Genomic DNA, 288,358 nt, shown 5'->3' on the forward strand with positions numbered 1-288,358 from the left:
TGAAGCAAAATCTGACATCCACTATCCCGTAACTGTCTGACTGAGATCAAATCCCGTCTCAGATCTGGCACATAACGCACATGACGCAGGGTAAATCTCATACCACTGGGCAAGGACAAACATACGTCTCCTGCACCCTCAATGTCATACAGAGCACCATCAGCCATGTGCACACAACCAAGTCTCCCACTAGAAAACGTGCTAAACCACTCACGATGCGACGTGACATGGAAAGTAGCATCTGAATCTAGTAACCAATGTGAAGACAATGTGCAATCCGATATGCAATCCGTAGACATAAGATCGTCTGAAGACAAGCTAGATGTAAATGTGACATCGCCGTCAGAAGCATACTCAGTAACCACCGTACTGATCTCACTAGCATCTGTCATGCCCAAATCTTCATCATGCATCTGTCGCCTCCGTCGTGTCAAACGCCTGAAACTTCGACGCCTAATGTGCCCTCTATGTCCACAATGCCAACATGTCAAGTCTCTATGCCGTCGAGACTTGCGTGTGGGATCAATCTCTCCCATGGACATAGAAGTGGGACTAGACTCCCCTGTAGACATGGATGTCGCGTACATAGCATGTAAACTCTGCCATAAAGCATGAGTTGTAGTCTCCCTCGAGACCTGCCAGTCAACAGACTCAACCAGATGCAAACGAATCGTAGACATGGCTAACTCATCAAGATCCTGCCAATCATCATCACGCATAGACTTGGGCTTCGTCGATAAACCACGCAAGGGTTTATCCTGCCCCAAATCCGCCAATGCAACAAGCATATGCTCCTTCCAAGCAACAAAATCTGCACCATCAAACTGTGTCAGACCATAAAGCTGGAAGTCAAATGAAAAATCAGCCATAATGCTCGCAAAAGAGTAACCAACAATGAGTATCAAATGTAAACCAAATCAGCCCTAAATTGGCTCGAATCATGTTAACCCTCACGGCTCACGGACACCCCATCACCTACGACGGACATGTATTATGTATTTGGTAGAGTCAGGTACCGGGCTTGTCGGACCAATAGGAAAAGGGTAAGAGTGATCGCCGATGAGAGGCGCACTCTAACTGGGACATTCAAGGGATTAGTTGGCTAAGCATGGGCGCCCAAGTGTGAATGGGGTGAGCTCATATAAAAGCCAACTAAACCTAAAATTCACTCATTCTCTCATTTGTGCAATAGAAGAGTGCTCTTGCTCCATCTCCATCTCCATCTTCTTCTTCTTCACCTCCTTGTGTGTGTGTATGTGTGTGTGTGTGTGTGTGTGTGTGTGTGTGTGTGTGTGTGTGTGTGTGTGTGTGTGTGTGTGTGTGTGTGAGAGAGAGAGAGAGAGAGAGAGAGAGAGAGCGATCGAGCATTGCGGCGGCACGACGGCGGTGAAGCGGTTGAGCGCGACATAGCAGCGTCTCCTTCTTCTTCGCGGCGAGGAATCCTCCACGACAGGAGCATAGAGCGGTGAGTGACACACCATTGCCCTCTTTTGAGATTACTAGTTAAGCTAGTTGTGTGCTTGGAGCCGTCTATGGCTCGCACACGGTGTAACGGCAAGTCCCTTGCTTCGACAGTGCGGCAAGGAGTGCACATTTTTGGCGCCGCTGCCGGGGAATCGCCCTGCACTAAGCCCAAGAGGCACTTTGTGCTTCTCCTATGAGTTGTTTGTAGTAGGAAAGAAGAGGAAGAGGAAGAGGAATGAGTTGTTTTTCTGTAAGTTGTTAATTTCTGTGTTGTCTGCAAGTTTTGTGATGTCTGCATAATGTTGTGTTTTCTGTTTGCACACAGTCTTTGCACAATTAGTAGTCGTTAGCTTGTTTGTAGTGAATGAATAAGCAGGTAGGCAGTTAGAAATTTCTGTTTGCACACAGTCTGTACACTTTTCTGTCAGGGTTTGGCTGCACACAGTGTTTGCACAGCAAGGTAGTGAGAGAGGAAGTAGGTGGACAGTTAGCTCACTGTCAGCAAGCAGTTAACAGATTAGTTAGTAGATTAGTTAGTAGATTAGTTAGTGGTTAGCAGCACTGTTAGTAAGTAGATAAGGTAGTGAGCTGTCTGAAAATTATTAAAAAAAAAAAACCGAAAATATTTAAGCGTGAGTGATTGGGGGGCTACACTAAAACTTTGATCGGGATCGGTTCCCCAAGCCCAAGCCCAAGCCCAGGCCCGCCCAGGCCTCAGTCCTCAGTCTTATGATATATACTAGACTCACTCTTATATATATACCCTAACCTCTCAAGAGGGAATGAGAGCATGTGGGGCAAGTCCTCCACTTTCCTCCCTTCTCTTCCCACTTGCACCCTTAGACTTTCTAATTCGGGCCTAGTTCCCTACTAGAAATTGACGGTTTTAGGGATTCCGAGGGCATAAAGTGACCAAACGGAGGGCTGTAAAGCACGGCACGTCCCTCTGATCGAGACGCTCGTTTTGAGCTATCATACATTCTATTCTATAGCTGGGTCAGAAAAAAATAACCAAAAAATCAAAAAGTAAGAAAAGACTTGGGTTGCAAAACACCCAAAATTACTAGGTGAGCAGCCTTCACGGGCCCTCACTGACACTTCTAGGGGATCCAAGTCATATGAACCTATGCTCTGGACGAGTGCTAGAGCACGAGCATATTGGTAGTGCCTCCATTTACGCGGGCACCCATTATTCCTCCATCCTAGGTTCTGGACCTTCGGCCGGGACTCAAGGTAGCGCGACCCAAGATCCTCATATCGCGTCTAGTGATTCTTCCTCTGGCTACGAAGTCATGGAGGGGTATCCTACACCAAACCCTGATAGTTCAAGTCAAGACATGCATGCCATGGGCCCACGGCCCGGGTCCAGCGTGTTTAGCCGCTTAAAAGAGACCCTTAGTAGAGCTACTCGCTCCGAACATGCGGTTAATGAAATAAATGAAGGGAGTGGGGAAGTAAATTCGTCATTCATGCCTAAAATGGACCCTATGCTTCTTGAGAGTGTGAATGTGAATGTTCCATCCACTGCATCTCCTGATCCTTTAGGGCTATCTCCCTCTGAGGTTTTACTACCCGATGGTAGGAGTCTTGCCGAAGTACAAGAGATCGAACGCTATATGCAAGCAACAAGGGAGAGGGAAATTGAGAACCTACGAAGGCTAGAACAAAGTCGAGCCCTGAAAGCAAAGGCTCCTATGACAACAATCATGCCAGCCGAGCAACCGAGTGCTCCCAAGGTAGCAGTCACGGAGGGGCAAGCTATGGGGAGCAATAATGCTTCCACTTCAAGGGAAACCTCCAGCACGCTAGGCCTAGATGGGATATTCCTAAACGAAAATTGGGAGTATGACCTACAAGCAGAAGCTCTAACTCATCGGTACACAGGACACACCTATCATGTGGGTTGGTTAGATGTTCTACAATCCACATCGGGTGCTACTAGCATAGATGAGCAACAACAGAAAGTCTGTGATGTCCTCCATAGGATTGTCGAGTTAGAAAGATAGAACACAGGGATCAACATGCCTTCAACACGCCTAATGAGATTCTTGGATACGGGAAAGGCCAACCAACCAACCCTGTCACAAATGGAGACTCCCTCAGTGAGCCCCATTGATCCTCCATATGTTGTTTCGTCAGGAGCCTCAGTACAATCTGAGCCCACAAGTGGCAGCTTTACCTTACCAGATCTAGCTCATCTTTCTCTTAATGACACTACGGCTACCATGCATATCCCAGTGGTGAGCATGACAAGAAGTACACCATGGAGTTCATTTGTTAATACTGCGCCGATGCCTAGTAGCACAGTGCCCCCAACTATACCTACATGTATGTATCAATCATGTGCACCTGTCGTACCTCAGCCTCATGTAGCTCCTACACCTCCGATTATTCCAAGAGCTTACAATCCACAATGGAATTATCCAAGCTCTTATACAAGTAGAGCCATGCCATTTAATAATAACATGCCATATCAGGCACCCCCTATGCCTAGGGCCACACCTGTAAACTTTGGACCACCGTCTGGTACACCACCATACGAAATTTGGGACCCAAGAGCCGCGCGTATGCCAAGGCCAAGGCCAACTCCCATCTTACATTTGGTTCCAGGAGCACATACACCCATTATACCTGCTCAAATAGGAGATTTGGCAGCATTTGCTCAAACTATCGGTCGCTCTATTGCGGAAAACATACGTAGTGCACCTCATAGAGAGCCTAGGAGCAAGGCAGTTCAAGTAGCTAAGCTCACACAGAAATTCAATGGAGACGGAGATGCTAGAAAGCATATGGAAGTCTTTGAACATGTGTGCGATTCCTTGGAAGAGCACAATGAGCTACATAAGTGTAAGGCTTTGAGTTTGACCCTAAGCGGAAAGGTTGGAGATTGGTATAGAACCTTAAGAGTAGAAGAAAAAACGATCTACTCTACTCTTAGGAGACTGTTCTTAAAAGAATACATACGAGAGGGAGTACTTTGGGGTGTAGCCTCTCAGCTCCAGAAAGCCCAACGAGAAGAAGGTGAATCCGTGAGAGACTTCATTAGTCGCCTAAAGAATTTGAATTCTCGATGCAATCCAAACGAGCGATTCAACAACAACCAATTGCTCGATGGATTCATTAGGGGACTACGACATGAAAGTATTTATAATGGCCTAGTCATTAGAGGTATCACTACTTGGGAATCAGTCACCATGAATGCAATCCAATTGGAGGATAATTTTATGATTGCAGGAGAAAGAGTGTCTGCCGAGCCGAAGTCTAGTAGCTCGCAAGCATCAGGGCATGAACCAATGAAGATAAAGCCAATCGTGAAAGAGCAAACGATATCTGAGATGACTTTGGTAGATCTCACAAAGGCCATCCAAGAAAGCCTTAGGGGTAATCGTGCTCCACAAAACACTCATATGTATCCAAGAAGGGAGCAACAATGGTGCTCAATTTTCTTGGGCCCACATACTACGAGTGAATGCCCTACTTTCAGAGTAAAGTTTAACGGGACTTGTAACGCGTGTGGTAGGTATGGCCATCAAGCGAAGGAGTGCCTAATGCTTAAACGCATCATGGAAAATAGACCGCCTATAGCTTGGACAGACTCACCTCGAGTTCCTGCATTGATGCCTACCCCACCCATGGAGCAACAATTGACATTACAACACATGGTCCCTAGAACCCAAAATATGGTCCAAACCACACCGTTGCCACCTCCAGTGCTAGGACCGCAATCCCCTCATCCAAGAGTTACACCTATGAACCAAATAGGTTGCGAGTCATCTAGTACTTATGTAGATTGCGAAGAGGACATAGACTCTAGTATCACCTATGGAAGACCATTGGGGACAAATCAAACCGGTATATCAAGCTACTGCGCTAGCAGCAAGAGGCCAAAACATTAATAGTTTTACCAAGAGACCACCTCTTCAGTGCTACGAATGTGGTGGACCACATCGAGTAGCTGAGTGCCCCATTAGAATGCAAAAGAATGCCGCACTAATGCAAACAAGTCAAGGGAGTGCATTGGCAATGCCAATACTCACTTGTAATTGTTGTGGCATAGATCATTTGATCGCACAATGTCCTAACAATCCAAACGCACCAAAAATCACACCATTGAACATAATAGAGATTGTTGATGGGACACCACCAACTATAAGCATAGCACCAGTGAATGCACTCACACGGTCGATGCTCCAAAAGCAAAATTACATCCTCGAAGAGAGAGATGCTGCATCCATTGGCCGAGCGAGAAAGAAGAAAACACGAAGAAGGAAATCCCTTAATGCTTCTAGCTCAAAACCTAGTTCAAAGACTAACATAGGGACAGGAGAGGATCCCGTGTATATGAATGACCCTGAGGATGACTCAGATTCGATAGAGACCACAGAGAGCAAAACTATTACTACAAAGGAAAAAGCCAGTGAGGAGGATCACGAGAGGGAATTACGACGAGCACCAAAAGAGTATTCAAAGTTAAACCACCCAGTTGCGAATCCCCAAGATAAGCCACGAGAGACGAAAAATGAGGATTGCAAGAGAAAGATTGGAACCTATCCAAATCCAACAGTGGAAATTGAACGAGTCCAACAATTGAGGGGTTTGGTGGAAGAAACTCAACGAACATTAGAACCTGAACCCAAACATATCCAGATGTCGGACACCGTGTTTCCCACACAAGTTCAACCTCACAAGAACTACAGGCCGTTAGCTATACCCAGTATCATTCGGGAAGAGAGTGAGGGTAGGACATCTGAAAGTGGACACAAACCTTTCCTACTAGAGAGAATGTTTGGTGAGGGAATGCCCGACCCCCTTGAGGAAGTGGAGATTCCATCTTCACCATTCTCTTGTCAGGGTCCTACGTCCCACAAGATGCCATTAAATGTTGCCAAATTGATGGATTTCATGTCTTCAGAAGTTAGAACCACCATCATGTCCAAACTATATAAAGACCCCGAGCTAGTCTCAGCTCTTCGAGCCTTCCTCAATGGAGAATTACAGGCCGGATTACCACAGTTTGCACATATGAACAAACTTGACTCGGTAATGAATGATGAGGAACATTTAGCACCACCATCTGACCTAGCGGGACATGAATCTGTAATTGAAGTACCCGTTAACAAGTTGGGGCAATACTTTGAAGGTGATGAATCTAATGCTACTCTGCCAATCACTACTAAAAGATTAACTGTAAAGGGAGTCCTTGACGGTGGTGCGGGAGTCAGCATGGTGACAAAGAGTTGTTGGGAGTCTATGGGGTGACCTCACCTTGAAGCCACAAGCGTAGTGGTAAAAATGGCTAATGGATCTATTGTTACGCCTATTGGAATGCTTAAGGATCTCAGGATCAAGGTCTTGGGACACAAGGTAAGGCAGACATTCATTGTTATGGATTTTTCCAAGCATCCTATGTCATTTGAGATGATCTTAGGGCGTCCATTCATGAGGGAAGCAAAAATGGTGCATGAATTGTCCAAAAACCACGTCTACTTACAGTTCCAAGACTCTGTCATTCGAGTTGATCTTTTAAGTGGTCGAACACATCCTCTAGGAAATAAATTCATCATTGATAATCGACCAGACACAACAATTCACTCAGCTCCATTACAGTATTGTTACACGTGTAACGAAGACACGGATATTGGGGAGAACTCTCCTTATACGGATATCCTACCCGGAATGGTTGAGTCAGACAATGTCGATTGGGTACACCTAGCGGAAACTATAGATACATGGGGAGCTAGAGGAACAACCTGGGTAACACCAGATGGGGAAGAGATACCACACATTGCACCAGTAAACATGTTAGGTGTAGCGCATGTAACATCCGATGATAAGAAAGAGGCACACCTACCTGAGAGTGAAACCGATGATTCCTCAAAGGCTTTAGGCCAATACACATCAGAAACGGAATCTCAGGGAGAAATGGATTCAGAACCTGAGGAAACATCGAGTGAGCCAAGTATAGAAACTGAACACTCAAGGTCTAGTACGACTATTTTTGGTAATTTATATGAGAGTGAAGAAGATACAAGCGAAGACCTATCAAGCGAGTCGAGTTCAAACATTTACCAAAATCAAAACCTTAACACGAAACAAAGGTCATATAAGAGACGACGATATCGAGAAAATGTGAGAGCTAGGATAAACAAGGAAAGATCTACTGCAGAATGGCTTAGCTATCTAGGGGCATGTGATGCTCATCAAAAGCTAGTAGACAATTGGGGTGAACATCTCCAGAGTGTCATGTGGTGCAGCCCGCGACCCATTGACCTCGCTCAATTGGAGGTTACAGAGCCGAAATTGAGTCGAACTATAAGAAGACGTCAAAACCGAGAGTTAGCACAACAACAAAAGGAGGCCGAACTAAAAGAAAGGTCTCCGTCAGGACAAGAGCCTGCTGACTTACATACGGCTCCTGAACATTTTAAATCTTATACCATGGGGGAGCGAAAGGTTGTGTATGCCAAAGCCCAACGAATACCTACCAATGGAAGCAGTGGAGTCTATGATGGTCCAGCGGTAGTTAAAGAGATAGAATTAGCAGAACCAGGTGAGGAGTCTAAACCAGTCTTTATTGCTCAAGACCTTACCGAAACTGAAGAGTCTGTACTTAAGGAGCTCCTCAAGGAATACAAGGATATCTTTGCTTGGACATATCATGACATGAAGGGCGTTCCACCTTCTGTGGTGCAACATACAATTCCCATGATCAACACTGCTAAACCCGTCCAACAACGACCCTATCAAATGAATCCTAAGTACACCAAAATTGTACAAGAGGAGATTGAAAAACTTATCCAATGTGGATTCATATACCCTATTGAGAACTCAGAATGGGTTTCTCCAATAGTCATTGTGCCAAAAAAGAATGGGAAACTAAGAGTGTGCGTGGACCTCAAGAAAGTTAATGCAGCCACTAGGAGAGATCATTATCCCTTACCATATTCAGAACATGTGCTTGAAAGAGTTGCGGGCAAGGAAGCTTATAGCTTTTTAGATGGGTACTCTGGTTACAATCAAATCACAATTGCATCAGAGGACCAAGCTAAAACTGCTTTTATCATAGAGTTTGGAGTGTTTGCATTTCGTTTTATGGCTTTTGGCTTAACAAATGCCCCTGCTACATTCCAACGATTGATAAACACTGCGTTTAAAGAATTTCTAAGGGAGTTTTGTGAAGCTTTCCTAGATGACCTTTGTGTTTATTCTTCTTGGGAGAAGCATTTGTTATATCTACGAAAAATATTTGAAAGGTGCAGATTTTATTGCATCTCATTGAACCCTTTCAAATGCCAATTTTGGGTTAAGCATGGAGTCATTCTAGGGCATATAGTTTCCAAGAACGGGATATCCACAGATGAGAGTAAGATTAAAGCCATTGCTGATTTGCCACCACCTACGAACTATAAAGAAGTTCAAAGATTTATGGGCCATGTTGGTTATTATCGAAGATTTATTTTAAACTTTGCCGAGATAGCGCGTCCATTGTACAAGCTTCTTATCGAGTTTCACTGGACGGAAGAATGTCATCAATCTTATGAGTTATTAAAGAAGGCCCTAACAAGTGCTCCATTCCTGCGAACACCCGATTGGAATGTACCTTTTCATGTGCATATTGATGCATCAAATTTTGCTATTGGGTGTGTTCTAACTCAACCAGGAGAACATAAATTGGACTACCCTATTAGCTTTGCAAGTCGCCAATTAAATGATGCCGAGATGAACTACACTACTACAGAGCGCGAAGGTCTAGCTATGATTTACGCAGTAAAGAAATTTCGCTATTACCTTCTTGCTACCAAGTTTGTGTTTTATGTTGATCATCAAGCATTGCTATATTTGGTAAACAAGCCATGTTCCACAGGTCGAATTACACGATGGTTATTAATTCTTCTTGAGTTTGACTTCACCGTTGTTGTGAGGCCTGGGAGGAAACATGTCATGGCGGATCATTTATCTCGTATCCCTAATGGCGAAGCTCCTACGGGGGTTGATGATGAATTGCCTGATACTCCTTTGTTCATTGTTGAGACAATGCCTGAATGGAGTGAAAAGATTGTTAACTTCTTAGTTAATGGCTTTCCACCCAAAGAACTGCGAAAAGATATAGCTCGAAAATTAATGAAGGAAGGCGAACCCTATTGCTTACTGGCTGGAACTCTCTATAAGAGAGGAAAAGATGATGTTATTAGACGCTGTGCCCGCGAGGATGAGTATTTATATATTCTACAAGAGGCACACATGGGCGTAGCTGGTGGTCACTTTTCAGGAAACTTGACTGCCCGAAAGATCTTACAATCAAGCTATTGGTGGCCCACTCTGTTTAAGGATGCATCACTTTTTACAAAGGGATGTGATGAATGCCAACGCTTCAACAAGCCACAAAGAAGGGATAGGATGCCTCTACATCCCATCAAGGTAACCCAACCATTTGAAAAGTGGGGCTTAGACTTTGTAGGACCGATTAGTCCGGCTGCACGTAACACGCAATCACGATATATCATTGTGGCTACCGACTATGTAACCAAATGGGCTGAAGCAAAAGCAACACGAAAGGCGGATGCAAAAACAACAACTAAGTTCCTCTTTGAGAACATTATCACACGTTTTGGATGCCCCTTTGAACTTGTGAGTGACAATGGAACTCATTTTATAAATGAAGTAATAAAAGAACTCACATCAAACTTCATGATATCTCACCACAAGTCTACACCCTATTATCCCCAAGCAAATGGCCAAGCTGAGAGTACCAACAAAACTCTCATCTCCATTTTGGCAAAGATAGTTGAGGCTCATCGCACTGATTGGGACCTAAAGCTTACATTAGCTTTATGGGCTTATCATACTGCGTATAAAGTTGCTATTAATTGCACACCGTTTAAGATGGTGTATGGCCAAGAAGCAGTTATGCCATGGGAATTTGTCATTCCTAGTCTTCGAGTAGCTTCTCAAGAAGGTTGGGATGGTAACCCCTTAGTGGAGCGATTATATATCCTGGAAAGGCTAGATGAAGAGAGGCAATTAGCTGTGCGAAATGCTCTAGTGGAGAAGGATAGGAGAAAGAAGTGGTTTGATAGCCATTTAAAGGATAAATACATCAAGGCTGGTGATAAAGTTCTTATGTACGTGGTACGTAATGAAAAGAAGAAATTGAAATACGCTGGTAAGGGGCCATATCGAGTGTGTGAAATTACCCCGCAAGGTACCATTCGTGTGGAGACTCTAGATGGAGTTGAAACCATTGGATTCCTTAATGGGAGGAAATTCAAAAGATATTATGATCCTCTAAGCCAAGAAGAGTTCCAAGCCATCCATCAAAAGAAGGCTGCCAAGGAACAAGCAAAGCTTAAAAAAATCCAAGCAAGAGTTGAGGCTCGAGAACGACAACAACGTCTTAGACGCCAACGAGAGGCTAATCTGGGAATCATGCAAGCATTTTTCGAGGACACAGATGACGACTCATTAGAATCTGAGCCACCCCTATGATACCCAATTGAGCTAAATAGCCCCTATGGGAAAGTACTATACAATGCCTTATTAGATACGGGAGCTAAACACAATTTGTTATCCTATGGAGTTTGGTGTCAATTAGGGAAACCGACCCTATCCCCGAGTACGATGCAAGTCAAGGGCATTAATAAAAAGAAAACTGCTATTCTTGGAGTCCTTCAGACCCCTGTTGTCTATGACAATGGAAGCATAGTGCAGAGGTTTCTAGTCATGCCCGCGGGAGCTATGGAAGGCAACGTAAACCTGGGACGCACGTGGATGTTGGCAACCAAATGCACTATTTATTGGGATACTGTTAGTGTCACGACGCGACCACCGACTCTTACCCCTATCATTCAAGCAAAGTCACCTACGTTGCAAACTCTAGCAAAGTTGAAGGATAGCCAACATTCACAAGCCAAGGTGGTTAACTCGTCTTTGCCAGCTACCCATGAACCTAGCACTTCAACACTTGTAGTTGCAGCAAGCAGTAATATTGCAAGTACTCATCCACGACCTATGAGTACATATCAATGGGTCCCCAAGGCCTTACTTCCAACTACCTCAACCCTCCCATCCATTCCAAGAAAAAATTTCCTGGGAAAACCAAGAGCGCGCCCTAGGAGAGTCAAGACCAAATCACGATGGATTCCAAAACAACTATTAGAAGCCCAAGGCTACTATGATGGAAATGAGCAAATTTGGGTACCTAAACGTAAAATGTGTCCTTCCCTTTCGACAACAAACCCATATGAGTCAAACAGTGTAACGCTAAAGCCAATGGCAGACCGTGAGAAGGGAAAGATCACAGAATGCTACACACATTAGTCTAGAGCTAGTTTGGGCTCCAAGGCAAAACCAATTTATTCCACCTAGCTCAGGAAGGGGGGAGTTCCATGAAGCTTCTAGCTCCTCATGTAATACATCCATAGAGGTAAAAGCTTCTACATAGCCTCCATCTATAGTAATGGACCTCCATGAAGCTACAAAAGAATCCACACCTCCCAGTGTTCAAGAATCACCTGATGAACCACTTCAAGTTCGATCCTGGGAGAGTACCTTACCACCCTTGCAACTTGACGAGGCACCTAGGGTAATAGAAAACTACTGGCAAAAATCCTCACCTATTACCAACTGGAACAATTGGTTTCAAAGGGTGACGACATCATTTCAAACGGTATGATCTACCCAAGGAAGGGGGGAGTGTTTGTGGACACCCATCATTCTCTTAATCTCCGATCTTAGGGAATGTATATATAAAGCTTTATACTCACAAAAACAAGATAAAAAAGTAAAAGAGCAAGAGCCATAACACAAATCATAAAAACAAATTATGCACAAGAACACGACCCTTGTAATATTTGCACTCTAACCATCATCTATTTGCGTGTACAGATATGGCTAGTACGCTAGAGTCATCCACTCCTGCCTTGGGTGAGAGGTACCCTCGTTACTTTTCACAAATATTTCACATGGTCTTTCCAGTGCTTGCATGTGAATGGGATTTGATAGGTACGCTAGCATGTGAGAGGAATTTTGAGGAGTTAGAATGGCTGATACGTCTCTTGACCACGTCTGATCCATACTTAGTAGAGAGCGTTTCTCCCATTGCACAAGCCTACCCTTTTGACCAATATGACTATAGGCGTCTAGTGACCTTCTTAGTAAACATGGGCACCTATGATGAAGAAGAAAATTTACACGACTACACGGATGGCACATATGGTCTCATGGATGATGACTTTGTTTATCTCGACGACGAGGATAGGGGTTTAGCCTTAGGGTTTCCCCCCAACCTCTACAATATCCTATTCCCTTGACTCTCTAGGGGGAGTGCAAATAATTAGGTTAGGGTTCCTTATGTTTTTTGTTGTGTTCAATAAGTGTTGGTACCTTTTTCCACTAATGTGCCTCCTGGAGGTATTCCTTTTGTTTCCTAGTGTGTACAGGAGCGTGTTGCTATTGGTAGGATTTGGACCTTCATGGAATCTTTATCTCAACTCACTCTTCACATCAAGCGCGACCATCGACACAAATAGGTGTTTCTTTTCCATTAGCATTGCCCCTTATCTTTTTTGCATCTATGATTGTCAGCTTTAATTGTGATTGGTAGCTTAATATTCACCGCATTTGCTTAGTATCAAACATTTAATTCAATGTAATTTTTTGTCATAATCACTTGTCTAGGTTTAAAAATCAAGCAGTCCGAAAAACTAGTTTGACTAAGTTAGGTGTTAGAAATCTTCTCTTAATACCATGGGGGATGCCTTCCTAATAATTAATGGTTACTTAGGGTCTTAATCCGATTTAGGCAGCATTGTGTGAAATGTACTAGGGCTTTCTAGTGGGCTTGACCCTATTGACCTTTAGCTTAAGTATTATAAAGGGAGTTTACTAGTGTGATGAGCCTGGGGAGGTGTATCAGTGTTATATGACCCCCCAAAGTTACAAAATTAAAATGCTGAAAATGAACAAACAAAAAATCAAAGTGCCACACTGTAAAATCTTAAGCTGGAAGATAAATCTCAGCTTGATTTGGTACTTCACTCACATGTATTGCCTATGGTACTAGAGCCCTAGAGGTTCCCAGTATGGGCGCTTTTACTTAAAAATCAAAAAACCCAAGGCATACAAAATAAGCACACACATCAAAATTGAATCACTGTGAAAAGACTTTGGGGGGGTCAAAGAAAAAGTAATCAGTCAGGCGATGATTTCATGAGAAATTCCTTTTATGGTAGCTTAACTACAAGGTCTTCTAGATATAGCCTCTAGTCAGCCCTCGAACATGAATACTTGGCTCTCGCGATTAAACAACTTAATTGACCACAGAAAATTAAGAAGCTTACCCATGGTATTAATATTCGATCTCTAGTGCCTTTCGAACGTCAAATTAGCGACCCCAGACTTGTTTAATTTTTTACCTTTATATTTGTTTATGCATTTGATTACATTGAAATTTAATGTTCATTGCTGACAAATTGTTTGAAATTATTTTACCAATCAATTTGTCTACGTAAAACTGCATATGCTTTTTAATCACTTATGAGAATGCAATTACTGTGCCAATGTTGTTTGATTTTGCAGTGACTGAAGAAGGCTAAGGACATTCATCTCAAATGCTCTTCCACCTCGACGAACGAGCTTCAACTCAATAGCTTCTGAGGACGGAATCTACATCAGGAAGAGGGGCATGTTAACCCTCACGGCTCACGGACACCCCATCACCTACGACGGACGTGTATTATGTATTTGGTAGAGTCAGGTACCGGGCTTGTCGGACCAATAGAAAAAGGGTAAGAGTGATCACCGATGAGAGGCGCACTCTAACTGGGACATTCAAGGGATTAGTTGGCTAAGCATGGGCGTCCAAGTGTGAATGGGGTGAGCTCATATAAAAGCCAACTAAACCTAAAATTCACTCATTCTCTCATTTGTGCAATAGAAGAGTGCTCTTGCTCCATCTCCATCTCCATCTCCATCTTCTTCTTCTTCACCTCCTTGTGTGTGTGTGTATGTGTGTGTGTGTGTGTGTGTGTGTGTGTGTGTGTGTGTGTGTGTGTGAGAGAGAGAGAGAGAGAGAGAGAGAGAGAGAGAGAGAGAGAGAGAGCGATCGAGCATTGCGGCGGCACGACGGCGGTGAAGCGGTTGAGCGCGATGTAGCGGCGTCTCCTTCTTCTTCGCAGCGAGGAATCCTCCACGGCAAGAGCATAGAGCGGTGAGTGACACACCATTGCCCTCTTTTGAGCTTACTAGTTAAGCTAGTTGTGTGCTTGGAGCCGTCTATGGCTCGCACACGGTGTAACGGCAAGTCCCTTGCTTCGACAGTGCAGCAAGGAGTGCACAAATCACATCAACAAAAGTCTGCAAATATGGCTCAAAACCTGATGCAAAGTTGCACCAATAATCGTGCAAAACCTTGCACAAAATCACAAGTCAATATGACTCAATCGCGCATAAATATCTGACAAAATTTTGGCAGAGTCTCCTTTGTAACTGGAGCAAAATCTCAACAGTAAACCTCAAAGAGACAATAATATATGCCACAATGGCCAATCCGGGAATAAACTCGACCAGAATCACCTCACAAAGTCATACATATGAGCATACCCGCTCTTCCCGGAGTACCACTCAACGGCACCTCAAATGACATACATGTGAGTGATGATTGCTGCCAAAATACCTTTCAATCGATGACCAAATGTCTGCTAGATAACTATAGCAACATTTCGCAAAACCTTGCAAGATCTATCTCTATGCGCAATGCGAAATACGGCACACAAGGGCATACACAAGTGACTCCAAACTCCAACCAAATGATGACTGAAAATCACCTGTCAAAGTGGGAGTAAACTCAAAGAGCAAAGAGCAACCTACGGATACGTAGAAGCTCTGGCAAGAACCTCGATAAAATCCAACAGAGTTTCTTCTATAAATTGAGCCAAATCTCAAATAATCTCAGCCATAAACAAATACACAAATCCATATATGGCATACATAAACTGCCAAGACCATGGCAACATAGCTCACTCTCGCATGAGTGGCTCTCTGGACAAATGCATATCCAAAAACTTGTGTACACCTATGAATTTGCTGGTTGCTGCAAAAAATACACCGTGTGTGTGAGATATACCAAAAACAGTGTTTTTGGGATCCGAAAGTGCACAAATAAACCTGCTACTGTACCTGCTGTAAGTCAAAGCAGAATTTCAGCAAATAGACATCACCATCGCGTCCGGAGTGTGCCAAAACCCTGACCTAGACTCCTGGATCATGTAGATCTGACTCTGTATGATGGAGCTACACAAAAAACTGTGTTTTAAAGCCCGAAAATGGCAAAAACGAGTTGCACACAGTCTTGAACCTGCTCCTGCTCCACTCTGCGTGATGCAATGTCCCCTCAATGCAAGCTCCAACGCAAGAGCTCTACCACAACAACATCCAAGCACTCGAATGTCAAGCTCTCCTCCGCCAAGCACTTCTCTAACGAGCTCCACTGAGCTCAAAAGCTCCTCTCACCAAGGAAGCCGCAACTGCCTCCTCGACCAAGCTTGACCACACCAAGCTCCTAAGCTCCAAAGACAATGCTCCTCAAGCTAAAATCGCTCTCCGTGAAACTCCGCGATCAAACTCCACCGTCAAGAGCTATCGCGCGAGCTATCGTCTCGAAGCTCTCAAAGCCGTCGTGCTCTCCGTGGTCGCCATAGCTTTGATACCAATTGAAGGGGATCGGGGAGCACCACAGACAGAGAGTGAGCGAGAGGAGGAGACACACGACACACAGATATGGGTGGGGAGACTCCAAGAGTGAGCAGCCCCCTATACACTTATGCTATGTATAAGGTATACAAGTTAGTGGGCGGTCGGGCAAGGCACAGGCGCCTATACCCCAATAACCTCCGCTGCCAGGTGCTAGAATGCCGGTAGAAATGAGATACATGCCAATGATGGAAGCATCAAATAAACCAACGCCAGTACCAGCTGCAATGTGGTATAGCAACCAACGTGAGTACTACCCTTCGGAGCAACAAAATGTGAGAGAAACACATGGAGTGGTGAGGCCGGTACAACCTCCACCTCCTGGGTTTCAGTCAAAAGAAAGAAGGTATGAAATGGACGAAAGGACATTGCGATTCATTGCAAATAGCGGCTTATCTAGGTCAAAGCTTGCTTATAGCCAAGAGGAAATGCTAAAAGGATATCCTCAACCAGAGACAGATTGTCACAAAAGTCGTGACAACCACTTGGTCAAAAAATGTCCTCATATAGAGATCATTGAAGTAAATGCCTATTGTCTTGAGTGTGGCATCACTCACTTGATCCCCGATTGCCCGAAAAAACCAAACCAAATCAGGAAAATCACGACAAATGTATCAGGGATTGTTCAGCTCCCTAGTCGCTCAAAAAATGAAAATGTTGTACCAGTTCAAGTGGTTACGAGAGCACAAGCTCAAAAGAAAGCTGATGAGAATCCAGAGACAAAGAACACGGAAAGTGTCAAGAGTCCAAAGACAGATGATGGACCAAAGATAGACGCACCTAGTCAGAAAACCAAGAGCAAACGAAATAGTTGGAAAGCTAGAAAGACTAGGATGAAAGCACGCAGGGAACGAGAGCAAAACTCCCTAGCTGAGAAGCTTACCGAAGCTAAAAAGAAGATAAAACAACATGAGGAAAAGGAGGCACCTTCTCTTACACAGATGGTTAAACCTCTAGAAGAACCATCCATGGATGAGAAACCAAGAAGTTCTAGTTCATGAGGATCTGTGTTGGCAGAGAAGGTTAATGAGACATTAGATGCCCTCTTGAAAGCCTATGATGCGAGGCTCAAAAACAACCAAACCCAAGAACACAGGTGGATGACATATCCCTATGCGGGACTAGAAAAGCACAGGTTTGAAATGTGCCAGAAAATGATTCAAACAGCCCAAGCTTTACTAGAACCACCAGGTGCAAAACCTAAGGATGTGATCCGTGTCATGCCTACACAAGTAATCCCACCAAACCAGGAACTAAAAGAGCCAGATTCTAGTCATAAGCACAGACCAAACCTCAAAGAACCAGCATTAGAACCAAGGATAGTACTGAATACCACGGATAACTCTTCCGAGGTATTTCACCAAGCTATACCTGAGGATTGTAAAGAGATAGATGGTCTTGATGAATTGTGGAAACAAGTCAGAGAGGCCAATGAAGCCGATGACCTAAGAAGACGAGTAGACAACACTGGTGATGAACGAGGAGTGTTTCTACCACCAATAGAGGAATTTGAGACTGGATCTCAAATGAATCTAGACGTGTGATCGTATTGGGGAGACAAAGGATCTGTACAATCTATGGATAGTCAACCCCATTCGCTAAGAACACTACCGTCCTACATGGGAGAGTACGAGACCAAGCCAGATGTGGTTGCAGTCCCATCACAGAGACTGTCTCCCAACAAAGCCATCGATTCAAAGGGGCTAGTAGATATTCTATCTACCCCAGTCACTTGTACAATAATGTTAGCCGAGTTGCTCAGAATAAGACCAAACATGTGGGCTAATGTGGGTAAATGTCTAGAGAAATTTGGTGTAAAAACCCCAATGACTCAAATCGGGGAAGGCATCAAAGAGCTTGAAATGCCTCAACTAAATACTAGGCCAGTGCCATTAAACAAGGTAGGCGAGTATTACGAGGGAGAAGATGGAAACACCACCCTTCCTATGGAATTCAATGGTGTAAAAACCATGGCAGTCCTTGACAGTGGAGCTGGTGTGGCCATTGCAACCAAAGAGGTTTGGAAAAAGTGGGGACAACCTGCCTTGATATCCACACGAATGACCCTGTAGCTTGCAGACGGACACAAGGAAAAGCCCCTAGGACTGCTAGAAAAAGTACTTGTTACTTATTGTGGCATTGAATATGAACACACTTTTGCTGTTGTCGACTTTGGCAAGAAGAACAACTATGAAATCATTCTGGGAAGACCATTCATGCGACAATTGAAAACGGTGCAAGATTGGGGTTATGACCATATATACCTGAGACATATGGAAACCATAACAAAGGTAAACTTAAGGGACCATAGCTATAGGGATGTGACAAGAACACCGGTCGAGGAGTTTGATTCCGCCACAGTAGTAGGATCAGAACTTCCAGCTTGGTTAGGTAAGCCTAAAGAATTGTGGATGTGTGGAGCTTCACAATGTGGTAGCTTGAAACGTGAGGAATGTATCCTAGAGCTGGTTTTAGAGGATAAGGACTATATCCCAAAACCATTTCCTGAAGAAGAGTTAGAGCCTTTTGGATGGGAACACATCTTGGCTAATCTGGACGTGTGCGCCGTGGAGGATGCTCCCACAACAAAGTTTTGTGATGAAAATGGCTATGATGTCATTCCTTATTTTGCAGTGAGTGTAATCCAGGAAAACGAAGAGAACCAGACATCAACAAGCTCTCAAAATAAGGAGGAAACAAAGAAATGTGGGGAATCAAAAGATGAAGAAGACGACGAGTTCTATGACTCTGTAGAACACTTCGAGCTTCAAGAAGATCAAAGACCTGGGAATCAATGTCATCACTACATGAATAAAGTGCATTAAAAGTGGATTCCAAAGTCCTCGGTGAAGACACAGCCACCACAAGCATCCTCATACATGGCTCCTAATAAGGATGCAAAGACTCAGCTAGGAGGAATACGACCAGAGCAACGAGCTAACAATGCTCTAATCAATGGGCTAGAAAAGTCCTCCAAGAAACTACCACCCACGAGCAAACAGACAGTAACTTTCCACTACCAGCCAAAAAATCAAGGGAAAGTACAAGAAGTCAACCTTGCTGAGGATAGTAACGATAGTGATGAATCTTACGACATCCCCTATCATCAACTCAGGCCATCACTATCACCAACCCCTTTAGCAACAACAACCATGACATGTCAAAAGAACAGGACAATAAGTCAAAGCCAAAAAGTTCGACAAATCTGGATACCAAAAAGCCAAATCAGCCAAAAACAGATATGGATCAAGAAGGCAAAGATCTCTAATGACAAATCATAAGATCCAACACCAAAACAAAAACAAGGAAAGCGTGCACGAACGGGTAAGAATATCACAAAGTCGCGAGCTTTCACAACTCAGGTTTGGGCTCCAAAGAAGTTGATTCAAGCACAAAAAAGTCAGGAATTCATTTGGATTCCAAAACAACCACAGTATCAACTTTCAAGGCCTAAATCCCATCACCAACCAAGCGTACAAGGGCTGAAGCAAAGACCACTGTCAACTCACACAACAAAAAGGTGGATTCCAAAGAAGTCTCTTCAAACACAAACGAAGCACAGGCAAGTATGGGTTCCCAAACGAGCATCAGCAACAAAACAACCAATAATCGCAAGGAAATGGGTCCCAAAGAAGAACAACAAAACTGCTGTTAGTGCATCGCCACTTGAATTCTTACAATTCTTCCTACGATTACAGTTCAGTTAGAAGAGAGCAAGTCGCTTCAATCAAACAACAATACAGGAGCTTCAAAGACCATTGCATTGCTTAGAATAGGAAGCCTCGCCAACAAATGCCAATAAGCAAATTGCTTATACCCACATCTTGCACAACATAAATCTTTTCCATGCATTGACTGTGTATGCATAATAGGGCTACATTACAAGGCCTGCATAGGCACAACTTTTAATTGCCCAAGCACAACACATACCCTTTGCGATACTCTGTCGTAAAGGATGACTCCAAATAGGAAGGGGGGAGGCATTCTGAATGCGGACCTAACATTATGACTATTAGAGGGCAATGTTTTGTGAGATGCATTGAATTTTTGTGTTTTATTGTGATAATTTTTTGACGAAATTTAGAGTATATACCCTCATAGTAGTGTTACAGAGGAGTATGGGGACAAAATCCATATATGAGCCCCTAGGGACATGTGTATAGTGTACATAGCATTTAGATTTCTATTTGAATGATTTTTCTTTTGTTGAGTTGTTTTAAGATTTTCTTTGTTTATTATTAAGAAAAAAATAAAAAAATCCATAATCCACATGAAGAAAAGACTGACGAGAGGCCTGAGCACTACAAAGAAATGAAGGTACAGGAAAACGATGAAACTTCACAAAGTATGTCTCAGCAGCCACTACAACAGCCGAAGAACCTGTCACAAAGCAGTGTCAACATGCAACCGACAAGTCATAAAGTCAGAGTCGAGTAGTTAAGCCACAAAGTGAGTGAGGTATTAGTCCCAAAGCTTCAATTAATATTCTCTATGGTCTAAGCGTCTTAGCTATTCTAGGTACTACTCAAGCTCGAAGAGTTGAGCATATTTACGTTGTGTCGCTCATGCTGGTATAGGTGAGCAAAAGAGTCGAAGTCGAAGTACTTAAGTCTGGTGAAGTGAAGGAGAAGGTCCAAAAGACACTCACCTACTGAGCACAGTGAGATCCGAGTGGAGAAACTTCTACATTGAAAACCCTTCTTGGAAAGGTGGAAGCTATTGAGACATCTTTTGATGTCACATGTGCTACATTTATTCCTCGAAAGACCCATCATCTCCTTCTTTCACATTGCATGCTTTTGTTGACAAATTTCTCATATGCATATCGAGTTTCCCATAATTGGCACTTGCATCAGGCACTCTTTCCGTATTTCACCCAAGCACTCACCTTTCATGAACATGTACTTCACGTTCAACTGCTCAACTCCAATAAGAGCGTATACCAAAGGCATTTTTTTTCCCACTGGGTTTTTTTCCCTTTGGTCATCTAGGTTTTAGACCCTAATCTAAAGACACCTATCACCATCCTCTTGTACATATTCCTTCTACATCAACAATAAGGAAATGCTACTCAAATCAATTGACAAATGATTTGGAGCACCAAATTCAGATCATAGCATACTTCTCCTCAATGGCGAGTCTAAGAATGGCCTACAATGACAAAGCTGCAGACAACACTAACAACATGATTGCACAGGAACAAAGAAGTCCTCAATGAAGAAGAGCAGACATAAAAGTAATCAGAGGATCTCAAAAGATGAATGGTTACGATGATAGATGTCCGCTCTAATGGATCATAGTTCTTGTTATGGTTCGACAAAGATACAAGCAGTGCAACAGATGAAGCCAAAACAACAGCAAAATGTTGACCGCTGGGTCAACTACACAACATAACTCCTTACAAAGTTGTCATTGGCTCACAAGATCAGAAAGCCAATCACTCAATTCTACAGATTGTAGGCGTTGTTTCTGAGAATCACAAATACTCCGAATTCACAGATTGGCTGGAGCAAGTGATGGATGGAGCTTTCTCTATCCATGATGATAAGAGTCAAGTTAAACGACATTGGGTTCTTTTTGAATTTAGATCTGGCAGTAGACCTATAATGACAAAAACAGATGCTGTAGCTCGGAGCGTGGATGTGAAAGACATAAAGTTTGTCATCAATTATGATTTTCCTGAATCATGTGAAGACTATGTACATCGGATTGGACGAACAAGACAAGCTACTGCAAAGGCTATAGTCTATACTTTCTTTCCAACAACAAAACGACAACAAATACCACATCGCCATCGACAATCAGGTCATGTCGGGGACGACATGAACGCGGAAGGAGGGAATGTTGACTGCTGGGTCAACAACACGACATAACTCAAGTTTCGTATCAAAGTCTTATCTTTTGCGAGTTATGAAATGCTACGGATTATGGCTATAAACGTCATTTGTAATGAGTAGCTATTCTAGTTTAGAAGCCGGGGTGCAATGACACTTCCAGATTGTAAATACAAAGCCATTTGACCCTTTCAACCCCATTTTTGGTTAAACCTAAGGTAGCCTTAGTTTATAAGGTACCTAGGTCATTTTGTAAAAAGACTTTTTATCATAATCAAAACTTAGCGCTGCCGTCTACTGTGTGAGAGAGAGAAAGAGAGTGAGCGTGAGCTTCATCCTCTCGCTACGCCCGGCTCGCTCAATGCATTGGAGATCCGACTGCACCATTGTTGTAGGCTCGAGGACAGCTATGCGACAACGCCAAGCATTCCACGCCAGACGAAGTGCACACGCCGACGCATCTACGAGCTATTTGTGGCCGTAAGTGTATCAAACGATGTCTGTTTTCTGCATGCTAGTAGTCTATAGAATCGTGGCGACATAAGCTACGCATAGGTACTCATAAATTTCAGTTTCGGGCACTTTCAAAATTCAGCTGACTGGGGTGGCTGACTTGAATGCAATCTTGTGTGCTTAATCGTCAATGCATGTAATTAGAGTTGTGCTTGAGAGATTCCAAGATTAGTGTGTTTCACTTCGTTGCTTGATGTGTGTAGATAATTGCTTGAATTGATGCTTGATGTGTGATTAGCATTAGTTGTTTGGGATGATTTCTATTTGCATTGGAGGATGCACGCTCTTGAATCCTCTCAATCTTGCATTCGATGATGCTCTCGCACATTCTTTGTGTGATGCCTGCAAGCCCTAGCCGGGTCATGCTCTTTCTCTCCGGATTGATAGATTTTGTGGGAGATTGCCTATGCTATGGCGAGCCTCCAACATTGGCGCCCCTGTCGGGGACGGGTTGCCTACGCTAGTGGAGTTGAGGTTGCAAAAGATAAGAGTAATTTGATTATCGATTTCTTGTAATTAGGTAGGATTTGATTTGTGTGTAGTGTAATTAGGTTTGTTGGATGTGTATAGAGTCATTTCACCCCAAAAAACCCTAAATTCTCTTTTGATTTTGCTAATTTTTCATTAACCTTCACTAATTTTGCATCCCATTCATGCTAATTTTGTGCTTATTGTACTAATTCCATGCTAATTTCATGCTAATTGTACTAACCTAACCACTAATTTTGATTTGGAATGTATGCTAAATCCCCTTAATTGAGGAGGATCATCACTCTTAACTGCTCTAATCTATGCCTAATCATGTGATTGAGTGTTGATTTTGGTCAATTTTTTGATCAATTTTGGACCGAATCGGAGTTGCACACATATGTGTGCAATGGAGTGTCTACGCGAGGAGCAACTACTAAGCAAGCAAGCAATCAATTGTAAGTGGATTGACCTACTCTGTTCAATTTTTGATTGATTAAATTGATCCCATTGAGTTGCTAAATCATTGCTAAAATTAGGTGTGTGTGCCTAATTGATGGAATTTAGGCCTAATTTGATGAAATTGGAATGAAATTGAACACCTAAATGCTTGTAGATTGATGATTTTGCAAGAAATGTGTGTGCAAACATTGGGAATTGGCCTAATTTCGTTGCTAATTGAGCAAAAAATTGGATTTGTGCACCTAATTTTTGTGTGTGTGCAATGCTAAATTGAGTTAAGATTTGATCAATTTTTGATTAAAATTGAGTTAATTTAGCATGTACATACTCATGTATGTGTGATCAAGTGTGCAATTGATGAAATGCAATGAGTATTTAATGAAATTTTTGCACAAATCGACGGCCTAAATTTAGGTGTGTGTGCCTAATTAATGGCCAATTATGCATAAATTGTGAATGAATAATTGGTATTTTTACCAATTATGATGATTAATTTGGCCTAAAAGGTTGGTGTGTGACTTGAGATGATTAATTGACGCAATTGAAAGTGATTTTATGAATTACAACTACTATGTATGCTAATTGGATATGGTAAATTGTGCATGCCATATAAATCGGAAGTATGTAGCAATGTGATGACAAACCAACTTAGGTTTGGATGATTGTTATATGGGATATGAGCAATTCAAAATTGCAATGATTGAAAATTGGATACACATTTGCATTTGAGAGAAGTCTCGTGCTACATTGTGGATGCAACGCTTGATTCATAATCGACAAGACCAATTTTTGAGCTTGCATGATTATTCAATTGAAGAATGTGTGTCCTAATTGAATTATTTGGGCACTATGCATTGGAATGCAATTGAGACCAAAATGTGGATAGTTTTTATGAGCTTGTGACAATTTTGAGGTTAATTGAAAATTGGAATCTTTGAGTGTTTGTGAGAAATTTTCACATATTAAGGTCAATTTGATGTGAGACTGACACGTAATTAATTGATATGTGTGTTATGGTTTATATCATTTTACACTCAGAATCGTAATCGAGTAACTTTGAGAGTTTTCAAGACTACAAGCTAGCATGTGTTAGTGTGTATTAAAAATCTCCATGAGATCATTATAATAAGGGATTAAAGTAGTAAAATGTTGATAGAAGTTTGCTTGCCTTGAGTGTTGATTGAGCTCGCAGCACGTGGGAACCAGCCCCCCAAGTGGAAATTTCAAAAAAAAATAAAAATATATATATATATATATATAAAAAAGGGGCTCTCCACACTTAGCTCGCACTTAGCTTGGTGTTTTCGAACTTGGCTGAGGCTTACACTGCACCACACACACATAAAAGAGCCGCTTGTCCCTTGTCAATGGAATCTGGCTCCTGATTGGGCGAAACACACACACACACACACACACACACACACACACACACACACACACACACACACACACACACACACACACGCGCGCGCACATTAAAAGCCATGCACCATTTTTGTTGCTACCGAGAATGGCAAGCACCCATGCTCCCGATTTTCCGCTTTCAAAGCTGGACACACACACGTAAGTTGAGTCGCTGGCTCGCGTACACACACACCTTCATACATATCACAACTCGCTGCAAGCCAGACTCCGTCAACACATACACACGCGATTATGGCTGCCTAATTTGCACCAACCGATTGCAGACACACACCCTGGCCCCGTTTTGGCATGGCCCGTGCTGTGCTCTGGAGTCCTGGTTTCCTTCTGGTCCCGCGGCTCCCGCCCTGGTCGTTGGACCCTACACACACATACACATGCCCGGGCCTTTATAGCTAAGGCCGCCTTCATTGCCTTTCCGTCATTGTGACCTTGGTCCCGCCATGTTCTATCATAAGCCTTTGTAGAGTCTGCGCGAAATTGCCACAGTCCATTGTTACTTTGCTCGCCTGCGTTGCGGCTCTATAACACACACAATCACAACACCGCAGCATGCTACCGAATGTAGTACAACACACACACACACACACACATACACACAATCAAGTAGCATGCATACACTGCTCGGCTCCATGGCCAATCACCAGCCCAAATTCTCAACCCTCATAGTACCTTGCTCGTCGGGTTTGCATCTGACTACATGATCACCTGCTTGCCCGTACGACTGCTGCTCCTTGCAATCTGCAAATGATGGCACAGTCACGAAAATCTTGGCAGCTGATTTTACGGCTCCTGCAAAGCTGAAGAAAGTGCACACCTTGTCATGCCTATGCCTACACTCTTGCATGCGATCTGCCCCACTGAGGGCGCAAGCAAGAAATGCTTTTCGCTCTCTCTGTCTCCCAAGAGCTGCCACCGAGCTCAAGAAAAGAAAAATCTTCCTTTTTTCAAAATGAAAAAAAAGAGACATTTTTCTTCCTTGTAAAAGAAAAGGGGAGGCAAGAGGGTGTTCCCCCACCTCTTCCCATTTGGAACTTTATAGGATGCACAATAAAGAGCAGCCTGGGAAATCATGAGAGATTAAAACAAATTAAGTATGATCGAAGCAAATCCAAGACAATTTCTAGTTCAGAAGCTTTGAGCAAGATGTAATGAAGAATTGGTTTTAAGCTCTCACTTTATACATTGCGACTTAACCTTAACTGAGCCACTATGAACTTCAAAACGAGAAGGGAGTCCTTGCATTCTCTTTTACTTGAAAATTGTCTTCATTTTTGAAAAATTTAAAAGAAAAACTTGAAATTTGGCATGCATGAGAGCTTCCCTTTTGAAGATATCATTGACATTACAATGATGCTTGGTCGAGACTTTGAGCTTGAACTAGGTATTGTTTGTGCATTTTGGTGCTTGATTTTAATCATTGCATAGCACTTCACTTCTTTAATGGCCATGAGATAGCATTGAACATGATTTTTAGTGCTTGAGTTGTGTTGACCATATGAATGTATAGCACTAATCGATGATCTTTTTGAAGGGATGATGGCCAATGATACAAAAAAGGTTTTTATGCCTCGAGGGAGCTTCAATTTACTTCATCTTATGCTCTTTCTTCTTTCCCTTGCTATGCATGCCGTATGAGTGCTAGTTGGATGTGATCATCGAGGGTGTGCATTGAAAGTTGGGCTTGGCATTGATTGAACATTTTTAGTGTTTGATTTAAATGAAAAATCCTTAAATAACACTAACATTGATCTTGTTTGATGGACATTAGAGAGCACCAAAACTTTTTGGCTCGTGATTTAGCATGTTTTTAGTGCTTGTGTTGAATTTCCAAATGCTTAAGAGCACTAATAATTTTCGTTGTTTTGAAGGATGTGGCAGGCGTGTACTTCCAAATGATCCAAGAAGGGGTCATCATTGCAATCTATTACAAAATTTGGCTAATTAGAGCCATTCCAAATGTTTGGATTAAAGTTGTAATGCTAGCTCATAACTTAGTCTAAAAATGATTTTTTTTTCATTTGAGCTAGTATTTACCCAAACTTTTTGAGCTTTCAAGTATATAATTTGGCTAGTAAGAGCCATTCATTTTCATTTCATCAAGTTGCAGTCATCTCTAGCTCATAGAGTATGCTCTAAAATTGTAAAATTTATTGAGCTATTTGTTAGCCAACTTTTTGAAAAGCTTTAAATTGTAAAATTTGGCTATCGAGAGCCACTTCATTTCATTCATAAGTTGCATTATTTTCACCTCTTGGCTTGTTTTTAACTCCATATTTCATTGAGCTAGAAATTAACCAAATTTTGAACCATGCATGAGAGATTGTAAACATTGTAAGATTTTCTTATGTAGAAGCTCATTTTATCTCTCATGGTTGATATGTATGCATAAATTTGCTACTTTAGAGCATTATGTGCATAACCAAAGGCATTTTTTTCCCTTGGGTTTTTTCCCTTTGGCAAATTCGGGTATGCAAGACCCTAGCTTTAGGTTTTCAATAATGTTTTTTGTGTGCTTTTGGCTTTCAATAATTGGCTTTTGTAGCTTGTGTTTACACTTAGCTTCAAAAGGCTTCTTTTGCAAATAAAAAGATCAAGAGGCTTCTCTACACAAAGGATGCTTGCTCACGGATGCTCAAAAGAGCATGAATAGGTGTAATCTTTCCATGATGTTGCTCTTTCTCATCTCTTCATTCTCTATGCTTGGATTAAGTGAAATTTTGCTTCTAAGCTATGGTTTTTTCATGTTAGAAAGCTAGGCATTTTAAAATTTCAACACTTTGCTTTGTGAAAATTAAACTCATCAAAAAATTAGATTTTATGTATGTTAATCATAGGTAATTAAACTTGACCTTAGGTTAATGTAGGTTCATTTCTTGCTCGTCCTAGATTCTTAGTGATAGTCGTAATACTCCACTCATTTTTGTCATGACCTAGGGCTATGATTAAGCTTTAATATTTTTTAGTTCAATTGCCATTAGTATCTCATAAAGGAGGCAATAAAAACGTGCTAAAAAATGAACCATGAAGCAAAGAAGTGTCCAAAGAAAGTAGCAACAATGCTACTAAGGCACATGAAAATAAAAATTCTATGTTATGTTGTGTCTATGTGAGGCCTAGCGCCTTATTGGCACTTGGCAGGCAAGGGGAATCACCTTGGCTCGCTTGGTCAAGGCCCTAAACCGATGCCCTGGGTTGATAGGGGTTAGCTGTCGCCTTGGTAAGCTAGTAGGCTTTTGGAACACCTTCTTGAGGGTTCAAGGAGCTGAGAGTCGTACCTAGACTTGCCTTGGGGTGGTAGCCTTGTGATTGTGCTTTAATTTTTCAATGAATGACTAAACAGAACTTCCATGAGCTTCAAAAAACTTTGACAATGTACTAATAGATTATGAGCTTTTTTATAGCCCATAGACATGATAGACTTGAATGATTTATTAAGGTTGCTCACATAGTTTTTAGGCTAGTAGGTTTATGAACTTGCATTAGCTTAGGGTCATAATTGATTGCTTGTGTTTTATGCATAAAACTGAAATTTCAAGTGGTTTAATCTTCACAATAGTTTGAGTATTTTTTTGCTTTATGTTGTCTAGTTTTTGACTATGATTGACCCATCTTTTGGAAGCAAAAAATCACTTTGCATGATTGTTCATTTATGCTTCATGTTTTAATCATTCTTGGTGGCCTTTGATGCTCATTACTTGTTCTTATGTTTTGCATCTCAACATTTCTTCCTTGGACATGCTTTCTAACATGTCACCGTGTCTTGCTTCACCGGCACACGAGGACGTGCGCCAAATTAGGAAGAGGGGAGTGTTAGCAGCTGCTAACAGCTGCACCAATCATGCACCAAGCTGTGGATGTGCCATAGTGCACAATATTTACTTTTCATTGTATAGGGCTTGGGCTCATTTAGGAGTTCCAAAGATTGTATGAGTGTATGCTAGAGAGATCACTTTATCCCATAGTTGAAGGGTTTGAGGTCCAAAGCTATAAAAGAGCCCTATGCTTAATGAGAGGTCATTCTAGAGTGGTCCTTTTGAGAACTCTCTCCTTAGAGTAGCTCTTGATGGTTTAGCCTTTGAGCTTAATTCCCATGCTTAGAAGGCTAGTGCTAATCACATGTAATTAGTGTAATCCTCTCTTAATTAATCTAGTCTTCATTATGTTGTCAATCATGTTTCTCTACTTTCCTTCATTGTTTTGAAGTGTTGATCTTTTCTAATCTAACTCTTACTTATGCTAAGCTACTCCGATTAGTGGAGTCCTTATCTAACTCTCTCGATTAAGCGGAGTGGGCGTACTCGTGATTGAGATATTAGAGTTGTCCTCTAATGGTGTGCTTGTGTGTGTGTAGGTTTAAGAAGCCTTGAGCTTAATTTGATTATGTGTGACTTGATTTGGACACCATGATTGTCATGGTTGGGGTGGCTGACTTGAATGCAATCTTGTGTGCTTAATCGTCAATGCATGTGATTAGAGTTGTGCTTGAGAGATTCCAAGATTAGTGTGTTTCACTTCGTTGCTTGATGTGTGTAGATGATTGCTTGAATTGATGCTTGATGTGCGATTAGCATTAGTTGTTTGGGATGATTTCTATTTGCATTGGAGGATGCACGCTCTTGAATCCTCTCAATCTTTGCATCCGATGATGCTCTCGCACATTCTTTGTGTGATGCCTCCAAGCCCTAGCCGGGTCATGCTCTCTCTCTCTCTCTCTTCGGATTGATAGATTTTGTGGGAGATTGCCTATGCTATGGCGAGCCTCCAACAATAATCTCTTCTCAAACAAGGTTTTATGTAGAAGTTATGAAAGGCCAATAAACCATAAAATTTTCACCTTCTTTTTTGGAGAGAAAAGTATCCTTTGAGCACTCTTACACACCGACATTCTTGGGCACATTGCATACACCAATATAACAAAATCCTTATCACCTCCATAATTGCATGGCATGTTAGGAGCCCTTGTAGGACCCGTTCTCTTTCTAATACACAAACAAAGATTCCTCAATGGCCATGGAAAAAATAAACAATGAACAAGAATTTCACCATGAAATGAAACTAAAAACAAAGAACTTTTAATCATCAGAACCAACTCTTGATGAGGAAATTATGTGCATACCTGACACATCTTATGTCAATCATGAGCCATTAGACGAGCAAGATTTTGGTCCTTTGTAAATACCATTTGTAGAGAATGCATTAAACCTATCAATATTTATAAAGACTGTATGATTTCATTCAACTTGCCATCTTGGGCCTTGGACAAAACCCAAGCAGTTCAAGGCAACTTCATCTCCCCATCCGCAGTAGTGCACACCCAATAGCACTACATCTGGCCAACATCCTGCAAGTCCACCTAACACAAGGCATATCTATCTTTCTAATGATTAGATATTCCCACAAAAATCTCCCCATATTTTTGAATATGTGCATCAGATCTAGCAAGTGGTTTACTTTCAATCTTGTCCAAGAGGGAAACTTGAACAATGTTGAGAACTTGTTCATCCCCTCTATAGATGCTTTCTATCTAACAATTTCTCAGCAAAAATCCTTTGAGGCTCATGCCTCAAATAGCTCTCATAGAGATTATGGGGCTCTGAAAGAAATGGAAATGACCTTCATGGATCATTTCCTTGACCATTGGAAATTGACAAGCACATAACCTTGGCTTGCACGTGGGACATGAATTATAGCTATTTGCCTTAATCCTTGTTCATATACAACATTGGAATCAAGCACACACATCATTCAATTGGTTGCAATTTACCATATGCTATAACATTGTGGAGAAATGGTCATTGTACTTGTGAATTATCCATAGCCCAAAATTTCATGTATTGTCTACATGAGAGAACCTTCATGTTGGAATTAGGGTTCCGCAAATGAACACATAGATTGCAGATGGAGAAGAAGATCTAGGGACACAACATAGAATGTAAATACTGTTGGGATTAAAGCCCAAGTGGCTTCTTATACGGATATGACCGCCCGCCCGCCTAACTCGCTTATCACTAACTCTTTGTATATACTCACTTATTCTTGTGTGAATAATAAGATTTGTGAGATAACCGTTCAACGAGTTCTCTACGTACTCTGTAAAACTCTATGTCTGTGTATCTGTGTGTGTGTGTGTGTGTGTGTGTGTGTGTGTGTGTGTGTGTGTGTGTGTGTGTGTGTGTGTGAGTCTATCGAAGCTCCGCTCCGCGACTTCAATTGGTATCACAGCAAGGTTCAATGCATTTTTGCGTAATCGCGAGCGCGCACACTTTTTAGGCAGATTCTGGATCGTGAGCTTGGAAATTCACACTCGGAGTTCCGGGAGTATTTCCATCAAGTGACCTGGGGTTTTACCCTGCTTTTGAAGTTGTTTATGCCCTTAGAATTTTGTTCTGAGCACTACATCAAAAGATAGGTTTCAATCGCAAAGAAACCCGTCTTGTGTAGATTGGCAAGCAGGAGGTGGTCAACATCAATATCGGCATTGACATACATCACTCATTAGTCTTCAAAGCATCATCTATAGACCAAAGGCCAGTTTACAGGGGAAACTCTGCCGGATTTTTCCCAGGAGTAAACAGTTTGGTAGACATGGCATCTTCTCAAAGTGAGACTCTTTACAACATAAAGAAGCTGGATGGCACAAACTTTCCATTCTGGAAGAAGCAGATTTGACAGGTTTTGGTGCAGAAAAAACAAGTGAAGCCACTGAAGCTCAAAGGAGAGATCCCAAAAGGTATGGCTGAAGATGAGTGGGAAGAGCTTGACGAGTTAGCTTGTTCCACAATCATGTTGACACTGGCAGAAAATGTTTACTTCAACGTAGCAAAAGAGACTACAATGTGCGGCGTATGGCAAAAGCTATGTGGTATGTACGAGAAACAAAGTGTTGCTTCTCAGATTTACTGGCTCAAGAAATTGGTGGATTTGAAGATGAAGGAAGGGACAACCATGTCAAATCATCTCAATGAATTTCACACAATTTTCAGCCAGTTAACAACAAAAGAGATAGTCTTTCCAGATTCAGTGAAGGCTATGTTTCTCTTAATCACTTTGCCAGATAGTTGGGATACTTTTCGCACGGCATTAAGTAATTCTATTGCGCCAGAAGGTCTTACAAGTGCCAATGTAGAAGGCAGCTTGCTTACAGAGGAAGTGAACAGGAAGAACATTGACAAAGGCAAAGGCAATAATGCTTTGCATGTTCGAGGGAGACAACAGTCTAAAGAGAAGAAGGGTAAGAAGGCACAAAACCGAAGTAAGTCTCGTGACTTGAAGTCAAAGGATGACATAGAATGCTACCATTGTGGCAAGAAGGGTCACATGAAGAGAGACTGTACAAAGTGGAAACAAGAAAAAGGCAAAACAAAGAGTTCTGAGCAAGATGAAAAGAAGAGTTCATTGAAGATTGAAGAGGTCAATGTCACAGGAGCTGGTTCAGACACTGATTTTGGTATAGCAGCTAGTGATATCTTCCTCACAAGCAATTTTGATTATGTTTTCTTGATTGCAGAGGATGGACATGCTATGAGTGATTGGATTATCGACTCAGGGGCATCTTTACATGTTTCTTCGCACAAAGAGTGGTTTACATCATATGTGGCTACTAAAGATTATGTCAGACTTGGCAATGAGCAGGTTTGCGACATACTTGGAGTGGGAGATGTGCATTTAAAATTTCAGAATGGTTCTTCTTTATTGCTCAAGAATGTGAGACATGTTCCAACAATTTAAAGAGCTTGATTAGTACAGGGAAGTTGGATGATGCGGGTTATGTGACAGTCTTTGGTAACAGCGCTTGGAAGATCTCCAAAGGTTCAATGATTGTAGCACATGGTCGCAAGTCAGGAACTCTGCACACTTTACATGTTTCAGAGGTCAAAAACCATGTAATTAAGTCACTGTGGCATCGTAGGATGGGACATATGTCAAAAAGAGGAATGGAAATACTTTCTCGTTATGGTTATTTTCCTGGCTTTTCATTTCAATATTTTGAGTTTTGTGAGCATTGTGTTTATGGTAAGCAAACACAGGAACCACATAGATCAGAGAGGAATCATAGGGACGAACGATTAGCTCTTGTGCACAGTGATCTATGCGGACTAATGCCTAGTTTGTCGCTAGGGGGAGCAACATACTTTTGTACATTCATAGATGACTATTCTCGCAAAGTATGGGTTTATTTTGTGAAGCCCAAGCATGAGGTGCTCAAGGTCTTTAAGACATTCTTGCAGCTTGTGGAGAATCAGAGTGGTCAGAAGTTGAAGTGCTTGAGAACTGACAATGGTGGAGAGTACGTTTCCAAGGCTTTCCAAGACTTTCGTGAAGCAAAAGGGATAAAGCGAGAACTTACCGCACCATACAATCCTTCACAAAATGGAGTTGCAGAACGTATGAATAGAACCATACAAGAGAAGGTCAGAAGCATGTTGTCAAATGCTGAGTTGCTTGATGGATTTTGGGCGGAAGTAGTGGCTACAACAGTCCATTTGATCAACAGGTCTCCTAGTAGGGTTTTGGATAAGAGTGAAGTGGCCGAGATGCTATAGACAGGCAAGGCACCTTCGTATAAGAATCTCAGAGTCTTTGGTTGTGAAGCTTATAGCCATATTCCTAAGGAGTTCAGGAATAAGTTAGAACCAAAGAGCAAGAAGTGTATATTTCTTGGCTACGGAGAATCGGGCGAGATGGGTTACTGGCTTTGGGATCTTGAGTCCAAAAAAGTTATTCGTAGCAATGATGTGCATTTCAATGAAGCCAAGTTTCACGCTAAGCCAGAGAAGACAGAGGAGATAAGAAGAGTTGTCTTCAGGGAAGATGGACCTAGTGCTAGCACATCAAGACAGCATGGTCAGGCTCAAGAACAACCTATAGTGGCTAGAGAGGCAGGATCAATTGTGGTGAGATGTTCTGAGTGTGTCTCCAAACCACCTGATCGTTAATTGCCACCTCTAAATTATGTCATGCTTACGGATTGCGGAGAATTATCTTGTTACAAGGAGGCATTACAAGTGGTTGACTCGAAAAAATGGCAGTTGGCCATGCAATCAGAGATGACGGCTCTGCATAAGAATCAAACGTGGGATTTGGTTCAATTGACAGAGGGCAAGAAAGCTCTACCTTGTAAGTGGGTTTACACGTATAAGCTTACTCCTCATGTTGGACATCCAAAATACAAAGCACGGTTGGTTGCTAAGGGTTTTAAGCAAGAACACGGAATAGATTTTGATGAAGTCTTTTCACTAGTTGTCAAGATGACAACATTGAGAAGTGTACCTGCTTTGGTTGCCAAACATGATCTGCATTTACATCAGATGGATGTGAAAACGGCACTTCTTCATGGAGATTTGCATGAGGAGGTTTATATGCAGTAGCCAGAAGGGTATGTTGAGAAAGGCAAAGAGAAATTGGTATGTCGTTTGAGAAAGAGTCTCTATGGCAAGTTTCACCAATTTATGCTTTCTCAAGGATACAAGAGAAGTGAGATAGATCATTGCCTGTATACTCAACAAGCTAAGGATGGTAGCTTGATAATCCTCATCTTGTATGTGGATGACATGTTACTTGCTGGTAGACAAATGGCAGAAATTTCATCTCTTAAGTCAAAAATGGCAAAGGTTTTTGACATGAAAGACATGGGTGAGGCAAGTCATATACTGGGTATGCGTATCCAGCGAGACAGGTCAAAGAAGATGCTTTACTTATCTCAGGAAGAGTATATTGACAAGGTGTTGCAATGTTTCCATATGGACAGGGGAAAGGCATTGATGACACCATTGCCGTCATATGTGAAAGTGGAAAGGTTGAAATGGATACGGTGCCGTATGCGTTTGCATGTGGGAGTTTGATGTATGCAATGATTGCTACACGTCCAGATATTTCATTTCCAGTGGGAGTGGTTAGCAGATATATGTCAAATCCCAGCAAGAAACATTGGGAGGCAGTGAAAGGTATCATGAGATACTTAAAACATACAAAGAGTATGCGCATATGCTATGGTAGTCAGGATTTGAGTGTTAGAGGATACATTGTCTCAGATTATGCAGGAGACTTGGATAAGAGGAGATCTACATCAGGCTATGTCTTTACATTGGTTGGAGGCTCCATATCATGGCGATCTTGATTACAAGATTTCATTACGTAGTCTACTACAGAAGCTGAGTATGTTGCAGCAAATGAGGCATGCAAACAAGCTATTTGGCTTGGTAGATTGGTAGCAGACTTGGGAATCAAAGTAGAGTTATACTGTGATAGTCAAAGTGCTATACAATTGGCAAAGAATCCAGTGTTCCATTCGAAGACTAAGCATATTGATGTGAAATATCACTTCATTAGAGAAGTACTTGAAGACAAGCAGATACAACTCATGAAGATCCACACCAAGGACAATCCTACTGATCTACTCACAAAGGGACTTCTAGGAGAGCGCTTTGTGCATTGTTGTGAGTTATTAAGCATTGGATAGATGGCAGCCATGTAAATCTTTGTACATTTATGTTCATATATTTACAATTACTTAAAGTGCCACATTGGACTTTAAGTGGGAGGTTGTTGGGATTAAAGCCCAAGTGGCCTCTTATACGGATATGGCCGCCCGCCCGCCTAACTCGCTTATCACTAACTCTTTGTATATACTCACTTATTTTTGTGTGAATAATAAGATTTGTGAGATAACCCTTCAACGAATTCTCTACGTACTGTGCAAAATCTCTGTCTGTGTATCTGTGTGTGTGTGTGTGTGTGAGAGAGAGAGAGAGAGTCGATCCAAGCTCCGCTCCGCGACTTCAAATACAAGATAAGATAGCCCTAGAGTTGATGGACATATATACAAGGCATGGGGGAAAAAACCTCCTAGTGAGTGAAAAAGTGTTCTTGGTGTACAAATACAAGATAATATCACCCTAGAGCAATGGGAATATACACAAAGTACGAGGGAAAAAACCACCTAGTGAGGGAAAACATGACTTGGTAGTCCTAACTCTATCCACACACATCACTACCATATACATGGTAACAAACCCTCCTTGGGAGTGATGCATTGCATGAGAGTTGGCAAGTAGAGTACATAGGGAAGTTCCATGCCCTATGGAAATGATCAGTCCACCAAGGGAAGCCCATACTCTGCAAAAAGCTTCAAACTTCTCATGAGGAAATGCCTTTGTGAAACAGATGTGCAAGTTTTCTTGTGTGGGCACATAGCCTAGCTGATCTCTCTAGCTGAGAGTCTCTCCCTGACATAGTGATAATGCGCCTCAATGTGCTTTGTCTGAGCATGAAAGATTTGGTTTCTCACAAGTGCTAATGTGCTTTGACTAGTAATGTAGTTGAGAGTGCGACACTCCCAAATCATCCCTAAGGTGTCTGAGCCACACACACTCAAGTGTAGCTCTAAAAGCTACTCTTCACTCAACCTCCATAGTAAGTTTCTTCTTGCTCAATCAAGAGATATGTGTGAACTTCTAAGCATGAAATAAGAACCACTCATGGACACTCGTGTATCATAGCAACCAACCCCATATGAGTCAATAAAATCATGCCAGTCTGACGGTAATGAGCCCCCTTGAGATAAAACAACCTTAGATATATATTTCCACTCAAGTAGTGAAAGATCCTCTTAAATGCTCGCCAATTCTTAGACCTTGAGCTATGCATAAATCTACTCCCTTATGAGAATGAAAACTAAATATCTAGCCTTGTCATGCAGACATAAATGAGGTAACCAACAATTCTCTCATAGAGGGTACCATCTGCAAGTTCTCCAACAACATGTAGACTTTACTTTAAACTTGTCCCCATAGGATTGGCAATTGGTTTGCAATCATCAAGTCCAAAACTACATAGCAAAGTTTGCACATACTTTTTTTGACAAATGCAATACCCTTATCACACTTCTTAAATTGAATTCATTAATAATGATGTAGAAGCGCCAAACTTGATGTCTCAAGTGTGGCATTCAAATCAGTCTTAAATTCAACAATATGTGTCTCATTCAAACCAAGGAGCATTAAATAATCCACATACACAACAACAATAAGATATACATCGTCCGTACATTTTACATACAAAGTGCTCTCTAGAGGAATAGTTTGAAATCCACGTGCTATCAAATGATTATCAATCTTCTTTTACCAAACACAAGAAGATTGCTTCAAAGCATACATTGCTTTATTACATCTGCATTATTTATTTTCTTGTCCTTTCTTAACAAAACCATGAAGCTATATTACATACACTCCTCATATAAATCACCATTCAAGAAAGTAGTACATCCTATCCAAAAGAAGCTACGAATGCAAAAGTGAAACAAACAGGAGTCATATGACAAGTGGGAGAAAAATTTTCTTCATAATCAATGATCTTTTGCTAAGCATAACCTTTTGCAACAAGCCTTGCCTTGTAGCAATCGATACTACTAGCCATATTACGTTTCAGCTTGTAAACAAACTTTGAACAGTGACCTTCTTACTAAGAGGAAAGTCACATAAAGACCAAGTATTTTTCTTCACAAGTGCATCATATTCATCTTGCATAGCAGCCATCCAATATTCTAAAATTTATGCTTCATCAAAATAAGAGGTTCCTCCTCATCACACATACTTGACATAGACAAAACATAACACTTTGATGCACAAGAATCATGATGAGAACCCAAATGAGTACAACAAGGCAAAGGTGCATCCAATTTGAAGTATATACCAACCACTTTGGCATATATCTAGCTTCTTCATTTTCATCCTTATCCTCATCAAGTGCATCATGTGCATTTGTATCAAGTTTAGAATGATTTATGATATCAATTGAAACCTGAATAGCCTAAATATTTTTTTCATTTGGACTTTCCACCATTGAAAAGAGGCCGCAAGGTATCAAAAATCTCTTGTGTGCTTACACCTGCCCCGATAGTGGATCTTTCGCAAAAAACATATCAAGAAGTCCAAATACGTTTTGCTTATGGATGATATAGCCCGTAACCCTTTCTCTTAGCATTGTAACCAACAAAAATGCATTTGATAACTTTATCATCCCATTTCTTGCATTGTTGTTGCAACATTAGATCATAAGAAAAGCAACCAAAAACACGCAAGTGACCAATAGATAGCTTCTTATCATGACATGCCTCATATGGAGTCATAGACTACTGCAAAGCTTTGGTGGGACACCTGTTAAGTATGTAGATTGATTTAAGACATCAATTGAAACCCAAGTAGTATGAATATTTGCCTCATTTGGACTTTCCACCATTGAAAAGAGGCCATAAGGTATCAAAATTTTCTTGTGTGCTTTTACACGTCTCTGATAGTACATGACAACATGGACCAAACTGGATCTTCCACAAAAACAACATCTCAAGAAGTCAAAATATTTTTTGACTATAGCCCATAACCTTTGTTCTTAGCATTCTAACCATCAAAAATGTATTTGATAGATTTAACATCCAATTTCTTGCATTGTTGCAACATTAGAGCATAAGAAAACTAACCAAAAACATGCAAGTGACGATTCTTATCATGACATGCCTTGTATGGAGTCATAGACTACTGCAAAGCTTTGGTGGGACACTTATTAAGTATGTAGACAACACACATGACAACCTCTAGCTAGAAACCATGTGGGAAAGCTTGGATTTTACCATACATCATGCCATCTCCATAAGTGACTTGTTTTTCTTCTTAGTGAAACCGTTTTTTTGCTACCTAAAGAAAAAACATTGGAAGTAGCAACATTGTTATTGCTACCTCTTCTTTGTGCACAACAAAAGCATGATCATCAACATGGTACTTAGCCCTATTTTAACTTGAAATATCCTCTTGTAAAAGAAAAGTGACCAATGCATCATACTTAACAACATTATCATTGTCCTGTGCAACAAGCCCCAAAGTAGAAACAAAAGCCTGATACGTATTCGATAATGTATCCATGATAGTCTACATGATGAAGGGTTGGAAATGACTTCGCATACAACGAGTTTCTCAGTAATAACTTAAATTTATTTTAGAAAGAAAAATTTCTATTTCATGTTCCTCATGTATGACCTTGGCTCCGGTTGTTTGTGTAATATTTTTGCCTCATGACGACTTGCATACAAGCCAGCTAGAATGTCCCAGTCCTGTTTTGCTATTTTGACTAAATAAATGTGAGGAGTAATGGTGTGCTTGAAAAAAAAAATCAATGCATGTGCTTGCACATCTCTACCATCCCAACGAGGCTCTTCAACTGTAGGTAAAATAACACCAACAATAGGAGCAAAACTGCTAGAACCTGCAACATCCTCCACAAAACCAGGGAGATATTGTAACCTTTAAAATGTTCCATAAAACCTTTGGCAATTAGTACAGACTGCATTATATAGGCTTAGGATGGATAGTTGTTTCCTTCCAATTTGTCATCAACAAACAACATCTTGAAAACATCATTACTCTCAGCCATAGTGAAAGACTAAACTTGATGTAAAAAATGCCCAAATTGAGTAGACACTGAAGGGAAACTGTGCGTTCTATATAGCACAAATCATAGTAGATTGTCAAAGGCCTATTATGCAAAATCTGTAGCGAAAGAAATTTTGCACAAAAGGACAAATTGCCTACATAGTACTTGTGGTAGTGGAAATAGAGGCCAAAATGAGTATGAATCAAACTTATGAGCTCACCAAACTCTACGAGCCCACCCAAAGTATATATCAACATGCTATCACTTGCCATAGCTCACCAATTTAGACGAGATTTAGAGAAGGTGAGTAGGAGGATGCTTTGATATCAATTATTGGAGTTAAGGTTGCACGAGTGCACACAAAGATTGAAGATGGAGAAGAAGCTCTAGGCACACAACAAAGAATGTATTATTTTGTGTGAAAATATAAAGATAAGATAGCCCTAGATTGATGGACATATATACAAAGCATGGGGGGGAAAACCTCCTGGGTAGGGAGAAAGTGCCGTGACAGTCCTAAGTGTGTTCACCCACATCACTGCCATATACACTGTAACAGTCCAATCAAAGCTTTGGGATATCCTACATGTTGGCTCATGTCCACCACTTGTATGCCTTCTCATAGTTGTTAAGGCTCTTTGATTGTTGTACAAATATATAGATCCATATTCTTCACTTTGAATCGGCTTAACACAACCAAGCTTAAGAAAGAGTGTCCCATGTTGTTGAAGCTCTTTGATAATTAGACAAATATATACATCCATGTGAAGATTCTTCACTTTGTATTCGCTTAACACAACCAAGCTCAAGAAAACGTGTCCCTTGCCAACCACACTGGGAGATTGTAGTTGACAAGGATTATGGGTCATATGTTGTAGGATGTGGAGCACTGCTTCAATGGGTTCACAATGTCCATAGCCAAGATAACCTGCAAATTCATGGTATCTTGTGCAAAATCTGGCCATGTGTCATTAATGTGCTCCTAAGCTCTACTATTTATAAGGATTCTTAACACACCATCTATAGATCAATTGACCTTAGGCAATTGTGTTGGCACTCATAAAATGTGTTGCTTAAGAAACCTACAACAAAAAGCTAAAGAGGCAACTTTCAAGATCACTAGAATTGCATAAAGTACGAGAACAAGGCACACAATTCACCCAAAAGGCTTCATGATGGTAGTGTCCCTTCACCCAAAGTTTTCTTTCATGTTCAAGAATAACAAGAGCATCTTCAATCTAGACACCCTCGCTCCGGTCCCTCATACAGTAGGGCAAAGGCCTCTTCTTTCATGTCATCATACACAAGTCCCTCTATGTTTATGATTGTGCTAATCATGTCATCAATCTCCATCTCAAACATTCCTCGTCCAAGAATTTCTCTCCATCATGAACAATTTGCACACTTGGATGAAATTCATGGGTTGGCAACTTATTCTTTGACATGTCCAAGTGAGTGAACATGTCAAAGAATGTGCCTTGTAGGTTGTAGCATTGCAATCGCGACACTAGTCCATTGAAGTCCTAGTAGTTGGAAAAAAGGACGAGTTTCAATTTCCAATACATACAAAGCATGCATGTTGCATCAATATTATCTGACACTCTCATATTATTGTCCAAACTTATTGACAATTTGTGCTCGCCCACAACCCGGTTTATGATAGCTAGATCAAATTCATCATAGTCTCAAAGGTGCTGGATCAAAACATGTTGAGTTCGGCGCACATCCCATTGAGATTGATCACAAAAACAGAACACCTTGGTTGGGAGATATGCATCTCGATTAGATAAGCCTACTTCATCGTCACTACGCATTACATATGTTAGACATGACAAATTTGCACAATTAGACGGAGAGAGCTACACCTATGCTTGATGCTAATTAGTGATGCGGAAGGTGGAATCTATCGAGATTCCACCTAATAGAAATGCAAAAAAGCGAGAGTAGACGGCAAGTAAGGGAGTGTCAAGTAGATGCTTATAAAGTGGATATGTGGCTAGGCCAATAAGTTGTTTTTTTCACCTTTTTTTGTTGTTGCAAAACTCACAATTGTGAGTGAATTATATCGAACATCCCAAAAAATTACAAGGTCTTGTCATGCTCTTGTTGAGCCATGACATCATCCAGGGACTATAGTTACATCGGCTATCAAGGCAGCCACCCCCACCACCCCGATGCCTCCTCCTCGATACACAAGGTCCAAAAACTTGTCCTTATGAAATCTTTTATTTACCAATTTCACCTTATTGGTTGGAGAGGAAAATTATTTGACCCAAAGCAAGCTTAAACCTTTAGTATCAATGGTTTCCCACCTTAGTTTTTAATAAAAACACACACACAATGTGTGTGGACGTGGTGTGTAGTCATGAAGGGGCTCTTGCCATGTGTGTGTGCCTCACTTTATAAGGAACATAAGTGGAAATGAATCTCTTTTGAAACGACAGCCTATGGAGGGCATGCAAAGTTTAAAGCGCACTATCTCCCCTCACTCTCTCAAGTACCTTCATATTGAAGGGAGAGTGCCTCTGAAAGGTTTTTATAACGCATGTGGAGTAACCTTCAACTTGAATTCATGGGGACTTGTACCTTCAACTTGAATTTATGTGCTCAATAGAGAGCTCCATGTGCATGTGCATGTGCATGCATGCCTCCCCATAATACAACACACATGCACACGTGGGGATGCTCTTGAGGATAGAAGGACCCATAAACATCACAAGAAGATTTAGAAATTTTCTCGTGTAGGAAAACGGACTCTTTTCCAGTATTTTTCACACAATGAATAACATCATGAGCTTCTGTGAGAGAGGCACCGCATACCTAGCTAGGTATGCGGAGCCTCTCGAGCAGAAGCTCATGATGTTGAGGTAAGTCACAATGTGGGAATTATTGTGAGAATTTGTCCAAAACTTCTTGTGCATGTTGTTCATTAAGGATGGAAGGACTCATCAAGATGCATCTGATTAAATTTCGCGCTTAGTGCCTATGTGGCCCTAGCGGATGCCCTTGATTTGGACAATCTCAAAGTTTGAAGGGCATTTGCTGGTGCCACATAAGGCACTAGCTGCTCGAAAAATCACCAAGACATCAAGATGCCGGTGCAGCTGCGCCAAGTACCCATTACACACACATGTTGATAACATGCTAGCACATCCGGCATCCCATGCCGGAGTGTGTGCACAGACCCTTGCTTGGACATGTTGAGCAATCCACCCATAAACACACATGCAATCCAAGGGCAATGAAGACACAATGACATGTTAAAACACACCCATTGGACATGATACACACACGCAGTATGGCTCCTCACATGGAGCCCACATGACATTCATTGTTGTGAGGACTATCTCTCATAGCGCTAGCAGCATAGCGATTGTGCTCGAACCGCGGGGACTGACAGAGGGTTTTACTGTATGGTAACAATTGAGTATAAGGGAGGGGAGTTATACAAAGGAGGAAAGTTGTATTTTATAAAGAATGATCTCTTGTGTGTGTGTATATATATATATATATATATATATATATATATATATATATATATATATATATAAACTAACATATGACGGAAGGGGGAGCTCTTTACACGTGTCAAAATCTGCGACATGAAGGCTAAACTCCAAAACTGAGAGAAGCCCCTGTGCACGTGATAAAGAGGGAGAGAGAAAGAGAGAGAGAGGCCGCCAAAGGCGGCCATCCGTACTAGTATAGATATATATAGACAAAGAGCATGTCATGCACACAGGTGACATCCCCTTATTAATAAGTACTAGTGAACCCCCTGAAGCCCCTAGGGTTGCACATGACAAATCGTCATTTGTTGTGTCCCAATAGACATTCACCGGTGTACTACCGGCGCTTGAAGAAAACCATTTTCTTCACCTTGTTTTGAAAGATCGAACTAATGAGACAACCACATTTATGCCAAAATCTAAGGTAATTTAAGGTATTCACTGGGACTTATACCCAATTTCTGACCTTGGAGATTAAGGTCTTATGACATTACAACCAGGACTTTTCATGTTCAACTAGGAAAATTAGCACTAGAAACCGGGATATGTGAGCATTGGTACTACTCCCTCATCATTGACTAACAAGCCCCTCAATATGCAACAGCTCAATTATTCCTATCAGGCAATATTTCAGATGAGAGTCAAGGGAGCTACAATGAAAACACCCAGACCCCGTGCACCGATAAGTGTTTAAGTATACTAACGCCTATCCTACTTACCGGTGCTAAAAAAAATCCTTTTTTCAAAAACTTGGAGAACCTACAAATGAGAGATTTCAGGTAAATTGACTATATTTTAAGTTTTTACACTAAAATATAGAGGTAAATCTCAAAGGTGGGAGTACACTAACCCTGGTATTTTTTGCGGCAGTGCTACTCACTACCAAAAATAAAATTAAACCACTGAAATATATGAGTTCGATGTAAATACTCGATTTTCACACTTTAAATGACACCCAAAATTTGTGCATTCAACAATAGACTGTGAATGGAGCAAGACAATGTTTCTGGCCTAGTAAAGATAATGGAATGGGTGAGTGCGCTCACAAGAAGTTTTGGACAAATTCTCACAATACTTCCCACATTGTGACTTACCTCAACATCATGAGCTTCTGTGAGGGAGGCGCTGCATACCTAGCTAGGTATGCGGCGCCTCTCGAGCAGAAGCTCATGATGTTATGCATTGTATGAATAACACTGAGAAAGACTCCCGGTTTCGTACATGAGAAAATTTCTAAATCTTCTTGTGGCTGTGGAAAGCGGGAGACTCGTATCCAATTGAACCTATATCTATGGAGAGGTGGAGGACTTGATAATATATAAATTGCACTAACAAATAGAATATAAAAGGTGGATAATTCTTGATTAAGTTTTCTCAGACAATGTACATCCAGTTGGGTTACATTTCCAGGGCACCTGCAGCGCGTACACCTTGTCACTCAATTAGACATGAGGGCAACTTATGTTAGGGCAGATGGTTTATTGCTTAAAAGAATGCCTAGTTTGATTATGCCAACCTAAGGGCTCTGTTATTGTTAGAAAAGGCAGCCTGCTCAAAAAGCAGATTACTTGAGGTTAACCCCAAGTACTAGTCACTTTAGTGCCTCAGCTGGTCTTCTTGAGCAGTCCCCCTTTATGATACAAAGATGCTTGTCGGATCCATTCAATAAGCTGCGTGTCGAAAATCAACCATTATACATGCAGGATAATGTGGCTATGGAGACTGTCAAGGTCAAGATGATAAGCATGGCTATGTTGGACTCAGAACATTTGCATTGGCACAATTGGAATGAAGAGCAGCAGTAGATACCGTCCCTCTCATCAAAGAGCTCCAATAATGCTCTCCATTATTGCTTTCTGGCACCGCCTCTTCAGAGGTTGCAAACTGATCTTGCCAGCTCAAGATGCTGCTCTTCGATGAGCCCCCGCTAGCCGCAAGATGTGTATCTTCTCCAAAATCCAAGCATGGAGGCATCTCAGGAGCTAACAAGGGCATGAAAAATACAGGTCCCAAATCATGACATGCATTTAGAGTCGCGTCTTTGCTCTCCTTTTCCATGGCTATATCTTCGTTGAAGGCGGATGATGTAGCCTGTTTACGATAGGGTAACTCGAAGGAATGGCCAATATGCATAGTTTCAGGCCAATGTAGAGATGAGGGACTTAGAACATTTGATTCGCTCCTATGTCCCAGTCGATCTTCTTTGATGAAATGCACCTCCCAGTTTTCATCCTGCTCATGTGTGTTTTCTGATGCCATCGTTGCAGTCTCTCCCCCATCACTAGAGCCCTTTTCTTGCTTCATAAGGGCTTCTCTTTGAGCAACTTTACATACTACCAATGCACCCGCACCCGAATCTTCGGCTGTTGCTCTGTTCAGAGAATGCTTTACCTTGATGTTTTTTTCTTCTTCCTCTCCATTATCTTCCTTAAACCTGCTGGAAGCATAGTTTGACTTGGGGCTCTGATAGTGAGTCGAGCAATCAGCAGAGGAGAGCGCAGATGAAGGAGAGTGATGCTCGACACAAAAGGGTGCAGAGTTACCACTGCTATATGTGGGCAGCTTGTCACTACTAGTATGCGACATGATTATGCCGCCATCGAGATGTGTGCGATTCGCATCGTGCTTGGCCTTCATTGACTCGTTATGGTGCTGGATTAGGAACCCACTCACATCTAGCCCACAAGAACGCAATTGTTGCAAATATGAGCTCGAAAAGCTCAAGCCCTTTCGGAATGCCTCTCCAGCATTGGATCTCCAAGCTCTCAAAAAGTAGTCGCTGGACTGGTTCTCTATACCGAATTCATCATCGGTAATATCCAGACTTTCATGATCAAGATGAGCATAATGCTTTGCTGCACCACTTTCCCACTGAGCTCTTTGATGGCTTGTACTTGTAAAGGGGAACTTTGAAGATGCACCGCCCATGACATTCGAATCCAACAAGGGCTTGTGGCTTACTGGATCCAGACCCATTTGTAATAGACGTTTCTTCAAATGGGTATTCCAATAGTTTTTTATTTCATTGTCTGTTCTTCCGGGCAAATGGCTTGCAATGGATGACCATCTACGCAGTGTCCGCATGTAGAAGTTAGCAGTTTTCTCAATGCAACCCCTCGACAAAAACATGCACTCTGTAACAAAGAAAAATCATACTACAAGTAATGCAAGGTATCAGGAATGCGGCTTCCTGATCCTGTCAAGAGAAAATGTAGAAAGAGGCTTTCTTAAGACTATAGGTATAAATGTAGTCGCTTCCGTATTGCCAGATCAAATGCAAATATACGAGTCTTTTTATGTCAAGAGCACATTGTACCCATCATTTCAGAGTTCCCTAGCCCATGGTATCCATCTTGTAATAAGAGTCCCCTACAGAGAGTACCCATCTTGACATATTGAATGCATTTTGTGCATTGGACCAATGAGTTCAATAAGCACTATGCCAAGGAGCTCATATACATGCAGAGATTGACATTGCACCTTTGCGAAAAACAGGCAAAGTCTGGTTTTATGAAAAGTACATAGACGTTGCAACATAACTTCCTACCTTCCTATACAACGAGGAAGTGCATAATCACATCCAAACAAAAGCATCTCATTGAGGAACTTGCATTGGAAATTAAGTCCTTAAAGAGAGATGTACATGAGGATTTAAGTACAAAATTTTAGTTGGTAACATACTTATTTGCTGACATTACCTATTTCCCAGCAAGGCATGCAAGCTTATGATGATTTGTTCCTCCTCATTAGAGAAATTTCCACGTTTGATATCCGGGCGAAGATAATTCGTCCAACGAAGCCGGCAGCTTTTGCCGCACCTTAGAAGGCCTACATACACAAGAAAAGTCCGTCAAATGTCTTAATTAACAAGGAGAAATTATCAAAATGCGAATTAGCCTTAATCACAATATAATCATTTCAAAAAGTGGGTTGTTGATAAGTAGAAAACATGAATTCAAACCTAGGTCCATGGCATAAATGATGGAAACATTATGAGTATTTCAGATCTATAATTCTCAAGTATGCCCAAAAGCTTTAGGCTCTGGTCTCAAATCCTTAGAATCAGGAGAAAACTAGTCGTATGCATTACATTTGAGTTGAGAGAACAAAGGGTTAACAAGATTAACTGTCAAATGGAAGTCAATCACCTGTAAACACGATATCGTGGTGAAGATTGAAGAATTTTCCAATTGGTTGTGACGATTTCGATCATGATTAAGAGGTGTGTATAGAGTTTTATACAATGGCGACTAGAAACACCCAATATTTCATAACTGAGAAAGCTCCAATAAGTTGATTACACGAAGGACAAAAGTTGTAAAGATTTTGAGCTAATAGATGGCATAAAACTCTGTGTCTCATCGAATGTGTCCAGAAAAATTGTCACGATTTATGCTGAGTGCATCCAATTGAGAGTAAACTTTCATACCACATATTAGCTCAATATCTTCACTGTTTTGTCTCTTGTGCCACAGCATAGAGACTAAAGTAACTAAATTGTAAATGAAGAGATAAATTTCAATTGATAATAAATCACACTATTATTAGAAAAATTTCAGAGTGAAAACTTCAAATTTGAGGGAAGTAAATTTCTAGTGAAAGGGGTAAATCATTAATAATTTTCATAGTAGAAACTCACGATGGTTAATTATCAAAGTTTCTCTTTCAAAATGAAGCTGTAAAGTGAAATGATATGTAAAGCTCTACAATCATGCTACACAAGAATTTTGACGATCATACAACACATACCAGAAAATTGTCATACTTATCTGCATTCAAAACAGAGAGATAAAGAGATGTGGATGTGTGCATACTTGCTAACAAACTATCATAGTTATCTGCATTCAGAAGAGAGATATAAAGTGATTTGGATGTGTGCGCGCTCACTAACATGCTTACCTGCATGTTTTGGGAGCGATCGCCAGCTTCCATGGCCATGCTGTTGGATGTAGGCAACCAGCTTCTCATCCTCATCAGGTGTCCAAGGCCCCTTCTTCAATCCTTGCTTTTCACAGCAAGGGGCTCTCCCCATGGCCCTCTTTCACAGCTAGTCTCTACTCAGGAGAATAAGGAGAAGGACATCTCTCTCAAAGTACTGATGTGGTTACACCTGCTAGAGCCTGCATGAGAGAGAGAGAGAGAGAGAGAGAGAGAGAGAGAGAGAGACGCCCAACACACAGATTTTAATGGCGCGGGAAAAAAACAGTGGAACGGAGAAGGTGAAGAGAAGGTAAAAGACACATATATACATCAGAAGGACGACGTTCTCTCTCTCTCTCTCTCTCTCTCTCTCATATACGCACAGTTAAGCTTAAGTAGAGTGCAAGTCCTCCCGAGTGCTACTTACATAATGAATGATGAAGACCCCTTCGGTGTAGAGTGCTAGTAGCTACGAGTACATGAATGAATGGGTGCACATATGATGCAGCCTTCTGGTATTAAATATTACTCGGACAAGAGAATGTGATCATGGGCTCATGCCCATTGCATCCATACATATGCTGGCACTGTTGGGCAGACTTGCGCGTGTGTGTGTGTGTATGAGAGAGAGAGAGAGAGAGAGAGAGAGAGAGAGTGTTGCGCAGATAGTGTGTGGCCTATGTGTGTTGAGAGAGAGAGAGAGAGAGAGAGAGAGGTGCTAATAGCTTGCTTGCATGGAAAGCTTGTGAACCCATCATCAGACTCCCGAGTTTTCAGTGTGTGTGCGTGTGCGTGTGTGTGTGTGTGAGAGAGAGAGTCACGGTTTTGGCTAGCCATGAAAAAGCAAAAAGCGCCCCAGAGCAGAAAAAAATGCCACCCCCTCATGACTCATGAGACATGGAGAGAGAGACAGTGAGACCGGCCTAAGAATTTAAGTAGATACCACTTTTCACTAAAAGAGAATTAAGTATATACCTCCCTTTTTCCCCCATATTTCAACTTTTGAGGCTAACTCAGGTTCAAGGGTTTCTAGGCTAGAAGAGGATCACAAGGACCCTACCTCATGTTGACTCATTGACATGCGATGAACTCGAGGGCCCCGATCTACATCTAAAACCTGGCACTCTAGTCTCTGCTCCTGTAAATTATCAACCATTGATGTGTTGACCCCAAGGGAATTCACCCGGGGTTCAGGAAACATTTTGTGGACACGGCTTTGGAACCTTTTGACACGCATATGAGCAGGCTAACTCTAAATTTGAAAGGGATAAGCACACTAAAGTTCTCATATTATAACTAAAAAATTCATAATCTCAACCGGCTTGAAAACCTTCTTGCCCAAATTTGAGCCGGCCATTTTTCATTTTGAAGAGGCTATGGATAAAGCAAACCTATCTTTTCCCGAGACCTGAATTATTCACCTATTGAAATGGAAGTGTATCAAGTGAGCTCATCAGCCAGGGTTATGCACAAATACATATGCAAGAAGGTTCTTTTGAACCAATTTGGGAAAAAGTTCGTAGGTTTCTTGAGTAAAAGGGTCATTTTATTGATAAAAGTATTTGTGAGAAGAGTTACAACCCCTGTGATGTGATGATGTAAAGAATATCTTGTTTTTTTTTGCCATATTCACAATTGTGAGTGGAAGTGTTGTATTAACTTAGAAAAGAATGTACATTAAGTCTCAAGCATGGTTAGTGCCTCGAGGAATCCAAAGTTACAAAAATGCGCATAGAGGGCTAGTAGCTGAATTATGGCTGGCAATTGGACTTTATAAATATTAACATCAAGAAGTGCTTGCCTCCACTCTTCAGAGATTTTGTGCTTTTCCATAGATAGTATCCACTCATGCTTTCCTTAATGATTTCTTCAAATTTGGCTATCGTAGGGTTCCTTTCAAAGACTCGTAGATTCCTTGCTTTCCAAGTTCGGTTGAGATAGCAGAAGCCAACAATCTGTGTGTAGAGAAAAATGGCTTGGTTGTTGAGCATCTTTCGCCTATAATCAGATTATTCATAAAGAAACGGATTTTCCAAGTCTTCACACCCATTTACCCATAAGGCCTCTCATGGTCGGGTAGTCTCTAAATAGATTGAGGGGATCTTCGATTGCATTTTTACGTCATGAACATAGGTTAGTCATGCCCATTCCTCCTATTTTGATCCATGTTGGCAAGGCTTCCACATCACCTTGAAGATCTTCTTTTTGCAAGGCCAGGGAAGATCTCATATGCCCACTTTGCTTCAGGCACTCTAGTCTCCACTGCTTGTTAAGCGATGAGAATCAATCTGCCTTGGAGCAAAGTTTGATGTTCCCTTTGTTTTTGGTAGAGTAAAATTCCTATTCATGGGAAAACTCCAGGCAAACTCTGGGTATACCATAACATCAAAAAATATAAATGACTAGCAGAGCACTGGACCTTGTGTAGGGATCGACCGGTCCACCCATCCACTTCTGCTCACAAATTGCGCCATAACAACGCTTAGGCCTTCTACCACTCTGGAGATTAGTAGGCTTTTATTTCCGTTGAGATCAAGGATTTCATTAACATGATCACAAACATGCGAACATGTTAATAATATTGAGTGATTATACATCCAAAACACGTAATCACGTTAAATATTAGTGTAGCCCTCCTATTAACATGTAAAAACCACCTTAGCTGGTAAGACGTCGGGTTTTTTATTTTTTTGGTGGGCTCGTCGAGCATTAAAAACCACCTTAGTTGTTAAGGCGTCATGCTTTTTTTTTTGGTGGGCTCATCGAACATGTTAATAACGTTGAGTGATTACACATCAAAAACACGTAATCACGTTAAATGTTAACGTAACCCTCCTTTTAACATGTAAAAAACACCTTAGTTGGTAAGGCTTTGGGCTTTTTTATCTTTTTGATGGGCCCGTAGAGCATTTATTATGGCTCAACGGGCCCGTCAAAAAATTAAAAAATCAACATATACTAAAAATATCAAGGGTTGGATGTCTTGTACTAGTGTAGGGAGTATATAAAGATCCTTGAAGTCTTGCATTTCACACCTATCATAGGTTTTATTTGATGGTTATTATTTGCCACTATGCAATATGAGAGCTACAATCCTTAATTGGGAAAAAAGAGCTCTTATATATTTAATCGACTCCATAAGGGGGCTACGATTTTTGATTGGGTAAAAGTAATCATCAAGTGTGTAATTGATTGAAGATTTCATGGTTTTGTTTTATGCATAATATCCAATAGAGAGTGCATTGTGTACTGTGAAAGATTTTTGATACATGAAATTAAAATCATACATATTGATATTTTTGTTTGTGTTTTGCAAATAATTATTATCATTACCATGTCTATGTTGATTATTCTTTGTTGCATGTGAAAGTAATTAAGCAAATAATAAATCTCTCTCTCTCTCTCTCTCTCTCTCTCTCTCTCTATGTTGTGTGCTTTGTGCACGAGAGTTTCACCCATAGTCGAGAAGGACAGGTCGCCACGAGATGGTCGGGCCAGTAAGTACTAGAATCCGAGCAGTAAAAGGGTGTCTAGGCTCAACTCAAAGTCATTTAGGCTCCCTCACTACACTTATAAGTTACCACCACTAAATATAGACAATGTGATTTTTACAAATGTGTCTTATTGTTTGCAGCTCGCACAATGTGTGAAAGTAATACTCAAGTGTGTAATTATATTGAAAAATTCATAGTTTTGTTTTATGCATAATGTCAGATAGAGAGTGCATTGCGTACTGTGAAAAATTGTTGGTGCATGAGATTGAAATCGTACGCATTTATATTTTTGTTTGTATTTTGCAATTAATTATCATCATTACCATGTTTGAAGACTCAAGAGTTGATTACTCTTTGTTGCATATGAAAAAATGAAGTAAAAAATTGCCATTAAATAAAGATAATGTGATTTTTACAAATGTGTTTGATTATTTGCAAATCGTACAATGTGTAAATTTGATTACTTTTTTATTTTAAATTTTTTAGCTTTAATATATATTAAAAATTAGAAAATTATTTTTACAATTGAATATATAATACTCATGTCTTCATATATAATTGCAATCAATGGACAAACATGTCTTGACAAATGTTACGTTGAAGTAACAGAGTGTGTTTCCAAAATATTGCTTGGGAATATATTGCTTTCAGGATGTACAATTGTCAGTGATGGTTGGTTTAATGTTTAAAGACCATTGATCAATGTTATGTTGGTTTGTCCAAGAGGAAAGACATCCATAAAAGCTATTGACAATTTCAGCGCTATCAAAAGTGATAAATATATTGATGAGGTCTTGAACAATGTAATTAAAGAAATAGGTGTTGAACATGTCATTCACGTATTCATAAACAATGCAAAGAATTGTAAAAATAATGGTAAAAAAAAGTGCTTTTCACACATTTATGCCAATGGTTGCAATACACACAATTTAAACTTGGTGCTAAAAGATTGGTATACTAGTGAAGAAACTACATGGTTTGCCAAAATAATTGACGTCGTGCGTCAAGTTGTGAAGTTCATCTTGAAATGGCAAAGATGCTTGATTTGTACAGGATGCACATATTAGTTATGTTGCAACTGTCTGTTGATACTCAACGCACGACGTTTAACAAATGGCAGCTTGACCAGTTTGAACAAGTAAACGAGAAGATTACGAGTTTACGTGGATCTATAAACAAGCCTGCTTGGTGGAGGAGTATAATGGATACATACCACATAATGATGCCCGTTATGTTTGTAATTTGTAACCTTGATTAAAAAGCACCAAACCTGGAGAAAGTGTGGATGACTTGGTAGACATTCCAACAAACTTTAGAAAATTGTGAGGAGTTAAAAGAATATGTAGTAGAGAACGAGTGCGAATGCCATTCTCTGTAAAACAACGAAACCTTTTGTCCAAGTACTTTCATAGGAGTGCTCATAGTCCCCTCCATAGTCCACTCCATAGTGTGGACTATGCAAGGTGGAGGAGTCCTCATAGTCCACTCCATAGTGTGGCTTACATGTTGGATCCATAGTATAAAAATTTAAACTTAATGTCAAATACAGAAGTGGTCATTGATTTTTATCAGGTAGTCAATACGTTCTACCCCAATGTGCAAGATTAAATCAATTGCATCAAAGAGATGAGTGAAACAAGATTAAAATTAGAAGGACCTTTTGCAAATGATTTTGTCCAATCAATGGCAAAAGAGAAATCTGCATGGAAGTGGTGGATATTGAACAATGGGGAGCATTACTCAACTCTACGTCCACTTACAATGATGGTCCTGGTAGAATGTGCAACAAAATCAAGCTTTAAGAGAAATTGGAGTATGTAAAAATATGTTCATAACAGAATTCATAAAAACAGATTAATAGCAGACAAAGCCAAAAAATTAATTTACATGTTCTACAATGAAAAGATACTGCATCATATCGAAAGTGTTGGCTACTAGGAAGAAATGCCTAGTTGGGTGTACGACTGTCAAACAAAAGATGAAGGTGAGTTCAATGTTGGCTTAACGTAGTGCACGATAATCATAATCAAAGAGAACCTCAGATATAGATGATTCAATAGAGCAAAAAAAACAATAATTAGACTTAGAGTAAAACAATGACAACTCAGACTCAGCATAAGATGTCATAAGATTGCAAGATGTGAATTGTAACTGAAGCTTATATATTTTGAAACAAGTTTTGAATGTATACAACGCTGCTATAAAGAAAAATCACAATGTCTATTGTTGTCAAGGTTGATGTACTGAATGTGCTTCTTCATTTGTAAATAGATTTTTAATTTCACTACGGGTGCTTTGTCGTGCTTGCTTGAATTTATACTCATTGGCCATCCCAAACATGTAATATACACCTTGTGGTATTTCTTCAGAATAGATTTCACATTGGCTATTGTTTTGCATAAGTCAAATTAAGCAAATTAGGTGATAATAATGGTCACATGCCAATGTGTAGTATCCACTACATCCATCAAAAGTCTTGTAGCATGCTGGGAAATGAGATGATGAAGATGCATCTGAGTGTGATGCGGGGACTAACGCTGGATGTAAAACCAACAGACTTATGTATGTTCCTTGAACAGGCGGGGGATTCACTTGCTATGTCAAGTTTTGAACGTCTTGGCTTAGGTAATCAAGACTTTTTTCCATTCTAGCCTGTGACTCTTAAGGTGTTTGAATTACTTCAAGGATTCCTGCATCCTTCTCTTCCAATTGTGTCGTCAAAAAATATTTTTTCTTTTTCAAGTTTAGATCGGCACCTTCAACTATTAGAGCCAGCTCTTCTCGTGTGAATGTCACACAACTCTCCCTTATACCATGTGTGACCAATTGTCTCGTTTGAGGTGAAGTCTATTGGACGTTGCTGGACAAATTGTGCCTATAACATCTTCGCAAAGTATAGAGCACAATCTGCATTGTGTAATGGATATCCAAAAACTTCCAAGTAAATCTTCTCAGCGTTTTTCCCAATTTCTTGGTGTTGGAACTTTGATACTTTTCACCGGTCTTTCTTGATCTGTGCATCTTCACATGGCCATATTGTCTTGATCATTTTCTTGGTCACTTCTTTGTTGATGTCTCCCCATTACGGGTGGTTTTGATTTTCCCAATTTGATAGTCAACAAGCTGTTCGTATCACTTGTTGCGATGGCATGCCATGTGCTAGAGACTTCATGTGTTGAAAAACATTAACAACTGCTTGGTGTTGATTTGCTGGTACTGCTTGTGCATCACATGCCTACTCTTGCTCAACCATGGTGTCTCAGAACAGCAATTGCCAAATAGACAAATATTAAATATCTTGGCCAGTTTTTTTTCTCTCGAACAATACTGTACCTCTTCAGTTCAAAGTTTTTATCAACCATGATAAAACCACATCAAATTGAAGATATTAGAATACTTAAACAGAGTAATCAACGTAATTATAGATTTGTTCACCAGTCAACACGATCATAAAAAGTTGGCCCATTCAGCCCAATTATAGATAATTGGTGCAAACACTTCATGTGTACAATAGTCAATACAATTGGTGATAGACAATGGACCCAAATAAAAAACTATTTATGTGAATAGCAATATCACATTATAGATGGATGGTCCAAATAAAGAGCCCAAATGACAAACCATTTACAACAAACGATGGTAATTTTCAAGTGTTTAAGCCCGATAAAAAGACGGCGTAAGTTCGATGAGCGGTCGTTGAACATGATTAGGACATGTCTTTAAATGCTCTTTGAAAAATAGCACAATGTCTGAAGCATTTCTTGTGGCTTCACGCTCTCTTATCTTCATCCATGAGTCCACCGTCTGTTGAATAGCTTTGAGAGTCTCGTGGTGAGGGTGACAAAACACTTCATCTGGGAAGTATACTCTCCTAGCTACACTCCAAAAATTTATCAACATCTTGTACAAAAAAACTAGTTCATATATATCGATGGCCTTTGTGTATGCATTTGAACACTATGGATCATAGATCTTTGGAGCAATCCATGACCGCTTTGACAACTCATGTTCTCGTGCTTCCTTTGCCTCCAAAATTGAAAATGAAGATTGAGCTGCAGTATGTACATGATTGTTGGACACCCGTTTGGTTGGGGTTTTCTAAGAATAATGTCCCAATCAATAATGCCAATGCAAGGTTTATTTGTGCATATGAAATCTAACATTACATTATAGGGATGCAGATCGCAATGTACTATGCCAGTAGAGTGAGCGGCTGTGACACCTTTAATCAAAGCGTCCAAAATGGTTAGCATGTGCTTAATCACTACTGTGAGGCATGCATGCTCTATCTCTGATAGTTGTTGATTTGCAGGTGGCAATTTCTTCCAGCCATATTAGAGTTTGTGCATGCAACACCAAATTGCACCTTGCGAGAAGGATACTCGGCACATTAGGTCTCCCAATGAGCCCCCATTATAGTATGGGAAGAGAGTGATCCAGGGGGCCTCTATGGTGAAGGCGATGCATTTGACAATTTAGAGGTGCTACGTTTGCATGCCTTGTTCTGTTTGAAAGCTATCAAAATTCACTTTTGCCCCTCCCTTGTAGCATTTTTCTATGTAATTGATATGCTCTAGAAAGAAGGATATGCCTTTAATAGTATATAAGCTGCAGACACGAAACGAGCCTGCTCCAATCGTGGAACCTTCTACCAGGGCTTCATGGGAAATTCCTATCAAGTGCGTACACTTAGCATTCAACAGTGTGCGCATGAATGTTGTGGTATCACTACATTGGCCATCGATATCTTCCTACACATCTTGCACCATCTTGATTCACTTGGGCAATATGATACAGGTCAAATTTATTGAATCATGTTGGCACCATTAACTTGTAGTGTCCTTCTATATGCAGTCTTGCTCTATATACTCCAAGATAGTGCAAAGAAAATCTTTAATAAAAATGTCGCTCTCATTTATCAGCTAGATTTTGGCATTTGCACACAATGAAATTGCATGTATGCACTTCTTGTGAATGACCCGCATAATAATTTTCCTTTGTTCAAGCATCATTTTGCAATGGAAAAATCATAAAAAAATTTAGTACAATTTTTTTAAAAAAAACATAAATTTAATAAACTTCTCATCAAATTAAGGTTTTGCATAGATTTCAAGGCAAAACTTAAGGTCCATAATGTATTTATACGCCAATTTTCATCAATCAAGCATTTTTCAAGATTTCAAACTTACAAGCATCTTGTAATTTAAGCTCACTTAAAAAAATTTATAGTACATAATTTCTTACCAAAAAAACATTACCATGAAAAACTAATGAGAATGTGTATATGAATTTCTCAATTGTGTCCACATGAGGTATTTGTATACAAATAAGTGAGATGAATGGAAAAATCCAAAAATGGACTTTATTTTAAAAGTAATCTTTGATAAATTAAAAATAAGAAATAGAACTTGCGTAGTTTGTGGGATATGACATAAATCAACAAATGTGGCTTGCATAACCATCAAATAATATCACCTTATGTAATAACATATTGTAGATGTAGTATATATGCAACATACGACATTGCAAATTTAGACGAATGTTTCATGTGGTCGTTGATGGAAGGAATGCCAAACAAATATATAAGTACAATGTATTATTGCATGCACCTTGATCAAATTTTTTTCTTAGACTAGAGTACAAATTTTAGTGAAACATCGACTGCTGTTTTGCGAAGGTGCTTTTCAGAGTGTAGTTACTATTGAGGTTGTGTACAAAGTGACATGTTATAATTTTAATGAGTACTTTGAAAAGGAATTTTTTGAAATGTTTTTTGGATTTCATGTACCATTTTATTTAATTTCGTGAAAAAAACACTAAAATGTTCTTTTTGGACCAAACTAGTGTCAACATAATAATTATGTTTGACAAATAATTCAACATAAACATTTATAGACATTAAGAAAATTTGTATACAATCAAAAGAAGGTTTCTATTCACCATCGTATGGGTCTCTTCATACCATCGTATGGGTCTCTTCATACCTCAACTTCTAAATTTGTATACAATCAAAAGAAGGTTTCTATTCACCATCGTATGGGTCTCTTCATACCTCAACTTCTAAATTTTCCAATTGTCATTTTGTTCTTGAAACTGATCAAGAATTATGACATCACGTTACTGTGCCACAACTAAGAATTTTTGTTTGCTTCATGATATATTGCTGCATAGATATTCTTCACATTCATGGCATTATTGCAGGGACCCATGATCATTGAACAATTAGTAAAATTACAATAAAGTCTTGTATATAAGCGCATGTGGTGCATCAAACTTGAGGATAAAATTATTGCATACTCCACACATTGAAACTGCATCAACACCCAAAAAGAATAAAATTAGCAGTAATGCCTCCAATTTTAAGGATTTTGATATTACCAAAGATGCAAGTACAATTCTAACATGGATCAATCAATTAGATGATTTTTTAATGATGAAGAATTTTATGGACGTGAAAAAGTTAAATTTGTGTTCAATCATCTCACAAGTACTATTGCATTATGGTGGAATGCAATTAAATAGCATGGTGAAGAACATCCACATATATGGTCTACATTTTAAAATCTTTATGTGCCACAAATTTTACTTGCCCACTACAATGAAAGGCATGAAGAAAATAAAATCTTGTTTAAAAGGGTAAAAATGAAACTGTTCATGCCTATGTTGACCAGTTTTGGAATTTTTTGATTCAGTTAAGATCATTGAGCATGTAGCAGAAAAAAATTAAAGTGTACGCTCATCTCAAGTTTAGCAACCCACCTTGCTATTGAGGTTGACCTGCAGATTTCTTTAAGGCTATTAACTTGGCATCAAATGTTGAAAAGAAGAATGGAGGTCAATGAAAAAATACTAAATTCTCTGCTACTACAATGACAACCACAACAGCTCTCAACATTTCAATACCAGTCCTCACCAAGTGAAGCATCCAAATCAAGTTTCTAGTCCAACAAGGGAAAATGTTTTAAATGTTTATACTTTGGTAAGTTAAATTTCCAACCAATAGCAAAGGCAAAGGTAATGGTGATAACACAACAACCAAGAAGTCTACAAAAATAAATATGATTAAAGAATCTTAACCAACAAAGAAGCTATAGCTATGATCCTGAGATGATAATTAAAGAAACTCTCTGGGTACCTCTATCTCTCCACATACTTTTCTTAAAGTGCAGAGCACAATCCAAGGCAACGATGTCATGATTTTGCTTGATGATGTAGTAGTCATGATTTTATTTTTGCACATCTTACATATCAAGTCACCCTGCACCATGTCTCTTCATAGTATAAGGTTAAGACTGCTTTCAATATCTAGTAGTATAATTTTTAGAACTGCAGACAATTAGAGTTTATATTGGTGGTTTTGCACACACGTGCATATTTTTTGTCGTATCTTTGCATGGAATTGATTGATTTTGGCTATGCCTTTTCGAAACAAATTTAATCCATTAATTGATTATAAAATACGTTCATTCACTCTCACACATAATAAGGAAAAAGTTTGCATTCAGGCCATACTTGAACATAAAAACTTTCCACTTCTCATTTACCACACAAGCTAAGAAAGCTATAAGAAAATTGAACAAAACATTCCTTGTGCTTATTAATGAAGTGTCTACATGATGATGTACGTAAGGATTTTTTTTCCCACAAAAAGTTTCTTTTGTGCATGATTTTCCTCCTAGAGTTGCCCCTTCATGATTTGAACACCATAGGATAGATATCATTCCTAGTAGTGAACCACCTTGTGGAACACCTTATAGAGTAAATCCCTAGTGCACAAAAGGAAACACAAAACCATGTTCAGGATCTTGTAGATAGAGAACTCATTGACCTAACAGATCACATATGGGAATCTAGTAATTTTTCAAAAAGAGAAATGATACTTTCTGTATGTGTATTGACTATAGGGTTTTAAACAAGTTCACTATCAAGAAAATCTTCCCTATTCCTAGGATAGATCATGACCTACTTGACACATTGAAAGGGTCAAAATGATGGAAGAAATTGTCTACAAAACCACATTTAGAACACAAAAGAAGCATTTATTAAGTTCTTGTTATGTCATTTGGTCTTACCAATGCACCTTCAATGTTTGATATATGGTACATTTAGTAAGTTTGAACAAGAATATCTAAAAAATTTAAAGCATGTGTTTGACTTACTTAAATAGAATTAATTGCACTTGAACCCAAAGAAGAGTACTTTCTTCTAGTCTAAAATTGGATACTCTAAACAAGGATTCATGTTGACCCAAAGAAGATAAAAGAAATTAGTTCATGGCCAAGACCTCAAAGATTGCATGAATTGCGCTTTTCCTTAAGTCTTCCATGGTACTACAAGAAATCTGTCCACTATTGTGCATACAAAGCTCATTATTACTCTCTTGTTAAAGAAGAACACTCCATATGTCTTAGGCTAATTTTTCAAGAAAATTCAGCTCTGTACTCAAGAATACTTTAACTAACGTGCCATTTTTAAAACTTCTCAATTTAAATAAACATTAAGTAAGACTCCCACTACCTTTGGGAGTGGTACTTGCCGTCTATAGTGGCAAAGTAGAAGACAAAGAAGAAGGAAGAAGGAAGGAGAGAGAGAGAGAGAGAGAGAGAGAGAGAGAGAAGATCTACTTTGCATTGTTGTTGAAAATGGGCCATTGATTGTTGCTTGTTGCACAAACCTTTATGTTTACAAGAACTTGACTTCAATGCCCTTCAAGTAGCCACTCTTAAACCACCATCCGATCTCTCGGAGGAAGTGTACCTTTGAATGCCAACAACTCAGTAGTATTTTGAAGAGGGACAACGTGATTTGGTTCGGGTGTATACAATTGCAATTTTGTATTGAAGTGAATGTAGTATTGTAGTACACAAAAGGAAACTTATTCATGTGGCACTAATCATGCAAATCATAGGAAATAGAGGAAAACACCATTGCAAAGTATTTTTTCACAGCATGAATTGCATGCACTTATTTGAAGCTTTTTCCTTGGTCTTCATCAGCTTATCTATGATTTGCATTTTCCTCCTTAGGATTGAACACTCAATCACACCCAAAGACATGCAAAATTTATCATAGTTAGTATCACAAGAAGCAATCGGGTGCAAGTTTGTGAAGGGATTAAGTTGGAGCCAAGATGCATGCAAGATAATGAGATTGGTCAAGGCTATTGAGGTCCTATTGTGCTATCTAAAGAGTCTCAATGTAAGGGCCACCAAAGGGCCTTGGTATCTAGTGGATATCTATTGCCCATCATGGGAGTAAGTGGGTGGGTAATGCGCTATTGGATCATGTACCGATCATTTAAGATAGCAAACATTCAAAAGAAGAGACTGATGGTAAAAGAGGGGAGGACTGGCAAAATGGATTGGCTTTCCCTCCCCTTGCTACAAATATGGCCACGTAAAGGGTAAAAGCCTCCACTTTTTGTTTATGGTATGAATAGTTGATGTAGATAGATATTTATCTACATATCTGTCTGATTTTTGAAAAACAAGCCTCTATATCTTCTATATCTAATTTTATGCCTAACTTACACTAATATTATACACTTGCTTTGTCCATCTTTTATGTGTTGATTTAGTATATATACACTAACCCAAAGCAAATATATTTATAATTAATTTATTTCATGCATTATTTTTCTATTTGTCTATTTAAGTAAGGGTGATTATGGAGGAAAAACTAATGAGGCATTCATGACTCAATGCTAACCACAATCAGTGATTCAATGATCAAGGTAATAGACACTCAGCGGGCAAGAGCATAAACATAATATGCAAAATGATTAGAGAGGGCACAATGAAGATTCTACATAGGGGTTAATATATAGCTTTGTGTGATTGATCTCATTGTTGATATAGCTAGGGAAATTTGAATTCTCCAAGTGGAGGGACCATATGAGTGTGTGTGGCATGCACAAGCATCTACAAAATGTATCAAAGCATACTAGTCACTAGGTTCAATGTACCTAACAATATGTGTGTACAAGATGTCTCCCATGAGGAATGAGGTATGAGCAACCCCAACAATCCTCCCCTTTGTGATTATGAACAAAAAATCAGATTCCCTTCTAGTGGGGTCTACGTCTCCCATTTAAATAAGCTTAGAATGATAGTTTACCTCCCCTAGAGAATAATACCAGTAAGAGTAGATATGTGTATATCCTTCCTAGAGAAATGTCAACTAGGTGTAGAATGTCAAAGTTCCCTCCCCTTGAGATTATCAACAAGGTGGTAGAAAAATAAAAAATCAAATTTGGTGTTTTCCATCTTTAGTATAAAATGATGCTATTGTAGTGCATAGTAGGAGGATTGGTTACTTTATTGAGGCTCACATGCTTGTTATCACCAAATGTGTCTTTGTGTTAATCTTTTTTGGTAGCTTTGAGGTCTTTGTGCTCCATCTCCAAGCAATTACAATTAATGCATAGGGTGGTCTTACTTCATGCTTGAAGCACTTGAGCAGTGTCTAAACCCTTTTCAAAACTACATGAATAGTTACATCCCAAGGGGAAAACCACAAGGGAAAAAAATGTTAGATTTATTTATGCATGATATGAAAGAAAAATTAATAGATAGGAATTGAAGGAAATGTGCCTTCATCGTCACCATCTTCAAAGAACTCGGATGTCTCCTCCTTGAGTGCAACCCAATTGAGCTTGTATACCTCATAAGCTATCTTTGCATACGCAAGATCATTTACTGCTACTTCTCCAATAGGCTTGAAGCTGGGTGGCAAGTCACCTTGCTCTAGAACTTCACCATGTAGTTTGGAAGCCCAAAACCTTTGGTACATCGATCTCGCTCTCGATCACACTTCTGCTTGCTTCCTTCGGTTGACATGGTTGAATTTTCCATTACATACTCCTATTGTTACTAACTCTCCTTCCATTATATTCATTTACTCGTTATATTCCTCCAGCTCAATTAGCACTTGCTCTTTAATTCCCATATGCTCCATCTACCAAAAAGCCATATATAAGATCCAAACCCACTCCCTCCAAAGTTTGATGCTTCTATAAATGACCTACACCAAGTGAGTCTCACTAGCCTAGCTCTTAAGATTTAAAAAAACCACTCCTCGCTACTTGTCCCCCCCTCATTCACCTCCTCCCATGCTCCCACACCCCGGTCTATCACATGCGTGCCCTAGTCCCTTGCCTACCACCACTCTCGCATACAGCCTCATTCGTCTCCTCATGTTCACATGCTAGTCTTTCACTGTAGGCTTGATAAGCTTTTCATTCATTACGTCTAAAGATCAAAAAAGAAAATATTTCTTCAAATTTGGGGGGGTCCTACTTGAGTGGATGTCAATTGAGGCCATTAGAAGCTTTCTATCTTGGTTTGATGAGGTGTCGTGTCTATGGCAGAGGAGTATGCAAACTTATGGCTTAATAGTGTAGCATAATAAGCAGCCCATGAGGCTTATAGAGGGTGGCAGCTGAAGGTTAGGAAATCAAGCTGGGAAGATCTTGAGGAGTATGCAAGCTTATGGCTTGATGGTGTAGCATAATAAGCAACCTGTGGGGCTTGTACAAGGTGGCAACTTAAAGGTTAGAAAATCAGGCCGAGCAAAGCTTGATGATAGACCTTTGAGGCTGACTCTTGAGGCCTTATTGAGGGAAAGGCCAAGTGATGGTGCACCTTAATGAGCTTTTTGTTAGGATTAAGTGGTTACTAATCAACAATTAGAGTGATGTATTTATTGGAGAGATAAAACACACAAGAGTATAGAAGAGAGATCATATACAACATATATGTGGTTCACCCAAGTGTGGCTACGTACACAGGAAAGAATCCGCTCCCTGGCTTTATATGTCAAACTTGAAGTAATTTAAAAAGAGTCTAGAAGCTCTCAATGGTCGTCTCACATGAACCTCTCTAGATTGCACTTCTTGCTTGTCCCAGCACCTACATATTTGCATGGTTATTTACTTCCTATGTCAGCAATTAAAGATAGTTGCTATTCTTAGCATGGGAATTACTATATGGCATTACGTGAGTGTACAATAGGAGGGTTTTGTAAGGAAAAAAATGCAGATTTTACAAAGGTGAGTTCTTTATATAGGGGTAAATAAGGCGTTTTTAGTGCATGCAAGTGATGTCTCCCTGGTACAACTAGTGAAGCTCGTGAGGTTATGACAGTGTCCGCCCTTCAAATTTTCGTGTTGCATGTGGTAAACATCAACATGTGTATGGATAGGTAGGACTTATAGTGGTATGGAATAGTTGCCCTTCTAATGGTCAATATAAGGGCTTTGTAATGATTAAAAGCATAAGCACAAGATTTTTGCAAAGCATTTGTGCATTGCCTACACACTTTGATTGCCATTGCAGTCCTTATGCTAGTCCTACTCGTACTCTACTTCTACATAATGCATTTCTTCCAATCCCTATGCTCAAATCACACAAGCAACTCTACACATAAGAGAATCTTTAGAAATCACTTACACAATAATCATTAAGTTTATGCAGTTTACCACTTGAGCAATTCATGGACACATTAAGTATGCATTCTCCTTACTTGAAGAAGAAATGAGTCAGAGAGATGAATTTAAAAGAGCTCTCCCTTTTTTCTCAACAATGGCATGACAATTGTGCATTTCAATTTTATACATGCATAAAATTTTCCATTAGGGTTCACATTTAAATAAAAATAATATATTGAAAATTGTTATTCTCCAAAGAATGAGTCATAAGAGAGGGATTTAATATCATGAAACCATACTCCAATATAGGTCTAGGCTTCTAACCCAAAAAATATTATGAAGTTATAGAGAGTACCACCATTGCTAATTAAATAGAAGTGGGCAAACACTTAAGCGTCCACCTAGCTTTGAGTACCTTCAAGGGACCGTCAAGGTCCAGGGTCGCGGGGCGGCAAATCTGGAGCGTCCATCAACTGCCCATTACTGAGCGTAATTTTTGCCTGCAACTGTCTGATGATTGCCAGGTCAGCACCCGGAACCCACTCCCATGCATCCAATGAAGAGCCGGCATGTCAGCGCAGGAAAAAACGATCAACTGCTGACACCTCAGCTGGCAGAAAATCTGTAGGACCCATACTGTGCAAGGCAATCATTGCCAATGATTGCAAGACACCTCACCATACATAATCGCTCCTTGACAGCGTGTGCGACTGTACCTGCTCGTAGTTGTGTTAGTCAGAGACCAGTTTTGCGGCCCCTCTCCCCTGGACGCTCGACGGGAGGGAATGGTCCTCAATCGACCATTCCCATAATCTGTGCTCCCACCATGGCTCCCGGCTCCCGCCGGTCACCATGTGGTCGCACAGATTATGGGGAATGGTCGATTGAGGACCATTCCCTACCCCTTGATGGCTCATGTGCACCTTAAAGTTCTCCAACACGCTCAAAAGAATGGCTAACTTATCTATTGAGACGCAATGGCAATTCACAGGTCAGAAGGCTTGGAATTTTTTAACTTCATACCCTCAAACAAGGAAGATGGGTTTTGGGGCATCATAAACATCATTGTCATAACCAAAAGGCTACTAGAGAAATAGGTAGCTAAAATGAATTTCGCATCGCCATCAATGACAAGTGGAAACTAGTTGGACTGGACAAGTTTTGCCACACAGTCACTATTTGGACATTGATGTACACATGGCCTGTTAAGATCAAGGGGTCCAAAATACTCCAAAAGCTTGGGAGAAAACAATGAATTCAGGATACTGGCTCGATAGGAAGAAAGCAGTATATCAGACTTCTTGCTTGAAAGTCTATGGCTCACCGAAGCAGTCATGAAGGTTCTAAGACGAATGCTATGTTTGAATATCAAGCTCACAAGCCATAAGGGATCACAGCAATGGTCTGTTTCATATGAAAAAGTGGCAAGCACTCGTTGAGCAAGTTCGACATTAAGTTTCTCAACTAGCATCCAAGAGGGCTTTCGAAATCATAGCACAACATATCCAGTCAGTAATCAAAGGTATGAACGAAACAAGCATAGACAGAATGGGAACATTCCAAAATAAAATTGCATAGGAAATACAGACACATTGACAACTGGCACAAGAGGATGGCCAACTTTTGTGGCTTTACCCCCGACTGTGGCCAACAACTTCCAAGGGTACATGGAAAGCTAAATGTTCTAGAAGATTAGACCTGTTGCTTTGATTAATCATTAACCACAAGCTACCTACAAGAAGTTTCACTAGCAGACAAAATGACAAAAACCCACGGTATTTCCGCAACAGACATCAAAACATAGCCATCAAAGATGCTCTACGGAAATGTAATTAGAAGCATCCTTTTTGGGCCTACTCCTAAGCTCCTTTTTTAGAAGATAGGCAAGCTGAGAGATGAGCATAGCCCAACAATGTAATACAAACACAACATTTTTTCTTCAAATCAAGAGATTATGCCTTCATAGCTCTATTAATGAGATCGCCTGACACTTCAATGAAATTGATCCTGTTCATGTAGCTAACAGGTCGAAAAAGCTAAATCGGACAGGCAGCAAGAACACTGCAAAGGACTTCAATTTAAGCCTTAACTAGGCATTTCTTTATTAGATGGGTTTCAAAAGCTGAGGTGCAATTAAAAACAGGTGGACAACTTGAGGCCAGCTTTCCCATACTGATAGATCGTCAGTTCCATTATTTTGCCCTTCGACCCTTTGGCAATTGTAGTTTTTTTGGTCGGATATATCAAGATTAGATATCCTGGCAGCCATGCCACAGACAATGTGCCTCTGTCCTAAGCTTAAAAACCCAACGGGCCCTCTTGCTTGCTCATATCTGGCAGCATCGTTGAAGAAAAAGCCTAAGCAGCTTTTTGGTACATCAGTCAAATATAATGAAACTGTGTCGATCCTCTTTGCTCCATATACGCCTTTGATAGCAAACTTCTGTATTTCAAGGTTTCATACAAAAACATTGCTCAAGCAGCCGACTCCTCATGAAGCTTGTGTAAGACCTGCCTCAACTGGCAGGTCAATTGAATGCAAATCATCCGAAGCCCATGTTGGGCACACCCAAGTAACCTTATGCCTATGACATGTGAGTATTCTATGATCCGTGTATGCTAGAAAAGTTATATAGATTTTGAAGTGAACTACACTCAGGGCAGAAATGGGAGAGAGAGATGAGATGCTGCCAAGTAAGTTATCACTCCTGCCGCATAGCCCGCAAAGGCGAACCCACTTACCTGCATAAACCCACACCAGAAAACATTGCAATACAACTCAGGAAGTGCAAATGCAGATTCAAGGGTCTCTTTACCTTCTTAAAATACCAAAAGAAATCAGCCCTTTCCATGCCCATGAAGGCTACCCCTGCAGCAGACCCAATTATGAGGATGGAGCCTCCTGTGCCAGCACAGTAGGCTATCAGTTGCCATAGCTCAGAATCCATTGGCCACTCTGACAAGTCATACATCCCCATCGATGCTGCAACTAAAGGAACGTTATCAATTACTGCAGAAACAAGGCCCAGAGAGGTTGCAATGAGCTCCACGCTCGGAATGTGTGTGTTCAAATAGTCAGCCAGCTGTCGGAGCACTCCAGCAGCTTCCAAACTAGTCACAAAAGTAAAGTCTCAAACAAAGCAAAAATGCACCAATGCTTGTGCAGATATGAACGCACATGCGCATGTGCTTGTGTTTACACCAACCTTCCAACAGAGAGAAGAATCCCAAGGAAAAATAAGACACCCTGTGTATCTATTCGTGACAAGGCTTGTGGTACTTTCAACTTTTGGCGCTCAGAATCGCCATAGTGGATTGCATCTGTAAGTACCCAAAGCACACCGAGGCCAAGAAGCATTCCCAGATATGGCGGAAGACCAGTTAAAGCTTTGAAAATCGGAACAAACAAAAGAGCCCCGATACCCACAGCCAAGACAAGCTGCCCTCTGGGAGCCATCTGCTCACTTGACAACATGGGTTCCAACTCTGGTCCATTCATCTCACTGCACAAAATCACACATACTATTGCATTAGCATAAATGAACACCCAAAGCCACTATTGCCCACCAATAATTCAGAGGTCTCCCTTCTGTGCTGCTGCCCTGATTGAACTCCTTAAAATCTTGAGAAATGTGATGGAATTAAGAAAGGCAGCAATTTAGAACAGACTAGCCTTTCTTGACAATGATGATAGGATTCAAACCATGTAAACTTTTGACCTGCTGAATGACATCAGAGCCAGTGGTACTATCAATGACACCGCTGAAGGTAAAAACAAGCCCTGTGATCCATACCATGAGTGTGAGCAGTATGGTTGACCACCAATAAAATACCTAAAACACAAGAAAATTATCATACAAACCTGTATTGTCTTGACTGTGGAGATCTGTCCATGAATCCAAAGCATTGTTGTGGTGACATCACCTATAGGAGTCCAAGCTCCTCCAGCGTTTGCAGCAATAACGACAACTGCCCCAAACAACCTACAATCTAAGGCCAAATTAGTATAGCTATGCTGACAGGATTTCGTGAACTCATGATGAAACACAAACAGAAATGAACATTAAATAGAACATACTACTGACATCTGCAAAACGTCAGAAACAATCATTTGAATGATGCAACTGTCTTGAACAAAAGTTAACAAAGGTACACTTAATTCTTAGAGAGATGCAGAATAGCATATGCATCATGCAACAATGGGAGTGATTTTGAGGGGTAGCGTAAGATACAAAGAGTGAGGCTCTAAGTAAGGATAGGTTACTATGAAGTAACCTATAGCTGAGGCATGCACACACTACGGTGGTGCAGCTGAAGCTGGTCAATGCTACAAGGAGTGCAATGCCAAGTTGTGTGTGCTCTCAAGGGCATGTCAAAGTGGTCAGGTAGCTCTGAAGTTCAAGGGCAGGTAAGGGGCCACGGATATGTATGCTTTATGTGGTTTTTTGGGCCAGAGTGCTATGCTAGGGTGCCTATCAAAGGTGGCTAGTCGAAGTGTGCAAAGGCCAGGAATGGGAGTGCTAGAGGTGGCCCTCAATGTGGTCTGCAAGCTCGTCCATACGGCTCCTCAATCAGAGCTACGGAGTGCAAGTTATGGTGGTTTGAAGTTCAAGGTGGTTTAAAGATCCTTGCCGGACTGGGCAAATAGTAGATGGTGGATCAGGATGGAAGTAAATGTGTGGGCCTCCAGTGCTTGACTTGCAAGATATGAGCATTTGAAGTTTCACCGTGGACTAGTTATGTGCCAATTTGACTGCCTCGGTTGACGTGCTTTTCTGAGCTCGCCAGGAATTACATGGATACTATGTGGCATGAGAGCTATAGGAAGTTACAGGGCGTCAATCTGAGTTCGGAGCGGCGAGATACTAGCAGTCGAAGTGGGTGGCAGCGATCGGAAAGAAGGTTACCAGGTGGCTTTTGTCCAAATTCGGGTACGTCGTTCAATATCCCAGTGATGTCAATGTGCGTCGAGGTTCGAAGGGCTTGAAGTCAACCGCATGAGCTTCTACGGTGGCTTTACAGGACGGGAATCGGGCAGATAAGCAGGAAATGGGGTGATTTTCGAAGTTGGGGAAAAAAGAGATTTGTTTATATACATAAATGGCACTTAGTTTTTTGAGGTTTGAGGGGTGAGGTCACTGTGGCTGTGTCACGTGGCACATGTGATAAACCCACATGCAAAAGCATGAGCCAAATGCGTAGTATATATATTAATGGAGCCATACACCCTCATTAGGCAGCATGGAGAGAGAGGGAAGCTCCCTCCTCTTGGTGGCTATGGCAGGCGTCGTGGGCACTGTGCGGGCGGCGATCCTGGGGGGCGGTTTTGGGCGTCTGCTGGTGGTCCGATGGTCTGTGGTGGCGTTGTCGATAGCCGTCGGCGACAGTGATGACGTGGCAGCTGGCCATGAGCGGGATTTCACGCGAGGGGGCCTCGGGGCCTCTCCCTTTGTTGAGGAGAGGGGATTCACACCCCCCATTGTCACGGCACCGTGACAACCCAGAAGGAAGAGAGGATTCATGCGTGGTGTGACGAGCAAGGCAAAGTCGGGAAAAGCAGTGGTTCACATGTAGTGAAGCTAAGAAAAGGGGACAAGAGTCCGGCAAGGAACTAAAGTGGCTAAAAATAGAGAAAACGACCTATAAGGGCTCCTTTTTTGTCATTTTTCTGAAGGCAACCATCTAGAGAGCTAAAGAGGAAGAGGAAGAAGAAGAAGACGGTTGTACTCAGTTTTTTGCAAGAACGAAGCTCACCATTGCTCCTCGCTGCCGATTCCCCTTCTCTTCTCTATTGTTTTTGCTCCTTGGTGTCGGTGTCGGCGTGCTGTGTGTCCCACAGGACTGTGTTTGGTGTGGTGCAAAGAAGAGGGGTAGAGAAGCGTTGTGCGGTTGTGGCGCATGCAATCGAAGCAATGTGCCTGTTGTGTGAGTTTGGATTCTCCGAGGCGTGTGTGGGTGCGTTGGCGTATTGTGGCTAGTATATGTAGGTAAAATTGTGTCGTTCTGGAGGTGTTTTGGAGAGGAGTGGCGTGTTGTGAGTACCTTGGGCTATAGAGAGGCATTCTAGTGTGTTTCTGGGTCTATTCCCATTCCCCCTCTCCAACGGCTAGGGGTCCAAGACTGTGGGATGTAACAAACTGCTGACGTGTCAAAGCCAAAAGAATGGAGCCAACTTACAGATGCCACATTGCTTTACTTGTCTGATTCTCTACAATGTCGCCACCTGCAAATTACTCGAATGGGAGGAGGCCCCCTCGTTTAGTTCCCTCATCATGGGCTTATTGTGGGCGTTGTTGTTTTGATAATTGGGCAGCAATTGAAGAGTTTTGTCACGATTGTGACTATGTTGCAGTATTACATACACTCCTAGTTGCAAATACGTAAAGTGCCATGCCAAGGAGAACCCCTACACTTGGATGGTCACGACCTTTCGCTCAAAAGACGAGCCTCTTCGCCAAAAGCCACACTCCTTCAACGATTGGTCACACCTCTTCGCTCTACGGGTACGACTCTTCACCCAATGGTTGCAGCTCTTCACCGAAAGGATGTCTTTACGTCTAAAGTTGTCTCTCTTCACCAGGAGACATGTCTTTTCATTTGTGTCTCTTCGTCTCCTATATAAGGAGCCTTTTGTACTCAGTTTCAAGCAATCATCAATCAATCAAACACAGAGTCTTCTGAGTCTTGTTTCTGACTTCAGTTCAAGTTTCGTAAGTCTTACTCTCGAGTTTAAGTACTTAATTAAGGATTAGTACCTAGAATCCTTACAGTGGTATCAGAGCAAATGTTTTCTCGAGACCCGAAGGTTGTGAGCCTCTCACCCTCGTCGCTACCCTCTCCCCCCCTTCTTGGAGTTGTATGGAATCTGAAGAACGGTGGCCTACGCACACATCTCGACATGAGGTAACATAATTTACTTATGTTCTCGTATAAAACATATTACAACCCACCAGAGAGAGCAGCATGGCTATGTGCAAGCGTGATGCTCGTGCTGCTGCATGGGTAAGAGTGAAAGTGTGCGCCTTTTCAAGCTACAAGGTGTACCTGTTCATGTGAGTACCCCTTCGTGTGAGCACCCTTTGGCGGAATTTCTGCTCATACGGGCTGAATTGCATACGGGCTGCCTTGCACCCTTTAGTTGGTGTCCCTTCGCTGGTGTCCCTCCGCATGATACCTTTCCCCAAGCAGCACCTCACCTCTCCCAAGCGTCACTTTTCTCAAGCGGCAGCACCAAAAACTCTACGCACTGGACTGTTTTTACGCTGGCTGATTACACTTTTAAGTTCAGCGCAAGTTTTGAAAGGGCTTCATTGAATGATTTCCTGGCCAAGACTTGGTTTAAAGTGGCCGCCCATACCCAATTTTTTAATCCTATGTGAACATACATATTCAATCAAAAAAAAAACATGAAGAGCCAGCGTACGTTTCCAGAGAACGTTGCCAGCGCTCATTCCCAGCCAACGCTACACTCTCTCCCACTTTTCCGCCCTAGCCTTCGGAGTACTCTGTGCGTGTGGGATTCTTTGCCGATATGGCCGACGATGCCTTCTACGTTCCAATCCCTTTTCTCTCGTACATAGACGAGATTCCCGACGCAGTTTTGCCGGCGTACCCGATCCCAGCACCCGAAGTAATCCTTCTTTCCGATACTCCAGCGCCCGAACAATTGGCCGCACCCGAACCAGAGGTCATTATTATTCCGGATTCTCCAGAACGCGTTCCAAAACCCGTCCTTGCACCTGTTTCCGCACCACAGGCAGTGCCAGTCCAACAAGAATATTTACTTTACGTCACTCACCGCCACGAGACACAGTTCCAGACTTGGGTGGTGTGGCATATTTTTCTCACCTACGACGCTGGACAAGTTCCCCCTCGCGAGCCATGCCCTATATTTAAGTCTTTCTTATCTGATGGTGGTAAAGTCGAAGATTTATTGATCCTTTCCTTGTGCAAGAGGATCCTTCAGAGGTCTAAGAGGAAACAACTCTCTCAACCTCCCCCTTCTCAATTGGAAGCCTTCATACCCGCTGAGAAAGTTGAAGATTCACGTTATTGTGTAACACCCAACAAGCACAAAACCCTTTCATTGGCCGTGATCTAGGCAGAAATAGTAGCCTCGTCACCGCCCGTGCAGAATAAAGTCCTTGTCTTTGAACAGATATCCAATGCTGTGGTGAATGAAAATTCTTCGTTAACTTTGAAAACTAAAGTCCTTACCTCAAAAAGTGCAGAGGATGACTTAATTATAGACTCTTGCAGCACGACTTCAGTCGCTACAATTGAATCATTGGACACAATTTGTTCCACAGATAAACCTTTACAGATGGAAATACCTCCAAACACTACTCTGTCTCAGTCTACGACATCCCTTCAGGAGGATCTTACTGTTCCAGACAAACCAATGGAATACCTTGCAGATTTTCAACCAATGGTCATCACTCAACAGAAAACTCAAGTCAATCTACCAATAGTTTCACTTGAAGCAGATAAAGATTCAATCTTTTCTTGGACAAAGCTCGAAGTTACAAATGACTTTGACAAAGGCACTTATCAAGTTGCAGATATGATCAGTTTTCAGTTTGGCAAAATAGTCATGGTCAATAATAGTGCCATGACGTGGGACTTAACAGAAAGAGCTTTGGATACAGAAGCACAACAACAATACATTTCCTTCTCTCGGAGTTTCTTCAACTACCCTGGGTTTTATTTAAAGAGGGAGGGAATGTCACGATTTTGACTATGCTGCAGTATTACATACAGTCCTAGTTGCAAATACGTAAAGTGCCATGCCAAGCAGAACCGCTACACTTGGATGGTCACGACCTTTCGCTCACAAGACGTGCCTCTTCGCCAAAAGCCACACTCCTTTGACGATTGGTGACACCCCTTCGCTCTACGGGTGCGACTCTTCACCCAATGGTTGCAGCTCTTCGCCGAAAGGACGTGTCTTTGCGTCTAAAGTCATGTCTCTTCACCAGGAGACATGTCTTTTCATTTGTGTCTCTTCATCTCCTATATAAGGAGCCTATTGTACTCAGTTTCAAGCAATCATCAATCAATCAAACACAGAGTCTTCTGAGTCTTGTTTCTGAGTTCAGTTCAAGTTTCGTAAGTCTTAATCACGAGTTTAAGTACTTAATTCAGGATTAGTACCTAGAATCCTTACAAGTTTGCTGCCCCTTCTGTCCACCCTCGTCAACACTAAGCTGCACCATGGTGAGTTCGGCCACTATTTAGAGTTGCTCCACCTCGATAGTCTCGCTCAAGTGCTTATGGTTGAAACGACGGCCTTTGCCGAACTCGCAAGGCATTCAAATTTGCACCCCGACTCAGAAAGCTTGCACCATAGCCCTCGCCCTATATCATTGCATGCTATAGGCAGATACCCAACCCTAAGAGGACATTCTCACTAAGCTCAATAAGAAAGGCGAAATTAAGAAGGGCATCAACACTGATATTTTCAGGACATGCAACATAGTTGCAATTTATAAACAGAGCAGATCTCACACACTTGTACAAGCTCGGCGACACTTGGGCATCTAGTGCATTCGTCAAGAGATCTTGGTCGCCATTGACACTCTCGATCCGAGCCAACTTTGTTGCCCTTCAGGAAGTGTTCTGTACATTTGTGCATAGTTTTTGTTAGCTTACTCTTGTCTTTTTCAAAATCTTAAAGTGAGTTTCGCTTTTAAAACTTACAAATGGAAAAAAGACCAAAATAAAAAACCATCTAAGATTGACACCAATCAAGACCAAAATATGTATGGATTGAGGACATAGAGGAAGAGTGGGATGTGCCATCCCGTGAGCAGCATGAACTGATAGTACATAGGGTAGAAAGTATTGAAACACAATTACAGACTTTCCTAGCTGCTCTAGATGGTCTCAAAGATCAAATGACCAAATTGATTGAGTACTTACAGAAAGGGAAGCAGCCGGTGACGCAATCTTTTGTGCCACCTGATCCTAACATGCCCTCCACGTCCACGGACGGTGGAGCCATGTATAGAGATACCGCTATACCTTCTCTTGGTACCCAGTCGAGACCTAGAGAAAACCCTCTACTCAAAGATAAAACCTCCTCAATTTAATGGTGAAGAAAAGGATAGAAACAAAGATGCTATCTATACTTTCCTACATAAATGGCAAGAAATACATAGGTTAAAAAATACCCCACCTGAGCATAAGTTTTCAGCTCTCAAGTTTTTACCAAGTTTTTAAGCAGGTTCACACTTATTTTAATTCGTGACCGGCTGCCCACTTATTAAGTGGGCAGCCCACTTTAAAAAAAAGAAGCAACATAAAAGATGGCACCCCCAATCCGGCTAAAAACAGGGATCCCTCTCTCTCCTCTCTCTAGAAAAACTACTGCCAGCCCTCTCTCTTCCCGCCCTTATTCATTTGCTATTATTGGGAGAAAAAGCACCGCTCTTCTACTATTCTTGCCACCCCTCTGGGCCCATAAAAGCACCAAGGTGCCACCATTTCCACCAGTTATGCCAACGCTAGGAAGAGGAGACTCTGCCACGACAGAATTGCAAGTGCTCACGACAAGTTAGAGAACAAAGGTTGTGTTCCATGCCAGAAGCAACAGGTGATGGTTGTGCATAAGATCTACGATTCTTTGCTACTGTGTTTGAGTTTTTGTAGGTGCTCCATCTCGGAGAAAGGAGCAACGAGGCTTGTCATAAACTCATGACGTGGCATGACCTAAAGGACTAGAGAGGGGTCAAAACCCTAGTGAAAGAGGAAAAAGAATGTTCGCCAAATTACATTACCTGTCCGAGAGGCCTAAATTAAAGTGCATCTTTATAAGCTGTTGTACCAATTTATGGTACCCCGATTAAGGGGCCTAAAACCTTAAAACTTATGCTTAGCACCAAAATCGCGTGGAGGATTGATGACGTGGCAGCTGTACGGATGCCCACGTTTTGTGCTAATTGCTGACGTGGAAATCGTACGCCTTTGAAGAAGAAACCTACACCCGTGGTACCAACACAAAGGGTGTACTCAGAGGAGGAATTTGATGAAGCTGAAGAGCAATGAGTCAGAAGACTCATGAAGAGCAGACTATCTTGGCTACTTGGGTCAAAAATCTACCTTTGAGGCCGCCAATACACCAACGAAACATGCTCGATTTGAGGGTGTTTCTTTCAAGTTCATCCTCATCTTCTTATGATAGTTCGGAGAGTTCTTCTTCCTCTGACTTCATCAATGAGGATAGAAAGAACAAGAAGAAGAGAAAGACTCAAGAAACTTAGCAAAGGCAAGAAGAGCAGATTACACAGAAGATCTCAGAAGCACTTTGACAGTTCGGATGAGGCCTCATCGTCCTCCGAGAGCTCAGTTTCCGATGAGTCGATGTACACAACGAAGTGGAAGTATTATATCGAGCCAACCAGTACGACTACCTCTATCACAGGGACGTGGCAACTGTTAACTATGTCACGAGGACGTGGCAATTGCTAACTTTAGTTGTTGGTTTCTTTCCAATGGGTTTTGTTTTATTTTTGAGACTCTCTTCTTGAAGTAGCAAACGGTCGGACATTGTATGGCCAATGTGAACGGTAGTTTCACCCACAGATGGGTAGTGGTCGGCACTTGAATTCGTATGGTAAGAGGATGTCTAGGCTCAGAGCAAGATCATATAGGTCCCCCCGTCGCACTTAGCAAGTTGGTGGATACTAGGAAGTGAACTCAATAAAGGCCTAAAGTCAAGGTGTGACTATCAACAGAAAAGTATCCGAAAGTTGGGCCACATTGCATTTTTGGATGCGGTCCGAATGAGGATAGATGGTCAGAAGACCAGTGGGAGCCCAACGGAAGCATCTCCTAAAATTTAGGGAACTGCTATTTTGGGCCGTGAAATGCATTCGCGTCATTACCCGCGGTATGACTAGGGGAACATTTTACAACTCTGCCGCCGCGAAATCAACTGGGCAACCAGTCAGGATATTTTTAAGTGGCGAACCCGAAATGGGAAAATGCTTGTAAATGCGCCAAGTGGCACATTTCTGTGCACTTGCCTCACAAGGGAAAAGTTGGCGCTGAAATTTAAGCTGGGAGGAGGCTCTTTTTGCAAACTGTCACACAGGTTAAGAGCTATGGAGTGCTTCCTTTCCCTCTTATGTACAGTGCAGTGCCAAGAGTCATGCCCTGCACGCTACGCACTGCTCTCTCTCTCCCCTACGAGCACTATGTTATGCCCCACTAGTGGGCTTTTCATTTGACCAATGTACAGTTATGTGGGTTCATGCGCGATTGTCGAGGCAAGAGCCTCTTGCACAGGTACTGGATTAGCTAGCGGCTAATCCCCCGCAGGTACAAGTAAATTCGGAGACGTTTCACGCCAGAAATCTCGTCCGATTCATAGGGCAAGTAGCCCTACAGGTGCGGGAGCTCGAGGTCTTGCTACAAATGCAACCGGCACACGAAACGGAGCCCAAAACAGGGAATTACAGCCTGCTGTGTATTTTTGCAGGTTTAGGGTTTCGGCCCTAAACGGACCCTAATACCCAAGGGGACCGCTGTACAGGTGAACTGGCGCATTTTTGGGGCAGAAAACAGAGAATTCGGCGTGCTGCAGATTCTCACCAGGTTTAGCAAAGTGTCCGTATGCGTCGGGAAAGTCACCTATTGCGTGGGCCCTGGGGATACTGACTGTGAAGCGTCCTAGTACAGTTATGCTGCCGAAATCGGGCGAGAACAGGTGTTTCTTAGCCTAGATTGTGCAGGGCAGCTTATAGGAGATCACAGGTTTTATTCCCTCTGTTAAAGAATAAAGAAATATTGAAAGGGGCACCAATTTTGGGGCCTACAGGTTGTCGGCGTCTGTTCAGAGCTTCTAGCTTCCGAGCCGTGTGTGTACTTGGGTGTTAATCCCCGTTACAGGTTACCTTTGCAAAGTGCTCTGTGTGTGTGTCTAAAGTAAAGAATTTCAGGTGAAAGCCAACGCCTACCGCCCTACGGGCCGGTTTCATGGTTCCGTTGCTGGGACATCAATCACTTTTTCCTTAAAGAGTGAGCCTGGATTGTTTTGGGTAAAGACACAGAGTGCAGGAACGCGGGGATTACACTATGGCCGACAAGGGGAAGGGCATTATGGAAGAGGGTTCCTCTTCAGAGGACAGGCAGGAGATCCCTATGGTTTTTGAGATTGGCGAGAGCTCACGGCCACGTCAGTCTGTACCTCCTATCAACGTGAATGTCCCTCCAGTAGTACAGGGCTTTATGACTGGGCAACTTGAGGATGATGCGTTCAAGACTCAGTTAGTTGCCGCGGTGAATGTCTTTTCGCAGCTGGTGCAGAATCCAAGGTTTATGGAGTTCTTGCAAGCGCCACCAGTGCAACAGCAAAATAGGCAACCTACGCCGCGTACGGAGCTTGTCAGGTACTTCATGCGGCTCAGGAAGAAAGGGAACACTCGCATGTTGCGGAGTCGGGGGCTCCAAAACAAGTTCCTCCCGTGCTTGAACAAGTGGCTAGAACGCCTATTCCATAGGTTATGCCAGTTCAGCCCGCCACCTTTCAAAGCCAGCATGCTGTCTTGAATGGACAAGGAACTGGATACAAGGCTTTTCACTTAGTTTTTCCACCACCCACGGTACATCCTGGGTATTTCGGGGGTGGATCCGTGTTCCAAAGTATGGCTGGTTATGCGCCTGGAAGTCAGCCGTACATGCCAGGAACAGTGTTCGGGGGTATGCAAGGCATCATGCCAAACCCCATGTATGGTAGTATCGGCATGCAGCAAGGTTTCCACTGCAACCAGGGCCAGTTTGGGGTGCCATAGGGTCATTTTGGAATGGCTGGTTTTTCTGGACAGCAGCTAGATATTGCACCTCTCTGACGCAAAATGTGAATGGCCAAGATGTGTCGATCATGCCTACTACATTGCCCATGTTGCAGACCATTCCATATGACAACTTGGGGGCACTAGAGAAGCCGAAGGCTTACAAAGAAGGTGGTGCAGCTGTAAAGTTCAGTACCTTCAGTGGTTTCGAGGATAAGACAAAGGCTCTTACCTTCCTCCAGCAGTTTGATACAGCTTATGCGGGAGGGAATTTTACAGAGGCCTCGAAGGTAAGGAAAGCCGCCACTTTCTTAAAGGACAATGCGCTCACATGGTGGACAACATTGTTAATGCAAGGACAAGCACCAGCCACTTGGGTTTACTTCAAGTAAATGTTTGCATCTGCTTGGCTGTCAAATGAATTTGAAGCCGACGTCATGACAGATTGGCACCAGCTTACTTCAGCTTCGTGCAAGAGCTTGATGGAGTACAATAGGAGATTTTGTAAAGCGTTACTTTCAGTGACCTCCTACAGATTTGTGCCATTGACAAAGCAGATAGAGAAGTACTGTTGTGGGTTGCCTAAAGGGCTTCGCGATTACTGTACAAAGAACAGAGTGGCCTCACTCAGCTCATGGAAGTTGCGAACACTGGTCTTGCCTTGTTGAAAGGAGAGGACAGTGGATTTTCGAGCAGCGACAAAGGAGGGCAGCAAAAGAAAAATTCAACGAAGAAGCCCTTTGTGAAAACGGCTCCTGATGCGTCACAGGGGTCAGAAAAGGCCACCAAAGACAAGGATTCAGCCGGGACTTCTGGAGCGTAGGCAAAGAATCAGAAAAGGAAGCCTTTTGTGCGCAAGTCGCTCGAGGAAAAGAAGGTCCTAATGGCTGAGAACAAATGCTTTATATGCGAGGAGCCTGGTCATTTTTCTATCAATTGTCCACAAAGGAAAAGACCAGCTGACTCAGAGGATAAAGAAGACCAGAAAGGCAAGAAGCCTAAACCCACGGCAAGTTTAGTGCCAAACATGGTGGGTGACAGGCCCAGCACAGATGCCAGTGAGTTATGCAGGGCATGGGGTAAAGTTAGGGATCAGACGGCACTTATCTTCTTTCATTCAGGTGCCAAAGCCAACTTTATCTCACCAGAGTTAGCTATGAAGCTAGGCATCAGAGCTGAAGAGATGGGGTACACAACAGAGGCAGGGTTGGCATGTCTTGGCCACTCAGAGTGTCTTGCTCCCATCATTGGAAAACTGCGTCTGCATATTCAGTCGTATGTGGACACAGAAGAGTTCTACATCATCCGGCTGGAAGGTTGTGACGCCTTGTTGGGGATCTCGTGGATGTTCCGACTGCATGGAGTCTTGGATGCCTACAACAAAAAGATCACTGTACAGCATAGGGGCAAAACTCGCATCTTGGATGTAAAGCTTAAAGGAGAGTCAATCCCTATTGTATCTGCTTCTGCTATCACTTCTGTCATAAAGAATCATCTTTCTGTGTACTTGATTTTTGCACGTGATGTCTCAGGTGGTGATCAGTCAAATTTATCTGTGTTAGATAAAGAAAGGTCGGCATTTTTGCAAAAGTTTAGTGACTGTTTTTTTTATTCATTACCGTCGCAATTGCCGCCAGGGAGACCTGAGGACCATCGGATAGATTTGGTGCCAAGGTGTAGCCCACCAAATAGACCTCCCTACAGGGTTAGTGCGGCGCAGCAGAAAGAGATTATGGGCCAAGTTGAGGAGTTATTAGAGAAGGGGCTGATTCAGCCTAGTTCTTCACCCTTTTGCTCCCAGTGCTCCTAGTGCAGAAGAAGGATGGCTCATGGCGCACGTGTATTGATTACCGTGCGTTGAATAAGAATACCATCAAGAATAGGTTTCCTATTCCTAGAATTGATGATATTCTCGATCGTTTAGAGGGTGCTGCAATTTTCAGCAGGATAGACCTTAAGAGTGGGTACCATCAGATTCGTATAAGGCCAAAGGATGTGCACAAGACTGCGTTTAGAACGACATTTGATCTTTACGAGTTTCTAGTGATGCCGTTTGGGCTAACAAATGCTCCTGCCACGTTCAACAGAATGATGGACCGGATTTTTCGCTCGCATCATCAGTTTGTTGGGACGTTCTTCGCTGACATGATAGTGTATTCGAAGAATGAAGAGGAGCATAGGCGTCACTTGACCATTGTCTTCGAAGAGCTGCGCAGTCACAAATTACTTGTCAATCCTAAGAAAAGTGAATTCTTCCTCGAAGAGATCCACTTTCTTGGCCATATAGTCTCAAAGGATGTGGTTAGAATGGATCCCGCAAAGGTCGAAGCTATCAAGACATGGCCAGACTTGAAGACTGTGCACGATGTCAGAAGCTTCTTGGGATTGTGTTCCTACTGTAGAAGGTTTATCAGAAATTTTGCAGAGATAGCATCGCCTCTTCACGCTTTGCAAAAGAAAGAGGTCACTGTCAGATGGACCCAAAAAGAGATTTCAGCTTTTAGTCTCTTAAAGGAAAAGTTGACTTCAGATCCAGTAATTGTTTTGCCAGATCTCAGAAAGTCATTTGTGGTCCAGAGTGACGCGTGTGGCAGTAACATCGGAGCAGTGCTAATGCAAGATGGACGGGTAGTTGCTTATGAAAGCCGAATTTTGCAAGGGCCAGAGAGGACTATGCAAGTCTATGAGAAAGAGCTCTTGGCCGTGATTCATGCGCTTTCTAGCTGGAAGCACTACCTCTTAGGTGCTGATTTTGTTGTCCAAACAGATCATCAGAGCTTGCGATACTTCATGACAAAGTCAAAGTAATACGAAAAGCATATGCAATGGGCAAACATTCTTTCCATGTTCCACTTCCACATTATGCATGTGGAAGGCAAGAAGAATGTTGTGGCTGATGCATTATCAAGAAAGCCACAAATTTCAGCTGTGTCAACTCCTTATCATCATGAGTTACATGACATGAAGGAACAGTATACTGCTGATGAAGATTTTGCAAGGATCTTTGAACAGTTACAAGAGGGGAAACATCACGAGCATTACCTCCTCAGAGATGGTTTTATGATGATGCATGGCAGACTTTGTGTCACTAGGCCATTGCGATATAAGGTCATGGAAGAGAGTCATGTCCCACCGTATGCAGGGCATCGTGGCATTGATGAAACAGTTAAAGCGGTAGAGACATTCTTCTATTGGCCTACCTTGAGGAGAGATGTGGATGCCTTTGTGCGAGCATGCATAGTTTGCCAAAAGGTCAAGTTTGACAGGCAAAAGGCACCAGAGTTGTTACAACCACTGCCGATTCCGGATAAGCCATGGGAAAGCATTGCTATGGACTTTATCTTTGATCTTCCAAGGACGCCAACAGGGAATGATGGTATATGGACCATTATCTGCAGGTTCAGCAAGCAAGCCCATTTTATCCCTGTCAGGAAGAAGATAAAATCTGATCAGATGGCACGCTTGTTCATGTACAATGTGTTTAAGTACCATGGTATGCCACAATCGATTATCAGTGATCGTGATCCTCGCATGACCACTTTGTTCTGGAGAGGATTGTTTGAGAACATGGGCACTACGCTCAAGTTTTCGTCTTCGTTTCATCCACAAACTGATGGACAGTCAGAAGAGGCTAATTCTACTGTCTTAGATCTGCTGAAATGCTATGTGTCAGATAATAAGGGCAAGTGGGAACAATATTTGCCTATGCTCGAGTATGCGTACAATAATACGGTGCATTCGTCTACTGGCAAAGCACCTTTTGAGATTGTTGAAGGCGGCAAAAAGGTTCCTCCTATTTTGCATACAAAGGACAAGATCTTTGAGGCAGATCGATATGTTGGGAACATGGATGAGATGTATAAGAAAATTAAAGTTGCCTTGGAGAAGACTCAGGCAAAGCAGAAAAAGGCTGCTAATCGTCACCGTCGTGAATTGCTGTTATCACCTGATGATTGGGTTCTATTAAGGTTCGAAAAGGCAAGGTTAAAGAAGATGAAGGGCAAGGAACGGCTGTTTTCCAAGCTCAGCACGCGTTACTATGGGCCTTTTCAAGTGCTTGACAAGATCAGCGATGTGGCTTACAGGCTGAAATTGCCTGATGCATAGACGATTCATAATGCGTTTCATGTGAGTCTTCTAAGACCCTTCGTGGGTGATGTGCCAGAAGATATCCCAGATGAGGATCAACCAGAAGTTGAGGAACTTGATGAGATCCTTGTACCTGAACAAGTTCGGCACATAAGGACAGAAAAGTTAAAGGACAAGTTGCAAGACGCTATTTGGTGAAGTTCAAGAACTATCCGCCTATGGATGCAAAGTGGATGGAAAAGCATGAACTGTCAGAGTCACCAAATGTATTGCAGCTTTACCTTAAAGCCTTTGGGTTACAGCCTACTTATGCCCCAACCCAACGGGTGCAAAGGAGGGGTAATGATAGAGCTAGTACATCAAATGTACATATGAATTCACTGTAATAGATGGAAATGACAAAAGTATGAAGGCCTCATTAAGTCATTTGTATCTATGTGTTATGACCTTTCTTGCGGATACGTGAGATGATAAAAGAGTGTTAATAGCACAAGATCATCAGTGGCGTGTATTTATGGTATGCAATCAAGGACGTTTGCGATTTCAAGAGGGGGCTATGTCACGGGGACGTGGCAACTGTTAACTATGTCACGAGGACGTGGCAATTGCTAACTTTAGTTGTTGGTTTCTTTCCAAAGGGTTTTGTTTTATTTTTGAGACCCTCTTATTGAAGTAGCAAACCGTTGGACATTGTATGGCCAATGTGAACGGTAGTTTCACCCACAGATGGGTAGTGGTCGGCACTTGAATTCGTATGGTAAGAGGATGTCTAGGCTCAGAGCAAGATCATATAGGTCCCCCCGTCGCACTTAGCAAGTTGGTGGATACTAGGAAGTGAACTCAATAAAGGCCTAAAGTCAAGGTGTGACTATCAACAGAAAAGTATCCGACAGTTGGGCCACATTGCATTTTTGGATGCGGTCCCAATGAGGATAGATGGTCAGAAGACCAGTGGGAGCCCAACGGAAGCATCTCCTAAAATTTAGGGAACTGCTATTTTGGGCCGTGAAATGTGTTCGCGTCATTACTTGCGGTATGACTAGGGGAACATTTTACAACTCTGCCGCGAAGTCAACTGGGCAACCGGTCAGGATATTTTTAAGCGGCGAACCCGAAACGGGAAAATGCTTGTAAATGCGCCAAGTGGCACATTTCTGTTCACTTGCCTCACAAGGGAAAAGTTGGCGCTGAAATTTAAGCTAGGAGGAGGCTCTTTTTGCAAACTCTCACAGGTTAAGAGCTATGGAGTGCTTCCTTTCCCTCTTATGTACAGTGCGGTGCCAGGAGTGATGCCCTGCACGCTACACACTGCTCTCTCTCTCCCCTACGAGCACTATGTTATGCCCCACTAGTGGGCTTTTCATTTGACCAATGTACAGTTATGTGGGTTCATGCGCGATAGCCGAGGCAAGAGCCTCTTGCACAAGTACTGGATTAGCTAGCGGCTAATCCCCCGCAGGTACAGGTGAATTCGGAGAGGTTTCACGCCAGAAATCTCGTCCTATCCAAAGGGCAAGTAGCCCTACAGGTGCGGGAGCTCAAGGTCTTGCTACAAATGCGACCGGCACGCGAAACGGAGCCCAAAACAGGGAATTACAGCCTGCTGTGTATTTTTGCAGGTTTAGGGTTTCGGCCCTAAACGGACCCTCATACGCCCAAGAGGTTCGGGGACGCAAGGGGACCGTTGTACAGGTGAACTGGCGCATTTTTGGGGCAGAAAACAGAGAATTCGGTGTGCTGCAGATTCTCACCAGGTTTTGGTGAAGTGTCTGTATGCGTCGGGAAAGTCACCTATTGCGTGGGCCCTAGGGATACTGACTGTGAAGCGTCCTAGTACAGTTATGCTGCCGAAATCGGGCGAGAACAAGTGTTTCTTAGCCTAGATTGTGCGGGGCAGCTTGTAGGAGATCACAGGTTTTATTCCCTCTCTTAAAGAATAAAGAAATACCGAAAGGGGCGCCAATTTTGGGGCCTACAGGTTGTCGGCGTCTGCTCGGAGCATTCTAGCTTTTGAGCCGTGTGTGTACTTAGGTGTTAATCCCCGTTATAGGTTACCTTTGCAAAGTGCTCTCTGTGTGTGTCTAAAGTAAAGAATTTCGGGTGAAAGCCAACACCTACCACCCTACGGGCCAGTTTCAACCTCAAGGACAAGGGCAAGAAGCCCAAGGATTTCAAGGAAGGTGGGCAAACTTTAAAATTCGATACGTTTTCTAGCTTTAAGGATATCCACAAAGCCCTCGCTTTCATCCAACAGTGTGACATCGCTCAGTCTGACATCGCTTATTCAGGAGGGCGCTACTCAGAGCACTTCAAGGTACGAAGAGCAGCGTCGTATCTCAAGGGGAATGCACAAACATGGTGGTCTACATTATTGCTACACGGGCAAGCACCAACGAAGTGGCACAGTTCAAGCGGGTTTCCACTTCTTCGTGTCTCACTCATGAATACGAGCAAGATGTAATCACATCTTGGAATCATTTGAGGATGACCAAGGAAGACATATTGAATGTCTACTATCAGAGATTTTGGGATACTTTTCTACCTGCCTCTCTTTTCAAGGAATTCACCTTCAAGCAATAAATTGAGCGATTTTGTTGTGGACTACCCAAAGAGGTACCGAGTTGTTGTCTACAGAAGAAATCTGAGTCCATGCAACGGTTAATGGGCATGCCAAGGAAGGGTTTGCAAATTGCAATGCACGCAAGCACTTTGACTTACCCTACAAATAGGCTTGTGGCAGTCTGGACCAAGCAAGAATAGAACATCGGTAACAGAAGGAAAGGAAAGCAACAGAAAAAGAAACCTTTGGGCCCTCAATTGTCAGCAGAGCAGCGAGCCGAGTACTACAAAGAGGGTAAATGCTACGGATGCCAAGAACAAGGGCATGTGCTTGCCAGGTGTCCCAACAAATCGCCTAATGATCAAAGCCAGAGAGTTCCAGAGCAGCAAAGGATCGAACAAAGAAAGGAAAGACAAAAGCAAGACTAGTTACAGATTTTGTGGGGATCGACCCGATACAAATGGATGAAAGTACGGAGCTTTGCAGAGCGTGGGGCAAAGTACGAGATCAAGAAGCCCTCATCTTCTTGGACGGAGGAGTCGAGGCCAACTTCACCTCGACTGAATTGGCGGCTCGACTTGAAACTACGCCAAAGGAAATGGGACCACTTGCCGAGGCACTTCTCCCAACACCAAGACGGAATCTAGCCTTTACACCTGTAATAGACAAACTATGGTTGCATTGTCAGGGGTATCTAGGGGACGAGGACTTCTACATCATGCCTTTGGAAGGGTGTGACGTCCTTTTGGGAATCCCTTGGTTCCACAAGAACAACGCTGTGGTTGACTACAGGGCGAGAAAAGCGACATTGAAGGATGAGAAGGGTAGAGATATAGTACTTGATGTAAAATTAAAGGGCAAGTCCATCCCACTCGTATCAGCTTCGGCCATTTCAAAATTAATGAAATCCACTCTGTTTGTTTACTCGTGAGTTAGATAGTAGTAAAACGTCAAATTTGTCTGACCTTGAGAAGGTACGACAAGACAAGCTCAAGATGATTGTTTCTTTGAAGGTTTACCAAGAGAGTTACCTCCTCAGCGTCCTGAAGATCACACCCTTGATTTGATTCCCGGAAACACGCCATCGAACCGGTTACCTTATCGAGTTAGCAGAGCCCAAAACAAGGAAATTATGAACCAAGTGAAAGAGCTTCTAGAGAATAGTCTCATTCAGCCCAGTACGGGAAAACGGAACGGGAACGCGGAACGTGGAACTAAATGCCATTCCCTGTTACGGGTACTCACATTTGAAACACGGAACGGGGATTCGGAACGGGAACTTGGAATGGGAACGGGGAATGGAGACCTGAAAACGGCCATTCCCTGTTACTATGAGTACATCACCTTACTGTTCTCGAGCGCTGTTAGTATTAAAGAAAGATTGATCTTGGAGAATGTGCACTAACTACACAGCTCTCAAAAAAATCACCATCAAGAACAGGTTTCCAATACCCAGGATCAATGATATACTGGACAGGTTACAAAATTCTACATGTTTCAACAGAATCAACCTCAAAAGTGGCTATCATTAGATCAGGATCGCTCATAAAGATGTAAACAACACTGCGTTCAGGAAGTCCTTTAAATTGTACGAGTATTTGGTGATGCCTTTCGGTCTCACAAATGCTCTTGAAATGTTCAATAGCATGATGGATAGGATTTTTAGAGAGTACAGGTGTAAGGTGCAGTGGAAGTGAATGTTGAACTTTGCTCAAGATAAGTGCTCCGAACTGTGCTCAAGGGTTCTTTTACTTATGAAAGAGAGAGCCTTCCGTTTCTTTAGTGAGAGAGTGCAAATGATCACAAACAAAGTGGATAAACACTATGAATGAAGGTGCTCAGACTGAGAAATAGAGAGAGAAGAATACGACACTAGAATGTTGTCAAACACTCCTCCAAGGGCCCCACTCTCTATGGTGGTACAATGGTCTAGATGCAATGGACTTGCTGACGATGTCGACGACGATGAGGACGGCGATGAGACGGGCTGAAATCTAAAACACTAAGGGCTAAAAGCTGCAAATCTTGTATCTGCTGAATTCTGACTCTATGTCGGTAACGACGATGCGCTGAAAACGCAGATGCTGAAATCTGTGAATAGCGGGCTGAATCTGCAAATGCTGGCTGATCTGATAGTGCGGGGAGGATCTGCTACGGGAAGGTGAGATCTGCGAGGTTTGGGGCTGTGGTGCAGAGTCTGACTGCTAAAAACTGAAAACGCTGATGTAAATGGATGTTCTATCGCCGTGAATCTGCAAAACGCTAGGTGATCTGCAAGTTGCAAAAACGCTAGGCTGATTTGTTGTCTATTGCAAAACCCTAGGGAGTCTGCTGCAATCTGCAAAACGCTAGGGCTGATCTGCAATTGCTGAAAACGCTAGGCTTCTTGATGGCTGAAAAAACGCTAAGTTGTTCCGCCGGGGGTCTTGCTGAGAACGTACACTGCCAGACACTGGGTCTCTATTGCCTCTTCTTCTAGAAAGTGCTAGCGCTAGCTTTTCTTATATAGTCACTTGCAAGATTTGCCCTACCCAGTTTCCCAACAAAGTCACTTCTTAATAATAAGTGAAAAATGGCTAAAATAGGGAAAATAGGTTCTGTGCACTGTAAAATGCTCATGATAGATTCTGATGGCAATGCTGATGATCATGTTGTGTGTAACCAGAGGCTATGCAACTACTCTAAGTGCCTGGACATGCACGGCCTGCGAACAGATTCACAAAGGTGCCATAACACTTCCTAAGCTAACTGAACCCTTGTCATAAAGTAGCTTGTCCACATGCACATAGGGTTAGATGTGCACGTGACAACAGGTCACCTTTTTCGACGACATCATCGTATTCTCCATAGAGCACACACACCATCTGTTACAGGTTTTCCAGGCAGTGCGGCAACATCCACAAGTGGTTAATGGGAAAAAGAGTGAGTTTTTCTTGCCAAAGATGAACTTTTTGGACACAGTCTCTGCTGGGGGTGTCATAATGGAACCGGCCAAGGTTGAAACCATTCGAGATTGGCCAGATTCGAAGAATGTACTTTATGGGTTTGTGCTTATATTATTGGCGGTTCATTCGAAAATTTGCAAGGATTGCTTTTCCGTTGCATATTTTTACACAAAAAGGGATTCCTTTTACTTGGGGACCAACTGAGATTGCAACCTTCAAGACTCTCAAAGAAAATTGGTGGAGTGTTGGTATTACCAAACTTGCAAAAGCCATTTGAAGTTTATTGTGATGCGTGCGGTCGCAGTCTGGGAGCGGTCTTAATGCAAGAGGGCCACGTTATAGCTTATGAGAGCAGAATATTTTCGCCAGAATAGATTGCACACATTTATGAGAAACAGCTTCTGGCAGTCATCCATGCTCTTACTCAGTGGTGCCATTTTCTACTCGTAGCCGACTTTATAGTGGTCACAGACCACCAGAGTTTGCGATACTTCTTGTCTCAGAAACAACTCCCAAACAAGCAGATGCGGTGGGTAAATATTTTGTCACATTTTCACTTTCACATCGTCCATGTTCAGGGACAAAAGAACTTGTGGGAGATGCATTGTCTCGCAAGCCAAATATTTTGGCGATTCACCATGAGAGGTTTGAGGATAGGATAGATCAATACGCCACAGATCTAGATTTTGCAGGCATCTTTGACCAGTTACAGAGTGGGGAGAAAGTTGTAGGCTATTCTCTAAAGGAACACTACTTGATGCGAAAACTATGTTGTGTGTTACGCAGGCATTGAGAAACAAGGTTTTGACAAAGGGCCATTGTCCACCTTTTCCGCCATCGCAGCATAGACACCACCCTGAAAGATGTGGAGAGGTAATTCTATTGGCCAAGGCTCAAAAAGGATGTGAACGAGTTTGTGCGCAATTGGTTAGTACGCCAAAAGGTCAAGTTTGACAGGCATAAGCACCACGTCTTCTACAACCTCTACATATACCTATCGGACCGTGGGAAAGCATAGCAATGGACTTCCTTTTTTATCTTCCCAAGACTCAAAGTGGGCATGATGGCATTAAGACAGTCATCAATAGATTAAGCAAGCATGCTCGCTTCATTCCGATAAAGAAGATAGTTAAGCCCGATCATTTGGCTAAACTGATTGTCTCGCAGATTTTTTGACTACATGGCATAGTTTTTTTCATACGTGTGTGGTTGCCCAGTCGTACGTCCTTGCGGGTACGAGTACGGAAGCGTATGGAAAGTGATTCCGTACGATCAGCCAACGGTAAAAAATTTGGGGCAAAAATTTTTCGCCTAAAGTTTTTTGGCCAAGCGAGTTGGGCTGCTGACTCTGTTATGTAGGCATTACAAGGAGATTTGGGCACATCAGCAAGCTGCGAATCAGCAGCCAGCCCATCCTCTCGCCCTGTCTTGCTCACCTTCAGGCTTCTCCCCCACCCACGAAGCCTAAACCATCGCACGGCGTGACTCTTTCTAGCGAGAGCCAAGACACACCAAGGCTCAGGCTCCATCTTCTAAGCCGGATTCTTTGCAAGTTTGCAAATGAGCCGAACCAAGCGTCCAGAGTGACAATATGTGCAGCAAGTCAAATTTGTTTAGTTATGAATCATGATGGTCATTAACTGATTGGTGTACCGTGTGCAGATTGAGCAACTAGCTAGTCTCTAAATTCTAATTTCTAAAGTTTCTATGGTTTTGTGTTTGTGTATAAAGTTTTAAACATGGCGGTGTAGTATGTAGGCTTTTAAGCATCCTATGTAGTAGGCTATCTGACGTGTGGAATTTCCAAGTAGTCTGATCCGTACTTATTCCATACTTTCGGACCCGTGTGCGTCCGATGTGTGGTTGACGTATGGAAAAACTATGCTACACGGTATACTCGAGTCTATAGTTTCATATATAGATCCTCGCTTTACGAGCTTGTTTCGGAGGGCTATCCAGGAGAATATTCCCACACGGCTACTCTCATCCTTGTTCCACCCACAGAGAGATGGGCAATCAGAGATAACAAATTCAGTGGTTTTGGACTTGTTGAAGTCATACATCTCTGATCGAAAGACTCAATGGGAGAAGCATTTGCCCTTGGTTGAGTTTGCCCACAACAACACGGTTCATAGGTCTACGAGGAAGGCACCATTTGAGATTATTGAGGGTGCTAAGAAGGTTCCACCTATTCTAAATACCAAAGATAAGATTTTTGAAGCACATTAGTAAACTCAAGATTTGGACATTGCTTTTGCTAAGGTGTGCGAGGCTCTCGAGAAGTCTCAAGCACGGCATAAGAAGGCAGCAGACAAGCATCGACGTGACTTACAGCTTAACGAGGATGATTCGGTGCTTTTACGTTTTGAGAAATCACGCCTATGAAATGGGAAGGGTAAGGAGCGGCTTTTTCCAAAGTTGAGTATGCGATACTATGGCCCTTTTCAGATTCAAGCCAAGATCACTGATATATCCTTCGGACTGAAGTTACCAGATACTTGAAAGACTCACAATGCATTTCACGTAAGTCTGTTGAGACCTTTCAAAGGTGAAGTGTCAGTGGACATGGAGCAGAGTGTTAGGAAATAAGACGTAGCTAAATAGATATTTGAGTAGATTACTTAATGGAGAGAGATAGACTTCACACACAAGAGATTATAGAGTAGAGAGAGAGAGAGAGAGAGAGAGAGAGAGAGAGAGTACACACGATATACGTGGTTCACCCAATGTGGGCTACGTCCACGGGAAAGCAGCCACTCAATGGCTTTAGCACTTCAAAAGAAGAAGTAGTTTACAAAGGGATTAAACCCTTAATAGAGCTCCCGCCTTGCTTCACTCTCACCACCTCACACTCACCTTGTTGCATCAACTTCACACTATGAAATGTGTGTAGAAATGGCCTCCTTTTATAGGCCAAAAGGGCTGTCCTCTCTTATGAGAGGCAACCATGTGTAGGGCTGCCCTTGTGAGAATAAGTCCAAATCGGACCCTCCAATCCGCCCATGTGTGGCCGCCCTTGAGAAGACAAGTCCGCTTTTGAATTCCGCCACCGGCCACCGGCCATTGACTACCAGCCACTGGCCAACCGACGGTTGTTTTCCGACCACTTTCCGGCCGCCGTCCGGCCATAATATTCCGGCGAAAAGGAATATTCTTGGCCGTGAAAATTTTGGTTTCCGGTGAGTGATTTTCCTTCACGCACGATGGCTTCTCCTCATAATGGGGGGCCTTACAAATGTGCGCTTTTACCACAGAAAATTACAAGGGTAAATCAGGCTCCATACTTAACAATCTCCCACTTGGAGACTGATCTCCAAACCAAAACTGTGACTGCTTTCCATTCTGGCTTCTTATCCTTGAATGCCATTGAAGATGAGCAAAATCTCAACTTCTCCTTGTTGACCACCTTTGTAAACATGTCTGCAGGATTTTCACTTGTATGCACCTTTCCTAGCTTTAGCTGTCCCTCTTCTAAAAGAGTGCGTATGAAGTGATATCTCACCCCAATGTGCTTTGTCCTTGAATGAAAGGCTGAGTTCTTCGCAAGATGGATAGCGCTTTGGCTATCACTGTACAAGACACAATTGTCTTGTTTGAATCCAAGCTCTTCTAAGAATCTGTGAAGCCACAGAATTTCTTTGCTTGCCTCCGTCATTGCTACATACTCTGCTTCCGTGGTAGAAAGTGAAACCACTTTCTGCAGCTTTGAAGCCCAGCTTACTGCTGTGCCTCCAACCGTGAACACATAGCCAGTAGTGCTCCTTCGAGTATCTTTGTCACCTGCCATATCTGCATCAGCATACCCTTCCAGAAAAATATCAATTCCTCCAAAATACAAAGCATTTGTTGTTGTCCCTTTTAGATACCTAAGTATCCACTTCACAGCTTGCCAATGCTCTTTACCTGGGTTGTCCATGAACCTACTCACAACTCCCACTGCATGTGCAATGTCTGGCCTTGTCCAGACCATAGCATACATTAGAGAAGCTACCGCTGCAACATATGGAACTTTAGACATATAGGCTATCTTCTCTTGCGTCTTTGGACACATATCCTTCGTTAGTTTAAAATGACCAGCCAAAGGTGTAGAAACTGGTTTTGCATTTTGCATTGCAAACCTTTCTAGTACCTTCTTGATGTAATCTTCTTGAGATAGCTTTATTGTCTTCTTCGTCCTGTCCCTTGATATTTTCATACCAAGTATCCTTTTTGCAGCACCTAAATCTTTCATTGAAAAAGATTTAGACAGCTCCTCTTTTAGGTCTTTGATGTCCTGCATGTTAGCACTTGCAATCAGCATGTCATCAACATACAACATTAGGATGATGAACTTCCCATCTCCCAAATTCTTCGTGTAGACGCAGTGATCCGAGTTGCATCTTGTGAATCCATGATCCAACATCCATCGATCAAACTTCAAGTACCATTGTCTTGATGCTTGCTTTAAACCATACAAGCTCTTCTTTAATCTGCAAACCATTTTCTCCTTACCTTTTACTTCATACCCCTTTGGTTGAAGCATGTAGATTTTCTCCTCTAAGTCACCGTGAGGGAATGCCGTATTTACATCCATTTGCTCGAGATTTAGATCATGAGCAACCACAAGACTTAAGACAAGCCTAATTGAGTTCATTTTTACAACAGGAGAAAATATTTCATTGAAGTCAATACCTTTCTTTTGAGAAAACCCTTTTACCACAAGCCTAGACTTGTACCTTTTCTTCCCACCTTCTTCTTCCTTCAGCTTGTACACCCATTTGTTTTGAAGTGCCCACTTACCTTTAGGCAACTCAACCAACTCCCATGTTTGGTTGCGATGTAGTGAGTCCATCTCCACTTGCATGCTCTTCGTCCATTCTTCTTTGGATTCTTGTTGCATAGCTTCTTCGTATGATTCCGGCTCTCTGGAATCTGAGATCAAGAGATGGTTGAAGGAAGGAACAAACCTTTCTGGAGGTCTACTTGCTCTTGTAGATCTTCGGGGAATAGGTTGAGGCTCCTCATTTGGTTGACGTTGTTGCACATTGTCACCGTTTGCAGTCCTTGAGTCTTCACGGTCCTCAAGCTCCATGTACTCATCACCTGTTTCTTTTGTTTGTTTTCTTTCCAAGTAATCTTTGTACATATTTTGTTCGTTAAAAATTACATCCCTACTCCTTAAGATTTTACCATCTTCAGGATTCCATAGGCGATACCCAAAGTCACCTTCTCCATAGCCAATGAAGAAACACTTTTTGGACTTTGCATCTAGCTTTGATCTTAGGCTTCTATCTATGTGCATGAAAGCCTCACACCCAAACACTTTGAGAAATGCATAATTCACCGATTTACCTGTCTATGCCTCTTCTGGAACTCCCCCATCCAATGCCGTTGAGGGTGACCGGTTGATTAAGTACACAGACGTACTTACAGCTTCCGCCCAAAGCTCAAGCGGTAGGCCTGCATGTAGCCGCATGCTTCGTGCTCGCTCCATGATTGTCCTGTTCATCCTTTCCGAAATCCCATTTTGTTGAGGTGTCCTTGGGGTTGTCCTTTGCCTCCGAATGCCATTGCTAGCACAAAAGCTTTCAAAAGCTTGGCTGCAATATTCGCCTCCATTGTCGGATCCGAGGCATTTAACCTTGGTACCTGTTTCATTCTCCACAAAGACTTTCCACCTTTGAAATATGGAAAATACATCGGATTTATTCTTCATGATATAAACCCATGTTTTTCTAGTCGCATCGTCTATGAATGTTACATAGTACAATGAGCCACCAAGTGATGGTGTACTTGCAGGACCCCAAACATCAGAATGAACCAACTCAAGTTTTTTATTTTTTCTTTCATTTCCTAATTTTTGAAATTTTACCCTCTTTTGTTTACCATAAACACAATCTTCACAGAACTCTAAGTCCACTTCTTTCAAACCTCGTAGAAGCTTCTTTGTTTGAAGGATTTGCATTCCTTTGGCACTCATATGCCCAAGTCGGTAATGCCACACCGCACTGTCAACTTCGGTAGTTGTTGCACAAGCTGAAGGTTGCGTGCTAACAGTACACAAGTAAAGTGTACCGACTTCTTCTCTCTTGGCAACCACCAAAGATCCCTTTGAGATCTTCCACCTTTTGTTTCCGAATATAATGTTGTGACCTTCATTATCCAATTGTCCTGTAGAGATCAAATTTTTGCGAAGAGAAGGAACATGCTTAACATCTTTAAGCTTCCACTCATTTCCATTAGCAGTTTTGACAGAAACTGTACCTTTGCCGACAATCTCACAAGCTTCATCGTCTCCCAAGTATACATACCCAAAATTACCTATGGTGTAGTCTTGGAAATGTTGCTTGTGTGGTGTCACATGGAATGAAGCCCCGGAATCTACTATCCAGGAATTAGACACATTGTCTAATGAGAGAATTAGAGCATCTTGCTCTACTTTACCTGCCACATTGGCCTCCGATGTTGGCTTGTTGTCTTGAGACTCTCCCTCCTTCTTCTTCTTGGACCAGCAATCCTTCTTGACGTGGCCCTTCTTGCCGCAGTTCCAACATTCAAGAACTGACTTTGTGCGTGACTTACTCAGCCTTGAGCGATCACGACCCTTTTGGTTTTTGAACCTTTCCTTAAGCCTTCCTCTTGTTTCCACTGACAGTGCAGCACTTGATGATTCTCCTGTGCTTCTCCTTCGTATTTCCTCGCTTAGAAGAACACCCACAACATCATCAAACTTAAGAGTATTTGTGCCAGAAATAGAATTACTTACAGCCATCACAAGGCTGTCCCAACTATCCGGTAGAGATGATAGTATAAGGAGAGCTCGCACTTCGTCATCGTAATTGATTTTCACCGATCGAAGTTGACTTATATTTGTGTTAAAGTCATTTAGGTGTTCTGCAACTGAACCATTCTCTGTCATCTTTAGATTGAACAAGCGCTTCATAAGAAATACCTTATTGGATGCCGATGGTTTCTTGTAGAAGTCGTCAAGTGACTTCATCAAGTCCTCCGTGGTCTTCATCTCCGAAACATTGAAGGCCACCGTTGATGCCAAGCTTAACCGGATTGTTCCCAGTGCCTTTCGATCAAGGACAATCCATGCTTCATCTGCCATTGTTGCGGGCTTCTTCGCAAGACCGCCTAGTGGCAAATAGAGATCCTTCTGGTAGAGAGTCTTCAATCTGCATCTTCCAATGTTGGTAGTTTTTGCCGTTAAACTTCTCAATCTTGAGCTTCCCTTCCTCCGCCATAACTCCCACTCAATTCAAGGAATCCTTTCCTTGAGATAATTTAGCTACGAGCAAACCTTGCTCTGATACCAGTTGTTAGGAAATAAGACGTAGCTAAATAGATAATTGAGTAGATTACTTAATGGAGAGAGATAGACTTCACACACAAGAGATTATAGAGTAGAGAGAGAGAGAGAGTACACACGATATACGTGGTTCACCCAATGTGGGCTACGTCCACAGGAAAGCAACCACTCAATGGTTTTAGCACTTCAAAAGAAGAAGTAGTTTACAAAGGGATTAAACCCTTAATAGAGCTCCCGCCTTGCTTCACTCTCACCACCTCACACTCACCTTGTTGCATCAACTTCACACTATGAAATGTGTGTAGAAATGGACTCCTTTTATAGGCCAAAAGAGCTGCCCTCTCTTATGAGAGGCAGCCATGTGTAGCCGCCCTTGTGCGAATAAGTCCAAATCGGACCCTCCAATCCGCCCATGTGTGGCCGCCCTTGAGAAGACAAGTCCGCTTTTGAATTCGGCCACGGCCATTGACTACCGGCCACCGGCCAACCGACCGTTGTTTTCCGACCACTTTCTGGCCGCCATCCGGCCATAATATTCCGGCGAAAAGGAATATTCAGGCGAGGGGAAAAAAAAGTCTCGGGGACGGAAGCCCCCGAGGCCCCTAAAGTTGCCCTTGATTTTTGGCCGTGAAAATTTTGGTTTCCGGTGAGTGATTTTCCTTTACGCACGATGGCTTCTCCTCATAATGGGGGCCTTACAAATGTACGCTTTTACCACAGAAAATTACAAGGGTAAATCAGGCTCCATACTTAACACAGAGGAGCAACCCAAAGTGAAAGAGACAGAGAAGATTCTCATTCCAAAACAAGTCCTCGCTCACAAGGAAAGGAACGTGAAAGGTAAGCTGGCACGCCGATATTTAGTCAAGTTCAGGAACTATCCGGCTTTAGATGCAAAGTGGATGGAGAAGGAGGACCTAGCAAATACTCCTCAGATTTTAGAGCTTTACCTTGAAGCTTTTGGTTTATCACCGACTATTCCAAGAGTTACCGATGAATCAGCAGGTTGAATCTGGTGTGGTGAGTACTGCACAAGAGGGGAATTACTCCACTCTTTTGTCACAAGTTACCTCGATGGGATAAAGTCATTGATTTCTTTTTGAGATTCCACGGATACTGACAGGTTGACAGTATTCTGCTAAATGACTCAATGCAAAGAAGTACTTTGAAACGGGCATTCCTAAATGTATTTGTTCCATGTGCTCTCATGTGTGCATCTTTGAGTGCATGTTTAAAAGACGAAATGATTGCAACATTTATGTCTTGTCCACCTGAGGGGTGAGGGGTGATGTGGATATGATAGTAACGATATTTAGTCAATCAAGTCATCCGTTAGAGATCAACGTGGTCTAGATGTGATTGCTAAATAAGTTACAATGATCATGATTCTCATCTAGGATCTCGATGGGGATAGGATGAGAATGTGATGTGAACGTACAGTGGTTGTCGTCGTCGTGTAAGTGCTAAATAAATGTGGTCTAGTGCATCGGTACTTAGAGTTAGTGTCTGTTGAACTAGTTTTTGTCCTATGTTTGTTTTGCAGGCGTAATCAAGGGCGATTACAATTCTTTCAAGAGGGAGATATGTCACAAAGTCATGACGTGGCATGACCTAGACGACGGACTCCGAACAGAGAGGGGTCTAGTGAAAGAGGCAGGAGAATATTCACCAACTTACAGAACCTGTCCAAGAGGCCTAAATTAAAGGGCATAAATTTTATAAGTTGTACCAACTTATGGTACCCTAGCCGAGGGGCCTAAAACCTTAAAAATTAAGCCTAGCATCAAATATGCTTGTCGGACTGATGACATGGCAGTTGTACGCATTTTGCGCTGAACTGCTGACGTGGCAGCCATGCAGATTTTCGCGATTTGCGCTGGTGACTTTTGGAGCTAGCTTTTGGAACAAGCTACTTTCAGACGACGCTTTTCATGTACGTTGTTTTTGGGAAGGCCAAGTGCCTATAAATAATATACCTAGATGAATCCAGGATAAGCCCAGATTCACCCTTGAAGGAAAGTGCAAGGTATAGACCCATGGTAGTCACCCACAAGACGATATAACCATCAGCTCCTCGGACATTGTAACTTTTGAAGCATAATAATAAAGAAATACCAAGAAGGGGTACCAGTCTTTGGGGCCAATACCTCTAGGCGCCGAACTTCGTCGTGTCGTGTCGTCTCTCTCTCTCATTTTTGTTCACTTCTTTCAGTTTCTCTCACGTGTGTTGCACGGCTTGGAGTGTCCAAGTCTATTACAAGGCTTCCCCTACGCTCGAGGATTTCGGAAACGGAATTCGCGATGGTTTGCACAGCTCACACACTCTGAGAACGAACTAGAAGGTATCTAAGTTGAGAGCTAGCCTCTCAGGTTCTCAAACGGGAAGGAAACGACCATTGAGTCTGATATCTAGAACGACGAGGTCTACTCCACTTCTTGTGCTTGTAAAAAGATTCCCCCCCATAATAAAGATTCTCTTTGAGGGGGGACCAGCCCATCTTCTGGTCCCCAACACTATGTCGATCTTCTCTCTTCTATTTCTCTCTTAAGTTCTATTTATTTTCAGCTTATTAATTGCTCGTGTACGCTCTTGTTTGTGACAGACGCCTCTCTTTTTTTGCAAAGGAGGACGATTCTGAGAAGGAACATGAAAAAATCATGACGAGTCAAGGGAGAACCATTGAAGAAAATATTCAGCTAGTACGAATTCAACTTACGGAATTGCAGCAGCTCCTTTCACTGCCAGACGTCCAGAAGGTTTTGGATGGACTCAAGAAACAGCAAGGAAGAGACGCCAATGGGTGTCAAGAAAACACTGCCAGTTGTAATAACCCGCAAGAGAAAAATGCAGAGAGAGGTGCCGCGGTACACAAGGAATCTTTGGATCTGACAACCAGCCTACAAAGAGCAAAGGCCAGGGAAAAGAACTCTCCGTTGAATGACAGTAAAGATGTCTCTATCTCTTCCCCTTAATCTCCTCGTTATACTACCTTTACTTCTCGTACAGTATCTGAACCCTCTTCTAAGAGGAGAACGCCTACTAGTTCTTTACATAACACCAAAGAGAAGCCCATGTTCAAGAAGGACAATTGCAAGTGTCAGCACAGGATGCAAGTTTTTAAATCCGGTGACAAGGACGTTGGTGCAGCCAAACACTATCGACCAAGGGAGAAGCCTAAAGCAGATACATGAAAGATAGCAAGTGGGCGGTACAGTACTTGTGTGGCTGCTTGATGCAAGGTATGGCCGACACTGCCGGGAAGTGTGTCAAATGTGGATTCAAGTAGACCAAAGGTGGTTTTCAAACTCAACTGGTCAGGAGACCTAGAAGTGTCAAAGATTGGTTGGATGTCACTATCAGCTAGTGCCATGATATGTGCTATGTTGAATGACTTCACTATTTTGGCGTTGTCAAAGCTCTCTAAATGCATGAAGCCCAATGGTTAGCAGCGCTCAAATCGGATATTATGATAGACGATTGCAGTTTGACGGTTGCCGACACTTGTAACGGCCGTGCTCTTCCCGGAGTGGTGTGTGGGATTGGTTGTGACCCGTTTGCGCTGCCATGGGATTATCCACACTAAAGATGAATTTTAGGAAGCTTTTTTTGGATCGACAGTTTGTGGCGCGTGAGAGGAGACCAAACTCAAGACCTTTTTTAAAGCTAAAGCTTAACTTGAAATAAAAAAAACGAATATGCCTGCAGTTTGCATTGAAAATGGGTGGCGCTGTTGCATGCAATGAAGTGAAGTGCATATGTCACAAACTATTGACGTGTCAAAGCCCTGAAGAAGGGAGTCAACTTACAGATGTCAACCGAGGGGCCTAAACCCTAAGAAGAACAAGTAACAGAAGAAGAAGTCCTACCAACTTATGGGGACCCCGTCCAATGGGGCCTGAGTGACATAAAGGGATTAAAATAATGCAGGACTCACACAAACACTCACGCAAAGCTGATGACGTGGCAGCTGTACGAAAATTCTGAAAATTGCGCTGACATGATGACGTGGCAGGTTATACAGATTTCCGCGTTTTGCGCTGACGGCTGTACGGAAATTCCGTGATTTACGTTGGCAGCTTTTTGGCATTGCTTTTGCACCAGATGCTTTTGAGTTTGAAGGCTTTTCATTGTACACTACTTTTGGGGCCTAGGGCCTTTAAATATGTGCTAAGGGCTCATTCTCTCGCATGCTTGCTAGCGAAGGTGCAGAGTCTGGAGTACCAGCTTGTACTGTGTTGATGCAATATAAAGAAATACTGAAAGGGGCGCCAAGGTTTGGGGCCAATACTCTCTAGGGTGGAATTCCGCCACTCCGTGTCACGTGTCGTCTCTCTCCTTCAGTTCAGTTGTTATTGAAGTGCTAAAAGTCTGTTCAGTCTCTTCTTTTCTATCGGCACGCGGTGCCGGTCTCGTGACAGCATAGGTCATTGTTGAAGGCGGCGCTACAGTATGCAAAGGAAGACGGCGCCATCTGGAGGACCAACATGCACCACGTGGCGAGTGCATGAGAAGGAGTGGGAGCTAGCCCATTGCGGGGGCGACTCCTGCAAGAGCTTGGAGGGCTGAAAACGGGGCTGCATAAGGCAAGGGGTGACAGCCATGTAGGTAGTCGAGAGCTGCTGGTAGAGCAGGGGTGTGGACTAGGCTAAGGAAGGCCTGAAGGCCTACAAGGACGGATGGCGGCCAGTGGATGGCAAGAGTGAGGAGGGCCGAAAGCAGCACACGACGAGGTGTCGCAGGGCACAAGGAGAGGGGCAAGAGTAGGCAAGCGTCAGAGAGCAAAGTAGCTGGTGGGTTATGGGCTGAGCTTGTAGCTAGTAGGAGTTTCGAGACGGGTGGGCAGAGTACTCCATCAAACATTATTGCACCTTGGTCAATTATAGGAGATGCATCGATGCAGCTAAGCACCAAGAGGATTTCATTGTTTGGCCTCAATCTTGTGGCTCTTCGAGTAGATGTCCTATGCAGTTGGTGGACGGGGCCACGAAGCTTGGAAAGATAGCTGCCAAGAGAGTGAAGAAGGAGCATCACTAAGCAAGAGAGAGGCACACTGTTGGACAAGAGGTTTGAAGGCTCCAAGTTGGGGAGGCCGAAGTTGAAAGTCGTCCGTCACATGCTGCATGGGAAAATGGGAGGCAAAGGTTGGAGACTTGCCATGCTTGTCGTGGAGAGTCGCATCAAGTTAAATGATAAATGTCCATCAACTATTTACACTGTTTTGAAGGATTTTTCGAGATATTTGTCCGCTTTACCCTTAGATTCGTGTCGTTTTTATCTCTTTTCATCATGTCTACCTGTGTTTTGTGGGTATCAATGGTTCTTGTGCAAACGAGGTGTGTATAAAGGATATGGGTCTCGTGGTATGTCACATATATGCACTCTTTAGTGGTGTGTTGAGTTAGTGAGTACTATCTATATGGTTGTGATGTACATCTTGAGGATGGAAGCTTGTGGACAACTTGAGTCTGCCAATGATCTTGGGGTATCTGAGAGCGTCGAGACTACTTATATGTGATTATATGGTGCTATCAATGGTCAAATGTCGAGATAATTGATTGCATGCTTTGTGACCAGGAGTTGTAGTTCGGGCTGGTTGGGTGTGGGCTTGGGCAATCGAGCCTAGCTGATTGGGTATCTCCGTGTGTGTTAAATAGGGGATAGGGGTGTTGTGGAATCATTGAACTATAGAGAGGCATTCGAGTTGTGTGTTGGGTGTTTCCCGTTTCCCCCTTTCCAAAGTCAAGTTTGATAGTTACACACGATTGAGAGATATCTCCAAGGCACTAACTTTTATTAGACAGTTTGAAGTTGCTTTTGCAAATGGAAACTTTACCGAAAAATCCAAGTAGCGTCATGTTGGTATGTATCTCAAGGAGAAAGCGATGCATAGACGCTCTCTTTCCGGCTTCCAAACGATGAATAGCACATTCATGTCACTTGTGATTGGCAGGAACCTCAAGGCCAAGATACTTAAAGCTCTCAACAACTTCGAGTGTCTCATGTTGTACAAAATGCATAACTTCTCCTTATGGTTGGATTTCATAAGCATAACCTTTGTTTTGGATTCATTCACAATCAACCCACTATGCAAGAAAAAGTTCTCAAGGACAACCATAAGCTTTTGTGCATCCTCTAAAGTGTGTACTAGAAGCCCTACGTCATTTGTATACAACAAAAGCATGATTACCGCATTGCAAATATAGACCTCTTCAATGCCTTCTTCTTGCATAAAGTCAAGTATCATTTGTTTCAATTGATCGGTGCATAGACCATATAGAGTTGGTGACAACGGACATCATTGTTTAACCCTATTAGTGCTTGAAAAAATTTCTGAAATTCCTCTTCTCATGCGCAATTGACGCATCACCTTCTCATAGATTCGAGAAACCGCAAGCATAAACTCACTTGGTAATTGAAGTTCTTCCATCCTTCTCCACAAATTGTTACGTGGAATCATATCAAAGGCTTTCTTAACGTGCACATAGTAACAATACATTTGCTTGCCTTTCAACCGAATTTCCTCCATGAAAACATGAAGATCGACAAGATGATCAATGGTGCTATAACATCAACAAAAACCTGCTTGTCCTTTTGCACGTTTGTCATTCTCTCCAACCCAATCACTCAATTTTATCTCCATTATACACTCAAACAACTTTCTCATAAGAGACCCAATAATTATAGTCTGTTAATTATTTACATTCTTTACATCCCCTCCTTTATGCAAAGGCTTGATCCAATCAGTGCTCCAATCACAAGGCATACCATGTTGAAGTACAAGGTTGAGCCCGCCACACACATCCTCAATGGTAAAATAAAAAAGAGGGCATATGTAACAAACTTGGACAGCCCAAGTCAAGATTCTACCGTGACACAGCAGAGATTCGCTTTAAAATAGTTCACAAAAGATGACACGGCTCGGCATAGTTCCGTGCCAAGAGGTATTGGCCCCAAAGACTGGCGCCCCTTTCGGTATTACTATTTATATTAATTGGTGTGCAAAGTACAAGAGCCCGCGAGTGCTCACTCTCAGTCTTTACGTCCAAATGCCCAGAGAAGCGAGCCCCCAAGGCTTATTTATTCTTACAAGGGATGCCCAAAAGCAGAGCCCCAAAAGTTTTTAACTCAAAATCAAAAGCAATTAATCTCCAAAAGCTTCTCAAACTCAAAAGCAGTAATCTCCAAAAGCTGCTTCAAAAGCTGGCAGCGCGATTTGCGGAAATCCGTATTGTCAACGGAAATCACGAAATTATGTACGCTGCCACGTCAGCATGTCAACGCGTTCTACGACCGCCCGTACAGTGCCATGTCAACCTGTCGGCGCATTTTCCGGGGGACTGCCATGTCACCGGTTTGTGATATACCCCTCTCCACTGTAACAAACTTGGACACCCCAAGTCAAGATTTACTACGACACAGTAGAGATTCACTTTAAAACAGTTCACAAAAGATGACATGGCGCAGCCTAGTTCCGTGCCAAGAGGTATTGGCCCCAAAGACTGACGCCCCTTTCGATATTTCTTTTTATATTGATTTGTGTGCAAAGTACAAGAGGGCGCGGGTGCTCACTCTCAGTCTCTGTATCCAAATGCCCAAAGAAGTGAGCCCCTAAGGCTTATTTATTCTTACAAGGGAAGCCCAAAAGCAGAGCTTAACTCAAAATCAAAAGCAATTGATCTCCAAAAGCTTCTCAAACTCAAAAGCGTTAATCTTCAAAAGCTGGCAGCGTGATTTGCGGAAATACGTACTGTCAACGGAAATCACGGAATTCCGTACGCTGTCACATCAACATGTCAGCGCGTTCTGCGGTCGTCTGTACAGTGCCACGTCAGACTGTCGGCGCATTTTTCGAGGGCTTGCCACGTCACCAATTTGTGACAGCATACATGGGAGTGAATCATAAAATGACATTTGGTTGCTCATATAGTTGCCTACAATGTACGTACATATCCATAAGATTCAAGTTATCAAACTCTCAACCCGCTTGCCTCTCAAGTTTCTCCAAAATCTTCCACATGAGGGTGCCTTTTCTTAGACTTGAAGAAATTGATGCTTGACTTTCCATCTTCTTCTCTTCTTTTGAATCAATGCCTTGTATATATGCAAATGACTTTGATTGTTGTCTGTGTCCATAGTTGCATCTAGCTTTATGAAGGACTTCCGAGCATCTTGACATTCTTTATCAAAACACCTTTTACGTGAACTATCTTTGTTGATACCATGGACATGGTTTATGGCAAAACATTCTTTGGCACAAGAACAAATAACTTTCTTGAAAGCTTCCCATTTAGTTTCCAATGGTGCGTCATATTGAAGCTTTGTCATCCATAACTTTTGCTCAACCATTTCAATATCCATTGGTGCCCATTTGAAATCCATACAAACAGAAAATCTCTTTTCTTTGGCTGAGATTATCATGCTTAGTTGTTTCTTCACATAGAAGGTCAATACATAAGGTTCGATGGTTTGACTCCAAGGTCCATTGGCCAAGCGTAAAACTCTTTATGTGATACATGATGGCTTCAAGAAGTAGCATATAATCAATCACACTATACCCATTGTATTTTCTACATGTAAATCCATCAGTTCGACTCCACAAAGATACACCATTGGCAATGAGCATACCCGTGCTTTTGCATATGTGTAAAAGTAACTTTCCATAGTGATCCGGCTATTTTTCATCCATTGAAGTATGATCATATAAGTGAACTTCCATCAGCTCGAAATGTTAGCATCTCAAATTGTTGAGTATCATGTTGCAATGTTTTTGTGCGAGCATTCATATCCCCAGAGACAATAACATCACCTTTGTCTTTAAAATAAGCGATGTCCTCCTCTAAATCAAGAAATAGTTCATCTCTATCCATGCAAGTATAAAAGGAAGAAGCGTGATGAGAACTATAGCCATCGGCTGCCAAACTAGGTGCTCTTTTTGGTGTCATAATTTTCAGCCATCTATAATGTTTGTGTCACAAAACGGGAGCGTACACGAGCACTTAGAAAATCTGAAAATTATAATTCTTTGAAAACATGAGAGAAGGGAGAAGATCGACACAGTATTGGGGACCAAAAGATGGGCTGGTCCCCCCCCCCCCCCGTTAAGAGTATTCTTTTATTCAGGGAGAATTCTTATACAAGCACGAGAACCCGAGGAAACCCCTCCGTTCTGTAGTCTTAGACCCGAAGGTCGTGCTTTCCCGTAAAGGGCTTGGGCACAAGGCCGTTCCTTCCCGTGAGGGACTTAGGCGCGAAGCCGTACTTTCCCGTGAGGGACTTAGGCGTGAAGCCATTCTTTCCCGTAAAGGGCCTTCCCATAAGACGGGAGATTCCTGCAAAACAAACCACACAAAGCAGCAATTCTCAATGCGTCTAACCACCTTATACCTGTCGCTCCTTGCTCGGAGAATCAACCTCCGTACTCAGTCGTCACGCGAGCACTTGCAATTCCGTCGCCAGTCTCTACTCCAAAATCCCAACGCTTGCACTTCCTGCTGCTTCTGGCTCCTCCAAACTGAAACGCTGGCTACCCTTTTATAGGGTCTGACACCTGGCAGGAATAGGGGTCCAAAAGCAGAGCTTGGCGCTCCTAGAGAGAGGAGAGAGAAAATCGCGTTTTCTAGAGAGAGGAGAGAGAAAGATCGCAATTCGGCTCCCCTGCGTTGGTTTTAGCGCTGGCTTTTTCTATAAGAGCCTTGCCTGCTTTATTTTATTAATAAAGGGGCCGGTCACTTAAAAGTGACCGGTCACTTTATAAAATAAAGTGTGAACCTATCAAACTTTAAAAACTCATTAAGTGACCGGCCACTTTATAAAATAAAGTGTGAACCTATCAAACTTTAAAAACTCACTCAGTTAGTGAAAACAATGCTACACGGACACATTCCAGGCGTCCCCGGGTGCAGGACACGACACAGATGCAATGCAGACACAGACTCTTCGCGGGAAAACATCTGTCCTCCCGCGACTGTTCTTGCTTTTCGTAAAAAGCTTCATTGAACCCATCTTTATTCTTGTGCTTGCGTTCTTACGCGTATCTTCTTACTCGGTTCGGATTTCCTCCTTAGCCTACGGGATGCCCCCTTACTAATGCACCCGTCACCCATCATGTGACGCATCAGAGGCACTTGAAACCCGGTCCTTTCCACCGAATTTACGGAAACTCCTTCGCGATGTTTACCGTCACCCATCAAATGACACATCAGAGTTGTCCGTTCCTAATGGCAGTTCCTGTAGCTACAATCTTTTTAACAGTTCTTAGTGCACATAATAAAATATCCTAAAAAAAAGATTTAATCATTAAAAATCAGAAAATAGTCCAATTAGCAACATCCCTCTGGCTTCTAAACAGTTGAGCTCAACTGTAGTGCTTGGACATATACCTCCTGTATCTCGGGATAAGTTGCTAATTCCTCCTGCGTCATCCCTGAGCATCTAGATTCGAATAGTTCTTAAACTTAACCAAATACTTCCGTGTTATCTTTCCGGATTTGAGAGACCGCTCCTGATGACTTACTATCTGCTCCGGTTGGAGTATTTCTTCTGTTTCCTCAACCTCAGGAGGTTCCTCAACGCTAGGCTGGCTCGGAGGCGGTCCCACATACGGCCGGAGTAAACTCACATGGAAAGCATTATGGATCTTCCAATTAGGCGGTAGCTCTAATCGGAAAGCGACATCATTCACTCGCTCAGTAATCTTAAACGGCCCATAATAATGGGTAGAAAGTTTTACCACTTTCCCCTTATGAGACGCTTGTTTCTTAAGTCTTGCCTTCTCAAACATGAGCAAATCCTCGGACAAACCTTCGATAATATGAGCATAATCCCAGAAAGCTACGTACATCATGTACCGTAGTGGGAATAGGCCAATCTTCTACCACTCGGATCTTGGCAGGATCCATACTCACTTGATTGTGAGAGACTATATGGCCGAGATAGTGTATCTCTGAGAGAAAGAACTCGCTCTTCTTTGCATTCACATGCAACTCATGCTTTCGCAATTCTTGAAACACTAAGTCCAAGTGCTTCCGATGTTCCTCTTCTGACTTAGAGAAGATGAGTATGTCGTCAAAGAATACTCCCGTCAAAGCTCGATACGGGCTGAAAATGCGGTCCATCATGCGATTGAACGTCGCAGGAGCATTGGTCAAGCCGAAAGGCATTACCAAGAATTCATATAGTCCAAAGGTTGTGCGGAAAGCAGTCTTATGGACATCCTCAGGGGCGATCCGTATCTGATGATACCCACTCTTTAAGTCTATGCGACTAAAGACACTTGCACCCTGCAACTTATTAAGTTGATTCTTGATTGTGATCTTGTTTAAAGACCGATAGTCTATGCACATTCGAAACGTGCCATCTTTCTTCTGCACCAGTAGAACTGGAGAGCACTAGGGTGAAGCACTTGGCCGTACTAACCCTTTCTCTAGAAGCTCGTTGACTTGCTTCAAAATTTCCTCTTGCTGAGCAAGACTCGCCCGATAAGGGGGTTGATTGGGAGGCAAGCTACCCGGTATGAGATTTATGCGGTGATCTTCCGGGCGTACCGGAGGGAGTTTATCAGGAGGTGTTTCCGTGAAACAATCCTTGTACTTTTCAATAAATTGAAGACGCTTAATTTCCAGACTAGAGAGAGAGTCCCTACTAGTTTTATCCTTTGCAAAAATCAAGTAAGCAGAAACACACTTCTTTATTTCTTTCTTAATGGAGATATGGCTTACAATTGGGAACTGCCAATCTCCTGCATCAGCTTGAATCTTTATTTTCTTACCCCCATGATCAAAAGTGAGGGTCTTTTCCACATAATCGGGAATAGGTGTCATGTGAAAGTGCCATGGCATACCCAAGATGATATCACATCCCTCGATGGGTGCCATCAAAAATGATTCGCGGTCCTTGTACTCGCCAATCCGAAGATTGAGTTGTCCTTGCACAGGAGTTGCATTGGTTGTCAACCCTTTGAATGCCGATCCGGATGTAACCGGTGTGCCAAGGTGAGCTGGTGTAAGGCACAAACGTTCTGCAGTATCCAGGGAGATGAAGTTATCCGTGGATCCTGGATCATAAAGAATCAATACTCGCTGGTTGTTCAAAGACCCCCAGCCCTTCAGAAGTTGACGCTTCCCTTTCTCTGTTTCTGTGTTTCCTTGAACATCTGGAATTGAGTTCGAGCTTGGTGGTGCGGGTTCCTTCCTTGCTTTCTCTTGCCTCGTAGAGGCTTGTTCTTGCCGTTGCTGCTTTAGCGGGCAGTCCGGTTTCATATGTCCTTTCTCGCCACAGTAGAAGCATCTTCCTTCCTCTCTGAAAGTTTGAAGTTGAGTAGGAGAAAGATACTTAGTTCTCTTGCCAGTGCCCTCTGGCTTCTTAGAATGATCATCGTCCCTCGATCGAGGACGTTTTCTTCCTTGGCCCCCTTGGTCATCGTAGACCCCTCTTTGTCTTGCACGGCAAGTGCTATGTTCCATCATTCTGGGCGTCCCAGTTGAGTGCAAATCCTCAACAATGATTGTTGACTCCATCATCCTCTGAAGAGTATCATGCGCATACACCTTCATACTCTTTCGAAGCTGCGGTTGGAGACCCGCTTCGAACTTTCTTTTCTTTTCCTCGTCGGCAATCTTCATGAAGGGAGTGACCTTCAGAAGAACTGACCAATACTTGTCCACATAAGTCGTTACTCTTTCATGTTCCTTCTGGGCAAGCCAGTCCCATTTCTTCCGTATGTCCTGCTCGAAGTCAGGCGGAAGAAATTGTTCATAAAATTCAGATTTGAAGCTCTCCCAAGTTCTGGCCTGAGAACCATCCAGAATCTTGGCTAACCACCAATTACTTGCCGTTTCCTTGAGGTGCATCCACACATGGCGTAATTTGGATTTTTTTGTGAAGTGCCCATTGGTAAAGGCGACTTCAAACTGTCTGATGAAGGACAGTGCTTTGGAGATGTCTCTCCGTCCGTTGTAGGTTTCGAACTTGATGTCCTTGTCGCCTGATTTGAAGACTCTCATGCGATATTGAGACTTGCGACCTTGCTTCTTGAATCGAGGCTTATCTTTAGGTTGATGTATGGTAGTGGCGGTAGTAGCTGCTTCCTTCTTCTGACGAGATGATCGAGAAGTAGAAGTATAATCAGGAGAGTAAGATGGAGATGAGATAGAGATGTCCTTGCTCTCGTCTAGCAGAGAGAGCGCTTTTTCCTGGCCTTTCCTTGAAGTAGGCCGTTCATTCCGATCCGAAGATCCTTTGTGCACCTCGGCACGTGCTTCTTCTCTTGCCTCCTGTGGTCTCACGCCAACAGTGTTGTCTGAATGCTTGGCTGCATCAGTTCCATTCGTTTTCTTCATTCCGCCCAAAAGCTTTTGGACGTTCGGCAACAGTAAAATTTGTTGCAACTCCGCAAGCTGAGCTTGCACTTGTTGAAGTTCCTCTTCAACGCTTCTCCCTTGGCTCGACATGGTTCTTCCCGGTATCGTCCTTCTTTGCAGAGAAAGAGAGGAGTCCGAGCTCTGATACCACTGTCACAAAACGGGAGCGTACACAAGCACTTAGAAAATCTGAAAATTATAATTCGTTGAAAACATGAGAGAAGGGAGAAGATCGACACAGTATTGGGGACCAAAAGATGGGTTGGTCCCCCCCCCCAACCCCCCCGTTAAGAGTATTCTTTTATTCGGGAAGAATTCCTATACAAGCACGAGAACCCGAGGAAACCCCTCCGTTCTGTAGTCTTAGACCCGAAGGTCGTGCTTTCCCGTAAAGGGCTTGGGCACAAGGCCGTTCCTTCCCGTGAGGGACTTAGGCGCGAAGCCGTACTTTCCCGTGAGGGACTTAGGCGTGAAGCCGTACTTTCCCGTAAAGGGCCTTCCCGTAAGACGGGAGATTCCTGCAAAACAAACCACACAAAGCAACAATTCTCAATGCGTATAACCACCTTATACCTGTCGCTCCTTGCTCGGAGAATCAACCTCCGTACTCGGTCGTCACGTGAGCACTTGCAAATTCCGTCGCCAGTCTCTGCTCCAGAATCCCGGCGCTTGCATTTCCTGCTGCTTCCGGCTCCTCCAAACTGAAACGCTGGCTACCCTTTTATAGAGTCTGACACCCGACAGGAATAGGGGTCCAAAAGCAGAGCTTGGCGCTCCTAGAGAGAGGAGAGAGAAAATCGCGTTTTCTAGAGAGAGGAGCGAGAAAGATCGCAATTCAGCCCCCCTGCGTTGGTTTTAGCGCTAGCTTTTTCTATAAGAGCCTTGCCTGCTTTATTTTATTAATAAAGGGGTCGGTCACTTAAAAGTGACCGGTCACTTTATAAAATAAAGTGCGAACCTGTTCAAACTTTAAAAACTCACTCAGTTAGTGAAAACAATGCTACACAGACACATTCCAGGCGTCCCCGGGTGCAGGACACGACACAGATGCAATGCAGACACAGACTCCTCGCAGGAAAACATCTGTCCTCCCGCGACTGTTCTTGCTTTTCGTAAAAAGCTTCATTGAACCCATCTTTATTCTTGTGCTTGCGTTCTTACGCGTATTTTCTTACTCAGTTTGGATTTCCTCCTTAGCCTACGGGATGCCCCCTTACTGATACACGCGTCACCATCATGTGACGCAGCAGAGGCACTCGTAACCCGGCCCTTTCCACCAAACTTACGGAAACTCCTTCGCGATGTTTACCGTCACCCATCAAATGACACATCAGAGTTGTCCGTTCCTGATGGCAGTTCCTGTAGCTACGATCTTTTTAACAGTTCTTAGTGCACATAATAAAATATCCTTAAAAAAAAGATTTAATTATTAAAAATAAGAAAATAGTCCAATTAGCAACAGTTTGTGCTTGTCACCTTTCAAAATTGATACCAAACCTTCCAATCTTTTCTTACTCATACATGCATGCTACCCCTCCTTGCCCTCTTTGTTGCTTAAGATTCTTTGACCATATCAATGAATGACATTGTAACCCTCCAACCCATTAATCCTTTGTGTATTGTGCTCCCAAGTTTCAACACGAAGTACAAAATAGGTTGCACATTCCTATTTGCTCCAAGGACTTGCCTCTTCCTTGGGCACATTTTCTTCATGAGAATCTTGTTTCTTATTCCTCTCCTCAAGCCTTGCAATGCATATTTTGTTGCTTAATAGTGCGATCTTCACATATAAAGCATTTTGTATCCCTCAAATTAATCCAACTATTATCAAGGATAATCATTTGTTTGATCTCATCCAACATGATGTATACAGTTGGCCGTTCTTCCGAGCGAGGAGCTCTTTGCTTACCCACTCTATGTGCTCCGTAAACCATAACTCCTGACATGCCAAAGTGAGTTTTGAAGAAATCTTCGATAACAATGGCAAGAGGAGGAGGTGTCTCTAACTTCTCTTCGAAAATTCTACGAATAACATGCTTCTTGGAACGTCGCTCCTGTTCCTTCAACTCCTCTACATCCACATTCTCAACATTCTTTGTTTGGGCCATAGCTTACATAGCAAAGGAATTAGGAACCACATTGTTACCACATATATCAGCATAAGACTTGCTTGTGCATATATTTTTCATGTCGCTTACATCCCGACTCATAGTGTCAAACTTCTTGTCTTTCAATGCATGATCATACTCCACTTTGCTCATGCGCTCCTTCAAAGCAATCCAGTTCACAAGAGAGCGTTTACATTCCTCGACTTCCTCTTCAAGTTGCATCAAACGTATTGTTTGCATCTCGAGTGTCCTCTTGAGATTCTCATTCTCAACAACAAGAGCCCTTAGCGTACCATTCTCCATTGCAAGTGCCCGTAAGTCTTCACCTTTCTTATTCACGGTCTCTTGCAATGATACCAAGTATATCATAATCATGGTTTCCAATGTCGTTGGTTGAGTGGTTGTGTTGCTATCTCCACACTTGGGAGATTTTCGATCATTTTTTGACAATGGTTGTGGATCTTGTTGAAGAAGAACCCTTGCGAGTGCCGAAAGACATTGTATGTAAAATAAGGATGAGAGAGAGAGAGAGAGAGAGAGAGAGAGAGAGAGATTTTTTCCGTCTATGTCAGGCTGAAATCGGCCTATGAGACGGATCAAATATACATGGTGTGTGTGTGTCATCCGTCTATCGGAAAGACAAATGAAACAAAACTGATACAAAACTGAACTGAACTAGAAATAAGTAGTGATGCACTGGAGATGGTGGTGATGATATATCCAGGGGAAATTTGAGGAGGGGATGGAGCTCTATCTCTGGGAGTATATGCATGTCTATATGCTTAGGGTAGTACAATCATGAGAGTGCATCAAGCTATCTAGCTCCATCCTGTACTAATGGAGGGGTGTAGTATGTGGTACATGGGCAGGTCTGGTGCCAGAGCTGCCCGGATGAAAGCTGCAGGGTCGGCCCTCATCTGAGCCACTCGCTCCTCAGTGGCACGGCGCTCTCGAGCCCGGATCTCCTCGATCTGTCGATAATTGAGGCTCGCTCTCCTGTAGCCAGTGACTTGTGGTCATCGTCTAGCTCGGCTTGCCTCGGCCTATGGGAGTGTCACTCCCCTCTGAGTGTCGGATGAGGGGGGGGGGGGGGGGGGGGGGGGGGGGGGGGGGGGGGCTATAACTCTCTTATAGAATTCTATGAGCTGCACATGCCTATCCTTTGTCTGTGTAGCTGCGTGCGTCTGTAGTAGTGTGTCCCGGTGGCTATGTACCTCTAATAAGAAACGCCCTAGCTGTCTCTGATCTCGAGAGTCCATGATCTCTCGCAGAGTGGGCTGCCCTCTGAATAAGGCCTCATACCTGCCTCTGATCTCAGTATATGTGCTGCATCGATACTCCTCGCTCTCCACCTCCTCTGTGCATGCTCTGCAAACTCGCTCCTCTCTGGGGACACCAATGTGTTTCACAGTCTCAATCTTTAGCATGTGTGATGCCACTCTCAACTGACCAATCGCCACCCACGAGCTATGTGGCATGTATGTGTCCATGTAGCGTGGTCTCTGTATGAACCCATTAAATAGTATAGTAAGAAACTAGTCTCTGTAGTCTGACATCTTCGCCCCAAGCCCGGTGACTCCCAGACTCTCTTGGTGTATAGCTGCCAAAGGTCTTGTCTCAACACCAAGTTCCTCTCACTGCGAGAGAGGTGAACATAGGGTGAGTCAGGGTCGTACTGGAAGGGTGGTAGACTCTCCATATCAAGACCGTGTGCCTCAAACCATGCTCTGACCTGTGAGTACCATGCTCTCTCATGCCCACTCTCTAATAGCTATATAACTGCCTCAAAAGCCCTTCGAGTAAGTCTGTCGGGAGGTAGCTCTCTCATCCTCTGGATGAAACAGACTGTTTGGAATAGTGCCTCTACTAACATAGGTGGTGTGGCGAGCTCTGCTCTGATAATGTCATGTGGCACTGTATGCTTGCTACGGAGCAAGCGTGAGATCATACATATCTGTGGCCTCTCCATCTGTGCCCACTGGTCAACTGTCAATCCCGGTGCCCATACTATTGTTGCGTACATCAAGGCCAGGGTGACTAAGGTGTCGAAAAGCCACCCCTTCGTGCGGGGCTCCTGAAAGTGTGCCTAGGGTTGAGTATCCTCGAGTGAGCCTGTCAGTAGATGCCTACCTCATAGTGAAGGGTCCTGGTAGGCTGGCGAATGTAACTCCAAGGTAGACGTATGAGGTGACCACATCAACCCGTCCTCCTGCTGCTGTGAAGGTGGCAGCGCTCCTCACTGCACTGGATGTGTGAAAGATCATAACCTTGGTTTTGCCAAGGTTCACAGTCAACCCCCTATGTGTGCAGAAATCATCCAAGGCCCCAAGATGTCGCTGCAAGCCCTTGGGTGACTCTGAAATCAACACAATATCATCAGCATATAACATGATGTGGATTGGAGTACCTGCCAAGTCGCTCCCCTCCCCTCCTGCTCATAGTCTGTAGTCGGAGATCTCGTCGATGTAGAGCCCAAACAGTGTCAGGGAGAGTGGGCATCCTTGCTTAACACCAATGGTGCTAGCAATGGTCTCTGATAAACTTCCTGGGCATCGAACTCGGCCAGTCACCCTCTCGTAGAGAGCATATGTGGCCCAAATCATCTCTGCTGGTATCCCAAGACTCTGAAGGCGCTGGAAGAGCCTCTCGCATGAAACTGTATCAAAACCTTGCGGAAATCCACAAAGCAGCAGTGAAGCCTCTTCTTCTGCGTCTTTGCCCCGTCAATGAGGCAGCGCAGAACAAAGATGTGATCAATGGTAGAGAAAGCTCGTTTGAAACCTGCCTAGCCTGGGGCTCGTAGACCCTCGATCTCTACGTCTGAGCTGAGCTCTGCCTCAAGTGCTGCTCCATATAGCTTGGCCATCATGTGGCCAATCATGATAGTCCTGTAGTTCCCTAGGTCCAAGGTGTCACCAGATTTGTGGATAGGCACTATGGTGTGCTGTGTCCACTCCTCTGGGTAGCCCTCCCCTATAGCCCGATTGAAGACATGCAATCAACGAGGCTATAGTGGAGGCCGCATAAATGATGTGCTCACTCTGTAATCCAGTGTGATCAGCTAATCGTCTGTGCTGCATGCGATGGATGGCTCTCTCTACCATCGCTCCTCTGAAGAAGGAGCGTGTGGGTCGTGGCTCGGTGGCTGTGGGATGGGAGGCTGACCAGGCACCTCATATAGTCTCTCTGCATAATCGTGCCATATCTGTGGATCCTCAATGGGTGTAGTTGAACGTGGCTCGCAGAGAGTGCGCCATTGGCTAGAGTCGTGAGATTTCAGAATCAGAGATTCCTCGGGTCATTTTTGCTAGAGCTACGCAGACACAGGGAGGATCCTTAAGGAGATCACTCAGTGGGAGACATTCACAAAGGGAGATCACTAACTTCTTTAGAGTAGGGATTTGACAGTCAGATGAGCAAGCTTCATTGCAAACCTCATCACTGCAAACCTCATAGCCGACATATACCAAAGGTACAGAGCCACTGAGCTCAGGAGAGCTAGATGCCCACGTCTATGAGGGCGACCATGTCATCAACGGAGGCTCCATCAGAGAAGCATTACTATTTTAGCACGACATGGAAGGCGTCCAATATGACTATTTACAGAGGCGGACATCGACGATGCTCTTCAACGACCGATGCAATACTTTCTCGGGCAGCACCTAATGCTTGGCATCCTCGGGCATTGATAATGATGATGATTTTAGTGGTTCACTTTATCTCACTTTATTTTGTACCCAGACAAGATTGTATCAATTTGGTCTCATAGGTCATTTTGGCCTTTTGTGCCCAACTCTTGTGTCGGTTGTATCCATGTGCTCCTGGTATCTAATTGAATCAGATCCTGGCGTATGAGTCTAGTAATCTATATCCATGTGAGAGATAGGAAGGGTGCATCCAAGGAGTACTGGAACGGAGGCATTCTATCCATGGTGAAACCAAGTAACTGAAACCATGATGTCATCTCCCCCATACGACTATGGTGTATCCCCCTATAGCGCTAGTTGTCGGGATGACTTGAGGGCTAGCTAGGCCTATCTGTCTCTGGGGAGGTCCCATAACTGTGCATGAAGGATATTGATCTAGTAAGTACCTCTAACACGAGAGGGGGGGCAGCTAGCTCGGCTCAACTAATCTCATGTGGCACTGAGACCTTGGCCCAAATCACCCAAGAGATCATGGAGACTAAAGGCCTCTCCATACATCTCCATCCATCACTGCTACCAGATCTGTCATGATGGTCCACTAAGAGTCCCCAAATTTGAACTCCATAGAGCATAGCTGAAGCCACTAGAGTGCCAAAAAGCCAAAGCTTTGTTTGAGGTTCCTGAAACTGAACCTGCAAACACATTCTCTCCAATCCTCCCAAGGTTGCATAAGCTTTTTCAGTCTAGTCTCTGCTGCTCTCCTCAAAGAAAACACCTGTCCACTGAAAACTACCCCAAGGTAGGTGTATGCATCTACATACTCCACCATCTCCTGGCCATATGTAAATGTTGGGTTGACCTCCTGACTCATTGTGGTGTGGTGTTAAACACCATAACCTTGGTTTTCCCCAGGTTAACAGACAATCCATTATCATGAGCAAATGTGTACAAAGCATTTAAGTGACGTTGCATTCCCTCTGGGGAGTCAAAAATCAACACAATATCATCAGTATATAACAACAGTGGGATCCATCTCCCTGCCATTTGTGCTCCTCTATCACCATCTCTCTCAATGTAGTCAAAAACCTCATCCACATACATACCGAATAGTGTAGTAGACGGCAGGCAACCTTGTTTCACCCCGATAGTGGAGTGAACCAAATCAAAATCCCCTTTGGGGTACGTAAATGGCCCACCATTGATTTGTATAGAGCCATAATCCCCAAATCAACTCTGTGGGTATCCCTCTCTCCTGCAGTCTGCGCATCAATCTAGCTCTGGGCACTGTATCGAAGGCTTTGCGGAAATCCACAAAGCAACAATAGAGTCGTCTCCCATGTGATCTCCCATCCTCAATAATGGCTTTGAGTATCAAAATATGATCAAGAGTAGAGAAACCTCTCCTGAAACCCGCCTATCCTGCTGCCCATACACCCTCTCTCTCTGCCCATCTACTCAACTGCTACTCAAGGATATATGCGTACAACCGTGCCAATGTGTGTCCAATCATGATAGTGTGGTAGTTCCTAGGCTCCATAGGGTCCCCCAACTTGAAGATAGGTACGATAGTAGACAAACTCCAAGTATCAAGTAGGCCCTCGCACATGGCACAGTTGAACATCACTGCTAGGAGCTTTGCAAGCAGATCTCTCGCATGTATAAAATGCTCTGCAACTGGGCCATCGTGATCATATGCTCTCCTAGTCCTCATTCTGTCAATGGCCTTCTTTACCATCTCGGCGGTAAAGAAAGCACATGTGTGTGGGCATGGTCCTGGCAGATCCAGTAGAGGTGGCTGTCTAGAAGTGATGACTGGTGGGGGTGAGTGACCATGGAAGAGCTGCCATGCCTCGCCTGAATCCTGGCTCAAAAACAGTTGAGCTAGAAATGCGCTCTTCTTTCGTCGCGCCAAATGTCGAGAAGCAATCCGTGATTGTCTGTGAGTGATGACTCCTAGCAGTACATCCCTTTGAAGTCGGGCTCTGCACTCCTCATCATACCATCCTTTCTGGGGCATGCTCCCATAATGCCGTTGCTGCTTAGGCTCAGTGTGTGGGTATACCTCTGCTGCTGCATTCTACAGTGTCTGCCAATATGTAAGTGAGCTCCTCCAGAGGTCTCCCTGGATCCTCTATGCATAAGCATCTGTATATACCATCTAGTGTCTGAAGTAAAAGTGTATCGAGTATGCGTAGATGTTTGTGTCAATCAAGCTGTGTTGAATTGGAATGAGACGGTAAACGTAAGGAGGGCATGATCTACTGCTACCCCGATAGGCCTGGGCCCGACTATAAAGTCATGAATAGAGGGTATAAAACTCGGCTGAGCCAAAACATAATCCATTGTGCTAGCCCCATGTCTATGAGGAAAACAAGTGAACCACTTGATGCTAGAAATCTCTGAAGGCCATTCAAGATGGCCAGTCCATGTGCAATTCCCATGTCCCCCCATATCCAGTGTGCTCCTCATCGTATCCCATATCATTCACATCCATTTCTCTCAACATTTCCTCTGAGGTATCGTAGAAAGTTGTCTGAGACTGGCCCGTCCTGGCACTAAAGTCTCCTAGAAGGATGATATCCCCGTCCCCAGAGAACTCCCATATGTCTTCATCCAATAGTGTAGGGTGACTGCCCCTTGGGCGATGCATAATGAGATGTGTTGGGGAAAAAATAGCATATTTCAATGTAGAGTGGCATCCCTGTCTCTACTCTCACTCTGACCCAAATATATCTGGCTTGCTCATCTCTCAGAACAATACAAATGAGGGGCTGAAGCTCCTACCTGAATAGGATTGCCACCCCTCCTCACCCGCATCATCTTTACGTTGATCTCACATCCTGTCTACAAGTAGTCTCTCAATGATATCCCGTCACTCTAGGCAAAGTGCCACAAGGAGTCTAATGCGTCTCCGACCTAGCTTCTAGCATAGGGAAACGTACAATGAGCGCTCTTTCCTTGGAATTTCCTTTCTCATCACTTCCCTTCTTTCCTACTCTCCAAGGCCCTGTGTGTGTGGGTCCAGAGATGCCCATGAGCTTTAGGAGTTCTTTCACTTCCTCTTCTACTTTCCCAGTGTCTTTGAGACCTATAACAGGCACATAAAGGGCTCTAGTCTTCCTCTTTTGCTCCTCCTCAATTGTCATATTGATGATAGTGGATGTCGGTGTGGCTTCATGCAACTTATTTTTTCCTTTCTTCGCGTCCTCAATCCACTTTTCAACTTTATCCGCCTTCTCTTGTGTTTTGAATAGGTGCTCCGCCCATGAAGAGGTTGCTCGTGCCTTCTTCTCTTCCTCTTCAAGTAGAGCTTTCACTTGCTCCTTAATGCTTTCGAGCTTTGAGGGTTGATTTTCTCCCTCCTTGGATATTTTTACAAGCTACGAGTTCTCCCTTAAGTGCTTCAATCAATGCATCTTTTTCATTCATGCGTTCTCCCATTTTTTATTTCCAGGACTCAACTGCATCCTCTAATCTTTTTTGCATCACGCATTCCATTACATTCACTTCCGCCCTCACTATATTCTACATTTCGGCCTTCAATGATGTGTACATCTCATCCCGCTTACTAAGCATCTCTTTGTCCAACTCTGTCCTCATATCTGCATACATAGCTTTTATGTAAGTCTCTGCATTTGCATACATCTCTTTTTCAATGTCACCTCTCAAAAGGCTCAGCTCCGCTTTGATCATCACCTGTACTTTCTCATACATTAATTCATCTTTGACTCTAGACACCTTCTCTGCTCTCACAGAACCTGGCGATAATGCGCTCTCTCGAAACCTCCGCCTAAATGTTGCTTTCGATTTAGGCGGGGTTTCATAAATATCATCGTCCCCGAGGTCAGTTGATTGATCCATCCTTAGAACCTGCTCGCGCTCGGAACCTGCCCGGTGCTGCAGCACCTGCTCGCGCTCAGGAAGAAACCTGCTCGCGCTCAGAACCTACAGCTCAACGATGAGTACCCCATGAAAAGACCAGCAACTCTCCTCAACGAAACCTGCTCGGGTTGCTGAGCTGACTGCTTGCGCTCAGAAACTCAGAACCTGCTCGCGCAGAAGCTCAGAGCGTGCTCGCGCTCAATGCTGCAGAAACTAAATCAGAGCCTACTCGCGCTCAGTGCTGTAGAGTCTGCTTGCGTAGTGAACTTGCTCACGCTCAGTGATTATCAGCACTTGCTGGCGCTCAGAACCTGCTTGCGCAATGAGCCTACTCGCTTAGACGCTGCTCGCACAGAACCAGAGTACCTAGAACCTTAGCGAGCTTAGAACCTTAGCACTCAGAACCTATTTATTGGTGGCAAAACACAGTAACGTGAGCCCTAATTTTCCAAGCGTGACTCAGGCGTGAACCCTAAGTGCTCTGTCTACCTGCAGCCGCCACACACACACACACACACACACACACACACACAGAGAGAGAGAGAGAGAGAGAGAGAGATGAAATGAATGTACTAACAACATCTGCAAAAGGTCAAAATGACCAATGAGACCATAAGTTACACCCTTCAGTGTAAAGCAATTCTCAATGACAAATTTCTCAAATATACACGTGCACGCGCGGCGCGTGCACACACACACACACACACACACACACACACACACACACAGAGAGTGAATACCTTCTTAATTCTTTGTCAGGAATAAGCTTTCGAAGAAGAGATACCATGACAATTGTTGATGTTAAGTTATCAAGGATAGAACTCAAGAAAAAAGTAACAATTCCTGTCTGCAACAAATTGACATGTCAAAATAGCGAATCCAAACCATGCTTAATCTTAAAATCGAACTCGAAAATCAGACCCGAAATAGCGAATCAAAGACATCTATAAGTTTTAATCACAAGGCTGAAACTTGAACATAGGACAACCTAAGAAGGGCAAACAATCTTCAAATATCATTAATGTCGATACCATGCGGCCTATGTATTGTTCTACAACTAATAACCATGTTTCTAGGAGGTTTATGTAGGGGAGCCAGCCCAACATGTATGATATCACTATTGTATGCAGTCTCTACCAGTCTTTTGGCCACAAACAATCTATATATCTCTCTCTCTAGGTACTTCTAGGAGTCAATACTCAAAGGGAGTCACCGATTGCTTCTCAACGTTTGGTACGACGAAAGAAGAGGGTGTTTCTAGCTCAGCTAGAGCAGGATTTATATCAATTGTTTTTGAGCCAGGATTCACGCAAGGCATGGCGACTCTTCCAGGAGCACCCCCCCTGATGGGTGCAGCTAAGGTGGGTGGTACCCAATGCAAGCCATGGAGAGTGTGCAGGCAAAATGAGTGAGAGAGAGAGAGAGACTCGACACAACAGGAGAACAAAAAAAACTATAACACGCTATGTATATTATCTTTGCTTTGTAAACCTTACAATGTATATAAAGCCAAACGAGGCTGCCATGCAAACTTGACTTGCAACCAAGTTTGCAACCGCATGCTTATCTGCATGCCATAAGGGCATGGGCCCACAGGTAGACTACCAAGTAAAACCGGATCGGGCTTGAATACCCAACAATCCCCCCCTCAAGCCTGAACTAGACAGGCAACTCATGATACCTCGAGTCTTTGGTGTACTCGTCAACCATGAGTTTTAGGTTCTCTCACAACCAAGGATTTCTGGTGTATCCATAACCTGGTGCTATGATAGTAGAACCCCCCCTTGAACAGATAGGGTGTAGGCCAAAAATTAGCTACCAATGATTGGTGTACCCAATGACCTCACGAGAAGCAGAACAAAAATGGGCTGAGAAAAATATGTTTGGGAGGTCTTACCACTTATGTATTTGTGGCAGTGTCTAACCCATAGAACTAGGACATGATGCCAACTAACAAACATGATAAACTAAGACAAAACTCGGACATGGAATAAATGTTGATGATCAACAATCTACGAAAAATTTCATATACTGATGTACCACATTCAAACAAATTACCAGTTTGGATTATTTTAGGGGACGACTGGATGAGCACAAAGCGGAAATCTACTGTGCAATTGTGTTCTTTCATAGAGCAAAAATCCACAAATGCTTTGTTGTCCATGCACGCAGGGCCATAGCATTGGATCAGAACCATGAAAAGGGTATCTGTGACTGTGAATCCCAGATTCTTCATGCTATCCATAACACCATGATAACATCAAATTCGTTGGCGTATCCCAAGATCTCGATAAGGCAATGATATGTAATGCGGTCGTAGGCAAAGTGGGGAAGAGAATCTGCCCATGGGAGCAAGCGCATCACAAACTCTAGATGAGGGGCCATTTTAAACAAAAATAGTATGAAAGCAAAATTAGGGTGAAGTCTCTGCCAGACAGCGCAAAAAAATAAATGAATAAAAATGAGCAGGGTTTGTTTTGTTTGTTGTTGCACTGTGTAGGGAATCGCGCCGTCTGTGTTGCAACCGCCCACACCACTTGTGCTGTGTACTGAGAGCCTTTCAATATGCTATCGCAGCACCAGAATGGGAGACCGGATCAACAATGGGAGCACTGATCATGCATGTTCTTGTTAGCGGCAGACTGCATGAGCAAAGCGGCCCCACCTCTTGTGGTTTTACAGTTTCTTGAGATACTGTCTCAAGGCTTGCACCTCGGCTCTGTATGCCCACACCTAGGAATGCTACTGCGCCTTGTCTTTGCCACCTGAGATGTGCACTGAGGCAGCATTTAGAGATGCCTACTTCCTCCGCCTGCAAGTCTTCAACGGAGCCTGTGCTTGACAGCGACAAGGTCTTCTAGCCCGCCTAGGACTCGCCTGGGAGCTCTGCTACCATATGATGGGTGCAGCCGGATGGTACCGGATGCAGGCCATGGAGAGTGTGCAGGCAGAACGAGCTAGACAGAGAGAGAAAGACTCGAAATAGCAGGAGAACAAAAAAAACTATAACACGCTATGTATATTATCTTTGCTTTGTAAACCTTACAATGTATATAAAGCCAAAAGCAGCTGCCATGCAAACTTGACTTGCAACTGCATGCTTATCTGCATGCCATAAGGGCATGTGCCCACAGGTAGTAGACTACCAATTAAAACTGGATGGGGCTTGGATACCCAACAACCCCCCCCCCACCGGTTCATCACTTCTATAGAGGTATGAGGTCAGTATGCATCATCTCCTACACAGTCTCAGGGCAGCCACCTCTTCCAGATCCACCAAAGCCATGCCCACACACGTGCCGATGGCCTAGTAGCAGAGCATTTTAAACATGCCAGACATTTGCTTGCAAAGCTTCTAGCAGTGATGCTCAATCGTGCCATGTGTGAGGGCCTACCTGACACTTGGAGTTTGTCCACGATTGTACCTATCTTCAAGTTAGGGGACCCTATGGAGCTTGGGTGCCACAAGACGGGCACCACGTGCCAATAGAAAAGAACAGACCAAACAAACTTTAGCACTTCAACAACTGAAATTGAAAGAGAGATAGCACACGCAACACGGAGTGGCGGAATTCCACCCCAGAGAGTACTGGCCCCAAACCTTGGCACCCCTTTCAGTATTTCTTTATATTACTTGAACTTAGTACAATGCCGGTACTCGCACTCTGCACCTTCACCCAAAAGTGTGTCAAAGATTGAGCCCTTTGCACTTATTTAGAGGCCCTTGGCCTTGAAAAGCAGTTTACATGAAAAGCTTGAAACTAAAAAGCAACTGGCCCAAAAGCTGCGCTGAAAATCAGCCAGCATAAATCACGAAAATCCGTACAAGCTGCCACGTCAACACAGTCAACGTGTAAGTTGGCAGGAACTTCTTGCAAAATAGACCCACTCGGCGAGGATCTGTAAGTTGGTGAGAACTTCAACTTCTTCTGTTGCTTCTAGGAATTAGGCCCCTCGGTCGAGATCTACAAGTTGGCTCCGTTCTTCAGTGGCTTGACATGTCAGCAGTTTGTGACATCCCCCTTCTTGAAAGAGAGTAATCGTCCGCGATTACCGTATATCTGCAAAACAACTCATGTTAGCAAATAAAATAAAATTCCGAGGAACAATCAGCTTGCCCTTTTTGTTAAGGAGTTTGATTCTCCTTTCGTCCAGATCGGAACTCTTGATATTCAGGTGTAGTAAAATAAGCCATCATACCCAGACTGCACTGATCTTCCACGGGTGTCTTGATGCACTAAAATTATATACCTAGGCAATCTCATCCAATTAAGAATATTCAAGGGTTGGCACATCACAATGCAACATAAATGCTGACATATGCATGTTACGAGACATAAAAACATAAAGTCGTCGATAAACACTCCCCCTGCAAATAACCATCTAGGTTCGGGCCATGAGCTGTTCAATGACTCCCTCATCACTCCTCCGCAAATAACCTAAAAAGGTCCGAGCCATGAGATATAGAGGCCTTCTACAACCAAACGCCCCCCAGACCGCAGCCTGCGTCGTTTGGAGGTGCTGAGTAACGACTGCTCAGACTGATTAATAACCCCCCCCCCCCCCCCCCCGCCCGCGTAAATAACCATCCAAGTCCGGGCCATGAGTAAACAACACTTCAATCGTTCCATACTCCCCCCTCAAATAACCACAAGGGTCCAGGCCATGAGTATGAACAAGCAGTCTCAAACATCATTTCTCACTACTCCACTCGGGAGTAAAAATTAGCAATCATTGAAACCAGTATTGAAACCAAAGTCAAAACATTTCAAATCGGCACCAAGACAGGTTCAAAACAAATACTATCCATTTCGAACAAATTCCAAACACGATCACCAAACAAGTTCAAACAAAACTCAAACTTAGAAAGCAATCTTGACATCAGTCGAGCTTAAAAGTAGACCATCCTGAAACCTGCACCAAAAATTAGGATAAGATTCCTTCCATAAGGTCGTAGCCGACTACACTATGGTCCATAAGCTCTCGGACAAACAGTCTTCCTCTTGCGGCGATGGTAGTCCCAAGACATAGCAATCACAGTGGACCTCGAAGGTCATCAGCTCGAGAAAAGACACCTACTAAGAGATGTCGAGAAATTTCAAGTTATAATCTACTAGGGTATCCCTGGCAAGCATTTCAGGATACCCCACTCTCCCCGAAGCTGCACTCTGAAGGAAGATGTTAGAAACCATATAACTTCGGGCAAAAACTTTTTTGAAAGCTTGCCAAGTCCTTGGAGTGTGCGGCTTGGTAGCTACAATCGTCAACCTCTGTAAGGCACTACTTCTGAGGAAAAAAGTGACTCGAAACAAATCTTGGATCCTTCTCTTGCAAGTGATCTTTTGGCTTATGCCCTGTAAGTTATGAGCGGTGAAGACGGGAGCGTACTCAATGCACGATGAAGTAAGGGTGGGAGTGGCTGATAAGTCCGAGGTCGGGACCCGAAGATACTTCAAAATTTCAATAGACTTTGGAAGTGCCGGTATGCTCTGTCTGCTCTTTTGTAGGACTGATATGCTTTCAGAAAAGCACACGCCTGATGCTCTGATACCACTGTCACAAGACGGGCACCACGTGCCAAAAGAAAAGAACAGACCGAACAGACTTTTAACGCTTCAACAACAACTGAAACTGAAAGAGAGAGAGCACACGCGACACGGAGTGGCGGAATTCCACCCCAGAGAGTATTGGCCCCAAACCTTGGTGCCCCTTTCGGTATTTCTTTATATTACTTGAACTCAGTACAATGCCGGTACTCGCGCTCTGCACCTTCACCCAAAAGGGTGTCAGAGACTGAGCCCTCTGCACTTATTTAAAGGCCCTTGGCCTTGAAAAGCAGTTTACATGAAAATCTTGAAACTCAAAAGCAACTGGCCCAAAGCTAGCGCTGAAAATCAGCCAACGTAAATCACGGAAATCCGTACAGGTTGCCACGTCAGCAAGCCAATGCAAAATCCGAACGTCTGTACAACCTGCTACCACGTCATCAGCTGAATACGCGAGTCCTCCTCTGTGTGTGAGTCGTGTTTTATTTATTCTCTTTAGGTCGCTTGGGCCCCATTGGCGAATGACGTCCCATAAGTTGGCTGGAACTTCTTTAAAAATAGAGCCCCTCCGCGAGGATCTGTAAGTTGGTGAGAACTTGAACTTCTTCTGCTGCTTCTAGAATTTAGGCCCCTTGGCCCAAATCTGCAAGTTGGCTCCGTTCTTGAGCGGCTTGACACGTCAGCAATTTGTGACACTAGGAACTACCGCACTATCATGATTGGACACACATCGGCACGGTTGTACGCATCCATCCTTAAGCAGTAGTTGAGTAGATGGGCAGAGAGAGAGTACGGACAACAGGACAGGCAGGTTTCAAGAGAGGTTTCTCTACTATTGATCATATTCTGACACTCAAAGCCATTATTGAAGAGGGGAGATCACGTGGGACTTCCACAAAGCCTTCGATACAGTGCCCAGAGCTTCTCCATACATCTCCATCCACCAGTGCTACTAAGATCTGCCCTAGTGGTCCACTGAGGGCCCCTAAATCTGAACCCCATAGAGCATAGCTAAATCCACTAGAGTGTCAAAAAGCCACAGCTTTGTTCGAGGTTCCTGAAATTGAACCTAGGAACACATCTTCTCCAAACCTCCCAAGGCTGCATAAGCTCTCGTTAATCTAGTCTCTACTGCTCTCCTCAATGAAAACGCCCGGTCCACTAAAGACTACCCCAAGATAAGTGTATGCATCTGTATACTCCATCGTCTCCTGGCCATATGTAAAAGTAGGTACTAACCTCCTGACACTGTGGTGTGGTGTTAAACACCATAACCTTGGTTTTCCCCAGGTTAACAAACAATCCACTATCGTGGACAAATGTGTACAAAGCATCTAAATGACAATGCTTCCCCTCCGGGAGTTGAAAATCAACACAATATCATCAGCATATAATAATAGTGGGATCCATGTCCCTGCCAATTGTGCTCCTCTATCTCCATCCCTGTCAATGTAGTCAGCAACCTCATCCACATACATGCCAAATAGTGTAGGGGATAGCGGGCAGCCCTGTTTCACCCCAATAGTGGAGTGAATCTAATCAGAAATCCCCTCCAGAGCACGTACATGCGCCACTACTGACTTGTATAGAGCCATGATCCCCCAAATCAACTCTTTGGGAACCCCCATCTCTTGTAGTCTGCGCATCAATCTGGCCTCTAGTCTCTATGATCTCGCGGATGATTCAGGCTAAGGCATCAGTACACATGGGATTATTCGAGCTGAGCTAGCTGCCCCCCTTCTTGTGTTAGTCACTTACTAGATCAATTTTCTTCATGCATAATTTATGGGACCTTCCCAGAGACAGATATGCTCGGCTAGCCCTTGAGTCATCCCGACAGCTAGCGCTACAAGGGGACACAGGATGTTGGGATGGACAGATGACATCATGGTTTTAGACACATGGCTTTAGCATGGATAGACTGCCTCCATTCTAGAACTCCTTGGATGCACCCTCCCTCTCTCTCACGCACCCTCCCTTTCTCTCACACGGATAGAGATCACTAGACTCATACGCCAGGATTTGATTCAGCTAGGTACCAGGAGCACATGGATACAACCAACACAGGAGTTGGGCACGAAGATGGCTTTCTATAGAGAGCATCTTCTCCAACTAACAAAGGATGGATATGTGATCAGAGCAGCCTATATGGACACTCATTTATCCCATGGGATAGGATGTGCCATTGGTCAGATGCGCACATCATTGCATCAGTTAGAGATTGAGATTGGCAGATTCAGGAGGATACCAGCAGAGGCCAAGATTTGCCAATTGTGTCACATAGAGCTAGAGACAGAGCTACATCACATTTGTCATTGTCCGTTATACTATGAGATAGTGATAACCGTTTTTTGGCTATCCAAATTGCCATAGTGAGCTACCTCACCCTACCAAAATCACCCAAACACTGTGGCTATCCTTACCATTTCACTGTACATAGACGTGTGTGAGTTAAGAGACTTTTCCCATATTTTCTTAAAAACACTCAATTAGCTAATCACTGTGCTAGTTGAGCCAAAAATAATAATAATAATAATAATTTTAAAAAAAAGATATATTATGGCCTCTTTGTGTGTAAATATTTCATTGTATATAGAGCCTAAATATAAGGATTTTTCATAATTATTTTGATATTTATTTAAATATTTCTACCTAAGTGTGTGTTATTTATGCTATGTACATTGACTCACCATTACTACAATTTTTCTTACCATTTTGCATACTCTTTATTCCATATAGAAATAATTTCATGCAAGCTTCTCTTATTTTTTGTGTAACTCCATCTCAACAAAAATCCAAAAAAAACTAGTTTTATTTATGTGTATATTTTTTCACTATTGTGATTTTTTCCTTCCTACATCTATTCTCTATTACTCTCATAGATTAGAACACCAAAAATAGTCATCTTTTTATGGTAGACTTATAATGAGAGAGATTTATTTTAACCCCTTTATATTTTTTCCACCTATATTATTTATATTTGTCATGTACTTATTTTTTTACACCCCTCAATATTTGATTTTCTTAGTTGTACTATTTATTTATATCATGATCTCAACAATATCTTCAATTATAAACCTACCAAATAAGGTCAAGGGTATATGACATGCATGTATGCACTATGGAGGGCTCACTCTTGGAGGCATTCAAAAGAATCATCCAAAGAAGAACCCCACAAGGACTTTGTGCAGTGGTAAAAGACAGTCGGTTTTGCTGAATTTTTAAAGGTCACTTGCTCTCCGAATTTGAAAAGGTGATACAAACAAAAGTTGTAGCTCGTGGGCTGAACTTTTGCCTCAAATTTTTTCATATTTTTTTGAGCTACGAACTGTGAGCTATGATTTTATTGGTGGACTCTAGTTTGCCCATGCCATGCAGTCACACTCTCTCTTCCACTTTATCATTTTTCCTCTTTCACAAACACTTCTCCACTCATCATCCCCACCTCTCTCACCACTCCTCTCTGAACCCTACTCACCTTCTTCTCAACCTTGAAGAAATAAGAGAAACCATGGTGAACTCATGTGTCACGTGACACATCCCAACCCTATGTGTTCGTGGACAAGCTACACCATAGCAAGGTTTTCCGTCAAAGTCCAGTCAAGTTAGATTAGGAGTGATCTGGCACTTTTGTGAGTCTATTCGTAGACCGTGCATGCCCAGTCACTCAGTGTAGGTGCATATCCTCTGGTTGCATAAGCACAAGCATAAGCATTCCCATCAGATTCCATCAGAGTCAGTTTGGGGAATTTTCAGATGACTTTATCCCTTTTTCCCTATTTTTGACATTTTTCACTTATTTATTAAGTGACTTTTGTTGGGTAGTCAGTAGGGCAAATTGGGTAAGTTAATTTATAAGCAAACCCAAGTTAGCCATAATTGGTAGATGAGCAGAGAGCACAACAGGCTTTTCCCAAGCAGCAGGTGTTCCCTCCCTCTCAGCTAGAACCTCCCCATTTCCTTGGCGAGGCCAATCACCCATGCTAGCGTTTCCATCCTAGAGCGCTTCCCCCCTTGCCGGTGTTTGCCATAGCCATCGCCATCCCCTTGTGCTGCCTAGCATTTTCAGCATTGCAAGGATCGCCAACAAAGAGACCAGATCAGCGTTTTTCATACAGTTCAGGCCAGCGTTTTTGCAACCACTATGCCAGCCAAACCCAGCTTTTGCAGCGTTTTCTGGAGCAGCCTTTACAGAGATTTCAGCCCCTTACCACCCTGCTGTGGCAGCGTTTTCAGCAGCCTGTCGACACACCAAAACGCAGCCCAAGTGCAGTGAAAAATCAGCGTTTTAATCTCAGGAATTCAGCCATGAACCTGCAGCAGAAGCCCAGTTTCCTTCAGCGTTTTCATCCATGATTCAGCCGACAAAAACAGTCCAATTTCAGCCATCAAGAAAAATCCCAGATTCAGTCAAGTTGCCGCTGTCCTCACCGTCATCGGCATAGTCCATCGCATTAGCATTTGTACGCATTTGTGCAATCAAGTAGACCACTCTCGCCGACGAGAGTGGGGCCTTCGGAGGAGGGTTTTACAACCCCTTGGTGTCGCATCTCTTCTCTCTCCTTCTCTCAGTCTCATTCATTTGCACGCACTAGATCCACTCACTTTGTTCGTGACCACCACATTCTCTACAAGACGGAAAGCTCTCTCTTTCCCTAAGAACTAAAAGGAACCTTGAGCAATAAAGATCACTAATCTTGAGAAAATACAACATTCATTCCGCTGCACCTTACATTGGTATCAGAGCTTTGGAAGTGTTCTGCATTACTCAAGGAAAGAACCACAAGAATTTTTTTTGCTTGTTGCGATCGCACGAACCCAAGTTTACTTGGGCGTGGCGATTCCTAATCGTGTTTTGTTGAAGAGTGACAGGAATCCCAAGAAAGAAGGGCTTGTCCAGCCTCCCCTTGTGTCTCTTTTGACTCATTGAGAGCGGACCGTGCACTTAGCGGCCAGCCAATCGACGTGAGGTGGGAAAAAGCAGCCTTGGTGTGAGCGCAAGGCCGCCAAGGGGTGCGCCCGCAGAAAAGGGTAGAACTCGGGTGAAGAGAAGATCCTTCTCCAACGCGATTTGTAAGCAAAAGAAACCCTCAAGAACCTCAAGAAACCAAGATTCTCACGAATCAAGGACCTCAAGAACCTCAAGACCCTCAAGAACCAAGTTCCTCGCGAGCTTAAGACCCCAAGATCATAGTGCATGGTCGTCACCCGAAGCGGCATGGATACCTTGCCTTCACGTGATGAGCATAAGAGAGGCAACGAAGGATTCTCCCCACCAGGAGGTTTTTCCAACCCTCCCCCTTCGCCATCTACACCAGACCCTATGGAGGCGATGATGAAGCAAATGATGGCCATGATGGATCAACAGGACGACAAGCGCCTTGCTCAGGAGCGTGAGCGCATGGCTCTTGCCGCAAAACAAGAAGAAAATCGACTTGCTTTCGAACGCGAGCGCGATGAACGGGAGGCTCAACGGGAGATTCGTCATCAAGAGTTTCTTTCCCACATCCTAGCCTCGAAGACCGAACCACCCAAAGATCGTGGAAGTTCGTCAAGTGGCGCAAGCCACGATGCGGATTCCAACCATCCGGTTACAGAAAAGTTGACTTTCAGTAAGTATGACGGTAAGATGGATGCTACAGTTATTCATTCTTGGTTGCATCAATTTAATGCTTATTTTGCGACAACTAAGAAAACAGAAAATAGCAAAGTTTTGACGGCAGCTATGTATCTTGCCGGTGATGCCATCAATTGGTACCATGCATGGCAAGAGGCACAGCTAGCCGCGCACCTAGAGGCAGCTGACGATTTCACGCCCCTCTCTTTTAGTTGGGCTGATTTCCAAGACAAGCTCAAGGCGCGGTTTATGCCACCTCAGTATCTTGCTTGCTTGAAAGAGGATTGGCGTAATCTCAAGCAACACGGTATGCCAGTCATGTCTTTTTCTAACCGTGTTTTGCAACTAGGCACTCAACTACGCAAGTCGGATAATGAGCGCAAAGAGGCTTTTCTCTTTGGGTTAGACGAATACATCAAGTTTGATGTTGAAGTCTTTGACCCCGCGGATCTCGACAAGGCGGTAGCAATCGCTCTCGTCCAAGAGATGAAGCACAACAAGGGAAAGCCTAAGGAGAACAAGTCTTCTCAAGGGACATCTCAGAATTCTCAGAACATACAAAACAGTAAGAACGGTAAGAATGGTAATTCTTCTAGCCCTTCTTCCTCTAATTCCTCAGAAAAGAACTCTCAGAATGAATCTAAGGGTAAAGCTAAAGTACCTCCAAAACCTAAGCTAACCCCTGATGAAAAAGCTTCTCAAGGAATTGTAGGAGGATATATCACACCTGAAGAACAAATGGTTTATGCTAAAGAAGGTAGATGTTTTCAATGTCACATTAAGAAAAACTGTCCTAAGACAGTCGCACCTAAAGAACCAAAGGCACTTGCAACTACCACAAACTCTGTCACAACACAACCTTCATCTTCGTATGACTCTGACACACACATTGATGAATCTCTCATGAAGTGTTATGGTCATGTAAAAGGACAGCGTTTTATCATATTGTTTGATCCAGGTAGTATGCATGATGTGATTAGTCCCCCTCTTGTTGAGAGAGCCCGCCTAGAGGTTAGTCAGAAATCTCCTATCGAGGTTTTTGGCTTCGCTCCCGGTATGGACTCTCTCATCACGACGGAGTGCCTTGGTGTGATGTTTACCGTTCAGCAAGCTTCTTTTAGTAGGAAATTTCTTGTGTCTCCTCTCTCAGCATGTGATATGCTTTTGGGCATGAAATGGTTTCATGAACTGAACCCTCTCGTTGATTGGGAGGCCCTAACTCTCACTTTGCATGCCAAAACAGATTCCCCCCTCATCATTCGTGCTGAGGAGGGCTTGCATTCTTTGCCTCTCATCTCGCATGTGCAGGTAAAGCGTGAATTACGACGAGGAGCACAAGCGGCATTCATATATGCTGCCCCAGTTTCCCAGAGCATTCAGGCTCCAGGTAAGTATTCGGAGTTGTTTACAAAATTTACACATCTCTTTTTGTAGGATGATCTTCCACCTCGGCTTCCATCGGAGCGGCCGGAGGACCATCGCATTGAGCTTGTGGAGGGAGCGCAGCCGGTTAGTAAGGCTCCCTACCGTTTGAACAAGTCACAGGAGAAAGAGTTAGAGCGACAACTCACGGAGTTGGTGGCTAGAGGATTCATACGTCCTAGTGTAAGTCCTTTTGCTGCCCCTATTTTGTTCGTTCGCAAGAAGGATGGTTCGTCTCATTTGTGTGTTGATTACAGGGCATTGAACAAGATGACCGTCAAAAACAAGTTTCCGATGCCCCGCATTGAGTATATCTTGGATAGGCTCAATGGGGCAAAGGTTTTCAGCAAGGTCGATCTCAAAAGTGGGTACCATCAGGTACGAGTATTCAAAGGCGACATTTTCAAGACCGCCTTTCGCACCGAGCGAGGGCAATGGGAGTATATTGTTATGCCTTTTGGATTGACAGGAGCCGTGGGTACCTTCAACCGTCTCATGGTAGGTCGTTTCGGCGACATGGTAGGTGTATGTGTGTTCATCTTTTTAGATGATATTCTCATTTTTTCTGCATCGTTGGAACAACATGAAAGAGATGTTGATAGGGGATTAACTCGTTTGGATGAGTGTCAGTTGTACATTGCAGCTAAGAAGTCTGAATTTTTTCTTACTGAAGTCACTTATCTGGGTTATATCATTTCTGCAGAAGGTATCAAGTTAGACCCCGCGAAAGTGGAACAGGTTCGTAATTGGGATTTGCCCAAAACTGCATATGATGTGCGTTCTTTTCTTGGTTTATGTCAAGCATATAGTTCGCACATAGAGAATTTCGCACGCATTGCTGCACCTATGACTGATGTTTTGAAAGGGGTAAAGACTCGCCGTCAGCGTGTAGACTTGCCTGAGGCAGCCATTGAGGCTTTCGCAGCTCTCAAGGTTGCGGTGACAGAAGCACCGTGTCTTATCCTTGCCTCTTGGGATGACCCCTTTGAGGTATGGACGGATGCGAGCAATGTCGCCATTGGCGCTGTGCTCCAGCAGCATGGTCGCTCGGTAGCTTTCCTTAGCCGAAAGCTCAATAGTGCGGAAAAGAATTATTCAATTTATGATAAAGAACTTTTGTCTGTCATTCACTCTCTTAAACATTGGAAGCATTTTTTTTATGGTAGAGAGTTTACAGTGCGCATAGATCATCAAGCCCTCAAGTGGATCCAGTCTATGCCTAGTGCACATTGGAGTGATCGCCAAGCGCGGTGGTCACAATTTTTTGAGCAATTTGGTGGTTTGATTGAGTATGTGCCTGGAAAAGCTAACCCTGTTTTGCAGATGCGTTGAGTCGCAAAGGACAGATTTTGGCTCTTGAGTCAAGAACCACATTTTCTATACAGGGTGAGTCTTTCGACAGCATGAAGAATCAGTATGCAGATTCAGGGTTTGGTAAGTATTGGTTGCAAGCTCTTGCTTCCCAAGGGCCCAGCAACTATCTCATTCGAGATGGATTGTTATTTTTTCGTCAGCGTCTATGTGTGTTGCCCTCTCTTAGGCCAACCATATTGCATGATGCACATGACTCTCTCACGGGTGGGCACAGGGGTATGAACACCACATTGGAAAAGATTGAATGATTTTTCTATTGGCCTAAAATGCGAAAAGATGTGTTTAGTTATGTCACACATTGCACTATTTGTCAAAAAGTGAAAGCTCCTCGGGGTAAGCAGCAAGGCCTCTTGCTTCCGCTACCTATTCCCGAGGGACCTTTCCAGGATATCTCTATGGATTTTGTGACTTAACTTACCACCAAGTCAGCATTCAAGGAACACTCAATGTTTAACTATTGTTGATCATTTCAGCAAATTCTGCATGTTGATTCCTTGTAAGGCCACAGTTACTGCCCAGGATGTTGCACGATTGTTCATAAAGCATTGGTACCCCCTCTGTGGTTTGCCAAAGTCCATTGTTTCAGATAGGGATGTTAAGTTTACGTCCAACTTTTGGCGTGCACTTTTTGAAAATTTTGGCACAAAGTTGAATTTTTCATCCGCTTTTCATCCACAGTCGGATGGTCAAACGGAAATTTATAATCAGTTAGCTTTTGATGTGTTGAAGTCTTATGTTCATGATCAGCAGTCTCAATGGGAGCTCTATCTCCCATTGGTACATGCTATTCTCAATGATTCCTTCTCTTCTGCTATTGGTCGAACTCCGTATGAGGCAGCTTTTGGCCGCCGATTCCAGTCATTGTTGACTCGATCGCTCAATCAAATGCCTGATGCCAATGCTGAGAGTCAGTCATTGGATGAGATTTCCGAGAGTGTGAAGCTTCGGCTAAGCAAGGCTCAAGAATCTTATTCTCGACAGGCTAACAAGCATCGTCAGGAGGTCTCGATCAAGGAAGGAGATTGGGTGTATCTACGGATTATGAAACAGCGTCTTAAGCAAGTTGGAAAGAAATGTCCTAAATTATCTTTTCGTATCTATGGTCCATTTCCAGTCATCAAAAAGATAAATGAGGTTTCAATGAAATTAAAGTTGCCTAACTCATGGTCAATGCACAACGTTTTCCATGTTTCTTGGTTGAAAGTGTTTCAGGGGACACCTCCAAAGGACGTTTCGGAAGAAGAAGAGCCGGAGATTATAGATGAAGCAGAGGTCATGGAGCCAGAGCAAGTCTTGTTGCATTGGTTTCGCCATGGTTCGAAGAAACAAGTACGACAATATTTTTTGAAGTTCAAAGATCGAGGAACCCATGAAGCGGTGTGGGTAGACGAAGAGTTCTTTAAGGATTATCCAGAGTTGTTGGCAGACTACAAGGAAGCCATACAGCTCGATACCAATACCTCACTTTAAAAAGGAGGGGATGTCACGTGACACATCCCAACCCTATGTGTCCGTGGACAAGCTACACCATAGCAGGGTTTTCCGTCAAAGTCCAGTCAAGTTAGATTAGGAGTGATCTGGCACTTTTGTGAGTCTATTCGTAGACCGTGCATGCCCAGTCACTCAGTGTAGGTGCATATCCTCTGGTTGCATAAGCACAAGCATAAGCATTCCCATCAGATTCCATCAGAGTCAGTTTGGGGATTTTTCAGATGACTTTATCCCTTTTTCCCTATTTTTGACATTTTCACTTATTTATTAAGTGACTTTTGTTGGGTAGTCAGTAGGGCAAATTGGGTAAGTTAATTTATAAGCAAACCCAAGTTAGCCATAATTGGTAGATGAGCAGAGAGCACAACAAGCTTTTCCCAAGCAGCAGGTGTTCCCTCCCTCTCAGCAAGAACCTCCCCATTTCCTTGGCGAGGCCAATCACCCATGCTAGCGTTTCCATCCTAGAGCGCTTCCCCCCTTGCCGGTGTTTACCATAGCCATCGCCATCCCCTTGTGCTGCCTAGCGTTTTCAGCATTGCAAGGATCGCCAACAAAGAGACCAGATCAGCGTTTTTCATACAGTTCAGGCCAGCGTTTTTGCAACCACTACGCCAGCCAAACCCAGCTTTTGCAGCGTTTTCTGGAGCAGCCTTTACAGCGATTTCAGCCCCTTACCACCCTGCTGTGGCAGCGTTTTCAGCAGCCTGTCGACACACCAAAACGCAGCCCAAGTGCAGTGAAAAATCAGCGTTTTATTCTCAGGAATTCAGCCATGAACCCGCAGCAGAAGCCCAGTTTCCTTCAGCGTTTTCATCCATGATTCAGCCGACAAAAACAGTCCAATTTCAGCCATCAAGAAAAATCCCAGATTCAGTCAAGTTGCCGCCGTCCTCACCGTCATCGGCATAGTCCATTGCATTAGCATTTGTACGCATTTGTGCAATCAAGTAGACCACTCTCGCCGACGAGAGTGGGGCCTTCAGAGGAGGGTTTTACAACCCCTTGGTGTCGTATCTCTTCTCTCTCCTTCTCTCAGTCTCATTCATTTGCACGCACTAGATCCACTCACTTTGTTCGTGACCACCACATTCTCTACAAGACGGAAAGCTCTCTTTCCCTAAGAACTAAAAGGAACCTTGAGCAATAAAGATCACTAATCTTGAGAAAATACAACATTCATTCCGCTGCACCTTACATCATGTCTCCTACACACACTTCCAGTCCAAAATTGACCACCTAGTCTCATTTTTCCTCCTCCATATTACCCATATCTATAAAAAAAAAAAACCACAAAATTCAGCCTCTTCTCTTGAAAGACAGCATCATGGTGATTGATTACTCATATTCAATTACCTTGGCTCCCAAGGAAGATAAAGAGTGGAGAAAAAACTACTGTCAAAGCTAATGGACCATCAACAAGCATCAAAATTGACCCTACTCAAGACACTTGGAGCATCAACATTTTAAGAAATCCATATTTTCTTACCTATTAAGAGTTTTTTCTTCCTTATTTGTATCCTGCATGGATACTTCCATTGTAAATATCCAATTCCATTTGTAATCAATAAAAATACTAACTCTACTAATTTAGTAACACTAACCTACTATGAAAAGTCCTATCACCTCGACTTCTCTCCTCTCTCTTTTCTTCATCTATCCCCACCAACTTCTTGATAATTCCAAGCAAAAGAAATTAGATAAGTGCTGAAAATCTAACCCAACCATGGTTAGAGGAGTAACCCTAGCCCTCAAAATTGCTATAAAAGGAGGGTGTAGCTAGCACAAAAGTGGGGAAGCCATAAGCAAGAGCTTAAGAAGCCAAGCTCAACCTCTTGAGAAGGAGCTCTTGAGTGTAATCTCATTGGCTTATGCATATGTATGTGTTGTATTAGGGGCGATTAGCAAGGGAGCTCTATGCCGTAGTAAGAGAGAGTGATAATTCAATTGAGAGTAGGAAATCTATCATTTCTCCTACTAGTGTAAGCGCAACATTTGCTAAATCAAGGAGAGTGGATTTGGACTAAGCATGGATACTTTGTCTCTCTTCCAACGTGAAGTCATGGACAACAATGATGTGTAAGTGTCTTGGTGTTTTATTTAAGTTCTTGATAGCTTGTCTCTGGGTGTTGTTATCAATTTAGCCATAAATCCCACATACTGTAAGAGGGTGACAGGGTGGAGAGGACTCCCCTGGCCTTAAGACAATGATTGGGGTGGCTTTTCTTGTGATGTGTTGCGGTGTAATTTACTCAAGCTATGTTGAACAAACACTACTCTCACTTTGATTGGTCATGACAGATTTGTAAGAAGGTATTAGTGCAAAGAGCACCCTTTCCCCATTCTCTTTCTTTCTTACATATATATTTGAGTTTGCTTGATCACTGCCGATACATTTCAAAGCAGCCATAGCACTCTCTCTCTCTCTCTCTCTCTCTCTCTCTCTCTCTCTCTCTCTCTCTCTCTCTCTCTCTCTCTCTCTACGCGCCCTAGTTCGCATCCAAAACTAGGTGGTGCCCCAAATTTGTGTAGGGTTAGGTTGCGGGTTTGTGTGTGTGTTTGTTGTTTGTTCCAACCCCAACCCAATTGAGCAGCACGGGAGCCCAGAAGGGTGCTTAGAGGCCACTCTTCTTGTTGCCCGCCCCGGACCGCCTCAATAGGAGGCCACTTTCATTGTCTATTTAGAGAGGGCTTTGGACCATTCGCTAGAGTCATGAGATATCAGAATCAGAGATGCCTCGGGTTGTTTTTGCTAGAGCTACGCAGACACAGGGCGAGTCCTTCACGAGATCAGGCAGTGGGAGACATTCCAGGCTTGGCAAAGAGCAACATCGCCAATGGTTCAACTATATGGCTAGGCTAGTATTGTTTGACTCTCTGATGCCTTGTTACAAACAACACGCTAACTTCCCTCCCTTTTTAGAGTGCAGCCAAGCGCCCAAGGGTTTGGAAGTACGAAAAAAGGGTTGTTCACACCCCCAAGCAATTCTATACATGACATATCATACGGCACCCTAAATTACAAAATGACCTTAGCAGTGGTGATGCAAGAGGAAAGATTAGGACGACGTAGATTTGCCGCCAATGCAACCCTCCCACCATAGCCTGCCAAAGAAACAACTTTGCCTCATAAAGAACTTTTTTTTTTTCCCGAGAAAAAGATCCTTCTATTAGTTACTGAAACTGCCCATAGGGCTACAACCACCTCTTCAAGAGAGAGCTACAACAACCATGATGGGAGACTCTCCCAATGAAAAAAACCAGCATATGTACAATGGGGCTAAATCAAGAAATGGGGGGAGGGAAAAGCCACACAGGTAGTCGGTAATGCCATCGGAGTACACCCTGGACCATGGTGTAAAAAGGCCCAGGACGCCAAAGTCGAAGGAAAGCCTCTCGGCGCTCCCGCATGCGGTTGGAGCTGCCGTGTAGTCCCTCAAGCTGTCCTCTGAGAGTATGGATCAGCTCTAGCCAAAAATCGCGAACAGTCTCTGCTGGTGGCATAGGGGAGGCGTCAAAGATGCGGAAGCAACGGGCCCGCCAGATGAACCAGAGTGTCAGGCCACTGATGAGCTCCCAACACTCCTCTCTCTCACTGCACCACTCCTGTGGAGTAAGCTCTGTAGCAGGCTGGAGTGTAGGTAGCCCCTCCTGCATCACTATCATCGTGCTGGTGGAAGCTCAAGCTAAAGTGCCGGGCCAGTGAGGGTGGACCAAGCCGCTGCTCCCCAAGTGTACTGTCGAGCCGTGGAGAGAGCAGGCATCAACCGAAGAACTCGTAGCCACACCAGCTGGGCCGAGGGACAGTCCCAAAGGCAGTGACGTTGACTCTCCACAAGATGGTCACAAGCTGCACATGCGGCCGAGAGACTAGTATGCACTAGCCAGCTCCCAACTGCTGTAGCTCTGTGTGCGACCAGCCACTGAAACAAGGTGACTCACCTCGGCTGTCTGGAGTCCCACAACCTCTCCCAGAAGGCTGCCAAGAACTCAACTGTGAGACCCTCCTCCTGCCAATGAGGTGCTGCAGCGGGGCGGGCCTCTCTCTGTGCTGCCAGTATATGACGGCCCAGTCAACAGTGTACTGAAAGAACGGGACTCCTGGGTGGTCTGCAGAAGAGAAGGGGTCCCTCCAGAGCCACTCACCAGGATCCCACTGTACTCGTGCCAGTGGACAACACTCCCAAGCCCACAGCCTCTAGTGTCCAGTCTCAAGAGCTGCTGGGTCAGGATCTATGACACAAGTCCTCCCACAGATGCCCACTACTCGAATCCTCTGAAAACAGCACTCTGCCACTTGCGGGGCCTCTATTGCAACTCGTAGGCGTCCCCCACCCTGAAGCTCGAAGAAAAGGGATGGAACAGTCTCTGAGAAGGCCCTTACTGAGATGAGAACCTCCAGTCGTGTGAAGGCTACCGTCCACTTGGGTGCTACTGGCTCGTGAGGCGTGAGCCACTCAGCTGGAACTGCCTCTGAGATGTCCTGGCACATGCTCTGCACCCCTCTCATGCCCTGTAGCTGGAAACCTTGCACCTCCTTTGACAAACCTAAGAACTCTAACCAATCACCTAAAGAGCGCGTTGGACCCGCTGCCATGGGACCCCAGGAAACATTAGGCCGACTACCAACCAAGTGGCCTCTCTGAGTGCTAACCATGGGGTTCCAGACAAGGGGCTGCCGTAGGTGCTCCTCCGTGCAAGTAGGCTGTCTCTGCTCTAGGCCACATCGCAAGAGCTCCCAAGATCGAAGTAAACTCACAGCGAAGCGGTCCTCCAGCATCCTGCTCAAACCAACTCTGCGCATCTTTGTAAAGATCCATCTAGTCGAAGGTTGCCAAGGGTCTCCTACCTGAGGCACCCTAGCACGAAGCCGCTGTAGCAAGAACTCCTTCCAGGACTCCTCACCTGGAAGAAGTCCTCTGACGATGAACTTCCCAAGAAGGGCTCTACACTGCTGTGCTGGGTCAATGATCCCAAGCCCTCCCTGTGAACAAGGAAGAGTGATGACCTGCCAAGCCACTTTGGCTCGGGCTATCTGAGTGTCACATCCTGACCAAAGGAAGTTCCTAATCAGCCTCTCTACCTGGCTGATACAAGAACTCGAGAAGATCCAGCAAGAAGTGATGTACCACATAGTCGCCGAAAACACCTGGTTTGCCACTACTACTCTGCCAGCCAAAGAAAGTCGTGTTGAGCTCCAATGTAACAACTTTCTCCTGATAGACAGGAGAAGGGGAGCAATCTGCTGCTCGGGAGACAAGTCCAAACCAACCTGACAGCCCAAGTACCGAACTGCAGTCCCTGGGGGAATCCACCTAAAACCCTCTCCTGGCATCCAATCGGGCACAGGAGCACTACCAACCGAGAAAGCCATTGTCTTTCTCCAGTTGATCAGTGCGCCCGAAGCACAACAGAAGGTCTCCAGAGCCTGCTCACACCTGTGAAGGTTTGCCTCCTGGCCATATAAGTACAAGGCTGAGTCGTCCGCAAACTCAGCGTCCAGTAGCTCATCTCCTCGAATAGGGAGTGCTAAGCCCCGTAAACCAACCTGCTGCGACACCAAAAACCTGCTCATCGCCTCCGCATAGAAGAGAAAGAGGAAGGGGGCAAGAGGACAGCCCTGTCTGACCGAACGCGTGAGCATGAAGCGATCACCTCTACCTCTTGCCAAAAGTACCTGACTGTGAGCCTGTCTATACAAAGCTGACACCCCTCTGATCCAAGCATCTGAGAAGCCCATCCTGCGTAGAGTGCCCTCTAGAAAGTCCCAATCAACTCTGTCGTATGCCTTCTCAAAATCGATAAGAAGAATCACTAGGTCCTCACCACGGAGCCGTGCTAGGGCAGAAGCCTCCCAAAAAGTAAAGATGTTGTCAAGGATACTGCGTTCCTTTACAAAACATGTCTGAGTCCCATGTATCCTAAGGCTCTCTAGAAGTGGTTGAATCCTCAAACTCAGAGCCTTGGCAAGAATTTTCTACGTTGAGTTGAGGATGGTGATGGGGCGCCACTGTCGAATCTCATCCAAGGAGCCACCCTCCTTGGGAATGAGGTAGATCAGGCACTCACTCATGCTATCAGGCATCACTCCTGTGTGCAAAATGTATTGAAAAGCACTACAGAGATCTGGGCCAAGCAGGTCCCAGTACTCCAAGAAAAAACTGGGAGTCAGCCCATCCTCACCTGGACAGCTACCACGGGGGAGGGCCATAAGAGCCGTGTGCAGCTCCTTAAGCTGAAGTGGCAGCTCAAGCCTCTAATGCATCTCCTCAGTCACAAGACAAGGCATCTGTGCCCAAACCTGCTCCATGCATGCATCCTGACGCTCTGACTGGGACTCTGCAGACAGTAACTCACGGTAAAAGTCAGTAGCAACTGCACGCATATCCTCGGGCTCAGAAGCAACTTACCCATCGGGCCTCCTCAACTAACTGATCTTGGCATGCGAATGCCGAGGTCCCACTGCCTCAAAGAAAGCACCAGTTACTCTGTCGTCCACCTTGGTCCACTGAGATGCCTGTCGGTGGAAAGCAAACTCATGTCGCCTCTCCTCTGTGCTAACAAGCTCCTGTCGAGCCTGCTGTAGCTGCTCCTCCAACCAAGGACTGTCTGGATGCTGCTCTTGCATCCTCTGTGACGAAGCAATGCCCCGTCTGAGACACTGCTGCTCCTCTCTCGCTGCAACCCGGTGAGCCAGAGACTCTTGGAGAAACAAACGGCTAATCTGAGCTAGGCCTGAGGCCACTCTGTCAGCAGGAGAATCCTGCCTGTCCAAGCTCTCTGTCCAGAGAGCCTCTACCCGCTCTCTGAGTGTTGAGTCCAACAAGACCCTCTCTTGGATGCGAAGCATCGTGCTCCCACTCCCCTGCCTGTCTGCCACTGTGAGGATCATTGGTGCATGGTCCAAGAAGGAAGTCCCTGCCAGAATTCCCATTGTCCCTCCCAAGTCACTGAAATGGTCACTAGTGTAGAAACAATCTATCCGCAATAGATTCACTCCTCCCACTCTGCGGTCCGAACGAGAAAAGGCAAGGCTGTCTGGGGGCCTCACAAAACCAGAGTGCTGCCAAACATCCGAGACCCTCAGAGTCATACAAAACCTCTCCCAAGCTGCCAGCTCAACTCCATGCACAGTAGCATGGCTACCACCAATCCTGTCAGAAGGGTCCTCCAACATGTTGAAGTCCCCTCCTATGCACCAGTGTTCAGCTAGCGGCAGAGACTCAACTATCTGTGACCAAAACTCTGCTCGAGCACTCGCTACATTGGGCGCATAGCTGTTCAAGAAGCCCACTAGGCAACCCTGAACCTGCATAGTAATCCATTGAGCCCTGCCTGGCACAATAATCCCTCTGCCCACAATGGCCTGCTACAAAGAGTCTGCAATAGTCATACATACCCCACCCTGGATGCCTCCAAGTCCAAAAGCAGCTTACCAAAAAGTATCATATCGTCCACGCAAGAGCTGACCACAACGTCTAATGCGGCTCTCACACAGATGGTGCTCCTGAAGAAGCATAAGGAGATCGATCTCTCCTCCCACAAGGCAGCGCTGAAGCTCCTGACGCAGTCGGCCTCGCTGACGCTGAAACTGGGGCCCACCTAGTCCCTGCACGTTCCATGAGACGATCCTCATGGGGAACGAGAGAGAACAGATGCTGCCGCAATAGCTAGACGGGCTATCTTCGAGGCTGGCTTGGATGGGAGATAATCCGCATCCGAGCGTCCTCTAGATAGGCGTGACTGCAACGAGTGCATGGCCCAAGCCCAAGCTTAGCGAACCGTACGTAAAGCAACCTTCTCTGTCCAGGAGTCCTCATGAATGTATACATAGCATGGCAAGCACTGTGTATCAGCAAAGAAGTAAACCACAATGTGTCTACATCCTGCTGAATCTGGAGGTGTCACCGCAAACTTGGCCAATGGCCACAAAGTTTGAAGCATGTCTGTAACTCCTAGTTCTCCCATGTGGTGAGAGAACTCTAGGACCTGTGTGTGCAACCATCCCAACACTGAGTCGAGAGTCCACTCTGTCTGTCCCTGCTGCAAAGGGGAAAGGAGAAGCCAGCTGCTGAGTCCAAGGCCTCTATCCCCCTAGCTGCAAGGAACAGAACATGGACCCTGAAGCAAGCTGCCTCATGGTCTGCTTAGGGGTCGCCAAGAAAACGAGTGAAGTCGTAGTCAAAGAAGTCTCATCGGCGCCGGATGTCAATGCTCGTCAGACCACAAGGGATAGCTGCAAGGAGAGACGTCTGTACCTACAAAGGGGGCCGCAAGAAAGGCTGTCCCTCTCTCGCTACGCCACTCGTGGCAAAGGCGCTGCCAAGAGATCTCCTAGCAGCCGAAGAAGGCCCTGCCCCCTCGGTCGACTGTGGAACTGAAGCAGGAGGGGGAAGAAGGAGCAGGGGGAAGCGATGGAGAAGAGGGGCGGGAGGGAGCGGCAGAGGTAGAGGGGCAGGAGGAAGAGGTAGCGGGAGCACGAGGTGGAGGGGAGGATGAGTAAGAGGGGGAGAACTCTGGGGGGGAGGGGCTGTCGAGGGTGAAGCTGGGGTGGGAGCTAGAGCAGGGACCTCATCCTGCTCAAGAGGACCAAACCGGTTCCCCATGGGAGCCCACTGCTGCTGAATAGGCGCCTGAGGACCACTCTGAGTGCCAGGCTGTCGTTGTGGCCCCTATCGTCGTCGAACCCAGCCTTCTGCCATCCCTCCTCCGCTAGAGCCCCAGGCTTAGAGGGTGGATCTGCATGTGTGCGCTGTGTCTCTGTCTGTGTCTGCTGGCCAACCCTTGCAGGCTGAGGCTGAGGCTGTGGTGTAGGTCGAGGCCTCCTCCGTGGACAGGCCTTCGCTAGATGACCCATCTGTCGACAAATGAAGCACTAGTTCGGAAGGCCCGAATACTCCACACTCTGTCTAAACCAACCCCCACTCACCAAAGGCAGAAGAATAACCTTCGGGAGCGTGTGAATGTCTCTAACCAAAGCGCGAACTGAGGGAATGTCAACCGCCTTGGCAGCTACTGAGGCTGCCGTGCGAGGTGTCTCCAGGACAGTCCCAATGGCTGAGCCGATCCTAGATAAAAGTGGTAAGTACTCTCTCCGCAAACCCGGAAACTAGACGGAGATGGAGATGTCTGCCTCCTCTACTAGAACATCCAAAGCACGGTCGAAACCATGTCTCCACTGTCGAAAGTGGGCTCGTGCTGCTCGGATGGTCAATGCACTCATAACGATGACCGTGGACGCCATCTCGGAGGTCTCAAACTCGATCTGATAGTAGCCTCGTCCGAGTATCTGTACGTCCAAGATCTTGCCCACCTCTGCGAGAAGGCGGGCCTGGAGAAGGTCACGCAGCTCTCCTCTGCTAGGTCGGGTGCCGAGTGAAACCGGCTCGTAGGGCGGTAGGCGTTGGCTTTCACCCGAAATTCTTTACTTTAAGCACACACACAGAGCACTTTGCAAAGGAGACCTGTAACGGGAATTAACACTTAATCACACACACGGCTCGGAAGCTAGAATGCTCCGAGCAAACGCCGACAACCTGTAGACCCCAAAATTGGCGCCCCTTTCGGTATTTCTTTATTCTTTAGGAGGGTAAAGTACAAAGAAGAGTCTTGGAAATCCTTTGACTGTATCCCACTAGATACCGCCTGTTTTGGCCAAATTTCGGCAACATAACAGCCCCAAAACTTGCGCAAAACCAATTCCCCTGCTGGAACTCGCTTCTACTGGCGTATACCCTCTGATTCCTGTCCAAAAACAGTAAATTCAACACGCTGTATTTACTGGTTTTTGCCCTGTTTTCAGCCCCAAACAGTCCCCTAACTGTCCTCTGCCAGTGTGGCACGATTCCCAATGGTCCTGGCGTCCGTATGGCTGAAAAACAGTAAAATTACAGCGCATACACAGCGCTGATTTTGCACCTATACGGTGAGGTTATGACCCTCACCAGTGCATGCTTTGGAGCAGTAGCTAGCTACCCCTGTTCCTGCTCAAGGAGGCTCTTGCCTCAGCACAAAAGCATGAACCCACACAACTGTACAGCAGTCAAATGAGTAGCCCTCTTGTGGGGCATCACATAACTGCACGTAGGGGAGAGAGAGAGCAGTGTGTAGTGTGCAGGGCATCACTCCTAGCACCACACTGTACATGAGAGGGAAAGAAAGCACTCCATAGCTCTTAACTTGTGACAAAAGCTGAAATGAGGCGTCTCCCAACATAAAATTCAGCGCCACTTCTTCTGCAAGAGGAAAGTACATGAAAATTCGACACTTGGCGCATTTACAAGCATTTGCCCGTTTCGGGTTCGCCGCTTAAAAATATCCTGACCGGTTGCCCAATTCCCTTCGCGGCAGAGTTGTAAAATGTTCCCCTAGTCATACCGCAGGTAATGACGCGAACACATTTCACGGCCCAAAATAGCAGTTCCCTAAATTTTAGGAGATGCTTCCGTTGGGCTCCCACTGGTCTTCTGACCATCTATCCTCATTGGGACCGCATCCAAAAATGCAATGTGGCCCAACTGTCGGATACTTTTCTGTTGATAGTCACACCTTGACTTTAGGCCTTTATTGAGTTCACTTCCTAGTATCCACCAACTTGCTAAGTGCGACGGGGGGACCTATATGATCTTGCTCTGAGCCTAGACATCCTCTTACCATACGAATTCCAGTGCCTACCACTACCCATCTGTGGGTGAAACTACCGTTCACATTGGCCATACAATGTCCGACCGTTTGCTAATTCAATAAGAGGGTCTCAAAAATAAAACAAAACCCATTGAAAAGAAACCAACAACTAAAGTTAGCAATTGCCACGTCCTCGTGACATAGTTAACAATTGCCACGTCCCCGTGACATAGCCCCCTCTTGAAATCGCAAACGTCCTCGATTGCATACCATAAATACACGCCACTAATGATCTTGTGCTATTAACACTCTTTTATCATCGCATGTATCCGCAAGAAAGGTCGTAACATACATAGATACAAATGACTTAATGAGGCCTTCATACTTTTGCCATTTCCATCTATGGCACTGAATTCATATGTACATTTGATGTACTAGCTCTATCATTACCCCTCCTTTGCACACGTTGGGTTGGGGCATAAGTAGGCTGTAACCCAAAGGCTTCAAGGTAAAGCTGCAATACATTTGGTGACTCTAACAGTTCATGCTCTTCCATCCACTTTGCATCCATAGGCGGATAGTTCTTGAACTTCACCAAATAGCGTCTTGCAACTTGTCCTTTAACTTTTCTGTCCTTATGTGCCAAAACTTGCAAGGGTACCAGGATCTCATCAAGTTCCTCAACTTCTGGCTGATCCTCAACTGGCATATCTTCTGGCACATCACCCACGAAGGGTCTTAGAAGACTCTCGTGAAACGCATTATGAATCTTCCACGCATCAGTCAATTTCAGCCTGTAAGCCACATCACTGATCTTGTCAACCACTTGAAAAGGCCCATAGTAACGCATGCTGAGCTTAGGAAACAGCTGTTCCTTGCCCTTCCATCGGGCAGTTTCAGCCTGTAAGCCACATCGCTGATCTTGTCAAGCACTTGAAAAGACCCATAGTAACGCATACTGAGCTTAGGAAACATCCGTTCCTTGCCCTTCATCTTCTTTAACCTTGCCTCAAAGATCTTGTTCTTTGTATGCAAAATGGGAGGAACCTTTTTGCCGCCTTCAACAATCTCAAAAGGTGCTTTGCCAGTAGACGAATGCACCGTATTATTGTACGCATACTCGAGCATAGGCAAATATTGTTCCCACTTGCCCTTATTATCTGACACATAGCATTTCAGCAGATCTAAGACAGTAGAATTAGCCTCTTCTGACTGTCCATCAGTTTGTGGATGAAACGAAGACGAAAACTTGAGCGTAGTGCCCATGTTCTCAAACAATCCTCTCCAGAACAAACTGGTCATGCAAGGATCACGATCACTGATAATCGATTGTGGCATACCATGGTACTTAAACACATTGTACATGAACAAGCGTGCCATCTGATCAGATTTTATCTTCTTCCTGACAGGGATAAAATGGGCTTGCTTGCTGAACCTGCAGATAATGGTCCATATACCATCATTCCCTGTTGGCGTCCTTGGAAGATCAAAGATAAAGTCCATAGCAATGCTTTCCCATGGCTTATCCGGAATCGGCAGTGGTTGTAACAACTCTGGTGCCTTTTGCCTGTCAAACTTGACCTTTTGGCAAACTATGCATGCTCGCACAAAGGCATCCACATCTCTCCTCAAGGTAGGCCAATAGAAGAACGTCTCTACCGCTTTAACTGTTGCATCAATGCCACGATGCCCTACATACGGTGGGACATGACTCTCTTCCATGACCTTATGTCGCAGTGGCCTAGTGACACAAAGTCTGCCATGCATCATCATAAAACCATCTCTGAGGAGGTAGTGCTCGTGATGTTGCCCCTCTTGTAACTGTTCAAAGATCCTTGCAAAATCTTCATCAGCAGTATACTGTTCCTTCATGTCATCTAACTCATGATGATAAGGAATTGACATAGCTGAAATTTGTGGCTTTCTTGATAACGCATCAGCCAAAACATTCTTCTTACCTTCCACATGCATAATCTGGAAGTGGAACATGGAAAGAATGTTTGCCCATCGCATATGCTTTTCAGATAACTTTGACTGTGTCAAGAAGTATCGCAAGGTCTGATGATCTGTTTGGACAACAAAATCAGCACCTAAGAGGTAGTGCTTCCAGCTAGAAAGCGCATGAATCACGGCCAAGAGCTCTTTCTCATAGACTTGCATAGTCCTCTCTGTCCCTTGCAAAATTCGGCTTTCATAAGCTACCACCCGTCCGTCTTGCATTAGCACTGCTCCGATGCTACTGCCACACGCGTCACACTGGACCACAAATGACTTCCTGAGATCTGGCAAAACAATAACTGGATCTGAAGTCAACTTTTCCTTTAAGAGACTAAAAGCTGAAATCTCTTTTTGGGTCCATCTGAAAGTGACTTCTTTCTTTTGCAATGCGTGAAGAGGCGATGCTATCTCTGCAAAATTTCTGATAAACCTTCTATAGTAGGAACACAATCCCAAGAAGCTTCTGACATCGTGCACAGTCTTCAAGTCTGGCCATGTCTTGATAGCTTCGACCTTTGCGGGATCCATTCTAACACCATCCTTTGAGACTATGTGGCCCAAAAAGTGGATCTCTTCAAGGAAGAATTCACTTTTCTTAGGATTGACAAGTAACCTGTGCCTGCGCAGCTCTTCGAACACAATGGTCAAGTGACGCCTATGCTCCTCTTCATCCTTCGAATACACTATCATGTCATCGAAGAACGTTCCAACAAACTGTTGATGCGAGCGGAAAATCCGGTCCATCATTCTGTTGAACGTGGCAGGAGCATTTGTTAGCCCAAACGGCATCACTAGAAACTCGTAAAGACCAAATGTCGTTCTAAACGCAGTCTTGTGCACATCCTCTGGCCTTATACGAATCTGATGGTACCCACTCTTAAGGTCTATCCTGCTGAAAATTGCAGCACCCTCTACACGATCGAGAATATCATCAATGCGAGGAATAGGAAACTTATTCTTGATGGTATTCTTATTCAACGCACGGTAATCAATACACATGCGCCATGAGCCATCCTTCTTCTGCACTAGGAGCACTGGGGAGCAAAAGGGTGAAGAACTAGGCTGAATCAGCCCCTTCTCTAATAACTCCTCAACTTGGCCCATAATCTCTTTCTGTTGCGCCGCACTAACCCTGTAGGGAGGTCTATTTGGCGGGCTACACCCTGACACCAAATCTATCCGATGGTCCTCAGGTCTGTCTGGCGGCAATTGCGACGGTAATGAATCAGAAAAACAGTCACTAAACTTTTGCAAAAATGCTGACCTTTCTTTATCTAGCACAGATAAATTTGACTGATCACTATCTGAGACATCACGTGCAAAAATCACGTACACAGAAAGATGATTCTTTATTACAGAAGTGATAGCAGAAGCAGATACAATAGGGACTGACTCTCCTTTAAGCTTTACATCCAAGATGTGAGTTTTGCCCCTATGCTGTACAGTGATCTTTTTGTTGTAGGCATCCAAGACTCCATGCACTCGGAACATCCACGGGATCCCCAACAAGGCGTCACAACCTTCCAGCGGCATGATGTAAAACTCTTCAGTGTCCACATACGACTGAATATGCAGACGCAGTTTTCCAATGATGGGAGTAACACACTCTGAGTGGCCAGGACATGCCAACCCTACCTCTGCTGTGTACCCCATCTCTTCAGCTCTGATGCCCAGCTTCATAGCTAACTCTGGTGAGATAAAGTTGGCTTTGGCACCTGGATAAAAGAAGATGAGTGCCGTCTGATCCCTAACTTTACCCCATGCCCTGCATAACTCACTGGCATCTATGCTGGGCCTGTCACCCACCATGTCTGGCACTAAACCTGCCGTGGGTTTTGGCTTCTTGCCTTTCTGATCTTCTTTATCCTCTGAGTCAGCTGGCCTTTCCCTTTGTGGACAATTGGTAGAAAAGTGACCAAGCTGCTCGCATATAAAGCATTTGTTCTCAGCCATTAGGACCTTCTTTTCCTCGAGCGACTTGCGCACAAAAGGCTTCCTTTTCTGTTTCTTTGCCTGCGCTCCAGAAGTCCCGGCTGAATCCTTGTCTTTGATGGCCTTTTCTGACCCCTGTGACGCATCAGGAGCCGTTTCACAAAGGGCTTCTTCGCTGAATTTTTCTTTTGCTGCCCTCCTTTGTCACTGCTCGGAAATCCACTGTCCTCTCCTTTCAACAAGGCAAGACCAGTGTTCCCAACTTCCATAAGCTGAGTAAGGGTAGCCACTCTTACCTTTGTACAGTAATCGCGAAGCCCTTTAGGTAGCCCACAACAGTACTTCTCTATCTACTCTGTCAATGGCACAAATCTGTAGGAGGTCACTGAGAGTAATGCTTTACAAAACATCCTATTGTACTCCAGCAAGCTCTTGCACGAAGCTGCCGTAAGCTGGTGCCAATCTGTCAGGACATCGGCTTCAAATTCATTTGATAGCCAAGCAGATGCAAACATTTGCTTGAAGTAAACCCAAGTGGCGGGTGCCTGTCCTTGCATTAACAATGTCGTCCACCATGTAAGCGCATTGTCCTTTAAGAAAGTGGCAGCTTTCCTGACCTTCGAGGCCTCTGTAAAATTCCCTCCCGCATAAGCTGTATCAAACTGTTGGAGGAAAGTGATGTCACCAACGTGTGACTACTATCTATCCTTTTTGTTGATTTCTTTCTTATTATCTATTTACTTTCACTTTTTGGAAACACCCCTCGGGAAATCTAACTGCCCTGCATTGCATAGCTAGTGTGGAACTGTCCAGAGGGAGTCCAGGCCTGAGGGCAAGAGAGCACTAAGGTTGGACAAGGACTATGGTTAGCCAAGTGGGGTCATTGACTAGCCAAAGTGGAATCCTTTGCTACAGAGGCTACATTTCAGTTCTGGATGTGGCCGCAGTGTACAAAGAGGGTCGGATGACCTAGAAAGATACAATGGCAGCATCTCCTAAAATTTAGGGAACTGCTATTTTGGGACCTGAAAATGTGTTGGCGTCATTACCTCCGGAATGACAAAGGGAACATTTTCTTACTCTGCCGTGAAGTCAACTGGGCAACCGGTTGGGATATTTTTAGGCGGCAACCCCGAAACGGGAAAATGCTTGTAAAAGTGCCAAGTGGCACCTTCTGGTGCACTTGCCTTATGCAACAAGAAGTGGCGCTGAATTTGAAGAGGAGAGAGCCTCATTTTCAGATTTTGTCACAGGTTAAGAGCTATGGAGTGCTTGCTTTCCCTCTTATGCACAGTGCGGTGCCAGGAGTGATGCCCTGCACGCTACGCACTGCCCTCTCTCTCCCCTTTGGCAGTATGTTATGCCCCTCTAGTGGGCTCTTCATTTGACCAATGTACAGTTGTGTGGGTTCATGCGCGATTGCCGAGGCAAGAGCCTCTTGCACAGGTACTGGATTAGCTAGCGGCTAATCCCCCCGCAGGTACAGGTGAATTCGGAGAGGTTTCACGCCAGAAATCTCGTCCGATTCAAAGGGCAAGTAGCCCTACAGGTGCGGGAGCTCGAGGACTTGCTAGGGATGCGACCGGCACGCGGAACGGAGCCCGAAACAGTGAATTACAGCCTGCTGTGTGTTTTTGCAGGTTTAGGGTTTTGGCCCTAAACGGACCCTAATACCCCCAGGAGGTTCGGGGATGCAAGGGGACCGCTGTACAGGTGATCTGGCGCAATTTCAGGGCTGAAAACAGAGAATTCAGCGTGCTGCAGATTCTCGCCAGGTTTTGCAAAGTGCCCGTATGCGTCGGGAAAGTCAGTCAATGCGTGGGAATACTGACCGTGAAGGGTTCTAGTACAGTTATGCTGCCGAAATCGGGCTGGAACAGTGGAAATTCAGCCGAGTTTGTGCGGGGCAGCTTGTAGGAACCACAGCGTTTATTCCCTCTTTTGAACAATAAAGAAATACCGAAAGGGGCTCCTAAGTTAGGGGCCAATCTGGTGTCCGTCTACTCATACAGGTGCAATCTAGCAACCTGTATCCCTCTCCCCCTTTGTTGTGTCTTGAAAGTACAGGTAAAATAGACGACTAATAATGGGTGAAAGCTAAATCAAGGTTTAAAGTAAAGTCTACCGCCCTTTTTGGATCATACAGGCCGGTTACATGGTTCCATCGACGGGATTAAATCACTTTTTTCCATAGAAGTGAGCCTTGGTCAGTTTTGGGCTTGAAGACACAGGGGATCATAGACCAGACACAGGGAATTGCAATTATGGCTGACAGACCAGATGATGTGACTGAAGAGGTTTCCTCTTCACAGGGTCAACAGACACATGAAGTGGGTGAGTCCTCAAGACCACCACAGACTGATGACGATATATTCAGGACCCAGTTGGCTACTGCTGTGGCTATGTTTACACAAGTAATGCAGAACCCAAGGTTTTTAGCCTTTCTGCTACCTCCTGTTCCGTCTCAGCAAGTTGGGTCACTGGATCATATTCAAAAGCCTATTCAGGCTCGAGCACAGGTGATTCATACCGCACAGTCAATGGAAACACCTGTACACTTGACGGAGAACATGCAGTCTCCACAACCTATGCCTAAGGTGCAAGAACAGGTGGCTGAGATGCCAGTTTTTCAAGCTGTACCAATTCAGCCCGCCACCTTTCAGCAGCCTATAGCTGGTTCTAATGGGCAGGGAAGCAACTTACAGGCTATGCAACAGGTCTTCCCACCACCTTCAGTACACCCTGGCTATTTTGGAGGTGGATCGGTATTCCAAAGCATGGCTGGTCATGCACCTGGAAATCAGTTTTATACGCCAGGAACAGTGTTTGGGGGTGCTCAAACGATGATGCCTAACCCCATGTACAGTGTCATGGGTATGCAACCAGGGTTTCAAAGCACTCAGGGACAATTTGGGATGCCACAAGCAAATTTTGGTATGGCTGGAATTACAAATCAGCAGCCAAATATGGCATTTCCAGGTCAAGTTAATAGCGGCCAAGGAACACAGATGAACCCTATTAGTGTTCCCATGTTTCAGTCACTTCCATATGACAATTTAACGCCGCTGGAGAGGCCAACTCCGTACAAAGAAGGTGGCAAAGGAGTGTCATTCACGACCTTTACAGGGTTTGATGACAGGAAGAAGGCTCTTTCATTCCTCCAGCAGTTTGACAAGGCCTATGCAGGGGGAAACTTTACAGAGGCTTCAAAGGTCCGCAAGGCAGCCACTTTCTTGACAGGGAATGCGGGACAATGGTGGACAACTTTATTGCTTCAAGGGCAAGCTCCGTCCACATGGATTTACTTCAAGCAGATTTTTGCAGCAGCATGGTTATCTGATGATTTCGAAGCAGATGTCATGACAGAATGGCACCAGCTTAATGCTGCCACTTGCAGAAATCTGGATGATTACAATCGGAAGTTTTGGAAAGCTCTACTTCCAGTAACTTCCTATAGGTTTGTGCCATTGACAGAACAGATTGAAAAATACTGTTGTGGCCTACCCAAAGGATTGAGAAAATACTGTACGAAGACAAAAGTCACTACTTTGACGCAGCTCATCGAGGTAGCAAACACTGGCAATGGTTTGCTCAAGGGAGAAGATTGTGAATTTAACACTGGCGTCAAGGCAGGATCAGGCAAGAAAAATTCAGCCAAGAAGCACGTTCCCAATGAGGCTCCTAAAGGGACTCAGGAGTCAGCCAACGCAGGGAAAGACAAAGCTACGGCTGAATCAGAAAAAGGACCAGCAAAGAAATGGAAAAGACGTTTTCCTCGCAAGTCAGAAGAGCAAAAGAAGGTCCTGAGGACAGAGAACAAATGCTTTATATGTGAGCAGCCTCGCCACATTGCTTACAACTGTCCTACAAAAAAAAGGCCAGCTGATTCTGAAGACAAGGAGGACAGGAAGGGAAAGAAGCCCATGGCTGGTCTAGTGCCAGATATGGTGGGAGACAAGCCAAATTCAGATGCAAGTGAGCTTTGCAGAGCATGGGGAAAGGTTAGGGATCAAACAGTGCTTATCTTCTTTGATCCAGGTGCCAAAGCCAACTTTATTTCCCCAGAATTGGCTTCAAAGTTGGGAATCAGACCTGAAGAGATGGGGTATACAGCAGAGGCAGGTTTGGCATGTCCTGGCCATACAGAGGCTGTGACACCCATCATTGGTAAGTTGCGTCTACATATCCAGTCCTATGTAGATGCTGAAGAATTTTACATCATGCCACTGGACGGATGTGATGTGTTGTTAGGTATTCCTTGGTTATTTCGTGTACAGGGAATCATGGATGCCTACAACAAAAAGATCACTGTACAGAGCAGGGGAAAGACTCACATTCTGGATGTAAAGCTTAAAGGGGAGTCTATTCCTACTGTATCAGCTTCTGCTATTACTTCTGTAATGAAAAAGCATCTTTCTGTGTACTTGGTTTTTGCACGTGAAGTGTCAGATTGTGATGAATCAAATTTATCTGTGCTAGATAAAGAAAGGTCAATGTTTTTACAGCAGTATAGGGACTGTTTTTCCGATTCATTACCATCTCAATTACCGCCAGAGAGACCCGAGGACCATGCGATAGATTTGGTGCCAGGCTGTAGCCCACCAAATAAGCCTCCGTACAGGGTTAGTGCGGCTCAGCAGAAAGAGATAATGGGCCAAGTACAGGAGTTGTTAGAAAAGGGGCTGATTCAGCCCAGTTCATCTCCATTCTGTTCTCCAGTGTTGTTGGTGCAGAAAAAGGATGGCTCATGGCGTATGTGCATCGACTACCGTGCACTGAACAAGAATACCATCAAGAATAGGTTCCCTATACCTAGAATTGATGATATTATGGACAAATTAGAAGGAGCAGCTATGTTTAGCAGGATAGATCTAAAGAGTGGGTATCATCAGATCCGCATTAGATCAGAGGATGTGCACAAGACTGCTTTTAGAACAACGTTTGGCCTTTACGAATTTTTAGTGATGCCCTTTGGTCTCACAAATGCTCCTGCTACGTTTAATAGGATGATGGACAGAATTTTCCGTCCACACCAGCAGTTTGTTGGTACATTCTTTGATGACATGATAGTCCACTCAAAGAATGAAGAGGAGCATAGGCATCACTTGGCCATTGTGTTCAAAGAGCTACGCAGTCATAGGTTGCTCATCAATGCAAAGAAAAGTGAGTTTTTTCTGGAAGAGATTCACTTTCTGGGACACATTGTCTCAAAGGACGGTGTCAGAATGGATCCTGCAAAAGTCGAAGCGATCAAGTCATGGCCAAATTTGAAGACGGTGCATGATGTCCGAAGCTTTTTGGGACTATGCTCCTATTACAGAAGGTTTATCCGCAATTTCGCTGAGATTGCTTCACCTTTACATGCTCTTCAAAAGAAGGCAGTCACCTTTAGATGGACACAAAAAGAGATTTCAGCTTTTAATCTCTTAAAGGAAAAGATGACTTCGGATCCAGTCATTGTGTTGCCAGATCTTAGGAAGTCATTTGTGGTCCAGTGTGATGCCTGCGGTAGTAGCATTGGTGCTGTGCTAATGCAAGATGGCAGGGTAGTAGCCTATGAGAGCAGAATTTTGCAAGGGCCAGAGATGACCATGCAGGTCTATGAGAAAGAGTTACTGGCTGTGATTCATGCGCTCTTAAGTTGGAAACACTACCTGCTAGGTGCAGATTTCGTTGTCCAAACGGATCATCAGACCTTGCGATACTTCTTGACACAGACAAAGTTATCTGAGAAGCATATGCGATGGGCAAATATCTTGTCCATGTTCCATTTTCAGATTGTGCATGTGGAAGGCAAGAAGAACGTTGTGGCTGATGCCTTGTCAAGAAAGCCACAAATTTCAGCTGTGTCGATTCCTTATCATCATGAACTTGATGATATGAGAGAACAGTATGCAAATGATGAAGATTTTGCAAGGGTCTTCGAGCAACTAATGGATGGACAACGTCATGAACACTATCTTCTTAAAGACGGGTTCATGATGATGCATGGCAGATTGTGTGTCACAAAGCCATTGCGACGCAAAGTTATGGAAGAGAGTCATGTCCCACCGTATGCAGGGCATCGTGGTATCGATGCTACAGTTAAAGCGGTTGAGACATTCTTCTATTGGCCTACATTGAGAAGGGATCTGGATGCCTTTGTGCGAGAATGCCTAATATGCCAAAAGGTATGTCACCAACGTGTGACTACTATCTATCCTTTTTGTTGATTTCTTTCTTATTATCTATTTACTTTCACTTTTTGGAAACACCCCTCGGGAAATCTAACTGCCCTGCATTGCATAGCTAGTGTGGAACTGTCCAGAGGGAGTCCAGGCCTGAGGGCAAGAGAGCACTAAGGTTGGACAAGGACTATGGTTAGCCAAGTGGGGTCATTGACTAGCCAAAGTGGAATCCTTTGCTACAGAGGCTACATTTCAGTTCTGGATGTGGCCGCAGTGTACAAAGAGGGTCGGATGACCTAGAAAGATACAATGGCAGCATCTCCTAAAATTTAGGGAACTGCTATTTTGGGACCTGAAAATGTGTTGGCGTCATTACCTCCGGAATGACAAAGGGAACATTTTCTTACTCTGCCGTGAAGTCAACTGGGCAACCGGTTGGGATATTTTTAGGCGGCAACCCCGAAACGGGAAAATGCTTGTAAAAGTGCCAAGTGGCACCTTCTGGTGCACTTGCCTTATGCAACAAGAAGTGGCGCTGAATTTGAAGAGGAGAGAGCCTCATTTTCAGATTTTGTCACAGGTTAAGAGCTATGGAGTGCTTGCTTTCCCTCTTATGCACAGTGCGGTGCCAGGAGTGATGCCCTGCACGCTACGCACTGCCCTCTCTCTCCCCTTTGGCAGTATGTTATGCCCCTCTAGTGGGCTCTTCATTTGACCAATGTACAGTTGTGTGGGTTCATGCGCGATTGCCGAGGCAAGAGCCTCTTGCACAGGTACTGGATTAGCTAGCGGCTAATCCCCCCGCAGGTACAGGTGAATTCGGAGAGGTTTCACGCCAGAAATCTCGTCCGATTCAAAGGGCAAGTAGCCCTACAGGTGCGGGAGCTCGAGGACTTGCTAGGGATGCGACCGGCACGCGGAACGGAGCCCGAAACAGTGAATTACAGCCTGCTGTGTGTTTTTGCAGGTTTAGGGTTTTGGCCCTAAACGGACCCTAATACCCCCAGGAGGTTCGGGGATGCAAGGGGACCGCTGTACAGGTGATCTGGCGCAATTTCAGGGCTGAAAACAGAGAATTCAGCGTGCTGCAGATTCTCGCCAGGTTTTGCAAAGTGCCCGTATGCGTCGGGAAAGTCAGTCAATGCGTGGGAATACTGACCGTGAAGGGTTCTAGTACAGTTATGCTGCCGAAATCGGGCTGGAACAGTGGAAATTCAGCCGAGTTTGTGCGGGGCAGCTTGTAGGAACCACAGCGTTTATTCCCTCTTTTGAACAATAAAGAAATACCGAAAGGGGCTCCTAAGTTAGGGGCCAATCTGGTGTCCGTCTACTCATACAGGTGCAATCTAGCAACCTGTATCCCTCTCCCCCTTTGTTGTGTCTTGAAAGTACAGGTAAAATAGACGACTAATAATGGGTGAAAGCTAAATCAAGGTTTAAAGTAAAGTCTACCGCCCTTTTTGGATCATACAGGCCGGTTACAAAGTGAGTGCCTTTGTCTTGTCCTCGAAACCACTAAAGATACTGACTTACCTCTCATGTACAGTGTGGTGCTAGGAGTGATGCCCTCCACACTACACACTGCTCTTAACCTGTGACAAAAGCTGAAATGAGGCCTGTCCAAGCATAAAACTCAGCGCCACTTCTTCTGCAAGAGGAAAGTGCATGAAAATTCGACACTTGGCGCATTTACAAGCATTTGCCCGTTTCGGGTTCGCCGCTTAAAAATATCCTGACCGGTTGCCCAATTGACTTCGCGGCAGAGTTGTAAAATGTTTCCCTAGTCATACCGCAGGTAATGACGCGAACACATTTCACGGCCCAAAATAGCAGTTCCCTAAATTTTAGGAGATGCTTCCGTTGGGCTCCCACTGGTCTTCTGACCATCTATCCTCATTGGGACCGCATCCAAAAGTGCAATGTGGCCCAACTGTCGGATACTTTTTGTTGGTAGTCCCACCTTGACTTTACGCCTTAATTGAGTTCACTTCCTAGTATCCACCAACTTGCTAAGTGCGACGGGGGGACCTATATGATCTTCCTCTGAGCCTAGACATCCTCTTACCATACGAATTCCAATGCCGACCACTTCCCGTCTGTGGGTGAATCTACCGTTCACATTGGCCATACAATGTCCGACCGTTTGCTACTTCAAAAAGAGGGTCTCAAAACAAATAAAATAAACCCCATTGGAAAGAAACCAACAACCAAGGTTAGCAGTTGCCACATCTCTGTGACATGGTTAATAACTGCCACGTCCTCGTGACACCGAGAATATTGCAGATGACAGAAGTCTCCTGCAAGCATTCTACCTCTGCGGCTAGGCTCGCTAGCTATGTCGGCGAAAGAGCACGTCGAATGGTGGGCTCAGCGGGGTCGGGCGAGGGGGCTTCGGACAAGTCCCTCTGTGGCGGAGCTGGAGCCTCCATCTGTGTCTACTACTGTGGCGAAGAAGCGGGCGGTGAAGAGACTCTGCAACCGAGCGCGCCGAGCACTGTCATATACAAGAAAGAGTTAATGGCAATAATTCATGCTCTTTCCATTTGGAAACACTATCTGTTAGGAGCTGATTTTATTATCAAGACAGATCATCAAAGTCTTCGCTACTTTCTCACACAGAGAAAGTTATCAGAAAAGGAGATGAGATGGGCCAACTTTCTTTCAATGTTCCATTTTCAAATTTTACATACTTCTGGAACGAAGAATGCAGTTGCAGATGCTCTCTCGAGGCGTCCAAAGATCAATGCACTAACAACAATTTATCATGAGGAACTAGAATCTCTCAACGAAATGTATCCTCAAGATCTAGACTTCGCCACAATTTGGGCAGATCTTCAAGCTGGTCACGCAAGGCCACCTTATTCCATTAGGGATAATACGCTCTATTGTCAACAAGCAATATGCATAGCTCAGCCCTTACGACAGAAGGTGATGGATGAAGCACATAATTCTCCTTATGCCGGGCATCGGGAAATTGCTTCCACCACTAGTGCCCTCGAAAGGTATTTCTTTTGGCCAACACTCCGTGCGGACATTGAAAAACATGTACGTGAGTGTTAGTATGGCAAAAAGTAAAATATGACAGACATAAAGTTTATGGCAAGCTTCAGCCGCTCCCTGTGCCTAACACGCCATGGGAAAGTATTGCCATGGATTTTATTACGGATCTTCCTAGATCCAAGAATGGAAATGATGCAATCTTGACTATAGTAGACAGATTCAGTAAGCAAGCACATTTTCTTCCAGTAAAGAAGACAATCAAAGCTGATCACATGGCTAGAATATTTCTAGCTCAGATTTTTAGACACCATGGATTGCCAAAGACTATTGTCAGCGATAGAGATCCCCGCATGACTAGTCTATTTTGGCAGGCATTGTTCGAAAACTTGGGAACTAAGCTTGATTTTTCATCAGCTTATCATCCTCAAACAGATGGTCAAAGCGAAATCGCTAATGCCACTGTTTTAGATCTCCTCAAGTGCTATGTTTCGGAACGACAATCCGAATGGGAACAGTACTTACCAATAGTTGAGTTTGCGTATAATAATACCATACATTCCTCAACTGGTAAAGCTCCCTTCGAAATTATTTATGGGAAGCCTCTCTTACTTCCTATTATGGTGACCAAAGAAAACATTTTCGCCGCAGATGAATTTGTGCGCAATATTGATATTGCCCATCAACAAGTAAAGCAAGCGATACTTCGTACTCAAGAGCAACAGAAGAGAAAAGCAGACAAGCACAGAAGGAATGTCAATCTTGAAAAAGGACAATATGTCTTGCTTCGGTTTGAGAAAGCTAGATTGAAAAAGCGGATCGGCAAAGGGAAAGTTGTCAAACTTTCCCATAGATTTTACGGCCCTTTCAAAATTACAGATAAAGTCAATGACGTGACTTTCAGATTGGATTTGCCTTCTAACTGGCGCATCCATAATGCTTTTCATGTCAGTCTCCTCCGACCATATGTTGGACCTCCTCCAGTGGCGCCAGTACAAGAAGATCCTCAAGAAGTCGAAGAGACTGAGGAAATTCTTCAACCTGAACAGATAATTCACCACTCGGAGAAACAACTCAAGTCGGGGAGTCTACATCGAAAGTATTTAGTCAAGTTCAAGAATTACACTCCTTTAGATGCAAAGTGGATGACTGAGTCCGATCTTAAGGACTACCCAGGCATCTTGCACAGTCATGTTGACGCTCTACAGTTGAGGTCAACTGTTTAGAACCAAGAGGGATGTAACTAAGTCAGACTTTGTAAATAATTAATTTATTTACGAGAAAAGAATTATCTAATTAGTTGTGTGCACCAAAGTTACCCGGAACGCGGAACGGGAACGGCGACGGGCCTCCCTGCGGAACGGGGGAACGGGAATGGGCCTGGAATGGGAACGGCGCGGAACAGCAGGCTAAAAAACACCCAAATATTATTTTTTTTAGCGTTATGTGTTTGAATACAAGTAGTATTAGAGTCCTTTGACTCTAATACCCACAAAAAACATGATTCGAAGACCATTTAACCTTATTATGACTTGATTGGGATGTGAGGCGCCCAGAGTACATAGCCAGATGAACAACAATGAGCAAACACAATGCCCATAGTACATACACAATGCTCTCAAATAATTGCAAGAGTAGTAGTCAGAGATAACACTTTGGAATTAATTATGGCTAACATAGTAACAAGCCTCAAGGGCCGCCAGCGGCCAAGGTGCTACAAAAAAACCAAAGAGGGGCAAAGTTCAAACCAGACTTCAGTGACCACAATACCAAAAGACTGAAGGTGACAAATACCATAAAGATGCTAGTAGCTACAAATGGCAAAGAGGGCAAGGCTCAAGCAGCCATACAAAAAGGTAAGGATAAATGGCAAAGACTCAAGACTCAAGAGCCACTAGCCTGAGAGGCCTCCCAATCCGTAGTAGCCGGCTGTAAATCATGCACATCCTCCCATTCCTCATCATCGAGGTCTAGGTCCGGCTCGATCTCAGCCACAGATGAAGTACCTGGTGTTGGTGGATGTGCATCTCCACCCACCTGAGAAGCCTCTTGCTCCATCTCCCACTGTGTAAAAGGATCTGTCTGTTTGTTTGTACTCTTGCAAAGCATTTTCAAATTTGCGCTGACGAAGACAAGATCATTAGCCTTCTCCACTCCAAGCCGATTCCTCTTCTTGGAAGCAATGTGGCTAAAGGTACTCCACAATTGCTCCAAGCATGAGGTACTGACTGACTGGCTGAGAATACGGATCGCCAATCTCTGAAGCTCGGGGCCATCATAGCCATAGTCCTCCCACCAAAGCACTGAACCTATTTTCTTGCGATCAATCTGAGCATCTGGACTGTCAAATGATCCCCGCATCTCTCTGTACTGTCTCAGCTAATCTCTGACAATGCGCCGCCCATCTCTATTTAGAACCATCTTGTTTAAGATCTCTGTAAATTGGTTCATGACTTCCCTATCTGTCTCTTGCCCTGCACCTTGGAACTCTGGATCCACCATGTACGCTGCCCCGTGTAAAGGAGAGGCTCCTTCCTCTTCTCGATGGTTACGTTGGCACAAAATTTCACCTCATGTCCCGGCACTTGAAGAAAGTGTGCCCTCACTTTGTCATGCCCCCCTTTCCGCGTGTAAGAGCATAGCTTGCATCCCCATGCACGAGAACCTCCCGCCGCCGACAAGGTGCCCTCCGAGGTCACTTCATCCCACCACGACCATTCCTTCGCCTTTTGAGTGTTGCCCGCATGAATGGAGGGGGTTGAACGAGAAGAAGAGGCCATGGATGATGGATTATCCGTGAAAGAGAGAGCTTGATCTTGAACTTTGAGAGAGAGAGAGAGGCTTGCCGCTTGATTCCGTGAGAGCTTGAAAGAGAGCTTGAGCCTTGAGCCTTGAGGGTTAGAACTTAGAAGTTAGCCCAAGAGAGAGAGAGGTTGAGAGCTTGAGCCTTGAGGCATGCCGCGGCGCCACACTATGGCTTGAAAGTTGAGAGCAAGCTAGGGAGAATGAGCTTGGCTTGAGAGTTGAGAGCAAGGCTCAAGCAAGGGAGAATGGGCCTTGAGGCTTGATGAGTGTGTGAAGAATGGGGGAGGAGGGGGGCATTATATACTTTTTTCACTGCTGAAAATGGCCGTTGGCTGCCCAACAGTCATTTTTTTAAATTTCAAAAACTGCCGTTGGGGCCATTCCGGTGACAGCTGCTGGCCGGAACGCCGTTCCGTTCCGACGCGTTCCAGAAAACTCCAGCCGGCCGGAACGCCGTTCCGACGTTCCAAGGCCCTAAAAGTCCGTTCCCCGGTAACTCTGGTGTGCACATCAAAATAGATTTAGCAGTTGTGGGGCCTCAGGTGCGCCCAAGTTTGGGCCAGTGCACCTCAAGGAGACCCTAGAAAAAAATACCCTGAAGCCCTAGCGATTGGGAAATCGGGTCTTCAATGAAGGGGTAGATAGTAGCCTCAGATTACAAGCTTAGAAAATTACGCGCGCTAGTGCAAGCACAGGAATGAGATGGGGTCCTTAGACTATTAACCCTAAGGCCTAATTATTTTACGGCCTTAGGATAAGTTAGTTAAAAGTATCTTAAATGATTTGCGCTGGACCAAATGGCCGGACAAGTGCGAACAGGTAATGCCAGAGCATTGCTGGTACGGCAATGCGCTAGGGAGCAGCTAACGTTTTCATTTCTTTAATCTATGTGTGCAGTTGTGCACTTAATTACACATTTCATTAACTAGTATAGGATTTTTAAAGTCAAAAGTTGAATGGTTTTTAAATTTTAAAGTAAGTGTGCCACTTGGCACACTTTTCCATGCAATCTCTCTCTCTCTCACTCCCTCTCTTCATGCTAGCGCCCCCTCTTCTGGGAGGCTATAAGAGAGCAGCCCCTCCCCCTCTTGCCAGGTTGGCAGTGCACTACCCCCCCCCCAAGTTGACCATCCTCTACGCAGTGAAGCTCTCCATTGAAGCTTGAGAGCAGCACCTTGTGGTGTATGTGGAGCCTCTGAGCACCCATCACCTAGAACAAGGCCTCTCATGGTTGCATGAAGCTTTGGGAGAAGTTTCATCGCGTAAAGTAGTAGAAAACTCTCTTTCTCCCTTGTCTAGCTGCTGCCAATTCCCTGTTTTCAGCCCCTAATCACTTGTATTAGGGTGAATTTCAACAAAGTCTTATTAGAATCTCATTCCCCACTACCTACTCTACACATACACCAAATTTGGAGCATTTCCATCGTGAAAAGGACCTCCATTTTGGCATTGGAACGCGCTCAGGTAACAATTTCTGGTTATGTGCAGAAAATTACAACAAGCGTGTGTGTGTGTGTGTGTGTGTTTTGCATGTTTTTGTGGTTGGTTAATTGCAAGAATGATTACGTCCAAAGTGGCACAGTTAGCGGAAGATAGACCCTCATTCGTGAGAGCTTCCGATGAGTTTTGTGGAAGGTAGACTCTCCCCTACGAGAGCTTCCCAAATTCTCGCAGAAGAGGATAGATCCTCTCAGTGGTCAGAGAGCAGTTCTTCTACTCTCTCAGTCAGAAGCAGAAAAAGGCCAAGAAAGAATAGAGGACCGGCTTTCGCCCCGTTCCTGTGCCTGTAGATTCTCCCTTAGTAATAAAGATATTCTCTTTAGGGGGGGGGACCAGCCCATCTTCTGGTCCCCAATGAAGTGTCAAGCTTTCTCTCTCTCTCTCTAATTCTCTTGAGTATTTGAAGTACAATTAAAAGCCAGTTTACGCTTCCGTATTCTTGTGACAGGCAACGCTAGGGCAGCCGCGGGGGGGGGGGGGGGGGGGGGGGGGGGCGGCGTTTAGCAGTAGCGAGCGTATCCCGCCTCATAAAGAACTTATGCAAGCCTCAAAAAAATATGTCTCTTCACCAGATAACATTGCTTTTAACTTGCCAAGCCTCGTTGGCCTTGTCATCCATCCAATGTTTCCCTCCAGTAAGGGAGTGATAAGACATATTTTGCATAACATTCAGTAATGACCTTTCTGCAGTAATGAACTTTCTGTTGTTGACTTTTAATCTTTGCCAAGCAGGGCTCAGGAAAAGGTAGCCTCGCTTTATCCAAAACCTGTTCAAATCAAAAAGTAGGTCCCTCAAATTTTTGCAAGAAGGATTTGAGGCCGGCTCAAATTTCAAGATTTCTAGTAGAAAATTTCAGATTTATGTAGAATTTTCCTTCTCAAATATGGTTTGACATTCGTGTCCTCCATCTGGTTTTATGTTGCTAATGAATCTCTTTCCCCCTATCATTGGGTTTTGGAAAGGCCTCTTATGCATGTCATCATGAGCATCTTCAACTGCTTTTTGAGATGCTTCATTATTGGCACCAGGAATGCCTTTCTTTTTTTAAGATGCAAATGGTATTCGAAAAAACATGTATCCCACTCGAAAGGCACTGTGCTTTGGAATGTATCCTCACTCACCATTGCTAAGGTCATTTTGTAGCAAATGCACGAGTTGGAAAGAATGGTATATTGGCGGCAATATTCATTGCCTGATTCTCTAGCATAATCGCTTTGCCATTTTGGTTGTGGGATTTTCATGCTCATTACCAATATTGGTCTTCTAGCCTTTGTACACACTTGTTTGAATGATGATTGGACCATGTAGATTTCCTTATGGTAATCCATATGATTACTCATTACACACACACACACACACACATATTGCATCCTCGAGAGGCTGAAGCAGGCCAATAGGACAAATTGATGTATAGCTTTGAGAAATTCCAGGATATATGGTAGATTATAGATATATATACCTTCATAAGTTCAGAATAGTCTGAACTCGCGAATTATAAGTGGGAATAAAGCACTCTAAAACTATAAAAGCAAGGGACACAAGAAAAGAAAAGAAAAAACAAAAGTAAATCACTTTATTTGCTACGAAACAAAACTAGATAAAACAAAACATTATTAACTTAAAAATGTTTTTAGAAAAGGCATGCGCAAAATAAGTTGACGTAGCTTACTTGGCTAAAACTTAAAACAAGTACTCAACTTTAAACAAAAAAGGATAAGACATCTTAAAAACTTAATCCTAGAAATCAAACTTCACACAACAACTTCTAAAGGACCAAATTCTTAAGTCCTAATGTAAGCTAAATACGAAATCGAAAATGAGAGGTCATTCATGCTTTGAACATACTCTACAAAACCAACGAGCTGAGTTTCTATCACCCTCCAGAGGTGATAAAGGCTAGCATTTGTCAAGCTAGAGTAAAAATACTAGAAGCGCTAGAGATCAAAACAACAAAATAGTGTGTTACTAAGTCAAACAATAAGTCGGTTTTTAAGCTCCCCACTTTTATTGAATTTACTACTTACTACGATGCAAAAATAAACGAACATTTTTCATGATTATTTTGAATGAGTATCCTTTCTCAACAAGCAAAGAAATAAGATGGCACGATTGAACAACAAAAGCAGAATTACTAGAACACAGACGAGAAAATCTAAATAGTTGAGAGCAAATGACACCGTACTTAGCTAAAAGAGAAATGTTCGAAGAAATGTGAGGCATATGGATGATATTTAGATTGACATATTCTCATTCAAGGCGCTTATCATAGATATTTACTTCTAATCCCAAGGGAGTCTGAAGAATCTTAAGGTCTAAAAAGGCACAGCAATCACTATTTGTGGTACAGTTAAGTTTACAAAAATCCTTAGGATAAATTCCTCCACCTACAGAACTCGAATTCAAGTACATAAAATCTCGAAAATAAGGAACGTCAGGAACAAAAAGATCATCTACAAAGCGTCTTACATTGCAATAATTGTACAAACAATTTGGGTAAGTATTAGCAAGGACAAGACGCTCCATAAAATCAAACTCTTAAGTAAAAAGATAGAAATTAGCAACATAAACAGCACAATTGGTACCCATAGGGATACCAATTGTTTGCTTGAAAAGAGAGTCACCGACGGTTATATATAAATTGTCCAAAATAAAATCTAACCAACATATGATGTCAATGTCATCTACAATCCTGGTGAATCTCTTTCTTCCTTTGTCTACATCTACATTCTTACTTTTTAACCATAGGAAGTCAAAGTCAAGGCTGACTTTTCTACTAGCAATGCCTTGTACCTATCCTTCTCAAGCTTGTACGCAAAAATTATAGATATACTTGGGGCTATGCCGTTTGCAACAATTTGCAACAAAAGAGGCACGCTATACGGTACTCTACTATGTTAATGACGTGGCAGCAGCTTACGCGAACTTTTACTGTTTCCAGCAAGGGGATATTTTACCACATGCTTTTGGACTTAATTTTGTAAAATAAAATGCTTTTGAGGCCAGCTGTAAACAGCAGAGCCTGTAACTTCTTTTAAAGCCCAAGGGCCCCACGTGGGGGCCACTGAAATCTGACAAAGAACTATGCCTCTGCTTTGTGAAAGTGTGAAATCTTTTCTGTTCTATTTCCGTTATTTCCAAGTTGCACCATGGATCTCCCATTGGCACGCAGTGCCGACCGATTACAACTTGGATCAGTCTGATCAAGATAATTAGATGTTACAGCTTGCAAAATCGGTAAATCATTGAGAAGAACTGAATAATGGTTAATTATACTAGCTGCATCAATATGATTCAAAAAATCATTTGCTAAGGTGTTAGCAACTCAGAATTATTATTTGTACGCACTGATTGTTCTGATGAAATAAATTGATTGCTGTCCATAGCATCAATATTACTGATCATTGCAATTCTGAGATTACTATTCTAATCAATTTTGGAGTGCTCGATTGCCACGGCACCGTTAGCCACTCCAAGAAAAAATTTAGATCATAATCATCACAAAAGTCGATCAGGAAATCTGGTTCTTGAGAAGAACTGCGAGGCTCAAAGATAACCAGCATTAAATATGAGCCATCATCCAAATGAGAATCTTCCCAGCCAGAGTACTGATCAGAATGAAACCCCATAGTTCTCGTCAAAGTACCGTCAACATTAAAAAATCAAAACAAGCTAGATGCTCACAATAGAAAAAAGAGAGAAATAATGTGGCATACCACCCACAAGAGATTCCTTGGCTTTCGAGTCGAAATTGAATTGGTTATCAGCTTGAAGCCCTGGTGGGCATCGACTATCTCCACAATTGTCATTGCCCCCAACAAAAAGAAGACTATCTCACTCACTTCTGCAGATGACTCTGTCAACTGGGTAATTGTTTCATCAGGACTTGATGCCTGCCAACGTATGAATCTCATATTATAAACTGCCACATTAGTAAGAAACATACTTTAACCGAGCTTAAGTTATATAGTAACCAAAGACTCACTCCGACACTTCGAATGACCCACAGAGTAACAGCCATTATGAGGCCCACCCCACTCTTATTGAATGCAAGGGATTCTTCAAAGATAATACCAGCATAGCCCAAACCAAACACAAGCACCATGGCAAGGTCCTGCAGTTATTTGTACCCTTTAATGGATGAAAAACAACAGTCATAGTTGCAAAAAAAAGGATCAAGATACACAGTTTCACAATATAAATGAAAGCAGAATGAGACCTGATTTTCTGCGACCCATGAATGATTCACAATTGCTGCCCCTGCTATTACACATGCACTCACTGCAAGCGCCTTGAGCAAATCTGTCTTGGGCTTGTAGTTTTCTGCGAAATCAAGTGAGCTCATCTCATCAACTGAGCACAGTGGGTCGCACAAATCTGAGGAACTGACATCCTGGAAAGACATGAGAAAGTAAGTAATAATAAAACACGTGTGCAGCAGTAGAAGCACAAGGGAAAGAAGGAGGGGAAGGAGGGGGGGGGCGGGCGGCGGGGGCGGGCGGGGTGTTGTTTTGAGGCCAAAAATATCACAAGCATTAAAGCAAAGACGATGTCAATGAGCACCAGAGGTAGGCCTACTGAGTAGACTGGTATAACACAAAGACCACGTGCAGAAGATGTGGACAGTGAGTTATTTAGTTTCTATAGCACACACCCCCCATGCCCCTTCTCCCTCCCTCCCTCCATATGCACAAGTAGGAGAAACATACTCATGATCTGGCAGTCAGAAAGACACATGGCCCCATTAACTTACCTAAACAAACCATAAATGCTGTGCAAAATGAGACTTTGTCACCTCTCTCCCTAGAACTACTAGAGCTCTAGTATCTCCTAGGGACAATTCTTGCTAGTGTCCCAGTATCTCCTCAGGGCAGATCTAAGGGCATGAGGGCTGTTTTGTGGCCATGCCCTGCCTACATGAAGTAGTTTCTCTCATCTCGAGTCACGTGTGCCATGTATGCCCCGTCTGTAGTGCTTGCTTAACGTGTACCTGCCTAGCCTGGTGTTTAGTCAGGAAGTTTTTAGGTCCACTTTATGAGGGCGCTCAAATTTGGGCTTCTTGTCCCATCTCCCCATTCATCCCTTATAGGGGTCATAAGTGCCTTTGAGAGGAGTCGGCCGGCACCGTAGTCACACGAGGATGGAGGGACAAGGGCTTTGGACATTGGGAAAGCACCCCCACATTGGGGCCCGAGTGGGATGTAGGACGTTCCATCCGTCAGCTGGGCCACAAGGTGGCCATATGGGGATGGTGTCCCGGGGACGCCATTGTGCGGGGAACGGTGAATGGTGAAGACGCCCCAACGATCAGTTACTGACCATTTGGAGAGCCATTTCGAAGCAGTTTGGGCACACACTTGAGTCTCCATAGAGCCACTTTAAGCCATAATGTGGCCACTTCTTAGCATAAGCTCAATGCTCATGCTCTCAAGTGTCAAGTCCCATGGCTCTATGATTTATCGTACATTGCCGCACCACTGTCTTTAACATGTTCAAAGGAGTCAAGGTCCAGGCCTTCTCCTCTCAAGGCAGAATAACACCAAGCTAGTGAACTCTACGTCGCATGTCTCTTTCGATAATGCCCAGGCCCCTCTTCTCGAGGCATAATATCAATGTGCAAGTGAACTATAGGCAGCATGTCTCTAGCACTAAGTGCCGCAACTGGGACATAACTCTAGGGTACGGAGCCAAACAACAGGGAGTAAATCAGGCCACCATCGCAAGAACCTAATTTACCAGTCAAAGAAAAATGCATAGAAGACAGATGGCAAAGCTTCCTCCTGGTAGACTACAAGACTAGCTCAAACTGCTGTTCAAGTGATACATCATGCCACATGAAAGCCCAAATATCTGCCAGTCTGGCCAAGTGCCAGCCACATAAAAATATTCTACACTCCCCACTGACAATCCTCATCAACTCCCACAAAAAAACTGAAGGACTTGGGCTAGTTGATAAGAGCACCACTGCCAAGAAAAGGCATTTATTTGCATGTGAAGCACCTCTTATTAGTAGTTCATTTACTTATTAATAAGTGACATTTTAGCATCATTTTACAAGGTCGTGGAGTTCAATCTGGCACTATTCGACCCAGCTTTAATCCCCTATATAAGTGATCCCAAGGGTCACTTCTCAAGCATAAGTCAGTACCCTCAATACCAGTACCCAGTACCATCAACATTCATGGCGTTTTTGCATCAGCATTTTCAGCCATGACCAGCAGACCATCAGCGTATTTCAGAAGTTGCAGATTTCAGCCATAGTTCCAGCGTTTGCAGATTCAGCCCTCAAATCAGCCAGCATTTTCAGATTTCAGCCCTAGCATCGTCAGATCACAGTACCCTAAAAGCTCTGCTCCCCAAAAGCAATGCGTAAAAGAAGAAAAATCTACCAGCGCAATTTACAGAAGTCTGTACAGCCTGCCACGTCAAAACAGCAGCACAAATTGCGGAATTCCCTACAATCTACTATGTCAGCTGTCCATACAGCCCTGCCACGTCACCAATCGGCGCAAATTGCAGACCCGCTAGCGACACTCACAACAATATCCAGTCATCTCATCCAGATAGACATCTTGATGCACTAGAATCTCATTCAATTCACATTCAATTCTCATTCAGTTTCAGATCTCATTCAGATTTCATTCACTTAGCCATCACATCCACATCTCGCAGATCTCCATAGATGTCTAGATGCACTAAGTTCAAATCATTCATCAGACAAAATGTTGTAGATATTTCATCTTTCTACATCTCTCTAACAATGCACACATAAAAGAGCACATGTCTTCAGCCGCATCAGCACAGCAGTGCAAATTGCAAAATTTTCATACAGTCTGCCACGCCGGTTGTCCATACAACCTTGCCACATCAACAGTCAACGCGAATTGCGGAATTGCCCGCCAGAGTTCAAGCTTTTGAGTTTTAAGGGTTAGGCCCCTCGCCCGGTGCTCTTTACGTTGGGACTAGAATTTTAAAGTTTAGGCCCCTCGGCCATTCTTTCAGGGTTTAAAACTTCCTCTGTTCTTTGGGTTCAGTTTCTCTTGTCCTCTCGGCCATTTCTTCACAGTTGGACACGCCACGTCATCACTTTGTGACATCCACAAATATACCAAACAACCCACAAATATGGAAAAACCTATGCAAATAAGATATATGGTTTCAGGACTAAAAATTGGGCAGTCAGGCCAAAAGTGTCTGGGCCATGACCACATGCAGCCTAAACGCGTATGCAATGGGTGGCGAGCCCAAGAGACACACTAGCCGTACAAGCATGCCCACACCCTAAACGAAGCAGAAGAGTGGTGTTATGTGTAACTCTAACACCCCCTCTCAGCACTTGATGTTGAACAAACCAATGGAAGCCAAAGATATGAAGCCTCTAATGAAAATGTCTGCTGCGAAGCAAAAGTTTGGGGAACTCCAGCTGCCAAGAAATTTCCAAGTAGATGCCATCAAGGGTAGTGTAGGAAACTCCTGTACTCCGTCGTTGCAAAGTAAGTGTACCGCTCCGAGAAAAAATTCCCTAATCATGTGTAAAAACAACACCTATCATAGAGTCAAATTAGGAGACATGCAAAAGTTTTGCCTTGCCAAAGAGGAAGCAGTGGCAATCCATCACGGCGAAGCAACCAATCTACAAAAACTCCAAAAGGTCAGACTGAGAAGTCTACACCGAAAAATCTTGATTGTATATTGCAATAGTCATCGATGGAGTGTATTGACCACCTCCAAGTGGTGTCCCGTAAGTAGATAAGAGTGTCCTCAAAGTTGAGGGAGGACCTTACTAAGCAATCAGCTCGAAATCGTCTTCCAAATGAGATTCGGTAGTCTCCACTATGATCGTCCTTGGAGAAGAGGGATTGCTAAACCAAAGATGTCAACGTCGATGTTAACAGACTCGAAAAGGAATTGGGTCAATCTAATAATCTTCTTCAAGATGATCAGATAGTGCAACTCATAGATAATCTCCTCCACATGAACCAGAAAAAATACTAAACACTAGAGAAAAAAGAAGTAGTAATACAATTTTCAAAGAGTGTTTAGTTAAGTGGAAATATTGTGTTGAAGAGAGTTCAACATGGAAGCGAGTAAGCACTCTCCGAAAAAGGTTCCCCAACTTTAGGATTACTCCTTCCAATGAAATTTTCGAGGACCTTGAGGGGGGAAGGAATGATATATCCTATAGTTGAGTATGGACATGCACGCCTACACTCGGAGCTAGGGGTCATGGCCGGATGAGCGACCTCTTGTAGATTAAAAGAATGGGGCTTAACAAATATTGAAGCCAAGTGTCAAGTGACGAGCAGGATTGCCCATGGAGGGGGCGGTGTTCATCCGAGGACCATGAGGGGGAGTGGCGGTAGTTTCAAGTAGTTGATCGGTGGTCTCCAAGCTTGCCATAGCTCACACAGTGCAAGCTGAAGTGGTCTTCGCAAAACAGACGCAATAGGGGCTTTTCCATCATATCTGCAACAGCAAGAGCTCTAACGTCCGGCATTGCCTGCCAGCTGGTATAATCTGACAGCAAAAGGCAATGGATTAGCCGAAAGGGGAGAGCAATCGATGACAAAGTTGAGAGAGAAGAGGCAACTCACACCAAGAAACTCCAAGAGGAAGCCACAATACATAGAACAAAGCACTACACTGAAGCTAACAAGAAGCTATCAGCCAAGATAGAAACTAGTCCACCTCTTGAAGGTGGCTCCTAAGGACGAACGTTGGGGGGGTACCTCCAACAAGACAATGAAGGAGGCACTGATGACAACAAGCTTTTAAAACCTAACATAGAAACTTGGTAGAGAGTAGACTAATGTAGAAACCTGGTAGAGAGAGTAGAGAGCAGGGCAGCAAGCCAACAACAATAAAACCCAATGTACACTAATGTAGAAACATGATAAGAGAGAGTAGAGGGCAGGGCAGCAAGCCAACAACGATTACCCCAAACAACCCAATACAAGGAACACAAGAAATCGAGGAAGTCAAGGAACACAATGAAAGAAAATCCTGAAAGTCAGTTTTAAGAGCACGAGGAAAAAAAGCATGCAAAAATCAAGCTCTACAAGCACACCCTAGACACACATCTCTCACACTCACACACACACACACACACACACACACACACACACATACACTTTTTTTTTTCTTTGTAAATCTTGTTGATGGAACTTACAAGTGGAAAAATTTACAAGTGGGAAGCCTTAAAGCGAGGAAAACCCACGAAAAATAAGAGATATAAAAAGTGGAGCACCATGAGGCTCTAAGGGCCAGAAACAGTCAACATAAATCCTGTAGGCCTCAAGAGTGATGTCCCTAGCATCATAAGCGAAATGCAGCGCTTGACCAAGCGACAATTTGAAGTAGGGAAAAAGGTCAACATTAGTGCCTTGAAACATTAAGGAGTTTCGGTGGTGCCAAATGACCCACAAAGCCCAAAATCTGACCCAATTAAAAGATACTGTAAACTAAGATTGCGGAGAATGGAGCACCCCAAAAAGCCAAAACTGTATGTGAAAAGTGCCGGAAGGAAAACGCAGTCGAAGAGCAGCCGACACTTGTCAAATGAAGGATCTGGAGCAGTGAAAACCTCTCAATAAGTGTGGCACACTCCCCTCAGCTTCATGGCATCTGAGACAACAAGAAGGCGCAATATGTCGTGCATGCAATAAGCTGTCAACCAGGTAGAGTTCCCGCCAAGCAGCACCACAAGAAAATACGTTCCTTCAGAGGTAGATGACTCTGCCAAATGCTAGACAATGTTCGTTGCCACCATGAGGATGACTTGGAGAGTGAACATAGCTGATTACCATGACGCACAATCCACGCATCAAATTGCAATAGGGCATAAACATTGGCTAAAATGCATTCTAGTCTGGAAGCAATTAGAAGAGCGGGAGTCTACATTCAAAGGAGGAATGGGTGAGAGATCAACAAGCATCCTTTGAATCTCCCGCCAAAGAGGAGAATAATGTAGTCCCAACTGAAAACGAGACGCCGCATCAGAGGACGAAAGAACATGACCCATGTCATCCACAACCTAATGTACCTCGCATATTTCTTTTTAAGAAAGAAAATAGGCTTGGTGAGGAGACCGCTGGACCAAAGTTGAAGAGAATGCCGTGCTCCAATGCAGACTCTCCAATGGAAGGGAATTGCCTAGAAAGGATTGCCAACCATACCATGCCGAATTTGAGGTGATAACCTTCCAATCAACAATGAGAGAAGAAGTAAAAGGGACATCCAAGGATGTGTCCTTCAAGCTTCCCAAAAATGACGTCCCAATTAGTCAGGTGCCAATGACCCAGGGTTGTTGCTGTTCCACCAAGACTAGCAATAGCATAGCTTTCCGAGCCAGAACATGACTTCACAACTCCAAAATATTCAGCCCTTCAAGGCACTTGGAATAACACAACTTGTCCATAGATAAAAGCCAGAGACCCTTTCTGTGAGACGAGGTGAGCCAACAAAAGCTCCAAAATACTAGACATAAGGGACTGCAAGCGCAACTGAGACCAAGATAATAGAGGTAAGTAAAACTACACAAAAGCAATGAGAATGCATTGGACAATCCTAAGACACACATGTAGTGGCCAAGTGGACAATTTCCAATAATTTGAATTGGAATGTAAACGTTGGAGTACCCAATCCAGTTTCTGCGCATCTGATACATTCCAACCCGACAGATAACCCAAATGGCGAACTATGATGTGTGGAGAAACAATCTCCCCTGGCCATGATAGCTTATACTAATCATACTCATTCACAGGTACTAACTTGGATTTACGAAAATTAACTTTGAGACCTGCCGCCAATCCAAACAAGTGAAGAGTATGCATAATTTGCTCCACATCATCATAGTGATTGCGAGGCATAAATAAAGAGTCATCCGCATAGGCTTGGCCGATAAAGTGATGCCCAGTTGGTAATATGAAATCTACTAGTGGAAGTCAAGGAATCCAAATACATAAGTAAGGGCTGAGTAGCGATTGCACGAAGCAAATAATTGAGAGGACATCCTGCCTTATTGAACGTTCCTGAGGCCAAGAGTCTGTGAGAAATCCATCCAACGAACCTACAAAAGTGCTATGTGCATACAACAAAAATACCCCACACACACACACGTACAAATCAGAGGAAAAAATGCAAGCTGAAAGAAACCAAAACAAAGCAAGCTCTCTCTCTCTCTCTCTCTCTCTCTCTCTCTCTCTCTCTCCGCGTTCCCCCCCCCCCAAAAAAAAAAAAAAAAATCTCTTTGCATTGTTGTGGCCGCAGGTTCGGACCGGATTGGAGGAGACCATGCAAGCCGGATTCAACTCGGAGAAGAACGTTTTTGTGACCATCATACTTGGACTCTAGACCATGGCAGCTCCACCAGCAATTTGGTGGATGTCATTGACAGTGGGTTGGGGACACAGCCAAAAATAGGAGCTGGGTATGGAACGATAACCAATTTTACGAAAAAATGAAAATTGGAAACCATTCTCAATGTACGAAGCAACTTCAAAGTCCATAACAAGCATCAATCAAGAGACACCCCTTGCTGCAATCAGACACTGAAATGTGCGCGAGAGTTTGTTCATTGGGTTACTTCCACATGTGTCGAGTTAGGGCTATGCCCCACTATCTCAGAACTCATATTGGAACCTCAAAATTCCAGCATGTTCCGAGTAAACTTGCTCTGGTTGTCCTGATGGGTTCACCACTATGACAAATCGAAAATAATAGGCGCCACCCATATTGAGAGATTTCAGGCTCTCATTATCAATTTGAAACTGCTGAATTAAAATTCCACAAGTTACTGGCAGCTGCTGCTTCTGCCTCACTTGCAATTTGCCTTGAAAGTACAGGGAATTCCCAAACAAATTTATCCCATTACAGTACTACCATTGGTAGGACTTAGGAAATCTTGAACAATGCGGAGCTAGAAACAGAGGACAAAATTCTCGATGCAAATATTAAGATCAACGCCCTGAAAGAAACTAACCTCAGGAAGAAGCGAGGAGGCATCATCTCGCTCTGCAGAAGCTGCAGCACGAATGAGCAGAGGATGGGGCAGGTAGGTCTTTGAAAGGGGCTGCCAACAGACACTTGAGGAGCTTCTACAGAGACGGTCTGCAGAGAGAGGCCTCCCGTGGAGCTTGGTAGAGCGCAGAGATGGAATTAGAGCTGCCTCACAGTGATAGTTGTGCTGCTGCATGACAGGATACTGAGGTGCCATAGCCATGGCTGCTCGCTCGCTCGCTCTCTCTCGTATGATTCTATATAATGGAATCTATTAATTTGCCCATCACAGCAGCGACATTGACGACGCTGATTCTACTTTAATACCTTTACGCCGGCCCCATCACACATACACACTCTTTAGCCTATAGGTTATAGGACCCTTTGTAGCGGTGGACAATACATGACGATAAACAAGTGAAGCCATCACGAGGCCTTGCCACTCAAAAGTAGCATTGTATGTGAGTTTGGTCTCTCGATGGTGTCATAGCTCGGCACGAGCATGGCAAGTTCTTGTAATTTTTTTGAGATGATCAATATAATTCACTCACGATTGTGAGTTTTGCCTTTTTTTTTTTTAAAGTAGCATTGTATTAGAGTTTGATGTGTCCCAATATATACAAGGTGAAGGGTCACATTGGCACTCTAAAACAATCCAATGAACTGGACGATGTGAGGCTCTTGAATGAAAGAATTCTTTTACAAACTAAAATATCAAAGAAAAAGTCTGTGTCAAATGTACGCTTAACTCCTTTCTTCACAAAGCCAAGAAGATACACTGTTCAAGAAAAAACATCTTCTTGACCACACAAAGTTCCTCTAAATGTATTTACAAAGTGGAAAATTCAAAGCCATGAGCTCAATTTGTGGACTACATAAGGAGTCATTAGTAAAGCGTTGGCTTTTTGGTGCAATTGTGGACCATTGGATAAAGCATGTAGATTAGTGCCACATGGCAAAAAAATTCTTTTTTAATATTTCTTCTAGATCTTTGTGAGAGGTGTTGACATTTGTGTACCTCGCTCTTTAAAGAGAGCCATTGAATATTGGTTTAGTCATTATTTTTTTGGAATATATTGTAATCCAAATGAGTCACTGTTACACTTGTTTCTAGAAAGTATAATACTCTATTGTGAAAGAAAAAATTTTAAATGCTAGTGTCACTTTCTCATTTTTCCTCTCACAAAGAACCTTCTTATTATTAAATTCCTCTTAATAGCATTATGTAGGCTATAGTGAACTTTCACCTTGTTTCATTATTTTTATGTTATTTAGGCAAGACATTTCCTTTCCCTCTTGCTCCCAAAGACATTATTGAATCTTCAAGCAAGCTGCTTGTAAGCTGGGACACACTTTTTCCAAATAGTGATTGGATCTAAGCAAAGGGAGTGCAAGAGTTTGGTAGCTAGCATTACCATCGAATTAACGAAGCAACAAGGTATAGTGTAATTTATATGGCTTACATCAAAATGGGTAAGCCTACCTAGAGATTGGTATAGAATATTGATCTCTCATCAAATGCCACTGCAAAATCACTAAGAAAGATTCAAAGAGAATTTCAAGCCCAAAACAATAATTATTAAACATACAACAGAGTCCACTGGACTAAACAGAAAAGGAATATAACTTAAAACTAATTTTGACAAGTGGAATGAGATGGTCACTTGACAACTATTCCGGGTTAAGAACTTCATAGTCAAATGTCAGATATCAGATCAAATATGATGAACATAATCACACTTCAAAAGACCATATGGGAAAATCAGACAGATAATTGAACTGAAGTGAAAAAATGAATTCAGATGATAGGAACTGAGACAATTGGAAATTTGATATAAACATTCAGGAGTTCAGGATTACAACTTTGTGGAAGTACAATTGATGCTACATTTAGTGCTCAATTACAAGGTAGCACAAGAGTTCTAGCAACTCGTGATTGATACAAATAGGCTTACAGAAAGGAAAGACCCTCACACCGACTAACAAACCCAAAAATGGAAACAATGGGTCCTATTAAAGGCACCCATACTAACATGCTAGTGACTATTTGTAACTCTGCTAAGTAATTCGTAGAAGCCGCTTCCTGGGGCAAGCTCCCACTATGTATGTCATCCTCCCCTTTCTTAAATCATCTTTAAGTTCTAACACCGTGTTCTTTTGTTCAATGTCATTCGGAGCGGACTTCCAGCGACCTATAGTGCCTTGCTTTGTTTAAATAATTCCCTTATCTGATCTAGAATCTGAATGTAACGCATCTAATCAGCGGGTTCATTATAGATGGGGTATAGATGCAGATATGTTCACATTTGAAGGTGCTTTTCTCTTCATAGATGTTTTCTCGTACTCAAACATTGATTTGAAAAGCCTGAAGTATGATCTGAGTATGACTCCACCTGAATAGCCTTTCCCTTATGTTTGCATGTAAGGGCCATCTTTTGTTGGCTTCTAGGCGGTTGGTCTGGAGGTGGATTCTGTTGACCTCCCGTTGTGTGATCCATAGTGTTGTCTAGAATCTAATTAGGTTGGCCTTGGGAGCTATCAGACACTTGACTGGCATGAGCTTCTCCTTGGCTGGAGTCAAGAGCATCTATGGGGTCATCATCGTCATCATCATCATTGTTCTTATGCGATGGTTTCCTCTCCATAGCATCTTCTTCTTGCTTGTTCTCTTTGTCATTGTCATTGTCTTCATCATAATCAATGTTGTTTCTGAAATGTTTTAGACATTGCATCATGGAGAGCAGAGGAACAAGATTTTTTGCATCTCATTTTTGCAATTGTCGGCCTCCGAAACAATGTTTTTGGCATATCTCCGTCACACGGAAGTGGATGGATATGATCTAGGAGTTTAAGTTGGAGCTTTGGTACATTCAAAATGCGATGGAAATGTTTATTTTTTGAAATTCTATTCAAAATCATAGTACGTGCAGCAGCAGGTCTGTTCTACCACAAAGTGTTGTTTTTGGCATATCTCTCACACTCGAGTGCGGAACTATATAATTTAGGAGTCTACCCCAAGGTTTCCTGATGTCTCAAACACATTTGCAATATCAATTCTTTTTGAATTTTTTAGTGTTGATTTTTTTGCAAGAATCTGTAGCAATTTATATGCATAGACGCTTTGACAGTTGGACTCCTACAATGTAGAGCATTATTTATTTAGTTTGCATCTTTGGATATGTATGTCACACTATGGAGCTATTTGAGAGATTATTTAACTTTTATTGGTGTAAGAAAGTTTTGATTTGGTATGTGGCCTTTGGATTGATACACATCCGGATGCGATTTTGTGTGCATTGAGACAATGTGGGATTTCAAAGAGTTATATGCACGGTTTTGTGTGATTTATGGTTATGTATGCCATATGCAGATACATGTGAGCTAATTATAGCTCATAGGTTGCAAATGCATAGGTGTACAACTTGCAAACAGATGGAGTTGTCCGGAGAGCTACTCGTGTGGGAGTGAGCTTCGCTGCCATACTTTTGTCTCTGACAATTTTATGTGCTTTGTTTAAAGCAACAATTTGTCTTGCTTCTCTTCATTGTGTTTGGAGAGATTTTAGTCAATTTTGACTTGATGTATGACAAATTGTGGATGAGAGATTCGATCTCTGTTTATGTGCATAGCCTAGTTGGCTTCACAAGTTTTGTATATGCCACTTTTGGTGGTGAGATTTTTTTGAGATTTTGCTAAAATTATAGGAGAAAATCTATGAGATTTTTTCCAGGTTCTCGCCATAGTTTTATGTATTCACAGCCTACTCTTTGATGCTTTAGTGGTTGAGTATGACTCCCACATTGACAACGATCGAGTTTTGACTCTCACTTCAACCGGCTTGGTCATTTTCAGACACGGATCTAGTGTTCTTGTGTCCACTCACGCAGAGGTCATGTGCACTTGGCCGATGGTTCAATGTTCGACATTTCAGGAGCAAGAGATGTATGCTTGTCATTATCGGGTAGTGCATCTTTACGGTATGGCATGTGCGTTATGTTTTTGAGATCAGTAGATTTTGGTTGTGGGAGTGATCTTTCGAGATGCATTGTGGATTGTTTGTGATTATGAGAGGAGCTAGATATGGCTTTTCTACTCCATTAGACGTATCAGAGGTTCACGATGGTTTGGTCTTGATTGCATCATTGACATCTAGTATGCAAGGGACGAGACATGTCTCATTTGTGAGTGAGCTCTAGTATGCTCAGTAGACAAAGCATGTAGCTATGCAAGACATGTCAGCGGACTGTGCAGAGGCATAGGTGGAGTGGGATTGCTCCAATGAGACACAAAAAGTGTCATCACAATCTATGTAGACTTGATGACAAAGTATGTAGCTATGTAAGACATGTTAGTGGACTGTGTAGAGGTAGAGGTGGAGTGGGATTTCTCCAATGAGACACAGCAAGTGCCATCAAAGTCTGTGCACATGTAGGTAGAGTGAGTTTGCTCCCCACCTACAGACACACACAGAGATGATGAACATGAAGTTCTTTGAGGATGTATTTTGTTGGCAAGCATTTTTCGACGAGCGTTTTTTGGGAATTTGATGAGAAGATTCCAAAAAGATTCTCTCTCTCTTAACCCTTGATAGTTGAGGATCCGCTCTTTTTCTCTCTCTCTCCTCATCCTCTCTCTCTCTCTCTCTCTCTCTCTCTCTCTCTCTCTCTCTCTCTCTCTCTCTCTCTCTCTCTCATTATAAACACACACGCGTTCAAATACCATAATTCATGTCGAGCAACAAGTTTATCCACCAATCGGACAATGGTACACCCGAATCATTCACAACAAGCAAATTTTAAGGGTTTTCAAATCAAAATAATCCAATCCAACTTTGACTTGATAAATAAAATGGATGAACAACATTGAAAAACTAGTGAAGCATACCCATAAAAACTAATATTGAAAGGCGTGAAAGTAGTTGAGTCCATCTTGTGGTTTCAGATCTACGGGTTCGATGCGTGCCACATCCATTGCTACTAGGCAAAGCCAGGGTAGCCACCCACTTTCAGCGAAGCTTTTTGAACCACTTGCTTCCTTTCCACTAGGTAAAAAACACAACTAGAAGTCAAAGCATGATGTTTAAATGAAATTGGTTCCCAACAATTGATCACATTTTGGATATGAGGCAGTTTTGGCACACTCACACACAAACATGATAGAAATTAGGATTATAGTGGTTCCCATACATCTTGTAGTCCTCAATGATGTGGACCATCTGCGAAATACGCTTATGGACCCTTGAGTGAGTTCTCCCTCCTCCCCCCCCCCCCCCCCCCCCCCCCCCCCCTCCGGGGGGGTCACTACGTATAAATTGTGCATATCGCATGTGGTCAAGGACTATTTATAAAACTCCTTATCTGTGATTTTTTGACAAATAAAACACCCTTTTACTATTCCATCTGTAATTTTTTCCCCTAATTTCATTTTACGATACCCTTTTGTATGTAAAAATGTGAGAAAAAATAACAATTAATAGCCCCTTTTGTTGCACCCAAGTGATAGTCACATAATTATTAAGTGACCCCCTCCCCGCGGGAGAGTGAGTTTATGATGGTTTAGTATCTAATTTATCTTTTGAAGTCGTTGAACACTCATTCAATCTTCTTATGCATGCATAGTCTTACGCATCACACAACCCTTTGAGTGATATGTCCTATGGTGGGGTCCCTCTCACACCGGCAAAATGGATCCTGATCAGTGGCTTGGAGGGGTGCGACTTGTGTGGACAGACTTACCAACACATTTTCAACTTAGCGTTTGCATTGATGGCATCCCACGTTGGAATGTATTCTCCACCGAGGTCATCGCAACAAGTGTGTTCAACACACGCAAGACATCTTGAGATGATAAGTGCCAAGTGGTCTGCTCAACACACCACCACAACTGCACCATCCGGCAATAAGAACTCTGCAATTTTTGCCATCTTTGGACCATCTTTCTTCGGATGTTTTCACGCACATATGTTGTTATCAACAATTTCACGGATTCAGTAAGTTCTTAACCATTCCTCTACTATGAGTTACATGATAGATATTTTTGTGTTTCTGTTTTCATCGTTGTAAACCATGTTGCAGGTTTAGACCTTGGTGCTAGCCATGTTAACACGTAGATTTAACGGGCTTCTAGTTGTTCCATTGTACGATCGCTAGGCCAAATATGTGACAACCGACAATGATAGATTTGATGACGATAGTGATATGATCCGGAAACGTTCCGAGAGGCGTCATGGACACTAGACCACATTGGAGCACCCTTTCCGCCCGATGTGGAGAAGAGCAAGTTCTTTGCTCCGTAAGTTTGAGGAATGGTTGAAGTCCCTATCCATAAGTTTCATTGCATTGTCCAATAATGTATGTGTTATTCTACAAGTCGCTATTGGGTATATTCACGAAGGTTGGCGACACAATTTATGACTACCTTGCTGGATGCAGTGGCTTGGCGATTGAGTATGAGCGTCTATAATGACAATGCATCAACATCAAGCAAAAGTGAAGTTTGTTTATGGCACTTGTTTTACCACAGCAGCAGCTACCGAGCAGGCTAGGGACGACTCTTTATTTAGGTGATGTTTCACATTCAACACAGTCATAGCCACCCACATCGCCTTTACCATGTCCCAAGGAGTCCATGGTAACATTTGTTCCACCCTTGAGCAGACGACCATCCATAGTACCAGGTTGGCCATACCTAGATCAATTGCTCTACAGGCCACTATTTACCTCGTTACCCATGGGGCCCCCACCTGCACGACCACCACCAACATAGGCGACACCAAAACAGTGGTCACCACCAAGAACTTGAAACCTAAATTTTGCAAGGGATTTCTCTCTATTTTTTGATTACTAAGATTAGTGCATTTGTGATGTGAAATAATCCTTGTTTTGAATGTGATTTGACCAAAGATGTTTAATCTGAAGTGACATTTTATTCAATGTTCTATTTTATTCAAAAAGCAAGCGCAGGACATGGTGGGAATGATCTTGAACATTGTCACGTTGGGTTGCCTATAAAAAACCCAAAAATCCACGATGTGTTCTTTTTCAAAAGCTTCTCTTTTAGTCATCTCACATTCACACATTCACCATGTCGAGGACAACACGATCAGTGTGGGCAAGCCGATCAACATGAGCATGGCTCTCAACATGGTTCACCAATCCCCCATGTCAGCCCATCAACAATGTGCATTCTAATTACATTCTAAACATTGTGTATGCAATGAATAATTTATGTGCAACACAAAGTATACGCAACAACACAAAGGCTTTTTGTGGAGTCAATGATGCCATGAAGTCCCTATTCAATGCCATGTATGAGCCTGATAAAAATGCACAACCAACCCAAGAGGATGTTGAGCACATTGCTATATTTTCCCACAATGCAATAATGCTTTGGGGGAGGGGGGGTATTTTCAAGCGAGCAATTTTTGGTGAGCGCTTTTTAGGAGTCAAGCGAGCAGATTCCTAAAAAGATTCTCTTTTCCTCGTCTATCTCTCTTGTGCAATTTTGCTAGTCTCCACTCCTTCTTCTTTTTCTTCTCACTATCTCAGAGAGAGAGAGAGAGAGAGAGAGAGAGAGAGAGAGAGAGAGAGAGAGAGAGAGAGAGAGAGAGAGAGAGAGAGAGAGAGGGGGGTAAGAGAAACAGAGGGTAGAGATAGGCAATGAGCTATTAGGGAGGTTGAGACATAGACAAAAATATGCCACCTTTCAAATTGTTTCAAAAATAGCAGAGACAAGGGTACTTGAAACAAGGACATCCATTAATCATAGAAAGGTTACATTTTATTGCACTTGCATTACATAGGCAAGAAGCGTTCATTTGCTGGAAGGGCCGGTTTTAGGAGTAGTTGTGCTGCCCTCGAGTGGTAAAAGAAGATTCACCACGTTCCCTAGCTGCTACGTCATTTGCTCCTCATCCTCCTCTGTGATGAGCCCAATCTTCTTCTAGCAAGAGAAAGCAAATTGTCCCTTCTCGTTCAAGCTGAGCAAGGTCCGCATATTGAGTTATGTGCAGCAATGATAGAGGTGATACACATTGATTGTTGCCTTCAGAGCCTCCCTAAACCAGTCGACTCCATACAACGCCTCTTCGTTGGGAATGGCTTCCATGGCATCCCACGCAGACTTGATTCTATTCTCAAGATCGTCGGACATCGTGGAAAGTAAGAGAAGTGCGCTACGGTAGCTAGTGAATGCTTTCACAAAAATAATTCAAGCAATGCCAATTTATAGCAATTGTGGGAATATTATATTATAACTTTATTCACGATGTGACACATAAACAACCACTATCCAAATTTGAAAAAAACTGCAAAACAATGTACCGAAATGTGGCCATCATAAGATAAAATTAGAACCTGGTAGAGTTGTCCATTTTGTGAATTGACATAAAAAAGTGAGAAACGACAAATGATATGCATCCATGCCTGGATAGGTCCGCCAGCCTCGGCTCAGTGCCCTGAAGATATCAGCATCTACCAGAATTGGTTGATGGATAAACATGTTCTCATTTTGGATTAACCCTAGTACATGTAAATAAATAAAATACAAATGTTTACATGCAAGATATGGTTTTTGCTTTGACATCCGTTCCATGAAGTCTGGACTGTGCACGATGGCTGGTTGATACAAACATTGTACAACCTGACATGGCCATCTTCACTTTTGGTCTCTACTTTGAAGACCTCATGAACACCATCTGCCGCACATATCTCTTCTATGACCTTGGCTCTCAGCGCTAGCGCTAAACTGATCTTCCGGGCAATGTCCCTCCGAAATGAAAGTTCGATATCGTACATGCACACCATATTGCATTGTGGCTCGTGCACTGCCTTGAGGAGTGGATGTATCTTTTGACTTGAAAGGAGAGGTGGTCATATTTTGTGCATGAACAATTGGCGTTACATTATAGATTCCTTCTTTCCTAAACTCCACTTGATACCCCCCTTCATGCAATATTTGCACCTCATCCTCAAATAGGTTGGTGCCCACATGCACGGGCCAAGTGTGTGGTGGATGTTGAGGTTGCGGCTCAATGTTCTGGTCTACTATGTGGCAATGCAAGACATGATCATGACAAAACCAAAACCACTGGCACACCACACCATTCGGATGCTTTCAACATCCTTCAATAGGGCCGGTATACCAAGGCTTGAACCTGCAATACTACTTCCACACCTTCGTCTTCCTCTTGGCGTACCGCTTCATGTGACTCTACTACCTTGTGGAGTTCGGCGTATGGCCCACATTGCCTCATTGACCTTGCATTCCACTACATACTGCCCACCTGAACGTATACTTTGTTTTGGGGTTTGCGATATCTCTTCTTGTGCAAAGTTGATCTTATGGGGTCTTCCACACTTCTTGCGATCTTTGGTGACGGAGTTGTACTCAAGCCTATGCGATGCATCATCTTCCACATTGATAACCTCATTTGGCTTGCGTTTTCGCCTTGATGTCTCCTTATCTCCTGTCAATGGAGTCAGTTGTTTATACATTGGAGTGCCCTCGGTAGCCTCGTTCACTGCTCTTATTACTTGTCTGGGACGTTTTTCATGGTGCTCCGCAAGCTTTTGTATCTATGGACCCTTCCCAATGTGTTTTCCATGGCTGTATGAAATGGCCTTTGTGCTCTGTAAGATGGGGGGACGGTTAAGGAGCGAGCTCAACGAAGCGAGCTTTGGAGGGAGCTTTTTTTTTTCATCCCACCACCACTACCTCCCATTGTCGCCCCTTAGCAACCATCACCATCCACCACCCTAGCCCACCACTGGTGGTTAGTGGTGCTAACTTACTACCACCGTGTGCCGCCCCTACTCCTACCACCACCACCCATTGCCACCCCTCCCTCCAGTGGAGTAGCCAAGGACCTCCTCTCTCTCTCTCTCTCTCTCTCTCTCTCTCTCTCTCTCTCTCTCTCTCTCTCTCTCTCTCTCTCTCTCTCTATACTTTTCTATAACATTAAAATTCTCCTCTCTTTCTCTCTGTCTCTCTAAAAAATCTAAAACATTAGCGATTTTGCTAGTGCCCTTGGTTTTTTTTAAATCAGATACTCTCACCGCTCCCCTTCTCTCCCTCTCATGATCCCTCCAACCCATTCCCTCTCTTGCCCCATGTTCTCTCTCTCTCTCTCTCTCTCTCTCTCTCTCTCTCCCCCCCCCTAGCCCACCTCTTTCCTCTCTCTAGTCCCCACCTCTTGCTCTACATCCGCCCCTCCTTCCCTAGCTCCAATCCTCCCCCCCCCCCCCCCCCCCCTCTCTCTCTCTCTATATATATATATATATATCCTCCTATCCTGCTCTCTCTCTCTCTCTCTCCCTCCCTCTCCCCTCCATTTGCCACCCCTCTCCCCACCCCCTATTCCCTTTCTCTCTCTATACTCCCACCACACCACCCCTCGAGTCCCTCCAACCCTAGAGAGAAATAAAACGAAATGGAATGAATTTTTATATTAACTAAAATGGAATGAAATGCTATATTAAGAATTTTCATAAGGCAAAAATGACCTATGAGACCAAACTGATACAGTCTTGGTGGATCTAATACAATGCATGGGTACAAAGGAAAATGAGAGAGAAAGAGGGGGGAGGGGAGAGAGAGAGAGAGAGAGAGGGGGGGGGGGGGGGGGGGGGGGGGGGGGGGGGGGGGGGATCAGAGGGGCCAACGGGGGAGGGAGAGGTAGATAGGTACATTTTATTATCATCCTCGGACATCAAATATGACATATGGGACCAAAGTTACATGTGATATAGTATTTGTGTCACTGATGAGTCATTCTTGATGGTCCAAAATTGTGGTGATGAGAGTCACAATGGAGAGCCCACACTATGGCTGGGAGAGGAAAGTGTGTAGGTCTAGGTCATGGCTGAAAATGTAAAGGAAGTAAGTTTGCATGTGACCAAAAGCTGAGAACTCTAGAAGTGTGTGGTACTCAAGCTCTTGAACTTGCAGTGAAAGCGGGGGGGGGGGGGGGGGGGGGGGGAGAGAGAGAGAGAGAGGGGGGGGGGGGGGGGGGGGGGGGGAGGGGAGAGATCGCTATTTCTTTGGATGACTTTTTTTTAAAAAAAAATTGGGCCTAAGAACCCCTTGCACTCCCTTTCTTTCCCTTTGAAAAAAAAAAGAGATACTACACTCCACTCTCCCCCTCCCACAATCCCCCCCCCCCACACTTGCCCGCCCAACCCTTCCCTTCCCTTGCGGGACCCTCTCCCCCCTTCTCTCTCTCTCTCTCTCTCTCTCTCTCTCTCTCCTTCTTCTCTTTCATTTTATTTTGTACCTAGACATTGTATTAGATCCACCAAGAATGTATCAGTTTGGTCGCATGGGTCATTTTGGCCTTTTGAAGACAATTAACATAGCATTTCATTTCATTTCTCATTGGGATTGGAGGGACTCAAGCGACAGTGTGATAGGAGGCAGAGAAAGAAAAAAGGAAGATGTAGTGGGAGAGAGAGAGAGAGAGAGAGAGAGAGAGAGAGAGAGAGAGAGAGAGAGAGAGAGAGAGAAGGGGGTGACAACATTGTGAGGGAGAGAGGTGAAGTGTATTGCTTTTTTTTAAAAAGAAAGACGGGATCACCCTGTACACCCCCCCCCCCCCCCCCCCGTGCTCCCTCTTTTTCTTTCTCCCAGTCTCCTACTCTCTCTCCACCAGCTACCCCTCTTCTCTTTATCTCTCTCTCCCTCCCAATTGCCTTCCCTCTCTCTTCCCCTCCCACTATCACTCTCTCTTTCTCTCCCTCTCTCTCCCTCTTTTACAAAAAAAGGGAGGCAATAGAGATACTGCTAGTGCTTTGTTTTTTTTAATAGCTCCCCCCCCCTCTCTCTCTCTCTCTACCCTTGCCACCCTTCCCTCTCGTCCTAGTGTGTGTGTGTGTGTGTGTGTGTGTGTGTGTGAGAGAGAGAGAGAGAGGGGGGGGGGGAGAGAGAGGGAAGACATGGGGGAGAGAGGGGTGGAGCTCACTCCAAGAAGGGAGGGAAGGCGTGAGAGAGAGAGAGAGAGAGAGAGCGGGGGGGGGTTTGGGGGTGGGAGGGGGAGACAACAAGAGAGAGGGGTGGCGGGTGAGAGAGAGACACATGCACAAAGGGAAGACAACACAAGAGAGAGAGAGAGAGAGAGAGAGAGAGAGAGAGAGAGGGGGGAGAGGGGTTATAGAGTGACTAAGAAAAGAGAGAGGAAGAAGGGAGTAGGAGATAGGAGGACTTTAGGGAAGGGATGGTGGTTTCTAGAGGAGGAGTTGGAGGAAGGGAAGGTGGTTAGAGGAGTAGATGGAGAGAGGAGGTGGAGGAGAGGAAGGATTTTGGAGGAGGAGGTTGAGGAGGAGGAGGAAGGGAAGAGGAGGAAGCACATGGGTGGCAAGAGGAGGGAGGTAAGGTAGGGAGGGCGGTGCTCCAAAAAAAAAAAATCTCGTTTCAAAGCTCGCTCTGTTGAGCTCGCTCGAAGACCTAACTTGTAAAATGGAAGTTGCAGATCGGTTGTACATGCATCATATAATGAAATGCGTTTACGAAAACCCTCCCCTGCTAGCCAGCTGCCATGCTTGCTCTCGACAAGGTTTGTGCGTGGAGTGTTTGGTCCATTAGAGCTTCTTTCTACGCACGTCATAATGCCACCCCAATGTGTAATACGAATTTCCCACCAACTAAGCCATGAATCCACGTATGGAATGTTACGGTCTACGCAATGACCATTACACCACCATTGACGTATCAAACGAGCCTCTACTGCTTCAGCCTCTTTTGTTGGTTCTTTCGCCTCTACTTCTCACACATTTCTTTGTGTGTGTGTTGAGAAGCTTGCGCCACATACTTCATTACATGTTGATTAATGCTTTGCTCAATGTAAAAGACAAGAACGCTCTCGGCTGCTCATTGTATTGGTCTTGTCGCCACCATTGAAAACAATTCGAACCGCATTCCAATTTGCTTGAGCTTCATCCGCCATGAAGCCAAATAAATTAGCTCTGTCACACCCACATGATAGCATTACATCATTGAGGCACTCCCAAAACAGACATTCTGTTTCCATGTCTTCCTCTTTCATTTCACAAGTTGCTATAGTCAAAGGTCCTGCATGCTACAAACAAATTGTTAGAGAAAGAGGAGAGAGTCAAAGGAAACCCACAATGCTATCAAGGTGCACCATGTACCTTGGATCATAGACATGACAGGCCATAGTCACCCAATTTTTAACACGTCTGGTGCGATCAAACTGGATCCACTCATGTCGAAGATCGCCATCCCTGTCTTGTCTCATTCGGTTCATGAGGTCCACACTAGATGCTAGACCAACTGTGGACATTTTGAAGACATAACATTTCTCTCCCTCCGTACCTTGACCAAGAAACCTGCTTCCACGGAAAAAGTCATATGTGCAGTTTCACTTCAGCTTTAGGAGTGCAGTAGCCAAAAGATTCTTTGTCAACCCCTCTTTGTAAACTAGATACTGACCTTCAAAACCTAACAACGTTCATAGTGTTCAAAGCAAAAATAATTTAGCATAGAGTTTTGTATTGAAATACGAATCTAGAAAATGCACATACCAATTATCTTGCATGAATGGCCCCAACTCCTCTGCGTTGCAAATAGTTGTTGCTCACCTAAAATTGCTTCATTGGTGTTGTTGCGAAGAAGTGTTATACTTATAATTTCTTTGGTCAAACACATTTCAACCTTCCTTGCTCTTGCATGTGGTCAACAGTCAAAATCCTTTGCACAATCACCTTGGTGTCATCTATTAGTGTTTTGGATGTGTCGCTACGCACATTGTATCTATGTGTGCCACGATGAATCATGACTCTGGTGGCGGTCTCATCGGATGGCATGACATGGTAAACTACACAATCACATGTTTCAGTACAGAAAGCAATTACCTTGCAAAAGTGGCATGTAAGGCTCTTGGCTTCGACCACAAATGAGGATCATACTTATGCTCCATTGCATTCATATGGTGCAATCTCCCCATGGTAGGTGGAAATTCTAAAACAAGATCACCATTGTAAGCCCTTGGAATCTCTGTAACTTGTTCCACTTGTTGTATTTGCATTAAAATCTTTGTCAGTGTGCCCTTCTTTTTGGCCTGCAGAAGTTTCTGTGTTGTACTCCTTTTGAAGCTATTTGGAAGCAAAACTCAAGGCGGGGTACAAAGATCTACTAACTCTTTTTGAGTGAAGTGCCCCTCTAACGGACTATCCACAATGGCAATGGGAGTCGTGCTAGGTGAGCCTGCATAGTGTGCTTGATGGGACACATTGACTTTGTATTTGCGTGAAAGTTTTTTATCTAGTACATAGATGAATTCACCCAAATTGTTGAGAGTCCTTTCAAGAGGCAAAGTCATCTCAATATCACCAACTTCGATCATTGCATCTAAAGCTGTAAATTGCATCGGAGAAATTATTTCTTTTAAAAAAAAAGATTCAGATATTATAAATTTACCATTGTAAAAAGGATAAGAAAGCTCTTTATCAAGAAAAAATAAAGAACAAGCCTTAACACTAGGTTGGTAATGGGACACTTTTATGTCCTGTTAAGTGACCATTTTCCTTGAATTATGTCAAGAGTTTCAAAATGGATTTTGAGGTGCTATCTGTCTAGAAAGTTGTCTCATGAGCTGAAAAAAACTCGACATTTTTTTGGAATATCAATTCCATCTTTAACCTTGTCCTTGCACAACATTTCACAACCTAAACTGTGTGAAAAGACGGGTCATGTTTTTGTCTTTTTTCAACTTTTTGCAGCTATACCACTCTAGAATTCATGTTTGTGAGGTCTATAATGCTAGAGAACTATCTTTAGTAGTCCTCAACATGTCCTGATGCTTCTAGGAAGAAATAAATGTTAAAGTTGTAAGTTATGACCAAATTACAAAAATTGTCAAATCCTGTTTTTTAGCCAATTTTAGCTCTTCTATGATTTTTTTGGTGGCTTTCATGATATCCAAATGCAGTTTTGATTTTCTATGGCGCATATTGTAACATAAAGCTAATGTTCCTTGAGTTTTGGGGCACCTAATACCCTATTTTGCATAGTAGACAACGATGGTTGATTTTTTCAATTATAGAAGAAAACGAAACATTCTAGTATATCAAGTACTTTTTCAACATTGTTAGTTTCTTGTGACAACTACATGCATTTTGTAGGTAGTAACCATATCTAATCATAAGGATCAAATTTTGCTAGCTATTGAATAGTTTCTATGGGATTCTACAACTCATAATGTTGAACCCAGTTTTTTCATGTTTGTTGTATTTAGCACTTCATCTTTGTCCCCAAGATTCCCCTTGGTAAGAGATGTATTATTCTTTTGACATGCTCCATGGTTCCTTATGAACCTAAAGGACAATAGGGAACTAAGAAAACATGCATATATTATTTGTATTGAGCGTGGCTATAGAAACTTTGATGATAGGTTTGCAGAATGGTAAAAATTCAACTTTTTTGTACCTATTTCTTTTAGCAAAACAAAAAATAGTGAGTGAGAAGCAATCATATGTTCTGATCACCAACCCATTGAAGTTAACTAGGGAATTTATCTCAAGTCCTACAAAAAACCCTAATCTTATTTTTATGCAACAAAACGTAAGAATTGACTGTTTTGATGAAAATGTACTGGTCCATCAACTTTGGAGGCTTGGTGTGACCAAAAGATGAGAAATTTTACAAGTTTCTTATTTTTTCCATGTGTAGTAGGCCTTGAACTATAACCTCATGAAAGGATTTTACAAAATGAGTGGATCTACTATGGTTTTGGAGGTTTTTTTCAAAACCCTGAAAGGACACTTTTATGTCCTGTTAGGTTACCAACCTAGTGTTAATAATAATAAGCTAAACAAATAATTAAGCATAAGATCGCATTATTAAAACTAACAAATTGTTTATATACTCACATCTAAAAATATAACTGTTATAAATTTAAATCTAATAATAATTTAATATTTTAAAAATTTTATTTAAAAACAATATTAAAAATATATAATTTAAAAAATATTGATTTTAATAATTATATATAATATAATTTTTTGTGCAAATGTGTACGTGGCGAATATGTGTGTGTGACAAGCACACACATTTGGTGTGAGGTGTGTGTGTGGGTGTGCGCTCCTTGCCGCACTGTCGAAGCAAGGGACTTGCCTAACACTGTGTGCGAGCCACAGACGACTCCAAGCACACAACTAGCTTAACTAGTAAGCTCAAAGAAAGCGATGGTGTGTCACTCACCGCTCTACGCTTGCTTCGTGGAGGATTCCTCGCCGCGAAGAAGAAGGAGCCGCCGCTTCGCCGCGCTCAACCGCTTCGCCGCCGCCGTGCCGTCATCGCAATGCTCGATCGCACACACTCTCTCTCTCTCTCTCTCTCTCTCTCACACACACACACACACACACACACACACACACATACACACACACACAAGGAGGTGAAGAAGAAGAAGATGGAGATGGAGATGGAGCAAGAGCACTCTTCTATTGCACAAATGAGAGAATAAGTGAATTTTAGGTTTAGTTGGCTTTTATATGAGCTCACCCCATTCACACTTGGGCGCCCATGCTTAGCCAACTAATCCCTTGAATGTCCCAGTTAGAGTGCGCCTCTCGTCGGCGATCACTCTTACCCTTTTCCTATTGGTCCGACAAGCCCGGTACCTGACTCTACCAAATACATAATACACGTCCGTCGTAGGTGATGGGGTGTCCGTGAGCCGTGAGGGTTAACATGCCCCCCTTCCTAATGTAGATTCCGTCCTCGGAAGCTATTGAGTTGAAGCTCGTTCGTCGAGGTGGAAGAGCATTTGAGATGAATGTCCTTAGCCTTCTTCAGTCACTGCAAAATCAAACAACATTGGCACAGTAATTGCATTCTCATAAGTGATTAAAAAGCATATGCAGTTTTAGGTAGACAAATTGATTGGTAAAAGAATTTCAAACAATTTGTCCGCAATGAACATTAAATTGCAATGTAATCAAATGCATAAACAGATGTAAAGGTAAAAAATTAAACAAGTCTGGGGTTGCTAATTTGACGGTCGAAAGGCACTAGAGATCGAATATTAATACCATGGGTAAGCTTCTTAATTTTCTGTGGTCAATTAAGTTGTTTAATCGCGAGAGCCAAGTATTCATGTTCGAGGGCTGACTAAAGGCTATATCTAGAAGACCTTGTAGTTAAGCTACCATAAAAGGAATTTCTCATGAAATCATCGCCTGACTGATTACTTTTTCTTTGACCCCCCAAATTCTTTTCACAATGATTCAATTTTGATGTGTGTGCTTATTTTGTATGCCTTGGGTTTTTTGCTTTTCAAGAAAAAGTGCCCATACTGGGAACTTCTAGGGCTCTAGTACCATAGGCGATACATGTGAGTGAAGTACCCAATCAAGCTGAGATTTCTCTTCCAGCTTAAGATTTTACAATGTGGCACTTTGATTTTTTGTTTGTTCATTTTTATCATTTTAATTTTGTAACTTTGGGGGGTCATATAACACTGATACACCTCCCCAGGCTCATCACACCAGTAAACTCCCTTTATAATACTTAAGCTAAAGGTCAATAGGGTCAAGCCCACTAGAAAGCCCTAGTACATTTCACACAATGCTGCCTAAATCGGATTAAGAACCTAAGTAACCATTAATTATTAGGAAGGCATTCCCCATGGTATTAAGAGAAGATCTCTAACACCTAACTTGGTCAAACTAGCTTAGTCGGACTGCTTGATTTTTAAACCTAGACAAGTGATTATGACAAAAAGACATTGAATTAAATGTTTGATACTAAGCAAATGTGCTGGATATTAGGCTACCAATCACAATCAAAGCAGACAATCATAGATGCAAAATAGATAAGGGGCAATGCTAATGGACAAGAAACACCTGTTTGTGTCGATGGTCGCGCTTGATTTGAAGAGTGAACGAGATAAAGATTCCATGAAGGTCCAAATCCTATCAATAGCAACACGCTCCTGTACACACTAGGAAACAAAAGGAATACCTCCAGGAGGCACATTAGTGGGAAAAGGTACCAACAATTATTGAACACAACAAAAAACATAAGGAACCCTAACCTAATTAGTTGCACTCCCCCTAGAGAGTCAAGGGAATAGGATATTGTAGAGGTTGGGGGGAAACCCTAAGGCTAAACCCCTATCCTCGTCGTCGAGATAAACAAAGTCATCATCCATGAGACCATATGTGCCATCTGTGTAGTCCTGTAAATTTCTTCTTCATCATAGGTGCCCATGTTTACTAAGAAGATCACTAGACGCCTATAGTCATCTTGGTCAAAAGGGTAGGCTTGTGCAATGGGAGAAACGCTCTCTACTAAGTATGGATCAGACGTGGTCAAGAGACGTACCAGCCATTCTAACTCCTCAAAATTCCTCTCACATGCTAGCGTACCTATCAAATCCCATTCACATGCAAGCACTGGAAAGACCATGTGAAATATTTGTGAAAAGTAACGAGGGTACCTCTCACCCAAGGCAAGAGTGGATGACTCTAGTGTACTAGCCATATCTGTACACACAAATAGATGATGGTTAGAGTGCAAATATTACAAGGGTCGTGTTCTTGTGCATAATTTGTTTTTATGATTTTGTGTTATGGCTCTTGCTCTTTTACTTTTTTATCTTGTTTTTGTGAGTATAAGGCTTTATATATACATTCCCTAAGATTGGAGATTAAGAGGTCAGGGAGAAAGGTTGAGAGGGAAGCAAGTGAATAATGGATGTCAACAAACACTCCCCCCTCCCTTGGGTAGATCATACCGTTTGAAATGATTTCGTCACCCTTTGAAACCAATTGTTCCAGTTGGTAATAGGTGAGGATTTTTGCCAGTAGTTTTCTATTACCCTAGGTGCCTCGTCAAGTTGCAAGGGTGGTAAGGTACTCTCCCAGGATCGAACTTGAAGTGGTTCATCAGGTGATTCTTGAACACTGGGAGGTGTGGATTCTTTTGTAGCTTCATGGAGGTCCACTACTATAGATGGAGGCTGTGTAGAAGCTTTTACCTCTATGGATGTATTACATGATGAGCTAGAAGCTTCATGGAACTCCCCCCTTCCTGAGCTAGGTGGAATAAATTGGTTTTGCCTTGGAGCCCAAACTAGCTCTGGACTAGGTGTGTAGCATTCTGTGATCTTTCCCTTCCCACGGTCTGCCATTGGCTTTAGCGTTACACTGTTTGACTCATATGGGTTTGTTGTCGATAGGGAAGGACACATTTTACGTTTAGGTACCCAAATTTCTCATTTCCATCATAGTAGCCTTGGGCTTCTAATAGTCGTTTTGGAATCCATCGTGATTTGGTCTTGACTCTCCTAGAGCGCGCTCTTGGTTTCCAGGGAAATTTTTTCTTGAAATGGATGGGAGGGTTGAGGTAGTTGGAAGTAAGGCCTTGGGGACCCATTGATATGTACTCTTAGGTCGTGCAGGTTGAGTACTTGCAATATTACTGCTTGCTGCAACTACAAGTGTTGAAGTGCTAGGTTCATGGGTAGCCGGCAAAGACGAGTTAACCACCTTGGCTTGTGAATGTTGGCTATCCTTCAACTTTGCTAGAGTTTGCAACGTAGGTGACTTTGCTTGAATGATAGGGGTAAGAGTCGGTGGTCGCGTCGTGACACTACCAGTATCCCAATCAATAGTGCATTTGGTTGCCAACATCCACGTGCGTCCCAGGTTTACGTTGCCTTCCATAGCTCCCGCGGGCATGACTAGAAACCTCTGCACTATGCTTCCATTGTCATAGACAACAGGGGTCTGAAGGACTCCAAGAATAGCAGTTTTCTTTTTATTAATGCCCTTGACTTGCATCGTACTCGGGGATAGGGTCGGTTTCCCTAATTGACACCAAACTCCATAGGATAACAAATTGTGTTTAGCTCCCGTATCTAATAAGGCATTGTATAGTACTTTCCCATAGGGGCTATTTAGCTCAATTGGGTATCGTAGGGGTGGCTCAGATTCTAATGAGTCGTCATCTGTGTCCTCGAAAAATGCTTGCGTGATTCCCAGATTAGCCTCTCGTTGGCGTCTAAGACGTTGTTGTCGTTCTCGAGCCTCAACTCTTGCTTGGATTTTTCTAAGCTCTGCTTGTTCCTTGGCAGCCTTCTTTTGATGGATGGCTTGCAACTCTTCCTGGCTTAGAGGATCATAATATCTTTTGAATTTACTCCCATTAAGGAATCCAATGGTTTCAACTCCATCTAGAGTCTCCACACGAATGGTACCTTGCGGGGTAATTTCACACACTCGATATGGTCCCTTACCAGCGTATTTCAATTTCTTCTTTTCATTACGTACCCCGTACATAAGAACTTTATCACCAACCTTGATGTCTTTATCCTTTAAATGGCTATCAAACCACTTCTTTCTCCTATCCTTCTCCACTAGAGCATTTTGCACAGCTAATTGCCTCTCTTCATCTAGCCTTTCCAGGATATATAATCGCTCCACTAAGGGGTTACCATCCCAACCTTCTTGAGAAGCTACTCGAAGACTAGGAATGACAAACTCCCATGGCATAACTGCTTCTTGGCCATACACCATCTTAAACGGTGTGCAATTAATAGCAACTTTATACGCAGTACGATAAGCCCATAAAGCTGATGTAAGCTTTAGGTCCCAATCAGTGCGATGAGCCTCAACTGTCTTTGTCAAAATGGAGATGAGAGTTTTGTTGGTACTCTCAGCTTGGCCATTTGCTTGGGGATAATAGGGTGTAGACTTGTGGTGAGATATCATGAAGTTTGATGTGAGTTCTTTTATTACTTCATTTATAAAATGAGTTCCATTGTCACTCACAATTTCAAAGGGGCATCCAAAACGAGTGATAATGTTCTCAAAGAGGAACTTAGCTGTTGTTTTTGCATCTGCCTTTTGTGTTGCTTTTGCTTCAGCCCATTTGGTTACATAGTCGGTAGCCACAATGATATATCGTGATTGCGTGTTACGTGCAGGCGAACTAATCGGTCCTATAAAGTCTAAGCCCCACTTTTCAAATGGTTGGGTTACCTTGATGGGATGTAGAGGCATCCTATCACTTCTTTGTGGCTTCTTGAAGCGTTGGCATTCATCACATCCCTTTGCAAAAAGTGATGCATCCTTAAACAGAGTGGGCCACCAATAGCCTGACTGTAAGATCTTTCGGGCAGTCAACTTTCCTCAAAAGTGACCACCAGCTACGCCCATGTGTGCCTCTTGTAGAATATATAAATACTCATCCTCGCGGGCACAGCGTCTAAGAACATCATCTTTTCCTCTCTTATAGAGAGTTCCCGCCAGTAAGCAATAGGGTTCGCAATCCTTGATTAATTTTCGAGCTATATCTTTTCGCAGCTCTTTGGGTGGAAAACCATTAACTAAGAAGTTAACAATCTTTTCACTCCATTCAAGCATTGTCTCAACAATGAACAAAGGAGTATCAGGCAATTCATCATCAACCCCCGTAGGAGCTTCGCCATTAGGGATACGAGATAAATGATCCGCCATGACATGTTTTCTCCCAGGCCTCACAACAACGGTGAAGTCAAACTCAAGAAGAATTAACAACCATCGTGTAATTCGACCTGTGGAACACGGCTTGTTTACCAAATATAGCAATGCTTGATGATCACATAAAACACAAACTTGGTAGCAAGAAGGTAATAGCGAAATTTCTTTACTGCGTAAATCATAGCTAGACCTTCGCGCTCTGTAGTAGTGTAGTTCATCTCGGCATCATTTAATTGGCGACTTGCAAAGCTAATAGGGTAGTCCAATTTATGTTCTCCTGGTTGAGTTAGAACACACCCAATAGCAAAATTTGATGCATCAATATGCACATGAAAAGGTACATTCCAATCAGGTGTTCGCAGGATTTGAGCACTTGTTAGGGCCTTCTTTAATAACTCATAAGATTGATGACATTCTTCCGTCCAGTGAAACTCGATAAGAAGCTTGTACAATGGACGCGCTATCTCGGCAAAGTTTAAAATAAACCTTCGATAATAACCAACATGGCCCATAAATCTTTGAACTCCTTTATAGTTCGTAGGTGGTGGCAAATCGGCAATGGCTTTAATCTTACTCTCATCTGTGGATATCCCGTTCTTGGACACTATATGCCCTAGAATGACTCCATGCTTAACCCAAAATTGGCATTTGAAAGGGTTCAATGAGATGCGATAAAATCTGCACCTTTCAAATATTTTTCGTAGATATAACAAATGCTTCTCCCAAGAAGAATAAACACAAAGGTCGTCTAGGAAAGCTTCACAAAACTCCCTTAGAAATTCTTTAAACGCAGTGTTTATTAATCGTTGGAATGTAGCAGGGGCATTTGTTAAGCCAAAAGCCATAACACGAAATGCAAACACTCCAAACTCTGTGATAAAAGCAGTTTTAGCTTGGTCCTCTAATGCAATTGTGATTTGATTGTAACCAGAGTACCCATCTAAAAAGCTATAAGCTTCCTTGCCCGCAACTCTTTCAAGCACATGTTCTGAATATGGCAAGGGATAATGATCTCTCCTAGTAGCTGCATTAACTTTCTTGAGGTCCACGCACACTCTTAGTTTCCCATTCTTTTTTGGCACAATGACTATTGGAGAAACCCATTCTGAGTGCTCAATAGGGTATATGAATCCACATTGGATAAGTTTTTCAATCTCCTCTTGTACAATTTTGGCGTACTTAGGATTCATTGGATAGGGTCGTTGCTGGACGGGTTTAGCAATGTTGATCATGGGAATTGTATGTTGCACCACAGAAGGTGGAACGCCCTTCATGTCATGATATGTCCAAGCAAAGATATCCTTGTATTCCTTGAGGAGCTCCTTAAGTACAGCCTCTTCAGTTTCGGTAAGGTCTTGAGCAATAAAGACTGGTTTAGACTCCTCACCTGGTTCTGCTAATTCTATCTCTTTAACTACCGCTGGACCATCATAGACTCCACTGCTTCCATTGGTAGGTATTCGTTGGGCTTTGGCATACACAACCTTTCGCTCCCCCGTGGTATAAGATTTAAAATGTTCAGGAGCCGTATGTAAGTCAGCAGGCTCTTGTCCTGACAGAGACCTTTCTTTTAGTTCTGCCTCCTTTTGTTGTTGAGCTAACTCTCGGTTTTGACGTCTTCTTATAGTTCGACTCAATTTCGGCTCTGTAACCTCCAATTGAGCGAGGTCAATGGGTCGCGGGCTGCACCACATGACACTCTGGAGATGTTCACCCCAATTGTCTACTAGCTTTCGATGAGCATCACATGCCCCTAGATAGCTAAGCCATTATGCAGTAGATCTTTCCTTGTTTATCCTAGCTCTCACATTTGCTCGATATTGTCGTCTCTTATATGACCTTTGTTTCTTGTTAAGGTTTTGATTTTGGTAAATGTTTGAACTCGACTCGCCTGATAGGTCTTCGCTTGTATCTTCTTCACTCTCATATAAATTACCATAGACGGTCGTACTAGGCCTTGAGTATTTATTTCCTATACTTGGTTCACTCGATGTTTCCTCAGGTTCTGAATCCATTTCTTCCTGAGATTCCGTTTCTGATGTGTATTGGCCTGAAGCCTTTGAGGAATCATCAGTTTCACTCTCAGGTAGGTGTGCCTCTTTCTTATCATCGGATGTTACATGCGCTACACCTAACATGTTTACTGGTGCAATGTATGGTATCTCTTCCCCATCTGGTGTTACCCAGGTTGTTCCTCTAGCTCCCCATGTATCTATAGTTGCCGCTAGGTGTACCCAATTGACATTGTCTGACTCAGCCATTCCAGGTAGGATATCCATATAAGGAGAGTTCTCCCCAATATCCGTGTCTTTGTTACATGTGTAACAATACTGTAATGGAGCTGAGTGAATTGTTGTGTCTGGTCAATTATCAATGATGAATTTATATCCTAGAGGATGTGTTCGACCACTTAAAAGATCAACTCGAATGACAGAGTCTTGGAACTGTAAGTAGACGTGGTTTTTGGACCAGTCATGCACCATTTTTGCTTCCCTCATGAATGGACGCCCTAAGATCATCTCAAATGACATAGGATGCTTGGAAAAATCCATAACAATGAAAGTCTGCCTTACCTTGTGTCCCAAGACCTTGATCCTGAGATCCTTTAGCATTCCAATAGGCATGATTGGTAGAGTAGCATTAGATTCACCACATTCAAAGTATTGCCCCAACTTGTTAACGGGTACTTCAATTACAGATTCATGTCCCGCTAGGTAAGATGGTGGTGCTAAATGTTCCTCATCATTCATTACCGAGTCAGGTTTGTTCATATGTGCAAACTGTGGTAATCCGGCCCGTAATTCTCCATTGAGGAAGGCTCGAAGAGCTGAGACTAGCTCGGGGTCTTTATATAGTTTGGACATGATGGTGGTTCTAACTTCTGAGGACATGAAATCCATCAGCTTGGCAACATTTAATGGCATCTTGTGGGACGTAGGACCCTGACAAGAGAATGGTGAAGATGGAATCTCCACTTCCTCAAGGGGGTCGGGCATTCCCTCATTGAACATTCTCTCTAGTAGGAAAGGTGTGTGTCCACTTTCAGATGTCCTACCCTCACTCTCTTCCCGAATGATACTCGGTATAGCTAATGGCCTGTAGTTCTTGTGAGGTTGAACTTGTGTGGGAAACACTGTGTCCGACATCTGGATATGTTTGGGTTCAGGTTCTAATTTTCGTTGAGTTTCTTCCACCAAACCCCTCAGTTGTTGGACTCGTTCAATTTCCACTGTTGGGTTTGGATAGGTTCCAATCTTTCTCTTGCAATCCTCATTTTTTGTCTCTCGTGGCTTATCTTGGGGGTTCACAACTGGGTGGTTTAACTTTGAATACTCTTTTGGTGTTCGTCGTAATTCCCTCTCGTGATCCTCCTCACTGGCTTTTTCCTTTGTAGTAACAGTTTTGGTCTCCGTGGTCTCTATCGAATCTGAGTCATCCTCAGGGTCATTCATATACACGGGATCCTCTCCTGTCCCTATGTTAGTCTTTGAACTAGGTTTTGAGCTAGAAGCATTAAGGGATTTCTTTCTTCGTGTTTTCTTCTTTCTCGCTCGGCCAATGGATGCAGCATCTCTCTCTTCGAGGATGTAATTTTGCTTTTGGAGCATCGACCGTGTGAGTGCATTCACTGGTGCTATGTTTATAGTTGGTGGTGTCCCATCAACAATCTCTATTAAGTTCAATGGTGTGATTTTCGGCGTGTTTGGATTGTTAGGACACTGTGCGATCAAATGATCTATGCCACAACGATTACAAGTGAGTATTGGCATTGCCAATGCACTCCCTTGACTTGTTTGCATTAGTGCATCATTCTTTTGCATTCTAATGGGGCACTCAGCTACTCGATGTGGTCCACCACATTCGTAGCACTATAGAGGTGGTCTCCTGGAAAAACTATTAATGTTTTGGCCTCTTGCTGCTAGTGCAGTAGCTTGATATACCGGTTTGATTTGTCCCCAATGGTCTTCCATATAGTACATGGGATACTCCTCAAGCATGTCGACTCCATAGGTGATACTAGAGTCTATGTCCTCTTCGCAATCTACATAAGTACTAGATGACTCGTAACCTATTTGGTTCATAGGTGTAACTCTTGGATGAGGGGGTTGCGGTCCTAGCACTGGAGGTGGCAACGGTGTGGTTTGGACCACATTTTGGGTTCTAGGGACCATGTGCTGTAATGGAAATTGTTGCTCCATGGGTGGGGTAGGCATCAATGCAGGAACTCGAGGTGAGTCTGCCCAAGCTATAGGCGGTCTATTTTCCATGATGCGTTTAAGCATTAGGCAATCCTTCGCTTGATGGCCATACCTACCACACGCGTTACAAGTCCCGTTAAACTTTACTCTGAAAGTAGGGCATTCACTCGTAGTATGTGGGCCGAAGCAAATTGAGCACCATTGTTGCTCCCTTCTTGGATACATATGAGTGTTTTGTGGAGCACGATTACCCCTAAGGCTTTCTTGGATGGCCTTGGTGAGATCTGCCAAAGTCATCTCAGATATCGTTTTCTCTTTCACGATTGGCTTTATCTTCATTGGCTCATGCCCTGACGCTTGTGAGCGACTAGACTTCGGCTTGGCAGACACTCTTTTTTCTGCAATCATTAAATTATCCTCCAATTGGATTGCATTCATGGTGACTGCTTCCCAAGTAGTGATACCTCTAATGACTAGGCCATTATAGATACTTTCATGTCGTAGTCCCCTAATGAATCTATCAAGCAATTGGTTGTTGTTGAATCGCTCGTTTGGATTGCATCGAGAATTCAAATTCTTTAGGTGACTAATGAAGTCTCTCACGGATTCACCTTCTTCTCGTTGGGCTTTCTGGAGCTGAGAGGCTACACCCCAAAGTACTCCCTCTCGTATGTCCTCTTTCAAGAACAATCTCCTAAGAGTAGAGTAGATCGTTTTCTCTTCTACTCTGAAGGTTCTATATCAATCTCCAGCCTTTCCGCTTAGGGTCAAACTCAAAGCCTTACACTTATGTAGCTCATTGTGCTCTTCCAAGGAATCGCACACATGTTCAAAGACTTCCATATGCTTTCTAGCATCTCCGTCTCCACTGAATTTCTGTGTGAGCTTAGCTACTTGAACTGCCTTGCTCCTAGGCTCTCTATTAGGCGCACTATGCATGTTTTGCGCAATAGAGCGACCGATAGTTTGAGCAAATGCTGCCAAATCTCCTATTTGAGCAGGTATAATGGGTGTATGTGCTCCTGGAACCACATGTGAGATGGGAGTTGGCCTTGGCCTTGGCATATGCGCGGCTCTTGGGTCCCATATTTCGTATGGTGGTGTACGAGACGGTGGTCCAAAGTTTACAGGCATGGCCCTAGGCATAGGGGGTGCCTGATATGGCATGTTATTATTAAATGTCATGGCTCCACTTGTATAAGAGCTTGGATAATGCCATTGTGGATTGTAAGCTCTTGGAATAATCGGAGGTGTAGGAGCTACATGAGGCTGAGGTACGACAGGTGCACATGATTGAAATATACATGTAGGTATAGTTGGGGGCACTGTGCTACTAGGCATCGGCGCAGTGTTAACAAATGAACTCCATGGTGTACTTCTTGTCATGCTCACCACTGGGATATGCATGGTAGCCGTAGTGTCATTAAGAGAAAGATGAGCTAGATCTGGGAAGGTAAAGCTGCCACTTGTGGGCTCAGATTGTACTGAGGCTCCCGGCGAAACAACATATGGAGGATCAATGGGGCTCACTGAGGGAGTCTCCATTTGTGATAGGGTTGGTTGGTTGGCCTTTCCCGTATCCAAGAATCTCATTAGGCCTGTTGAAGGCATGTTGATTCCTGTGTTCTGTCTTTCTAACTCGACAATCCTATGGAGGACATCACAGACTTTCTGTTGTTGCTCATCTATGCTAGTAGCACCCGATGTGGATTGTAGAACATCTAACCAACCCACATGATAGGTGTGTCCTGTGTACCGATCAGTTAAAGCTTCTGCTTGTAGGTCATACTCCTAATTTTCGTTTAGGAATATCCCATCTAGGCCTGGCGTGCTGGAGGTTTCCCTTGAAGTGGAAGCATTATTGCTCCCCATAGCTTGCCCCTCCGTGACTGCTACCTTGGGAGCACTCGGTTGCTCGGCTGGCATGATTGTTGTCATAGGAGCCTTTGCTTTCAGGGCTCGACTTTGTTCTAGCCTTCGTAGGTTCTCAATTTCCCTCTCCCTTGTTGCTTGCATATAGCGTTCAATCTCTTGCACTTCGGTAAGACTCCTACCATCGGGTAGTAGAACCTCAGAGGGAGATAGTCCTAAAGGATCAGGAGGTGCAGTGGATGGAACATTCACATGCACACTCTCAAGAAGCATAGGGTCTATTTTAGGCATGAATGACGAATTTACTTCCCCACTCCCTTCATTTATTTCATTAACCGCATGTTCGGAGCGAGTAGCTCTACTAAGGGTCTCTTTTAAGCGACTAAACACGCTGGACCCGGGCCGTGGGCCCATGGCATGCATGTCTTGACTTGAACTATCAGGGTTTGGTGTAGGATACCCCTCCATGACTTCGTAGCCAGAGGAAGAATCACTAGATGTAATATGAGGATCTTGGTTCGCGCTACCTTGAGTTCCGGCCGAAGGTCCAGAACCTAGGGTGGAGGAATAATGGGTGCCCGCGTAAATGGAGGCACTACCAATATACTCGTGCTCTAACACTCGTCCTGAGCATAGATACATGTGACCTCCACACTCTAAACGCGTTGGTGAGTGCCCGTGAAGGCCGCTCACTTAGTTTTTTTTTTTTTGGGTGTTTATAACCCAAGTTTTTCGTTATTCTTGGTTATTTTTTGTAACCAAGCCACAAAATATGGCGTGTAATATCTCAAGATGAGCGTTTTGGCTAAAGGAACGTGCAGTGCTTTACAGCTCTCTATTCGGCTACGTGAAGCCCTCAAAATCCTAAAAATAGTCTTTATAGTCCTCGAAATCCTAAAAATAGTTTTTAAATATAAAAAGGTGTATAAACTATATTTTAAAACTGAGGACTGAGGTCTGGGTTTGAGCTTGGGCTTGGGGAATGATCCCCAGCCCGATCCTTCTTTTTAAATTTTTTTTATAAGTTTTTTTTTTGTTGAAAAAATCGTCGCGGCCGTGCCGCGCACACGCGCACACACACACTTAACCTACACCTAACTTATCTACTTACAGCTAATAGAGATACTGCCACACACACTCTAACACTGTTTACACAGTACTACAGTAGCTAACAGATCTACAAAACCAACCTTACAGAACTAACATTGAACCTTACAGAACTAACATTCTATAGCTAATACCTTAATTCTAACAATACATTGCAAAAAAATTGTAACTCCTTCTTTACAGAAAACAAAAAAGACAGTACAGTGTAACAAAAATCTTCTCCACACAACCACACACCTTCCTTCTTCACAAATCCTTCTCTACACAACCACACACCTTCCTTCTTCACAAATCCTTCAATTGAAATTGCATCACAAGAAAGCGTAAGGTGCTTAACCGAGCTTAGTGTAGGGCATTTCCCCGGTAGCGGCGCCAAAAATGTGCGCTCCTTGCTGCACTGTCGAAGCAAGGGACTTGCCTAACGCTGTGTGCGAGCCACAGACGGCTCCAAGCACACAACTAGCTTAATTAGTAAGCTTAAAGAAAGCGATGGTGTGTCACTCACCGCTCTACGCTTGCTTCGTGGAGGATTCCTTGCCGCGCAGAAGAAGAGCCGCCGCTTCGCCGCGCTCAACCGCTTCGTCGCCGCCGTGCCGTCGTCGCAATGCTCAATCGCACACACACACTCTCTCTCTCTCTCACATACACACACACACACACACACACACACACACACACACACAAGGAGGTGAAGAAGAAGAAGATGGAGATGGAGATGGAGCAAGAGTACTCTTCTATTGCACAAATGAGAGAATAAGTGAATTTTAGGTTTAATTGGCTTTTATATGAGCTCACTCCATTCACACTTGGGCACCCATGCTTAGCCAACTAATCCCTTGAATGTCCCAGTTAGAGTGCGCCTCTCATCGGCGATCACTCTTACCCTTTTCCTATTGTTCCGACAAGCCCGGTACCTGACTCTACCAAATACATAATACACGTCCGTCGTAGGTGATGGGGTGTCCGTGAGCGTAAACAGTGGGGGAGGGGGGCGTGTGGCCCTTCCCCATGCGCCAAGGACACGGTGGCAACGCGTTGACCATGCATGCTACCCCCCTCCCACACAAACACACACACTTGGTGTGAGTGTGTGTTTGTGTGGTAGGGGGGATGACCGAGGGTGTGTGTGTGGGGGGGGGAGGGGCATGCGGCGGCCAAGCGCTGCCATGCGGTAGCGTGTGTCCCCACGTGACCCCCAGGCGCTTGTCCATGGGCCAAGGGTTGCTCGGTGGCATGTAGCCCAAGGGCCACGCGTCGCCCAATGATAGACCACATGGCAATGCAGGCCGCTTCGTGGCCCACGTGGTCTTCCACGTGTATCGTTGCAAGTCGATGGTACACGTGACATGCCATGATGGTCACGTGCACTGCCACGTCGATGACGCGGTGGCCATGTGGCATGCCACGTGTACTGTTGATGTGAGACAGTACATGTGGCATGCCACATGGCCCCAAAAATATGCCACATGTACTATCGCCTAGCGACAGTACACGTGGCATGCCATCTGGCCGTTCCGTCGCCGACGTGGCAATGCGATGGTCACGTGGCATGCCACGTGTACCGTCGACTGTCAATAGTACATGTGGTCTGCCACTAGATGATGCGTGGCCCTTGAGCTACACGCCGCCCAACGACCCTTGGCGCATGGGGAGCATGTCCCCATGCGCCAAGCGCCATGGGGCCATGTGGGGACACACACCATCGCGTGGCAGCGTGTGGCCCTCGCATGCCCCCCTGCCACACACACACACAAATTTGACACACACACACACACACACACGCCCGTGCAAGGTTTGTGTGTGTGTGTGTGTGTCACACACACACACACACACAAGTCTCCCACGCGCGCGTGTGTGTGTGTGTGCAGATGCGCATCCACCATACACACACACAAACACACACGCATCCACATCACACACACCGTGCATCCACCATACACACACACACATACACACACACGCGCGTGCACCCACCTCCCACACACACGCACATTCCATATTTATTATTTATATATATATATATATATATATATATATATAATTTTTTAATTTGAAACCTTCAAAGAGCTTCTAACAGCTCTTTTGCATATCATTCTCAAGCTCTTAGCTCCTCATATCTACTTATTTCAAGTTCTCTATTTCTCTTCATCTCTACTTCCCTATCTTACACTAATTTCTAGGTCAAGCTTTCCCTTGATCCCACTTTCTTTCTCTCAAGCTCTTAACTTCAATTTCTCATAAGCCATACCTTTATCTATTTTCTCTAATTCTTTAGCTAAACTATGAGTACAAGAAATCAATCAAAAAACAATGGTGCCGTGGATGAAGTTTATGTTACTACGTCACAAGAAGTCTCTCCGCGATGCACTCAAGAGAGCGAACAATCTCAAGTCTTAAGCTCTCTAGATTGGACGGTGTGGGTGGAACAACGCAATCGAGTGGAGAATTGAGCCATCATGTGGAAACCACTACCACAATAGAAGACATAGGAAATGAAGCGTTTGGAAATGTGGTCGACAAGCATATTTCTTTGGGTTGGGTGGATTCTCATAGAGCTCCCTATGATGGAAAACTTTCACGCTTACCTCTATGTCGACTTCTTTCAAACCCCGTCATCCGTACGCATGATGACCATGTGGTGGATTTGCAACTCTCCATTGCAAATCAAAGCTACCAACCAACCATGACAAGATTTATTATAAGGGAGCGGATTCTTGGGGATTATCATAAACAATTCTCTTGTCGTGGTCACGCTTCGAGAGATCTTGCAATGTCATATGACTTGGACGAGGAGCTTCGTCTAATCCCCAAGTTTAGTCACATGGTCGAGAGGTACTTTGTGGTTTGGGATGGAAATCACAGATTGGAGGCATGGATGCGGTGGATGAACGAGAACGACATCCCAATTGAGAAGGCACCAAGGGTGGAGTGCGTGCTTGTCGATTTTCAACCCCATGAGACAGGGGAGTTTCTATTGGTTTTGGGAATGATAAACAGGTAAATCCACCTGTTTTTTTGAATGTAAATGCATCTTACTATTTTTGACAATGTGTATTACATCCAAGTGTTAAAGAGGGCCACAAGGGTTTCAATCCCTCACACCACTGCGCATGATATGTTCATGATGAGAAAGCTAGGGTCGACGAACCCAACTTCACTCCTGCAGAAATTTCCGAAAAGAGCGCGTTTGGCAGTAGAGAGGGCTTTGAACTTTAGGGGTCCAAACAAATCAAAGTGGCTAAAATTGCCAATGGATGTCCTTGCTCAACTCATTTGGAAGGTATGCTTGAAAGCAATGCTAAATGAGAATTTGTTTTGATTATGAGTTCTTATTATATATATCTTTCGATTGTGTTCTTGGAAAATAGTAGGAAGAGTTCGATGCTATGTACAATAGTAAAACTGAAGGGTTGCCATCAAAAGGGAGCTTCGACTATGACTTAACACCTGACACATACGAGCAAAGTATCGTTTTTGCGCTATCTCAAACAGAGCAGTATTTCACGCGCAAAGGGCTTGAGATAGCAACAATTGAAAATCCAGAAAATGGCAACGACTTTTTTCAAAAATGTATATCATTTACAGGTTGAGGTAAGCGCGTGCACACATTAGCCCAAAAGAGTAAGTAAATGTTTTTCATGTCTTTTGAAATCTTTCTCTTTTGATTATGTTGCAATGAAAAAGAAGACTCCCTTTTCCTATGCTAAGAAGTGCCACTTAATTGACTTGCTCCAAGGTGGTGATGCAACCTTGAAAGAGAATGGCATAGGGTTGACGGAGAAGGCACGGATCGAGTGGCTTTGCTATCACATGTATTGGTGGCAATTGGAAAGGTGGATCAAGTGATTATGTCCACAAATCAATTTGTTGGTGATCTAACTTGTGTCCTATTATTTGTTGCAGGAGACTGCTTGACATGGCCAAGAAAATCAAGGGCAAGAATCAACACGTTGCCATTCAACACGAGAAGGCTAAAGAGAGACATGGTTGCACACTTGCACACACATTGCAGAAATACAGACATTGCAGAAATATAGACGGAACCACTTTGACAAAGCCTTCAAGAAGTGGAGTGCACAGATCAAGTCCACACAAGATCCCGAAGAAAGACACAAAGATTGGCTCCACATCGGCCCCGCAAGCACCCTTGGCTGATTGGCAATGTGGGAAGAGAAGGAAGACAACTCTTGTCTCCAGTGATAGTGAGAGAGAGCATGTAGTTGAGGAGTATTCTGTAGAGGTTAGCGAGAGTGCTCAGAGCCTTGGTGCTATGAGCCACAATGTACCAACACTTTCCTTCACTCCGAGACCAGTAGGGGGCACCCAGGAGTCACCTCATGTTCACCATCACATGGCAGGGCTGCAGAAGACCTATTGGACATGGCCAGAGTGGTCGGAGAAAACCCTCCAAGTACATGAAAATGGTTAATGTTGTGTTGTTCTCTTTAGCATTGCATGCAAGATATATTTGATCTTATGTTGAGCATACCGATATGCATGTAGAGCAAACCCACCTTGCAGTGCATGCTAGTGTCAAGTGCTTGGCAAAAGCTATTCCAGATGTGTCCTGCAATGACAGGTAAGCCACACTATTTTGCCTTCATAGTTATGTCCACAGTTTTAGTGCTAACAAAGATTGCGCACAATTCTATGCAGTCACTATGTAGATTGTTGGGCTCTCTAGCAGAAAGAGGGCAGATGAACCCCAACTTGAGATTGGGTGGCATACGTTTGATGTACATGGCCTTTCCCTTACACACTAGGCCATATGCAACTAACATGGGTGGAGTTCCTTTATGGAACCAATGGGATAGTGAGCTTGTGGATGCTCCATTCCTTCTTGCAACTGGGTTTCTTTTGGTTGATGGCCTGGTTGTGGCGACATGTCGTGCATAACATTTGTCCATTGTTACTTCGAAGGCAGAGGGAGCTCATTTCCAGTTGTTGAGGATATTGTACATACGGTTGCCGAAGTCTAGCTACACTACTGTTTAGGACTATATGTAGAGGGGGTATGTTGTTTTTTTTAAAATATTGATCAGTATCTTTGGTGTTCACATTTCAAAATATCTACTTGTTAATGCTATTCTAGGTTGGTACTTTGTTGCTAGTCATTTTTTCACCCCCAGAACCGGCGGGTGTCAGCTTTCGAGGTATGATCAAGTAGATGGAGAGATTGCAGCAAATGTACGTGGCTTCTGTAGATGACGACATGTTGTGGGAGAAGCTACCAGGTACAGATCCCACACAGTGGACTCTTGATCGTATGGGCATGCCTTATCGTAGAGATGTTGAGAGGAGCCCAACATTTGCCAGGTGCTAGAAACTTATTGGATGTTTTTACTTCATGTTCCTAAAAAATTGGAGGTATAGCAAATCTAAGGATTTTTGTTGCTTTGTAGGTGGCCACTAGGTACCTTCACAAACATGGGAGATGCTGTGTTGGACTGTTTTGTAGGAATGGGGACATTGGCAGCACAATGTTTACTGCTACGTAGGCATTGCATCAGTTGTGAGAAGGATTGGTCAGTTTTTAGTACTTGTCTAGGGCCGGCTCAGCGCCTACCTTTCGATTTAGACTCGACATTGATGTTTTGTAGGAGTGATAGAGTTCATGTAACTGAGCTTCCAAAGTAGGTGACAGAGCAGATTCATCGACTGGAGCCACCTTTGTCGACACCACTCAGCAGTTAGGGGGGGCAATAGCAGCTCCACATACTACTTTCACTCCCCCAGTGTTGGAATGGCGTGCAAGTGGACCATCCCCCAGTGCATTCAGCGCTTCCACATCTGAGGCCCCATCCAGAGTTGATTCATTGCCTCTTTCACTACCTACAGGCCTCCCCACATATGGTTCGTACCCTTTGCCATTTAGAGGAGTTCCCCCACCATTTGGTGCACTGGCTCCGTTGGCACGACTTTGTTTCCTTCCGAAGCATATGGCCCCCCACCGCCCTTATTTCATCCACCTCACCCATGATATATCCCCCCCCCCCCCCCCCCCCCCCCCCATATGTATTTACTTTTGATGCAATGGAACACATAGATTTGGGGTTTGCTATATCAAATAGACCATAATTGTGTGTAAGGAACTTCTCTTTTTCTTATCAATAGTGTATTGAATGCATCCATGGTGGTAAATCATGTTTTTGTTTGAATGTAAGTTGGCCCTGAACGGGCAATCTTCAGTGTTACATTTTAGTTGAAAGGGGGAGAGAGAGAGAGAGAGAGAGAGAGAGAGAGAGAGAGAGAGAGAGAGAGAGAGAGACGTAGGTAGAGAATCTTTTGGGAATCCGCTCGCCCAATTCTTAAAAAGGGCTCGCTAGAAATTGCTTGCCCAAAAATTGCACCCCTTTGGGAGGAAGATGGATATCGCACCCACAGAAGTGTGCAGCCTTCGAGAGACATGTGGAGGCTTGGGTAGAAGTGTGGATGTAATGCCAAGGGGAAACCCAGGGGGGTCACAGACCTAGGCCAAGGGCCGACTGCTAGGTGTGGATAGGGGATTCAAAATCAGGATGGCCAGGGGCCTATATAGTGGTAGTGCAGAGAATCCACATGGATGAGGGGGGTCTTCCTCATGGCCTCCCTCTCTAGGTGGTCAAGGGAGAAAAGAAGCAGAGCAAGCCATGGGAAGCATGGCTTCTCCACATGCCAAGGAGGTCTCTGAGTCAAAGGCAGCAGGAACAACCTTTGAATGCACGGTGAGGAGCCTAGCAGAGGGGCATGGGAGCGAACTCTCACGCCGAAAAAGAGGAAATAGTGTGGGACAACATATCAGTCGGGACTGGCACCAAAACAGAGTGCCATTTCGGCCTGAGCATTTTTCTCCTTGGTCAACTCCAAAGGAGCAACAATTTGGCCATGGCGAGCGGGTTTGCAACATGAAGCCGCCCTAAGGGTGCCCTAAGGCCACCCTAAGGGGTCTCTCCCACTGCAACCAAACACAAGTAAGGAGGGCCCTCTCATGACTGCCAGCAAGGACTGAGGCAAGAATATAGGGCTTAGCAAGGGCTGAGACAAAGCATGTAGGGCTTGCAACGTGCAGAAAAACAAAAGTCATTTGAATTTGTAAAGCAAAGTGCTAGGGCGAGGCCACCTCGGCATGATTCAAAATTGACAAAGTTCATGAATCCAAAAATTGCAAGCAAGTATGCAAGTGTGAAGATGAAGGGAAGGCAGCTTGACTATTGGGATGTTGGCCAGATTTTTGCAAAGCTCTCGGTATGTTGTCGAAGCTCCCCATTTTGAGTCTGCATTCCAACAAGCCGTCGAGGCCTCTCCCTCTGGACCTGCATTGGTCATGAACAACATGCAAGGAATAATGGAAAGGATGATCGACATGACTGCCATGGATAGATACATCTGCATGAAAATAGCCATGATCTGTGACCAAGAATGGTGATAAGCAGAGACAACAAAGTCATGCAATGACAAATCTTATTGCTAGCATTGATGAAGATGGACGGTAACATGCCCATAATCAAGTTATATGGTTCAAGAGGTTACAATTGCGGCAACCATGACTAGGATGATAACCGCTAAGAAAGAAGATATCTTTTCACCATGATCTTCATGGGAGAAGCCTGCTTGCCCCAAAAGCAGGCTTCTCCCATGCCTGACATCTGGTATGCACATCTATGGCGAATGATCATCAGTTTTGAGATTTTCTATTTTTCACGAATTTTTTCGTTTTATGTATACTTTCATCTTGCAAAAGATAGATCTTCCTCCAGGAAGATCCCGGATACTTGGAACCTATTGGCAACATATATTGTTTGACTTGAGCAAGGGTGCACGGGTGCTTGGCATGGCTGACTATGTGTTATCATTCAAGCTGCCGACACGAGTCTCTCTTTTTCCATCTTCCATGAGTGGAATTTGAATTAGGGCAGGGCTCATAGGCAAAGACAATTTTGATGATTGGTTTGAGCATCAAGGACACTTGAACACATCAGCCATGGGTCGACAAGACGTAGAAAGTGGCTATGGCATGGATCTGCCATGTCCGATGTCATGCAAAATTTTTAAATGTTTGTGTACTTCAAGCCAATGGAGCACAAGCTTGGCCAAGGGCACATTTATGGTACATATGATAGCTCCCTCTCTGGTAGAAGATATGGCTTTGAGCGAGATTCCAACAAGCTTTTTCCTTCACAATTTCAGGAACACTGTCCACAGTAGGGCGACTAGGCCAGCCAATTTCAAGTTTTCTTGTCTTTCTATGTTTAGATCTTTGTGTGAAAAGAAAAGTGCTTTGACAACACTCATGAGAAGCAAGGCTTCTAACTTGTGCCAAGGTACTACCATTGACTTGAGATCAAGGGCACTGGCACACAAGTTTAGGAATTTGGCGATGAAAGGATATAAGCTCACATTTTATGTTTGAATTGTGATGTATCCATGCAAGTACCCATTTTGCACAACACTTTTGATATCGGCTCAAACTCTTCAAGCCTTCATTGTAGCCAAGGGCTTGCACCTTTGCATACACAACATGCCACTTAGGTAGAAGGTATTCCACATCAATCATTAGTTACGCTTCCACTATAACACTAGCTCCTCTGCCAACAAGGACAAAGAAAGATGTCTACTGTTTAAAATGATTTAATCACACTAATTTAATCACACTAATTTAATCACAGGCAAAGCACCATAACTACATCCATCTAATAGAGTCACGACCAAATACAAGGTAGGTGGGTCAAACTGTTTAAAATGATTTAATCACACTAATTTAATCACAGGCAAAGCACCATAACTACATCCATCTAATAGAGTCACGACCAAATACAAGGTAGGTGGGTCAAACTATGATCGATGTTGTTGGGCAGCATCTCTACGAGAGAGCATCGTCCAAACCATTTGTTGTATGCTTGTAGGATAAGCTACAAGTCAAGCATAGAATGCCCAAGAGCATATGCCAAAGGGACTTTGAGCCTCACAGGTTGATACGCTATTCAAATGTAGTAAGGCATGTCAAGGCACTACCTGTGACTTGTCATGCACATTTCTTCTCGCCTATCTTCGCTTTATCAAGGCGGTAAGGGTGGTTGGCATGTTGTTACATATACTTTAGGCGATTTTACTCAGCCCAACATTCTCTCTCTCTCTCTCTCTCTACTAATTTTATGAAGGGATATTGAAATTAGGTATGGTTTTACCAAAACCTTTCTAAGTCAGTATGGTAATAAGAAAGGCTAAAAGCCATTTGATTTAGAAACTCCATCTACTTTCAAATGGATAAGAGCCATTTGTTTATAATCCATCAGTGATTGCTATCAAGATCGAACAATTTTATCTATTTTAGTTCCCATTGACTCTAGTGAACAAGCAAGAGCCTTGTCAATAATGATTTTTTGGATGTTGCTTTAGCACTACATACTTTTAGTGTGGAGATCAAGTTGAGTTTTGAAAATCTTAAACTCGTACATGTTTATCTCTACCAAGGTGTATAGATCAAGCAAACATTTTAGACAGCACAACTGTCTATTAAAAAATCACTTCCAAGTCTATCAAATATCTAGTTGTGAATACGATTCCAACTTCAATGGATCTCCTATTTTCTCTATAGCACTGAGAATGTCTATAGAAGCACAATTTTTGGGTAAGACCCAACTCATGATTACTAAATCACTCACTAAGTGTTTATGGTCAATTCTTGGAACCTTCACACTTGTATTTTAAAGAAAAGATTTTCCCATCTACCACGGGATAATAGCCGTATCATTTGGAATCTGCCAAGGGTTAGATTGCCAAGACGCGGGAAATAATAATCAGGTAACTATTTGTGTCTATTCACTATTTTTTTTTTGTGTTTAGTTGAAAGGTTGTCTCAATACAGAACCCTTGAAGCAAGGTTTAGTACTCCATGGTATTAAGTATTCCCAGAATGGGATGTATATGCTGCTTTCATTTTACTCACCCAACACATGAAAAGGTCATGTTGGAGCAAAACACTTTGAAGAAGTGTTGTACCAGGTAAGCTCTTCACTTTTCAGTCATAGGCCTACATGGTACGATTTTATTTGGCACATGTTAGTCACACAATGTGCAACATGGTCTAGAAACTCAAGGAGTTCGGTCTAGCCACTGTCATGAGAGTCCGTCTCGCTCATGTTGGTGATCGTTTGCAGTTACCTCCACACACAAGTACATCTTGTACTTGCTGGATGCCATTTCTTTTTTCTGACATCATTTATGAGACATATTTCACATGTGGAGAATATGATTCTCTGGGACTGACACTGACACTTCTTTGCTAATGATGTGACATGACCAAGTCCCTGGGTGCTAGTCAAATCCATTTATTAGTCCATTTTGAGCATGTCATATTAGGAACAATTTTAGTGGCCAAAAATTGTCAGATACCTAGTTAGAATTGTTAAGGTATAAGTGTAGCTAAACAACATTAACGGATGATTTTTTATGTATATAGCAAGGCTATATGTTGTTAGTGAAAATGTTTTATTGTTTGTACCTGGATGTGATTTATGTTTCACATTCTATTAGGGTTCAAATATTTTAGCAAGGCTTGCAATTGGTTGTAGAATGACATATTTAGTTTCTTCTTAGAACTATTTACTCTTCTCTTTGATGTATGCTATGACCATCACGTTTTCCATACGTATTGGCAATTACACTCATGACAATGCAGGTTCAGATTAGTTTTTTGCTAAAGGCATGCACACTAGGTGTTATGGGCCCTGGTGTTTAGCAAAGGCTGATTAGGAACGGCATGCAACTTCATGAAATGGATATCTTATGAAGCATTTTGCACTTTATGTGCACTATCTCTATGAGATTACTTGTAGATCTAGTAATCACCAATAAGGTCACGGATCGGTTTGGATGCTTGTAGATCAACTCACAAAAGTTAACCAAGATGGTTATTCCTAGCATTGTTGATTAATCAATATTGTTGCAACAAATTGTGCTCCCTGTTTACTAGTCATTTTGGCAGAGTGTCTGTAAACGATGAGAAAACACATATTAGTAATGCCCGTCATCCATAGAGGATAGGTAGATTACAAGTGTTAATCTTGTGCTAAAGGATATGTAAGCATGTACATTAGCACTAAGCAATCCAATTGGAAATGTTATCTTTCTAGTTGGAGTTTGCTTACCATGAGACAAAGCAGGTTGCGACTAAGTTTCTTCCTATTTAAATCACGTTCTCAACTTTGCACGCCAGTTATGCTGGGGTTGTCTACTGATGAATAATGATATTAAGTCAAGGAATTATACTTTGTTGATGTGTTACATCAGCTAGTTACTTTCATGGAAAGTGAAGAACTATTTTTTTTGAAAACATCTTACTTGTAATAACTCGTTTAGCATACCCAAGTGAGTTTTAAATGGAGTCTATACGCTATGTTGGATATAGGACAGTTACAAAAGGCTGTGGCAAAGGGACAACAATGTGAAAAATCAAGATGCTCTTCTTGATTTCGTTGAATCTCCTATTGAACCGTACTCTGATCAAAATGACAACCGGATCCATGAAGGATGCACTGCCAAAAATATTAGTGTTCTTTATGACGCTATTTCCACTTTTTTTCTGAGGACGAAAACTCTTCTCCAAGGGGGAGTAATTTAATGCCAAGGGCAAACCCAGGGGGGTCACAGACCTAGGCCAAGGGCTGCGTGCTAGGTGATGATATGGCGAGGGGCCTATATAAAGGGTGGTAGGATGGAGAATCATCAACGCAGTTCCTAGGGTTCTTAGAGTGGATGACATACATTGCTTCGCACAAGTACAAGCCAATGGAGCCAACAACAAGGACAAAGACAATTACAATGACAAGGACGATGACACCAACGAGGATAACAACTAGATTTTATCAATGTAAGCTAGTGTTAGAACAAGAAGCCCATAAACCCATTTGAAAATATTGTTTTATTTTGTTTCACGCCATATCTATCTTTTTGCAATTGTTGTTAGAGACCAATAACATCTTTGTTCGAAAGGGATTGGAGATAACGATCATCGCAATCATGAGAATGGCATGGAATTCTTGGTCATTGCCAATCCTGAGAATGGTGTGGAGTTCTTTTAGAAGTGTATGTCATTTGTGGGTTGGGGAGAGAAGGGTTGCAAAACGACCCCCTTCAGAGTGTCCGAGGTTGCACGTGCACGTATCAGTCTTGTGGAGTTAGTATTTTTTGCCTTTGAATACATTTTTTTTTTGGATTATCTAAGATGGTATCATATTAAACATTGTAGAGAATATTGTTTGGTTGATATATTGGCCAAGGGCAATGTTTCCATGATGGAGGCATCTATTCCAACTCAAGGCACGTTCACTGGTGACATTTGGAAAAGTGGGTGTAGTAACATTAGAGTATGGGATCATATATATTAGTGCGATGTTGCTAACTCAACGGTGAAGAAGCTCCACACACATGCCACACACTATTATGGCTATTTCTTAGAGAGGCAATGCATGCTTTTCAGCGACAAGACCACTTCGGAAAGGATTTTGTGCAGTGGAAGACAACCAAATGAACCACACAAAACGGAGAGGAGCAGACACACTTTGCATGTGCCATGTGACTTCTACTATATAGGTATTCAACTATTGAGTTTTATTGGGGTATATGATTCATATTACATGTTTTGGTTAATGGAGTCAAAATCGTAATTTGTAGATGGTGGTTGGGCACCCTCAAGAAAGGTTTGTGTAGTCTATACCCCAACAATCCCAACGATGCATGGGTGGAGTCTGAGAGAGGGTTGAGTGGGATCTATCCCGATGAGTGGATAGACAAACTCCATGGTAAGGATACATGGAGAGACTGTCCATGGTTCTTGGACTACGTCGAGGGCGAGTACCACGAGAACAAAGCAGAAGCATACAATAGTATTTTATCTCCTCCTTATGCGTGGTATTTGGTTTTGTATAGTGTCCTCAATATTGTTTTGACTTGTAGCATTACACAAGAACGTTATGAGAAAGGGAAAAATAGGAAGTGTCACCATCAATTAGCCTCCCGATGCCACTACTAGCAGCCATATTTCAAGAGAATGTGACCAAAAGACTTATGATTTTTTTTTTGGGAGAATTTTGACCGAGTTTCTCTTGTAACAAGAGCAAAAACTCAAAACAATTTGCAACAAAATCATTGTGTGAACAATCAAGTAGGCCAAGAACGTGTATGGACAACTCGCAGGAAAAAACTGGTAGGGTCTCCTCTATTCAAGCAACAAAATCTCAACCCAAAATGAATATAAGACTATGCATATACAAAATCAAATGATCACAAAGCATGTATTGGCATAAACCACTGACAGAGCACGGATGATCACCAATTTAGCGTCAAAATCACCTATACCTGTCTATCCATAACCTATGGCAAGGCCACCAATAGGGATCTCCAACAACCTGATTTACCTCACAGTGGGTAACTCGGCCCCCAATATTCAAAAACCTCATGTGATGACCCTCACAAAAGGGTACGCAGACTCAATGACTAGTCACAATCTCAGAAAGGGCTCTTTCGGACCGAGTCTTAGAAACGATCAGGTAGCTACCAAAATATCAAGCCAAATTGGCTCCACAAGCAACATACAGTGGCAGTAAGTACAACTTAACGTACATAATGGCAGTCTTTGCTAGTGTAGCAGGATTTTCACACAAACAGGTGCCAAAAAAAGTACAAGTAATCTTTGTACTGATTCCTCTCCTTGCGGGGAGTGAAAATCGCTCTCAATAGAGCACAAGCACTAAAATCCATGCTACCATATGCATAGTCACATGTAGTCTCATAGTGGAGTGAAAACCTACATCAAAGTTGCTATAAAACACCCTATAACTACTATGTCAAATGCCAAATGATTGTTGCAGGCAGTGCTCGCTAATGGCAACCAAATAGAGCTGAATTTGCCATCCAAAAGTGGCTTGCAAGAAATTGAAGTAATGGATGTACTTTTAGCTCAAAAGGGCACTTTGCATCATCCCTATGTGAAAACCCAACATGCATACATCAAAGTGCCATGAAAACTAGGAAAAGAGGCTATTTCAGCCCACAAGTCAGCCTCTTTATTGGCATATCCTGCAAGCAATGTGTCCAAGAGATGATGGGCTGGAAAATAATTGCATCAAGCGCTTTGTGTGGTATTTCAAATGCACCAAAAGTTGGCATACATGCCAAGCAAAAAACAATGCAATCGTTGCAATCAAAATTGTCCTCTTTGCACATTAGCAAATAGAATCCTCCTTAACCACATACATCCAATCAACGATCGGCTCATGCATGCCGTGAAGACCCTAGCATGGGTGTAGCAACTCAGTCCCAAGATAGCTGGCTCTCATCTCAGCTCAAAAGTATCGTTGCATACGGCTCAATAACCCCACACTACTACATGCATAATTAAAAAGCATTCAAAGAAAGAACCCAGTTGGTTCAGTGAGCCCATAGCTTTAATGCATCTAGTCTCTTGCAATCTTTGCTTCTCTTCCAAAAGTGATGTACAACACAAATGCATTTACTTTGTCATCTAGCCATTGTAAACATGAACTATCCTATTCATACATACTGGTCACTTGTTGTGTATGGCCTTCATGGAAATGGAGTAGGGTGGAGATCTAGACAGATACAAAACAAGCAAACAAAGCTTGATTCTGGTTTGGGAGGATGGCTTCTGTGATATCACCTAGCTATTTGCAAATGATGCAGCATCAATTGGTGCCACATGTGATCTTGATGCAAACAGTGAGTGTGTTGAGCAGCCCTACAATAGCCGACTACTGTCACTTGTCTAAAGTTGGGACAAAACCAAAACCATTGTCATACCATTCCCCTTGGATGTTTGCAATATCCTTCAAAAGAGGGAGCCAAAACTCCGACACTAGGGCCTGCAATAAACCTACCACATCTTCTCCCCGGTTAGTTGTTCCTTTACACGTCACTTTGCTGCCATTGCGAGTGCGCCAAATAGCCCACATTGCTTTGTTGATGTTGCTCTCCTTTACCATGACCGTTCACCTTCATTCCTCTTAAGAGGCGTGATTGATTCCCCATCACCTGTAAAATTTATCTTCCTTGGCCGCCCACGTGGCCGTCAATCCTTTGTGAATGAATTATATTATGGTGACTCATCCTTAATATTAACCACCTTTGTTGTCAACCTCTTCTTTTGAGAATTTTCATAGTTGCCTGTAGCACGATGTTCCCTTAGTAGCTTCATTCACAAGGCAGGTGACATAAAATGGTCAATTACTTACCACTCGGCAAGCTTTTGTAAAGATAGACCCTTCCCTAAATGTTATTCTTGCACGTAGAAAATATTTTTGGTACTCTAAGGAAGTGCATTAGCTAGGTCGGTGGTTGCTTGTTGAATCCCTCTCCTACAAGCCAACTCCCATGTTTTCTCTCAACAAGATTTGTGCATGGAGTGCTGGGGCCATCCCTACTATTTGCTCTCGGTAAGATTTGTGCATGGAGTGTGGGGGCCATCCCTACTATTTGCTCTCGGCAAGATTTGTGCATGGACTGTCGGGGCCGTTTCTACTATTTTCAATGAATGTTATGATGCTATCCAAATGCACAATGCACACCTCCTACCAGCTTAACCATGAATCCCTGTATGGAAGGTTTTTGTCTATACAATTTCCTAGTCGCCACCATTGGCATATTAATCGGGCTTCAACACCAGTTGCCTCCTTGGATGGTGCTTGTCTCCACTTCTCACACATTTCTATGTATGTTGCTTGTGAGGGTGCTACTATGTACTTCACCAAGTGTTGATTCATGCTTTGCTGCTAATGAAATAGGCACGAATTCTCTCGACCCTCCATCACATTGCCCTTACCGCCATCGAACACATGGCGCACTGCATTCCAATTTGCTTGCCCTTAATCTGCCATGAGCCCAATTTTTTTTTAGGTTCACACCCATGTTTGACCAATGTATCATTGAGGAATTTCCAAAAGAGGCACCATGAGTCCATGTCCTCTTCCTTCATTTTGCATGTGGCTATAATGAGCGAGTCTTGCACGGTATCCCACAAAGGAATGAAAATCATATTCTTGCGAAATAATGCGATACGTGAAAAAAAACACAGCTTGGATCGTATACATGGCACCATTGTTACCCAATCCTGACCAGCCTAGTGTGGCCAAATTGCACCCAGCTCCACGCAGATCACCGATTCCATTTCACCTCATGTTGTTCACTAGGTCAACATCAGATGATGGACCCACTGTTGACATTTTGAAAACAAAGCACTTCTCCCTTCCTTACATGCCCCAAAAATTGGCTACCTTGGAAAAAGTCATAATTCCAATCTCTTTCAACTTGAGAAGTATGTTGATACCAAATGGTTATTTGATCGGTCCACTCCGCATTGAAGAAACAGATTTTCAAAACCTAATGTATAAATTCAATGAAGGGGGACCATTAGAAACATGGCACACCATTGTTACCCAATCCTGACCCGTCTAGTGTGGCCAAATTGCACCCAACTCTACGCAGATCACCGATTCCATTTCACCTCATGTTGTTCACTAGGTCAACGTCAGATGATGGACCCACCGTTGACATTTTGAAAACAAAGCACTTCTCCCTTCCTTACCTGCCCCAAAAATTGGCTACATTGGAAAAAGTCATAATTGCAATCTCTTTCAACTTGAGAAGTATGTTGATACCAAATGGTTATTTGATCGGTCCACTCCGCATTGAAGAAACAGATTGTCAAAACCTAATGTATAAATTCAATGAAGGGGGAGCATTAGAAACATATTAATTTTACATAACACAAATTATATTTTGAAAAAAACCCTATTATACTATATGAAAAGGGACCATGTTACTAGTTTCTTGCACCATCTCCTCTCCCATGGTATACAGTTATTGCTGATCGATTTTTTGACTTGCACCATTGGCTTGAAGAATAGTCCCCAACCTATTGTGGTCAACAACAAGGACCCTTTTCACCATTTCTTTGGTTTTCTCTTTGAGATATTTTGATGTGCCATCACGAATGTGGTGGGAGTGCATGCCTCTATGAATTAACAACCTAATGCATGTTTCATCTAACGGCATCACATAGTACACAAAATATTCATAAGTTTTAATGCATAATGCAGCACTAGAACAAAAGTGACGTACTCATTTGCTTGATGAAGTGTCACATGCCTCATTGAGTGTCGATGCCCTCAACAAACTACTGTGAAAGTGTACACAATTAGAATACCCATAGTTTAGACTTGGGAATTTTTGTCACCTTCACAATAAGATTAATATCGGATATGATCTTCATTAAAGTTCTCTTCCTTGATGCCGACCTCAAAATATCCACAAGACTATTTCTATCTGCTACATGATGAAGCTTGCAAACAATGTTGGACTGACAAATGTCTCCCATAGGGGGTTCTCAAATCAATAAATTTTATTGTGCTTGGTTGAGATGCTGAAGGGGTGGTGGCAAAAAGGGTTCTTAGAAGATGATGTTGATGATAGCACCGTGACGTTAACTTTGTAAACACTACACAAGCACTCCTCCAAAACGTATTCACCTTCACCAAGGTGATTAACAATACGCTCCAAAGGCACATATATTTGCTGTATTCCAATGTCAATAATAGCATCTAGAGAAATAAACTTGAATCTTGATCAAACAATAAACTTTCAAGTAAAATAACTTTTCCATTAGAAAACAAAAAAGATTGAACAAAAGCAAGAAAGTTGAGAGTACAAGCCATAAGAGAGATAATATTTAGGAGGAAGTTGAGAGTACAAGCCAAAAGAGAGATAATATTTAGGAGGAAGTTGAGAGCATAAGCCATAAAAGAGATAATATTTAGGAAGAAGTTGCTTGAGAGATAAAGAGTACTATAGCATAAAATCCTCTCAAAATTAAAAGAGATTAAGCTTATATAGCAAGTAAAAATTAGTAGCTATTATGACAAATTAAATAATATTTATTATTTAAAAAAATAAATATATTAAAATTTATAGAAAAAATCAATGCCCTCTTACTCTCTCCCCCCTCAACACGTTTAGGATCTCCATTTCATTTCAATGTTGTGTGTGTGTGTTGGCAGCCAAACCAGACGGGTGCCCTTCAAGTCGAGCCCTTCAAGTCAACCTCTTCATTTTTGAGTCCCAAATTTTGATATCCATTATTTTTTGAAAAGCCTTTGTAATTATATGAGAGTCTCTGATGTTATTCAGATAATCTTGAGTCTGTCTGTACTACATCCAAGTTGTATAATTTATAAATGAGTATGAGCCTTGTAAAGTAGGCCACTGGCCAAGCGATCCCCATGTATAAAACTCATTTTATAAACTGGAAAAGGGACACTTATCATTATCAAAGTTTTGAGTTTTGGCTTAGAGAGACTACTTTTATACACTTTGTAATCATCATATCTTGAGCTTTGGTAATCACTTGTCAATTTTGAAACTTGCAATATGTTTCTTGTCTATTGCTCTTTCATTCAAGTATATTCATTGTCTATTTTGTTGTGGTTTACGACTACGTGTTAGTAGGCTAAAGCTGTTGTTTTGAGTGCGTTAATGACTGTTTTTGACATTTTGACCATATGAGAGTGTTCCTTTTGCTACATGCAATTTGAGTAACATTTAAGTGACAAGAATTCAAGATTAGTCTTACAAGAGATGATGGGGGGTAGATTGAATATCTAGCAGATTATTTTAAGATATAGTAGGCTACATGTTTATTTTAGTTGAAAATATGGTCTCTGTACAATACAAACTTTGGTGAATTTGTTTTGATTGATTTCTTATAACTTTATAGCGATGAGGATACATAAGGTAAGGGGTTGTCCTAATACTATAGAGATCGTATGTAGGGGGTTAGACTACTTCTATCTCCATAGATAGGGGTTGGATTACTGTAAAAGGTACCATATACAAAGGGGTTTTCCTAGACCCTAGGGATACATGTTTGGTATGTTCTATTGCAGTTTCCACGACCTTGATCATGATGGATCGTGATTTTGGTACCTCGTCAAATTCTGACTAAACTTGGTACGTTAGTGCCCCTAAGTGTCGTAGATCTCCTCCCAAAGTTTTGTAGCATTTGGACTTCGCTTAAGTGTTGAAATGTGTTGAGATGATTGAGTGCGGTGACTTAGGACATAGGTAGGTTACATGCTCCAAGAGTGACAGATTTGCTAGTGTTTGAGATATTATCGTTCCATAGGTTCACTTCTTGGGTTTGACACCCTCAAAGAGTCTTCGCACCCCATCCGAGTTGCTTCCTTGAGTATTGAAATTATGTTAGTGCCAGAAGGCTATGCTATAGACGTCCGTTGCTCGCGATGACCCGCTAACATTGGCATCATTGCCGAGGATAGCAATTGTCATAAAATCTAATATCTAACTAACCCAAATGATTTTCTCACATTGAACTGATCATTTAATGTGGGAGAATAAATGGGAACAAGAGTTAGAATATAGACATATGCTTGTGGATCTAACGGGACCAAAGGCAAGGGGTCCAAATGGGAGATGGTCTGTCAAAGAGAAATACCAACTAATGGAGCTTGAAAGACCTTAGTGTTAGCTTCATTAAAGACCTCCAAAGGTTAGTGTTAAAAGTCATTAGACCTAGGGCCTTAGGTTAAGCTAGGCCCATGCTTTAGGTGTTTAATAGTAGTTAAAGTGCTAGGCATGCTTGATGGCTAAGGTCCTTGGCCAAGTTGGCCCTGTGCTTGAGGTGTCCAAGTCCAAGTCAAAGCTGAGCCCTACAAAGAGAGGGGTGAGCCTACAAGCTAGGGGCATGAGAGAGAGAGAACCCATGCTCATAGTAAGCATGTACTTGCTAACTAAGGTGCTTGAGAAGCTTTCCATGCTTGGAGGGTAAATTGCTTGAGGGGCTTGAGTCAAAGAGGTGTACTAAAAAGGAGGGGGCGAGCCCCAAAGCTAGGGGAATGTTTTGACTTAACCTCTCACTCACCCAAAGGACACCCCTTCCTCAAGGGGCACATGGACACATGTCAGGTTCTCCCCATGCTTATCCACATGGTGTGCTTGAATCCTATTGGCTAGGCTTCAAGGGGTCCAATGGTATTCAAGCTTGAGCTATAAGGGGGGGTTGACCAAGCTAAACAAGGATCTTGCTTGAGGGGTATACACCCTCTCACACACACTCATTTCACACATTATCACTTTGTGAAAGTGCAAGAGATCCTTCTCCAAGCTTGAGAAGTTGAGAACCTACACCAACACTCTTGGCTATGGAATGCAAATCCAACCAAGAGCCATGCTTCAATGCTATGCTTGCCATCTTCTTCATCTCCATTACTAAGTTACTATGCTATGCTAAGCACTATGAGTGATGGTATGAAAGGACACTGCATATTTCTTGCATTTTACAAGGGGCTAAGAGAAATGCCAAGACCATGTAAAACAAAGATCAAAATGATTCAAAGGGGAAGAACAATGCTCAAAGTTCTTCCCAAGGCAATTCCAACAACAACAAAAACAAGACCAATGAGAAGGGAGTCTATAAAGGTAAAAATAAACTTTCTCATGAAGAGCTAGAGGCTTTTTGCAAAGATCATAAATACTTTAAGTGTGGGAGCAAGGACATGGCTATCATTCCTGCCCCAAAAGAAATGCTCGCAATGAGACTCCTAGAGAATCCACGGTTGAAGCTGCAAAAGAGGATGCTCATTGCAAAGGGTCATACATGTCCTATGCTTGGGGAAAGGTGAGGGAGCATGATTCCTTCATCCTATTTGATCTTGGCTCTAGTCACAAATTCATATCAACGGAGTTGGCCACAAAGCTGGGCATACAAGCTTTTAAGATGGGAGATACTATAACTGCCGATGGAGCTTTCAAGGGACAGCAAGCCTCTGTTACTCCCTTGATTGGGAAGTTGAGGCTTCATGTCCAAAGCTACATCAACAAAGAAGAAATTTTAATCTCTCCTCTCCAACAACATGAGGATGTTATCCTAGGGGCATCATGGTTGAATCGCATGGCTGTCAACATGAAGTTCCCTGAAAGGAGAATTTATTTCACCTGCAGGGAAAAGAACATGTTTATAGATGCCAATGAGTCGGGTCGTACTATACCTCTTGTAAATTCACCCGCTTTTGATAAGTCAATGAAAAGCTTGGTTTCCTCATACATGATTTTTGTCAAAGAGTCTCTAAAAGATACTAATGTTTTAACAAAACAAAGTGTTAGGAATCAAGAAGAATTAGACTTGTCTAATTTTCAAAATAGATTCCAAGATGTATTTATCGGTGACATCTCTATGGAGCTACCTCCAAAACAAGGGGATGATGACCATAGATTAGAGCTTCTACCTGGGAGCTCACTGCCTAATAAATCTCCTTATAGTGTTTCTCAAGCTCAACAAGAGGAGATTATGAGGCAAGTGCATAAACTGGTAAATAAGGGGATGGTGAGGCCTAGCTCCTCTCCCTTTTGTTCACCATTCCTCTTAGTGCAAAAGAAAGATGGCACATACCGCATGTGTGTGGACTATTGAGCTCCAAATGGTATCACTATCAAAAACAAATTTTCCATAACGCAGGTAGAAGATCTATTTGATAAGCTACAAGCTTTGACCTACTTCAATAGGATTGACCTTAAAAGTGGCTATCGTCAAATAAGGATAGTGAATGAAGATATCGTAAAGACCGAGTTCCGTACAACGTTTGGTTTTTATGAATATCTTGTCATGCCTTTTGATTTGACAAGTGCTCCAACCATGTTCAACAACCTAATGGAGAAAATCTTTAGACCCTACCGCAGTTTACTAGAGTGTTCTTTGACGACATTATCATCTACTCCAAATCTTTGGAGGAGCATAAGCAACATCTTCAGGTAGTTTTTCAATCTATGAGGGAGAATAAACTTTGAATTAACCAAAAGAAGAGAGTGAATTATTCCCCCAAGTGGTTCAATACTTAGGTCATATTATCTCTCAAGAGGTATCCATATGGATCCAACCAAGCTGGAGGTAATAAAAGGATGGCCTAACCCAAGGAATCTACATGAGCTACGAAGCTTTATTGGTATGTGTGCATACAATAGACACTTCATAGCTAAATTCTCCCAAATAGCAGGGCCACTACATGACTAAACCAAGAAAAATGTTAAGCACATATGGATTGCTAAAGAGCAAAGTGCTTTTGAGAAGTGTAAAGAAAATCTTACCTCTCAACCCGTGCTTACACTACCAGATCTCTCAAAACCTTTTGAGGTCCAATGTGATGTTTGTGGAGGTTGCCTTAGAGCAGTTTTGCTTCAAGAAGGGCATGCCATAGCATATGAGAGTCGAAGATTCAGTTTTGATGAGCGAGTATTGGGCATCTACAAGAAGGATCTACTAGCTGTCCTACATGCCCTCGACACATGGAAGCAGTATCTATTGGGGACTCCATTCATCCTACGCACAAATCACCAAAGTCTTAAGTACTTCATGATGTAAACCAAGTTCTCTGACAAACAAATGAGGTGGGAAAATTTTCTTTCGATTTTCATATTGCTCACATTGCTGGCAAGCACAATCAAGTAGCTGATGCACTATCACGATGGCCAAGACCCAATGTGGTGTCCATAGCAACTCACAGTGATATATCTTCTATGAGAGATGAGTATGCTACTGGCCCGGATTTTAAAGATGTAATTTCAACCCTTGACTTAGGGAAGAATGAAGAACCATTCACTTGCAGGATGGTTATCTTCTCCACGGAAATAGGCTATTGTGTTACTCACTCTCTTCGTAAAAAAGTGATGTATGAATCCCATGCTCCTCCCTATGCAGGGCATAGAGGGATTCAACCTACTCTTTGAGGAGTAGACACATATTTCTATTGGCCTACCATCAAAATGGACATACAAGACTATGTTCAAAATGCGTGGTTTGCCAAAAGACAAAGATGATAGGGGAAAGCAACCTAGATTGCTCCAGCCTTTGCCAATTCCTAATTTAACATGGAAAATCATATCCATGGATTTTATCTTTGAATTTCCCAAGTCCATCCATGAAACTACGGGAATATGGACAATAATAGACAGGTTTAACAAACAAGCACATTTTATACTTGTCATAAAGATTATTAAGGCATACCAAATGGCAACCCTCTTCATATCCAAAATTTTTAAACACCATGGCTTGCCAATATCAATAGTGTCGGATAGAGATCCTCGAATGACCAAATTTTTGGAAGGGTCTCTGCGAGAATCTAGGTACTAGGCTCAATTTCTCTTCGGCCTATCACCCACAAAGGGATGGCCAAAGTGAAATAGCCAACCTTACGATTCTAAATCTACTTAAGACCTATGTTACCAAAGTAGATCAACTTTCACAATGGGAAAAGTACCTACCTCTTGTAGGGTATGCGTGCAATAACACTGTCCATACTACAATGGGAAAGGCACCTTTCAAAATCATTGAATGAAGACCTAAAAGTCCCTTGCTACTTAAGGTACATGGGAAGATCTTCGTTGCCCATGAGTATAGATAAGACCTACAAGAATCTTTCCAAAAGACTAAGGGGGCTATATCCATCTCGCAACAAAGGCAAAAGGCTGTTGCTCACAAGCACATAAGGGCCTTAACTTTCAAGGAAAATGATTGGGTCCTACTCAAATTTCCCAAGGCTATATTGAGGAAAACTACGGGCAAAACGGGCCACCAGAAGTATTATGCTAAACTAGCAAAAAGATACTATGGTCCTTTTCAAATCCTAAAACCAATCAATGAGATGGCCTATCAACTCAAGTTGCCCAACCATTGGCTCATTCACAATGCATTTCTTGTGAGCCTACTTAAGCCTTACAAAGGAGAGCCACCACAAGAACCAATCATTGAGGACCCTAGATCAAAGATCAAGAAGTGGTGATCCAGCTCGAATCAATTCTTTGACATGAAGACAAGGTACTAAGACATGGTAAGATTATCCAATGGTATCTTTATTAAGTTCAAAAATTATCCTTTCGAAGATGCTAGATGATGCAAGGAACACAACTTAAGGATAATATGAACCTTGTCAATGCTTATAGTGCTACATTAGAGTAACCAAATTTAAACGCTTTTTAAAATGAAAAATATTTTTGTCTTATAAGACTAGTTCTCTTTTGTGCACAAACTTAAATAGTATGCATGCTTAGAATCATGTTTGTGATGACGACGTCTCTCAAACACCAAGTAGCATTTGTCACTCTACTTTGGAAATATGATATGGACTCAAGAGCAGACATGCTTGTGGAAGCTAAGTCTTCCAAGCACCAAATGGATTAGTCATCTATATAAAAAGGGATCCTCTACCCGCTAAGAAACATAGACTAATGACTAAGGCTTTATCTTCTCTATCTTATAGTCGAGGATGACTATGATTTCAAGAGGGAGAATGTCATAAAATTCAATATCTAACTAATACAAATGATTGTCTCATATCGAACTGATCATGTAATGTGGGATAATAAATGGGAACAAGAGTTAGAATATAGACCTATGCTTATGGATCTATCTCAGAATGGGACCAAAGGCAAGGGGTTCAAATGGGAGATGGTATGTTAAAGAGAAATGCCAACTAATGGAGCTTGAAAGACCTTAGGGTTAGCTTCATTAAAAACCTCCAAAGGTTAGTGTTAAAATTCCTTAGACCTAGGGCCTTAGGTTAAGCTAGGCCCATGCCATTACATCTTCAAAAACTTCTCTTTGGCAAACGATTCATGGAGGACACCTCGCCATTAAAAATCACTGGTGGACGATTAGTTTTAGTATCCACATCTTGCACAAACTGTATTACCCAATGCATCTCTTCTCTAAGCATGGCAGGGCCATCGTACATGGCCTTGCATAGACACATTGTTTTGCCCAACTTTGCACAACCCTTCATCTGGGGCAACTCCAAATGGTAAGGGGGGAGTAATAGTGGCTACAATAGTTGGAGCAGCATATTGCAAGATGTTAGGCTGCAAGATGTTGAGAGATTATGCATACAATGTATAAAGTGTGTTTGATTTTAACAAATTTTAGCACATTTTTACTCTTAACTAGCAAAGTATTGAGCCATGTCGACAAATTTCAACGAAGGATATACTTAGAGTGAGAGTATGTACATACAAGTGCGAAGAATAATTTTGGCAAAAATTTTCGCCAATTAATAATGATTTTTACAATTTTTCTTTCTTTTTTAACCTAATAATGATAAAAATTTAATAAATAGAGCTAGGAATTTTGGATTCGAGATCTGAAATCAAATGTCAAACTTACAAAGTAAGAGCTTTGAGCATGTCAAATATGGAAGGATTTGGCACATGACAAAGTTTGGGCTAACTTAAAACAGGCCAGAATTGCAAAATAAGGAGCAAATAGCGAGCATGAGTCCAAACAACGAGTTTGAGTCACAGGTGGTATGTCAGGGGAAAGGTTGGCAAATAAGATAAGTATGGACATGGCCTTCGGGGTAAGCGGGGAACATATAGGCAAATCGGGCAAATCAAGGCTCATTTGTAGCTTACCAATTGAGAGAGAGAGAGAGAGAGAGAGAGAGAGAGAGAGAGAGAGAGAGAGAGAGAGAGAGAGAGAGAGAGAGAGAGCCTTTGTGACCTAGAGTGAGCGACGCATTTTTGCTTGTTACAGACATATTGGACACACAATCACCACCATATTACAAAGGTATGATCCTTACCAGTGCATGATTATCGATAAATGACCAAAAGGGAAAACAAACAACCAAAACAATAGATCTAATCAAAACCAGGGTGAGAATTTTAGAAATTGTCAAAGACCTTTTGGACAAGCAAATCAAGTCCAATTTTAATTATAAGTGCATATGAAATCTCTAATTGAAGTGCAAAATCTAGCCATATAAGTCCAATTTTAATTATAAGTGCATAGGAAATCTCAAAAGTTTTTGTACAAGTTGGGAAATGTACCATGCATCTTCAATTCATTCTTGGAGTTATAACGTGCTTCATTTTTCAAAGTGAGTAGTATCAGAGAGTTAGAGTCTAAAAGTGTGATTTTGGGCTTAAGTGCAAAGATAAAGTAAATTGTAAACTTGAAGTAGTGCAAAAGAGAGACAAAAATGCTCAACAAATGACCAAAACTTTCCAGGCAACTTAGGGAATCAAACAGACTGCAAATGGGCCAAAAATCAATAACTACCTAAGACTTGGACATTACTCCAACCCCAAATCATCAAAAGTGCAAATTGCCAATCAGATTGATCACAATCAAGGATATAAATTGCCAAGCTAAACCAAGTATGGCAAAGTCGGACCAAGTCGGGCCACAACTAGGGAAACTAGGAAAACTAGAGAGAAACTTGTCCAAATTTGAAAATAACTTCATCAATGTGTTAGGATATGCTTTAGGAGCAAGTTCCCTAAGTTTTACCCCAAAAAGGTGTCCAACATGGATCGCGATCCATGACCCCCCTACAAGTTGTCAAAGCAAAAACCATACCACTTGGTCCCAAATACCAAGGATAACCTAGCCCTAGAGTTTCAAATTATTTGAATTTCTCCTTGCTAAAATGCCAAAAATCTCTAAGTCTTAAAAAATTCCAAAATGCGGCAAAGCAACTTGAAAAAGTAAAGCATTACAAAAGGAGGACTACCTTAGCTAATGTGGAGCTTGCTGGCACCATGCGGCAACACATCCACAATGAGCTCAAATGTAAAGCTACACAAAGAGTGAAAGAGGAGTCAAAAAGGTAGAAAACCAATGATCTTGAATCATCTGATGACTCCTCTCAGTCTCAACACAAGGAAAAAGATGAAAAGGACCAACCAAGGGAGGAGAGTGGTGTGGAACTCTTGGAAATTCACACTAATGCTATGATACTTCTTTCCACCCAACCACCACTCCTCATGGTCACAAATCCAATGACCAGGCAAAAGAACAAGAAACACAAGTGCTAAAATTCTCTACAATTGGTGACATTATATAAATATAGCCAAATTTACCCACCATTGATGGCATATCCTTGCCAATTGGTGCGACATTTTCTAGTGACACTATTGATGTTAATCTTAATGGGAGGAAGGGGATGAAGAAGAATGGGTAGGCAAAAGAGGGAGAAAAGAAGTGCCATGCTTGAAAAGTGATGACTACATGGAAACAACCTCTAAAGCCTCGATTGCAGGGAGGATAATGGACTCCTCTGCCGCATAATGAACTCCTCTATCTATTGTGATTTTAAGACCTTTGGGATTGTGAATCCATACTTACTTAGGGAAAGGAATGTTAGAATAGCTAGTGATTTAATCAATAAAGCAAGGAGAGATCCCGGGGGATTCACTCTTTACACAAAACGGGACACCACCACAACTTTGATAAAACCCCTATATACAACTCATATTAGGGAATATGATCCCCTTTCTACGCCTATACGACAATCAATGAAGAAAACTATCATACCCCTATCTTACATATGACATTTAGGTCTCACATGATCTCAAAGAGTGTGTAGCATAGTGACTGGCAATGTACTAAGGAACCACTTCTGTTGATAACTAGATGTACCCTCAATGTGTCTTAGTTTGACTTTCAAACTATGTGCCTGATTATCCTGCACTCTGGCTACTCGTCCAATTCTGACCCATCCAAAGCTGGTGTAAATCAACCCTTGACCTGCTTCAAATCGGGCCTTTTCTGTGACCGGTTTGATGCAGAATTTGATGTGTGACCCGATAAAAAAATTTCTCTAAATTCATACAAGTTCTAGTTCACATCGGTGACCAATCGTTACAAGTAATCACCCGGCTCAGGTCCCACCCCCCCCACCCCCCACCACCAATAAATATGATACCCCCTTCCCTTATTTTTAAGCTTGGGGGGATAAATTATTGGGGGCCTGTCCTTAACTTACACGCTTATGTAACCTGTAAAAAACCCCCCCTCCCATGCACTTACGTGGAGCGGTAAGTTTTCCATGGTGAATCCCCCGAGGGAGAGATCCAACACTCATACACCCACAACTGAAGTAGGCTACAAAAAAGAAGGGTTTACATTTACTCTCTAATGTAATTTAAATCATGATAGTATTACATCAATCTTTTTGTAGAAAATAAATATAAAATATATTATTACCTATCTTATTTTTTCAACTTAAGTATTTAAAAAACTATGTTCAAATGATTTAATATCGTAGTTTTTTGTTATTCAATAGGTTTAATTTTATAGCATTATATTAATTTATATTTAATAAAATTAAATTATTAGTAAAAATATATCTTTAATTTAATTCAATGTTGAAAAAAAGATTTAATTATCTTTTTTTAGTATTATTTTTTGTATTTTTTATTTGAAAAGATCATGTGGCAGTTGAGGTGGCCATGCATGGATGAGATGGTTATCCATATGACAAGCTGATGTGAAAGGTTGATAATGTGGATTGCATAAGTGGAAGTATAAGGGGGTGGAGGGGATCCTCTCATTTGCCATGTTGCATGATGATGTGTCACGTTGATGACATGGAATGTTTAGGTGGCAAAAGAGGTGGATGGTGAGTTGGAGAGGTGGTGATGTGGCATACAAGTGTCTTATGATGTGGTAGGTGATATGGAATGTCATTTGAAGAACCATGTACAAGGTGGCACGTGAGGTGGTGTGGCATGGCCTTTAGGGTGAAGTGGCATGCAAGGTGGATTTGAGGATAGTGATGATTGGTAAATATGGTGACATGGCATGCAAAGTATCAAAGTCAAAGAGCTTTACAAAATAATGAGTTTTTAAAAAAAACAGGCCAAAAAGGAGGGAAACTTGGAGGTTCCAAGTGCCCCCCCCAAAACTTCTCACTAATTAAGTAAGAGGCCATTAAGAAATGTAAGACTACTTTGTCCCACTACTATTTTGAGGGCATAATGTGTGTCCACCACCCTATTTCTAATGGCTGGCCTCTAATTAACTTTAATCGCAAAGGGCACTTAGAGGGTTTATATTTTTCCTAATGATCTTGTTGAAGTACTCTATGCAATGATGGCTACATGATATTGTGCCCCCAAAATTCTAAGTGTGCGAACCATCGATGAAGGAGAAGGATCACAAGCTAAAGAAGGGTCAACATGTGCCTTCATGCAATTTCTAGAGGGTGCTACAAGTGCAAGTACTGGAGATCCACTCACATTAGGAAAAGTTTGGACTCAAAAATGGGCCTTGTAAGAATTGTTGATGTGGCATAGCTTTCAAAAAGTGGGGATCGGTAATTTTTTTTGCAAATAAGATCCAAACTTGTCGGAGGTTGGATATTTAGAATCTACTCTTCAAATGCTACCTATTGATATATAGCATGCATGTATCGGACATTGCCTTCATGTAGATCTAGAAAAAGGTGATTTTAGATTACCGTAATGGTAACAAAACCTGGCTGATTGAAAAAAAATGGCATAACTTTCATAGAAGTCATCCAAACTTTTCGGACCTTAGCTCTTTAGAATCCATTTTTCAAGAACTTTCCAATGATAGGTCATATCATGGGGTTCTAAGCAATATTTAGAGGGGTCTACCGGGTTGCTTTCTTTTGTACGACTTTGATAATGTGGCACTCTTAAAAGGCCCAAAAATGTGTTCAAAATTTTCCTAATGAATATGAAGAGGTCCAATCCATGAAATGAAGCGAATATGGTGTGTCAATGAAGTGCTAAAATGCTCTGCAATTGGTGACATTATATAAATCTAGCCAAATTCACCCACTATGGATGGCATATCCTTGCCAATTGGTGCGACATTTGCTAGTGACACTTTTCATGTTAAGCTTAATGGTATAGGGATTGAAGAAGGGGATGAAGAAGAATGGGTAGGCAAAATAGGGAGAAAAAAGTGTCATGCTCGAAAAGTGATGACTACATGGAAACAACCTCTAAAGCCTCAATCGTAGGGAGGATAATGGACTCCTCTACGTCATCCATATGGAGCCTTGCTCTTGAGCATTGCTTGCACTCCCAAGCTTTCCACCTATTTTGTTCCTTGAGAGCAATCTCTTCTTCGTTTTGAACTTCGTGGATGGCATCCTTAGGTTTTCTATTGTGCTTTCGAGACCTTTGGGATTGTGAATCCATACTTAGTTAGGGAAAGGAATGAAAGAATAGACAGTGATTTAATCAAGGGAAAATTACCAAAATACCCCTCTAATTTGTGGAAATTCCCAAAATACCTCTCAAAATTCAAAAATTCCCAAAATACCCTTGTATTTATTTTGGTCGGATTGTTCAAGATTTTCTGATCTTTATTCCTTTTTGACAATTGAGATCTGTTCTTGAGTGCTTAGCATGTAATTTATCTCAAATTACCTCGCAAAAATAGTCAATTATGTCTGAAAATAATGAAGCGATTCATCTCCAAAGCCTACATAACCAACTCAAATTCTAGCTTGAGCACCTTGTATTGATAGACAATCAGTCTTCTTATGAAAATCTACAGAAAAATTTATCTTTGGAGAAATTTAATCTCACGACCAGGGGTATTTTGGAAAATTTGAAGGGCATTTTGGGAATTTATGACAAATTATTGGGGATATTTTGGGAATTTTTGAAATTTGAAGGGTACTTTGGGAATTTCCACAAATTAGAGGGGTATTTTGGTAATTTTCCCTTTAATCAATAAAGCAGGGAGAGATCCAATACTCATACACCCACAAATGAAGTAAGCTACAAAAAAGAAGTGTTTACATTTACTCTCTAATGTAAATTAAATCATGATAATATTACATCAATCTTTTTGAAAAAATAAATATAAAATATGTTATTACCTATCTTATTTTTTCAACATAAATATTTAAAAAACTATAATTAAATGATTTATTATAGAATTTTTTGTTATTCAATTGGTTTAATTTTATAGCATTTGATATTAATTTATATTTAATAAAGTTAAATAATTAGTGAAAATATGCATATAATTTAATTTCAGTGTTGAAAAAAGTTGATCGAATTATCTTTTTGAAAAATTTTATTTTTTTGTATTTTTAATTTGAAAAGATCATGTGGCAGTTGAGGTGGCCATGCATGGATGAGATGGTTATCCATATGACGAGCTGATGTGAATGGTGAAGAAACTGTGCAGGTTTACAAGTTTACAGGCAGGTTTGAGGGCTTATTTGGGCTTATTTGATTGATACTTGCAGGAGAGAAGAGGAAGGAGAGAGCACACGACACACAGATATGGGTGGGGAGACTCAATCAGTGAGCAACCCCCTTTACACTTATGCTACGTATAAGGTATACAAGTTAGTGGGCGCCCAGACTCTGGGCGGCCGGGCAAGGCACAGGCGCCTATACCCCAACAACCTCCCACTTAAAGGCGACTGTGCCTTTAAGCAAGGGAACCTAGTCTAAAGACTACAAAAGGCGAGAGAAAATCGCTCTCAACCAACGCCCACTGGCTGGCTGTGATCGTGTGCATCCGGCTGTCGTGCTCGCGTGTAAGTCCATACACCACCAGACGTAACACACACGTACGGCAAGTATGTACGCAATACCTGCATATCTCCCTCATGCACTATGCCATCATCAATCAACAAATGACTGACAACCCCAACTGCAAATGCTCCCAATGCAGCTGCGATATCCGGTCTCAAGATCAGCATCTCATACATGAGACCACCGAATGCCGATGCAATGCTAGCGGGCCCTGCTAGCTCTACAGAGCATGCATCAGCATATAAATCCCTGGCAATAGGCATCTCTCACTGACAAGGCGTGTCAGCCACATTCATCTCCTGACTGTCCGTAAAAGATGCATCAACCTGTCGTGCAACCTTAGAGAAAACCAGCTGCTATAGGTGTCTGCTGGAAGACATATCCTGCACAACTATATCCCCATGCTCATTGTCGAGCATAGAAAGAAATGACTGCATAATCACTGACATCTCAGCCTCCTCTGCAATCATCCACTGCAAACATGAACACTCAATCTGCTGTGACTCACTAGAGCTCTCATGCTCTAACTCCGTATGCATAGACTCTTGCACAACGTCCTCCTGTCGTGACTCACTAGAGCAAGACCGCTTTACCTGTCTATCCTGCATAGAAGTATCTCGCACAACTGACTCTCTGCTTTGCTCAGTCACTAGCAAAGCATACATGTCTGACTCTGTCACCTCTCTGTGTGACTGCTCAAGTCGTGCCCCAACTGTGTGCACAACGAGCTCACTACTCTGCACTCCATGCAAAGCACCCTGCAACCCATGAGCAAAAGAGACTGTCCGAGTCTCTCGCTCTCTACATGGCTGTAACAAGATTGAGACTCGAACCATCTCGCACCAGTACTACGTGCAATGGGTACCATGTGCCAAGTCTAGCACCTCTCGCAATCACCAGCGAACCCAAATGCAACGCAAAAGATCGCTCAAGCAACGATACCCGACATCCACTATCCCTAAGCTGACCAACGGAGATCAAACTCATCGTCAAATCTGGCACATGACGCACATCTCTGAGCACGTACGATGCATCGCTCGGTAATGACAGTCTCACATCTCCTGAACCAGCAATCTCATGCAGTGACCCATCTACCAATCGCACACTACCATGCACTCTGCTAGAATAACTACTGAACCAGTCACGATACGGAGTGACATGAAAAGTAGCGTCCCTGTCTAGCACCCACCAAAAGAAGTGCACTATCGTTAGACGTCAAAAAATCAGGAGTAATAAAGGAAGCAAATGTGACCTCACTGTCACTAGGGTACTCAGACACTGTATCTGATCCTGCAACAACTGTCAAGTCAACGGAGCCTATAGCATCTACTGCATCCTTGAGACTAGCCTGTCTCCTGTGCTGTCTCAAACGACGAAAGCATCGCCGTCTAATGTGCCCTGAACAACCACAATGTCAACATGTAACCCGCCAGTGCATATGTGAATGCCGTTGTCTCACAAGAGTCTCAAATGACTCAGATCTATCATACATCTCATGCAATCTCTACCAACATGCTCTCGTAGTCGTCTCATACATAACAAGAGAAAATATAGACTCCGCAAGGTGCAAACATATCGTAGATAATGCCATCTCATCTAGCTCCTGCCATTGATTGTTAGACAAGCATGAAGGTCTACCTGCATCACCACTCAATGGTCTATGCAACCCTCACTGTGTCAATGCATCAAGAATACACTCTCTCCATGCTGCAAAGTCTAACCCATCAAACATGCGCATTTCGGAGAGATCATAATTTGAGCGATCACCTGTCTCTGCCATGAGCACAATGTAGCAAACTAGAAAGCAAAATCAATGTCTCAGCACCTGCCAACTGTCCAAGAATATGGCAAAGTCACGATTCAAAATCTGCGAGATAATCTGTGAGCATAAAGCTCCCACAAATGGCAATGATGCAAATCCCAAATGCCAAGTGTACGAGGCTCCTGTAGAGTAAACCAAGCTCCTGTATGGTTGTAAAATATGGCTGCAAATCAGCCCCAAAACAGCCCCAAAATTCAGCTCTTAAACAACTGCATAAACAAATCACAAACGTGTCCCAGATCAGCCTACAACTGAGCCATACATGGACACCTGCAAAGAGGAAACAATGGCTGAAAATTCAACGCCCAAATAAGCCCTCAAACCTGCTTGTAAACTTGTAAACCTGTAGCTGAAACCTGTTGAAAAACCTCAAGCCATTAGTGCTCGAATCCGGCTACCTAGCTCGTAGCCACACAAGCATACATCACAACATTCACTCCTGTGAGTGTGCCAAGATAACTGTACGCTTGTCAAACCGTGAGCTAATCACCAAGCCCACACTGTGCGGTATCGATGCATACACACGCACAAATCTCCCAACCGCAGAGAACACCGCACGCAAATGCTGAGTGTAACCCGCAATCTCTACCTAGATTGCATAAATGATGTGCATAAAACTCCTGGGAAAATTTCGCAAGAGTTTTGACGCACAATGGCTATCAACACAAAATAACCATTGTCCTGCAAGCTCAATACAATGAGCAATCAATGCGCATCAAACTACACTCAACATACAAGCATAAGCTCTGCAAATCTGTGTCCAGCAAATGCTCACAAATAGTACCACAGGTGACCATACATATCATCCACAACCAACCTCTGCACTTGCTCACAAGATCTACTGCTCACCACATAAGCATACATAGAGCATTACCCGCTCAAAGACCATGTATGCAAGCCACAACACTGCAGAAGAACCACTCAACTGCAACTGGCAACACCTGTGGGAGTACTAGACTCAACCTGTACCTGGGAGTCAAACCCGATCTTGTAACACCTGCAAATGCTCACAATCGAGCAAATCAAACCAATCCACCTCATGCTTGCCAATCTACACAAGACGGGTTTCTTTGCGGCTGAAACCTATCTTCTGATGTAGTTCTTAGAACGAAATTCTGAGGGCATAAACAGGTTCGAAAGGGGGGTAAAACCAAGGTCACCTTCTGGAAAAGCTCCCGGAACGCCAAGTGTGAATTTCCAAGCTCCGGATCCAAAATCTGTCTGAAAAGTGTGCGAGCACGTGATTACGCAAAAACGCACTGAACCTCGGCTCTGATACCAATTGAAGGAACTGTGCAGGAGAGAAGAGGAAGGAGAAGAGCACACGACACACATATATGGGTGGGGAGACTCAATCAGTGAGCAGCCCCCTATACACTTATGCTATGTATAAGGTATACAAGTCAGTGGGCGCCCAGACTCAGGGCGGCCGAGCAAGGCATAGGCGCTTATACCCCAACAAATGGTTGATAACGTGGATTGCATAAGTGGAAATATAAGGTGGTGGAGGGGATCCTCTCGTTTGCCATGTTCGATGATGTGGTGTCACGTTGATGACATGGAATGATTAGGTGGCAAAAGAGGCGGATGGTGATTTGGAGAGGTGGTGATGTGGCATACAAGTGTCTTATGATGTGGTACGTCATGTATGCACCATGTACAAGGTGGCACATGAGGTGGTGGATGACATGGCATTTGGGTGAAGTGGCATGCAAGGTGGGATTTGAGGATGCTGATGACTTGGCAAATATGGTGGCATGGTATGCAAAGTGTCAAAATCAAAGAGCTTTGCAAAATTGCTTTTTTTTAAAACCGAGACAAAAGCAGGGAAACTTGGAGGTTCCAAATCACCCCCCCCCCCCTCCAATCCCCCACCTTCTCACTAATTAAGTGAGAGGTCGTTAAGAAGAGTAAGGCTACTTTGTCTGGAGTCAAATAATTATCCATTTTCTTATGCTAAACATAAGAAGATTGTTTTAAGCCATACATTGCTTATGACATCTGCACACTTTCTTTTCTAGCCCTTTCTCGAAAAAACCATGAGGCTGCATCACATACACTTGCTCATACAATTCACGTTCAAGAAAGCGGTTTTAGTGCCCGACCAATGTACATCCCATCCAAATACATTGCTAATGCACACATGAAACAAACAATAGTCATCCGGCTTATGTTTCAACTTATAAACCCACTTCATACCAATGGCCTTCTTGCTAGGAGTTAAGTCACATAAAGACCAAGTATTGTTCTTCACAAGTGCGTCATATTCATCTTGCATAGAAGCCATCCCAATTCTTTGTGATTAAGACATAAATGATAGATTTAGAAAAACGTGCATATGCTCTTTTATTTCTAAATAGGCTTAAAATATTTGAAAAAAATGCGTCAATCGAAAAGCTATCGATCTCGATATATACTAATTTTAATAAAAACTTCATGAATTACTCGAGTAGGGGGTACCAGCTGCGACAAATTCATAAAATCAAACAATAGGCAAGAAGATTCTCTCTATTTTTTGGGGGCAGAGAGAGGACGTCTGAGCGACATCTTGCAAACAAGGGGGTGGGGGAGCCAAGGGGGCTGATGCAAAACGCCCTCCAGTTATGGCAGCCTGCGGCCATGCCCCGAGAGTTACAATTCTTGCAGTGCTGCCAAGGCTCTCAGCCCTTTGTACCATCTTGCGGCCAGACGATGGGCGTGAGGTGAAACCGGCGTCTGGCAAGGGAAGTGTCAGGGGCGACTGGTAGGGGAGGTGAGTGCACAGAAGGCTCATATTTTTGTTTAACGCGTGTGTTGCCCAGTGTAGTAAGATTGCGTGGAAGTTGGGTCGGCTAGGCAAGTATCAATGAAATTAGGTCAAGTCGTTGGTGCGTGTTCAAATCCTACATACGCCTTTTAGAGGGTAAGAGAGATCTCATATGAAGCCTTCGGTGAAGGTAACTGTGGAGATTCGGCTAAATTGAATTAACAGCCCTCCAGTATGTTTGGTATGTCCTATTATTTGTATTATTTTCATTATTCAAAATGTTCTATGTAACTCAGGCCTACATTCTTGTGAGCAATTATGGACCATGGGATAAAGCTTGCTAATTAGTTAGTGCCAAGAAAAGTGATAGCAAAACCTGGAAAACTAAATGAAACCTTGAGAGAGTTTTTAATGTGAGACCCCCACATTTTCAAAAATCAATTCATTGCCTTCAATTTTTTGAGTCCCACTTGAGGGACAAATGTCCCAACAATAGGAGATGCATGACCTTTGAGTTTCTTTTGTGTGGCTTGCTTTGGTGGTAAGCCAAAGAAGGTGTTTATATAAGCCATTGCAAACTTCCATGAAGGAAAGCTTGTCCCATGAAGACTATCAATAGTTGAGGAGATCTTTTTGAGTCACCCCCATCTATTAGTATTACTTTGGATAAATCAAATGTAACAAATCAACAAATCAAATGAAAAGCAACAATAGGTAGCTGAATCAACAACGACTAACCGAGTTGTTTTAACAATGAGTTCATGTAACAATAAACTGTAATCATTTTGTAGTCCCAAAAATGCAAAATGCAATTTAAAAATGCCTTTAACAATGCATTCGCAATTGCATTCCAAAGCTAGCATTTATCATGTCTTTCTATGAGTCTCAAAATTAATTGTGAGGGCCACTTTTCAAATTTTGGACCTCCTCTCTCTTGGTATGGCAAGGCTTCAAGGCTTCGTGGAGGAGGAGGGTCCTGATGCATTAAAACCACAAAAAAAATTTTATGTTTATATTTTGTACATAGCTATGGTTTTGACACATTTCGATCTCGGAGATAAGGAGAGGTAGGAACAAACCCTATGAAAACAAAAATTCATTGGATCCTGATTCTACCCAACGGTCACTACAGGTGAAGAATAAGAGTCAATAGTGAAAGGGAGGAGAATCTTATGCATTATGGAGTTGGAGTCAACAAAATACTATCAAAATCAAGCATAATTCACTTGTGGACACAAGGCTTTCACATGGAGTCAAGAGGGGACCACCTGGAAGACATTTGGAAGGAAATTTTATGGGATTTTTCTCTATTTTTTCATTCTGAATTGGAAAAGTTTTCAACAGCAAAGTTGTAGGCGTCGAGCTGATCTTTTTGTCCCCTTTTTTAAAGATAATTTTTGAAGCTATGGTTTGGGAGATATGGCCAAAATGGTGGAGCCTATCTGTTCACATGGGAAGAAGTCATGGTTATCCCTACACACACATAATTTCTTATAGGTTTCTCTCCACTATTGCTTGATTTCCACTTATTTTATCAAGACTCTCTCAAATAGTATAAGAAAGCTCTTGGAGTCAAGCTATGGAAGGAGGCATGGAGACAAAGCTCGCCATGATGAAGGCGATTAGGAGGAAATTGGTCAATAAGCAGGGCACACGGAGCTCTCTCATTGGGGGGATGCCTCTAACTGAGGTTACTTTGTGATAACTCTTCTTGCTCATAATCTCTCTCCGAATCACTCTCTTGACCTATAAAAGGAGGCCTCCTCTTTTGTAAACGAACACACACACAACCAATCTCTAACACTCACGCTCTCATATGTACATCCTTGAGTATGCACCTCTATGCACTCATAGTTCTACTATGGAAAAATATTGGCTATGGTTATTTGTTTTGGTTTCTTAATGGCTAAGAGGTTTGAGTTACCATGCACACATGAGCTTGTGAGATGTTGATTATGTGCAATTCTCCTTGTGAATGTTTGTATGGTGTTTATGAAGCCTATATTAATAAAGCTCTAATGATCTCTTCCTCTCTCTCTCTCTTTCTCTCTCTCCTTCCTTCTCTCACATTCTCCTTATGTTATGTACTAACACCTTACCATGTGTCCTAGCCGCATTCCAAGCTAAGTGGTGCCCCTATTGTGTACCTCCCATGATGAGGTTATTGTGCATAGTCTTGGTGTAGAGGCCACCGGGTCTGTTTTGCACTTCCGCTTCTCAATTGCTATACCAACCAGAATCTCAAGATTGTCGTCATTATCGTCATGGAAGCTAGCTTCCCCATCTCCACGTAATCATGGAGTTGAGCCTCTCACTTTCCTTCTGCCAACAAGCATGCTTGGAGGTGCAACATAAATTTCCTCATGGTTTTCATGTAGGATATTGCTTCACTCAACTTGTCTTGCTTCCTCCTACTTGAAAGAATACTTGTCAACCTAGACACAAGGATGAAATGAGACTTTTTGAGAATTGTTATAGTGGGGGTTGAGTCAAAATATTCATGGTAAGGAAGATACCGCTTAGAGTGCATGCCTGTAGAGGCCCTATAATTAGCCTCTTAGCAAAAGGGTCATCCCTAATACACGACTCACTTTTCTCTGGTTATGCACTCCCATACACCGATTCAACAATCAATTGAAGGTCTTTTGTAGATTGACTGTGTAGACTATTTGGTCAGTGTTTGCTACAATATGCAGCTTGACTACCTACATCTGGATCCGGATGCGATTCCTTGGTTTAGAGGGTGGTCCAACTACCCTCCACATTGGAGGTGAAAATTACTCCAAACTTTATTTAGCAGAATGTTGGGTAGGTGTATGAGAGGGGGTGTGAAAAAAGAAGGCCCATCAAATGTGTCGTTATCAGTCCTATGAGAAGCAGCTCTTATGTGAAGTACCAACTGCTTGCCACATTGTCAGTGGGCGAAAAGCCGCTTGCAACATTGTTTGTGGCAGAAAGTCAATGACAATGTCAATATTTTTCTAGAATCTATATAGAATGGGTAGAATGCCAACTTCCCAATAGTGATGAGGTGTGTTCAATCCCAACTTGCGCATTGATCAATCTTTACTTGGTGAGCCTAATGTGCTCTTAAGCTTTCTGCAGCATGTAGAAGACCATGTGGCATGATGTAAGTCGTTGCCCTTACCCCAATTTTCACGACCCATATTCTTCAATGCTTCAATGATTGATTTCTCTATTATCCAGAATAGGAAAATCTGTGCTTTTTGACCCTCGCTAGCTTTTCCTTGCTAACCCTTCATAAACGGCGCTATGCATACAACAACCATGCCTAGCAGGATAACCTCCTTGCAGAACACACAATTCTCAACCTCCTCTGTGTAGCAAGCTAGCCTTCTTGCAAAACACACGGTTCTCAAGATCCTCTACCTAGCAACGTTACTTCTCTGCTATACTATGCACCCATCCTTCCTACAACACTGGTATGAGGTAAGCCTCTCTCTCTCTCTCTCTCTCTCTCTCTCTCTCTCTCTCTCTCTCTCTCTCTCTCTCTCTCTCTTCCTTCTCAAATATGTGACAACCACCTTGTACCATGCTCTGATAGCCACCCTACAACCTGTGCTGATTGACATTTTCCATCCTGCAAGTGCCATGCTTTACCAATAGTTACAGTGCCATTCTCTTCCTTCTCAAATCTGTGACAGCCACCTTGTACCATGCTCTGATAGCCACCCTACAACGTGTGCTGATTGACATTTTCCATCCTGCAAGTGCCATGCTTTACTAATAGTTACAGAGCATGGCACCAACGGGACTAATGACTCTCAATGAGGGCATGCTGGAGAGGAGAGAGCTCATTACATTACAATCCACTAGAGAAAGAGAGAGAGAGAGAGAGAGAGAGAGAGAGAGAGAGAGAGAGAGAGAGAGAGAGAGAGAGAGAGAGAGAGAGAGAGAGAGAGAGAGCTTCATAAGGGTGATAGAAACCACCATCATATTGTTAGAGAAGGAATATTGGAGAAACAAGTTGTGCTTGGCGATACTTTATATCTATGAAATCACAAATTGGGATTTGCTTCTGCTGATCCAATCTGTGATTTGGGTGCCCAAATAAGTGCGCGATGTCTTTGTTGGTTGATGACCACCAAAGCTAGAAGCTACTCTTGTGATGGATGCAAGAGGGGGTGCTAATGCACCATTAATCTCTTCTTCTATCTGACTCTTGATGAGATTGGCCTTTTGGCTTAACAAGGAAGAGGATGTGTGAAACACAATATTGGGTTTCTGCACAACGCCGCGAATGCTCTTTAAGGGGCCATGTTTGATGATGAAGAAGGAAATCAGAGAAAAGGGAATGGTCAATCGAATGATAGAAAGCAACAAAGACATTTGGAGAAGACCTATGCTTGCAGCTTGAAGGCATGTGGTATTATCGAATGTAGAGAGTGGTAAACATATGACAAAAAATCTATGCCGTGCTTGACACTAGCTTGGTCGATCAATATGGTAGGGCTAGGGAGCCCTAGGATGTTCTCAACAGATGCGAATCAAGGGCATACCTCCAGATGCAACCACCTATGCTTTCACCGCGATGACATTGCTAGTCAGGGGCTGTTCTTAGTAGATATGAAGTGAGGGCATATCTCCAGATGCGATCACCTACGCTTTTGTCTTGAAGGCATGTGGCACTGCCTTGGTCGACATCCAGTCCACATGTATGTCAAAAATATCATCTCTTGAAATGTATTGATTGTGGGATATGCCCACTGGGCCACGAAGCTCTGGATGGTTGTTTTGGGGATGCAAAGCAAAGGCACTTCTAACACTACATAGGAATCCAATACAAGCAACGATGATTTTTTTAGACAAGAGCTGCATGCTTGGCACTGCCGTGATCAACAAGTACAGATGTGGTGTGCTTGAGGAGATTTTTGTCTAGAATGTCATATCAAGAAATTTGTAAGTGTCATCTCCTATCGTAGGTATGTGGGTACCCTTTGTGAGAGTATTCTCGACAGCGAGCCATCTTAGGGAGGATTGGGCGTATGTTGCTTGAAATCAAGTCATATTGATGTCGAAATCCATGGTGACTATGTGCAGTGCTAGCAAGAAAAATAAGAGTACCTGTACTCCATAGCCGTAGTATGCACCGCACACTGCAGATGTCAATACTTAGCCGTGCTAATTACGTTAGCAACCGCAATTTGTATATGTATGGTTGCCGAAAAAAACAAAGCCATGCTTGGACTCTTCAATGCTTTAGATCTTCATTGAAGGAAAGTATTCCGTGCATCGACTTTTGTTGAAGTTGACGGGAACAACCAAAACCCTTGCTTCTTCTTGAATTTTTCTACGTGTTTTGAATTTTTTGAAATTTCACTGCGTCGTCTGTTGCTCACCAATATGGCGGCTTTGCCAAAAGTGACGAGGTGCCGATGACAAAGGCCAAAAGGATGAAAAGAGGGAGGGGGGAGGGGGGGGGGTTGGCCAGTGGGCACCCTCCCTTGGTCAAGTTTAAGTGCCCAAAGACAAAGGCCTTAGGGCGTTTCAATGTGAAAAAAGGGTCACCTCTATCGAGCGATGGCAAGACAGGGTTTACGCCAGGAGATTGAGAAAGAGAGCGTTCAATACAAAGCCTCTCGACGGGCCGCACATTGACGAGATTTTGAGAGCAAGTCCTTGCAAACTCGCCAAGCGCTTGTGCGCTTAATTTCGTGTAGGTCCGAGTCGTCTCCTTCCCCCCTCGCTAGGGTCACTACACACACCGGTTGTCCACGGCTCCCTCCTCACCTAGCCAGGGCTTCACCACACGACACTCCTCCTATGCATGAGCATGCAAATGCAACATGCAAGCAGTGAGTCCACGACTTGTTAGGCCCTTAAAATAGCTTGCTTTGATACCAGCGTAAGACCCCTGGGAGCTGCATGAATGAATCCTCCTCCCTACCTCCCTATTTGTAGCCTCTTGGCCTAGGATTCCCTTCCCATTGGCAGCGGGGCCCTTGGCCCGGTCCTTGACCCCCTAGGGTTGCCCTTGGCATGACACCTAACTGCAAGATGAAATGTTTAACTATCCGTATTGCTTTCATGTAGCTTGATTCGAACATTGTCCTTCGGCTTGCATAATTGGACGATACCCGTACGGTTGGTAGTGCAATTCAATTTTTATAGTTTGTTGATGCTTTCGGTATATTTTGAGTTTGTCAATGCTTCCTTAAGTTTAGTTTAGCCACATGTTTTCCTCGTTGGTGCATGCTCAATCTCGATCATCGAATCTATATATCAAATAAACACACTTCTTTTCTCACAGTTCGGCAATTTGACTTATGTATTGCAATACTCAATGCACTCTGTACTCTTTACTGTTTTCCTAGTTACTTTATTCCTAGGTGGTTGATGTGAATCTACGCATGTCCTTGTTTGGCAATGCATCTTATATATTGCAGCCCAATGTTCTCCTCTGCATAACCGTTCTATAGCAGGAGCACAACCCTTTATCCCAACATTTTTCTCCTCAGATATGTTTTGCACTACGTTCTGTTATTGACAACCAAGACTCCTTGCTCCCTCCGACTATGACAACTCATAACTCTCTGTCTCTCTCTCTCTCTCTCTCTCTCTCTCTCTCTCTCTCTCTCTCTCTCTCTCTCTCTCTCTCTCTCTCTCTCTCTCTCTCTCTCTCTCTCTCTCTCTCTCTCTGCACTGAGAATATTATTGCACTGCATTAACGACCTACAACAACGAACGAGGCAACTCAACGTACCAACCACAGAGGATAACATATGCATCAATGGAAAATCAACAGATTGGAGAATTTTGAAAGAAATTGCAAAAACCTGTAGAACAACTTCGACAAAAACTAGCAGAAAATTAGAAAATCAAATATCAAGAATGTATGATTGATATGAGGGAAACATATGTATGCATTATGCGGGACATGGATGTATGTGTGATGTGGACATAGTGGGTTGGCCTTGCAGAAGTGCAGATTGGGTTTTTGATGGAGGTCATGAGCGCTTCGCCAGTGTGTAAGCCCCATCCGAAAGCAACTTTTGTGCTTACTAACAAGTGGATAACACAAATGGAAAGGGAGATGAAAGACTGGAAAGTAGATACGGAGGGATGGTGGAAAGAGAAGGCCAACCTTCTTCAAATGTTTCTCCATGAAGGCGCGTAGTGGAAGCAAGAGAAAGAGGACCTGCACACAGAGATACAAGCACTTAAGGCGGACTCCAAAGCACTTAAAGAAGAGGTCTCGGCCCTCAAGCGAGAGCTTGCTGATAGAGCAAGCAGTGGACTAGAGGACGGGGAATTCTAGCCTTCGGTGATAGAGGAAATCAAGGTCATCAAGGAGCAGGTACGGATGATCAAAGAGGAGGAGAAACAGAAGGTGGTAAAGACGTCTTCGTGGATGGATGTGATCACGAAGACGCAAAAGAAGACGGATGAGGCTGAGAAATGGATAGAAGTCGCTAAGAAAGGGAAAGGGAAAGAAACCACATCTGTTCCCACTCCTATAATCATCAATATGACTCTAGAAGAAGAGTAGCGAAGGAAAACTAGAGCTTTGCATATAAGAGTAACCGGTCTTAAAGACCGAGATGATGTGGAAGGGGAAGTTGAAGAAATTCTCCGCATGATGGGTAGTGAGGCTACTCATACAAAGGCATGGAGGGTGGGGAAGAAGACACAAGGCAATGGGGAGACTTCAAAAGGGAGAGCTTTAATCATCTGTTTCCCATCCATGGAGGCAAAGAAGGACTTCTTGAAGAAGCGTCCTACACTAAAGAAAATGGGCATATACCTTGGAGATGACCTCACTCTCACATAGCTTGTGCATATGAGAGAGGTAATGCCAGAGATTCAAGCAGCAAGCGAGAAGGGAAAGACGGCCTTCTACAGAGATGGCTGGGTTGTGATTGTAGAGCGGCGCTCCACATGACGGTGTGAGACCCATGGGACCACACTCAAAGTTGCCACTTGGAATTGTAATGGATCTATGCGACTTGATGTGGGCGCTTTTGAGGATAGTTTCATGGGAAGAGACATCGTCTTCTACTCTGAGACACATCAGGCCCCTGGGCAGTCTATGCCTCACATTAGTAGATATAGATGGGAGATAGCCTGTAGACAAGAGACACGATCAGAGCACAGAGGGCGGGGATTAGGAGGAGTGGCAGTGTTATTCAGGGAGGATTTGCATCCATTGATACATATAGCCCGCAGGGATGAGCAAGCTAGGTACATGTGGGTGAGACTGAGAGCAGAGACAGATAGATATCTATACATTGCTATTTGCTACTTTCCTCCGAGCACGTCAGTGTATGCACCATCCAGAGGACAGTCCCCCTTTTCTATTTTGGATGATGACATATGGGAGTTCTCTAGAGATGGTGACATCATCATTCTAGGGGATTTCAATGCTAGGACTGCCCATCATCAGACAGTATTTTATGATACTTCAGAGGAGATGCTGAGAGAGCTGGATGTTGTAGAGACAGGCCTATCCAGACTCTCACAAGATGGAGAACACAATGAGTATGGACAACACTTGATAGACATGGGGACTGCACATGGATTGGCCATCTTGAATGGCCTACAGAGATTTCCCGCTTCGGGGGGTTTTACATGCTTTCCACACAGACATGGAGCCAGCACAGTGGATTATGTCACGGCACAGCCGAGCCTCATCTCTAGTATCCAGGATCTCATGGTTGGACCCTGACCTGTTGGTGTGGCAGTGGATCATGCTCTTATGTCGTTGACAATCTCTTTTCAGTTTAGTGTAGCACACAGGCTACAGACAGCAACCCCTACTTGCTACACCTTCACACAGGAGACGGACTCTGTATACATAGATGGGATCTACAGATGCCTGTGCACAGAGAAGCCAGAGCGACCTCTGGAGGAGCTTACTACTATATTGACACAGACACTACATGATGCAGCAGCAGAGGCATACCCAGATACCCAGCCTGAGCAGAGACGCCGCTCGGGGAGCATGCCCCAGAACAGTTGGTATGATGAGGAATGCTGGGACACTATAGCTAGACTTTAGAGGGAGGTGCTTTTGGGGGACATCACTCACAGATAGTCACAGATTGACTTCTGACGCCTAGTGCAATGGAAGAAGAGGGCATTTTTGGCTCGCCTAGAGCATGATCTATACCAGCTATTCTTGAGTCAGGACTCACGTGAGGCATGCGCCTCTTTCAAGAGCACTCCCCCCCCCCCCCGCCATCACCTCTACAGAGGACTGGGGCCAGTACGCATCATCTCTGTACACAGTTCCTGAGCAGCCCCCCCTTCCCGACCCCCGCGATCCATGCCCACACAAATGTTCTTTTTTCACCGCTGACATGGTGAGGAAGGCTATTGACAGGATGAGGACTGGGAGAGCATACGATCATGATGGCTTAGTGGCTGAGCATTTCACGCATGCCAGAGATCTACTAGCAGAGCTTCTAGCAATTATGTTTAACCGTGCCATGTGTGAGGGCTTGCCTAATACTTGGAGCCTATCTACTATTGTACCTATCTTCAAGTTGGGAGACCCTATGGAGCCTAGGGATTATCGCTCTATCATGATTGGACACGCATTGGCACGGTTGTACGCATCTATTCTTAAGCAGCAGCTGAGTAGATGGGCAGAGAGGGAGGCAGGGTTCAGAAGGGGTTTTTCTACTCTTGACCATATCTTGACACTCAGAGCCATCATTGAGGAGGGCAGATCGCGTGGGAGACGGATCTATTGTAGCTTTGTGGATTTCCGCAAAGCATTTGACACAGTGCCCAGAGCTAGATTGATGCGCAGATTACAGCACATGGGAGTACCCACAGAGCTCATTTGGGGGGTCATCGCATTATACAGGTCAGTAGTGGGGCATGTACGCACCTCAGAGGGTCTATCCACACCGATTCACTCCACTATTGGGGTGAAGCAGGGCTGCCCGCTCTCTCCTACTCTATTTGGTATGTATGTGGATGAGGTTTCTGACTACATTGAGAGATGGTGATAGAGGTGCACAACTGGTAGGGACATGGATTCCACTATTGTTATATGCTGATGATATTGTGTTGATCTCGGACTCTCCAGAGGGGATGCAACGTCACTTGGATGCTTTGCATAGGTTTGCGCAGGAAAGTGGTTTGTCCGTCAACCTTGGTAAAACCAAGATCATGGTATTTAATACCACCTCACAGTGGATCAGGAGGTCAGCGCCAGCATTCACATACGGCCAGGAGGCAGTGGAGTATACAGATGCTTACACTTACCTCGGAGTTGTTTTTAGTGGGCCAGCATTTTCATCGGGGAGGGCAGCAGAGACTAGATTGACCAGAGCCTATGCAGCATTGGGTAGATTGGAAAGGATGTGTTCACAGGTTCAGTTTCAGGAGCCTCGGACGAAGCTCTGGCTCTTTGACACTTTGGTGGCTTCTGCATTGCTTTATGGAGCTCAGATTTGGGGACCTTCATTGGATCATCACGGGAGGACAGGCCGCAGTGATGGATGGGGGGACATGGAGAAGCCTCTGGTCTCTATGATCTCACGGCTCATTAGAGCCAAGGCTTCAGTACCACGTGATATTGTCCGAGCAGAGCTAGCTGCCCCCCCACTAGTGGTTGAGGCACTCACCAGATCTGTCTCCTTCATACACCGCATGTGGGAACTTCCCAGAGACAGATATGCCCGCCTTGGACTTGAGTCCTCTCGACAGTTAGCCATGCAGGGAGATACATCATGTTGGTATGGGGAGATGACATCATGGTTTCAGGCGCATGGGTTCAACATAGACAGATTGCCTCCCTTCTAGTACTCACTGGATGCACCCTCTCTGGCTCTTACACAGTCTGAGATCACCAGGCTCATCCGCCAGGACTTGACTCAGCTAGACACCATGAGGACATGGATACAGCTAGCACAGGAGCTGGGCACGAAGATGGCTTTCTACAAAGAGCATCTCCTCCAGCTTACGGTGGATGGTTTTGTGATGAGGCCCAGATACATGGACACCCACTTGTCTCATGGGATACGATGTGCTATTGGCTAGATACGCACATCTTCACACCAGCTGTTGCGAATCGAGACTAGGAGATACAACAGAGTACCAGCAGAGGCCAAGACATGCCCCCTGTGTGACACCTAGCAGTTTAGGATTCCATAGTATTTTATTTTGTCATTCTGTCATTTCATTTTTGTCATCTTGTTACTCTGACTTTGTATCAGATCCACCACATTGTAACTTTCTGGTCTCATAGGTCACTTTGGCCTTTTGAAGATGTTAATATAACATTTCATTTTCATTTACATTTCATTTCATTTCTTTCTCTCTCTCAAGTTCTATGAGAAATAAGAGAAAATTGACTATGCTTGATTTAGAGTATATATACACATGCAATTCTTTTTTAAAAGTTCGCCAATGTCGTGAAATTGGACCATTTTACAGACAGCTATAGAGGTAATCAATCATCATATATGCAATTCTTTTTTAAATTTTGCCAATGCACTTTGTACTTATTTTTACTTGAGTGCTAGATGCTTGATAGTAATCTGAGTGTGTTGTGTTATGTCTTATAGATGTTCAACAGCAACCCAGTTGTTTTCATTAATCACATAAAAATTAGGAAAAATTACCAAAATACCCCTCTAACTTGTGGAAATTCCCAAAATTCCCCGAGTATTTTGTCATAAATTCCCATAATGCCCGTCAAATTTTCCAAATTTCCTAAAATACCCCTGTTTGTGAGAGTGAAGTTCTCCAAATTTTATTTTACTTTTGCATATTTTCATAGAAGACAGATTGTCTATCATACAAGATGCTAAAACTAGAATTCGAGCTGGTTATGTAGGCTTTGGATATGAATTACTTCACCTTTTTTTTGCTAGATAATTTGTGACAAATTACATGCTAAGCACTCAAAGACGGATCTCAATTGTCAAAAAGGATTAAAGATTAGAAAATCTTGAACAATCCAACCAAAATAAATACAAGGGTATTTTGGAATTTTTCACAAATTAGAGAGGTATTTTGGAAATTTTCTCTAAAAATTAAAATTCCCCTTCACACACACACACCCACCTCGTGCGCAGAGAGAGAGAGAGAGAGAGAGAGAGAGGGGCGCCCGCACGCACACACCCGTGCGCCCGCGACACCCGTGCGCCCGCCACACCCGTGCGCCCGCGACAGCTTTGGTTGCCTTGGGGCAAACATGTTGTCGTTCAGATTGGAACCGGCAATTTAGCTCTACGATGCAAAAATACACAATCACAAGTGCCTACGGCAGCAATTGCTTTTGTGATGAACTTTCTGAGGTCTCTATGGATGAAGAAGCAAACCATGGATGCCATACTGAGCATCAATTCGCCCTTGACCTCCTAAAAAATGTCAATACAAGAAGTGGTTTCTGGCAAGTTGGCCAAAAGCCTAACGGGGACTGCCTATCCCAGAGAAACGTTGCAAAATAGAGACTCATGCATAATGTGAAACACAGACAATGAAGGCTGCTGACTTTGTGTCATTGCTGTGTGCGTGCTCCAAAAGCAAGGATCTTCGCAGAGGCCTTACACTCCATGATGCCCTTTCAAAAAGGGGCTTGCTTGAAGCCTGCTCCCATGCCTTGGTCATCATGTATGCGAAATGTGGAAAGCTTTGCGCAGCAAAAGAACTGCTCGACATGCATAAATGCAGGGATGTAACCTCTTGGACTGCTCTAATTGCGGGGTATGCCCGACAGGGGCAGGCTCAAGATGCCCTCAACTGTTTTGAACAAATGCGGCAAAAGGGAGTGTCGCCAGATACAATCTCATTTGCGTGCATTTTAAAAGCTTGTGGTAGCATAAGAGCAACTGATAAGGGACAAAAAATACATCATGAGATTGCTAGACAAGGTTTGTTGGGAACGAGTGTGATGCTGGGCAATGCTCTCGTGGATATGTACGCCAAGTGCGGTGCTCTGGAGAAGGCTCAACGAGTGCTTGAGGAACTTCCTTTACGTAATGTTGTGACTTGGAATGCTCTTATCACTGGATATGCTCAACAATGCCAAGGTGAGCAAGCACTCTTCTGTTTTGAGCAAATGCAGCGTGAAGGTGTTTGTCCAGATGTTGTGACATTTACGTGCATTTTGAAAGCCTGTGGCTGCATTGGAGCAGTTGACAAGGGAAAACAAATACATGATGAAATTGTTCGGCTGGGTTATCTGAAAAACGATGATGTTGTTGGCACTGCGCTGGTTGATATGTATGTTAAGTGTGGTGCTTTTGCAAAAGCACGTGAAGTTCTTGCAGAGCTTCCGGTCCGGAACGTGTTCTGTTGGTCGGCACTTATCTCTGGTTTTGCAGAACAAGGTCATGGCGAACAAGCTTTCTGCTGCTATGAAGAAATGAAGCATGATGGCCTCTCTCCAAATAGAGTTACATTCCTTGGTTTGTTAAAAGCATGCGGTACCATGAAAGCAACAGAAAAGGGGGAACAAATTCATGAAGAGATAGCCATGCAAGGGTTATTGAAGGAGGATACCATGCTTGGCAATGCTTTAGCAGATATGTATATTAGGTGTGGGGATCTCTCAAAAGCAGAGCAAGTCCTTGAGAAACTTTCAGTTCGAGATGTTGTCTCGTGGTCTACATTAATCTCAGGTTACGCCCAGCAAGGCCAAGGAGAGAGAGCTTGGATTTCTTTTGAAAAAATGCGAAGTGAGGGCCTTCCTTTGAATGCAGTGACTCTTACATGTGTTTTGAAAGCTTGTGGTAGCATAGGAGCAATCGACAGAGGTGAACAACTGCATGATGAGATTGCTAGACAGGGGTTGCTTGAAAATAATGTTGTACTCGGCAATGCTCTCGTTGACATGTATTCAAGGTGTGGGGCTCTAACAAATGCACAACAAGTGCTTAAGGAGCTCTCTGTTCGAGATGTCATCTCTTGGAACACTTTGATTGCAGGGTATGCTCAGCAGGGCCTATGTGAACAAGCATTGAGCTCTTATGAGTGCATGCAACAGGAGGGCTTTGCTCCGAATAAAGCGACATTTGTATGCCTTTTGAAAGCATGTGGAAGTAAAGGAGCAGTTTTGAAGGGGGAGCAAATTCATGACCAGATAGCACGACGGGGGCTGCTGCAAAATGATGTCATGTTATGCACTGCTTTGGTAGATATGTATGCAAAGTGTGGTGCTTTGGCAAAAGCTCATCACGTGCTTCAAGAGCTTTCTGTTCGGAATGAGATCTCCTACTCTTCTTTATTAGGTGCTTGTGAGAAGCAAGTAGATGTGAAGATTGGGAGATGGGCCTTTGAACGTGCAGTTGAAGGAAATAAAAATGATGCTGTGATTTATACCCAAATGGCGAACATATATGCAGCTGCTGGCATGCAAGAAGATGGAGAACGAGTTGAAGCCATGAGATTGCAGAATGAAGCATAGTAGAGGCCAGCAGAAAGCTGACTGGTCAATATATATATTCAAATTCTCGGTCATTTCAATGAACCCTGGGGGATTCACTAGTAGTGATAAGGAGGCATCACTCGCATGTAACAAATGCTCCTAGATTACCCCTATATATAGGACCCTGGTTTGTAAAATATACCCCCCCCCCTTCTCTCTTTCCTCCCCTTTCCCTTTTATAACCCCTCCCTTACACTCACGTGATACCATATGATAACCCTTGGTGAATCCCCCAGGCAAGGAACCCTTTCGTAGTCTTAAAACTTTAGCTAGGTTGTGACATGTCCTCCACCAAGTGTACCTTTCTTGAGGGATGGGGGACACTCATATTCACTACCTACTATGTATAATATTATAACAAGACCCCCCCCCGCATGGATCCAAGATTGGTTTAAAGTCCGTATACTACCAAATTGGGGTGGACAACCTTCAACTCTAAATATGGTCACTACAACTTGATAGTGGTGCCATTTGGCCTAATCAATTCCTCAAAACCATTCAACAGGCTATTGCAACACACATTTAGATAACAACTAAATTGTAATTGAATCAATATTTTGATGATTTATTTTTGAAATATTGGATATTTTTATGAAGCATTGCAATGTTGATTTGAATTGTGGAATATGATCATTGGTCGGGTGTTGTGTGAGTAGATTAATGATTAACACGTGTTGGATAGTAAGACGATAGTGGTTATTCCGAATAAAACTATCACCGTTGGATTTTGTGGCAATCTTTAGTATTTTATGGTTCATTTATAAGTTGAGATGTAGGTAACTAGTTATTGTTATCTTGAGCTCTTTATGAGCCATGACTATTTTATGTTCAAGTGCGAATTGATGTAACTCATTTTTTAGCATTAACTTTTTTATAAATTAAATACGTGCAAGAGGGACATGTTCACTCTTACACGGAGAGAGATTGCACCCAGTGCATATGTCTATTCTTCTTTCATGTCGGTGTAGCACTCTGATCTAGAAGGTGCATCTTCACGTGCTCTCTCTCTCTCTCTCTCTCTCTCTCTCTCTCTCTCTCTCTTTGATCGCGTGCAGTCTTGATTATGTGCTATGGGATTCGTCAGGTATGCAAAATCTATTGTTTTATGCCATGAAGTATGTTGTTTTTGGTATTTTGCAAGGCCACCTCGAGTTCCGTTTGGTAGCAGTGATTTCCTCTCACAATATAGTGATTGCTTTGCGGATAATTACCCCCCTTCCCTCCCACCCTCTCGAGGTGAATTAGATCATAAAATTGAAATTTTTCTAAGCTCACAACCTCCACACGGAGCACCATATAGACAGTCCCTTGCACCAACAAGAAATCCAAAAACAAATCATTGAACTCCTAGACAAAGGCATCATCCGTCCTAGTGCATCCCCTTTTGATGCCCAATTTTTCTAGTCCAAAATGAAAACAACATTTTTTGCATGTGCATAGACTACCGAGCATTAAACAAGGTCACTGTCAAAAACCGCTATTCCATTCCACTTGTAGACGACCTCTTAGATCCCCTACGAGGAGCAAAATGGTTTAGCAAAATTGACTTGAAATCAGAATACCATCAGATCTGTATGCACCCCAATGACATTTTTAAAACTATATTTCGCACACAGTCTAGTCATTGTATATTGAGCTCTTTACGAGCCATGACTAACTCATTTTTTAGTATGAACTCTTTTATAAATTAAATACGTGCAAGAGGGACATGCTCACTCTTGCATGGGGGGAGATTGCACCCAATGCTTATGTCTATTCTTCTCTCCTCTCTCTCTCTCTCTCTCTCTCTCTCTCCGTGCCGGTGTAGCACTTCGCTCTAGGAGGTACATCTGCACGTGCTCTCTTGATCTCTTCCACTCTCTGTCTCTCTTTGATCATGTGCAGTCTTGATTATGTGCTATGGAATTCGTTAGGTATGAAAAATCTATTGTTTTATGCCATGAAGTATGTTGTTTTTGGTATTTTGCAGGGCCACCTCGCCTTCCGTTTGGTAGCAAAAATAATTATGTTATGGTGTTTTTTGATGACATCTCAATCTTCTCTAAAGATAAAGAAGAGCATGAGAAATGTTTAAAGGAAGCCCTATAAATTCTTCCTACATGTAAAGGAAATTGATTCTTCAAGAGCACCACCTTTTTGCCCAGGAGAGAAAGTGCACTTTCTTTACTAAGTAATTTGAGTATCTAGGCTTTATCATTTTGGAAGACAGCATCTCAACTAATCTTGGTAAAGTCAAGGATATAGTAGAATGGACACAACCCCAATATGTAAGAGAAATCCATGGATTTCTTGGAATTACTAGATGGTATAGGATCTTCATCAATGACTAAGATTGTATAGGCTAAGATTGCATCCCCTATTACTAGGCTACTGAAAAAGAAGAGTAAATTTTTTGGGCAAAGATCAGAGGTAGAACTTAAACACAAGATTGCCTTTACCATGGCCCCCATACTCTCTAACTACTTGACTTTGACTGAGATTTTGAAGTAATTACAGATGCAAGTGGCCTAGCAATAGGTCGAGTTATCAAACAAGAAGGAAGAAGGCCTATATCTTACACCTCAATGAAGCTCAAGGAAGAACACCTATAGCTTACACATCAAGGAAGCTCAAGGATTATGAAAGAAATTATGCAAATCATGACCTAGATCTTATAGCTGTGATTCATGCCTTGAAGTTATGGAGGCACTACTTATTAGGTCACAAGTGTACATATCACAAGAGCTTAAAGTGGATCCTTACCTAGCCCGACCTTAACATGAGGAAGAGCTCAGTCAATCTAAGAAGGAGAAAAGGATCATTAAAGGTTACTCTCTTACTGTGTTTTATTCCAACTTTGAGTATGCATCCAAAACTTTAAGGACCTTAAGCAGAAAATCCTTCACAAGTCCCATGAAACCCATACATCTAGATATCCTAGCTATGCCAAGATGCTCAATCTAATACAAAGTTGTTTCCTTTGTCCCGAATTGGAGAGAGACATACTCAAGTATGTAACCCAATGCTTAGTGTGTCAAAGGACTAAAGCAAAAAGTGAAGCTAACTGATAAGCTACAACCACCTCTAAGATGAAATGAGAATGTATTAGTATGGATTTTGTTACAATCTTACCTTCAAGCCAAGGTGGCTTTGAATAAATCATGATAGTTGTGGATACACTTACCAAAGTAGCACATCTAATCCCTATCAAGAAAACCTTCTTAGATCCATATACTGCTATCAATTTCATCAAGGAGATTTTCAAGTTACATGGCCTTCCAAAGAGGATAGTTAGTGATAGAGATGCTAAGTTTACATCAAATCTTTAGAGAATTTTGTTTGAAGGTATAAGCACCCGACTAAAGGCACAACCTATCACCCCGAAATTGATGGTCAAGTTGACAAGGTAAATCAAATCATTAAAGACATCCTAAGATGATATGAAAAAGGTGGGAAAATTCAATTTCAAGAATATATGTATAACCCTGTAATGGCTAAGGCTAAACTCTTTGATATGAGGATCAAAGAGGGTAACCAACACCTAGCGCATTCAGCTAAATTTGAGTTTATCCTCAACCCATAGGGTAACCAATGTTGATCTAGGGATCACGTTTGGGTAGCTACCTTAAAGAATTAGATAATTTTGATATTGCTTCAACTATACATAAGAGTATATAAAAGAGGAAAGATACAATAGGTTATCTACAAGTTAGAGGTTTTTAAATGGCTTTCCACTAGAGAGAGACAAGTAAGAAAATCAAGAATATTATAAGGTTCAATTTTGGTTGCTTAAGCCAACATCTTGCTTTTCAAATTTTCCCCTCCAAGTACTCATGTTTTTTGTAACCTTGTCAATTGCTTATCCATGACACCAAAAGAGGCAAGGACATAGCTTGCCATAGTATGCACTCCTTAAGCCCATTAATTCTAAAGTAAGTCCAAAAACTCTGATATATCCTCTTGCTTTTTGAGAAGTATGACTTTGTCCACTTCAAAAGTGTATTGGATGTGAACCTACCACTCTTGATAGAGCCAATAGTGGCAAATGGGTGACCGAGAAAGCTTCCTATGGTAGATAGCTATCGTCTCCTTGTTAAGCTTCCCAATGTAATGGCCCAAAATTCAGTCTCTCTTCATATCCAAAGGCCTTGATCCCTCTCCTCTCCCCAAAAACTTGTCAAAATCCACAATTTCAATTCATGTAGAAATAAATATTAGTTAAATGGACCTTCTTTGCCCATGTGCTCTATTGTTAATCGTTTATATTTTGATGGAACTCTTCCTCTGTGGGAAGCCTTGCTCTTCATACCTTTGAACGACATCTAGTACATGCTTTCCAAGAGTAGATCGATCAATAAATTTATGAGATTTTGTATCAAGTATTGATAATGGACATGGTCTGCTGTAGTCCACAAAGCCTTCATAATGGTTTGCCCACTCTTCAAGCATAGCAAGGCAGTAGTCTTCTCTTAAATCAAAGAGAGTTTGTATACCATGGAGCAATAGATATTCATTAGTGTTTATCTTGTAGGTGGGTAGGGTTGCTTTGCATAGCAAGGGATCAATGAGATATCCTCTACCTTTGTGATATTCCTTGCCTTGAACTCTGTCACATCCAAAATCTCTTTGCTTCGTATTTTCTCAATTTCTTCACTGAAATATTTTGGGGTGTCTTTGACCTCTATATCATTCAAAACTGTTGTTATTTACAAGAGCTTGGAGTCTCTTTCCTCTAATGGAATAAGACATATAAATAGCAAAATGTAATGTCTTCAATCACAAGTTTACAACCTTTCTTTTCATGCCACTCACAATGGTTATGAACCTTCTTCCATTCATCTAGGAGTTATGCCAATTTCTTGGCCCTTGTATTCTTTGTTAGGGTTCCTACTTTGAATATATCTAACAAGTGTACGCCCTATGATCCTTTCTAGGTTCAATGTACACCTTATAAAGCTCTAAGATATCATTACTAAACCCCTTCAAGAAAGCTCTCTAATTGGAAGAGAACATTGAAGATTTCCCTGACATAGGTAAATTTTGACAACTACTTGACTTAGTATAGAAGGGTCATCAATCTATCATCAGATGTCTCTTCAATCTCCTCTATGTCCATGCCTTCAAGACTCCTTGTGCTTGAAGGCTTATTTGAAAAAGAGAAAAGAAAAAACAAGTAATCCACCTATCCACCATAGTCATCACACCATCTTCTTTACTCACAATATAGGGTTTTGTTCAGGGTTTCTCGTGGTTGGGAAGAGGAGCTAGAAAAGCATCGAGTCTCTAGTTGTGAGAGAGTGATTAGGAAAACTAAAAAAGAATAGAAGCTACACAATTTGCAAATTGGAACCAAGAGCTGTATTGTTTGATAATCGAGATTAGAAAATGAATTCATGAATTGTCACAAATAGGGCACTGTCCAAGGTTAACTCACCCTTTGTGTAACTCACAGTAGGCGGCATACACTAGAGGAGAGGAGCAAGAAGATGTCAAATCTTTGAATTTAATTGTACATATTCTTTGCCTTCTTCATCTTCTTCTTTGTTGATAGAGAGAAAGAGATCAAGAGAGAGAGAGAGAGAGATAGAGGAAACCCCACAAGCTTCTTCTTTTCCTTCTTGTCCGAGAGCAAAAGAAGGAGAGAGATGCATGATCTTCTTCTCCCTTGCCCCCAAAGTGTAGCTTCTAATCTGCTTCTCTGATGAAGATTTTGACCATACCATTGGCTATGAAACAAAGGTAACACCGCTTGATGAAAACTCTCCCGGATCACTCCTTCACTTTCTATGCCCTAAGTGTTGTTTGCCCTATTTAAACTGCAGTCACGGAAGATGCAAACTCGTGATCTTCTTGTACTTCTATAAAAATGATTCTTTTTGTATGAATGCTAAAATTACCTCAAAAGACTTGCTTTATTTGCAAGTAGCTCTACATCTAGAAGTTTCTACGGCTTTTTCTAAAAATAAAGCGGAATTGTGTACATATGTATCCAAGCACTCCAAAAATAGCCTAAAATTGTCCAAAATTTTCTTAAAGCTCTAAGAATTGTAAATAACTAAATGAAACACCTTCGCCTCCAAATGTGTAAAAGATGGAAAAAATATTTGCTGGTTGTTTCTCATCGTGACCGCATACATCGGCACGACATCCACCCCCTCTAAACTTGCTCATTCTCCCATATGTGCCAACCACATCAGAAACTAAAAGCATAGAATCTCTAACCATCCTATCACCACCTCATTACACGCATGCCATCAACAATCTCCCAATTTGTAGCTTCATGAAAGCATAAACCTCTCCAGGATCGTAGGGAAAACCTCTCCAATATCTCTGCTGAAGTGCACATGCATATCTGATAGATATCTCGTAATGACTTGCATAGCTCCATGATGCATCATGATAGTGTCAATCATTGCATGACTGACAATGCCAACTACAGATTCTCCCATTGTTGCTACTATCTCGGGTTTTGACATTCGAAGATTGTACAACCGAAGATCGATGATAAACGCGTGATATGTATCAACCTGTCCCTAGCAACCGTATCAATACTCAATGCAATCTTTGCCAACCTATCCGTGGTGGAAGGCACCTCAATGCTAAATGTATCAATTACATCATCCATAGAGAGTAGATTCACATGTCTTGACATAACCATATCCACCCCTAGCAAGAGCATATTAAAAAAATCCATATCATTTATCTCCATAGTAGGAGGCATCTTTGTCCTAAGAGGATAAATACATAGTGTCTCTCCATAGCATAGCTGCACCAACTTTGCCTCTACAGACACGTCATCACACAACAATTTAAAGAATCTCCATAAAAGATACTCGTTTCATCTCTCGTTGACATATATGTAATTAAATCGAAATCAAACCGTCCCGTACCTCAGATACATGCATATGATAGACTAAGCGAGTTATGGCTCCCCTCACAATTACTATCTACAATGGATTTGGAAAGATTGCTCTACAAGCAGTATTTGACATTCACAGTACTGCTCTACAAGCAGTATTTGACATTCACAGTCTATTAATTGTTTCACTAAGATCAAACTCTGTTTTAGTTGAGGAACATAATCATGTGTCAAACTGTATACGATGCACTAGTAGGCAATGATATACATACATCTGTTACTCCTGCAATGTCAAATGTTGAACCATTGGCCATGTGCACTCGACCAAGTCTCTTACTAGAGAGTGATAAACCATTCAAAACATTGTGTGATCTAGAATATTGCACCCTCATCTAGCAACCAATGAGAAGAAATGTCACTAGCAAGAGAAACACTAAAGACAAACGCGACATCATCTTCATTGGCATACAAAGCCACCTCTCTTGCATGTGTCAAAATCGTCTCTGCAGTTTGCATACATCATTTTCGTTGCCTCATACGTCAGAAGCAATGACATTTAATGTGCCTTGTGCGACCACAATGCCAACATCGCATAAATTGACATGATCAAAGTTTTCGTCTCTCATGAGTCGTCACTATTGACTCGTCACACATAATGTCAAATGATGTCAAATTGGTGAATACACATATGCATCAAAGGTGTATGGCCATAGAACCAAAGCTATGGCAAGAAATCCTAGGAAAAATCCAGCACATTCTTCCCTATAAAATTGAACAAAAATTTCAACCATAAACCGCATCAAATTTGTCAAAGTGGGAGATCACTCGACCACTACACAACCATGACCATGATCGACGCATCAATTTGATTCTCGCATATGCAACTTGTAGCTCAACATAGGTCTATCAAAAGATGTATAGAAGCAATGTCCAAAGTCCTCAGTTAACACTAAGCAGAAACCACGCATAAGCAAGTGCAAAGAGATAATACAAACACAAGAAGTGTCACTTTAACTAAGTGAACTCAAATGAGGGATAACAACTCTCAAGAGAGTATAACCTCATAACCATATGTAGAATCACAGTGCAAACATGATGCTCACTGCACATCCAACAAATTCGTGTGGAAAATTTGACAATTACATATATATTGTACCTATAACCTTTAGAACTAGAATCTATGACTACATGTGAACCAGTAACCACAATGAGCATACAATAATCTCACTCCTACAAGAGTGGATATGAACATGACAATACCCATCATACTGAGAGCAAAAAATCTATCATTATCAAAGTGGGAATAATGCTATATCATTAGAGACTAAATCTACAGATACATAAGTATTGGCGAGAATGTGGGAAAATTTGGGCAAAGTTTCTTTTATAATTTGAACAAAATCTCAAATAAAACTCACCAAAGCTGGCATACACAAAACTTGTGAATAAAGCAAACTAACGTATGCACATAAATAGAAACTTGGTCTCTCGTCCACCCATGTCATGCATCAAGCCAAGACCATAATCCAAAAGCTCTTAAAAACCATGAAGAGGAGCAAAAACAACCTATAGAGAATCCCAAAAATCATAAACCTACATTTGAACACTCATTGTCTCATCAACAAATTCACATAATCATACATAACATGCTTACTCTTGAACAAGTAGGCTTCCATGAATCCTATCCACAAAATGTACCTGTGAACATGTCACCTGTGAGCTATGAGAAGCTCAGAGTGTATTCACATATGCCATAAATAGCAATCCATATCGAAAAAAATCTCTAAGAATCTACACATTCAATGCATGCGCACAAAACCATGTGCTACACAATTTCGCTCTCTAACAGTGTTGCAAAATGCCTCTTTGAATCCGCAAGAAAATAGCACCACTTTAGTGTCGATGCAATTGTTTATGCCTCGGCTAGAAAGATGTCCGTCAGCTGGTGCTCCAAAGATCTCTACATATAATGTCAATGCAGAATCTTCGCCTTTGAGCATTGTAAACAAACAGAGTTTAAGATCTTGTAAGTAATGTACCATCTCTTGGAGCCGTCATTGTATCATTTCTCAACAAATCTCTGATGTTCTCTATCATCCATTCTGACATATAATTCACGAGTCAAATATATGAAGCCAGTCTTTGTTCTAAATAGACTGCCTAGAGATGGCCTATGAACTTTTGACAAAACCACCCATTATTAATTATTACCAGTGTATTTCCCATTGTGATGGATATATCTTCACTACCAGAACTCTTCCCTTGGGAACAAAGAACGGCTCTCCCTGATCGTGTAGCTCCATCAATGCTGCAATAACCCACTGTCAATAATAGCTGCATCAATGAAAATTTCAAATTATTTCCACACAATGGTAACTTGAGAGTTTTGTTGTTGGCATTATGACATATTGGTGAAGAATGGAACTCCTCTTTGACCAGCCAACACAAATCACCAACTTTGACCTACCTTCCTGGAAGCGAAGTGCATGACAAAATCTGTCAGGCATACTTATACCACAATGCCGTTTATGATAGTGTCGACCAACGTTTTTGGATAGCAGCCTATGATCAACTAGAATGAGCATAAATTGCGCACAAAGCGAAGCCCACATGACCCTCGTATGGCCAAAACTGACCATGCACCGTCCAAGTGCATCCCATAGCAATGAATCGTACACAGGACCCTCAGCTAGTCCAAATGTGTCATGCATGCCATGTCACAGCCAAGTGTAGAAGAACATCTACTCACTGTCCAATGCATCCACCACAAAGGTCTACAAGTTGCAATCTACATTACAAAATTGCCTCTTTCACATTGCAATTGCCGTGCTTGGTACCTCTCAACCCCATTTTGCTTGGCTCATCCATTGCCATACATACGGACCAACATGTTCTGTAAGTATGTGTCCTCCTCAAGTAATCCATGAGCATGAATATCAAAATATATCCTACTACTTTGGTAAAAATCCTTCTTCTTAAAACAGGATTTTTGTGAGGTCATAAAACAAAGTCTCATTGTAAAATTTGTTGCCCATGTCAACATCTTGTGTAATGACACGAGCCATGACGATGCAAGAATAGACAATCGCATAGGTAGTCCAAACTTGCTAGGGATGCCCCATTTGGCGTACATGTCAACGAAGTGTGTGTGGTATTCGACAAAGGAGAGTATGCGTAAATCGATGATGTCCTCTTTTACGCGTCAAATGTACGAAGCCAATCTTTGTTTTAAATAGACTGCCGAGAGAGCACCTGTAAACTTATGCTGAAACCATCCATTATCTATTATCACCAGTGTATTTCTCATAGTGATGGATTTATCATCACTACCAAAACTCTTTTCTTCCTAGGAAAAGAACAACTCTCCCTGATTGTGTAGCTCCATAACTGCTGCACTATCACTAGTGCTTGCATCAGGGAAAATTTCAAAGTATTCCCAGGCAATGGTTGCCACGGGTAAGAACTTTTGTGGGCTTGGATCTATATAGTAGAGGCATCCGTGGAAAACAAGAGACTGCTTAACTTTTGAGCATGAGGGATGGCAGCACCTTTCCTGCAATATCACTCCACAATTTGAGATACAAGCTGCACTTCCTAATCTCCTCTTGACTACTGCACTTGAGCAATCTTGTTTGCAGCAATGCCAAAAGATTGGCAAAATATTGTCTTCCGGTACTGCAGTACATGAATATCCACCAGATCTGAATCAAACTCTCTCAAGAATTTTGTCTGTGATTTGATGAGAATTTTCATGAGCGATGTCTTCAAAAGAGGTAGCATGGAAGAACTTGACCACCACCGTCACCTTGCGCTTGAATATCGATATTATAGTTGAACCACTGCCAACTCTTTCGTGAGAGGATATGAATTCAGCCGATATCGAAACGCTAGAGTCGATAAAGGCAAAAATTCATAGTCTCTCACAAAAGATAATTGTCGCTGATATTATAAAGCAATTGTGAAAGGTGTGGAACTCCTGTCAACCGGCCAAAATCACAATTCACCAACTTTAACCTCATTCCTGGAAGCGAAGTGGATGACACTGTCATGCATACTCATATCACAATGCTGTTTATGATACTGACAACAAATTTTCTTGGATAGCGGCAAATGATCGACTAGAGTGAGCATAAATCACATACAGATCAAAGCCCATGTGACCCTTATAGCCAAATCAGATCATGCATCCTCCAAGTACATCCCATAGCAACGAACACGTACAAGAGACCCTCAGCTAGCCTGAATCTATCACACTTACTATGTCACATCCAAGTACAGAAGGGCATCTACTTGCTCTGCACTGCAGCATTCCATCAATGATTAGATATGGCATCCAGTGTGAAGGTCTACAAGCCGCAATCCACGATGCCACAAAATTTGCGCATTTCCATTGCGATTGCCACACTTGGGTACCTCTATTACAAAGGCAGCCCCCTTTTGGTTGGCTACTTGACTCCTTGGCATCAATTGCTATACATACAGATCAACATGTTCCTTAAGTATGTGTGCTTCTGAAGTAACCATAAGCGCGAATAACAACATGTATCCTATTAACTTCAGTAAAATTTCTTCGTCTAGAAACCGGCTTCAGTGAGGTTAAAAAAGAAAGGCTAATTACGTTCTCACGAGATTGGGAGCTGTCTCATTACAAAATCCGTTGCCCATGTCAACATCTTGTGTAATGACACAAGCCATGTAGATACAAGAATAGAATAATTGCATCTGTAATAGACAGTGCAAACTTGCTATGGACACCTCATTTGGCATACATGTCAACCAAAGTTCTGTCAAGCAAAACCTGATGCTCAAAGTTTAGCATTCAGAAATTGAGCATGTACACATATGGTGTATATTGCTTGATCTTTTTGCAAGCAAGGCTTTGACAAAGCTTTGAGAGTAATCATCAAGAAGTCATCGTCTAATCATTATCTGATATTACCAGTGTATTTCTCATAGTGATGAAAATATAATCACTACCATAACTCTTCCCTTCCTTAGGAAAGAACAACTCTCTCTCTGATTGGTGTCTACATCAATGCTGTGATAACCCCACTGCCACTAGTAGCTCGATCAAGGAAAATTTCAACGTAGTTGCCACAGGTAAGAACTTTGTGGGCTTTGATCCATATATTTGAGGTTTGTGCAAAAAGCAAGAGACTGCATAACTGATGGCAGAACCTTTTCTGCAATATCACTGCACAATTTGGGGATGAGGCGCCCACTTTCTACAAGCAAGGCTCCTAACCTCCTCTTGCCTAGCTGCACTTGGGCAAACTTGTTTGCAGCAATGCCAGAATGACTGGCTAAATGTTCTCCAGTATTGTTGCACATATCCATCAAATTTGAACTGTTGCTGAAATCAAACTCTCTAGAAAATTGTCATGATTGGATGAGCCTTGTCACGAGCAACGCTAGACGAAGAGGCAGCATAGAAGAAATTGACCACCACCATCACCTTGGGCTTGAATACTGATATTATAGTTGAACCACTGCCAGCTCTTTTGAGAGAGACTATAAACTTCAGCCAGTATCGAAACCCCAACATCGAAAGTGGCTGAAATTTATAATCTCCCACAAAAGATCATAGTTGCTGGCATCCCGAGGTAACCGTGAAAGGTGCAGAGCTTCTTTTGACCAGCCAAATCACAAATCACTAGCTTTAACCTGCCTTTCTTGAAGCAAAGTAGATGACAATCTGTAGAGTCGGACAACATTCTTGGATAGCAGCCTATAATTAACAAGAGCAAGCATAAATCGCATACAAATTGAAGCCGATGTGATCCTCATATAGCCAAATATGACCATGCATTCTCCAAGTGCATCCCATAGCAATGAATATGTACACAAGACCCTCAGCTAGCCCGAATCTGTCAAGCATGCCATCTCACAGCCAAGCATAGAAGAGTATACGCTAGTACATGTCCTTCTCAAGTAGTCCATAAACGCAAATGTCACCATGTATCCTACTACCTTGATAATCTTCTTCTGAAAACAGGCTGTTGGTAAGGTCATACAAAAAGGTCTCATTACATTCCCAGGGAATTGGGAATTATCTCATTGTAAAATCTGTTGCCCATGTCAACATCTTTGTTTAACTACACAAGCCATGAAGATGGATAGCATCTGTAATGGATAACGCAAAATTGCTATGGACACCCCATTCGCGGTACATATCAACCAAAGGTATGTCAAGCAAAACCTGATGCACCAAAATTTTTGATATAAGGGCCCATCAGTAGGGGGGTATTTGTACCATACACCTGCGAATTTCCAGTCCCAGAAATATTCACAAGAACAGCAGAGTCTGCTCCAAAATGATGACAACGTCTTCAGCTTCGACTCACTCGCGCTGCGATTCTGTTCTTTCTTCCTTTCTGTGACTGCCAAACTGTAATTGCCCAATCCTCTCTCATTCTCCTCGTGGCCAGCCCTACTCTGGATGGATGAGATGGACGACGACGGAGGAATCCGGCGAGGGATCTCGACCGTCGTGTCGTGGCTCTAATGATAAAGCTAAGGCTTCTCTTAGCCCATGCACATGCAGTGTGCACCTTAGGGCGGCTTCACAAACGTCCGCCCGTTCTCAACGGACAAAGAGAATGACCAGTCAACGGTTGCCACCTAATACATGGGCCGATGGGCGCCTCGTTTTGATTCAATCACAAAATGAAAGGGCGCGAGCTGGCATCCCTGTCATGCCCGTCCTCGGACTTTTTGCCCCGCCCCGCCCTGCCCACGGGAATATTTGACACCACTTTTTCAGGTGGGATCTACGGTCCAACATCTTCGAACGATGTGGACCGTCCATTTATTCTCAAGAATAAAAGGATTCCGGCCGGTTGAGCCCCTACGACTCAAACCCACTACCTACACAACCGGAGGCCACAACTCTCCCATTAAGCTATCGCGCGCCACTTGAAATGGAGGTGTGTACATAGAATCATATAGCAAAAGTGACGGGGTGGAGATCACATGGTGGTCACTTGGAGATCACTTTGGGATGGACGGGGTCACACTGCAATCACTTTGGGATAGTCGGGGTCACACTGTAATCACTTGGTAATGGGTGGGGTCACAAGGTGATCACATGTCGATTGGGATTCACATGGGGATCACTTGGCAGTCACTTGATGTTCACATCAAATTTACTTGGTGTTCACTTTAATTGTGATCACATGGTGATCACTTGGAAATTAAACCGCCATTGGACGGTGCAAAATCGATCCCGTTGCTCCCAATTAATAGGGTCCGTAGATCCCACCTGACAGAAGTGGTGTCAATTAGTCATGAGGCCGCCCTGCCCCGCCCAAAGCATGGGTGCGACTGGGTTGACAGCTTTTCAGCAAAAATTACGGGCGAGAGATTTGATTTCAGCACCATGCGCTCGCGTGCTTAGGGTCACAACCAGCTGAGTCAATAGTTTCTCACGCTTCCCTTCCATGAAAAAGTGATGGTGTCTATTGTTTGTGAATGATCGAGCATCCACCAGTCGAGCAAGGTACTTTTTAGACCGCCCATTGGCATGAAGTGTCGGGATGGGCGGTGCCCGTTTGTGAAGTCGCCTTAGCCTAGTTTTAGGCATCAACCACACCGGCGGATTAGAGCCGTGACTAGTTGAAGTACTTACGGGACATGACAAGTCGCGACTGCCCAACCCCCACAAGTCCCGAGTGGGATGGGGCTCTTATACTGCAGACCCACCAACAATTCGGCACACACCTGCACAAAGCTACCAGGCTTTCCACCGCTTGCATCGGAACATCACACTTCCTTCCTTGCCGATCACAAGCAATGAAGAGACGTTTTCTTGGCGGGAAGCAACATGACTGGTCTGTGAGCTTAGTGAGAGTAAAAAAGTGATTAGAATTTAATGGGAAACGTAAGCTTGGGGCCATACCTCTTTGCATGTGCGTAGGAAATTGGTAGCTCCAGCTTCGTTCACCTTCAATCGGAATGCCACCGAGTCAGGCGAATGTGCGCATGCTATCTAATTGACACCTGTTAACTATCGTAAAGAGGCGTTGCGAGCGGCTGCAATGGCGACAATTGAATCAATTTGTGAACTTGGTGTGAACTATGTGTGAACTTGACGTAAACTAGATTTTTGTGAACTAAGTGTGAACTTGCATTGAGCAAAAATCAGATCTGTTGGCGCTCTACTTTTTGACATTTATCAAGGGGCCCACTGAGAATTCACTCTTTAAATAGGTAGAACTACCTTTTCACTATGCAAGCCTTTGAACATCGACTTTCATAATGGTGGTCCATGGATTGCGTATGTTTTAGGAAGTTAATGGGTATTGAAGAAGAAGAAGACGGTCACTTCATATCTTCAAATGGCAGTTCGTATGAATACTCTATTCATTACAACACCATGGACATGGATTATGCCTCCTCAAGTAATGAGGAAAGCAGTGACCTCCCAAACACAATCCCACCAAGTCAAGATCATGGGGCTTTCGAAGAAACCAAGCAGCCCACACATTTTCTCTAAGATTGATCTGCACCATTATGTCTCAAGGACATTCTATTCATTTGATGAGAGCATTCACAGTCTTATGAAGGACACACTACAAAGTGGTGAAACAATGACTTTGGAGAGGTTGAAGGCTTGTGATAGTAGCAGCATGCTTGATTTGTCAAGGTGAAGAAAGATGAAAGCTAGCCTCTCCTTGGTGAGGGACGAAGATGGTTCATTCAACCTTTGCTTAGGTTCCCCACTCTCATTAAGGATTCCACATATAGGTGAGTGAAAGCACGTTGTCCATGAATGCCATGTGCGTGAAGAGGGCAATACACATGGTGACATTGTGGAGCCTCTTCAAATAATAAACAAGACATGAACCGTGGATATTCAAAGTCATGGTAAACCTTTAGCTCATGTGAAGGAACTGCTTAATAACCGCGCATGTGTTGTTGGGAGCAATCAAAACCCTGATAATAAGAGGCCAAGAAAATTTAGTGAAGAGAATAGAAGGACTAGAGATAAATCTCTTGTCAGTGTAACCCTAAATGAGATTATGATTGAGCATAAGGTGAGACTTGTAATGGTTCGCTCAAAAAGGCGGCACAAAAGAAGAAAGACATTCATTGAGTACGCTTGCCATAGAGGTGGAGAGCCACGAAGGAGTGGAACGCAGAAGAGGTTGACAAGGTCCAAGAGACGTGGTTGCCCATTTGCAAAAAGAGTTTGTTTTGACCATAAGACAGAAAGTGCCATTATATCATATATCGCTCATCATGAAGGTCATACTCGAGGCTCACATGATGATCTATACTATTTGCCCGTTCATCTAGGTGTGATTGAATGCTTCTTGGAAGACTTGTTTGCTAAGATGTAATCGAATGTTAAGATGTCTTTATCAAAGGAACGATTGCATTATGAGCGATGCTCTCCGATTGATCATGTTACCCACATATTATTCATAATACCAAGGGAGGTCACTATCCTCTCATGCCAAATTCGTAGTAATCACAAGTGATAACTCAATAACATTCATTGAGCTGTACAAGTTCCTAAAGAGATACAAGACCATATTTACACTTCAATGAACTTTCTAATGTATTGTGCCTCCGAGGTAGAGTTTGATCACCTTTACCAAGACCTTTAGGTAACTTCATTAACGTACAAAGGTATGTCACAAATGGATGGTGTGGCCATGATTTCCCTTAGCATAGTCGGTGCCCCAAGTTTGGCCGCCTTTTCAATTATGGAAATGTTGACATAACAAACTTAGTTGAGAGAATATGGGAGTACATCAAGTACACCTTATTAAATGCACATATCGACTATTTTGAGTTTCTCCATGCCATTGTGGGTGACTCAATAATTGGCATACGCATGGGCGGAACTCTATTGGAATTTTACAAGCAAAAACAAGAGATAGGTAAGCTTTAGATTGCATCTTTGGGATTTTTTTAATTTTTTTTGGGTGACCCCCTTTTATATACATGGTAGTGGACTCTAGACGCTTTAGCATTAGAGGCTCTTCAAAGCATCATACCACTAGATTACGATAAGATATCGTTGTGGTACGAGCATGATCCATCTACCTTGTGTATTTTAAAAGAGTTGTTATTATTATTCAAGCTACAAAGCGTGAGTGCACGAATGTGGTGCGCATGCGGAGAGTGAGAAGGGGAGAGAGAGAGAATACAAGATGTGGGTGGAGCAGCCTCAATAAGTAACTCAAGTGTATGAGTGAGGTACTCCTTATTCTTATGTATAGAAAGAATAAGGAAGTGTGTATACACAATGGGCAATTGGACATTGGACGTCCGGCCCGGGCAAAGGCGCAGCGCTTTTACCCCAACAAACTCCCACTTGAAGGCAATTCGACGATAAGTGAGGCCTACTAGCTAAACTACTAGTATGTACAAGGAACTAGGTGAGAGACTCTCTCAACCTATGCCCACTGGCTCACTCTGCCGATCTACACGCAGTCGTATCGGTTCTAGTGGTAAGCGAGTGTGCGTACCCACGCTAGAGCCTGCATGTAAATCCAGGTAGTCAACTCTGTATGGTATGCAAAGCTCCACAAAGCGTCATGCTAGTGTCAGCCACCGTACATCTGACAATCTTTGTTGCAAATGCTCCCACTACAGCTACTAGGTCGGGCCTCAACAGTAACAAGTCGAACATGAGACGCTTGAACAGACTGACAAAATCTACGCAAACCTGGCTGTACTTGCCTCCCCTGCGCTCTGTGCATGTACTACATCATCAGGACTACTCATCTCGTACAGATGTGTCAACACCGACACTGGGAACCTATGTCCCTATCACCCATAGGCAAAACTATGTGTCCTGGTATCAACTCATCATCCTCTAACATGATCATATCAAAGAACTCCATATCTGTCAGCTCTGTCTGTGTCTCTAGGGAGTAGACCTGCTCTACCTCTGCCTGCACAAAGTCTGACAACACTTGTTGTGTCTCACTATTGCTCTATCTCTGTCTCTACAAAGTCTACTGGCACATCCTGCACAGCTAAATGCTCTGTCTTGTGAGCATGGTGGAGATCACATGCAAAAGAGACACGTCTCGTCCCTCGCTCAAAGCATGCCAGCAACAAAACCGAGACTACGCCGTCTCAAACCTCAGACACATGCATAGGATATACCAGGCCGTTGCGACTCCTCTGGCAATTACTAGTGAACCGCAATGCATCTCGAAAGAGACACATCTCGTCCCTCGCTCAAAGCATGCCAGCAACAAAACCGAGACTACACCGTCTCAAACCTTAGACACATGCATAGGATATACCAGGCCGTTGCAAAATCCTCTGGCAATCACTAGTGGACCGCAATGCATCTCAAAAGACTCCTCTTGAAGAAGTGTCTGACAACCAAAATCGGCTAAGTGTCTCACTGAGATCACGCTCTGTCTCAGCTAAGGAACATAGCGCACATGCTGTAGCGTGTATGACACACCACTAGGCAAAGACAAACAAACGTCTCCTGCATCCTCTATGTCAAACACCGAACCATCAGCCAAGTGCACACAACCAAGTCTCCCACTAGAAAATGTGCTAAACCACTCACAACATGGCGTGACGTGGAAAGCAACATCGCTATCTAGTAACCAATGTGGAGAAAGTGTGCAAACCATAGACAAATCTACATGAGGTACACTTGAGGCAAGCATGACACCGTCATTGGCATAGACTACCACTGGAACTGCCTCTCTAACCTTTGTCAAAGCCGTATCTGCACTACGCATACATCTCCATTGTTGCCTCATACGTCTGAAACAACGACGTCTAATGTGCCCTATGTGACCACAATGCCAACAACGCAAGTATCGGCAAGAACGAGACCTGCATCTCTCATGAGCCGTCACTGTAGACTCAATTGTGTCACACATCATGTCAATGCATACGCATCAAAAGTGGGAGATCACTCGACCACTATGCTAATCAAGCATAAACCAACCAGTAGCTCAATAGTGAAAACCTGTAACCTGCATGTTGTAGTCTCACGCTCAGAATATGCATCAATGTGAGAACTTGAAGCAAAATCAAAGGAAACTTGTAACCACTACGAGCATACCATAAATGTATGGCTAAGAACCAAAGTATGGCGAGAAATTTGACAGAATATCTCTTGTAAATTGAGCAAAACCTCAAGTACAATCTCAACCATAAATCATGCCAAACTGGCAACAAAGTGGGAGGTAACTCAAACTAGCTTTAAAACGTGTCCCACAAGAGAAACTGCCTGCAGAAATCTGCAAAAACCTGTGAAACTTGTGACTAGCCTCTATTGCAGCCACACAAGCATACACAATCCTCACTCCTGTGAGAGTGGGTACAAGAACACGAAACCGTGTCCAAATTGACAAAACTTGTCAAAAGTGAGAGTAAACACTCGATCATGGCATAACATTGAAAAATTTTATCGCGAGAAGACGGGGAAAAAACGGACAGAATTTCCTTTGCAAAATGAGTCAAAAACCTAACGCAAACGGCAAGCCAAAAACTATAGATAACTGCCAGGGTGCAAGTCAACTCGACCACTGAACCATTAGAGAGAAAACTGCAAATACGCATAAACCATGGCGAGACATCTTGGGAAAAATCCCACAGAGTTCCCCTTGGAAACTGAGCAAAAACTCAAAAAATCTCATAAAATATGCATGACAATAGACACTGTCTCTGTAATGCCAAAAGCTTCGCAAACTGGCTCACTTATGATCGAGTAGCTTGTTAACCCTCATGGCTCACGGACACCCTATCACCTACGACAGACGCTGTATTATTTATTTGTTAGAGTCAAGGATCGGGCTTGTCGGTCCAATAGAAAAAGGGTAAGTGATCGCCGATGAGAGGCGCACTCTAACTGGAACATTCAAGGGTTAGTTGGCTAAGCATGGGCGTCCAAGTGTGAATGGGTGAGCTCATATAAAAGTCACCTAAACCTAAAAATCACTCATTCTCTCATTTGTGCAATTGAAGAGTGCTCTTGCTCCATCTCCATCTTCTTCTTCTTCATCTCCTTGTGTATGTGTGTATATGTGTGTGTGTGTGTGTGTGTGTGTGTGTGTGTGTGTGTGTGTGTGTGTGTGTGTGAGAGAGAGAGAGAGAGAGAGAGAGAGAGAGAGAGAGAGAGAGAGAGAGAGTGCGATCGAGCATTGCGACGACGACGGCGAGGCGATTGAGCGCGGCACAGCGGTAGCTCCTTCTTCTTCGCGCTGAGGAATCCTCCACAAAGGCGAGTGTAGGGCGGTGAGTGACACACCCTTGCTCTCTTGAGCTTGCTAGATTAGTCTGGTTGTGTGCTTGCAGACATTTGTGGCTCGCACACAGTGTACGACAAGTCCCTTGCATTGACACGTGCGACAAACGCACACATTTTTGGTGCCGTTGTCGGGGAAATGCCCTGCATTAAGCTCGAGTAGCACTCTATGCTGCTTTGTGGTGCATTATGAAATGTAGGAAAGGTAGAGAAGGAAGGTGTGTGTGTTGAGAAGGAGTTTGTTTTGCTACAGTGTATTGTTTTATTTAATAAGGTGTTTTCTGTGTGATAAGGTGTTAGAATTAAGGTAGTAGATCCATAATGTTAGTTCCGTGTAAAGTATAGTAAGTAGATTTGTTAGCTATTGAGTTGTTGTAGTACTATGTTAGTGTGTAACAGTAGCTTTATTAGTTGTAAGTAGGTAGGTTAGGTGTGTGTGTGCTCACGCACATAACGCGGCCGGGGCGACCTTATCTTAAAAATAAAAATTAAAAAAATTAAATCTTTTTAAAAAGATAGGACAGGGTTCGAGAACATTCCGTAGACCCAAGCCCAAGCCCACACTCAGGCTCAGGCATCAGTCACCCTTTAAAATTACTTAATTTAGCCTTACGCATAAGTAAAATCGACCGTTTTGAGGACCAACGGAGCTTTGAATAACCGAACATTGTGCTGTAAAGCACACCACAACCCCCTGAGCGATACGCTCGTTTCAAGATATCACACGCTTTAATCAAAAAACTGATCGTTAAAAAACATTAAACAATATAAAAAATGAGTGAAAACAGGGTGCAAAATGCCCAAAAAATCAGGCGGTTAACCTTCAAGGATATTTGCCGATGCTTGTAGGGTGCCAAATGCATATGCATCTGCAACACGCTGCACTTCTCCGCACTCGATTCCGACCACCGGTGCACACGTAGCGTCAAGATGAAGTTCACACTCTCTCTGGTACACAGTACGCTCACTCACAGACTTCAATACTTTTTTACAAAAGACAAAGGTTTTCCATTAAGGTCAAAAAGTGGTATAAATACCTTACAATTCTCAAACCCTAAAGTTCCAAATTAACCATCTACTCAATCTAAATGTCAAAATTGGGATACAATCTGGAAACTTCTGTAAGCCCCAATATTTACAAGGTGAAATGTCGAGTTTTCTTAATAAATGAATAATTACAAAAAAATGATAATCTGCCGAGCCGTCATTTTCCGTAGGGTGTGTCCAGCTTCTAACACTCCCCCCCTCCTTGCTCATGTCGTCCTCGACATGGCTGTTGAGCGGCTTCTTCATCTTATGGTTTCGCGCATCTTGAGCAGCGACTCATATCTTGCATGTAAATCCAGTAGTGTTGGGCCGAATATATCAGTGCTGATGGTGAAGAAGCCGGTGTAGAAAGCTTCTTTAAAGGCCTGGAGGTGATAGGATGGCAGAAACATGATCCTTTGATACAATGCATGTATCACCTCCTTGGAAGGATGACCATACAGATCATATGCACATTTGTAAGTATCTTGAAAGAAGAAGATACTGTCTGTCACCTGGCCCGGTTTGAACATCTCGAAGACTGCCAAAAGGGTTTTGTAGATCTTCCTCATCATTATGCAAGAAAGGTCAGGCGAGCCAGTGAACAATTTGATGGCGCCCGTTAATGTTTTCACCATATATTGAACACTTATTCTCTCACCTACCTTCAAGCCTGGCAGCTTAGGATAGTTTAGCCATGTGGGTTGGCTTCTTTGTAGTATCTCCTGGGCCTTCCACGTCCGCATCCTTGGTAGAGGGCAGAAGCTTAGGTTATCTCTGATGATTTTGGGTGCCTCTACCAAATGGACTAGGTACTGTGGATACTTCGTCAGCCATGCCTTTCTCCACCTGGGCTGAGAGTCGACTATCAGCTTTGCCCCTTCATGCTGGGAGATATCTGCTGTGTAGAGTGGCACTGTTGGCTCTTCTCTGATTCTCTTGTTGATGGTGGCGGCTTCGTACTTTAGCAACGGATATGGGAGAGAGGGCTGTAGCCATTCACGCCAAAGGTTGCTGGCGTCTATCTTCTGAATGGTCATGGATTTAAAAACCCTCTACTCCCATTCCAAGGCTTCCTTGGCTGTTTCTCCGATTTCTGCCTCTATGGCCTTGCGCAACTTCTCTTCCTCTTCTTGTGTCAGATCTTGTGGCTGTTGAGAGGGTCCTACTAGGATTTCCTCTTGCATGGGTGTGTCCACAGGATCTGCCACATTCTCTAGGTCTATGCCTTCCATTGTTGCTGGCCCCGTGTCTGCCTACTCTTCTGCCTGCTGTCCTCTCAGCTCTTCTATCGTATCTGTTTCTCTGCTTCAGCTTCTTCTCCCATGTTTACGAGGAGGTCATTCAACTCGGCGTTTATCTTCTCCGCCTCCTCGAGCTTTCTCTTGATATTTTCTAGCTCATCTTGCATTGCTTTCTGCTCTTCTTCCATGCGTGTTTGCATAACCACCGACCCTTTTGCCATCATCAACCTTTGCTTCTTCTCTATGGTCAACTCTTTGTGGAGCTCTTTCATCTGTTCTTCATAGATCTGGCTCTCTGTAGTGGTGTGAGTCGAGCTAGGAGCCCTGACTCTGGCAGGAGATGCCGGTAGCCGCTGGATGGTTTGATCTTTAACTTTAAGCTGGTCCTTGAGCTCAAGGACCTCATCCTGGCTAGCCTCCTGGTCTATTTCTACCTTTTCTTTGGCATTTCGCATGGCCTCAACTTCCTTGGACTCCTCAGCAAGTTGTAGAGTTAGGTTATCTCTTTCCCTCTCTGCATCTGTCAATGACTGGCTGAGTTTTCTATACTCCTCTTCGGCTCCTTGCATTCTTTGAGCTGCTGCCTGATTTTCTCTTTCCATTTCCTGGCATCTTTGCAATGCCTTTGCCAGACTGGCTTGCAGCTCTGTATCTCTCTCTATCTGCCTTTGGCTTTGCTTTTGTAACGTGTCGACTTCAAGCTTTATCTGCACTTCAGTGGCTTTGAGAGTTGCCATTTCACTTTCTGAGGTCATTGATTGTGCCCTTAGCCCAGTTAGCTTTGTCATCACCACATCCCAATCATTGGTGGATGGGTGCAGGTCCACTGTATCAGTGGCCATCTCCTTTAGTTCCACTAACCATAGGCTTTGCATTTGCTCTTTGGGCCCCGTGCTTGCCAAGTCGAATGCGACTGTGGCAGCCTCTTCTTTTGTATATCCGGCAGCTAGTAGGTCTAGAAATGTGTTATATCTTGCTTCATTTGGCTTTGGCTACTCACTTTTAGGCTTAGCCTCTTCCTTTGGTTCTTGCTCTTGGCTTTGTTCTTGCTTTGACTCTTCTTGGTCTTCTGGTTTGTCTTGCTCCTCTTTCTCTTCTTGTGGAGGGCTACGAGGAGGTGGTGAGGGCGGTGGGTTGGACTCAGGGATGGGCTGTGGAGTTGTCGGCTTTTTCTTGAAATCTCTGTCCGCCTTTGTATTCCGTTCTCTCTCTTGGCCTTCCTGCTCTTCTAGCAGTTTCTGTCGGACTTGCTCCACTTCCTCTTCTGTAAATGGTACATGTGGGATATTTTCTACTGTGGCATCCAGAACCTCAAAATTCTTAATGTAGTCGTCGAATCTGTCTCTGTGCACCCTTCGGGATGATCCCGACATTGCTTCTAGAGACGGATTCCATAGCTTGTCTAAATCTCCTTTGAGGGCTCTTTCGGCCTTGAAACTTTCCATCAGCCGCTCTAGACGTGCAACTTTCTGTGATTTCGTCTCTTTTACTGGCACTTGGGCAGATTCCTCCTTTCCCTTGTTCAGCTATGGCTACTCACTTTTGCACGGTTTCTAACCGGCGTTTCAAACGGGTTGCCACCCTTGGTGCTTTTGGCTGTTCCTCTTCCTTGTCTTCCTTGAGCCTCAGCCAGTCATTCTGTGATGGAGGGTTGGACCATCTTCCCTTGGCGTGCAATGCTCCATAAATCACCTTCGTGATTAGCTCACCCGGCACGATGTATGTGGGGTTCTTGTTGCCCATCTTCACCAGATTATCATGTATATAAGCTGCATAATTGATTACCTTCGGCTTGCTTTTTTGCATTGCCCAGGTGAATGTTGTGGCAATTGCTCCAGGCGGCATCCTGTACTTTTGTGGCCGCTTTGTACACATATGGAAATATTGATTGTACAGCTGACTCATGATTGCCACTTTAGGGTTGGCAATGTCTTCAAAGGTGTAGTTGGCTTTCTTTTCTGCGTACACCTTTACTTCGTCTCTTCTTTTGGTTACACTATCCCCTTTGTTGGAGAGGTCTAGTGCAGCTGCCACTACTCTTTCTGTGATTAGAATCTCCGTGCCTGGATTGCCCTGGAGATCCGTTACTCTGGCCACTCCATCTTCCTTGATTGTCGTCACAAATTCCCACACTCTTTTTATGTCAATACCTGTCGGCACAGCTTCAAAATAATTGTGGAGATCTATTTTCTCCAGATACTCTGCCATCTTGCTTCTGACGAACTCATTGAGCTCCCGCGGTAGCATTGATAGCTCTATCACATTTCCTTTGGTGTCTTTGAACACGCCTTGGTAGATCTTTAGATCATTTGAATCTAGAAAATCTTCTTGGATCCATGTGCTGGTTGGCTTTAGAGTTCCTTCTGGTATGACGAAGGGCTCTACTTCTTCCAAGTAATCCTTTATGGTCATCCTTTTCTTCTTTGACGGTGACTTTTCGGCTGCCATAGATCCTGTTGCACTCAGTAGTCCGAAGTTAGCGTTTTTTCCATATCAGCTGAGAAACTGAGTTTTGACTATCCAAATGACTTGAAAATTGAAAATAAAACTTAAAAGGAACTAGGGCAACTGTACATGTGCTCACAGTGCAATTCTGGCCAAAAATTTTCATTTAGACATCCTACACGTAGGATGTCTTTTTCATCAGATTTGGGTGAGACTTGTCATGCTGGTGGTCCTTGGCCTGTACAACATGGCTATGTGATTGGATTTGGATTTGGGCATCAAAAAGTGGATTTTTGGGCAGATTCAGGCTTTCAGGCTCACAAATTGGGTAAAAGTCCACTACATGTAGTAAATGATATCCAAATGGGTTGAAACTTGATATATGGGCTCCTTGCACCATGATAATGGCTCCCATGATGTCATTCTTTGCACGGAAGGTCAAAAACATGCTGAAGACATCCTACGCGTAGGATATCTATTTCATCAAAATGGCTTGGGATTTGTTCTGTGGGTAGTCCTTGGCATGTGGAACATGGCCATGCTCTTGGATTTTGATTTGGACAAGATTTGATATTGTTAAGACCCTGTGTAGTGTTTTTGGGCTCAAAAAGTGTATCTTGAAGGTGTTGGGGGTCAAAATTGATTAGAATGACTTCAAACTTGATATATGAGCTCCTGAAGATGATAAGAAAAGATCTGTAATGTAAAAATATCCCTTGTAGGCCAAAAATGTAAAATAGACATCCTACGCATAGGATGTCTAAATGAAAATTTCTTGTAGGTGACCACACAGATTGGTTGGCTATGTGCTCATGAATGTGTTGTGCAAGTTTCATGTGATTTGGACAATTTTTGGTAGGTTTATGGCCCATTATTGTCTCTATGCCCTAACTTTACGTTTTTTCATGCATATGAGGTCAATGTTTGTGCGCTCCTTGCCGCACTGTCGAAGCAAGGGCCTTGCCTAACACTGTGTGCGAGCCATAGACGGCTCCAAGCACACAACTAGCTTAACTAGTAAGATCAAAAGAGGGCAATGGTGTGTCACTCACCGCTCTATGCTCCTGCCGTGGAGGATTCCTCGCCGCGAAGAAGAAGGAGACGCCGCTACGTCGCGCTCAACCGCTTCACCGCCGTCGTGCCGCTGCAATGCTCGATCGCGCTCTCTCTCTCTCTCTCTCACACACACACACACACACACACACACACACACACACACACACACACACACACACACATACACACACACACACACACACACATACACACACACACAAGGAGGTGAAGAAGAAGAAGATGGAGATGGAGATGGAGCAAGAGTACTCTTCTATTGCACAAATGAGAGAATGCGTGAATTTTAGGTTTAGTTGGCTTTTATATGAGCTCACCCCATTCACACTTGGGCGCCCATGCTTAGCCAACTAATCCCTTGAATGTCCCAGTTAGAGTGCGCCTCTCATCGGCGATCACTCTTACCCTTTTCCTATTGGTCCGACAAGCCCGGTACCTGACTCTACCAAATACATAATACACGTCCGTCGTAGGTGATGGGGTGTCCGTGAGCCGTGAGGGTTAACATGATTCGAGCCAATTTAGGGCTGATTTGGTTTACATTTGATACTCATTGTTGGTTACTCTTTTGCAAGCATTATGGCTGATTTTTCATTTGACTTCCAGCTTTATGGTCTGACACAGTTTGATGGTGCAGATTTTGGTGCAAATAAATAATACAATGTCCACCGTAGGTTACAACGTCCGTCTCGTAGGTGATAGGGTGTTCGTGAGCCGTGAGGGTTACAATGTCCACCGTAGGTTACAACGTCCGTCTCGTAGGTGATAGGGTGTCCGTGAGCCGTAAGGGTTAACATGCCCCCCTTCTTGATGTAGATTCCGTCCTCGGAAGCTATTGAGTTGAAGCTCGTAGATCGAGGTGGAAGAGCATTTGAGATGAATGTCCTTAGCCTTCATTAGTCACTGCAAAATCAAACAACATTGCACAGTAATTACATTCTCATAAGAGATTAAAAAGCATCTGCAATTTTAGGCAGACAATTGATTGGTAATAGAATTTTAAACAATTTGTCAGCAATAAGCATTAAATTGCAATGTAATCAAATGCATAAACAAATGTAAAGGTAAAAAATTAAACAAGTCTGGGGTCGCTAATTTAACGGTCGAAAGGCACTAGAGATCGACTATTAATACCATGGGTAAGCTTCTTAATTTTCTCTGGTTAATTAAGTTGTTTAATTGCGAGAGCCAAGTATTTCATGTTCGAGGGCTGACTAGAGGCTATACCTAGAGGACCTTGTAGTTAAGCTACGATAAAAGGAATTTCTTATGAAATCATCGCCTGACTGATTACCTTTTCTTTGACCCCCCAAAGTCTTTTCACAGTGATTCAATTTGATGTGTGCGCTTATTTTGTATGCCTTGGGTTTTTTGCTTTTCAAGGAAAAGCGCCCACACTGGGAACCTCTAGGGCTCTAGTACCATAGGCAATACATGTGAGTGAAGTACCAAATCAAGCTGAGATTTCTCTTCCAGCTTAGGATTTTACATTGTGGCTTTTGATTTTTTGTTTGTTCATTTTCAGCATTTTAATTTTGTAACTTTGGGGGGTCATATAACACTGATACACCTCCCCAGGCTCATCACACTAGTAAACTCCCTTTATAATACTTAAGCTAAAGGTCAATAGGGTCAAGCCCACTAGAAAGCCCTAGTACATTTCACACAATGCTGCCTAAATCGGATTAAGAACCTAAGTAACCATTGATTATTAGGAAGGCATTCCCCATGGTATTAAGAGAAGATCTGTAACACCTAACTTGGTCAAACTAGCTTAGTCGGACTGCTTGATTTTTAAATCTAGACAAGTGATTATGACAAAAAATTACATTGAATTAAATGTTTGATCCTAAGTAAATGCGGTGAATATTAGGCTACCAATCACAATTAAAGCAGACAATCATAGATGCAAAAAAGATAAGGGGCAATGCTAATGGACAAGAAACACCTATTTGTGTCAATGGTCGCGCTTGATTTGAAGAGTGAGTCGAGATAAAGATTCCATGAAGGTCCAAATCCTATCAATAGCAACACGCTCATGTACACACTAGGAAACAAAAGGAATACCTCCAAGAGGCACATTAGTGGGAAAAGGTACCAACACTTATTGAACACAACAAAAAACATAAGGAACCCTAAACTAATTAGTTGCACTCCCCCTAGAGAGTCAAGGGAATAGGATATTGTAGAGGTTGGGGGGAAACCCTAAGGCTAAACCCCTATCCTCGTCGTCGAGATAAACAAAGTCATCATCCATGAGACCATATGTGCCATCCGTGTAGTCCTGTAAATTTTCTTCTTCATCATAGGTGCCCATGTTTACTAAGAAGGTCACTAGACGCCTATAGTCATCTTGGTCAAAAGGGTAGGCTTGTGCAATGGGAGAAACGCTCTCTACTAAGTATGGATCAGACGTGGTCAAGAGACGTATCAGCCATTTTAACTCCTCAAAATTCCTCTCACATGCTAGCGTACCTATCAAATCCCATTCACATGCAAGCACTAGAAAGACCATGTGAAATATTTGTGAAAAGTAACGAGGGTACCTCTCACCCAAGGCAGGAGTGGATGACTCTAGCGTACTAGCCATATCTATACACACAAATAGATGATGGTTAGAGTGCAAATATTACAAGGGTCGTGTTCTTGTGCATAATTTGTTTTTATGATTTTGTGTTATGGCTCTTGCTCTTTTCCTTTTTTATCTTGTTTTTGTGAGTATAAGGCTTTATATATACATTCCCTAAGATTGGAGATTAAGAGGTCAGAGAGAAAGGTTGAGAGGGAAGCAAGTGAATAATGGATGTCCACAAACACTCCCCCCTTCCTTGGGTAGATCATACCGTTTGAAATGATGTCGTCACCCTTTGAAACCAGTTGTTCCAAGTTGTTATAGGTGAAGATTTTTGCCAGTAGTTTTCTATTACCTTAGGTGCCTCATCGAGTTGCAAGGGTGGTAAGGTACTCTCCCAGGATCAAACTTGAAGTGGTTCATCAGGTGATTCTTGAACACTAGAAGGTGTGGATTCCTTTGTAGCTTCATGGAGGTCCACTATTGTAGGTGGAGCCTGTGTAGAAGCTTTTACCTCTATGGATGTATTACATGATGAGCTAGAAGCTTCATGGAACTCCCCCCTTCCTGAGCTAGGTGGAATAAATTGGTTTTGCCTTGGAGCCCAAACTAGCTCTGGACTAGGTGTGTAGCATTCTGTGATCTTTCCCTTCCCACGGTCTGCCATTGGCTTTAGCGTTACACTGTTTGACTCATATGGGTTTGTTGTCGATAGGGAAGGACACATTTTACGTTTAGGTACCCAGATTTGCTTATTTCCATCATAGTAGCCTTGGCTTCTAATAGTCGTTTTGGAATCCATCGTGATTTGGTCTTGACTCTCCTAGAGCGCGCTCTTGGTTTTCTAGGGGATTTTTTTCTTGGAATGGATGGGAGGGTTGAGGTAGTTGGAAGTAAGGCCTTGGGGACCCATTCATATGTACTCTTAGGTCGTGCAGGTTGAGTACTTGGAATATTACTGCTTGCTGCAACTACAAGTGTTGAAGTGCTAGGTTCATGGGTAGCTGGCAAAGACGAGTTAACCACCTTGGCTTGTGAATGTTGGCTATCCTTCAACTTTTCTAGAGTTTGCAACGTAGGTGACTTTGCTTGAATGATAGGGGTAAGATTCGGTGGTTGCGTCGTGACACTACCAGTATCCCAATCAATAGTGCATTTGGTTGACAACATCCACGTGCGTCTCACGTTTACGTTGCCTTCCATAGCTCCCGCGGGCATGACTAGAAACCTCTGCACTATGCTTCCATTGTCATAGACAACAGGGGTCTGAAGGACTCCAAGAATAGCAGTTTTCTTTTTATTAATGCCCTTGACTTGCATCGTACTCAGGGATAGGGTGGGTTTCCCTAATTGACACCAAACTCCATAGGACAACAAATTGTGTTTAGCTCCCGTATCTAATGAGGCATTGTATAGTACTTTCCCATAGGGGCTATTTAGCTCAATTGGGTATCGTAGCGGTGGCTCAGATTCTAATGAGTCGTCATCTATGTCCTCGATTAATGCTTGCGTGATTCCCAGATTAGCCTCTCGTTGGCGTCTAAGACGTTGTTGTCGTTCTCGAGCCTCAACTCTTGCTTGGATTTTTCTAAGCTCTGCTTGTTCCTTGGAAGCCTTCTTTTGATGGATAGCTTGCAACTCTTCCTGGCTTAGAGGATCATAATATCTTTTGAATTTACTCCCATTAAGGAATCCAATGGTTTCAACTCCATCTAGAGTCTCCACACGAATGGTACCTTGCGGGGTAATTTCACACACTCGATATGGTCCCTTACCATCGTATTTCAATTTCTTCTTTTCATTACGTACCCATACTGGGAACCTCTAGGGCTCTAGTACCATAGGCGATACATGTGAGTGAAGTACCCAATCAAGCGGACATTTCTCTTCCAGCTTAAGATTTTACAATGTGGCACTTTGATTTTTTGTTTGTTCATTTTTATCATTTTAATTTTGTAACTTTGGGGGGTCATATAACACTGATACACCTCCCCAGGCTAATCACACTAGTAAACTCCCTTTATAATACTTAAGCTAAAGGTCAATAGGGTCGAGCCCACTAGAAAGCCCTAGTACACTTCACACAATGCTGCCTAAATCGGATTAAGAACCTAAGTAACCATTAATTATTAGGAAGGCATTCCCCATGGTATTAAGAGAAGATCTGTAACACCTAACTTGGTCAAACTAGCTTAGTCGGACTTGCTTGATGTTTAAACCTAGACAAGGGATTATGATAAAAAAGACATTGAATTAAATGTTTGATACTAAGCAAATGTGCTGGATATTATGCTACCAATCACAATCAAAGTAGACAATCATAGATGCAAAAAAGATAAGGGACAATGATAATGGACAAGAAACACCTGTTTGTGTTGATGGTGGCGCTTGATCTGAAGTGTGAACGAGAGAAAGGTTCCATGAAGGTCCAAATCCTATCAATAGCAACACGCTCCTATACACACTAGGAAACAAAAGGAATACCTCCAGGAGGCACATTAGTGGGAAAAGGTACCAACAATTATTGAACACAACAAAATACATAAGGAACCCTAACCTAATTAGTTGCACTCCCCCTAGAGAGTCAAGGGAATAGGATATTGTAGAGGTTGGGGGGAAACCCTAAGGCTAAACCCCTATCCTCGTCGTCGAGATAAACAAAGTCATCATCCATGAGACCATATGTGCCATCCGTGTAGTCCTGTAAATTTTCTTCTTCATCATAGGTGCCCATGTTAACTAAGAAGGTCACTAGACGCCTATAGTCATCTTGGTCAAAAGGGTAGGCTTGTGCAATGGGAGAAACGCTCTCTACTAAGTATGGATCAGACGTGGTCAAGAGACGTATCAGCCATTTTAACTCCTCAAAATTCCTCTCACATGCTAGCGTACCTATCAAATCCCATTCACATGCAAGCACTAGAAAGACCATGTGAAATATTTGTGAAAAGTAACGAGGGTACCTCTCACCCAAGGCAGGAGTGGATGACTCTACCGTACTAGCCATATCTATACACACAAATAGATGATGGTTAGAGTGCAAATATTACAAGGGTCGTGTTCTTGTGCATAATTTGTTTTTATGATTTTGTGTTATGGCTCTTGCTCTTTTACTTTTTTATCTTGTTTTTGTGAGTATAAGGCTTTATATATACATTCCCTAAGATTGGAGATTAAGAGGTCAGGGAGAAAGGTTGAGAGGGAAGCAAGTGAATAATGGATGTCAACAAACACTCCCCCCTTCCTTGGGTAGATCATACCGTTTGAAATGATGTCGTCACCCTTTGAAACCAGTTGTTCCAAGTTGTTATAGGTGAAGATTTTTGCCAGTAGTTTTCTATTACCTTAGGTGCCTCGTCGAGTTGCAAGGGTGGTAAGGTACTCTCCCAGGATCGAACTTGAAGTGGTTCATCAGGTGATTCTTGAACACTGGGAGGTGTGGATTCTTTTGTAGCTTCATGGAGGTCCACTACTATAGATGGAGACTGTGTAGAAGCTTTTACCTCTATGGATGTATTACATGATGAGCTAGAAGCTTCATGGAACTCCCCCCTTCCTGAGCTAGATGGAATAAATTGGTTTTGCCTTGGAGCCCAAACTAGCTTTGGACTAGGTGTGTAGCATTCTGTGATCTTTCCCTTCCCACGGTCTGCCATTGGCTTTAGCGTTACACTGTTTGACTCATATGGGTTTGTTGTCGATAGGGAAGGACACATTTTATGTTTAGGTACCCAAATTTTCTCATTTCCATTGTCACTCACAATTTCAAAGGGGCATCCAAAACGTGTGATAATGTTCTCAAAGAGGAACTTAGCTGTTGTTTTTGCATCTGCCTTTCGTGTTGCTTTTGCTTCAGCCCATTTGGTTACATAGTCAGTAGCCACAATGATATATCGTGATTGCGTGTTACGTGCAGTCGGACTAATCGGTCCTACAAAGTCTAAGCCCCACTTTTCAAATGGTTGGGTTACCTTGATGGGATGTAGAGGCATCCTATCACTTCTTTGTGGCTTCTTGAAGCGTTGGCATTCATCACATCCCTTTGCAAAAAGTGATGCATCCTTAAACAGAGTGGGCCACCAATAGCCTGACTGTAAGATCTTTCGGGCAGTCAACTTTCCTGAAAAGTGACCACCAGCTACGCCCATGTGTGCCTCTTGTAGAATATATAAATACTCATCCTCGCGGGCACAGCGTCTAAGAACATCATCTTTTCCTCTCTTATAGAGAGTTCCCGCCAGTAAGCAATAGGGTTTGCAATCCTTGATTAATTTTCGAGCTATATCTTTTCGTAGCTCTTTGGGTGGAAAACCATTAAGAAGTTAACAATCTTTTCACTCCATTCAGGCATTGTCTCAACAATGAACAAAGGAGTATCAGGCAATTCATCATCAACCCCCGTAGGAGCTTCGCCATTAGGGATACGAGATAAATGATCCTCCATGACATGTTTTCTCCCAGGCCTCACAACAACGGTGAAGTCAAAGTCAAGAAGAATTAACAACCATCGTGTAATTCGACCTGTAGAACACGGCTTGTTTACCAAATATAGCAATGCTTGATGATCCACATAAAACACAAACTTGGTAGCAAGAAGGTAATAGCGAAATTTCTTTATTGCGTAAATCATAGCTAGACCTTCGCGCTCTGTAGTAGTGTAGTTCATCTCGGCATCATTTAATTGGTGACTTGCAAAGCTAATAGGGTAGTCCAATTTATGTTCTCCTGGTTGAGTTAGAACACACCCATTAGCAAAGTTTGATGCATCAATATGCACATGAAAAGGTACATTCCAATCAGGTGTTTGCAGGATTGGAGCACTTGTTAGGGCCTTCTTTAATAACTCATAATATTGATGACATTCTTCCGTCCAGTGAAACTCGATAAGAAGCTTGTACAATGGACGCGCTATCTCGGCAAAGTTTAAAATAAACCTTCGATAATAACCAACATGGCCCATAAATCTTTGAACTCCTTTATAGTTCGTAGGTGGTGGCAAATCGACAATGGCTTTAATCTTACTCTCATCTGTGGATATCCCGTTCTTGGACACTATATGCCCTAGAATGACTCCGTGCTTAACCCAAAATTGGCATTTGAAAGGGTTCAATGAGATGCGATAAAATTGTTGAGATGTCGAGCTCTACACCTTGAGCTGGCATCCACTACGGGTCTTGGCCGCTTACGGCATTTACTCACTGACGCGTTAGGTGACCGACACGGAGGATCTCTGCCAGTGATTCTACAGCTGGACTACACTTATAGTGCCAGCCTAGTACGCTTCTAGCGAGTTCACACTTAGTGACCGCATGTACATATGTGCTACTTTTCAGCTTTAGCACTTAGTCATTTTGTACTCTCTTTTCTGAGAAGAAGAAGAAGCTTTCCATCTCTGTGTGCTTTGTGCTTGTCTTGTGTAGCTCTCTTGCATCCTCATTCTTTACATGGTATCAGAGCCTGGTGTAGGCAAGAGAGGCTAAGAGAGCAAGAGCATCACAATCCCTTCGTTCGCAATCCACGACGTTTTTCGCACAAGTTTCTGAACAGGTCTCCAAAGTGCAGTATACAGAGATTTACTGTACAAGTACAGTGGTTGTGAAACGCTTGATTGTGGACACTCGTTGAGTGTAGAAAGCGTTACAGGAACCACGATAGCAGGTTCAGCAGATTTGCAGGTTTTTGCAGATTGCAGCTATTTTGTCTTAGTGCTTCAAGATGTCTGACGGTTTCAGTCAGATTGTTACTGAGAAGCTTGAGAAAAATAACTACCCTGCATGGAAGTTTAGAATAACAAATTTCCTAAAAGGAAAAGGTTATTGGGACTATGTAGAAGGAGACAATGAAAAGGAACCAAAGATTCCCGAGGCAAATGCTACAGCAGAACAAAGGAAAGCTTTGAGGGACTGGCAACAAGGCCAGAGCAAAGTGATGTATTGGCTGTCTATGAGCATCACAGATGGCATGATGGGCTATCTACAGGATGCTGAAACCCCCGCCATTGCATGGAGAAACTTAGGCAGAGTGTTCGAGGTGAACACCAAGGCCCGGAAGCTTCAACTAAAGTCGGAGCTAAATCAGGTTAAGAGGAACAACCTCTCCATCAATGATTATGCTTTGAAGATCAAGAGTATCATTGAGGCTCTTGGATCTATTAAAGTCTCAGTGGAAGACGATGACATTTTCCGTGCATGCTTGGATGGTCTAGGAGATGAGTATGTACATTTTAGGTCTTCCATGAATACAAGAGACGACATCCCCGTGTTCCAAGATTTGATTTCTATGCTTATTCTTGAGGAGAAGAACCTTGACACATCTTCTTCTCATGGCAGAAATAATTCTGAACAGGCCTTCTATTCTAACTCCAACAGAGGTAGAGGTAGAGGTCGTGGTCGAGGCCCAAGGGGTTGCAGGGGCCAATTTCTAGAAGGTCAATCAAATCAAAACAATACAGGTGGCAGGGGAAACCAGTCTCAAAGCAGGGGGAGTCAAAGAGGTCGTGGTGCAGGATCAAGCAGGCAGCAACATACTCCAGATAGCAGAGAATGATGGACTTGTGGTGAAAGAGGTCACATGTCACGTGACTGTCCAAAGGGAAAAGCAAGTAGAAAGAGAGAACAGGGCAACTATGCATCTACTAGCAGAGATGCAGATGACAGCAAAAACGAGCGCATGTTTGTTATGCAGCATGTAATGAATACAATGACTGCAGAGAATTCCACCCAAGATGATGTTTGGTATGTGGATTCAGGTGCCTCTAATCACATGACGTCTCGTGGAGAGTGGTTTAGAGATATGCGCAAACCAGATGTGTCAGGCTATGTGCAGACAGGAGATGACACAGCTCACCCCATTGCTCATGTAGGGGACATACCTCTAAATACGAAGAGTGGGAAATCAAAGTACTTAGCAGATATACTTCATGTCCCAAACATTACAAAGAATCTTGTTTCTGTTGGACAAATGGTTGAGCAGGGTTTGCAGGTTCGCTTCAATCCAAATGGCTGTTATGTAGAAGATTTCCAGAATGGCTGTAAGCTGATCACAGAGGGCAAATGTGTGGGCAGAATGTTTACGCTGAATGTAGACATGCCTGAGGTAAAAGCTGCATTATTTGCACAGGGCACAGGTGTTGTGGCTGATGTTGACATTTGGCACAAACGCATTGGCCATGTCAATGAGCAGAGATTGCGCAGCATGCAATCAAAACAGATTGTAAAAGGTTTGCCCAAATTCAAGGTGGATGGTATGCATAAAGTGTGTGCAGCATGCCAGTTTGGAAAACAGTCAAAGGGCTCATTTCCACATGAGCGCAATGTATGTAAAAAGCCACTTGAGGTGGTGCACACAGATGTTTGGGGTCCAACCGATACTGCAAGTATACATGGTTGCAGGTATTATGTCTCTTTCATTGATGACCATACAAGGAAAGTATGGGTCTACTTCATGCGTAACAAAAGTGAAGTGTTTGGTCACTTTCAAGACTTCAAAGTCATGATTGAGAAGGAGACAGATATGCAAATCAAAACATTGAGGTCAGATGGAGGGGGAGAGTACTTCTCCAATGATTTTTCAGATTTTCTGCGAATGCATGGTATACACAGGCAGTTTACATGTAGATATACTCCACAGCAGAATGGGGTCGCAGAAAGGAAAAACAGGCACATTGCAGAGGTTGCACGTGCATTGATGAATGAGAAGAACATGCCTCATCATTTCTGGGCTGAAGCTGTAAATACAGCTGTGTACATTATGAACAGGACACCTACAGCTGCGGTGCATGATGTAACACCTGAGGAAAAGTTTACAGGTACAAAGCCTGATTTGGCACACTTGAAAGTGTTTGGCTGCATAGCTTACGTGCATGTACCAGATGAGTTGCGTAGGAAATTGGATCCTAAAGCAGAGAAATGTATTCTTGTGGGATATTCCCTTGAACAAAAGGGGTACAGGTGCTACAATCCTACTACACGAGAATTACGAGTGAGCAGAGATGTAGTCTTTGATGAGATGAGCAGCTGGTACAGTAATGCACATGGCACTATTGGGGCTGATGTAAAAGATGATGTGGTTGTACAAAATGTGAGGCCACAGTCACAGGTTTT

General features: G+C 43.1%; 3 protein-coding genes and 1 pseudogene across 4 annotated transcripts; 1 reads left to right on the forward strand and 3 right to left on the reverse strand.

Annotated features, from left to right (window-relative positions):
* Positions 1–44,182: 44,182 nt before the first annotated feature.
* LOC147423480 (uncharacterized) lies at positions 44,183–48,538 on the reverse strand. Of its 2 annotated transcripts, XM_086501164.1 has the most exons (4): positions 48,192–48,538; positions 47,744–47,964; positions 46,543–46,672; positions 44,183–45,911 (listed from the first exon to the last, which is right to left on the reverse strand). In XM_086501164.1, exons 2-4 carry the CDS (start codon positions 47,874–47,876, stop codon positions 44,594–44,596), a joined length of 1,581 nt encoding a protein of 526 aa, XP_086357290.1. In that variant the 5' UTR covers positions 47,877–47,964; positions 48,192–48,538; the 3' UTR covers positions 44,183–44,593. The 2 variants fall into 2 exon arrangements, with proteins under 2 accessions (XP_086357290.1, XP_086357289.1); XM_086501163.1 differs by lacking the exon at positions 48,192–48,538 and having other exon boundaries at positions 47,744–48,185.
* Positions 48,539–65,757: 17,219 nt separating this feature from the next.
* On the reverse strand, positions 65,758–173,154 carry LOC147423481 (sodium/proton antiporter 2-like). Its single transcript, XM_086501339.1, has 10 exons — positions 172,810–173,154; positions 165,049–165,222; positions 164,815–164,943; positions 164,546–164,722; positions 118,103–118,209; positions 67,548–67,668; positions 67,405–67,466; positions 66,892–67,188; positions 66,502–66,796; positions 65,758–66,427 (listed from the first exon to the last, which is right to left on the reverse strand). Exons 1-10 carry the CDS (start codon positions 173,047–173,049, stop codon positions 66,341–66,343), a joined length of 1,689 nt encoding a protein of 562 aa, XP_086357465.1. The 5' UTR covers positions 173,050–173,154; the 3' UTR covers positions 65,758–66,340.
* On the reverse strand, positions 109,837–112,164 carry LOC147423482 (uncharacterized; annotated as a pseudogene).
* A 76,295-nt stretch (positions 173,155–249,449) lies between the features above and the next one.
* LOC147423483 (pentatricopeptide repeat-containing protein At2g33680-like) lies at positions 249,450–251,936 on the forward strand. The gene has a single exon (XM_086502129.1). The coding sequence runs from the start codon at positions 249,874–249,876 to the stop codon at positions 251,800–251,802; it is 1,929 nt and encodes a 642-aa protein (XP_086358255.1). The 5' UTR covers positions 249,450–249,873; the 3' UTR covers positions 251,803–251,936.
* The last annotated feature ends 36,422 nt before the right edge of the window (positions 251,937–288,358 follow it).

This window comes from Adiantum capillus-veneris, chromosome 26, assembly GCF_014529385.1.
Source record: "Adiantum capillus-veneris isolate H3 chromosome 26, ASM1452938v2, whole genome shotgun sequence".
In the NCBI taxonomy this organism is placed as follows: Eukaryota; Viridiplantae; Streptophyta; class Polypodiopsida; order Polypodiales; family Pteridaceae; genus Adiantum; species Adiantum capillus-veneris.

Bases quoted from the DNA above. Each gene is read 5' to 3' on its own strand.
- LOC147423480 (XM_086501164.1), bottom strand. From the start codon at position 47,876: ATGGGGAGAGCCCCTTGCTGTGAAAAGCAAGGATTGAAGAAGGGGCCT. The intron at 46,673-47,743 runs GTAAGCATGTTA...TTGTGTATGTAG, and splicing joins ATCGCTCCCAAAACATGCAG to GCCTTCTAAGGTGCGGCAAA. The intron at 45,912-46,542 runs GTAATGTCAGCA...GACACTGCGTAG, and splicing joins CATGCCTTGCTGGGAAATAG to ATGGTCATCCATTGCAAGCC.
- LOC147423481 (XM_086501339.1), bottom strand. From the start codon at position 173,049: ATGGCTATGGCACCTCAGTATCCTGTCATGCAGCAGCACAACTATCAC. The intron at 118,210-164,545 runs GTATGCCACATT...AATTTGTTGCAG, and splicing joins CAAGGAATCTCTTGTGGGTG to ACAGGAATTGTTACTTTTTT. The intron at 66,428-66,501 runs GTAAAGAGACCC...GGGTTTATGCAG, and splicing joins TCTTTTGGTATTTTAAGAAG to GTAAGTGGGTTCGCCTTTGC.
- LOC147423483 (XM_086502129.1), top strand. From the start codon at position 249,874: ATGAAGGCTGCTGACTTTGTGTCATTGCTGTGTGCGTGCTCCAAAAGC.